General features: G+C 43.2%; 5 protein-coding genes across 15 annotated transcripts; 2 read left to right on the top strand and 3 right to left on the bottom strand.

The window, feature by feature from the left end:
- Positions 1–16,543: 16,543 nt before the first annotated feature.
- Positions 16,544–179,739, top strand: macf1a (microtubule actin crosslinking factor 1a). 6 transcript variants are annotated; one of them, XM_029513794.1, is made up of 108 exons: positions 16,544–17,364; positions 69,777–69,838; positions 73,913–74,002; positions 75,643–75,720; positions 76,095–76,187; positions 88,692–88,858; positions 89,218–89,330; positions 89,801–89,907; positions 90,363–90,482; positions 90,824–90,919; positions 91,364–91,491; positions 91,686–91,779; positions 92,297–92,451; positions 92,910–93,204; positions 93,701–93,829; positions 93,919–93,996; positions 94,740–94,901; positions 95,063–95,167; positions 95,345–95,440; positions 95,581–95,706; positions 97,482–97,634; positions 98,761–98,772; positions 100,462–100,616; positions 100,817–100,943; positions 101,067–101,250; positions 101,377–101,543; positions 101,841–102,019; positions 102,119–102,257; positions 102,382–102,575; positions 102,799–102,958; positions 103,151–103,234; positions 103,418–103,525; positions 103,629–103,727; positions 103,887–104,009; positions 104,149–104,240; positions 104,490–104,625; positions 106,889–112,624; positions 112,743–112,898; positions 113,041–113,256; positions 113,394–113,564; positions 113,782–114,069; positions 115,016–115,165; positions 115,374–115,607; positions 115,729–115,908; positions 116,004–116,177; positions 116,334–116,501; positions 117,489–117,680; positions 117,765–117,938; positions 118,188–118,311; positions 118,415–118,614; positions 118,705–119,022; positions 119,164–119,330; positions 120,617–120,773; positions 120,847–120,958; positions 121,566–121,625; positions 122,033–122,271; positions 122,547–122,676; positions 123,663–123,862; positions 124,199–124,426; positions 124,522–124,798; positions 125,104–125,702; positions 125,824–126,012; positions 126,097–126,303; positions 127,714–128,031; positions 128,162–128,344; positions 153,129–153,290; positions 153,441–153,611; positions 154,961–155,127; positions 155,886–156,045; positions 156,675–157,001; positions 157,304–157,388; positions 157,972–158,198; positions 159,041–159,247; positions 159,331–159,558; positions 159,672–159,890; positions 159,982–160,185; positions 161,018–161,026; positions 161,969–162,194; positions 163,020–163,246; positions 163,347–163,469; positions 163,558–163,659; positions 163,754–163,855; positions 164,027–164,200; positions 164,447–164,602; positions 164,881–165,078; positions 165,309–165,437; positions 165,912–166,094; positions 166,202–166,357; positions 166,527–166,733; positions 166,913–167,032; positions 167,143–167,312; positions 167,440–167,599; positions 167,708–167,902; positions 167,992–168,264; positions 168,387–168,575; positions 168,742–168,853; positions 168,975–169,141; positions 169,254–169,416; positions 169,550–169,704; positions 169,795–169,869; positions 171,247–171,264; positions 171,996–172,113; positions 172,905–172,967; positions 173,683–173,715; positions 175,544–175,761; positions 176,622–176,744; positions 177,324–177,432; positions 177,702–179,739. In XM_029513794.1, the coding sequence occupies exons 1-108, from the start codon at positions 17,271–17,273 to the stop codon at positions 177,938–177,940; spliced, it is 22,896 nt and encodes a 7,631-aa protein (XP_029369654.1). In that variant the 5' UTR covers positions 16,544–17,270; the 3' UTR covers positions 177,941–179,739. The 6 variants fall into 6 exon arrangements, with proteins under 6 accessions (XP_029369654.1, XP_029369656.1, XP_029369653.1 ...); XM_029513796.1 differs by lacking the exon at positions 16,544–17,364 and adding an exon at positions 46,246–46,659; XM_029513793.1 differs by lacking the exon at positions 16,544–17,364 and adding an exon at positions 63,046–63,184.
- A 1,701-nt stretch (positions 179,740–181,440) lies between these two features.
- bmp8a (bone morphogenetic protein 8a) lies at positions 181,441–188,638 on the top strand. Of its 3 annotated transcripts, XM_029513893.1 has the most exons (8): positions 181,441–182,561; positions 182,646–182,676; positions 185,114–185,306; positions 185,525–185,673; positions 185,765–185,944; positions 186,138–186,217; positions 186,510–186,620; positions 186,835–188,638. In XM_029513893.1, exons 1-8 carry the CDS (start codon positions 182,160–182,162, stop codon positions 186,982–186,984), a joined length of 1,296 nt encoding a protein of 431 aa, XP_029369753.1. In that variant the 5' UTR covers positions 181,441–182,159; the 3' UTR covers positions 186,985–188,638. The 3 variants fall into 3 exon arrangements, with proteins under 3 accessions (XP_029369753.1, XP_029369752.1, XP_029369751.1); XM_029513892.1 differs by having other exon boundaries at positions 181,442–182,676; positions 185,765–185,935; XM_029513891.1 differs by having other exon boundaries at positions 181,442–182,676; positions 186,835–188,637.
- Positions 187,751–191,159, bottom strand: LOC115050815 (zinc finger protein 706). The gene is made up of 4 exons (XM_029513894.1): positions 191,082–191,159; positions 189,624–189,774; positions 189,033–189,173; positions 187,751–188,850 (listed from the first exon to the last, which is right to left on the bottom strand). The coding sequence occupies exons 2-3, from the start codon at positions 189,756–189,758 to the stop codon at positions 189,078–189,080; spliced, it is 231 nt and encodes a 76-aa protein (XP_029369754.1). The 5' UTR covers positions 189,759–189,774; positions 191,082–191,159; the 3' UTR covers positions 187,751–188,850; positions 189,033–189,077.
- A 555-nt stretch (positions 191,160–191,714) lies between these two features.
- gsk3aa (glycogen synthase kinase 3 alpha a) lies at positions 191,715–207,300 on the bottom strand. Of its 2 annotated transcripts, XR_003841262.1 has the most exons (12): positions 206,983–207,300; positions 202,698–202,783; positions 201,680–201,781; positions 201,470–201,553; positions 200,683–200,793; positions 200,130–200,260; positions 199,636–199,840; positions 198,729–198,824; positions 197,855–198,041; positions 197,489–197,566; positions 193,715–197,041; positions 191,715–193,271 (listed from the first exon to the last, which is right to left on the bottom strand). XR_003841262.1 is itself a non-coding variant. In XM_029514431.1 (11 exons), exons 1-11 carry the CDS (start codon positions 207,155–207,157, stop codon positions 196,980–196,982), a joined length of 1,317 nt encoding a protein of 438 aa, XP_029370291.1. In that variant the 5' UTR covers positions 207,158–207,300; the 3' UTR covers positions 193,522–196,979. The 2 variants fall into 2 exon arrangements, 1 of the variants encoding a protein (XP_029370291.1); XM_029514431.1 differs by lacking the exon at positions 191,715–193,271 and having other exon boundaries at positions 193,522–197,041.
- A 3,959-nt stretch (positions 207,301–211,259) lies between these two features.
- Positions 211,260–240,567, bottom strand: cica (capicua transcriptional repressor a). 3 transcript variants are annotated; one of them, XM_029513534.1, is made up of 22 exons: positions 240,386–240,567; positions 233,047–236,776; positions 232,112–232,388; positions 226,757–226,888; positions 225,459–225,612; positions 222,287–222,386; positions 221,992–222,174; positions 221,555–221,681; positions 221,118–221,290; positions 220,127–220,259; positions 219,658–219,740; positions 218,358–219,210; positions 217,732–217,874; positions 216,836–216,996; positions 216,074–216,317; positions 215,176–215,461; positions 214,690–214,874; positions 214,030–214,172; positions 212,785–212,936; positions 212,477–212,611; positions 212,264–212,389; positions 211,260–211,593 (listed from the first exon to the last, which is right to left on the bottom strand). In XM_029513534.1, the coding sequence occupies exons 2-22, from the start codon at positions 236,563–236,565 to the stop codon at positions 211,331–211,333; spliced, it is 7,572 nt and encodes a 2,523-aa protein (XP_029369394.1). In that variant the 5' UTR covers positions 236,566–236,776; positions 240,386–240,567; the 3' UTR covers positions 211,260–211,330. The 3 variants fall into 3 exon arrangements, with proteins under 3 accessions (XP_029369394.1, XP_029369395.1, XP_029369396.1); XM_029513535.1 differs by having other exon boundaries at positions 216,086–216,317; XM_029513536.1 differs by having other exon boundaries at positions 218,730–219,210.
- Positions 240,568–247,606: the final 7,039 nt, after the last annotated feature.

Raw genomic sequence — 247,606 nt, 5'->3', positions numbered from 1 at the left:
CAAGATTTATCTCCTTTGTGCAGAAACAAACCAGTCAACTCTAAATTGCTCCAAGCAGCTGTATGTTTGTTCACCTTCTATGTTGCATGCTGTTTTTATCTTTATTAATATATGACATATATATTAATATATGAAAAGGTCAGCCCAGACAGTGAAGACCTCCTCCTGTACCTCCCTCCATCTCAACAGCTGTAATCAATTGCTTGTTGAGCTACTCCCCCTCTTCCTCCAGCTGTTTGCAGAGGGAGGGGGAGTGTGTGTGTGTGTGTGTGTGGAGGGATTATAAAAACCAAGATTAATACTATTGCATGATGGAAAAGCGCAGATCTCATCCTCTTCTCCTTTATAATCCAGAATGTGGATCAGAAACTGCTGCCAATATGAAGCGTGAACGCCCTTTTTCTGCCCCTTTGTGTGTGTGTGTGTGTGTGTGTGTGTGTGTGTGTGTGTGTGTGTGTGTGTGTGTGTGTGTGTGTGTGTTTGTGTGTCGGTGTGTGTCGGCCTTGGTTTGGTGGTGCAGATGAGCCTCAGATGACGCAGGGCTACAACCAAAACCTGAATTTCCGACTTGAGACTCCACGGATCCGGTTTGAGTGCCGGGGCCGCTGAAGAGAGAGGGAGGGCGGGCTGAGGAGGAGAGCCGGTGGGGGGTTGGTACGGGAAGGGGGGGCAGGAGGAGGAGGACCAGGAGCCATTACCGTCCAGGATCACGTTGCCTTCCTCATCCTCCCGGATCGGCTCGGCTTGTTGGAGGAAGCCCGGCAGCTCCGCTCCGATCGGCCGGCTTTTTAATCCATCCATCCGCCCGTCCGACCCTCCGAGGACAGCGGAGCGGCGGCGGCAGCATCCCCGGCCTCCCTCGCTCTCTGCTCGGATTCCAGGACCGCCGCTGCCCGGTGAAGGTAAGCGGCTCCGGAGCTCATGCAGCCGGCTGCCGGCTCAGCTGTCCTCTCCTGATGACACCACCCGTTAAAATACACCCACTACTGTCCTCTAACCGACCAGTAGAACTGTTTCAGTCTAACCTGGACCTAATGCTGGAGCCAGCCTGCAGTGTGTGTGTGTGTGTGTGTGTGTGTGTGTCCAATAACGTGTTGATTTGAAGCTGGTTCAGTCCTTTTCTCAGCAGGCTGCTCCTGTTTAGTGGTCTGCAGGGCAGGGCTGGAAATATCAGACTCTGGGGGGGTTCTAGGTCGTGAGGAGGCTGTTCCCACTAATGACAGGCTCAGCAGCACACTCACAAATGGATAAATGGAATTAGTTGGTGTTTTCCACCAAGCTGGGCGGTGTGTTGGACAAAGAGCTCTCCTGCTTCCAGTCTGCACACACACACACACACACACACACACACACCGTTTAGGTCTCCATGTCTGCTGTCCATTCATGCAAACACATTCCCCCTCTGCACATCACACAGGGCCGGAGAGACGGCGTGCATGCAAAAGTGGTGTCATGGATGCAGTTATAACTCTGCTTCATGTGCACCGACACACATCCGTGTAATATCCTCTGCAGCCCGCCTTCATCACCACCTCCACCACACCTGCTGGAGAATCTCAGTGAGCTCCATCTCTGCTGTCTGTCTGTCTGGAAAACCTCAGTGATATTGTGAAAAGAGGGAGAGAGGCTGAGACTCAGGGCTCCCCTCCTGCCGCTTCGACCAGATGGCCAAATGCACATCTCCCTCCAGCCTTATGTTAAACCTCCCACTGTATTCTGCTGTATTCTGCTCAGGTCTGAGACACAGTGAGACACAGACGACCTATTCCTAATTCACCTCAGTCCTCTCCAGGCACAATCATGATGAAACTGTCTGTCCCAGCTCTGACTATAGACACACCCCCTTACTACTGACTGTTCCACTGCTGGAAACACACCGAGGCTGCCTGTGAGGCCGAGGTTCAAGGAGTGTACATGGTTGTAATTTGATTTAATCAGACGCCATCATGCTCTTTGAGTCAAGGGATTTCACTTTGGTTAATTGGATCAGTTTTGCGAAAATGGCCGGCGTTTGTCACCAGAGACACAAAATCACAATTGTCCTCTTTACTGATTTCTGTTTTCGTTGATCAGTTCATCACAGGGTGAAGGTGATATCTGCAGATTGTTTTAACTGTTTAACCGCAGAAGAAATGTGCCAACAAAAGGACTCAAGGGAACAGCTCATAGTGCTCACTAATTTGACTCTGTTTTGTCAGGACAGTTTTCCAAACCAGAGAAAATGTTTAATTTTCTTTATATCTGGTTTAATTATCTTGTGACCCCTCAGATTCTTCATGTGATCCAGGTCAGGGGTGCAGAATGAAAATGAAAAACAGAAAGAGAGGTTTCTGATTTTCAGTCTGATCAGTGTTATGATGTTCACAGTGATGTGTGCAAGCTGTTAATATTGATCTGCGTGTGTGTGTGTGAGTGAGAGTGAAGGTAAGATAGCTGTGTGATGACACATGATCACACTTTTCCAATAAAAGCGGAGCAGTGACTCCAGTTGCACTGCTCTTTCACGCTCAGATTTTTAACCTGATCAGATGCTTTTCTCTCTTAACCCCCCCCCCCATTATATTTTCAGATTTTCCCTTTTTGCACTCTTACTTTAATTAAATCTCCTTCTGTCCAGTCATTTGCTGAGAAGTAAAATTCAGTATTGCTGGCAAACTGGTCGTGTTTGTCTGTCAGTGTTTTTCTACTGCATGCATTTCTCTCAGTGTCAGTGCGTGTGTATTAGTGTGTATTAGTGTGTATTAGTGTGTGTGTTTGGAATCTGAGCCTAGTCATTAATTTATCCTGTCAGTCAGAGCAGTGATTTAAGGGGAGGAATTATTCATTCAACCTTTTCTTTCCCTCAGCACTTCTCATAACAGGAACAACATGTGTGCTTCAGACATGGAAATATCATAAATGGGACCGATGACGAAGACGTTTGTCAGGCAGGAGGAAGAGCAGCTGTCAGAGTCAGAGACAGTCGGTGGTGTACTTACCAGTTATTCTAACCTCCCAAATTAACTCAGATTACCTGCCTTTGCTGTGTTACGTCTTCAAAACTGTTTGAGGAAAAGAACTAAACAAAGCAGAGTAGTTTGGTGAAATTTTCCATCCGTCAGTTCACCAACAGCAGGCTGTACTCAGTCAGTCACAATGTGACTTCCTGCTGTGCTAAACATAATTAGCTTAGCATTAGCATATAGATGGATAGTGAGGGGAAACAGCTAGCCTACATGTAGCTGCTGTCGGTTGTTAATGGAGAGCCCGACTTGTTCTCATAACAAAGTCTCCACACATTTTCTGTTCAGATATTAAGATTACGCCCACTGTGAGCACATTCAGAGCTCACTGACTATCTGACATGGACACTACACAAATAGTGTGAGTCAGGAGGCAGCAGCTCGTCTGTGTTGGCTCAGACTCAGTCAGGTCCAGATGTGATTACACAAACTGGAGTCCAGTGCTGTAAACACCTCTCCTCAACCAGCAGAAGCCCTCTTTTTCTGTGAATGGCCTTTTTCCCCAGCATCTACTCTTCATACATGTGTAGGACAGGTGTGTTTTCTGTTTGGGTGATTGTGAGTCTGTCTGTTGAATGTCAGTGAACCTCCCATCGGCAGATGTTCAGGAGCGGGACAAGAGGACTTCTCAGTGGCAGTTTTCTTTTCCTCTGCCTCTAAATCTGGCTCGCTACATCTCCGTCAGTCTCCTCTCTGTTTTATGTCATGCCTGCTCTTTTTCCTTTTCTTTTGTTTCGTGTTAAACTCTCACACATTCAGACGCCGAGCTGTGGGAACAGACTCTGTCCGTGTAAATCAGGCCAGTCAAGGATCTGATTCAGCTGCTGGATACTGTAACAGGAAGAGGCAAGAGCATGTGTGTGTTTGTGTTTTTTGCCCACTTGCTTCCTTCTACGGTCTGAATTTTTCTGCTTTCTATTTAAGACAGTCACTTAACATATAAATTTATTGATTGAGAAAGATTTAATTGTTGATAAATCATTTGCAGGAACAGACTTCTTAGAAATGCCCAAAAATATGTTCTTCACTTCTGCCGAAGTAAAATTAGAAAGTTAAAGACATTAAATGAGTTATTTCACAATTATTTGACATAATGTAGATTAAATTCAATTAATTTAGACAATTTGGAAAACAATTATTACTGTGTAATGTAAATAAGTTGAAATAGACTCATGATTGGCTAAATGAAAGGCAGAAAATAGAAGAGGAATGTTTTTACTTTTATTGATTAGAAATCTTGAATAAGTTTTAGCTTGAAGTCAGCTCTGAGGGTGTGTGCATGTTTGTGCTTGAACAGAAATGAAAGTGAAAACGGCTCAGCGAGGCTCTCGTTCACTGTCACTCTGCCTCTCCAGTGTTTCTGCTGGACATTTCTTTTCCTTCAAAGGTCTCGTTCTTCCTGCCCAGAGCTGTAATGACACGGTGTGGCTTTGAAGCTTTCCCTTCTGGCTCTATTTATAAAACCGCTAGTTTCAGTGGCACTGACTCACTGTCAGAGCAGCAGGGAAACGACTTTTGAACACACAAAGAAAACGCCAACACCATGACACAGACACACAACCGTACACTTGAGGGCTGCAGTGGATTCTGGGAAGGCTTTTGCCTCCTTCCTAGCAGCGTTGCCATGGCGACGGGGATTCAGGAAGTGGGGCTTTGCCAGCGGTCTAGCCGGGGGCCAGCAGCAGGAGGAGTAGGATTTTTTTTGGCAGCAGATGGAAATCCCAGCCGCCGTGTTGAACTCACAAATCGAACACAGAAAAATTCCCACCCGGTGACTGCCACTCAGGTCACTACACAGTTACTCTGCTGCTGGCTGTGTGTGTGTGTGTGTGTGTGTGTGTGTGGAGTGAATATAGATCTGCTGCTCTCTTTGGCAGGCAGCTGGTTGAAGGTTAAGCTGACTGTTTGTTGAGGAGAGTTTCTCAGAAGTCGGAGTGACCGTTTTTTGTCACCTACCAGTGGATGACTTATTAAACTCAGACTGGGTCACTGTCCAATGGATTGGAGGGCTTTTACTTTGAAAGGCTTTGCCATCAATCCTGAGTAGCTGATGTACTAATATTTGTCTTTCTTGCAACCCTCATCACAACTTTCAACCTTTGTGCTCCAGCCAAAGGTGAAAGGAAAAGCCACGGGTGGAAATAATGAATTTACTCGTAGCTCACTGTGTCAGTTTTATCATGATGATGTGTCAGACGTTCTGCCTTCGTCTGTCTGCTCAGACTGTTGTACGACACCTTTCAGCCTCATCCTGTGGCCCTCACCAGCTGATGGTGTCTTTCAGTTGTTATTAAGTTTAGTATTTAGATGTTTTAGATGTTCACTTCATCGGTTTACGCGGCTCAAGTCTCAGGTATAAGTCATCAGGAAAATTAAATATACATGGTTTGTATTAAAACATCTAAAGATTTGATGTGAAGCTGGAGTTTTAATAAGTGTTCTTTAGTTCAGGAGGAAATAGGTCTGTGCAGAATGAAATAAAATGAGCTGGATTCAGATGATTCGTTCTCTGAGCACACATCAGGTGCTCACTGACCTGCTGAGGCACCGCGGTGCCCTGTGGAGCTGTAATAGAAGAACAAATGAGAGCCAATTCATTCTGTCAGGAAGGTGGTGTGCTGAGATTGGATGTATTGATTTATTGACACTTTGATGGACGGATCAGAGTTTCAGGTCCCCAGAGTCCACACGCACACACAGACAGACACACACAAAGATTACAGCGTTTACTGTCACTCATTCTCTGATGAAATGATAAACAGATATTGAATGACTTAAACCAGCAAACAGATTGTGAGGATGGTTGAGCAACAGAAAGATAGAAGAAAGAGAAAGGAGGGATGAAGACAGTGGGATAAAGAAGAAGAGGAAAGCTGAGTCTTGTCTTACTAACATATTGACTCAGTTTTAAAAATAGAAACACTAGATGGGCTTTGAAATCGTCTCTCTCTCGTCTCAGCCAGACCGGCTACTTAAAAAACAAAACTTCTTTCCTTTTACTCCATCACAGCTCAGATAGTTTTGTTTCATCATCGTCCATGTGACCAGATAGTGAGCTGTTTTAATTGTTAACAATGTTGGCCTTGTGTGTGTTTGTGTGTTTTCCTGGTCTGATAAACACGAACACACACTCAGCTTCTGTCTGGTTCAGTTTGATTGAACCTATAACAAAGTCATACTTTCTAAATGTCGAATTGTAGCATTTCTGTAGCAGATGTAGTTATTGTGTCTTTTCTTTGATTCACTGACATCCAAGAAGAATAGGAAGCTTTATTTTTAGTAATAGCTGATTTTATAAAATCAGAGTATTTCAGTATGTGCAGGACTTTTTACTATCACCCTTAAATTACCGCAGTTCCCAGTATCCTGGGCAATATGCTGCAGAGGATATTATTTAGGAATGATTGTACTGTATCATTATATTATATATATATTTTATATGTTGTGGCTGAAGTTAGTCTGACTCTTTCATTTCTGACATGCTGACTAACTCAGCCCAGCACTGTTGTACTGTGACGTTAAAACTTTGCATCATTCATGGCCTTGTGTGATCACAGCGATGAATTATACAGTCTCCACTTTGTCTAAAGCTGCTTCTTCTCTCTTTCCCTACTTTTCCTCTGCTCCCTTCCTTTGACCTCATTTCCTTCCCCTCCTCCACTGCTCTACATCACTCCCATCTCCTTCCATCCTTCTTTCCTCTCCTTTCCTTCCTCTTCCTCATCCCTCTCCTCTTTACAGCCCTAAAGTGAGATGGAGTCGTCAGACGATGATACTCTAAGCGAGCGCTCCTGCGTCAGTGAGCCATCCTTCCGGAGCGAGCGTTCAGGGGGGTCGTTGTCCCCGTGTACGTCAGGACTCGTTGGGCCACCTGGAGACACTTTGCCATGGAACCTATCCAAACACGAGAGAAGGAAGAGGAAGAGCCAGGACTCGGTGTTGGACCCGGCAGAGCGGGCAGTGGTTCGTGTTGCAGGTAAGAAGGAAACCAACCCCCCATCCCTCATTGTGCCATGGAACAGGGGAGTATTTCTGCAGCTGCAGCAGGTAGAAGACTTTCCTGTGGGGAATGTAGGTCAGTATGAAAGTGAAGTTGGGTGTAGCTGTTTGCCCAGAAGATAGTGGAGACATTAAATCATCCGGGAGTCTGTCAGGGCATTTAAAATCAGCAGAAAAAGCCAAGAGGAGTGAAGAAAAATCGTCTCAAACATAAAAGTCAGACAGCAACGATGTTGCATCTGAACTTCTTGTGATTTACAGATGACTTTGCCTACGCCAAAGAGTCAGGCCTGATGGATGGAGGATATGTTGAGTGTTTGAACAGAAAGAGATGAGCAGAGAGAGGGAACCTTTGGTTGTGGAGAATTACAGTGGCAGGTGATGAAGAGGGAGCAGTGACTGATATTTGACCCTCACCGCACAAGAAACTTTTACCAGACGGGGTGTCGCTCTGATTTGATCATAAAATGTTAAAAACATTTCTTGAATTGAGTCATGGTCCCTTCATGTGCCCACTTCATTCTCGTTTGCATGGTGACATTTTCTCTGCTAATGTTGGACAGCAGGACTTCCCTCTAGCTCTCATCGAGAGGAAAAAAGCCGTCCGCTAGAAAAAGATGAGGGACAGATCTGGTTAGACAGGAGAATGTTGATATTAAAAGTTATTCTCACTTAGTCTCACTCAAATGTGTTAATCACTGTTTTTAAGATTTTATTGTAATGGCTGAAAAAGTGACAAAGTGAAAAGCTTTCTACCTTCAGGCCCCATGTTGGAGGATGAGATAATAATCCCTGTTTATGTTTGGTTGTCACACGCGTCATGCTTGTGTGTTGTAGTTGTTGTGTAGAGAACTGTTTCTGTGTCTGCCCTTGGAAACAGAAGTCAAAGGTCAGCATTGGGATCTAGTCTTTATTGACCCGCTCTGCTGCTCAGCGACTACCCTCCCTTTTTTCTTCCTCTTGTGCTCACAGTAATAGAAGATGGAGGCCAAATGTAGGTTACTCAGTTCTCCGGAGAAGTCAGGGTTCCCCGTCTCACATAACGATGCACTGGCAGCACGATAATAGCTTCCCTCTTTAGGTAGAACGAAACACGTGCAGCCTGATAATTGTTGTAAATGGTAGAAAAGTGGGCTCAGTGCTGCTGCTCTTATCATCGTTTCCTCTCACATCATTTCATAATTTTGCTGTTTTTTGTTTTTTTTTGCTGTTTCACTGGCTTTCATCACATAAGTGCATGTCAGCCGATCAATATCTTTCACTCCAGCTCTCTCAGCAATTAGCTGCTCCTCCGTTTTACATTGAGTTCAACAATGGATGAAGCTCAAAAACGCTTCCAGAAGAGATGTAAAGCAACTGATCCTCAGTTTTAAGCATTTTCTTGCAGAAATGTGCATCATTGGAATCACAGTTAAGCTTGAATAAATAATGTGCATGTATCTGCACATATAACGGAAATGGAAGAAGAAAACCCAATAATGACTTTTACATGTATTTTCTACACTGTGAGGATTTCCTGTTGGCAGATGCTTCCAGACCTACAGTAATAATGTTTTATAGTTTCTAAGCTGCAGCAGAAGCTTGTGTGGTCTTTGTGAGATATCTGGCTTTATCGTCACCTTCTTTTCTGGCTGTTTTAAGACAAGCTTTCAGTCTCATCTTTCCCCCAAATCTCTCTCTAAATAACCAGAGGGAAGATTGGCACATTTTTTGAGCCAAAGCAACAAGATTTATTTTCATTCATTCTCAGTACAGTCAGTCTCAGAGAGGAGCTGGAGTAATCCTGCACAAGTGTGCGTCTCATTTGGTGTTTGTGGAAGGTAAACGTGTATATATGGACATAAGTTTAATGCTGACTGGAAGCGAAATTAGCAAAATTAGATGATGCTGATTCAAGAAAAACAACATGCGTGTGATACTGAGAAACGTGTGGCTGTGTGGGTAAAAATAAAAGGAATTTTAGGAGGAGCGTAACATGTGACTGCCAAAGTATTTGTGTGTACTGCATGTGTATATTTGTCACATGCAAACACACATACACTAAGTTTGAAAGTTGGATATTAATAGATTCAAAATAAGTGGATAAAATGGCTTAAAGAAGCTTCTGAAAGTTCTGCATAAGGTGTGACAACCATTAAAAGAAAGAAAAAAAAAAACTTGAACAAACTGAATTGTTGCCAACAAATGAAATAACATAAAAGAAAAATCTAAATAAGTTTACATGACTGGTGACATTTAAAACATCAAGACACTCACGTGAGAGATGGAAAATAAAAAATATAGTGGCTTAACAAACATCTGCTTTCCCATCACCATCACAAACACATGAATGAGTCTTTCCAAACATGTGAAAAACTAATTACGACCACATGAGAGTCTTTGTGTCACTTTTAAGTCTTGATGTCGCTGAAGATTATCAAAACCACACAAGAAAGTTTGTCTTTCAAAAACAAGAAGAAACAAACTTCTATTTAAAGCCGAAGTGCTGATGCAACATGTGCAGTTTTATCTGCAGTGAAGGATCCAGTTTTTGTTTCAATATTTTTCAAATGTGAGGCCAGATTTTCTCAGTGAAGCCGTCTGTCATGGCTGCTGGAACATGTGAGGAGGTGAATACAAATGATCTCATAAAATATATTTTTCAGCACTCTGAAGTTTTCCACTCATCTTTTTTCTCAGTATCTGTGGAGCATGTGGCATTTTGAGGAAATTCACAGTTCTGCCGCAGAAAAATGTGTGATTGCAGCAGAAGATTGACAGAGAACAACTCTAAATGTGGAAAGTAAAACAATATTTAATCAGCATAATCTAGGATCATTAAAAGTGACAGTTAAACAGGGAGGTTTCCTGGCAGCACCTGCTGAGTCAGAGACAGACTTGTTTGTGTGGAGTTCCCTTGGTGCAGCAGCAGGTAGCGTTGACGTTGGCGCTGTCACAAACCGATCAGGGGTTGAAACACTGACGACACCGTGCTAACACTGCCAATGTTCAGCTGTGTGCACACATTTCCAAAAGCTGCTGATTTGCAGAGCCAGAACTAATGAGTTTGTGTCTAGACTCGTCATGAAACTTGTCTTCAAAATGAGGTGCAGGAGAAAATGCAAATACAGATGGCAGCCGCTCTTCAAACATTGATTCAGCACTTGAACAAGTCGCACAGCTCGTCTTCAGTATGTTGTGACTTATACCCAAATCTTTAATCAGATTGTATTTGTCTGATGTCCAGTTCTACCCTTTTGGCCCCTAAAGGCATCACCCCCTCACCACCATCTCTGAGTGGAGTATATGGTCTGTGCCCTTTGAGCAATCACATCATTACAATCCTAATTATAATTATCTCATTCTTATGGTAATTTTAATAGCCCTGCTCCAACAGTTGCAGTCCCCTGACATTTCTATTGATATTTTAATGTGATGGTGCATAATTGCAAACAAACAGACATTTAATGAGAGGAGTCCAAACACTGTTTGGGTCCTTTGGATTGTTTTGTGAAGTGAGTGATGCAGCTTTGTGTTTTTCTAGATTTCAGTCGGTTTTGGTTGTTGTCCGTTAAACGCTGATTTTAGGGAGTAATATGACTTTTAACTGAAGATTTCAGACATGATTGATAGAAGAGTTGCAGTGTGTTTAGTCAGATATTGGAGTTGGATTTAATCTGACACTTGCTGAAAATCAGCATTTCCCAAAATGCAGAGCTACTCTTTTGAAGTGATGATTGATGTGTTTAGGTCAGTGTGGATTTGCTGAGATCTCGGTCAAATACCAACATAAGAAAAAGACTGGAATGTACTGTGTTTTTAAAATGTAAGGTTGAAGGAGTAAGCCAGATAAATTACTATGTTGGACTTGTTCTCTTGTAATTTCATAGGACTAAATTGATGGATTGTATATAAAGAAACCAGACACCGCACACACCCAGACGAATACGAGACTGAACACAATAAATCACAACTTAAAATGAATGTATGTGGTAATCAGGCTGATTTTTCAACTTTTTAAAGACAAAATCCTGCTAATCTACACGTATTAGATGAACATCAACGTCTTATGAAATGGCTCTTAGAAAAATGTATCCAATTATTTTAATCCTCTGATGTCTCATTTGACTTGTTCGGACTAGCTGCTGTTACTCTGATTGTAATGCTGCCAAATTTGCTTAGTAAGCACAAAGTGATTCAGTATAAGCGCATGTTTCTGGTAACGTCCAGTGTCTCTCAGGCAGCGCTCACTCAGGCGTGAAGGCTTTTGTGATGATATAATATTTTGCATAATATGGACAGGGTGTTTACATTGACCTCAATTTCCATTCAAGCAGAGGCCTGGAATGTAGGAAAATGAATATATTAAGCTGCTTGTACCACAAGGCCACATAGTTTACTGTCACCTTATAATGTCCAGAATGAAAATAACAATAGAAAACAATTCTACATTGTTAGCAAAACTACAAGAACTCACTAGTAAGGAATATAGCAGCCAAGGACCAAGATAAGTGTGCTGTAAATGTTCTTTATTTTTATATCAAAGGTGAAATAAAAGCAGAGAATTGAAAAGTTGCACATCTACAAGAGTGGGATGAAGTAATCCAGAGAGAAGGGGAAACACAGCAGCTTTGTGAAGAGATGAGTTTTGAATTCGCCCTGAGGGGAGAGACACTGCTGTCCTGGCCGGACTTTGTTATTCAGCCACTCTGGACTGCTCTGGCTGCCTGCTGAGCATGTCAATGAAACTGGCCCACAGCTGCTGCTTTTTCTTTTTCTGTGTACAAGAGAGTGGAGATTCAACTTGTGGATTACATAGTAATATAAGAGTGAGTCTATATTTATAGAGAGAACAGTCTGCAAACTGCTGACAAATAAATGAATAAAAACGTTTAAATTTGCTTTTCAAAGGTTTCTTGTGCAAAAGAGGAGCCTACATCTTTTTGTGCACTTTCTTTTTCTTAGTTTACTGATCACGACTCATGTGGAATACATTAGAGTTATGTGTGTGTGTGTGTAGGTTGTTTCAATGCCTCAGTATAATCAAACCTTTACCATCGCATTGTCACAGCAGGAGGTGGGATCTGTGACAAATTGAGGAAATGGGTTGTATGAGAGGACCCTTGTTCAATTAAACTTGAAGAAAATAAACATACGGGAAACTGGCTTTTATTCACGTTCATTTGTATGAACATTCAATATTTGGTCAAAAAAATTATCATTGAACATATTTATGAATCTTGCAGTTTTCTTTATCGTGAAGCATGAAATTGCCAGCAGATGACAGAGGAGAGAATGTATATTGCAGCGTGTGTGTGTGTGTGTGTGTGTGTGTGTGTGTGTGTGTGTGTCAGACTGCAGCAATGACAATTTGTTCACGTGAACATCAGGACCCCTGACAACTATGCCTGCATGTAACTGAGGCGTCTGTCGTCCTGCCTGCTTTTCTTCCTTGTTCCTTTACTTCTCAGGCAACTGGAAGGACACCCGGGCCAAGGCCTGGGCTGTTCCCCACGTTGCCACGGCGACGTGGTCTCCTCTGTTTCCATGGTTATAAGAGGCGAAAAGAAGCAATGGCGGCGGAGTGAGAGAGGTTGACACTGGAAATAAAAGGGGAGGGCAAAACAAAGAGTGAGAGAGGGAGAGTGTCAGAATTTTAATTTGGAGTGGGAGAAAAGAGGAGTGAGTGGGGTGAATGATCGAGTCAGTTTAAAAGCTAATAAAGAGAGGAAAGAAATTGAGTTGGAAAAAAGAAAAGGGGAGGTGGTAATGGGAAATGGACAGAGAGGAGGAAAAAGAAGGCAATGTTCAAAGAGGACAGGGAAAGAAAAGCGACTTTTAACCAAAGAAAAAGGAGATCATAAAGCAAAAGAAGAAAGAAAGATTAAAAGAAGCACTGAAAAGAGGGAGTGAGAATGGAAAGAGAAGCAGGAGAAAACAGCTTAGACTGAATGAGACCAAAACAGAAAACAAAAGGGATTTTTTTTTAAGACAAGATGAAAAGAAGGCTTAAACTGTGAAAAAGACAGAGGAAGAAGAGATGGAATAAATCAGGAAAGAGAAAGCGAGGAAGAGTGAGACAAAGATATGTTAGGAGAATAAAGGGAGGAATTCCTCAGTTCAACATCAGTTACTATACCAACAAAGTAATGAAATGGGAAGAATTTAGACTTTTTTACAAAGAAACTACAACCTGTGTCTTTGTTTGAAGCAGGTTTGATTTGATTTTCTGACACATACTGATATAATATTCCACTTCCATAAAGCCTGTGAGTCACAGGAGGCATATTTAAAAAGCAGTTGTTCAAACTTAAACCCACTTGTTGTGCAGCTGTTTTCTCAGATTTACCAGGAAGTTTACGGCCAATAAACTGACCTCAGCATGAGATTTATGTGTATTGCAGTTCAGACATGTGATGTTTGAAAAAGAAAAAGGAGAATATAATCAAAATCACATTTTGATTATGCATCTTATCAGCACCAATGAGACGTGTGATAAATAACAGAAAGTACTCAAATTAATCCACCAAGGTTAGAGTAATTCCATCAAATCCAAAACACAGATCCTCTGTTCTCCAAATGTGATAATCGTGTTAAACTTTAGCTGCCGCGTCACTTTGTCTACTTTTTTTTTTTTATATGTAATCAAGTTTGCATTAATTTCTAAAGTCAAAGCTGTTTGGTAAAAATCAGACTCCTACCAGAATTTTATGAAAATGTGTGTGACCAGTTGGGGTGGGCCTCCTCCTCGGTATTTAGGGCACTGAGCAGCTTTGATAAACACTAATTCAAACAAAAATGCAGGCAGAGATAATCCAGTCACTGTTTTCTTTAATTGTGTTGTTGTGCTTTGCTTCCAGGAGTTGGTTGTAGATGATAAACTCTGAATGTGGAGTGTGATAGTTTGATTTGTGTGGAAGCTGCAGTCTGACAGCGTGGTGGAGTTGGCCTACTGAGGCGTTGGTCCTGCTGATGTGTGCTCAGGACTGTATGTCCTTTTGGCTCACAGAGCACATTCATTGTGCAGCTGGACTCTGCATGACGGCAGAGACATGCAACAACCACAACACCCCCCCACCCCCACACACACACCCTCATGTACATGCATGCGCACATCACAAACAAGGGAGTTGTTGGAGTCGTGAGCAGAAAGCGATGAGTCACTTTGCTGTTCAGTCATTTATATTTAATAGCCAAACTTTAGCGCACATCATTAACATCCTTAACTACATTTATTTGTGTTCATATTTTGTACATTTCTGACTAAAAAAGGAAACAGTAATAATTAACAGTAATAAAATGGAACAAAACAACTTTTACTTACCTACTTCTTGTAGTGCCCAGTGTCCACCACTAGGTGGGGATGTGAAGGTCTCACACATTAACAGGTGGTGTCACTTGATTTCTTTGTTTTTGTACCATACCCGTGGTAAACAATGTGAAAAAACCTTTCAGATCTGATGTTACATGTTAATATGAAGTAAAAGATTTTTCATATTCTGTTGTCCACTGGGAATTAAATGTTCGTGGGTCCTTGAGGCCAGGGTCTTATTTATAGGAGCTGTGTGTGAAAGGAGGCTGCAGATGGTGATGGACAACATCCACTGGCCTGTTGGGAAACTGTTTTAAAAATGGTGTGAATGTGAACTCCAGTGGGATTATTTTTGCTGGTTTAGTTTTCTGTTTCATCAGGTTGGATGAGGGAGATTCTGCTCTGTGTTTATGAATGATGAAGTTAATAGTGAAAGGAAGCTGGCTCTATCCAACAAGGACATTCAGTCATGCTGTTATCTGTATGTCCTTTATGTCTGAACAATGAAATTGTTTACATTTTCTGGCACGCCAGAATCGTAAGGAAGTGTTTCCAATTTTTTGTCCCTCTAACTTACACAATTTGAGGCAACATAATGCTGGAAATGTGCAGCCCTTTACAACAACACTATTAACTATGATCTCAGTGCCAAAACATATTTGTGAATTAACAGTCGAAATTAATTAACAGTGACAACAAAAACATCACTAAAATGTAAATGCATTTCTGGTAAAGGTCAGCTCTTAACTGTCCTTCACTTTTTAGATTAAATAGAGAGATTAAATAACATAAACACTTGTCCATTTCAATGAGGCTGCTTTATGGGCTTTGACCTCAGGATGATCTCATGGTGAGATTATCGACTGATGGCTGGGTGTTTACCGAGTAGGACAGGACAGATTTACAGGCAGATTCACTTCACATCATATAAATCACTGGAATCAGACACAAAGCCTTTTGTTGCCCATATATAAGTTCATTTTTTAAAAATCTGTTGTGCCCCCAGTGTGCGTTTTTCTCCTGGTTGTGCTCAGATAGGATCCAAGACGACAAACTGTCTTGGAAAGCATTTATGGGTTTGTTGCAGTAAAACGACTTCAAATTAGATTTTACATATTTTAATGCATACAGAGTTAACCTTTAGATGGCTTTAGTGTGCTCCATTAATACATCTAATCCACAAAAAAGAGTCTTCAAACACAGCCACAATGTCACAGAGTCACTGAGAAACCACTGGAAGAGAAATAAAATTTTCAAATGTAGAGAAAATTAGAAATGTAAATACTTGGGAACTCATTTTTTTCAAGCAACTTGATACTGTTCTCCACGTTATAAGATTAAGCCTAAAATGCTTAACTATATTGGATAAATTTCCAACAAAAAAATTATTTACAAAAAGAATTGCAAAACCACACCAGGGAATGGCCACTCCACTGATGCATCTGCATTTTATTTCCTTTTTTACCTATTTATTGTTGTACATATGCATGTGCCCTCTTCTTCTACATCTTATGTTTAATACTCACAAACTGCTGCTAAACAAAGCTTTGCTCTATTTGATTATTTCCAATGACAACACAACATAGTGTTTTCCTTACTTTATTAAGTTTTTCCTCATAGATTATTACATATAGTTATTTTCTTATAGGCCATAATTTATTCAAATTCCTAATAATCCATTAATAAAACTTCAGTAAACATTATTATTATTTTTTTGTTATAAAATCTACATTAAAGCATGCATCCGTTAGGTCCGCCATGTTGGATTGGTCACCTTTACCCGCTCCTTTGACAAAATAAGGCGGGAAATCATTAGACAACAACAACAACAACAACAAAAGAAGTCAGGCAAACATTTTTCTTTAATTAATTAACTTGATTAAAAAAGTGGAATTATAATTTTGTACCTTTTTTTGGAAGTTGACTGAGCGGGAATCTAGCCGCCATGTTTTTTTTTTTTTTTTTTTTTTTTTGCCGTACGTTAACGGAAATGAACCGTTGAAGAAAAATGATTAAAACAAAGAAACAAACGAAGTTCCGTCTGCCGTTAACAAGTTTAACTGCGGTAAAGGAGCACACTGATTTCACCGGGGTCATGTTTTTGTCCAGGCCGTCACCGAGCCGCGGCCTCCATCTGGGGGCGCTCCGACTCCAGTTTTCCGGGTAAGCTAGCTTAGCTCCCCCCCTCCCCGCCGGGTCTCCGAATTCCTGCGGCGGAGGTTCCTGGCTCTGCCGGTAGAGAGGGATGGAAGACAGCTTCTGGTGGAAGAGCCGCCGAGAAACCTGAGCAGAGGAAGGGGAGAGAGGATCGCAGTCAGACAGAGACCGCAAAGCCTCGCTCTGAAGCGGCCATTACTGGCTGGGAAGCACGCTGGCCCGCCTCAGGCTGGAATAGGAAGCCGGAGCCCGGGTACGCTTTCGCCTGGAGCTCCGCTGACTTGGAGACGGAAACAGCCACCCCCCCCTCCCCTGCCCGCCCCGGCTGTCTACCGGCACTCATCCGGGGTGTGAAGGAGATACTCCCTCCCTCTCTCTCAGTCGCACTCCGGGGCTACAAAAGGCAGCAGTCACCGGCTGGAAGCCGACATCCAAGGAGGGACCGGCCGGAGGAATCACACCGCGACGCGACGCGACCGTGTCCGGCGATAATGATAGATTTATGTAACCTTAATTCAAGTTCACACCTGCGTCTTTAACGTCCTACATTTTCATAAATACGCGCTCATTTCGTTTTTTTTTTAATATAAATTATCTGAAGCATCCCAGAGGATTATCTAACCCGCCCTGGAAGTGAGCTGCCGGGCTCTCTGTGTGCGCCAATGCATCAAACGGACCCGTTTACCGGACGGGGCTGTTGAGTCGGACGCTGACGGGGAACCGGAGCCAAAGCGGGGGCTTGACGCGCAGCAGCGGACCGGGTCACTGCGGTAGTCTGCAGGCCGAACCCTCTCTACTCGAAAGCCGGCTATAGAGGAACCATGGCGGGGTTCATACCGGGTCTGCTGCCGACAAACCATTCCCAGGAAAAGGAGTTCGCCCAGGCATACGAAGATGTGCTGGAAAGATACAAAGGTAAACCGTGTACACAATCATACATTACAGTTAGTTTGAAAGACATTAGTCAAAGCCCCAGAATAAACAGGCCTTCTACTGCTGTCACAGTGTGAGGCGACCTAACTTAAATAATAAATAAATAAATGTGTTCCTCTGGGAATATTCAAGGAATGTTCCAGTTCTTCTGTCAGTGGATGAAAGGAACTGCGTGAAAACACCTCAGATATGAGCCACAAAGTGTGTCTGAAAGTGTAAGTCGATCCTTGGGCAAACAGCCAGCTCAGTCTGCCAGTTTCATAATTCAGATTGTTTCATTGTTGATAGTTTGGATAAACAAAGAAGAGCTTCTGTCACTGCCAAGTTGCTGGCCTCCCTCTGTAATGCACTGGACAGGGGAAAATTGCACACCCTGACTCCCTTGTAATCATTTGTGTGCTTTTGAGACAGAAGAGGAAGCAGTTTTGTGAAGACCCCCCCCCCTGCAAGCATCAGGGAATTTTCTGCACATAGCTTTTTGTTTCGCCTTGTGTTGGCTGTTTGTCTTGTAAATATCAGAGCTGCAGTGGAAAAGGTTGAGTTTGTTTTGATGGGGTTTTAAAACACTGCTCTGTGTGATGCTCATTCAGGTACCTGGTCAGCTTCTGTGAGAGCCTCTGGTATTGTCACCACCTACAGCTGTGGCGTAACCACCAGCATTCAGACTTTCTGTTTTATAATTCCAGAGACAGGGGCGCTTTAAAAATGAATGCCTCTACTGAAATTGCCTGCTGTTGGGAGGGGGTTGGAGAGTGTGTTTGTGTGTGAGGGAGAGGATGGGGGTGCAGACAGCCAATAGACTCAGGTCACATCTGTGATGCTGGTGCTGATGAAAAGGAGGTGGTTTTAATTATTGATCATTATAATGAAACTAAACTCCTTGGGGTTTGGGACGAAGCCTCCGTGTGCTGCCTGTGAATGTGTGTGCGGGAGACAGGTTGAGGCAGACAACCTGGGATATGATCAGGTTCATGTCAGTAGTTCTTTCATCCTCCAACATCAAGTATCTGTGGAACCATCTTGTCTAAGCACAGAGAAAGATTTCCTTTGGCAAATGTCTCAGTGATGGTTTGTAGCATCTTTGCTATGACAACACATTGTCCAGTACTTGTGATTTGCAGGCCCTGGATTAAGATGTCTATGGAAAGTGAAAACATGTGGCCCTGGATAGTATCGTTGATAACTGGAGTACACCTTCACCAAAATACATGCACATTTATGTGGGCATCTGTTATATAACATGATGGTCAAGTCTTTTTAACCCAGATATTAGTTGCTTTTCTGCACAGTAGGCAGTTCACATGAGGCATATCAAGGCACAAATAACAGAAATAAACATTACATTAAATTAGCAATACTTTACTCTTTAATTTCTGGGGTCGAATGTATTGGATAATGTGATAAATCCCCAGTGACAATAGATGTCTTTAGACTTAAGTCCGTATTTTATTCACACACTTGAATGTTAAAATAAATCTTAATCTTAAAGTTTCTCAGGAGACAGTTGGACCTCCATTAATTCTCTCTTGTGCTGTGGTACAAAGACTGTAAATATAGAATGGCTTTACTTGAGCACACAAGCAGGTCTGCAGTCCATTTCCCAGCCTGTAGCCAATGATTGCTCTTCATTTAAAGTGCCATTTGTCGATCGCAATCGCAGTTGAGCTTTGTCTGTGAGCAGAATTACTTTGCTTTGATAAATAAATATGGCATTAGATGTGGTGTTTCCCATGAGAGAGGCGATAAAAGGAAGGAACCATAAGCACATTAATTTAAGTAAAGCTGCATGGACATGGGTCTCTCAGGCCTCTTGGACTATTAGAGCTGTCAACACGTAACAGCCCCAAATTCCCCAACTTGATCACAGGTCAGTGCTCTCAGCCCTGACATTCATGATTACTACAGGCCTAATTCTGGTCCTCTATTTTTCCTCTATATGACAGTTGGATCCACTGAGCTTTTGCATAGATCTTATGTTTCATCAGGTGATACACTCACTCTACACCCAAAACCTCTAAAACAACTTTGTGCGGGGCATTTATGAAGTTTATTTGTGATACTCCCAGTCATGTAGCTGAACTTTAAAGTCATTACAGATATTACATATTTGAAAATTATGCTCCAAAACAGAGAAAAGACTCTCATATATGTAACCTGGAGCAATCTTCTTAGATTGATGGGTTGTTGTGTGTTTTCAAGCGGCAGTTTCAGGACGTGGACTTTTGTGTACTGTTATACATCAGCTCATCTCCCTCGTCAGTGCTGTAATGAGGCTGCAACCCTATAGGATGCGTTCTGTGTCCTCTAGAGTCTCTCCACTACAACAGGACTTGTCCTGCAATATGTCACTGTCTAATCACGTTATGCCCTTTGAAGATTGTTAGCTGTACTAGTGTGCCAGCCATCTTGGATGATATCATGTTCGCACCTGTCCTTCACTCATTCTGTGATGTATTGTCATTCTTCCTTCTCTCTCCTGGTGGTCTGTGTTGCAGCATTAGATTTGTCTTCACAACTACTGCCCTGTTTGTGTAGTTTTCCTTGCTCTGTCAGCTGTGTGTGAGTCACGTGTAGCAGTTGTCAGAAAGAATACACAGGGAAATGTGAACTTGGCATCTTGCTTTCAGCATCACTTGACTGAAATTGGAGCTTTGACATTAGATACATCTTAAATCATTCACAAGAGCGATGGAGTATTTGTGTCTTACACTTTTGTGTCAGTATATGCTTGTATCTAACTGTACTTTGTAACAATGATAGGATATCTGAAGCAACAGATATCCTTGGTAATATATGGAAAAACACTGGGATATGACTCAGAAAACACTTAGACACTCTTAATGGAAAACCAGATGGCTTAAGGGAGATTGACAGCAACATTCACATGAACGTATTATTTACTCAAGTTGCCCCATGGGAATTATGTCACCAGTAACACAGTATAGATTTATTATCCTGTACTGTTTGTCTTTCTCCAGTAATCTTAATTAGATAAGTATAATGGCATTTACATATCGAGAGTTTAGCAGCTTCAAAGTACATAATGTTCATTAACATGGAACATTGAAAACTTCATTCCAGTTAGAACCAAATATATGACGGGAAACTTGGAAGGAAACTAAACAGGAGGTCCGGAAACCCACTTGCACATTACAAATACAGACAGGAGAATATCTGAGCTGTCTGTTTATGTTCAAGACACACAAAAGTTTTTTGAAACAGTTGCACATAGTGATGAACTCAGTATCTTAATTTAGTCCTGTAGTTTTAAAGGTTCTCAGATTGGCATGTCAGGCAAACTGACAATATCAAGTGTGTGTAGTCTTGGTCTGGTGTGTGTCTGTTTGTGTAGTCAGCAGGATTAACATGGTTGCAGATTGTTGGCTGAAGTTGATTTCGAGATGTTCTGTCTGTATACTTAGCATCTCAAAGTCATCAGTCTAGAGGCAGTGCCAGCTTCAGGGAGGTCAACCCTTCTGCTGCCCTGTTGATTTATTGGCTGCTATGTGGTAGAGAAAAACAGGAATACTGTTGCTTTTTCTGTCCGTCAAGATGAATGTTTTGCTTCAAAGTCAGATCTAAGTGGGGTTGCCTGCATTTGTAGATGCATTTTTGAAGAGCAATAGCAACAGTTGATAAGGGCATTACACTTTTTTGACTTTTTCAAAACTACTACTCTTTCATTAGCAGCGACTTACTGCAGCATATTTTCCAGGAATGTTTCCAGTAAGAATACTGCCAATATTTTAATATTGCAAAACCTCCAATACTTTACTCACACATTTAGAGGTCACTGACCCAGAAGGAGACAGGAAATTCACAGAGCATCAGAAAGCATCAGGAGTTCACTGTTTGCTGATGTCCCACATTTTTCTTGGCCAAAGGAAGTTGCAGACCGGTACGAACTGTATCCTGCCTCTCCAGATCTGTATTTGTGTATTTGTTCCTGCCACTCCAGTTCTTTACATGCTGTGGACACCAGTGTTCTCCCAACAACCTCATGAACCCTATTAAAGTGTGTCTGTTGCTGCTTTCAATGTGCCATCAATGACAGAGTCTCTCTGTCATATTTCCTATCTTTGTGCTTCTGGACTATTGTCACCGCAGTATGCTCACACTGTAGGAAACATTAGAGAAGAGGATGAAGAGATGGACAAGGAGCAAGAAACATGGGTGACTCAGAGCTGCAGTATCAGGAAATACTGGAAGAAGAGACAGGATGGAGAGACAAAAACAACTAAGCGAAAGCAAAAAAGCCAGACAAGCAAGGGAAGAGAGAAAGACATGGAAGCTATTGGCTGGTCCCAGAGTTGGATCGTTATAGCTAGATTTTTCCAAATGGCCTAGTTTTTCCCCTTCCAACTCCCTTGGTCCTACTCTCCTCTTACTGTAGATTCCTACCCGCAAGAACACAACCTATCTCGCCACTCTCATTCCTTTCTATCATCCTGCAAAATTTCTGTTTGTCTCTCAGATCCCACTGTGTGAGTGTGGTCAAGGCTTTGGTGGCATTTTTTTTATTCAGCTTCATGAGTTACTGTTTTGGAGACTAGATTCTGAAACTGAAATTACTTGGTTCTCAAGTCACCCTAGATGTTGTTTCATTTGTCCTTTTCTCTCTCTGTCCCTCCCATGCCCTTCTCAGTATTTCAGTACTTCCTGTATTTTCCTCACATTTTTGCTGCTTTATTCAATTACATTCTAATTATGTTACTCTGTGTCTATTCCTCTCTCTTTCCCTGCCTCGTCCCTCCTCCCGTCCCTGCTTTCCCACGTTACTTCCTGTTTAGTCACATTCTCCAGCAGCACTTGACTGTTTGGGCAGGAAAACCAAACGCTGTCAGAGCTGCAGCAGGGAAAACCAAATGCTTACCGAGCCACAATTTGTGCACTGCTGTTTGCGTATGGAGAGGGGGAAGGGGGGTGGGGGCGCTGTTGGGGAAATAAAACGCTCCCAGTGTTCTTGGGCAATTCTGGGAGGGCCCCCAGCCTGCAAGGGGGAAATGAGTTGTTATAAATGCATTAAAAATGGAGACGAAAAACTCTCATAGGTTATGTGGAGCATCTGAGCATACATTACTACGTTTAATTTTACGACTAAAAGATGCACATTATTAAACTGGAGAAGAAATCAAATTCAGTAATTAGGAAAACGTATCCAGATAGTCAGTTCAACCTAGTAAATGTATGAGATTTTGTAATAAATATACTTCTCCCTCAGAAATGCAGAATTGCAAAAAGAGGGAAATGATTTTTCATGCTCATTTTAAAAGGAACAGAAGTTTATAGACTGCATGTGAAATAGAGAGCAGACAGAGAAACAATTCAGTTATACAGAGACCCAGCTGCTGTATGTCTAGCAGCTGAAAAGAAAAATTCTGCAGCGCTGTATTGAGATCCGCCTGGCAGTGGTGTCTTGCATTTTTCACATTTTAGCTTCATATGCAGTAAATCTGTCTGTGTAATCTCTCTCCTCCCCTTTTCGTCCTTTGCCCCCCACCCTTTTTTCTCATTACTGTTTTCAGCAGCTCCCTCTTTAGCCCTCGGGGTTCTTGCATAACCAGCACCCAGCTGACTTTTAGAAAAGTAATCAATGAGTTTCATTGTGTATATATATGTGTCAAAGCAGAAAGTTGAGTTGAATGGTCATAAGGGCCGCCTCCAACAAGTGTGAAATATTTGCTCCAATATATAAATGTGTGTGCCTATTTGTGCGCGCGCGTGTGTGTGTGTGTGTGTAATAACAGTGACTCTCTCTTCTCTCAGCAACACACAGGGCCTGTATTCATAGATTGTAACAGGAAAGTCTGTGTGGCTGACCAACATCATTTAAACTTTTCTCAAGTATTACATGGCGGTTGTTACAGCTCCCAGAGTTTTCACTGATACAGCAGAGGACTGCTTGTCCCATCTCTTTAGGCCTTTCCTGAATGTTGAATGTAACTGCTGAAAAAGGGGGAGGACTCTCTTGCTGTGCATCTGTCTGTGCATTAATTTAAAGCAAACAAGAAAGAAAATAGGTCAGGATTATCGTAAGATGTTGCTATCCATGATATTCCTATGTATGTGTGCGTATTCTGCAGAATCCTTGGAGCTTTGCCTCAGTCAATAATAAGGCTCCACAATGAAACAGGATGCACCATGTTTGTCCCACTCCTCACCAGATGTTGGATGTGAAACAGTTTAGTCATTTGCAGATGGAGGTAAAAGTAAGAGATTATCTGTTTTTGTCTTGGCTGTGTGGCACTGACCACAGATCTAATGACTTAAAACGCGGGTATGAATGCACTTACATATTTGTGAACATTGCTCTGAGTTGTAGCTTCACTTCCATATGTTTTGTTTGTGTTAGGGTGTGACTGGGTGGTGGGGAGGGGGTAAACATAAAATGCATGAGAGCTGTCAAGATGAACTAAGATATGAGAGATGGAGAGAAACAGTTGATGAATTAATCATGGGCGCTGCTCTACAAGCAACATAGGGGACAGTGGTTAGTTTGCAGTGAGCATCGATTGCACACTGATGCGGCGGAACACACACATATACTTACACTGCCATGCACACACACACACACTTGTCCCCTATAGGGCATCATTTGTCTGAAGGGTGGATTCTCTGTCACTTCCCCTCCTCCACAATAAGTGCCAGTCGTTGGCCTTTTGGGAAACACTGAAATAATGTTTGGGTGTTAATTCAGGGATTAGCTCATGTCTTGTTGGTTTTCACTGAGGTCTGAAGCTAAACTGCTGATAACACTTTTAAGATTGATCTTGCCCTCTTCCCCTCCTTTCTTTTCACTGTAAAGATTTATTTTCATTACTCCTTTTCTTCTATCTTTCTGTTTGTTCAAATCCACTGGACTGAAGAGAAATTATTCAATTTGTCTTCATTCTGTACTCTCCAGTGTTAATTTCCTAATGAAAGCAGGGAGGTTCAGATCATCCTGGCATTTGAACATTGTTCAATCAGTCTCTATCCTATCCTGTAGAAGGCCTCAGATTCAAAAATGGACAAGTAGACAATACAAATATAATGAAGATGATAATGCTAATGGAACATTTCAAGCTCCATTGATTGAAGGCTTAGTAACCCAGATTATATAATATTTGTTTCTTCTTTTTTTTTCCTCCCGTCAAAATCAGTCTGATGCACTTAAACTCACCAGTGGAGAGAGAAGCCTCGGTGTTGACGCCCAGGGCAGCTAAAGCTTGGGCCTTTCATTGTGTTTGAATCATGCTGAGCTATTGAAACATGAGGAAAACTTACTTTTAGCAACATGATGGCTGCTTTGATATTAGAATATATAAATGGAATATTAACTTGCTGTTTCTTTAATTATTGGGCTAATACTCTATTATCAAGATATTTTTTTAATGTCACAAATAAAGATTCCAGAGTTCAAAATGCCATGGGCTGAAGAGGACTGTGTACTGTGTACACACACCCTGTTTTGTATGTTAATAACTGTGTGAATTGTCGGTCCCATCCGATTGGACAAATGTTTTGCTCTTAAATCCCGTGAGATGAAAGGATGTGCTGAGTGGCTGTGAGTGTCGACCCCGACTTGTGACTGCGAGAAAAGCAGGGTGACTTTTAATCTGCTCCATTTCCTTCAGCCTGTGACTCTCAGCTGACTGCACACTCACTGTAGGATAGTGGGTAGGTAACGCACTGGAGCTGGGCCACTGAGCAAGTACACAAACCAACACAGAGAAAACACAGCAAGGGATGTAGAAGCAGTGAAAGAGTTTCTGAGTGTTAACATCTGATTGTAACACACATGAATCACTTCACAGTTGCCACCATCAGTAAAAATTTTTTACATTAAACTGAAACAGTTAGTAGATTGTTCCCATCGTTCCAGTCAGTGCCTCTTGAAAGTGTCACATGGTACGATATAACTCCCCCCACCCCTTTTTTTTGTACACATTTGATTCAACCAACATTTTGGTTCATAGGAAAAAGTCAAGAGTAAACTGTATAAAAGAAAATGAAATAATTTGGATTGATTCATTAATACATTTAAAATAAAGGATATATTTTTTAAGGTATCTCTGACACAAATATGCCCACCATTGACTTTGTGCTTAGTTTCTTAGTTTCTCTGTTTAATATTCAGTTGTTGATTGAACATCTTTGACTTTGGACTTGTGATGGACATTCTATGAGGCTCTTAAAATAGTTTTCTCTGCTCTGCTTTGATGCCTTTTCCCACACTCCATTAGTTTTGAATGTTCATGTGTGTGTTGGCATGCCTGTGCCTGAGCTGCTGCATGTAAGGTGGTGTGAGGATTTGCCATTCAGATCAGGCTACGATGGTAATCAGGTCCATCCTGCTGGCACGTCATACAGGCAGGTCTCCACAGGAGGGGCCAAGTCTTAATCCCATTCATCTTCTTTACTACACCAACACCATGGTGAGGAACCAGGACACCCCTGTCACAGTGGGCTGATCCATTTCTCCTGGTGTCAGGCCTGTACCACTGATGCTGCCGTTACAGGGGGATTACTGTGGTCCTTATGTAATTGAGCGTAGCACTGACACCGTGGAGAAGAAGTGTGGTCTTTGATTGCATTTTTGGATGACTATAAAGCTGATTATCATTTTGATTGGTGTAATATGGCCATCTAACAGCTACTGTAAGATGGGCTGCATTACAAGAGTTGAATCCCTGTTTTCACTGTTCCCTTTCATGTTCAGACAGCATACTACTCAGATCTGCAGCCACTGCACATGGAAGCACTGAACTGCCGTACTCCCTAACAATTTCTGTAATCAGGTTTCAGTATTTTAAATGTCTGTCTTTTCTAGTATGGAGCTGTTTTAAATCCCACCAATCCCCCATAAGCTTCTTGTCTTTTTTGTGTCAGCATTAATGTCCTCCTTCTTCACCTCCTCCCACCTCTTCAGAAAACATGAAAGATTTTTAAAGTGGTGTGAATAAAAACATGATGAGAACACGGGTTAAACTTTTGTTAATGTTTCTGATAAGGTCTCATTAAAGTGTGGCTTCCGAAAAGGAAATTAATCTCTTTAAAGGGAAACAGTGGACTGCCAGCCTCAGTGGTTTTACTGTTAGCATTTGTCTTTCATAAAGAGTTTTATTAGTCTTTTTATCTGTTTATTTAGTGTTTATTTTCAACTGCTTCTGCCAAAACAATAAAACGTTTTGACTTATTTGAGAGAACAGGTTAAATGAGTAAAATGATAGTTACTGAGGCCGTGGCTGCAGTAAAACACTGGTAATTTTTCAGGCTGCATTAAACAGGCTACTGTAGGTGCTATTATCGTCTGTCCCCTCCCTGACCCACTATAGTACCGGCTGTGTGGTCTTGTGAGTATTAAGACTTCTGATTCATCATCCTATTTTTATCCGTCCTTGATAAAACCCCCATCATATTCTGCTCATGACACACTCCTCTCCCTCTTTTCGTTTTTCTGATTGCCTCTCTTCATTCATACAGAACATGGGACATGTTTACTTCTTATGCCCATTTTCGGTGGTCTTCATTGCAGTTTTTTTTTTCCTTCTTCCTGACTTTTCTTTGCCTTGTTGAAGTCTTCATTAACTATTTTAAACAGCAATTCTTCTGTCTTAGTTTTTTCATTATTCCTGTCTCATTTCCTCTCTCACTGTATCTTTACTAGGTCAGTAGTCAGAGCTGCAGTTAATCTTGTACAGCTCCAGCTTCTTCTCTTAACAGGCTTTGCTCCTAATTGAGAAACTCTAAAATTACCACCCTGTAGGCAAGGATGTCTATGCAACCATGAATATAATTTTCCCTGTGTGTGTGTGTGTGTGTGTGTGTGTGTGTGTGTGTGTGTGTGTGTGTGTGTGTGTGTGTGTGTGTGTGTGTGTGTGTGTGTGTGTGTGTGTGTGTGTGTGTGTGTGTGTGTGTGTGTGTGAGATTCGACCAATACTATAGGCATTGTCAGAAGAATTATATGTTGAATTAGAGGCTGGAATAATTTTAGTTTGAAATGTGTGGATGATGAGTTGATTTTTTTTTTTTTTTTATTTTTTTTTTTTTTGGTATTTCAGATTTTTTTTCTTTCAACTTTTTTAAAGAGGGTTCGACTCAAATCCCAATTCATGTTAGTCTGTACAACATATTTTCTCTTCCGTCTGTTAGGTTGTTTTATGGTCAGTCCTCAAAAAATGTAACTAATTCGTGTGAAAATACAGATATTGACCTGCATGTCCCCACTGAGAGATAGTAACAGTGTGTGTGTTTGATTGAAGGGGAAATCTAAAATATGTTGACTGATGGATCGATTGTGGCTATTGACTTGTATACACACGCACATACTTGATACATGTGGGCGCCTGTGAGTGATGTTCCCTAATAATCCTGCTCTTGATCGCCTGTTTTTTGTGCAGCCACATGCTTTAATGTATGCATTGGCACGGGGCTGCATTTGCACATACACACTGCCTATATTAATGCAATTGTGTATGTCAATGCACACACAATTTTGTGGTATCACTAAGTATGTCAGTGCATGTGAGACCTGGCACGTCCCACTCTCTGTGACCTGCTCCGTCTGTCAGATGGTCTTTGTAGCCTTTAATCTCCATACCTCCCCTCAGAGTGCTGGGCTGCAGACCCCACTCTGGTTGAGCCAGCAGGGACAGTCTTTCTTCTACCTTTATACCCAGTTCATATTTCACCCTGGGTTTAATTAGTTGATTCATCTTTTCTCTTTTTTTGTCAGATTTGCAGTTTTCTTGACTGACTTCTCAAGGGTATATGTATATATTGTGGAATTTCTTGCAGTGAGCTGATTTTAGAGGGGAAAAAACAGAACAATAATGGGGAAAGAGAAAACAAAGCTGCACTGGAAACATAAATTTGATAAGTTAATGTTGGTTTTGGTTTTAAACCAACCCCTAAAGACTCTCTGTGGTCTAACATGGCTTTTCAAAACATACTTTTGTCCAGAACGAAGGACCAAAAAAGAGAAGCAGAGAAGGGGGAGGGCGCAGCTCCTGCCCTCCTCCATCGTAGCAGGTCTCCTGGATTTCCCGTCTGTCACCCCTGTTTGGTTAATCCTCATCCCTCCCTCAGTCCCTCCTCCTGTCCTACTCTGACGTTCTCTCACTCTGCCTCTTCTCCTCTTTTTTAATCTAAGCATTTAATCAGACAATAACATTCCTGGAGGGGGATGGATGGATGGATGGATGGATGGATAGATGGATGGACTGACGCAAAGCAGGGAGGAATGATGGAAACCAGCTATTAGAGGTGTGAAGAGGTTCAGAGGAGGGGGAGGGGACAGAGGAGTGGAAGGAGGAGGGATTGAGAGCAGATGTGTGTGTGTGTGTGTGTGTGTGTGTGTGTGTGTGTGTGTGTATAATTTGTGCATATATTGTCATGAAGAAAAGTGCCAAATTTTTACTTAAAATTTTGTATTTTTTTTAAATGATGATTTTTTCCATAATAGAAGACAAGGAAACACTTTTATTGTCTTGTATTATTGTGTCTTGAGCAAATCGTTGGAAGACAAACCTTGTCTCCACCACAAAACAAATGATTTTTCTTTAGTAGGCTGCCACTCACCTCCACCGCAGTGTAATTATGATAACATAGCTGATAAATGTCCCCAATTACTGAAGCTGCCCAAAGCACTTTTATCGCTTTGAACATCTCTACCATCATGATTGGAATTTGGTGCCCTCATTGCCCATGATGTTTAACCAGGCCTATGTTGGTTACACCTGTCATATTGCAGTCTCAAGGTATTGACCTTGTCAACCATTTTAATAAAGCATGGAGAGGGAGTCATGTCACACCACGTAGAGACAAGCAAATATGTTGTTTCTGATAGACAATGTGGAGGAAATTAAAAGGAATGAAAGAATACTACATGCTGTACACTATTTTCATACAAACACTACGCCAATAAAAATAGACAGTTGTCAAATTTAATGCAATTGAATGCCTCTTGATCCGTAGCCGTTAGTCATATGAAAGGGCAAATGTTGCCATGGGTAAAGCTTAATCTCATAGTGAGTTACAGCATTACTTACAAGTACTACCAGTAAAACAGGAAGAGGGGGAGAAGAGAATTACAGAAATCTTTGTCTGACCCTGAGGAGAGAAATGCTCTCTTTACATTGTGCAATTATGCTACGATTCCTGTTTATTTTAATGTTGACATGCAACCACACATACTCACATTACTGTTATAAACGGCAGAGAAGAAATACCTGTCTGCATGTTTGGAAAAGTGTGTGTGTGTGTGTGTGTGTGTGTGGCAGCCACTAACAGTGACACAGCAGAACAGGGTAAGATTGAGACTGGGGAACATTCCTGAAATAACTAACATGAAGGAGGGAGAAAGTTCTTTTCCTTTACTGCTCTTAAAGTGGCAGTATAAAGTCGGGAGTAGTAACATGAGAAACGCCACACATGCAGTCACAGATGCACTGATGATAACAGCTCTTGACATTATTCATGAACTTATCTGCATACATGTGTCTCTTAATCTAATTTCCGGCACAATTTTTTTCTCCTCCTTTTGTCACTTATGACTTATGACTAATTTGTGCATGTGAACCTTAAAGTGGAGAAAAGCTAAGAATGCCTGTCTAAACCACCCGGTCCATAGCTGGACTTCTTAGGGTTCTGGTCCTGTTTCTCATTTAGGCCTAATGTTTCTAGACTCTGGTGGATTACTAAACAGTCCTCTGCTTTGTGTCTGTCTGCTTGCCAGAGCTCATGTTAGTTTCCCCTGATGAGCTGATAAATGTCTTCTGGTCTCGTTGGCTGTTTCCCTACATGCACATAGAGAATCTTAAATCAAAATAGACCGACCTAAGATCTTCCTCATTCACTTATAGGCGTTAGTTGAAGCTGTTAGTCCATAATGCTTGGACACGCATCTGCAAGAGGGAAGTGACTGTTGGGACAAGTTGAAACAAGTAAATCAATAAAGTGTGTAGTTACATGGAAGTGCAAGAAAAAGTTGTTCGTTTTTTTTTTTTTAAACAAAAGGTGTGATCACATCTCACATAATTTAAGCATGAATTTTTCAGCCCAGTAAAGCACTCGCTGGTTCCAATATATTTGTTATCCTCCTTAACTTTGACCCATTTCCTGCAGTGTTTTCCATAATGCTGTACATAAGGATGCAGTAGCTTGGCCTCATGGCAGCTTGAGCTGACTGAAGCATCTGTCAATCATCAGCTCAGCTCATTTGCAATGACTGCTGACTCCGCTCTTTAGGATAATTTGAAAATATTGATTGCGTCATGACTCCTTTTTCTGACTATATGTCAGAAATAGGGCTTTTCCTGTTGACTTATTCAATGTCTGTTATGTTGTTGGATCATGATTCTCTAAAATTTAAATAAAATTCTGACATATCCAGGAAATTTGGCAGATGCAGACCTTGAGCATGCTAATTATTTCTTTTTCTTTTAATTTCTCTTGGAATTTCACCTGCTCAGCTAGGTTATAATGGCAAAACAGTGTCTCAGATACTGGATATCACATTTTGAAAATCTCCTGATTTCGACTTGATATAGCTGATGGTTTACACATCCATAATCAAAAATAATTTGAATTGAATTTCAAATCTGATTTTAACATTTTTATGATTGTTTGTCAGAAATGAATATCAGAACATTTAATCTGAAGCCATTTTCTTGTCAGAAGCCAGATGGCAGTCACCCTCTGCCCTCTGTTTCCTGAAAGTGTGGGTATTTTTAAATAAGGTTATGAATATTGAATTAGCAGGGGTTAAGCACAGCATGTCACTTTTTTATGAGTGTCTGCACATCTTGTGTTTCTCAGAAATCAGGTCACTCTGCGTGAATGGGTGCTTGCATGTTGGAGCCTGTAGTAATGTTATTCAGCTAAATATGCAGTTCATACTCGAGCAGCATAAATCGTCTGGAAGTTAAAAGAATTGCACGACATCTTCAGCTCCAGTGGTTTCTAGTTTCTGAGACCGTCATTGGTTATTCTTTGTAATTGGTGCCCGTGTTTTCCCTCCAGCTTGCAGACTGTTAGTAATACCAAAACCTTTTTCAAACCGTCACAAGGCAGGAAATGAAAAGGAAATTGATGGATGCCATGGTAACACTTAAGTAATAACAAGCAGTAAAGCTGTGTTATCAGCCGCAGTAGCCAAAGTAGTGTGTTTGGGGTGTGGTTTTTGTCATAAAGGTGTTTTAAATTGAGTTTTATAACTGTGTTGAAACAGTTAAGACAACTGAGAACTTATTGATGAGCCCTCACCGGGTTAAGACTTTGTTGTACGGTCTAATGGTGGGGTGTCGTGGGAATCAGCAGTGCTCAGACATCCAGTGATGTCCTGTCACAGCCTTTGTTTTTTTCTAGCAGAGGAGACATGTCTATATTTATAAAGGACATACCTGGACCTTATTATGAAGGAAACACACTGACACGTGCTGCACTCTTAAGGCTGTGAGTGTGTTATCCTATCTGTCTGTGCACAGCCTTATCTGTTTCCAATCTGTCTGCTCAGCCGTCTGCTTATGATGAAGCTATAAACACTGTTGCTATGCTCGGTTGCTCACTGGTTGTCATTTTCCTGTCCACTATGGATGGCCTGTTTTTCAGACAGATTTTCTGATTGGATGATATGTAAACTGTGCCTCCACACCTAATTTATATTTATATCCTTGGGTTTTTTGTGTAGAATGGTAAAAGGAGTCTTTTCTAGCTTCTGTTTGGTTCAGTGTGATAATTCTCACTCGGTGTGTAAATTGATGTGATGATCTGGGGAAGTAGCTTGTTGTCTAATATGTACTTTCGATTTTTGTGCGATAAGATGCTATCAGAGTCTGCATCATATGCAAATTTAATAAGTGCTTTGAATGAATGAAACCTGACCACAGATTAAATTTTATGACCTAATTAGAACATTTACAGCTCAGTGTAAATGTTAATGTTTTAATGCTGCTATTTTAACATCTTACATTTAGTGTTTTATTAGATTTTTCTTCAGTTGTGGAAAACAGATGCGAAACATTGAATGAATGATCTTTTGAAGTCAGAAGAAAACCTTCTAATTACAAAAGCTAGGAGAAAAATAATCTGTGGTGATTTTTCATGCATTGAAGTCTGTGTCTGTACCATCATCTATTAACTCAAATGATCACAAAGGATGACAGGGCAACCTGTTTCCTGGGGGAAATCCTGTACTGGGACAAACTGTGGTTTGACACCTGCTGTGTGTCTGAATTCAGTCTCTGCTAGTTTAACCTAAGAATGTCACAGCTAAATGTCACAAATGTGATCATTGTGATAATATCATTTATTATAGCTAAATTAGCCCTGAGCCATGGCCCAGTTTAGTTCCTGGGCGTTTTATCCACTTATTGTTTCATAAAACTAGTAAAACGGCGAACTCAATGCTCTGAAATCTACTCAATGGTGAAGAAACCACTTCTGGCAGACACAAAGTAATATAAAAAAGAAAATCTTCATAGAAGGTATAAAGTTACAAAGCCCACACAATCAAATAGTGTTCCTCTGCAGCTAGTTGTCAGAGGCCACATTACACCAACCAAGTATTAGTACATCTGTGGTCCTGGATTAGAATGATTGCTGAGTGAACTTAGTTCCTGTTCAAATGTCTGTTTATATTTTTCAATTGTTGTAAAGGTTACTGCTTCCACACACAGCCCATTCTGTGGTATAGAAGTTTATCTTGGGAGAAATGCGTGCATGATCTATTTTTGTCAAGCAAGAAAGAAAAGGTTGTTTGTTCATAATTACAGCCAAGCCCTCCCCTTCCTCGGTGTGCTACACCACAAGCCTTTCATTATATTGTGAAAATGTTTGCTTATCATCAATTTTGGTTTCATATATATAAAAAAAGCAAACCATTACTATGATTGTTGATGAACTGACAAGTAGCTCCAGAGTGTAAAATTGTGGCATACTTTGTTCATATTCCTGCCCTGATGTTGTGGTGTAATTAATTAATGTGACTTCATGAATGAATGAACTGCTTCCATGTTAAAACCACACACAGACTCTTTCCATATGCACACTAGAAACACTACTTATATCAATGTGTAGCTGCAATCTATTCTAGTGTGCAGATTCCTCTTTTTGTCTGCATCCTTCAGGCAGGTCAAAGGCCAGTTTCAGCTTGAAAACAGCTGGTAAAGCTGCTTGGATGACCCAGAGGCTTGAACATGAGCTCTCCAGTTGAAGGACATACCCTGACATCCTGCTGTCACACCCACAGACTTGCATATGATCATAATGTTTAATGAGTTGGAGGGCAGCGGTTCCCTCACATCAGTGAGATTTTAGTTTATTGTGTATTGTTTAGTAGCTTTAGTTCACTGGTTAGATCCAAACTAATTACATGTCAACACCAATATTCAGTGTAGTGGAGTATTGGCTGCTGTTTGCTGGGTCTGTACATCTATTCTTGCTCTGCTTGACTCCTCCAGGCCTCAGGGATGAGTGAGCATGCTGGCTCTGGGCTTTGTTGTCAGACTATTCCCTCATTCTGAATCAAGAAACTGGTCAGTGTGACGTTAAGATGCTAGCTGTTTAAATCGCCAGGTGGCTGCTGCAGAGATCCCGTTGTGCCTCCTTTGGTCTTCAGGGGCACCAGCAGTGGTGCAGTGAAGAGGTGAAACTGGTCTGCATTCTGGCTCTGGCTCTGCTGGCTCCCTCTGGGCTCTGTGGAGTGGGTGTGTGTGAGCAGAGCTAGATCACAGCCCTGTACCGTGCGATTTCCCTTTCACTTTGTTCACATCAATAGGGAAGGAGAAGCAGGGCAAGAGAGAAAGGGAGGAGGGGAGGTGAGAGCAACAAAGGCCAAGAAAAAGGAACAGGGGGAGAAGAGGAGGGGAGAGGAGGGTACAGAGTGGTGGTGTTTGGCCGAGGCGAATGAATGAAATCTTTATCTGTGCCGCAGAGGAGACAAGGCTGCTCTCACATACCTTCTACTCATTTTAGTTTTATCACTCTGTATTCTCTTTTACTCTTCATCTTTCTCTTAGGTCTATTTTTTCTGCTCCTCCCTCACTGAGTCCTGGTTTGCATTCCCCTCTGTGGTCTTTCTATCCTTTACTGTACTCTCTCTCTCTCTATCTCTCTGTCGCTCCCTTCCTTCCTTCTTTTTATCCATCCTATCTGAGCTCGGCCCCCTAGTGGAGCTCAGGCAACTTTTTCTGTCTATCTGCCATGCTTTTCCTTTCCTGTTTTGGCCCCTTGGAAAAAACTGGAAAATGCAAACAAATAACATGTATACTTTTTTAATACGACCATAACTTCAAGCCAAACTTGTTTCGAGTTGCTGATAGTCAAATAGATGCATTCTGTCGAGGAATGTGCTCTTGGGGATGTCAGTGTGCGGTATTCACAACAGGCTTATAAGCTGTTAGATTGAAGAAAATATTTTTTTCATCATAAATCCAGAAGTGAAATTTCCCCACTAAAGGAATCTAACATTTAATTTTTATGTTAAAAAGGAAATCAAGTTGATATATGTCATTGTCATGACAAGATGACCCTGAAGAACTCATACAATTACATTTTTTTTTCACCATGTGGATGATTATTGAGGGATATGAATCCAGTGTTTCTGATAGAAAGGACATGGTGTTAAAGTTAGAGACAGAAAGATTAAACAGTGCATTTAGGTGCAATCCTGAATAAGCATGTGAGCCCAGTCCTGTTGTATGAATTCTGGCCTTGATAATGAATTCTGAATACACCTTTAGGGTCAACCACTAAATAAATTCTCACCCTGTGGGAACCCCTGGAGTCCCACTTGGTGCCTGAATGACTATTGGCATTAAGAGTTTGCTCTAAAATAATTGGTTCATTAGTGTTGCAGAAAGTGCTTTGCAGAGATTGAACCTGGGAAAAGAGCATTCCTCCTGTGAATGGTTGCAGCGGAGTTCAGCGTCTGATGCACAAGCTATTACAAATATACACATTGACATGTTGTGATTATATAGGTGACGCCTTCTTGGGTAAAACTAATCAAACCTTGAGTCTTGGCTAAAGAGATCCGTGTGTGTATATGTGTGGCTTTCTAGACAGTAAATGTCAGTAAAGTACTCTGCATTGGTACATTCTGCCCCCCCCTTCCAAAAAAAAAAAAAAAAGCCCCTGATTTAATTTCTTTCTTTTTATTTTGAGCAATCTCAACTTTTGTGATAGAAATCAGCCTTGAGTGATTCTCCCACCAAAGATTTTCTAATCAACCAGAAAAAAAGCTTGTGTGTGCGAATGACTAGGCAAGGAGGAGTGCAGAGAGGTGGCATAAGTGTAAACTTTTGTGCAGTTTGAGCTGCTGACAGAGGGAAAAAGTAGTACAGAGGAGTGCCACCAAGCTAGAGATGTTGTGCCTAATGGCTATATAAACTCTATGATCCGAGAAAAGACTCTCAAGGAACGTATGGAGAATGAAAAGTGAGAGCAGAGCAGCAGGGAGTTAAGTTAAAGGTTGACGAAGGATGGTTGAGAGAGTCGGAATAGAAGGATAGTAGAAGAGATCCACCAAAAAGGGAGGGAGAGAAAATGTAGAAACTAGGAGGAAAAGATCACAGACGGGAGGCAGAGATGCAGGAAGGGCACTGAGAGCGAGCAAGAAGTTGAACAAAGGCCTATTTTTGTACCATCCGCTCTGCAGCCATATGCAGCTTTCTCCTCCAGCAGTTGTCTTTGTTATGTCTAAAGGTGAAAACCATCACTCATGTCCTGCTCACAAATTTGGCCCCTTCACAGCGACACTGATATAGAGGTTTGTTATAATTACTTTATCATGCCAGTTGTTAAAGCAGCACGTTCTTGCAGCTTGTTTTACTGGAATTAGAGACTATTCACTGTTTGAGGTTAACATTCATGGTAGAATGTGGTAGTTTCTCTCATTTAGTCTTCATGTAGACTCAGAATCCTTCTGCAGTCACAACGCTGAAACCAGAGCTACCAGATAGTTCCCAAGGTGCTCTGAGCACTATTTCCTGTATGCAGCGAATAGTATTTTCTTAATGGCCTGTGCAGATTGTTCTTTCTCTGTGCTGTAGATGTTACAAAGAGGGAAGAATATTTCAAATACACAGAACACGCAGTTCCTGAAATGTAAAAAGCTGCAGCTTTATTTTAGAGTGGAAAAGATTTAAAGGTTCTAATTATCAAATTATTTTCCATAAATTGTAGCAGATCCTACTAAAACCTAATTATGGGTTGAGCAGGTTCCTACATCTCCCATAATGCATCTCAGTAGATGTCTGGGTGACACACAAGACATTAGGGAACTGTTGTCATACATAGAACCAATTATCTCAAATGGTTGTATGCGAATATGCGAAGAATATTTCAAACCATCGTATGGTTTTTGTTACATTTTTCACAATTTTCCCCCATCTTGCATTCATGTCACATTTGTGAAGCCACTTTTTCCACTAAATGACTATTTGCCAAAATTTGAGTCTTATCTATGAGAGTTGGATGATAATGATTGAGGAGAGAATGAAGAGCTTGATTTTTATCGAAGCAGTGATGATGACCTCTCCGGATATTTTAAAAGGAAGCAGTTTGGGAGGGGAGTTCAAGTGACAGAGGTTTAAACAGGTGTGAGGTGGTACTAAATTCTTCTTCACGCCATGAGCCACCAGAACAACTGACGAGCGCCCTTCCCATCCTGAGGACATCCCTGGTAACGCTCAGTGGAGGCAGATGGAGAGATGCACGGAGGCAGAAAGACGTGGTGATTTCTGTGAAGCGAGTGATTGATGAAGAAAAAGTGGGGTGAATGTGATATGGATGTCATATGTTTCACAGTTGCTGCAGTGTCCTGTGGCCCACCTGTCTCTCGGGGCACACCCAGTCTGTCGGGGCTTTCCTCGCTCCTACTATGTCAACCCCCGCTCTTCTGTAGCGGTTCCCAGTTTTCCTTTGACCAAACTGAGAAGTTACAACACACTTACATTCTAAAAGCTCTTCTTCTGAAATTAGAAGCATATTCCACCCCCTCTAGTTGAGATGATTCATTTGATTGTGCCTAAGTGAAGTGTGTCAGTGGTATCTGCAACCACAGGAAGTCATGAATGAGAAATAATGAATCTAAACTTTCCCCTGAACAGCAGTGAGCGTATGCTCTATACAGATACAGTATAAGAGATTACAAAACCCTTTTGGCTATTGAATGTTAAAGGAGTATATTTTAAAACTTTCAGGCTGCTAACAGACAAGATTGTAGCAGTGGCCTTCAGGGTTTTATTAACCCATACCCCACCACTCCTTGTATTCCACAGCTGTTTGCGGTCACTGGGTGTGTCAGGGGTCCTCTGGGTGCAGTCATATTGGTATTTGCATGTTGTACATTACAGGGTGTGGGCATCTACTGATTCTTCATATAAGATGAAACACAGGAGTGATATAGCTTTTGCTGCCCAAGCTAGTTTCTCGTCTGCTTTTCCTTTTCAAATTATGTATGATGAAACATATTATTTTTAATTTTTGTTATATTTTAGAGTTATTTTCACGCTTTTATTTAGAATATTCTTTTTCACAGCATGATCTCCCCTTAATAAATAAATACTGCTGCAAACTAACCATTAGGTTTCATATTAGTTCTTTTTTTTTTTCATAAAGGTAATTGGATAGAAAATAAAGCTGAAAATGCCACCACAAGTTCCCAAGAGCCAAGTTTAGATGTAAAAGTATTTTAGCAGTCAGCGCCCCAATTTTGTTTAATGATAAAACAGAGATACAGCAAAATGTATTATTTTAAGAGAGAAATTTTGACAATGAAAAAAATGAGCAACATTTCAGGAGTATAGAAACAGGCAGTCAGAAAGTCAGCTCATATCTTGAAAAAAATCCTAGCCCATCAGTAATAGTTCCTGTTTCTGCACAGCAACGTTTTAATAAAAGCAGAGTGAGAACATGCTTGCTGATAAATGAGAGATACGTCATGTTGAAAAGCAAAAGTTACAAGTTGTGTTGTCTCTTTGGAAGTTGCTAATTTAGGCTGAGGTATTCACTCAGTAACTTCTCGCTCACGCTGTCTAGAAATAACTCCTCCTTAAGGTGCCAATTCAGAGAGGGATGACTTTTACAGATGGAGGAACTTCCAAGCTCTTCTCTTACAGCTGACAGTGATGTGATGCCAACGCCATTCTCTAACTAAAGTGAGGGTGTGACCAGGGGTCGGAGATTACCACCAAACAAATATGGCCAAATATTTCTTCACGACGGGTAACTTTATCTGCTTTGGGCCAAAAACAGCTCAGCATTTGGTTGGTGAAATAGTGAAAATGGCTGAATGTTGGCCAGCGGAAGGCAAATGTCAGCCTTCTGTTCTGGGTGTGATCGGCCCAATTTGGCTCATAGATGGAGAACCATTGGAAGAACAGCTGGAGACAAATGGAGAGAGGAACTGGGGAAAAAGGAAATACAGGAACACGTTTGTTTCTTCTGACTCTTCTGGTCAACTAATCCATCTAATCCTGTCGTCCCTCCTCTCCTCTCCCATCACTCCACCCAGTAATTTCTTTTCTTCAACTATAATCCTGCTTCTCTTCTTCTTCCCTTGTTTCTCTTCAGCTGCTTGGTTGGTCTTGTAATGACTGGTTATTAATTATACTCTAATGAAATGAGCTTTCAGCTGGCCAGTAGCTGACAGTGCAGGGTCTGTGTGCTTTCATGTAGCAGAAATCCTCTTTAACCATGGTCAGAGTTAATGGTTTCTCTGGGAGCAGAATAATGTTTTGTTTTGTTTTTTTTCCTTCATTTTGCAGTCTTTTCTCTCCTTTGGCTCATTTATGACTTTCTGACTTGGTTGTGACTGAGGAAAAGTTTGTGGAAAATTTGTACTGAAGTGTTTATCCTCCTCAGCAGGTCCTTCCTGCTTCTGTTTAATATGCTGCATTCATTGCTGCTTCCTTTGATCACAACTGAACAATAACCAAATTGGTGACTGCAAACTCTTCCAACTTTCCCCTTTACTTCTGGCAATCTGTACTGTAGCTAAACTGTCTGCCCTGGATCATTTATTGAATTCTACTTTGTGCCTTGTCAACAGTCCTGAAGTGAATACTAATGATGTGTATTACTACATAAGTCACTAAAATAACCCTTAGTGCCCAAACAAAGAAGCAGTTTTTGTTAGTTGCTAGCATTGAAACCACAAAGGCTGACCAAGATCAGACACCTATTATCATGCAAATCTATTCCTGATCACTATAAATCAGTAATCAGCAAAATCAAACTGGGCCTTCTTGTCATTGGGGGTGAGTGTATATTTATTGTATTTAATAACAGAGTAAGAGGGGCCTTCAGGAACTGCGTCACTGTGATGTAGTCTTTAGATACCAATAAAAAGACATCTACCTCTGTGCACAGGCTCAGAATATGTTATTTTAACCAAACCAACTTTCTGAGGAAATCATTCATCTGTACCCTGGCTCTGTGTGGAGGGTCAACATTTGTTAGTGGGAAGAGGCTCACTCGTTCAGCCTTGGCTGAAAGCTGACTTTCACTTTTGTGCTGATCATATTGTATCTCTTATTAGCAACATTCAAGTTTTAATTAGCACTTAGCAAAAGGAGAACCTGACATTGTTGTCTGGCTGTGTAGTGCTGGTGAGCAGGTGTGTGTCCCCAAGTCTCAAACAGCTGTGCTATTTAATCTAACTTGGCCACACACACTATGTGCAGCAGGCAGTCGTTTGCCTGTGTCATGTGTTTCTTATAGTATATCAGCTTTGTGAATGGGATTTTGTACTTGTAAATGCTATATAATGTGTATTTTCCTGCCTTACTGAAGACATTTTATCCAGTCCTGACTTTTGACATGGTTAAGGCTTGTTTTAGGGTTAGTATTATAGGCTTTGCAGTGCCTCATAAAGGTGTAAGTGTGTATATGTGCATTTTGTGAAGCTCTTGGTCTCAGACACTAAAGAAATGGACTGTGTTCATGTCATCTTTACCTCTTTGTTTGTCTTTTCCTCCTCTTTCTATTTTGCTTTAACATCTCTCTCCATATTTTTGATAACGTTATGTTGTCTCTTTCTTTCCCACTCATGTTACTTATACACTCTGCTCCTAAATACATCATCAACTTCATTTCTACGTTTCACCCACCACCTTTTGCGTGTCAGTGCTTTATTTTAAAACCACCTTTACTCTCCCACCCACCTCTGGTCTTCCTGTCTGCACAGCTGCATCACATACAGATTACTTTACAATAATATAACTTTGTTATTATTACAGCATAAGTATTAATATGTCAGCCGTCAGCAAGACAAATTAAGCTTAGTGGCTAACTGACCAGAGAGCTGTTTATTTTTGCTACCTTTTCTGGTGATTTTTCTTTTTTCCTTGAATTTTCTGTTTGTGAAATCTGAGTTACTGCTCTGCTCCACTCTTTATTTGTTCAGTAATTGTGTTTTGCTGCTCAGTTTGTTCAGTTGATAGAAAAAAAGCTGCTGTTGGTGGAAACTGAACAGAAGTTGATCATTGACGTTAGACCTTCCAACGGCCAAATATTGCCTTTTTTCTTCCAAGTTCTTCCGACCCCACTTGTTCCTAGAGACACTACAGTGACAGCGAGTCACTTTAGCTAATAAGCTAATAAGTTACATTAATAATGGAAACTCTTGTTTGCAGTTGCCTTGGGCCATGCTCAAAGTGTTCCTACAAAACTATTTTCCCCTTTTCTTCACAGTATTTAACAGCACTGGACAGTTCAACACATTTCTAGCTAAACATTGACATTTCTGATTCATTTAAAAAGCAAACTGTGACGTAATATAAGGGAAAGAGGAAAGAAAGGGCGTTCAGTTATTAATTATTTATTCACATTAAATGACTAAAGCACTACTCCCATGTTTTAGCTCATTTAATGGTTTATATGTAAACATGTTGGGGCCTGTTGTGGTCTGTCTGGATCATCATGGTTTTTAGCTTCAGCCCCTCCCTGTGTGTGTGTGTGTGTGTGTGTGTGTGTGTGTGTGTGTGTTTGGTATTATCTTAACTATTGACTGAACAGGTGAACAGGTGATGTCAGCTGAGTTTTGTTCCTGAAATTCCACTCACATTGAAGAACAACACTGATTTACTGCAGTCTTGACTGTTTGTGTCTTTTCGGAAACATATGCTTTGTTTCACCAGCCAGCGTGGTTCTCTCATGTAGAAATGCCACACATGGGAAAACAAAGGCTGAGAATGACTTTAATCTAGTGTGTGGTATAAGATGACAAGTCAGGTGACATGACTAGAGACAGAAGGTCAGCTCAGACATGATCGGGCAAGAGCCTCCTCTGTAAACTGGCCTGAAAAAGTCAGGAGGAGATCAAGAGCTGTGTTTGTGTGTGCACACAAGGGTTGTGTTGATACAGCCTGCACGCACACAGCAAATGCATGATTGTTTTCTCCACCTGTGAAGTGAGTCTTATTGGTCTTATAGTCTTATTTCTGCTGCCACTGAGATTTACATTTCAATCAATTTGTCCGGGATAATTAAAAAAAAAACAAAACAAACAACAATAACAACTTCTAATACTAGTACTACTACTTGTACTCCACAAAGTCTAGACAAAACACACATACCTCACAGGTTTTCAGATAATATAATTAATATTAGCTAGAGTCATTTCTGCTGTACTGAATAATTGGTCATGTAAATTTCTGTGGTGCTCTCTGTCAATAGATGAACTATTCCTGTTAGGTTTATAACATTATTTAGGTGTTAGCAAGGTTTTGAATTCAGTGGTTAGATTAACTAAAGCTCTGTGCCACATTGCTTTCTCATCTTGCTTCTGGTTCCAGTGGTTTTTATCTCCCCTGCCAGTCATTGTGTGTTTATATACTGTGTTTTTGAGGTTCACTGTGCTGTCTGTGCTCCAACTGACCTACATGCATCTGCAGAAATCTGCTTTTCTTTTTTTCTCCCCTCCCCCTCCATTATTTAAGAAGATGAGCTATATAGAGCGAGAGCCACTGGGCAGCTCTGTAGAAAATCGTGCTAGCCTCACCTTCTGACTGAGCTATTGTTTCTCTCTGTCAGTCAGTGAAGTTCAGTTTGTCACTTTCTCTCTCTCGTGACAGCACAGAGCATGACAACTCCCCCTTCTCTGTGGTTCACAGATAAATGTGCTTTTGTTCAATCTCTGTGTCTCGGTACACTTCTTACTATTAGAAGGATGAATTTGCCTCACCTCTGACACTTCAATGTGCGCTCATTTACCTCGTTCTTCCTCTTCGTCTCCTCTGTGTCACAAAGATCAGCTTGTAAAAGCTGGTGGTGTTCATGAACGATCGTAGATAGAATTGTTGCTATGAAACGCATCAAAATTTACAATTTGTCCTGAGTTAGACAAAAATAGTGCAGATTCATGAGAGGAAAGTGTCACAGTTTTGTTTAGCCCCCCCGTGTATGAACAGGGTGACGATGGATCTGTTGAAGCCTGAATCTTAGAATCATTAAACCAGTAATAACCGGCTCAAAGAAACTACTCCAGGCAGTATGAATTAGCTCTAAAGATTGCAACAGGTGGTTTAAATAGTTTAAGATTAAGAAGATAACACCAGTACATTAATTGGTTTGTAACTGATTTTATTGGCAAACTCAGGAGTGACATCATGTCTTTTCCTACTTCCTGTCGGTACTCCTACTGCTGCATTTCGAACCAGCTGGAGACTTTTCACTGAGTTATTGGCACGGCCTTATTATAAAGACTGACAGTCTGAACCAGTAGGAACAAATGCAAGCACAGGATTTCTCTCTGCAACTTCCACAGTGATGAAGTAAACCCAGACAACCAAGTTTAACCCATCCCGCTGTAACAGAACTGACTGAACCCGCTCTCTGATTGGAGCTGCACATGGTTTCTGTTCAGATGCTGACACAGAAGCTATATCTGATCCTGACCCAATCCTCCACACCTTTATATTGCGCCAGTAGAGAAAATGATGTAGTAAAAACCAGCACTGATTGACTGTCGCTACCAGTTTTTTTCATTACTTTCTTGGCAAGACTTAACACTTTGTTGTATGTGTTGTCCCAGCATGTTCTCCATACTCTCTGTTTTTTGTCAAAGGTGAAATGCGTGATATTAAAATAGATGGAGTTAGCTAATTTCTGAATGAATTACAGGTTCATGAAATTTTTGGGTTTTGACTTTTTATGCCAGATCTCATCATATTTTCTTTTTCTTCTCTTCCATGTTACTGCTGCTGTTCCTGTTGATCTTTTCCAACAAAGGTAAATACACAATTGCTTTATCTCCATTCTCCCTGTTTGTCGCTGCTGGGTGTTTGACTTTTGTTTCTTTCGTTTTTCTTCTGTTTAGCGGTTATAGCTTCTGTTTCTAATCAATGAATGGGACACATGGGCTGAGATTAACTATATATATATATATATATATATATATATATATATATATATATATATATATATATATATATATATATATAAATATATAAAAATAACTGTTAGGATATTCCTGTCTGAGTGTGTGTCCCTGCTATCACATATTTACTGTAGTTTCATTTTGTTTTGGTTGTGTTGTTTTAAAGTTAACTATTAACACCTCAGGGCCGGTTTACAGTTTGTTGCCAGGCCCACAGGCCTTTTTTTTTTTTTTAATCCAAAGGAATGAATGTAAAAGGCAGAAAAAAACACCAGCAGCTTGCTGCTGTCCTGTTGCTATGGTGACAAGTCACGCCATCGCCTCCTCTGGCCTGGTGTGTGACGATGGTTTGGTGTGTGTGTGTGTGCGCACACAGTGTACTGCCTTTGAAGCAGTGTGCTGCTGTTGACAGGGTCATGTGAAAGAGAGGACTCCCAGGGGAACGTTCAGGATTGTTGAAAAGTCTTCAACATTTTTTGTCAGGATTTCGTTGAGTTGTTGAATAGAGCATGTTGGCTTTGAACTGCATTGCTTTTTTGTCTGCTCAGGATTTTGGAGTGTGTATCAGTGTGGACAATGTTTTTTGTCGCTTTCTTATATCTCTCCATTGAAAGAGTCACCTTGAATGCAACCACAGCAAACACGGTGGGTCAGGTCACCATTATCAAATCTCCCCAGTAAACACATAAACACACACCCTTAATGTATCTGTCTTGTTCAGTAATTAGTTTCCTGTTAAATAGCAATACTTCTGGTTCTCCTGAAACCAGTGAGTTTCTCTGCCAAGTTTCTAGGTGTTTTTACACAAACACTGAGAAATGTTCAGACGTGTTAGATTGCATTTATTGTGTCTGTGACAGAAAGGGTGAGATGCAGAAAACTGAAATCTGAGATTGGCCTTGAGTAAGGAACACTTTGTTTCCTTTATTTCATGTGTAGAGCATTAAAGATCTGTTTTCATCCTTTTTTTCTTGACACATGGCACCACAGCAAATAAAATAACATGGATCTTAAAGAGAAGACACAAGAACAACTTTTTTTATTTATTTAATTTAATTGCACAAGGTGATGATTTAACAGCCTTTAATTTGGCCCAGTACTCTTGATTTATTTGTAATTGACTGTTTTTTCATGTAGTCTACAAAAAAACCTAAACTTTTTCTTCACTCTGACACAGAAGAACCATTTAAGCATTTAGACTGTTTAACCAGCCAATATCATATCAGGATTAGTGAGAACTGCTGTGCCATTTAAAAAATATTCACCAACTCTTTGCAGTTGTAGCTGATTTCCTGTTGCACCAGTTTCTGTTTCGTGTAAAACCCATTTCAGATTAAAACCACAGTTCTGGACTAGACACGAGATCTTGAGCTTTCTTTCCCTCCCCTATGATGTTAAGGTTCCTGTAGCCTGATGTGACCTGAGGCAGCAGCCTTCTACTTTTTTACACTTCACTTATAAATACGCTTATCACAGTGTGTGGATGGAGATGTTCAATGTTGTTTTTGTACCTGAACTGAAGGCACTAGACCTTATCTGGCCTATCTGCCGTCTGTGTCACTGAGCGTTCACATTTTTGTAGCATGTTAAAATCCAGGTAGGTATTACCAAGTGGGGAAAGAAAGACTTTACATATACATTTTTAAATATGCAAAAAAAAATAAAAAATACTGTGACTATGTTTTAGTAGTCATTTAAAAAAACTTATTTCACAGAAAGGGGGGAAAAAAAACCCCAATGATATGAGCTGGGTTCTTGTACTAAACAATCACATTCTTTTATGTCCGAAGAACATGATTTGTCCATGTAGCATTACAAGGCTTATGGTCTTAACAATGCATTGCAATATTACATGCATCTCTGTAGACTTGGATATTGATTTTGGCTAAATTGCGATTTTTAATGAATTGTGCTGCCCTACTCTGTGCGCACACTTCTTAGTCATCTTCCATTTTTTGGAGGACTTCCCGCCAAAACATCAGACTCTCTATTAAAGCTGCAGCAGTAGATATCAGGCTGCTTGGCTCAGTGACAGACGAGTGTAGAGGCGTTCAGTCAGCTAAAATATTGATATTTGAACAACACGTGCAAAATGAGGGAGATCAAAGCTGAGCAGGAAAATTATAAAAAGAGCAAAAAAGTCCAGCTCTGTAATCTGCTCCAGTATGTCGATCCAGCAGGCAGCTGAAAGTCACACTCACATGAAGGACACAGTGTGAAGCAGGTTGAATGACAAATGTCGACACACATTCATGCATAAACTCCTGAGCCAACATACCATGCTGCTTTGGGGAAAAAAGGCACAGCTGAGCTGAGTAATAAAAACACGCCTATCTCTTTTTTCAGTTTCTTTCTCTCTCACTCACACACACACACACAGACGCAAGTGAAACACATGTTGCTGGTTCTGGAAGTGACATCACTCGCCTTGTGGTCAAAGTCCAGTTCCTCTATCCGGCTTAGCGCTAACACACCGTCACACTCTACTCCAGCTCTCGTAACCAGCGATAAACATTCGGCAAGAAGACGACAAGACTGGTAGATGAAGAAAAGAAGCGAGTGGGAGATGAGGGATTATCTGCTTGATTAAGGATGGCTCTTCGTTGACAGCTTGGTTCCTGTGTGCCTCTGAGATTAACAGCAGCCTCCACACTCTCCCTCCTGCTCCTGCCTTTACTCAGTTTCTCCTCTGTTCACTCTTACCTTTTCTCACCTGTATTTATTCACTTGAAGTTCCTCGATCACTTTATCCCTCCCACCTTCTCTTGCTGACATTTCTCACCAGTTTTAGCTTGGCTTGAAACCATTTCTGTCCCCCCCTCTATTTCTCTGTCTGTCTTTTCTCTGGGAGGGAGGGATGAACTCCATGGCTTCTTACAGGCAGTTCCTCCAGGGTCTGGAGGAGAAAAGAGGTTGGTGTCCACTTCAACCTTCTCATCTGTTTTTGTAAAAACTGTGCTTTATGGAGACTATCATGGTGTTATAATGATGTAATGGGACCAGGATCTTATCTTTTGTTATCTCTGTTTGGAGGATTGAGGTGTTATCATCAGAGTGACTTGTGTGTGTGTGTGTGGATTCCTCATTAGTTTAAACTAAGGGCTGGACTCGGAAGTTGTTGTCACACCTGATCTTCAAGGATCCTTGTGCAACTACATAGTGATTCAGTTCTTTCACAGTTTGTTTAGAAGTTGACTCATGTTGCATGAACATTTTAATTTAAAATGCTCTCATTCAAATTGCAAGAAATTCAAGTTCCTCATCTTCTGTGTGTGACGTGTGAGTCAGTCATCTATTGACTAATATCTTGGAAAATTCAATGCTTTTTTTTTTTGTGGCTTACATTAGGGTCGGGTTCACGTACAGTATATGTGTGTGTGTGTGTGTGTGTGTGTGTTGTCATACTCAGCTGCTGTATGGGGTGCAGATAAAATGTGGGTCAGTAGAAGGACAGACGGCTGCCTCCTTCTGTAACAGCAAACACGCCCCAGATTTCTTTCATCACTCTGGACACATCAGCTGCACCCTGGGGACCTCATGAACATTTATCTTTTTTATCCAAACTCTTAAATTAGCTCCAAATGCTAATTTTCAAGTCCTGATAACTGTTTATGTCAGCACTGACAGTGGTGTGAAGGTGATGAGATGCCTCTCTACTTTTTGGCATCAGTGACACATGATCTTAGTCTGCACTGCTAAGAAGTCAGACATGTGTGTGAAATGTACACTTGCACAAGGGAAAAAGGACAACAGCAGACTGGTGTGTTGAAGTGTCAGGTGACGTGTAGGAGCCGGCAGGGATTCTTTGCTTCAACAGCTGTTATCACAACACAGTTAGCTGAGCAGGGTGGCTCTGAGAGTCAAGTTCTTATTGAAATATTTCTTTTCCTAATACTGTATACATGCTGCACATGTTTTACTGATGGCACAGGAATCAGGTTGTCTTTTATATACCCATGTTTATTATATAATCAGCTGTTAAAGAAAAACTCTAATCACTCTGAGATAAGGTTCTCATTACGTGTTAACCAGGGAAAAAAAGGTCATATCACAGAAAGTCAGCACACATTAAGTTAAAAAATAGAATTGCTGTTATTTTCAGCCTTGATACGCTGTCCATTTTTGGCACAAACTCTGCACTAACAAAAAATTGTCTGAGGTTGTTGAGGTTGAGAGTTGAGTTCAGTTTTATTCCTTCACACTTTCTGCTGCAAGTTTAGGATTTTCTTTTAGGTGAATTCTGTGCACTTTGTTCATCCGTGTAGAGAGACATTACTTTAGATATTATTGTAAAGACTGAGCTGCTGCCGTAGCTGCTTCTACTGGAGCCAGTGCACATGTGCACACACACTTTATACTCACGGACATGTTTAATTTTAAAGTGAAGAGGCCAGTTGCCTGCATGGTGATCTCTGCAGTTTTACCCCTCCAGCTCTTAAAATCCAGATGTCTGAGTCCTGTTGGACACCTGTTTTCTTGTCCTTGTCTCGTCTGCCTCTTACCCCCCTACTCTGGACCTGCAAATGTAAGCAAAAGGAAGACGCCCACTCATTAGTTAACATGTAGCTAATTCTGTTAGAGGTCCTTGTGAACATAATGTGGCAAGATAATTAGAATCAATTTGGTAATGGGACACGCAGTATAACAAGTCCATATAATGGGACCCCCGCCCCCCTGTTTGATGGATGGTGAGGACCCTTAGAAACCCATCTACAGGCCTGATCTCAAGGCTGCATTCAGATTGAAAAACACTGATCCCCCTCCCCTGTCTTTTATCATCTAGTTTTACCATGGCCATGGCTACACCTGCTGCTACTTGTGGTCTGGTGATATTATGTACCCCCCCAACAGCTGCTCTGTCTGAGGCTTTACAGCAGTAGATGTCAGGCTGGGTTAGAATCACCTACAATCTCCTTTAACCCCTTAAATTACAGTTGAAGTTAAACTCTTTAACTACTTTTAAAGCCAGTGGGAACATGTAATCATCACAAATGTAATTATTTTAACCAACTTTAGATCCCATGGAATTAATTACAAACAGTTTGTGAATGAAAGAATTACACCAGGTTGTAGTGGAAGCTAAAAGCCAACTGTAACTAATTTATCTGTCTTTTGAATTTGAGGGCTTTTTTTGTACGAAGAATGTGGTTTAAAAACATCCAGATTGGAGGTAATGGGATGTCCACATTAATGAAAACAGAAGACTTTATTTTCCAGCTGCACACAAACATTCAGAACACACTGATGCTGCTGACTTTGGTATCATTGTGCTATTTGCCTCATACTGCAGAGAGTTGGTCTGTTTTTGTCTGACAGCCCATGAGTCTGTATCGCCTCTGCCATCTGTATCCACTCACAACTCCTCTTCTACACACTCGACCTCAGGGAAGAGCCCAGGAACATGGTTTTACTCTGAGCTTAGACGCGAGCGCACTTCCCTCAGTTGTCAATTTTCTGTTTGGTTAAAAACTGAGTGACGGGGGAAGAAAAGGTGTGTGAATGGTGATCATAATTTGTTTAAGGTGGAGCTGCTGTCTGTTTCTATTCTTATCTCTGGTTCTCTACCTGTTGGCGGAGGTCACATGACATGAGCTGTGGTCTCACGTGATAGTCATGTTGGGTTTGTTTATCTCAGCACGCTTCGGTTCTCCATAAGGGCCGTTTATTTGTACTGCTGTTTTTCTGTCAGCTTTGTGTCACTGCCTCCTGTGCTTACTACAGAAGGGTCATGTTTTCAAGTTCATGAACAAAGGATCAAAGAACTTTATGAAGAGCTAATATTTTCTTATTTCATAATATTTTCATTGAAGTCTTTGTCTATCTAAGGGTGTTTGTTCACAATTGTCTAATATTTAATAATAATTAAACTATTAAATAGTCATTAATTTGACTACACACAATTATGATTGTTTCTCAATTACCTCATTCATTTTCTAGCCACTGGCAGTTTATGCATCTGTTAAATCCTTGACTTTATGAATGGAGAAGATGGGGGGGTGTGTGTGTGTGTCTTTGACTCATCCATTCAAGATGTGTTTGCTTTGCAACTCATTATTTCTATTTCTCCTTATAGCCATTGTGACAACAACCAGTCTTGAATCACTCTTTCCTTGTCCTTGTAGACTGAAATAAATGTAGCACTGTAACATTTTAAAAAAGTTTTTTCCTCAAAAAGATTTTCACTGTGGGAGTCTGTAGTGGAGCATTAAAGCCCAAACTTTGGCACTGTAGGTGACTAATATTCATTATTCCTTCCTCTTTTGTTGCTATTTTGATAAATTCCAATCGCAGTGTGGTCTAAAGTAACTGAATAGAGGCAGTTTTTGTGAGACTGTAACTCAGGGCAGCAAAGTGTTTCAGGTAAAATGCTGCCTAGCGAGAGTAAGAGGTGTTTGAGTCCAACCTGGAGATGGTAGTGGACCAAACCTTCAGCCATTATTACAGTCTCACAGGAGGCCATTGTTTCAGGAGCTGCTAGCAGCTGCTCCCAAGCAGAGAAAATGGTGAGCAGAAAACAGCCATGTGTGGGTCACTTCATCGTAATCCAGTCATATGAGTAGTTTTTGACTTTGTTGGAAATCTAACATTAATGCCATTGTTGTCTCTGCTGTCATGAGTTATCGTTTTACCGGCACCGTTATTTTTGAGATTAACTTGGATTGAAGGGTTAGGGTTAGGGTTATGGGGATTATAAATACCTTATTTTGCCTTCTTTCCTTTGCCTCCGTGGAAAAATATGGTCTGTAAATGCAAGTGTGTTTCCTTTATGTCAGTGATGTCTGAGTGTGACATCAATGAAGGGGTGCCATGGTCCGAGACCTCACCTTAGCGAGGGGAAGATGTCGGCACGTGTGTGTTTTTTAGGGAGGTAAAGTTTCAGACTTGTTGGTGTAAAGTAGTTGCCTTGTTTGGATGAGATGGGGTGGGACAGCTGGCTGATGAGCAAGCTGTGTGTTTGGAGATGATGGAGAAAAACAAAGCTGGTGTGTGAAGAGATGAATGAAAGTAAGTGTGTTTGTGTGTCTGGGCAGTTAATTTAGGTCACTTAGCCGTGACTTCTCATTCTCCATTGACCTTTTAATCCACCAGGCTCACTCTGCAAGGGAAAATCCCTCACAGTAAATCAGCAGAGGTACAAAATGAAATCCCACACCAAAACGCACAAAACTTTAACGTCCATGTGACGTCTTTCTTCACCTCGTCTGCCAGTACTCAGTCCGGCGGTCTTCACCTCACATGGACTGCATATTTCATCTGAGACGTAAACGAGTCCTTTACTAACATCCCCCTGACCCCACTGTCAGAACATACTGTTGGTCTGTCTGCAAAGCCACAACACCCTAAATAGGCATAAAACACTCAAATCTGACTGCTCTCGACATCTGAATGAACCCAGTGGTTTGTGTGGATATTCTGTTGGCTGTACAGCACATATTTTATCAGGAGTAATTTATGCAGGAAAACAAAATCATGACTTTAATGTGTCAGTCACTATTAATGGCTTAACCAGACTCCAGAGGTGGAACTCCTGCACATGTCCAAGTTCCAAAATGCCCCAAATTAACTCAGATGTCTGACTCAGCTTTTGAATACCAGCAGTTAAAAAGCCAGTGTTGGGTTTTGTTTGTGGTCAGGCATGATAAGGGAAGGCCAAAGTGTCTGTAATACTCTTTTATTAATCTCAGTTAATTTGGTTGCACATTTGACTCTGTACTTTGTGTTTTTGAACTGAGCTGAGTTTTTCTTCTATTCCAAATGCCACCACTCTTTACAGCAGCTACAATACTGAAGTCACTGTTACCTCAAGCTAAAATTTGTTGTTGTTAAATACACGAAGCAAAGAGCTCTGAAGTCATTTCACTTTTATTTAATACCTTTGTACCAAGGAAAAGCGATAAATTGAGACCTGCTCCTACGTCCCACGGCACTGCAGACTTTAACACCACCACATGTAATTAGTTGTGATCGGAGCTGAAAGAAACAAGCAGTTACTTAAAATAAACAGTAGTAGCTTTACATTGTTGTATCATGAGTTACCCGTCTGAACTTTACAGCCTGCCGATCAGGTTACATAAATGTCTGGAAGTTTTTTTTTTTTTTTCTTGTTAAAGCGAAACTGAATGCCAGATTTAGACAGGACAAGTTGGTTAGCAGCCAAATGGGTACATATGAAACCTGTCAACTTTTAACTGTTATTTAAAAAAAAAAAAAAAATTATTGAGAGACAAATAACACTGTGAAAGTTCTGAACTGCAGAGGGAAATCTAGGTTACAGGATCAGTGGACTTCTGAAGGCCATTCCTTATCAACACTCACACATCAACATCTCAGCTTCTGTTGGTGGACGATGTCTCCAGCATCTAGGTCAGTCTGCTGTCCACTGACACACACACACAAGTGCTGAAAGTCTTCCAGTAGCAGCCAGCCAGATGTGTTGGTATGATAAGCCTTCTCTTGTCGTTATCAGCCTAAACCTAGTTGGGTGTGGTTTCATGTTGCCCCCTGAGAGATGAGAGCCCCTCGGTGCTGCTGGGAGGGCTGTAGCGCCCCCCACAGGGTTGAGGCATTGATTAGTTGTAGTGAGGTCAAAGGACAGAAGCACCACACTGTATTATTGGGGTGCGTCATACTTCTGTGATGGGTCAGTCAGACAAATCCACATCTTTTCAGTTTGGCACAGTAGAAGTTGAGTGAGTTGTTTTTTGAGTGTTTTATGCCTATTGAGGGTGTTGTGGCTTTGCAGTTTGTTTGTTTTTTTTTTTGCCTCCATATGTGACTGTCAGGCCTGTTTTGTTCACACTTTAGCACCACCTAACTCCCTGTCTTACACTCTCTAACCACAATCTTCTCCCTCCTCTGGCAGGACTATAATCACACAGCATAGAGCACATTTTGTACATGTAATTACTGTGTAAGTGTGAGAGCGTAGGCGCAGGAACAACGCAGTTAAAAGGAGAAGAGGACTGCTCCTCCTAAAGTGAAATAAAGCCAACATTGAAGGAGATAAGTGCTTTTGTTTTGTAAAGTGAAGCAACACAGCAGCACTGTGACTCAAACCTGCCAAGCAGATTAAAAACTCAAAAAGGAATATCCCATTCGTTCTTGTTTCAAAGAGACATTTAAAAGTCAATATTCTCAAGTTTGAAAGCCTCCATCCTTTTCAAGACTGATTGATTATTTAACAGCAGCCATTTTAAATCCCGTTTAAGGTAACTGATCGTGATCTATATCATCACGTCACGACAATTGTCTTTCCTCTGATTAAAATGCTTTTTTGAAAACTGATGTTGCTTCATTTTTTTGTGGGAAGCTTTTTATTTGCCTGCCTTTTAATTCACGATCTCGTTTCCCTTAATGAATGGAGTTTGGTTTTAATAGACTTTTGTTGGCTCTCTGCAGTTATTGGCCCTTTGTCCTTGTTCACTCCTGAACACTATTGCTTTATCTACCTCCATAATACTGGCCTCTGTTATCTGCTCTCTCACATGAGTGTTAAAAGGTAATTATAGCTAACATTTATCCAGCATTCACATGGTTGGTGTGTGTGTGAGTCCATGTAGGTGTGTTTGCGTGTGTTATGTAAAGTTCACAGATATTCACACCCAACTAAATGTGACACAATTGAATGGACATTTCCCAAAAGATCTATAAATAAAACACATGAAGTCAAACCAAATTATTCATCTTTCTACTTTCTACTTGACTTTACGTTTGAGCAAAAGCTTCTTTCCTCTGAATATATCAGACAGCTGCCAACTCTTAATAATAAAAATAATGTCAAGTTGAATCAGTGGGATAATTTGACAGACAGGTGATAGTATGTCCTATGTCCTGGAATTTAAAAGGAACTTCAATGACTTATTCCATTGTGTGTGAATATATCCATGTCACCCTGTGGTGTCATGCCTTTATTTTATGTTTTATGGCTAGTATCAGCTGCTCTCTCCTCCTGCTTCTATTGTGGGAAGGAACCTTGTCTACTCTGTTCTCTTGCTTCCTGTTTACTTCCTGTTGTCCTCAGACTCTGTCGGGGCCTAGAGGCTCCGCCCTGAGGAGCTCCACTGGCTTTACTTCCTGGAGACGAGTGAGGTCAGCGTGGGAAATGTGCTATCTCAGTGTGATATGGAGCAGGCTGCTTTCAATTCTATAACTTATACTCAGTCAGATTTGAAAGAAGCAAGAAATGATGGCGAGGAGGTGTGTATGTGTGAATGAGAAGGGAAAGAAAAATAAGACTTATCCTGTTGTTCTTTCTTGGTTACTGGAAGAATGTAAACCACATCTGCCATCTTTGCTTTGGCAAATAGTTATTTCCAAGAAAGAAGTTTAGCTTCGATCTATTCTTATAGCTTCTGAAGTTTAAAAGGAGAGCTGTGAATCTGAAGGGGGGACAGCTCCTAAATGAGAGAAGTATTTATCTTCTGTTTGTTTGATTGGTCATGGATAAGCTCAGGTCATTTTAAAAGAGTTCACAAATGCTCTGAGTTTACAGTATAACTGTGTACATCTTCACTTCCTCTTCCTCTTTTTCCCATTTCACTTTCATTGGGTGTTTTTCTCTGCACAACGTGTGGGCTTTGCATGACGTTAAACTCACTCAGTTAGTTTTTGAGTTTATGGGACAGTCTGACCTGAACTGACTTCATCAAGCTTTAATGGATCCATTTGAAAAGGTGCTGTCTGTGTTTTTGTCAACCAGTTCTGTGTTGTTGAAGCCCAGAGGGCCGAGCCAGCAGTCAATACAGACACCAACAGTTACTGCAGATAGAACATCCCTCAGTCTGTCAATACAGTCTGTCAGCTTTCCTCTCCTCTCCTCCCCCTTCTCACTGGACAGCTCTGCTCCTTTCCTGCCCCCTCCCTCTCTGGACACACAGTGGAACAAACTCTTGATACAAACCCCATGTTTTCTTGAAAATGTTCCAAATCCAGTCTTGAAGTCATCTCCCTTAGAGCTCGTTAAAAGCGGATTACTGTCCCTACTTGTAACAGGACTAAGTCTGAACATACCGGACTCCCCCATGAACCTGTGAAATGTCAAGCAATTTAGGCTGCCATTGATCACTTTCCACCTTGTTGTGCCTGTCAGGTGAGATCCATGCTGCTGCACCTGCTCTGCCATGCAGTGAACAAAGCAGTCACACATGCACTTAGCGTGTGTGTGTGTTTGCATGATTTCAGAGCGTGAACACAATGAAAAGATCTCTGCAGAAAGCAAAAAAAGTGAGGGTGAAAGAGAATCCACCGTCTCCCCGATGTCTTGAAATCTTGAAAATAAAATAACACCAGAACATTTTATTTGGGAAGTCTGTGTGGTTGTTGCTGGTGTCCTATGTCAAACAGGCCTTGGTGGTGGAAGGGTTAAAGGTGACCGTGCCCCCTGAATGGAGCAATCATGTGTCATCTTGAGATGTCAGGCTTTTTTTTTTTTTTTTAAAAAAAAGCTAAATAAAAGGAAGGCTCTGACGCTGAGACCTTTAGTTGACTGAATGTAAATGTTGACGTCATGGCAGCCAGGGTCCTGCAGACGCCTCTGACAGCCCCGTAATTACAGCTTTTTCAGAAGTTTGGGTCAAGTGCCCCAATGAAAGGCCAGAGGATGGGATGGTGGTGGTGGTGGGGGTGTTAATTGAGAGGTGTCCATGGTAACAAGAACAGCTGGAGTTAAAATTAAGGGCCTGGTTACCGTGGTTATGCGTTCAGGTCCCCTGTATTTGTGTACACTCTTCACATTCTTTGCCCCTGCCCCTTTCATTCACTCACTTTTTGTCTTTCTCCCCCGGCCTCGTCTTTTCCCATCCACTGACCTCATCGTCTGAGTCCCCCGTCTTCATCTCTCTCACGGCACTGAGGATATGTTGCTTTTTCTCCTTGGCTCTCCTCCTAACCCTCTAACCCTCCTATTCATCCTCTGCTCTGTGTATATGCAGCTAAAAGATGCTAATGTAGTAAGAGACAGAAGAAGTCAGATAGAAGTAAAGTGAGCTGTCTCAGTATTGGGTGGTCCTGGAAAAAATATTGCCACTGTTGGACGAGGAGTTAACTGACCATTTTTCTCCATAGTGCTTCTACAAGTTTCATAGAAACTTGGGCTGAATTTAATTGTTCACTGTTTAGTTTTTAAACAAATCACTTTGTTGATCCCTTGACCTTTTATGTCCCCAATGCAACTTTTGAATTAAGTAAAGTCAACTTCATTTTGTGTTAATGTGCAAATATTTGTGCTGACATGGTGAGCATGGTTAACATAACACCTGCTAAACATCAGCTAACTAGGTAGAACTTTTATTGTGACTACTGTTGTGTTTTAACATGTTAGATGATGTGATGATGATCTCAGAGCACAGCGTGGAGTAGAGCCGCAAAGAACTGCTAACTCATTTAACACATTAAACAGCAACAAAAAGCTAATTCAACATTTTCTGGAAATCCTGCAGTTCTCTTTTTTTCTCCTTTGTTTCTGTTTACCTCCTGCTCATTTTTATTTTTCCTCACCCTTTCACTTACATTTCGTCTGTTCTTGGTTCCTCAAGCACTTTTTTCTTTTAGCTGTCCTGATCTCCTCCTCTCCTCTCAGCCTCTAATCTTGTTTATAACCATCACCCTCACTTTCTTCTGTCATTGTTTTCTGCTTACGTCACTCATTAATCTCAATTAGAAAACATTTTTTTTCCTTCCCTCTCATTAATCTTCTATTCTCTTTCAGTTTCTTTGCCTTTCTCTTCCATTGGCTCTATGTCCTTGCTCATTAACCTGTGATTAACTAAGGCCCTAAAACCAAAGGGGTTTGGATGAGCCTTCTATTTTCTCACGGGGTCATAAATCTATCGCTCTTTCATTCTCCCCTTCTTCCAAAGTTTGCCCCCTCCCTCCTTTCCCACCATCCATCCATGAGATTCTTCTCTCTTCCATCCTGGCTGACAACTCTTCCTCCTCTCCCTCTCTTTCTTCCTACTAGTTTCTCTGGTATAGCAGAGAAATGTGTGTGTATGTGTGTGTGTGTGTGTGTGTGTGTGTGTGTGTGTGTGTATTTGTTTTAATTGATATTTGGAGGACTTGATATGTGAAATTTAAGTCTTGATTGCAGGGTAATGACAGGAAAAGGGTTTTTAAATTGTGTGATTAGATTACCTAGGTGCTCATGCTGAAGTCCACACACACACACACACACAGACATGTCAACATGATCCTTTGCCCTTACCCTGAGGGGGTCTTTGACCGGGCAGTTAAAGCCCTAGAGGTCAACATCACTGTTTTCATGCTGCTTCTGAGTCTGATGGTGTGACACGGGCAGGTCACAGAGGTCATGTGGTTTTCCTTCCAGCCAGGCTCAGTGAGCCTCTGCTGCAGCGACCCGAACCGAACCGAACTTTCATGTAACATCAAATTAGCCGTGATGGGACAGGGGGCTCTCGTCACCAGTACATACAGCACTGCTCCTCTCTGTTCATTTTTAGCCTTGTCATTAAAGGAGTATTGGCAAAGATGAGTTTATTTACTGAATGGTAAAACTGTAAATTGTGTTGAATTCTTTGTAAAATAACCCAGATATCCCCCTAATGTTATACAGTATGATGCCTATTTTTGGTGTGTGTCAGTGTGTCCCAGAGGGAGTAGATCATGGATGGTTTGTTCTTTTCCTTCAGTATGCAGGGTGAGACAGGGGTCAGGGGTAGCAGCACCTTTGGCTCTGGTGTGTGAGTGAATTTTGTTTTGAAACAATTCCTGCTCATTTTTCAGGAATTTCATTTTGTTCTACAAGAAAGGTTGGAAACCAAGTTATTCTTTTGATATTGTTGATTCAGCAGCAGCAGTTTTTTACACCCACTTCAAATATACTTGATTAAAAACCTCTTGTGGCCTTGTGTCTGCCCCAGGCAGAGTGAGAAAAAATGTAAAGAGTCTTTTTCATTCAGCCTGTGTTGAGTGAACAGGTAGGAGCTGTTGTCAGAGGACGCTTTCAAAAGATAAATGTTATCACTGTGAGCTTCCAGTTCAAGCAGGATCTAAGAAACGTTGGCTTTTGCTGACCTCAAGTCTTCAGGTGCCTCAATCTCCCACTTGTCATCTCCTAAGTGATAAAGCACGCCTGTGTTTTGTGTGTTTGCGTGCGTCCTCAAGTCAACTCCTGTTAATCCATCTTGGTTAGTCTTTCTGGGGGTCACACTCCCGTATCCTCTCCTGTTTCATCCCCACCCCTCCTCTTCTCTAATCTCTTAATGGCATTGCAGGGTATCGCTGTCTGTCTGTCTGTCTAACTGGCTGACTGTCTCTGTCTCTGTCTCTCTGAGGGCTCCTGGCTCTCTTCCTGCTTGCTCTTTAGATCACCTCAGTTCCCCTGTCCAAACATATCTAAGTTACTGTAGCTGTCAGCAGCACTGGGAGCTTTTGATATGCTCATCAAACGCTGACAGAAACCACAGCAGATAACAATGGATGCTACACTATACTATAGTAACAAAATACAATACAGTATAACATGTTGGTCCCTCTTTAAAATAATGGGAACAGCAGACCTTTATTAGAATCCAAGTCTTAACTAAATCTCCTGTAAATGTCATGTCGTAGTAAAAGTCTGAAAATCCAGTTTAAGGATGGCAAAGTTTCGGTGAGCTAACCTTAAAAATCTGCTGTGGCGATAACAGGGATGTCAGTGAAGTCTGGATAAGGTCCAGCGATCATAATGCCCAGCGCCTCGCTGTGTCTTGGATCACCAGGTTCACTGCTCATGTCTGTGTGACCTAGCATTGCCAAATCAATTTGTCTGGAAAGTTAGACTGTGTGTGTGTGTGTGTGTGTGTGTGTGTGTGTGTGTGTGTGTGTGTGTGTGTGTGTGTGTGTGTGTGTGTGTGTGTGTGTGTGTGTGTGTGTGTGTGTGTGTGTGTGTGTGTGTGTGTGTGTGTGTGTGCGTGCGTGCGTGCGTGTGTGTGTGTGTGTGTTTGGTTTCATTATTCTGCTTCCTGTACTGGAATTGTAATTACTTTCAAAGTTGGTTGTTGGTGTTGGTGGTAACTTTTAACACCAGTAAATAGAACAAGGTAACCTGACCAAGTTTCGACCTGAGATAAACACCAGCACATTCTGGGTCTGCAGGGAGAATAAACTTTGCTTTGGAGTTTTCAGCTCCATAAGAGAATCCTGCTCCAGCAGTGGACTGGACGCAGAGCGCCCTCCAACTGCAGAGTTTGATACTGCAGTGGACATGAGTTTGAAGTTTGGATTCATTTCAAAGTGGCTCAAACTTCTGCAGCCTGAATGCCACCCATTTATCATTGTGCTGCTAACAGAATTACCTCTCCTTTACTCTCACTGCTTCAGGCATCCGGAATAATTTCACTGCCTGTATATCAGTGGCTGAGCTCCAAACAGTCAGGTGCCTCACTGCGTTGACTGTACTATGGAAATGTTTCATTAAATCATGGACAAGTATTCTCTTGCTCTCACCTACATCCACCTTGTTCCACATTCCTTGTGTGTGCAGTATTATGTCTGAAGCCTCCTGGTACCTCTGCAACAGGTCAGGACTCTGGTGGCCGGCTCAGTTTCCCATCAGGAAGTGTTTCTGCTGCATTTCAGCAGTGGAAAGGTCAGAGGTAACGCAGCTGCCGGGGGAACGTTGTAGGAGGCTGTCGGGCAGTGGTGACGTGTCATGGTCACATCAGAGTAGATGTTTTATTGTCTCGTAAAAGCACCACGTTAATTCTCAACACAAAGCTGCCACAGAGTTGTCAGTGTCCGTGTCATTATATGTAAATACTGCAGACTTTATTCTGCCAGAGCAGAGGAAGAGAGAGGAGATAGCTGTAATTGTTGTTGTAATATGTGGACATGAAAGTGCAAGGTCAGAGGATTCATCATTGTGATGTTTGACTGTCCTTTTCCTCATCCTGCTCCCACTCTTCATCCCCCCTTTGTCAACATATTTATATGCTGTTTCCTCCTGCAGTTGGCATTGTCTCCACACAGCTGGGCCGCTGCCTCACTAACTGTTAAATAGGTTGTTTTTGATATTTCTGCCAAACAAACAGCAATATTTTTTGACACATTGCTTTTGAAGTAATTGAATTTTTCGTATTTTTATGTTCACCAAAACAATTCCATGCATTGTAACCCTAACTGTTAAAATAATATTTTGTAATATCATTACCAAGAACTTTTCACTGACCAGCATTATTTTTATGTCGTTTGGGCAGAAGTGTCTGCCAGGTGAGTGAAAGTAATGACCCTAACCCTAACCCTACTGGACATGCTCACTTTTTATTATTTAGAAGATGAAAGGTGAGAAAACTAAGTAAAATGATCCCAGCTGATTTGGCTGTTCAGCATGTGTGAACATCTTTTGTGTGGCTTGCCTGCAGCACATTTACAAATGCAGATCAGTTTATGGTTCAGCTTATATCTCCCAGTGTGTGAGGAAGAAACTTGTTTGTCACAGGACACAGATGCAGGCACATGGCAGCAACGCTGGGTATTGAGGTCGTGAAGTCTGGGCATATTTCTGCCCTCTATAACGCATTTCCTCCTGCTCTGAGCTGTAGTTGACAGGAGGAAGGCTGGTGTCAGGGTGACCTTGTTGGCGTCTAGACTATCTATGTAAAGGATGCTGATGACTGGGAGACCTGAGCTGTACTGGGGGAGGGAGAGACAGGCTGCTGTTGGACATACAAAAGACGATGTGTGCAAGTGAACGGGGTCATCTTAGAGCCAAGTGGAGCAATATGAGAGAGATCCACATAATTTAACGTGTGAAAGGCAGAAGATGGATCATATTGTGCCAGTACAGTGAAAGCAGAGACAGTTGTGAGTGTGTGCTCATCAATCACAAGAGGTGGTGTGTGTTTTTGTGTCTGTCTTTCTAGTTGTCTCTTTTGGTGTTTGTGTGGAGCAGGGAGTGAGTGTGAGATTTCTCTCTCTGATATCTGAATGAAAAGAGTCATTGACTAACCAACACAAACAGATGATACAAAAACAGGCCTCACAATAACGCTGCAGTTTCTCTCTTCGTCTCCCTTGATGCTTCCCACACTCTTCCATCTTCTTGTTCTTCCACCTCCTTCCGTCGTTCTTCTCCCTCCTATTCTTTGTAGTATGACATCATCCCCAGGCTTTGTTACACCCTGGTTGCATCTTTGCGTTTGTAGCTGCAGTTTCCAGACGCAGCATTTTCTGCAGGGGGGTGGGGGGGTCGGGGTTGTCACTGGAACCCAGACCTCTTGACCCTGAAAAACAACATACATTCATGCAAACACAGCAACAGCCTTCATTCAGCCAGAGTGTTAGGAAGTAATATAACACATTAACATCTTAAATTCAGAGAAGCTCAGTGCAGGTTGTCTATATCTTGGGTGTAGTTGGGAATAGATATGAAAATGTGAACTTAAATGGACTGCTTTGTATATTCACAGGATGCAAAGCTTTTGACAATCCCATGAAACACACCAGAAGTATTTCAGTTAAAAAAGAAATTACCAAATTAAGTGAACAAATAAATATTCAGTCTGTGTTGGACAAAACAAAGTGATCACTGCTGTCGGATATTTTGTTTCAGGGGTTTAATGTGACACTGCTGTCATTGGTTTCAGTGATATGTTTAGCAGCCGAACACACACATGTTGGTCTCTTCTGCCCCACAGTGGCGGCAACACACTACTTACCACAAGAGTCATGCTTGTTGAGCTTTTCATATTGTTTCTGCTCATTCTTTTCTGTGATCCCTCTTTTCTTTCTTAAATATTGTCTTACATTCTGATATATATTTTTAAATTCTTTTCATTCCTAATAACTCCTTTGAATGTTCTGCCACAAGCGTTTTTGTTTGTGTTCATGTTGTATTTGTGTTTGTTTTGCCTATTTTAGCAGAAAGCAATCTGGTAATGAAGTTCTGTTGCTGTAGGAAATTAACAGCTGGCATCAACATCACAGCACCATTACCTCATCTGATCTGGTTTGGTGGTTTTCGGAGAGTAATGGGAAAGAAAGTCATTACTGTTGTGTCCACAGGGACGTGCTTGAATAATTGTTTAGATCCTGCTTGATATTAGATTATATTAGGTCCCTGCTGATCTTAATAATTTGGCTTCAGTACAAATTAAAATTACTCTGACGACTGAAGTTTGGAGGTGAGGTTTTTTCCCCACCAACAGTGCGGAAATGTTGATTGTGGTTGTGTATTGTTTTGTCTACAGGTTGCTAGGACGAAAATGTCAGTGGCTTCTTTTTTTTCCAGAGCTGAGTGGATAACTTCAACACACACACACTCACAACTAAACACACGAACAATTCTTTTCAGGGTGAGAGTAACTTGAAGACCCCCTGGTCTCCAGTCTGCAGCCTGAATCATGCTGAATCATGCTATACTGTCTCTTGTGTCCAGTATGTGTGCACACACACTCACACAAACACACTTATACACACTATCATCATCTCAACTTAACCGTTGGCTCTGTCCAAAGCTTTTGCACTTAGCGTCACAGTCAGCAGACATCATTCAAAGATAGCTGTGAATAAATGTCACAGCCAGGATGCATTGCTCACTCATGGCAACAGTGGTAAACAGACACACACATACACACATGCACAATGACATACACTGTTCACAAACTGCCACCAACATGTGTACAGAGCGACAGACATTATATGCAAGTGCCACATGTATGTATTCAAATACATGTAAAAAATAGTTCTTCTGACATAAATGCAGATATATAGTGACTAATGTGCTAAAAAAATCTACACACAGAGGAAGGTGAATGTGAGCATCTCCTCTGTGGTTTCCTTCAGACAGTATGAGGCAACTACACATGCGCACATATCCGTGTGATTAGTCCTATTTCATGTATTTAATGGGTTTCTAACGGTGCACTGAGCAACGGCTACAGTCTGGTCGCTTGTTTCAGTGGAAAGGAATTCAGTGTGAGTGTCAGAGAGTGAGAGAGATTGAAAGAGAGAGAGGGAGGGAGGGCTTCTGAATGGAGAGAAGGACTCAGAAGTTTTGAGCTGCAGTGGTTTTATGTTGAAAGAAGAGTGATGCTGTACATCGCACAGGAAGAAAGGTTTTTTTTCCTCCAGTCAAAACTGAAGAAGTGAAAGGAGAAAGTTCCTCGTGATTCTTCTGACTGACTGTTAGAAACCTGCTGGAAAATCTCTCCTTTATGGAAGCCACTGGTTCAGAGATTTTACCTGGAGACCTACAGTAACTCGTCTTTTTTTCTTTTTTTTATCTTGGTATAGAACATTTAGAATCAATTCTGCAGATTTTTTTTTTTTGTGGGACATAGAGACATTTGAAGTGATCAGTGGATCAGTCAGACACGATGGACTACCTAACAGACCCTTCAGTCATTACACCCATCCTGGTGGTGACTTTTCACTTCCTAACAGCAGCTGGATTTTGGTTTTACCGTCGCCGGCGCCGCCGTACACCCATTTTTGAACAAGGTAAACTTGGCTTCATCCTGTTGCTGCTGAGGGAGAAGACTAGCTCAACACATTTTACCTCTGCTTCCTTTCTCTGCCTCTACTTCAGCTATATTTTATCTGATAGTGGAGGGGAAGATTTTGATATTTGCCCCATGTGCTTCCTGTTTCGACTCCACCCCTTCTGCCACTTCATTTATGTAAAGATCAATCCACTTATCTGTCAGCACATCACCTTCTGCATTTCATGGAGTGCAAATAGAATTTAGCACACTTCTTCAATATGCTTGTTTAGTAGTTAGCATGATGCTACTTTCCAAACTTACTGCAGCATCTATTTTAAGTGGAATGTAAAGCGGCCTGTCCTGCTTTAAAGAGCATGTAGCTTTCTCCTGTTCCATCTCATGTTACACTGATACACAGTTTTTCTGCTTATTGTGCTTCAGGACCTGATTTCTGTATCGCATCTGCCTCCCCCCTCTGAGTCAGCCGAGCTCAATCTGCCATATTTGGCTCTTGCTAGAAACAGGCTGTATTTAATGGACTTTTGGAATCATGTCGTCACATCCATGTAATTCAACCTGGAGAGCCGTCTGTCTATGTCTTTGGCTTCTTGCACGGCCATCTATGTCTTGTTTTATGAATTCATTCTCACACTAAACAACGAGCTGCTTTGCTGCCAGTAAGCTGCTCAATCCAGTCATGTGTCTAATTATTCAAAGCTAATGGTAAACACTGATGTAACACCATGTTTTTAGAGAATTAAACAAATTCCACCTGGCTTCTGTCGTGTAGCCTTAGTGCTAATACTTACATTAAACCTCATACACATTCAGTGAGTGCCTGTCTACTGTACGTATTATCTAAACTATTTAGACACCTCTGTTCAGTTACTGTTGGTAATCTTCGGCTAATAAAAGTCCAGGAGAAGCTTTGACTAGGAAAAATTTTACTCGGATGCAGCAATTGACTTATTTAGCAGGAGAGAAAGATGTGACATGATATAACGGACAAATCAATTAGGTTGATCAGTGAGAGCACAGTGGATGAAATGGTGACTGGAGTGGAGCTGTGTCGTGTGCCCCTAAATATATTTTCCAATTGTTCATATTTAAATAGTTTTTTTTTTTTATTTATTTAAGGTAAGTTAAAATGTATAGAATACTACACGGCAGCCAGTTAAAACTTACATTGGGTGTGTCTCATAATGAGACACAGGGGCGATTCCAAGTAACTGTATTCTGAGACCAAATATTACTGAAGCATCAAACTTGACTTTCATGATTACTTGTTTTTGACCTTGTTGCTAGGTTCTAGATGAGCAGTTGATCTGTAACAAAGCTCCAATTTGCATATGTGTGTGTGTGGCCATGCTGTGTAAGTGTGTCAGTGATCTTATTTTCTCATCACAGGAAACAGAGGCATGGTGGTAAACCGAGCATGTAAGAATGTGTGTTTGTGTAGCAGCTACACTGTTGGTTAGTGATGTGGTTAACATTTATACAAAATGTGTAAAGGCGACAAACTCAAGGTTGTTGTTGTCTGTAAAATTTCTAAGATCTGCACGTGTGTTCTGTGAAAGCGTCACAAGCGGGTCATGTCGAGTCATTTGGGGGGGGGGGGGGGGGTTAAAAATTGCTTTCTCCATGTTTTTTGGTCAGAGGAAGCATTTGGCGTCCATATTGTTATAGGGTCCAATGTGTTGCATTAACATTTTGGAGATATTTAATTTGGAAAAGTTTGGAAACTACTGTCTTAAAGTTTGATATGGACCCCGACAAATAAACACAAAACATTCTAGTGAATGACAGATCACCTGTGAGATGTCTACTGAATTTAACACCCTCTCTCAGATTAAGTCTGACTATAGATGTGGGTCAGTAACAAAACCACACTCACCCTGAATTACCTTCACTTATTAACATGGACTTTGCATTTGTCCCATCTTCACTCGCAGTTGATCTGTTTCTGTTGTGGGTTTTTGTGTATGTCTGCGTGTGCATCTTTAGAGACATAAAGACAGTTCTGCATGAAGACCCTTCTGTGCCGATGACCTGAACATCTTTACAGCATCATTATTGATGAGCATTGTATCGTAGAGCATTTAAACCATCATGTTTGCCATCGTGGCCTCAGTTGGGCAGATTGGATCCTAATCTGATGACAGGGCTTGTGGCTAACTGGACAGCTGGTTCGTGTGTCATCAGATCATATTAGCTACCAAGCAGGAAGCGAGAATGTCCAGATATTGAACATTTAAATTTTCCATGGGGAAAAAAAAACAAACAATGTGTCTGCTTCAGTCAACTGACAGATCTGAAGTGAGCGTGTCCTGTTTACAAATATTTAGCATGCAGTGTTGGGATGGGATAAGAAGCGGAAGGAAGGGAAGAATGAAATAAAAAATAAAAGAGGAATGGAGGAGGGTGCCAGGCTCCAAGTGTCACCAAAGAGGGGTGGGGGTAAATGAGCCCTGGGAGCATGCCTATCTGAAAGAGAAACTGAAAAAGAAAGGGAAAGTGAAAGAGACGGACTAGCAAAGGAAAAGGAAGACACTTGGAAACATCCCTCCCACTTTTAATTTTAATTGAATCAGAGAAGGAGAACGCCAGAACACCGGAAGCTGGATCAGAAGAGGGGGAGATTAGAGATGATAACAGGAGAGAAGGAGGGAGGAGGGATAAGCATGCTGCTTGGAATTAGAGGCGTAAGCTCCGTCTGGTATTTTTAGTGTTGACGGTCCCTTAGAAATGGAAAGAGATGTAAGATTGACTGGAAACAAGAAGGAGAGGAGAACCCTGAAGATAAGAGGGAACAAGGAGGAAGAGGACCCAAAGGACGGGGGAGTGATGGAAGTAAAGGAGTGACTCTGTCCGTGAGGGAAACAGAGGAGGAGGAGCTGGTTTTGTTCTGCCTGAGCTTGTTGTGGCTGTGACTGTTTGTGAGTCACTGTCTGGCCTGATAAGGTGTTTGCACCTGTCCTGCCGTCTGATGAGACCAGGTCACACGACCTCAGGGCCATTGTTTGACTTGGTGACCAAAGCTGAGCTTCGTTCTTGACTCTGCTTTTTATGCAACTTATGTAACTAAGAAATTATTCAGAAGTGCTTTGATGCTGTCTCGGCTGCTCCAGCTATTTTAAGACACAGCAAAGAAGAAAATGTGAGTTCAGGTTGTCGTCTGTGAAAGGGAGCAGATCTGGACAGTGAGTTTTCTTGCTATGATTGGAGGATATTTTCAGGTTGAGACAGTAAAATTTAAATGCTCTTGTAGGCTTCTTATTCACTGCTGGCTACTTGATGTGCAGCACGAATCTGGACCAAAGCTGTTCTGTCATCATATACAGAGTCCTCCTTCCTTTCTCATCACTCCCATGAACTAATAAGATGGATGACTCTGGTGGGCTGGTCTTCCTTTAAAAATGTCCACCATGCCTCTCTTGATGAGACTTTAAGTCCGCTTCAGCCTAAGTTACTGTCTCTGTTTTCTTCAGAAAGCAGCAGAGCTAGCATCACTGCTAGCACCAAAGACTGGGGCTGCTGATTTTTTTGAAAAAAGGTTCTTGGTTTACCTCATAAGGAAAAAAATTGCAGGAAATAGTGCAGAAGTCAAGACGAGGAAACTGTGGATCAGCTGCATCTGGCTTTTGTCAGCTTGAACAAGCTGAACTGTGTGTGTTTGCATTGTATTGCAAAACAATGTTACTTGTACCATTTTTTTTTTTTAATGCTTGTGTTCTTTTGTGGCATCTAAAGATGGCTGAAGTGGATTATGTCATCATAAATGGACATGGGGTGGACTTAAAAAACATTTCCGTTTTGCAGGATCTATTTTTAGCAACCTCTGCAAGATATGAACTGCCTAAGTCGCCTCTACACAACAGTATCCTTCCTCCTGTTCTGCAAAACTGTCAGTAAAATGTGGATCTACTCTGCCTGGAATGTCCTCTAAGGCAGGGAACTAAACCATTGAAAATAAAAAAAAAATAACCCATCTCTGTGGATCATCATGCCAGCGAGGAGAGCTGCTTACCTACGCAGATAGGAGAAGCATCATAGAAAGAGAAAAGATAAACAGAGCAAACAGCCCTGAAGCTCTGCAGAGTCGCTGTGGCCTGGAAACAGAGAGCGAGAGACAGAGGACGCCAGAGAATCAGAGTGAGAGACTGCGCCGCTGACTGGTGGGGAAGTATAAGTAAGGTCAAGGGAGGGAAGGGAGGGAGGCGGTCCTTTTTAGACTGAAGGGGGAGGAGCTGCCACTGACTTTGACACACACGTGTGAAAGCAACTGCTACTGGGAAAGAGTGTAAGGGACAGAGGGAGAAGGCCGGGCGAGAGAGGCTGACATGGACGTGAACGAAGGGAGAGAGAATGGGTGAACCACAGAGATTTTAAAGAAAAAAAAAAAGAAGACTCCTCAACCTGGAAGCACCTGCTACTGTTCTTCCGCTGGCTCACATTCAGCCGGCAGCTTTCACTGCTGTGCACTTGGAGGCAGCTTGTTGCTGGAGACGTCTCACTATAATTATCTGACTTCAGTCTCGGACTGGACACAGTTTGCATCAAATGAAGGCCTGAATACAAAGGAGAACAAACAGTACTCAGCCGGACTATGTGGCCGGACTACAGGAATGAATGTCATCTCAATGCTCACCTGTACTCGCTCATGTGCTGTGCAGGTCAGTGTGTGTCTGAGCATGTGTCTACATGTGTGTAAATATCCTTAGAGTAGCTGTGCCGTATTTGCAGTTGTTGTTTACATGCTGCCGCCGTGCAGAGCTGCTCCTGTCAACACGTGCTTCACCCTGTGTTTGAACAGTTCCTATTTGTTCACACACTGGTGACAACACTTATGCTGAATGTGGTCTCGATTAATCATTGTTGGTGTCAGGGTACAGAGCAAGTGTGACTGTCTTTTGTCTGGACAACAAGTAGAGGGGTGTGTGTGTCTCCTGTAGATGAATGAGCCTCATTCTCAGACTGTCACTTAAACATCTCTTCTCTTCTCAACCTCCAGTTTCGGTTATTATAGTGTGGTTGTAATAATAATAATAATAATAATAATAATAATGCTTATATGTGATGGATTAATGCTCCCAATTACCACACCAAGAGGAATCTGATGAGCCAAACACAGCGATGAATGTGTAGCACAGTATATTTGACCGATATATTTGGGTGTTACTTAATAACACCCAAAAGAGTTTCGTCTGGGCCAACGAGCTCAGCCAACCCGGCAGGTTTGGGAACAAGGCATCTTGCAGTGGTGAAACTATTTTGTAAGAGTATGTTGAAACGTGTGTTCTCTGCTTGGAGGCTTGCCCCTTATATAGACACCAGTGTGTATCTACAAATGTGACTGTGTGTGTGTTTGTCGGCCTTGAGTTTTATCCAGTTGAGATTTTGACCCACTAAATCCTAATTAGAATTTCCTCTCTGGAAATCCGTTCTACTTTTGGAGCTTGAGAATTAAAAGTGTCGAACCTGTTTAGTGGAAGTCTGTGTGTGTGTGTTTGTGTAAATTAGTGTGAGACACACAGAGAGAGAGAGAGAGAGTGAGATAACAAGATCTTACAAGGAGGAAGTGATACTGTCTCTCCACATGGCTGCTATCTGTCATAGCTTCACCATGGCAGCTGATAAACAACAGACAGGAAATGATGTGTGAGCTGCCAATTGTTTTCTGATTGGCCAGAGCTGACTCTGTTGAACAGACTGGAGGGAATATCCCCTTCTATCATCGTGCTGGTCTTGACATGAGAATCAATTTTCACTGGTTCAGACGATAATGTGTTTTTTCAAACATTCACAAATAAGAAGTGATTTAATAAATACCTGATATTTAAAACATGCTGTGAATTTTATATTGAATCATCGATTGGAGCAAGATGCAATATGGTGGCTCTTGAGAGCATTTTTCAGTGTCTGTTCAGCAGGAGGTCAGATATTTAAGAGAATGGAGGGAAGGGAAAAAGAGAGGTCTGTGTTTTGTCCCAGAGGAGAGGAAAAGAGGCTCCGTCACTGTGGAGGAAGAAGAGGAGGTGGTGGTGGTTGGAGGGTTGGGGAGAGATATCAACGGAGTGGCTCAGCATCAGGCTCTATTCTTAGCCTGCCTGCCTCACTCCTCTGGCCTGTGGTGGATGCTGGCTGGAGATCTCCGGCTGGCTACAGATCGCACTTCAGTTACACACTGCAGAGACACACACAGACCAGTAGAAAGGTTTGACCTTCACACAGACAAAGAAAATAAAAAGGAGAAACAGAAAATAATGAACCTTTTATCAAGCCAACAGAGGAAAAAAATCAGAACTTAAGTTTACTCAGGAAGAGATAACCCAAGTAATATATATTGTCAAGACAGCTGACCCAGACTTTACAAGAGGTCAAGTTTTGAAGGCGTAGAGATTCTTATCAACAGGACTTTGAACTCAAAGAGCCTCTGCATCATGTGCTGCTTCATTCTACTGAATATGATAAAATATAATAAAAAACCTGAGACATCACACCGAAGATGGTGTGTGTGTGTGTGTGTCTGTGAGAGAAACTAATTCCACATCCATGCTGGATTTAGATGAATTAATTCTCCTCCCTTTTCTCTGTTTGTGTTTCCTCAGATGAGCGGGACAGAGTGCAGAAGAAAACCTTTACAAAATGGGTCAACAAGCATCTCATCAAGGTATGTCTGTGTATTATTTTCTATTAAATCCTAAAGGTTTGGTCTTCACTTCGATCGCATTTACTGTGGAAATTAATTTTTGAACTTCCTATATAAACCACCATGAAAAACATGCCCTGAAGGATGTGCTATACCATAATATACCATATAAAAGTGTAATATCCTCCTGTTCTATAATCTGGCCTTCTCATAAAACAGTAATTCCAACAACTGAAAGGTCTCAGTTTGTGAAGCGCTGGACTGTGAGATGAATCTTATAGATAGTTATAGCTTCTTCGTGTCCTGCTAACCTGAATAGGATTCATTTTACTGTCTGCTTAATCCAACAATTGTAATTTAAGAAATTTAAGGGAGCCAAGTGAGCAAGACAAGCAACATTAATCTTATACATCTCTGCATATTAGCATCAGTGTTTTTCGCAGAACATTAGCTCTACTGTGATGGTGTGTCATCATGCTGAAATGGTCTATATTTATATATACTAACACTCCCTGCTGGTCTGTTTGTTCTCCCTTCCTGTCTGAGCTGAGACTGTGTGGTGTTCCAGTCCTGTGTGCTGTGTGTTCTGGGGGCAGATTGCACTGTTTGTTTTGTTTATGAGAGTGATGCCGTTGAAATTAAATTATTATTATTATTTTATACTTCCACCACGTTAAGCAGGAAAATCAAAGCCAATATACTCAGTCTATGTCTTGAATGAGTGTTTCATAGTGGTGTGAATTTAGAGATGTGTGCTGGAATGTAGATATTAAATAATAGATTGATAGATCTCAAATATGATTGTTGCATTTGAAGCCATCAATAAAGAAACATCTTAATGAGTAAGATCTGACTCAGCAGCTGCTTAAAGCTGTGATAGCTGTTAATGTAGGAACTGTGCACATTAACTACTACGTCAGGACATAATTAAAATGCTGCATGCTGCACTGTTGGATTGTTTCCCCTGAAAACAATTAAATTAGGAGAGAAAAACTGATTTATTTTTTTTCTTTAGACTCCAGCTCTCACAAACAGCTGCTGTAGCTTCCTACGTCTGTATATGCTCTAATATCTGCATACATATACACATACCACTACATCCATAAGGTGTCTATGTACAGTATGTGTGCCATTTGTCACCCACACTCAGGCAGTAAGGACTGTGAGGAGGGGAGCATGCTGCGAGTTTCTGTCACATGACTCAGGAATGAAGTGTCTGTCTGACCTCATAATTCTGGAGCAACTGTTGTCACAGTGGTCAGTCTGTGGATGTAACTGTATATCAGCTGGCACTGCCCGAGCAGCCTCTGGCTGTAAATGTAGGTCAGAGATTGAGATGAGTGCTGCAGCAGAAAATATGGGAGGATTTTTTAGTGCTGGAAAATGAACTTCCATGTGTTTCTAATGGGAAGTCAGGGACTCACTGCCTTCTGTTGGTTAGGGGGGTTAACTAATGAACGCTAATGAGCACAGACTGTCAGTTAGCAGTGGGGTGATATTGAATTGTGTATATTAAAGCGAGTGCTGGCCTGAACTGTAGTAGTGAAATAGTGGAGGGAAGGTGAGACAGAGGACAGGTGTCTGTTGAAGGATGTGCTGCTGTTAGACTGCTAAAGAAGTCAAGTTTCAAAAACAAATATGTGCCAACATTGCACTTGAGTAGAATGTAGGGTGAGGTAAGTCAGTGTGTCCCACATCATGTATTGACTCTTAGCCAGGACTGTTGATTCTGCTAACCTTCGCCCTGTCAGCTGGGATTTAAAGGCAAACAGAACCAAATAAAAAAAAGCAGGATTGGGGTTCAGCAGGAGATGAAGAAAAAGACATATGCAAGAAAAATTATCTCATGGGACAAAAAAGATGAAAATATGAAGAAACAGGAAAGAGAAGTAGCCAAAGACAGACAGGTGATCTCTGCCCCCAGGTTCTTACTCTGTGACCTTATTGCTCATTATTTCCGGTTGCCTGGTGTGTATTTCAGCTCTGGTATGTTTTCGGCTGCTTAGGTGTGCAGGTTGTTTACAGGTATGTGTGTGTACAGTTCAAACAGGACCCAATGTCAACACTGGCCTTCAAGTTACCTACTGCTGACATATTTTGTCCTAGCAGATTGTTGACAGAGTGTTCACAAATACTGTGCCTGCAGGATACCAAGTCAGCTCGGTGAGCTAACAAGATGTTTAACCAAATTCAACCTGTCTGCCTGTATTTGTGCCAGGCAAAAATAGAGGCCAAACAGCTGCAAACAACACCGAAACCAGAATTTGGAGTTTTCCTGTCAACACTTTCATAATCAGCTTGTTTTAGGTCGTCAAGAACAGTTTGAGCTGCTTTCACTTATGTGTGGCGAAAACATGTAAAGCTCTTTTGAATCGATGAAAAGTCTTAGTTATTTCAGGTTCAGTCTGAACCAGATTTGTGTTCAGGGTACGAGAGCCGAGGTGTTACAGTCACCCAGGTGCTGTTAGCCTGCGGTCCTTAGCGTTACAGTCTGCCTCAGTGCCGAAGGCATCTGACAGCTGCCGTCACGACGCATCAGACACAGCTGAGTGTGTGAACAACATCCCACTGACACACACACACAAATATCCTGTTCACCCATCCATAGATTCAGGGTAGTGTTGAGAGATGTGTCCCTAGATTGAACTTTGTCAAATTGGATTTATTTTAAGACACCAGTCACCTGAAGTCAGGAGGACAAAATGTCCACTTTGACTTGACTCATTTGACGCTGGTTTGATCGAGCAAAGGTGGAACCTAAAACAGTCTTTTGGAGGTATTCCAGATATGAAGAGACAGACATGATCATCATCGTTTGTTTGAAGAAAGATATATTCAATCAGCCTTTCAGTCCGTCTTAATATTACTGAGGGTTGTCCATGTGTCCAAACAATTTCATTGAAATGGATGAAAATTGAGACTTGTGGACATTTTGTGGTTGATTTCACATTCTGGTCATAAGGTGAGCTTCCAGTAACCTGGTAATACTGGAAACACAAACTCATCTGGATCCAAGCACACAGTCTGACACTGAGAAACAGTCAGACAAAAGCAGCACCTCGTTTCCCATCAGTGCTGGATTCAGAGCCTCTTCCTGTCATCCCATTAACACTTGTTCCGTCGGCTCAATCCAAAATCAGCTGATGTCAACCAATATAGAGAAATACAGGCGGGGGCTGAGAATGATGATGAAAGTCAGAGAAAGGGCTCTTGAGGACAAGTGGAGGAATGTTGTTAGATTTGTAGCTGTAGTTCTAGGCCAAAGGTGTATTTAGCTCTGTGCTGAACCTTAAGTTAGGCCTTCTGTCCTTCCTTTAAAGTTTTATGAAGGAATGTAAGGGAATCATTTTAATCAATATTTTTATTGATTGTTGGCTTCTGTCAGAACTCTTGTGACTGTGTTGCCCTCTACTGTTGCAATGTATAAGTGCAGTTTCTTGTCCTGAGGCCAGGACTGCAGCAGAACTTGGTCTCTGCAGGTGCAGGGTGAAGCAGAAAGTTAATGTAATGCAGGTACAGATGTGTTGTTGGTTCCTTCATTGTTGAAGCACTTTAAGTAGGAATATTTGACCTTCCTGTGTATCCCAACCTCCCTGTTGCTCTGCCCTGATGTGTTTGTTCTAGAAGACAAAAACACATAAAAAAAAGTGTGTATGTTACAATAACGTGGTTGAACGTGTCTAAATGTATTTCTTGCTTTTTCCCGTCCTTCGCTTCAGTTCTAATTTCACTAACTCGTCACAGCTCAGCCAATCCATTATTCCCGCTCTGGTCAGGCTGAAACAGCCTCTCTGTGTAACTATGTGTGTCCCACTTTGAAACAAAACTTGCACTGATGCTGATCTCATCCAGACTGCTGAGTCACTGTAACCCCCCGTAACAAGCCAACCCCCCTGCCTTCTCCGTTGTGCAGGGAATGTCATGGCAACAGCGATGAGACACCACAGCTGGTGCTTCACCTCTGTTGGCCCGGCAACCATTGTCACCAGCCGTATCGGCTGTGGGGCGTCAGCCTGGCAGATGTCGATAGTACTGGGTCAACAGACGGCTGATTGGACTATGGAATTAACTTTGTGTCTCCTCCTCCTTTCTCAGGTGAGGAAACACATCACAGACCTGTACGAGGACCTGAGGGATGGACACAACTTAATTTCCTTGCTGGAGGTCCTCTCTGGCGTTACCTTGGTATGGACTTGACACACAAGCACACATGCACATAAACACACACACCAAGGTTTTCCATCTCATACTCCTCTGCTTTATCGCACACCCTGTCCTCCCCACCTCAGTGCATCCTGATCATGTGAATGTTATAGTCTTTAAAAATACTGTTGGAGTTTGGGAGGATGGCTGAAACCCAGAATCCAGAAAGGTTTTGACTTTCAGGTGACTTTCTTCATTTCCTCTTCCTCTATTTCTCTCTCCCATTTCCTCCCTTTGTTACCATAGCAACAGAAAAGCGGCCCTCCATCGAAAAGGGCATATGTCTTGCGTGCCCCCCCTCTCATCCTGCTCAGGGGGGAGGATGAGGAGGAGGAAGGAGCTCAGGGAGTATGTTCATATCAAACCCTCTCCTTCTCCCCACCGCTCACTCTTTTACCTCTGACCCCAGACCCTTCAGCTTCACCCCCCCACCCCGACCCCACAGGTGGAGCTGTGTGGGCGCATGAGAGTGCTGTGCCACTAATTGACCAACAAAAACACCAAGCAGTGCAGTGTTGCTGTGTGCTGTTGAATGCCATCATTTCTGTTGGGTGACACCATCATGGCTTCTGTTCTGGTGGATTTCATCCTTCAATTTGTTTAGTCAACCTGTAGATAAATAAATACAAACAACAATAAAATTGGACAACATTTTCTGAGAAGTCAGCCTTTCAAAGATGTAGATGTGACTATGTTCTAATGCTACTTTGTTTTGTGCACAGTTAAAATAAAATGTTTCTTAAATAATTAAAACATGAAATCTAAAGTCACCTATCAAGGTTTTTCAGACAGATGTTCTCAGATATGTGTGGTACATTAATGTAGTGATAATAAGTCATTTTCTATTACAGTTGGAATAATTCGGTGTAGATTTGTAGTCCTTTTAGTCAGCAACAAGAATTCATGTGTCAAATTTTAACATTATGTGCCAGAAAAACAGCAGGTGTTGTGTTGCACACACCAAAAAGACACTTTTCAAAACTTTCATACATGTAATTTATTTATCAAGCACATTTAACAGCAACAGACCGAACAGAAGTGCTTCACAGGGAGAGATGAGTTACAATCAAATGAAAACACAAATCTAACTTTGGGGATATAAATAGATTAAAGTACAACACACACTGTCTCTCTCCTCTCCTCTCGTCTCCTCTCCTCTCAGGTGATGATGTGATGACTAATCCTGAGTGAACCTTTTCTTTGCCAGCACGATGTGAATCCACATCTGCATCCTGCACTTTATTAGTTAGCTACTTCTTGCTGCAAGTGTGTGTCTGTGTGTGTTACTTTCTCTACTTTCTAACTTCTTTCACCTCAAACCTTAAGCTGGATGAATGTGTGATTGTTGAATAAAGAAGAGAAAAACCACAGTCTGATGTGAAGTTCGCATTTTCATGCTAAACCAGCATGTTGAGTCTGGTTTGCTTCCATTTGGCATGTCTTTAACGGCTTCCGTTGAAGACAGCGCCCCCAAGAGGACAATTTCATAACCTCACTGCACTGTAGATTGAATTCAGCTTTATTTATGCACTCTGCTGCCTTCTCTAATTGTGTCACTAAAATCATTGAAGTGAAATATCTTTGTTGGCTCTGTGTAATTTTTTGTCCTCTGTCTGTTCCAGCCCAGAGAAAAGGGGAGAATGAGATTTCATCGACTGCAGAATGTCCAAATAGCTCTGGACTTCCTCAAACAGAGACAGGTAGGCACACACAGACTAATCTCAAAAAGAGGGATTTATTTTTTTAGTTATTTATTTAATATTAATCTTGTATGTTGTTCTTGAAAATATCCAATATTAAGATTACGCAGTAACCTGCACTCCTTAATTCTATAGACTGTAATTATACCACACACTCAAAAGCTGTTCCTTACTTTTGTTTGTTTGTGTTCAGGAACAGGAACTTACTCTTTATCCGTAACATGCAGAAATTAACACTAATTGGTTGTCTTCTTGTTGACGATAACAAGAAGACAAAAATGTGTCAACTTGAAGGCTTGAATATTTTTATTTTTCTCCAATAGTTAACATTAAGTTTATAAGCCAAACCAAAAATGTATACACTTCATTTTCAGGTCAAACTTGTGAACATCAGAAACGATGACATCACTGATGGGAACCCCAAACTGACGTTAGGTCTGATCTGGACCATCATCCTTCACTTCCAGGTCTGTGCCCCTCACATGCTGTGCTGTAGTGTCTGTTAGTGGTTAATTCAGACACGCTCCTTGACTTCTGCTCTGGAAAAACATTATGGGCAAATAAAGGTTTTTAGATCCAGTCCATATGTGATCATGCCTGTAACTGATCATGTAATAGTTGAGTTGTGGCCCACATCATCACTGCTGTGACGCAGCCAGGATTTTTTAATGGACTGAGAGGAAGACAAAATGCTTTAAATGTGGATTTCATTTCTGTTTAGTCCAGTTTCTTGGCATCTCACAGTCATTATATCTGCCAGGATGTGTGCTGGTAAACCTGTGTGTGTGTGTGTGTGTGTGTGTGTGCGCACGTTCTTATTATTCTCTGGAATCTCAGAGCACATTGAATTCTGGTATTCAAAGTGTTTCCTGCCAGTACGATGGTTTAGCTGTGTTCACCAGTGCTTCAGTCTGTGCAGTGAGGGTGCAGAGACATCTGCTCCAATGGAGAACAGCTACACGTATTAATGTGAAGAATGTGCTGTGATAGAATGACGTTTAGTTGACGCTTCGGGCCACAGCAGGCAGGAACCCCACTGTCCACTCAACTGCTCCCTGTGAACTCAGTGCCACATCAACTGTAAAGGTGTTAACATCTTAAGATTTTGTACAGATCTTGCCTTGACACCTCTAAGTGAGCAAATGAGCAATTAATTTGTTCTGGACAAGGTGTTTTTACAATAAATGTTGAAAGAAAAAGGAAAGAAAAACAAGCATTAGACTTATAAATTGTAAAAATCTGAATTTATCGAACTGAGGAATAAATATTGTCTAAGAGCTGCTTGTTTAGTCGAGACGCTCACTCATCCGAGCTGTTTTCCTCTGGTTGCTGATGTGGAATAATTCCCACCAAATGTCCTTGAGAGACTGTAGCCGGCAGATACGGTTGTACTCTTCCATTACAGCTGGATCCTAGTCTCACACATCGGCTTGAAAATGAATGTGACAGCTCTTGACATTGACAGAAAGTGTATTATTTTCCAATGTTGCAGGTTGATTTTAGACAGGGTTGGTGAATACTTGTAGTTGCTGCATATGACCATTAGACTGTGCACTGATGTGACCCAGCAAGGTGACACTGCCAGCCAGTTGCCATGGAAACAGCAGCACACGACACCCAGGTGATCATTTCAGTCGGCATGACTCAGCAAACGTGGTGTTACAGAGATGAAGCCATAGAGGAGGACTAGCTCTGGGATGATAGACAGAACGGGGGCTGAGACAGGCTGCAGGAGGAAAGGAAGCATGACGACAACATGAAAAAGGAGAAATAAGAGAGAAGGGATTGGCTCGCTGAATTTCAGAGTTCAGTGGGTGCAGCAGATGATGACAGTCTCACATTAGAGCTGCAGTGAGAAACTCCATCACACTGAGCTCAGTGTCCCTGCAGCATGCCAGTGGTTACATGAACATTACTCTAAATCCAGAGTGGCAGATCACCAATATAACGCTACTCATCTTCACTGTATCATCACACTGCAAAAACATCCATGGAATAACAGGAGTGACACTCTATAGCTCAGTACAGGAACGTCTTATTTTCAAGTGCATATAAGATGAGAAAATAGAGATTTTTATGTGTTGAAGCAGAAAACTTGAGCTGGGTTGTTATTTTTGTGTAACTGGCACAGTCAGCATGACACAAATATACACTGTTGGCCTGGATGGGTGGAAATCTATAATTTCCACATTACTCCCTGTGGCAGCTATGGTCTGATGACCATGATGAAGATGAAGAAAAACTAATTTCTGGAAAAATGCCTCCAGGTCTCTGTGATCAGGGTGAGCATGTGCAAATGAGCAGCTCGGAGCAGCCGATAAATATAGAAACTCTCACTGAGCCATCGTTTTTCATTTGGGTCATAACTGTTGTTAGTCATCAGCACATCAGGTGGCACCTCTGTGTTAGCTCACTCTGTCAGCTGATTGACACAACACACTCCCTCAGACAGTGTGCTGAAGCCAAACAGCTCAGAACTGTCTTCCTCACATCTGCTCAATATCTGTGCTTCAAGTATCTGCAAATACCAAACAGAAGCCGATCAGCTAAAATTTGTTTCACAAAATACAATTGAACGTCTGGTTGTAGTTTGTCAGCCGAACCACTAGATGTCAGCGGTGATCTCAGTATTAGATGACCTGGGCATTCAGTGGACCCTCCTCCTGCTGCACTGTGTCTGCCTGTGATTGGATAAACTGGCTGTGTGTCATTGCTAACCCCTGGTGAGTTCATTTATGGGCTGGAGAAGAAACTGTTGAGAGAATCAGCAGGTAGATGCACAAGCAGACCTCACATTAAACTGTAGAGCCCACCTGAAACAAAACCACATGGTGAAGAACATGAAGGTTTATAAGCAGCCTCAGGGCTCCATAGTTGAGCTCTGTTATATCCTTGCCGTACTGAGATGCACTACTTTTTATGGCATGCTTAAACCTTTGAGTAAATTACCTTCAGACCTTGAATGGCAGTAATGGAGCCAACAACAACTTTAAAAGTACTTACCAGAATACCAAGTAGATGGCCATTGTTTATTTTGGGTTCCTTTGGGGAAAAAAAAAAATCTTGATTGAGGACCAACTTTGTCTCCTTAACCTCCGAGGGCCATTTTCAGCAAAACACAGCCACAGTTTGTCCAAAGCTTTCCAAGCAACACAAACTATGTGGATTGACTTTATTTTCAGCCCTTAACAACCACTTCTCTGATCTTGTTTTGGTTACAAGTTACAGGTTAAAGTCTCAGTTCGTTTAGTTCAAAAACATACTGTTGTGTGTTTTTGGCTGCTTATTACTCTGATGCAGCAGTGCAGATCTCAACATAGTGGACTTTTCATTACATGAATTGTATTTAGCAATGGTCTGCAGTAGTGAGTACCCCCCCACCTTTAAAATCAGCCCTGAGAAAACCTGAGTGCCAGTTTGAGATATACGGATCATGAGCGATGTTTCAGTGAAACGCAGCTCTAATGAGCTGCTAGATATTTGTTCAAAGGAACTTCCAATAGCCCAACAAGCAACGTGTCTGCGTGGTGAAAAGCTGACGGTGGGTTCAGGCGAAGGTTGCCATGTAGTCACGGTGAAAGCCTCTGGGATTTGATTAGTGCTGTTCTCCCATTGGCTCCTTCCTTTTCCATGAACTGTGTGTTTGAGTGTGTGGCTCTTATGCTTTCTGTGCTTTCGCGTAATGAGAGAAGATGGATTACTGCGGCTTTCACCAGTTCAGACCGCTGCTGTCTCTGTAAACAGTCGCCATACGTTTGTCACTGTGCATATGCAAAGTGGTCCGGTCCTCCTCTCTGGCAGTGCATGCTAGACTGTACCGTCACATGCATGAGTGATCTTAGCCAATTTCTGTGGAGGTGGGTGGAAGCATATACAGGCTTAAATATCAGTTAAATATCAGATGAGGGCGATTGGATGTTGAGCTTCAATCGCAGTCTTTGCTGGATGCACATCACATTAATGGATATAAATAAATAAATGCTTCCTGGTTTGACCTCCAAACTGGGATTTGGGATCCAACAACAAGTGATATTAAAAGCTTAGCTACCTTTGCAAAGAAAACTTTCTAATTCTATTTCTGTTTCGGCTCTCTATGCTTTCACAACTTCACAACCATTCAGCTCTTCCTATTTTTCTTTGTTTCTTTTCAACTTTCTCTTAATTCCCTCAGATCTCTTCGTCTCTCCTTCTTTCTCTCGGTGGCTTTGCTTTTCACCCCACATCCACTCTTATGGATGGACAGATGGCGACTGAAAGGGCGAGATGGACTGAAACACATTGAACTGTTCCCCTTATTTAAGTTACAGTGATGAACAGACTGATTTAGACCTGAAGCTGCTTCTTTCTGTCCCTGTTGCAGCCTGTCATTCAGGGAAGCTTTTGGGTCAAGTGTGTGTGTGTGTGTGTGTGTGTGTGTGTGTACGTGTGTGTTTGTGGCATAGAAAGCTGCTCACTAACAGCCAAGAGAGAGAGCTAGAGAGAGAGCTAGAGCGAGAGAGAGTAATGAGGAAGCGGATAGGAGGAGGAGGAGAGCCAAGGAGGGGAGGGGTGGATTGTGAGAGTGAGAGATCGAGCAGAAGAGAGTGTAAAGCTGCAGCAGGCGGGAGATAAAAGCTTTTCTCCGTCTTTCCCTCTCTGCCGGCGTCTGCGAGCCAGGGATAAAGCAGAGGAGCGAACGCAGTCGAAGGAGAGACAAATCCAGGCGGCCTGCTGTCACTGGAGCTCCCGGCTTCTCCTGATCAGCAGGCCTCACACCACAAATGCACAGCAGGACAGGACACACTCGTGGACACGTACGCAAAAGGGCCCACACAGCTGACCAGGGGACCGCCCAACCTTACAGGCACAAACACACGCTCATACTCTCTGCTGGACAGCCACACACTTGCTGTTTCTGCAGCCTGCACCGTATCAATTGGATCATTGGCCATTCTCGTCTCACAGGGACTCAGTCTCGTTTTCATGCCGGAGACGCCCAGCGTTCCTGTTTCTGCTCCCTCCACGTCTTTGTCGTTTGAGGGGACTTAGACTGCAGACCCTCTCATTCTAACCTCTGCTGCTGTTTTGCGTGGATATCGGGAGCGCCTTTCGCTGGACAATCCCTTTGGCTCTCTTCCAGGCACACGTCTCTATGTGAAGTAGGTTTGCTGCTTGAGCAGCCTCTTGGCGAGACCTTAACTCAGCCAACTGTGGACCAGTCTCTTCTTTAGATTCCAGCTCATGGTCCTATCCCAGTTGCCTTTTCCTAATCGGACTCTGGGGGTGTGACAAGCTATTAAGAGACAAAAAGGCACCAGAGAAGAGAAAGGCATTCTTAGTCTTTCCCCACACTTGCTTTTTTTTTTTTACATGGTCTAAATCCCCCCCCACCTCCTGCAAACCTCGGATTTTGTGAGGCTGTTGCATCGTCGCACTGCACCACCTGATGAAGGGGAAGCTTATCTGAGTAACTGGCAGACTGACAGCAGGACACGGGAGGTTTATGATTGGACAGTACCGGAACATAATCTGGTGCTCTGGGAGTCTGACATTAAGGTTGGTCGGAGGGATCTTCACACTGGTACCCAGGGAAGAGGCATGTAATGTGAAAGTGTCTGGGGAGCTTAAGGTGGAGTCTCACTGCATTTGTCTGTCTCCAGATTTAGACCGGCACCCTACTGAGGCACACAGCCTCATTTTTCTGGACTACAGTGACTTGATTCCACAGGTATCTCGCTGCCCAGGATGATCCTTGTGAAGACTGCATCTGTCCCTCCAATCTCATCAATGGGAAAAATTCACGCTGGTGATTTTGGACTTCAACATATTGATAACATCAATATGTTGAGTTCCTCAAGGCAAAGATTGCACACATGCTGTAAGGTTTGACACAGATGAGACTCCAACTCAATGAGCAGCAGAATTCGTAGGAGGATGATCAGGGGATGCATTGGTTTGAGAAGCCGATCCTCAGATTGAGTATTTAACAAGCTGTCAGAATATTGGCTGAATATCCAAGCAGCCTGTGGCAACAATGGCTGACTGAACACTATCTCTCACCCACAACCAATCTGGTCACTGTGCTGCCTCGGCAGAATGAGACATCGAGCTCACCGTCACTACGAGGGGTATCGACAGCATCATCATTAGTACAACTTCCACTACGAGTACTGTGACAGATAAGATTCCTACTGATATCTGTTGTGGGCCTGAGCTTACTTCTCTCCTCTTACACTGCAATAATATTACCCCAGCAGGAGAGAGCCATCTTTAATGCATGAGCTCGGATATTTGCCATGACTGAGTGTGGATAGAGCCCCTGGAATTACACCAGCACCTGGAGCCGACTGCACTTTCTCGTGGATTATCAAGGGTGGGAAATGGAATCTGAATGCAACTGTGTTGGCAGACATGTTTTTCTCTTGTCACTGAAGGACACTGAACAATTTTCTCTTGACACTTAAAGGATTATAATATCAAATCAGGAAATGAGATGAGACTGCCACTGATTTTAGCACATATCCTGCATATCCTGCAGTACAAACAGCCTCAGACTTTAATACTTTGTTCCCAGGTCACACACCATCACATGCAGCGTCTGTGAAACTGAGGGCTTGAATAGCTTTGAACTGCATCGCATGTTTCTCTCTCTCACACTCATCATCCTGCCTGACACATTGCCTTACACCAGGTAACAGTTCACCTGCCAACAGCCTGGTGATAAATCAGACTCCTGACCCAAACTAAATTTATTTTCCTCCCTGATGGAGCTCTGGTGACAAAACTGTGTCTTCCTGTCCTTGACTGTGACCAAAAGTCTTCTGGGATACAGAGAACAGACCAAGTAAACGAGCCAGCTGCCTGCTTGAAGACATAAACTGCATACAGCTGCATGCCTGAAAACGCTGCCCTTCCCTTTCTTTCTGTTTACCAGTTGGATTTAAGATCCTGCTGTGGGAAATGGAGCCAAATCTGCTCATCCTAACTTCATATTCCTCAGAGCTGTCTACCTAAACGTTTCCTGTTTTTGTTTTTTTTTTTTTTTTTTTTTTTTAAAGGCCAGGATTTTCAAGCAACTAATTTCTCCTCTACCATGGAATAACTGCCTGTATTTGTTGTAGTTTTGTGTTTTATCCGTGATTCTCTGTCAACATCAAAGATATGGGAAACTCCATGGGTTGTGTCAGGCCTCCTCGGGAGGGGGAACTCGGTGGAGTCCCCCCACTTTCACCAAAGAAGCGTCTGCGTTTCAGACGCAAGCACAAGGGAAAGAAATTCAGGAAAGGAGAGGCTGAAAAGGAAGACTATGAACAACAAAGAGACCACGAGGCAGGTGAAGGAGAGGAAGACGACGAAGACGAGGAGGAAAAACACACACTCATAGAAACAGTAGATTTTAGCGACATAGCTAGGACTCTAACAACAGTGCCTGACACCCAGTTGACTCATTCCAAAACCAATCTGCACAGCAATACTCTTTCCCCCAGCTCTGCAAGCGCCAATTTAGGGGCCCTGTTGGGCAATAGACTACTCGAAGTGTCTCCAAATCCCAGCCCAGCCTGGAGGGGGATCTTCTGCCTTCCAGGGGAAGAAGATAGCGTCAGCGCAATCATAGATGTCTCCAGCATCCCAAGCCAAACCACCACCACCACCCCAGTCAATGCAGCCACAGCCATGGGCAGCACCACTCCAGGTGGAGGGAGGGTCTGTCGTGTCAGGGAAAAAGTCCAGGGGGTCTTGGAGAAACCTTGGATACTCAGACAGAAGAAGGAGAAGAAAGACAAAGGGAGACAAGAGAAAGAAGATAAGCGGGGTGTTGTGGTAAAGGGCGGATCAGAAGGGACATTAGTGGGGGTGCAGGTGCAATCAGAGAAGGAGCGCAAAGGTGTGATCCATATCCGAGAGGTTGGTGGTAAACTGTGCGTGGTGAGGACAATGTACCCCAGTGATTTTGGCTCCCCGTCCTGGAAAGGTGAAAGTGACAGTGAGGTGGAGGTACGCCAAGAGCCCCCTGCCCCATCTCCTATCACAGGAAATATTCTGAAAGTCCTGCTGTCTGAGGAGGACAAGAGTAGAGGTGAAATGTTTGTGGGTGAAACCCCTTTATCCTCCAGTGAACTACAGATTCAGGAGACTATGGCTGTCAAAGGATTCAGGTTGGACTCTCCAACTCGAACACAAGAAAGGTTGTCTCTCCTGGAGTCTGGCTATGCCAGCGACCTGCCGCTGACCTCTCCAGAAACCGCAGGCACCACTCCCAGTCAGACGGACTGGGGAGGGATGACCAGTAGCTCCTCAGAGAGACTGGACTCCATGATGGAGAGTCCTCTGCAGCAACAGGCAGCTGGGCAATACCTGCCACAGGTTTGTGTCCTGTCCTACTGCCACCTAATCCTTTACCCAGCTGTTGGCTTGGGACTTGGCCATTACTGACGATCTAAGCATTACTATCTGTGTCATAAAAGTTTCATTAAAAAAAAAGATAAAGTGCAGTATGGAGGTGATAATGTCCCTGAGTTGTTGTGCTTCCCATTGAGCATTAGAGACATTAAAATTGTCAGGGCGGGGCTCTCTGGATCCAAAGCAGTGGTGTATAGTAGGAGCAGAGGGATTCAGTGCTCTTGATTTGAATGGGAGTGAGTTTTTGATGGCTCCCTTTGTTATTTGTGCACCATGTTTGTGGTTGTGAAAGGTTATATATGTGTTGTTATCAGCTGAAGAAATGCACTGTGCCTCTCTCCTTTCTTTCCGCCTCTGTCCCTAGAGGCTAATCAACACAGCCCAGACTGTCTGTATGTCCCCCTTTACCAGTATCCTCCTCCCCTCCCGTCCTCCCGTTCTCCTTCCTTCTTGTTATTTTCCTCACACCACACATGCTTGCTCACTACAGACGTCTGTTACAGTGTGAGAGACGGATAGAACGAATGTTTGTGTGTGAGAGAGAGAAGGGTCATTGCTTCAAATGACAGGTTTCCTTCTTGGTGCAAACGATAGCATGCCATTTCCCATGTGTGTCAGTGTAGCTTTGGTGGTTTTGGCTGGGGAAGGTTTGGGTTATTCAGGGATAACAGAAGGGTGAGATGGGCTCATTTGACGCTATTGGCATTATACTCCGATTGAATGAGTCTTCAGTCTTTTGACTGTGTCTTTATTTTGCTGATACATTTATTCAGCTGCCCGAGCTGAATATAAATAGATGAATGAAGTTTTAACACACGTAAACAGTTGCTGATTAAAAAAAAAAAAAAGAAAGAAAAAAAAAAAAGTCATATTTATCTCTATATCTTATTTTCTTTACTTCAGAGCCCCTGATAAAATAGACTTTGGTTTACTTGCTGGCCTTAAAATTTCTGTAACTTTGTTCTGCTTTTCTGTTGGCCAGTCTGCATCTATTAAGTCAGGGAGAACCCCATTAGCACTACATCAGAGAAACCAACTGACTCTGGCATCAAAAATGCTCTTCCCCCTTCTGAAATGGTGCGTTTTGACTGAAGTGGCTCTCACGTTAACATCAAGTTAATGACCATAACATATTGCAAAGCTGACACACACACACTTCATGGGTGGAGGATGACGTTCATGCTGCATCTTTGTGCTTGATATTTTTGTTCTAACTTGCAGCTGTTCAGCTTCTGCTGTATTATAACAGATCATCAGGACATTTATCAGTTGCTCTTTGTTTGTCTATTTCTGCTCCATATTATATACTAATGCTGAGTCATGAGGAAGAAAAATCTTTGGTTACTATAGATTGCAGTTTCTATGCACCAATAATCAATACTGCTGTATTGTGTGTGCCCTTTGTGTCAGGATGTCTTTGTAAACAGTGCAAAGTGCAGCGGCCCTTTGTGTGCTGGTGTATGTGTTTCCCTTCTCTGCATAAAAAGGGATTTGAGATGTGCATTCATCAGTGAGGCGGCTGCTTTGTCAAACCTCAAGGGAATTCTTACTACATAGTAAATCCTCCACTCAAGTTTTTCCATATGCTCATCCTACTGAAGCTAACCGGCTATCCATCCATCATCTGTCTATCTGCCACTTGTTATTCTTTTTCTGTGTATGAGCAATTTACAGAGGCCCATTTTATTTAAGAGCCAGTGGAACTACCTTTTATCTTCTTTTCCTGTCCACGCTCCGGTCCCCCCTTCAATGTTGTCTCTTCCCTCTATCCCTCGTTCTCCTTCCTCTCCATGCAAACTTGAAAGAGGCCATGTTTTTGACCCCCAGGGAGCTGCGAGTGGATCATGGCTGCACTGAATGTGCACTGCTACCTTCTCCCTCACTGGTGTTAGTTTGGAGTCACACATACTTAGACATTATGCATGAATAGGTGTACGTTTTAAAACCTAACCCTAACCCACAGCCTGTTGTATGGTATATATGCCAGTATGTCATGTGACCACAGCTGTGATCTAGTTTTGTGTGTACAGCCTGTATTTATTGTAAACTGTACTTTGTCTGGCTGCAAATTAGTATTCATCATGTGTGTCACGTCCATGGTGGAGGAAGACAGTTCACTATGAATAAACAATTTCACAGTTAAGTTGAGTTAAATAGATTTAGATGCACTTGACAGATATTTGTTTTCACTTGGTCTGAAGCTAAAATTTGGAACAAAAGAGGAGTCAGTTCAGCTAATGAAACAGTTGTTTCTACTTTGGCTTACTTGTTTAATAACCAGCAGGTTAATTATGCAAATCAGCTGACAATATGCTTCAATGACTGTACGGATTCTTAGTTCACAATGCCTACACTAGTTTGGAAGATAGATGTGTTTCCAGCTAGAAAACAGTATTTAGCTAAATTGCACTTAATGCTGCAGGAGGGTGGTGTTTGAAAGAGGCCCCCGACACTAATGAAATGCAGAGTTGAGCCACAAGCTGCTTTTTTGGGATCCATAAATAAAAATATTCTGCAAAGAGGGCTGTTGCATGGGGCATGAGGGGGTTCTGGCCGCTTGTCGGAGGGAATACTGCCTGAATAATTTTTAGTTTGATTTTCAATAAGTAATTTGCAGAGTAATACAAATCCAGTCAAGCTAAAACTATCAAAGATGAATTAGGAAGAAAGGAATGGGATTTGGAATAAGCCAAAAGTTTTTGTTCAAATCAAAGATCACTAAACACAAGAATATGTCACATGTAGATGGAGCAGCAATGAAGAACAGTGATAGATTTTAATCATAGCAATGTACCAAGATTATGTAGTGTGGTCACGTAATAACAAGCTTCATTTGCTGAGGTGGAATGCCAACTTCACTAAAAGCTCCTCAAACGAGTGCATGCTGTGCTTCGAACATTTCAGTGAACCCCTTTACAAATTAGGAATAAACAAATAGCACGCACGCACAATAGTTAGGGGTGGATGAAAAACTGTGGTAGTGGGAGTGCACACAGTGCTTTATCAGTATTCAGATGGAGGATTAGAAGCTCTTTATTTCTCTGCAAGGGAGATTGTAGATGCAGACAGTTCTGCGGGGAAACACACCAGGACTCACCATTCAGTTCACGCACTTGTGTCTTTGTGTGCTGCTTGTTAGTTGTAGTCGTGTTTTTTGCAGGAAAATCTGTGCCTGGAGTTATTGTAATCAAATCAAGAGTGTGACATCATACTGTTATGTCGTACTGCAGAGTGTGTCTATGTGAGCATTTGTCTTTTTCAGTCTTGTGTTCCTGCAGTTATGTGAAGGTTTATGTCTTCTTTTAATTAAGAACCCATAAGACTTGGTGGTTCATGCAGTTTGTACGACTTTTCATCTACCTTTCTTCGCTCTAAACGTCTTTTTGGCTGTTGCTGCAGTCTCCTGGCACACGCCGGACTTTCATCCTGCTCTATATTAGCAGCAGGGGCAGAGACAGACAGAGAGGAACATGTCAGGGAAGGAGGGAGGGAGGGAAGGAGGGATGGCAGAAGAATACTGATGACAATAGCAGCAGCCAAGCACTGACAGTTACTGCATAAACATCACTCTCCCTTTGTCACTGTGCGCAGTTGGACCAAAACAGAGCAAATTTAGAGGCAGGGGGACGTGAAGGGAAACCAGCCAAAGTGGTGTTGTTGCTTAGCAGGCAGAATTCATAGATAAAGAAGGTGTCGGTCTCCATGGAGGTCTGGTTTACCCCTCAGACTCACCCCGAAGTAAACATGCACGAGTGCAAAGCCCAACCCCAGAGGCATCTGTTGTGTTGGCTGCAGGTAAAAGCAGCTAAACTGCTATGAAGATTACACAAAAGTTATTATCAAGACGAACATTTCACCTCACATATTTTGAGCAAATCCGCTGCCTAAAAACACGATTTTAAAAGAGAGAAGTTGCCTCTAAAATGTAATTAATTATGCTGCAACATCTTACTTTGATAAGATTTGATAATTTTTGTGGCCCTCTCTGGAGGGCAGGTGTACCTGGAGTGCCGAGGGATCCTGAACATCTGATCCACTCTGTGCTGTGAAACGCAGGGGAGATATAATGAAGTCCATTTAGAAGAGGAGCAGGATGGCACTGCTGAGCAGATTGATCAGCAGCTGAAGCAGAACAGATGAAAGAACATGAAACATTGAGGAGACAGATCGTGGTTGGAGAGCGGGAGAGTCACGAGACGAAGGAGAGATGAAGGAGAGGAGGCAAAGCGTTGGAGGGGGTACAAGCTAATGAGCAGGCAAGGCAGTTGATGATGGAGTGAGGAAATAAAAAATTAGAAGAAGCTGGAAAAGGTTGTGTTGATTTAAAAATGCATTCACAAGCTTAAGGTTTGTTGATGATCAGAAACAGAGTTCCTCATGCAGATACACAGCCGTTGGATATTTCTGCCTTATCATTGTGGTTGTGTCTTTGTGTTTGTGTAGTGGGACAATGTCTGCTGGAGTGCGAACGCATGAAGACAGATTATACATCTGAATAATTCCTGTTTTTGTGTGAATACATTGTGGTTGAACTGGTGAATCCCCACTTTTAATCCCTGTAGTAACCCACATTCTCTCTCTGTCCCCTCCAGATCTCAGAGATCTATGTGAGCGGCGAGTCAGGCGACCTCACTGCCAAAGAGAAGCTGCTATTATGGAGCCAGCAGGCGACAGAAGGTTACCCTGGCCTCCGCTGTGTCAACTTCACCTCATCTTGGAGCGACGGACGCATGTTCAACGCTCTGCTGCACAGATACAGGTATGAACATTTTTTAGTATTTAGTTGGATTTAAGTCTGAAATCACAGGAGCTATTAGAAACGATTAAAATGTACGTAGTTCAATAACAATCAGTTATTTTTAAGCCAAATTTAATAGCTTGAAATGGTTAAAATCCATCAATGCTGAAACAGATGTAGCCCCAAGAAGGTGGTTTATTTCAGCAGAATTTAACTATTAACTATATAAATTTATTTGCAAATAAGCAAATAATTCCCCCAATGAAAGCACTGATACGTGTAGAACACATACTGCAAAAATAAGCATTTTTAATAGAGCCATACCTGAAGCTACATGAAGCAGACTAACACCTCCCCCTCTGTGTGTGTGTGTTTTCCAGGCCAGACCTGATCGACATGGAGGTGGTGTCACGGCAGAGCAACCGTGACAACCTCGAGCAGGCCTTCGAAATTGCTGAGTCGTTAGGGGTGACCAGACTGCTGGACGCTGAGGGTGAGACTGTCCGCCTCTTCAGGCTCAAACTTATATTTACTATCTTAACTAATGAGATTCTAATGATGTTCTGTCCTCAACTATTTAACAATGGCACAAATATTTGTCATGATTTATATCGTGTTTGTTTCTAGCTTGCCAACATGGAAAACTAATGGACTGACTACTAATCGCTGTTATGTTGAAAACTATCCTTAAACGTGAATTTTAGATTTTATTTCCTGTCCGAGTATTTAGCATTTCTGTCTTGCTTCTTTTAGTTGTCTAATTTGAGAAAATGTCATCTCTTGAAGTTTAATAACCTTTGCTTATAGCACAGAAGAAGAGGAATTTATTGTTACACTTCGTGACATTTTATCTGCTAAAATAGGTTCAATGCAGGTGAAAAGGTGATTTGGAAATTTAAAAGTCAAATGTCAGGACTCCAATCTTTTTTTTCTCTAATTTTCATTATTTCTCTCTGTCCTCAGATGTCGATGTTCCATCTCCAGATGAGAAATCAGTCATCACCTACGTCTCCTCCATCTATGATGCCTTCCCTAAGATCCCTGAGGGAGGAGAGGGCATCGCTGCACATGTATGTCAAACTGCACCTCTTTTACTCTGCAACCAAATATAACTTTGAGCTCATTACAGCCGGATGCTGCTCTGGTTTTAAATTCCTTTGTCTTCTGAATGAAGGTTTTTTCGCATTGCTGTGTTTATACGTCAGTCAATCGTGTCAGTTTCAGGTTGATTCTTAGCATTGATTCAGTTTTCAGTCTTACTGCGTGAGCCATTATTCCATTTTAACTTTTTAACATACGCTGTTGATTTTCTTTTGTTGTAATCTCAAAGAAAATGCTTTTTAAATTTTGTTTATTTGTCAGATTCTTGTGTAATGACTTGGAACCTCCAAATGACAATACAATTATTGGAATTGTGTTGCAGTCATTTGGTGTAATTTGCATTCTTGCCAGCCACTTTATGAATGTGTGACGTTTCCTCACACCTCTATGTCTGTCTGTCTCTCCTCCTCTTCTCCGTCATCAGGAGGTGGACCAACACTGGTCAGAGTATCAGTCCAGGTTCTCCTCTCTGCTCCAGTGGAGCCGCCAGCATAGGGCCCTCATGGCCAACAAAAATTTCCCACAAAACCCTGTGGAACTCAAGGTGAGCGGCCAATCTGCTGTTCTGGTAATGGAGTCACTGCTAAATTCAGTTTTTATCTTTTCAGCCCAGTTAGGTAGTTTACTACACGTTGCTTGAGTGCAAATTATTTCTCCAAACACGTTTTGTCCCATCAAAATGCAGCCAGAACAAAAGGGAGTTGAAAAGCAGCTTGAGATGACTTAAAAGAAACTTGCTAATGACCCCCCAGGGAAAAACGCTGTGATTACTAAGCTTTTATGGCTGATAACAGGTTGTGACTTTGTGTTTGACCTTAAACAAAGCTTTGGTTAATGCCAACCACAAAACACTCATCAGCAACTTCTGTCTCTCTTCTCCTGTAGGCACTTTACAATGAGTACGTCCATTTCAAAGAGACGGAGATCCCTGCAAAGGAGATCGAGAAAGGTCACATTGAACACCTCTACAAACTGCTGGAGGTAAGAATGCACAGAGGGAAGAGAAGAGCTGGAGTGAGGTGAAAAGGAAACAAAGAGTAGACATGGAGGAAAAGGTGACCATGTGAAGGGTTCATTTTTGCATCATGGGGCCCAGCTCAGGGGGATTATCTGAATTATGAGAGAGAGAGAGTTTTGTTGTCTGTGTTTGTCTCAGAGGCAAAGTCACTTCCACTGGTGTGCTGTTATCAATGCAACAAATTGTTTGAATGAGCACAGACTCATGATAGCTGAAAAAAGTTCCCTCTTTATTCTCACTCAGCTGATGATACCAGAGCATTTTTTTGCGGTGTGACTTATGATTGCTCAAATTCGGCTCTGATGTAATCCAGTCTTTCAACGCTTATTAAAAAAGTTGATGGCGTGTGCCCATCCACTAAAACTTGATGGGAAAGGTAAATTTATGTTCTGCATGTTTGTGTTCAGGTGTGGATAGAGTTCGGTCGTATTAAGCTTCCTCAGGGCCTCCATCCCAATGACCTGGAGGAGGAGTGGGGGAAACTCATCCTGGAGATGCTGGAGAGAGAGAAGGCCCTACGGCCAGCTGTGGAGAGGTACACACACACACACACACACACACACACACACACACACACACACACACACACACACACACACACAGGCCTCAGCTGACTACTCTCAGCAGGATGCATCTAATTACACAAAAATAACTAATCCAACTTCTTGCATGTGAATTTTAAAGACATTCCTGCTCAACCTTTGTGTGTTTCTGTGTGTGTATTTTCAGACTAGAGCTGCTGCTTCAGAGAGCCAACAAGATCCAGAACATGGCTCTGGACTGTGAGGAGAAACTGACCCTTGCCAAGAACACACTCCAGGCTGTGAGCACTGACCCTTTCTCACCTTACACCTTACACTACCATTACACACACCTCATTATGCACACATGCAGGACCCTCTGGTTTACGGAAGCTAAAAAGACAAGCTAAAAAACAATGGCAGTTTGCATTATGCTAATGTGTAGAAGCTGTAACAATAAGTGCCCTTAAGGGACAACAAATATTTACTTGCAACTTTCCCTGCTCTCTGCAGACCTTCTTAGTCCTCCCACTGCTTGTCAGAATGGAGACAAACTCACCTCAAAGTCCTCCATCTTTTGAAATATTAGTATTTTTCTCCCACAGTTCGCATTGTAATCTTTTTGTTCTTGCTGTTGCAATGTTGTACTCGTCTCCTAAGACATACTTTGATTTCACTGTATTGTTTACTCAAACAGTGTCTAAACCTCAGAACATTTTATTATCATCAAACGTACCTCAGTACTCAGGACTAGCTAGCATATAAAAAAAATCATCTGACAATCGAACCTGATGGAGTTCTTCATCCTCTGGTGTCCAGGACATGTCTCGAGTGGAGAGCGGGGAAGCAGTGCAGTGCGAAAAGGAACTGGCCTGCTACCTGCAGGACTGTGAGTCTCTGATCCGACAACTCAACCAGGAGCTCAAAGTCCTCCGGGATGAGCGATACTACCAGGTGGAGCAGCTAGCATTCAGGTGAGTCAGGAGAGAAAAGCTTCATCTGTGTTGATTCTATAGTGACCTCTATTCAACCCAGTGTGGGTACAGCTGTCTGAATGAAGCTCCACTTTATCAAGGGGATCCTTCTATAATTATTCATTAAATTTAATTATACAGCAGCATTGTTTTGCCCTTAAAGCCTATAAGTGTGTTGACCAAGTGTATGAAAGTACTGGGAGGTAAGTGGTGGCATAAAAATGGGCTGACATAATGAAACATAATGAAATGGCCAGTTTTAAAAACTTTAATTTATTTAAATGTGCATCAAAGGATTTTAAAGCATTACTGGTGTTACTGTAGGAGACTTGAGGGGGAAATCACAGCTTGAAATAATTTTTCCTACTGGGTGAAATAAAGTCAGGGAAAGCAGCAAGTAGCAGTCCCCCCTCCAGTCACAGTCTATGTCACCATGTGTTTCTGTCTCTCACCCCCAGAGTGTCCTGCCTTCAGGAGGAGCTGGTCTCCCTCAGACTGCAGTGCTCCAGCGTCTACAGAAAAGGGCATTTCTCTCAGGCGTTGGGCAGCAATGGTGCTGAACATGTGACCCAGCGAGCCACCGACAGCAGCCTTTCACTGGGTCAGACGCTGCTGGGAGCTGTCGGAGCTGTTGGAGCCGCGCTCCTGCGGCAGCCAATGGCTCGCTCCCAGCTGGTGGCCATGTCTTCATCAGAGGATGAAGGGAGTCTGAGGTTCATTTATGAGCTGCTGGGATGGGTGGAGGAGACTCAGGTTCGTAGTCCGTGTAACACAATGTAGAACTACAGCTAACAATCATTATCTTACTTTATAATGAAGTAGTCTGCTGGATTTTTTTTTCTCTTTACATGACCAATCATTTGGTGCATGACAAGGAAAAATAATGTCATTACAAAATCAGCACCTTCAAATGCCTTTTCTATGACCAAGAATGAGCTTCATCTGACAAACAGAAAAAGTAATTTGCATCTGACAGAAAAACCTTCTGCAAAATGCTGTGGAAAAAGAAAAAGGACATTATATGAGTTTAATTTAGGAGGAAAGCATGATTGATTAACTCAGGAAGTCATTTATTATGAAACAGCATGAGGCTAAACAGCATTTATATTTCTACACAATCAGTCCTACATTCAATTGTCATTATAAGCCTGAAAACACATTAGAATGAAATAGAGGCTTGAGTGAGTCATTTAAAGAAATAGAAAATGAGGGCAGGAGCTCATAAAAATTGTCGGTCTGTGTGTTACAGGAGTTGTTGGAGCGTGCCGAATGGGGCGCAGACTTGCCCTCTGTAGAAAACAACCTGCAAGAGCACAACAACATACACAATGCAGTTGAAGAGCTGATGAGCAGCCTGCAGGAGGCACGCAGCTATGAGGTTTGTGCGCACACACATCACTCATACACACGCAAAGGTGTCTGAGAGTTGGAGTTTGTAATGAGGCTGTGACGTCTCTTCTCCTTCAGGCAAAAGTTTCCCACAACTTCAAGAGCAGTTACTGTGAAACCCTGGCCAAGCTGGAGCACCAATACTGCAAACTACTGGTCAGTCCCCACCAGCGAGCTGCGTGTGTGTGTTCACGTCTTTGTTTCCCAGTTCACCCCCATCCAGAGTTAATCTCTTTAAAGCGTGACACGATTCTCATGCTAATAACACACAAATGTGCATCTGCTCTCTCATTTGCTTCTCTCTTTATTTCTTTGTTCCCTCTCACTCCTATTCTTGTCTGGAAACATCATATTGGTGCCACGTATGTTTTTAACTCCATCACTGTATATCCAGTATGTCACCAACTGCTTGTAAAACACGTTTTTCAGCTGTAGGTTTTCTCTCAGTTCATTAACAGCCTGCAGTCAGTTCATCTACCTCCTTTATGGCATCTGCAGCTTCTTTTTCTGAGGATTTATAGGCTTACAGATGCACTTCTGTCAGAACAATATATGTGGTAATATTTCTCAGAGGACCTGCATAGGTAGAGCATCCCTTTTAAACAGCAAGGCAAAACACTCACACACACACACACACACACACACACACACACACACAACTGTAAATAATATCAGAACAGGCTGCAGCATTGAAAGAAATTAGAAGAACAGAGTGAAAGCCTTTAATGGTTTGAAATAATTGCCTGATACATTATTCCTTTTCTAGAGAAGCTGTTTTTATTCACAGTAGTTTTAATTTTGACCTTCAAACCCATGTAAATGTTTTTTGTTGTTTCTTAAATGGCTCTCTGCACTGCTGATCAGCATGACTATGATGTATGTTTGTGTGGTTGCCATAGGAACATTCGTCATGGCGCCTGCGGAGCTTGGAGACCCTGCATGCGTTCGTGTCACAATGCACTGAGGAGCTGATCTGGCTCAACGAGAGGGAGGAGGAGGAAATTGCCTTCGACTGGAGTGACAGCAATATGAACATGAACGCCAAGAGAGAATTATACAGCGTGAGTGGAAGGAGAACGCATACTGGTGGTTTCTGCTGTAAAGTCAGAAAACCCAAATTACTGTGAAAGATGAACAAGCTGAACATAATTCTGTCCAGAGCTTCCATGCACAGAATATTTGAGCTCAAGCACAGGCTGACTTTTTCCTGTTTGGTTTGCAGGAAATGAGGTTGGAGCTGGATGAGAAACGGGACGTGATGCGGTCACTTCAGGAAACAGCCAGCTGTCTGTGTCAGGAGAACCATCCAGCCAAACAGACTGTGGAGGTGAGTTTATGATTACATTTGGCTCTGACTCCTCCCACAGTTTTTTCTTGCCAGCATATATGATACTTCATTTTTTTGTGCATTATATTCAGAAGAGCATTCAGACCCTCTATAACCTTTTTGGTAAACAGTTTGACTTTGTGTCATTCATCTGTCTCCATCTTTGTGTGCTCTCAGGCATACAGTGCAGCTCTGCAGACTCAGTGGCAGTGGGTGGACCAGCTCTGTGTGTGTGTGGAGCAACATCTCAAAGATAACACGGCGTATTTTCAGGTGAGACTGAAGATTTTCCGACCGTGTTACTATGTTTATTTTGCTTTCCTTTGTGACCTCAGACCTCTGACTATCTAAACATGTTGACCCTTTGATGCCGGTCCTCAAAATGCTTGTTGATGATGTTTTTCTTGTCTCAGTTCATGAGTGATGCTCGGGACTGTGAGTCATACCTGCGGCAGCTCCAGGAAACCATCAAGAGACAGTACACCTGTGACAAGAACAGCAGACTGAGCAAACTGGAAGACCTGTTGCAGGACTCCATGGTATCTGTTCTTAACTTTTCTGTCTGACATCATCTCTGTCTCAGGAGCAGTTTTTTAACTATATTACAGCATCTTATTACCACCCCAAATCCCGCCCCTTCACTGTGGTGTTACCTCAGTGGCAGACAATAGAAGGCAACAGAGGAGAAGCATAATAAATCCATCATGGGTTTTGGATCTCATGCATTGTTTGTAAATCTCAGTTATAGTTTATATTCACCTGTAAATCATTTTATTTATGTTTTTCTTCCCTTTTGCTCAGATGTTTTGTTTATTCAAAGGGAAGGTAGATTTTTCCTTTTCAGAGCATTTTGAAAAATGCACTGGGTGTTCCCAGAGGTTCAGAGGATGTGCTGTCAACTCGTGTGCACACTGAAAATCTAAACATGACAATAAAAAAAAAAAAAAAAGATCCCGGACTGAGCCTTAAAAATAAACGATATGTTCAAAATGCCTCCCAGCAGAGGAGCAAATGTCACATTGAGTATCTGAGGTGATGTATCGGTCTCCTCCTGACCGACGAGCTCTGCCTCCAGCAGCTGCATCGCAGCACACACAGAGAGAAGTAATCTGTTCAAGGGGGTTTTCCCTGAATTGTCCCCCTGAAGCACATTTGTGAGGTTGCCATCTTCACGTCTACCTTAGTTAAATACACACACACACACACCAAGCAGATGGCAGAGATATTGTGGGCAGTTCTCCACAGGCCACAGTACTGAGCATATCCTCTCATTAAAGAGGTACATGTGTGTCACAAACAGCAGCACTTTTCCCAGTCCTGTGCAGTCAGTGTTGCGTTTTTACATCTCAGCATGTTCAGGTCTGTCTGTCGGATCCTGATTTATGTGTCTGTTTATTAGTTTATAGCTCCGGCCCACACTGATCCATTTATCACTGAGAAAAAGGGCAGATCATGAGCCTTAATCTTCTCTGAGCTGAGGCCTTGTGTTTTTAGGTTGTTCATCTTTGCACACATCCCATTCTCATGTACATAACAATGCAGGAACTCAGTCTTTAGTGTGCAAAGGTCACAGTGACCTCACAGAACATTTTAGTTGTAACTCAAGAAGTCATATTTAACATATTTCTTTTGTCTTTTTTGGGGGGATAGTTTTTTATCTTATGGTTCCTGTTACTAATCTGAACTCCTCACGTGCCCACATTGAGTTGTGTGTAAACTCTGTAGGTCAGTTGACTTGTTGTGGTTTAGCAGTGCTGCTGTTGGCTTCCCCCCAGTATGTCTCCTCTCAGCTTTCCTGTTGAATGAAATTAAATTTTACGGTCAGATTGAAGAGCCCACATTTAAATGTTTGATGGTTATGAGTCCACATATCCCAGCGGCTCACTAGAACGTCCAGGACTTCGGCTGCATCTCATGCTGTTGGACATATTGAGTTACATTTAATCTTAGCAGGCTTGTGTGTCCTCAAATAAAAATGACTTGATAAAAGGTACACTTGTGGGATGGCAGTGGCGGTCAGTCACAGATGGATTTTCATAAAAATGATTTCCATTGACTTTCTCTCAGATGAACATCTGAGATTTTAAATTAAATGTCTCAACAATTATTGAAAGGATTGTTATGTAGTTTGGTAGGATCTTTGGTGATACTTTCCCTCTGTTAGTGTAAGAAAAAGCTCATTATAAATCTATTTGTTAATATACAGTATTTCTAAATAAATCCTACATATATACAGTATTTAAGAGTGACTACAGCAGTGCACAGAACTTTCTTATATGACTAACTCTTCCTCCAACTTCTTCCCTTCCTGCAGGAGGAGAAGGAGCAGCTGATAGAGTACCGCAGTACGGTGGCAAGCCTCGTGGGCAGGGCCAAGACGGTAGTGCAGCTCCGCCCCCGCAGCGCAGAGAGCACCCTGGGAGCCACCACACCCATCAAAGCCATCTGTGACTACAGACAAATAGAGGTATCCTACATTATGCTTCATCAACATGTGGGTGTGCATGTTGTCCTTCACCTCTCAGAGAATTGTTACTGCAAGTTTCTGAAAATTAAATCTGTTCAGGCACGAACGAGTCCATCTTCGTGAGTCAGATTCCTGAGTTAATGAAGGTTTCTGTGAGGAGCTCTTCTGACTGCCAGGACAGAGCCGTGACATAAAATGCACCCGCTCACCACCAACCTCCCCTGCTGTTTTGACCCTTACCACCAACCGCCTCCTCTCTGCCCTGCACTCTCTCTCCCCACAACCACTCCGTGGCTCCTCTATTATAGCTATTTCCTCCATGCTGTGTAGTTTCTTTTTTCCACTTAGATTGATGACAACTTCTACACAAACTCTTTTCTCAGTGTAGATGTTCCACACTGACGGAAAAAGCAACAGCAGGGGAATCTTTTTGTTAACAGCTCAGACTGCTTTCCTTTATTTTGTGCAGATAGCAGCCCTTAGTTTGGAAGCTGAATAGTTGTTATGAATAGATGAATTTTGCCTTTGTTCTCCTCTGTAACTCTCTGATTGGATCTTTGTACAAACCCCAAAATATCCAAAAGAAGAGATTGAAACTGTGTGTTGTTTTCTCTCTCAATGCTGCTTTTACATAACACACAGAGATAAGTCAAGTCTTTCTCTCTGCCTCTCACTCTCAACTGTGATATCCACAGGGAATCTAAAAGCTGATCAATTATACATCTGGCCCTTTCCCTCTGCAGGCTAAGTTGAAAACCGTCACCTAGCACTCCAGCCAGCTTGGCATGGACACACAGCTGCCCCTAATGCTGCTATTTTTAGTCTGCTGTGTTAGATTCCTCAGGGTCATTTTGTTCAGTGGAGCGTACTGTGCACAAGGTGTCGTATCCAGGTGAAGGAGGAAGGTGGTTTGGTTCTCTACCGCATCACTGAAAAGAAAAACACAAAATGAAAAGAGTGTGTGCTGATATTCATCAGTGCACATGACCACAAGTAATCTTTCTCTCCTTCACTCTCCTGTGTGTTCTCCTCTTTCTCCATACCCTTATGTACCTTTTTGCCTCTCCCCTCTCACTCCCTCCTCTTCCTCATCCCCTTCCTCTCGTCTGTCGGCTGGGCTGGCAAGACAAACACTCAGGTATAACTGCCTATATTCTCCCTCTCTCACCTCAGATTCTTACACTGCACATACAATGCTGTGGTTGCCCCTCCCTTATCAGCTGGTTTTAGATCCGCCTTAATTTTCTGCCACTCTCTACAATCTTTGCTCACTGTGAGTCTGATACCTGCCCTGGTAGGTGTCTTGGACTAAAACTGGCAGCACAGGAGGTGTGAGGTGGGTATTATTTCATAGAAGCTGCCCTAAAGTGAAAAACATAATTAAAATTTCAATATGGCCAAGTGATAAAAAACAAATTACAGGAGCTACAGGTTTTTGATTTAAAAAATATGTAATAAGGAAACGTGGCTATTTGGTACAAAACACAACATAACTCCAAAATAATCATGCCTTACTTATTTTGTTTTGGGTTTGATCTTTTGTAGCCTAAGTAAAGAACATTTGGTCTCACAAAGAAAAACAAGAAAAAGAATAGGTAGCTTTTTGAACAATAACAATGGTAGTTTCTTATCATGTCATTTTATTTGTGCCACTGTAAATTATTCAAGCGATGAAGCTGTGTATCCCATTCAAATTATAATTGACTAAAGGGAACGCTTTTTAATGACCAAATCTTAAACTGGGCGGATGGAATGATCACTGTCACTGTTTTGTTTTTTTGTTCACTGACTCCACTCACTAAACAGTGACATGTCTAAAATGAGCAGCTCTACGTGGTGACGACAAATCTCTGAGCTGACCTCCTCCACTAACTTCAGACCTGACCGCAGAGATGACGATGATCTGAATTATCTATCGACTGTTAGTTTTTTTATTGAAGTGGGATTGAAACCGGTGGATAAGGGCAGATGGCACCACTGAGCTGAACTGAATATAACACAGCTGAGGCTCATTCAGTCAGCTAGACATTAACAAGTCCCAGCTTAAAGCTCTAATTTACATTTCATGTACTTACTGTATGTGCCTAGCTTTGCATTATTTATGTATCTGATGTGTGTGTGCAGGGAAGGGGTGAGAGAGGGTGGTGGGTGGGGAGGCAGCCCTAAAACTCTTTTCCACAGTCACGGCTTTGCCTTTTTTCTTTCTTCCTGTGACTCTCATCCCAAACTCTCTGCGTTAGTCCTGTGCTGGACTCCTTAAAATCTCCATGAAATATATTTTCCTTGTTGTGGTTCAGTTCAATTGGAGCAATTCAGCCCAGGTGTTACTAAATCCAACACTGAGTTTGGAGAATATTTGCTACTTTTAAAATAAAAGCTTTGGTGCAAAGCAGTTTTTTGTAGTCCACATCATCCCTGTGACAGGCTTTCTAATGAAACATTTTAGGGCTTCTGCTAACATCATGAAATCCATGAATTTTTGCATTTTCTGTTGCATTTTAAGTTTGTTGCAATCAACTTTTGGTTTACAATTTTTCCCTTCTCTCTTCTCTGATTCCACTTCCCTCCTTTTTCATTTGATTGTTACACCCTTCCACCCACCCTGTCTCCTCACACTGTCCCTGTCTATTTAACCATTTCCTGACTTTTTAATCATGTCTTCCTCTTTTTTTTATTCATTATTTCTTTTCCATCTTATTCTCCTCATTCAAATGTCACCTGTCCCTCTTTTTTCCCCTCACTTCCAACACCTGTCTGTCCATAACCTCCCTTCCCTGTTTCTGTTTCCCTTCCTTCTGCACAATTCTGCACCACCACCTCCTCTCAGATCACAATAAACCGAGGAGAGGAGTGTGTCCTGGAGGACAACTCTCAGAGGACCAAGTGGAAGGTGATAAGTCCCACAGGAAACGAGGCCATGGTCCCTTCAGTGTGCTTCAGTGTCCCACCTCCAAACCAGGAGGCCATCGACACAGCCAGCAGGTCAGGCTGATACCACAAACATACCAATAGTATTGTTGTCATTTCATTTAGGAGCAACACAACTGTTTATTCACAACATACAATCACATACCAGCTTTAAAGGCTTAAAGCTTTAACTACTTGGAAATTGTGGATATGAAATTTGTGGCGTGTTGTCATATATTCATGTTCTCTTTGTGTGTGCATTTGTATGTGTACAGGACAGAGCAGTTGTACCAGAAAGTCATGTCTCTGTGGCATCAGCTCCATGTGAACATGAAGAGTGTGGTGTCCTGGCACTACCTGCTCAAAGATGTCCGAACTGTCTCTGGATGGAACCTGGACACAGTGAGATTCAGAGAGTGTTTGTGTGTGTGTGTGTGTGTGACTGAGTGAAGCAATTGGGCCATTAAATGTTCAGTGTGTATGTCACCTCAGCTGCTCTGGTGTACTTGTCTTTTCACCTCTAAGGTTCGATCTCAGTCTCCAACGGAGCGGCAGCAGGTCCTGGATCACCTGGAGTCCCAGTTGGCCGACTTCCTGTCGGACAGCAAAGAGAGCTCCCTGTTCACACCGGCTGAAAGACGAGAGCTGGAGAAGGACGTCCAGCAGGCCCAGCAGCACTGTCAGAATCTGCTGCTCAACATGGAGACTGGTGAGTCGGTGTGACAGTGACTTAGTCTAAGTTCACAGAGGTCTGATTTCACCTTCAACCAGCAGTTAAAAAAAATAAAACAAGGAAATGATCACTTCTTTCTTTCTTTCTCTTTTCTCTCTCCAGTGGAGAAGGACGAGTCAGTCTCCCGGTCATATCTGTCAGAGCTCCAGGACATCACCCTTCGTCTGAATGGCGCTGAGCAGAGACTGATGAGAGGCATCCAGACTCCACCCCGCAGCAGGCTGTCAGGAGACATCACTGACAACACTGTCCAGATTGCAGAGCACGAGGTCAGTTTGAGCCCCATCTGCTGGAGGCAACGTGCAACAACACGTTTTGTACTTCATATCCTATTCAGATGTGTAAATAAGGATATAATAAATGTTTGTTTGATAAGCATCTGAATTAAAAGCTGCATTGATAGCAAAGAAATCCAAATATCTGATGTCCCTAGAACTACGATGCTTGTCATTTTCCTGATGTTAATAGTTACAGTTTGGTCAGAAGAACAGTATTCCCCCCTTAATTTGAGCTGATGTTTTGTTAGATTCCAATTGTTAAATTGTGAAATTGTTTTTCCTCTACAGAAGCTGCAGTCGGAGCTGGACGCGCTGCGCTCCAATCTGGGTGAGTTGTCTCGTCGCTGCATCAGTTTCTTTGACGAGAAGCCAACGTCTTCCAGCATTCCTGTCCTCCGGTCTGAACTCAATCAAGCTGTAGAAAAGACAGACAAACTACACAACCTTTCATCAGTCTACCTGGAGAAGTGAGTGGCCCTTTCTGTCTCCTCCTCCTGTTTCATTGATGTAAATATGACTCAATAGTGTATGACTATACATATGGTTTACTTATTCATCTCCTCAAGGTTAAAGACAGTGGACGTCCTCATTCGCAGCCTGGATGATGTGGAGAACCAGGTCAGAAAGTATGAGAGCAAACTGAGTGAAGAAGACATAGTTCCTGCTGACACCACGGCCATTCAAAACCTCAGAGATCAATTAGGGGTGAGGGCTGGACTGTCACTTGACAAACATAAAAAAGATGACATACGGAGTGAAACTATTTGACTCAAAACTTTATTCTGAATCGTCTCTCATTTCTTTTGCTTTTTGTTTCATCTCTGTCCAGAAGTGGCAGGCTGAGCTTGCCGAGCAGGAGGACATCTTCCAGTCTCTGCAGTCGGTCGTTCTTCGTGCCAAAGACGCCGGTTCTCAGCTCAGCAAGCTCCACCCTGACCGCAGCCCTGAGCTGGAGCTCTACCAGGAGAGAGCCAATCAGATGGTTGAGAGGTGGAGTGGAGTTAAGAGACAGATGGAGACAAGGTGAGCAGGACAGTGAAGAAAAAGAATAAAGATTTAGGGAGAGAGGATTTATACATCAAATAAATGCAAAGAGTGAAGATGTTTTGACGTTTTGTAACTCACCCCTTGGAATGAGCTCTCATTATATCAAGAAATTCTGAATATCCACTGCCTTTGTTTAAATGTCTCACATATAAATATGGATATGAAAGTGTCCTGAAAGGATTTTCCTGTTTTACTGCAGACGAGCCGATCTTGACGTTCTGGGCTCAGCGCTGCAGCAGTATAGAGACGGGCACTCTGCTTTGATCAAGTGGATCGAAGACACAACGGAGAGACAAGAAAACACACAACCTGGACAAAGTGACAGCAAAGCCCTGTCTGAACAGCTGGCCCAGCAGACGGTCAGTGCCACTGATTTCAGATCTGCAGATCAATAGACTGATTTGATGTTTACCTGAGAGGACAATGATGAATTGCTTTGGATTGATTCTAAAGAATGCTGGAATTCACTTGACACAGTCCACATCTTGGATCAGATCGACTTAGATAAAATGATTTACGTAATTTTTTGGCTGATTTTTTTTTTTTTCCAGGCTTTAGTAGCTGAGATTGAACAGAACCAGACCAAACTAGATGAGTGTCAGACTCACTCCAAACAGTACTGCACCTCAGTGAAGGTAAGACCTGCGTATAATATTTCAGATTGTGTTAAGTAGTATTTAAGTTGTTGGCTGTTTGTTTAGTGAAATGGTCCAAATTTTGTGTTTGTAAAAGAATTTATAACTGTCAGTGTTAGATTTTTGACACGTCAGAAGTATAATCTCTGTGTATAATGATGTTCAACCGTGGCTGTTGTTCAGGACTACGAACTACAGCTGATGACATATAGAGCCTTTGTGGAGTCGACACACAAGTCACTGGTGAAGAGGAGGAGGATGCACTCTTCCTCTGATGCCATCACTCAGGAGGTACAAACAAAAATCACCGTTCATTGCTTTGATTGAAAATAAATAAGCTTTGTGTAATTTCAGTTGTGTGGTGAGATGTCTAATTGTGCGTCTGTCTCTGCAGTTTATGGACTTGCGCACACGCTATACGGCCTTGGTCACCTTGACAACCCAACATGTAAAGTACATTAGTGATGCTCTGAGAAGACTAGAAGAAGAAGAGGTGGGGCTGTGTTTTGCTTTAACGTATGGTCAGATTAAATAACTGTAATGCAAAGTAGATAAAACTTCTTATGTATTTTTATTTTCAGCAGAAACAAAGATTCTCCTGAAATGAGGTCAGATAAGCATAGTTTAAGATTTGTCTTTTTACTCTGTGCAGAAAGAGGTGGAGGAGGAGAAGCAGGCCAGGGTGGGCCAGGTTTCAGATTTGCTGGGCTGGGTTCAGGGCCTGCAGGGACGAACTGGGGGCCCCAACGCCGAGTCTTCACTTGCTGCTCAGCAGGTACTTTGGCTCTGAAAGCAGATTATGTTTGTGCAGTGGAACGCTTCATATGCGTCATTTCTTGATTAGAAAAAATGGTTCCTTATTGACTCTTTAATCATCGTGGACTGAGCATGTTGCTAATCTGTGTTCTTTAAAGGCCATCAGTGAACAGCTAGCTGCCAAGAAGGATGAAGTGGCTGAAGCCATAAGGAGCACACAGGTCTTCCTGCTGTCAAAACAGGCCAGCAAGTGAGTGAACTCCTATTACACCAAACACATGACTTCACCTGTGTTCACCAAACCAGCTCTAAGTGGCACACACAACAGTACCACACTACACAAGCAGCACATGATTAATTTATAGTCATGGTCATTCTGCAGGAATCAAAGAGTTTCCAGGATTATTACAGTATGAAATATTACCATTTTGTGAAATCTCCATGTTCCTTGCACACAGACATAGCCCCTCTCTAATCTCTCCCCTCGTGGGCTCTCCAGGTTGTCCCCGGACGAGCGTGCTCAGGTGGAAGCTCAGCTAGATGAGCTCACATCCACCTACAACCAGATGTGCGATAGCTCCACCCAACAGCTGCAGCAGCTGGAGCAGCAACTCGCCAGAGAGGAGGAAAGAAAGGTATATTGGTTGGTGGAATGGGCTGAGATGGAGGAGTTCTGCAGATTAATGACAAAAATGTATTTTCAGCTTTTGCTTGCTTGACACCATGTAACTATCGAGGTACTTTGATGAAATGTTGCTATGAGTCTGAGTGCGCTCGCAAGCTAAAGCGTGAGTTCATGTGTGGGCCAGCAAGAGTGTATATGTGAGTGTTGTACAGCATGTTGTGTGTTCACGGAGGTACATTCTTGAAAAACATCATCACTGTTGAAGAAACTCACTCATTGACTTGATTTGGTTTAACAAACATCACAGACCCCGTTCAGATGTGTATTTCAGATGATTGAAAAAAAATTCCTGCTTCTATTTTCAACACTTCAGAGTTGCTGATCTTTGTCATAAATTAACTGTAAAAATGTGTACACAAAATTTTCTGAACCCTGTCTGAACTGGGCCTGAGCATGGGGTGCTCCACTCTCACATCCTCATAAAGGCCTGCGGTCATGCCATTAACTGTCCCCTCCCTAGTTGCTGTCATTGCCATCATCATTGTCATTATCATCAGAAAATACATCTGCTGAACTGTTAACATGGCTAATACACGGCCTTAGTGGTGCCGCTCTAGAGCAGCGCTGTCTGAGTCATGCTAGCAGTTAGGTAAAAGCTACAGAGCTTTGCTTTTCATAGATGTATTGTGCTGTACAAACCAATCATTTTCAAAATAGATGCAAATTTATATCATTTCACTTTTTATGTAGTGGTCCAATAAATGCCACTTCATAAAGTCAACACATCACATTTCAGTATTTATTTTACTCCTCATAAATTTTGTTTCAGAAACACGTGTACAGTTGATTAATGTTAATCACACATTCAAAGTCAGCTCACACTTTCCTTCTTGTGGCATATGTGATGTGGTACATTGGTCCAAAATGAACTAAATGTGTATGAGCGTCTCAGCTTTCAAGCAATCCTTGATGATAATTCTTATGTTTCAACAGCTGCACCTCATAATTACTTTCTATGTGAATGTTATACGGTTTTATGGGGGATTTTATTTGACTAAAAACACTCACTGAAGGATAGAAGTTTGTGAAAAGTCACTTTTGATTGATTGTAGTGCACCAAGAGGCCAGCTATGCAAAATACCACTTCACCATTTGAGCATGTTGTGTCCAGATCACAAGAGTGTGTTTGTGTGTGTGCGTGTGCGTGAATGATAATTTAAATGTTTGTCCTAATGCATACTATTACTGTGTGACATTTTAAACCAGCATTTTGCTTGGAAATCACTAACAGCTACCAAAGGAGAACTGTGGACTTCCAAGCTCTGAGTCGAGGATCAGAAAGAGAAGTGGGAAAATGAGGCAGGACATTTGTAGACATAAATAAATTTACTCAGCAAAAGTGGGAATCATAAAGCATTTCACAATCTGTGAGTGTAAAAAGGCCAGAAATAACACCAGTCTGTAATTCATAAGAATCTCCATCCAACTGTAGAGGCAAACATACCTTGGAAATGATTAGTATTGTCAAATGGTGACGTGAATAATTCATCCCACTCATAGTCAGTTTCTGTCTGTCAGACTCAATAAGTCATTCATAGTTTAATTTCCTGAGCCTGCTCCAGTTTGAAAGGAGGTCAGAAGGAGGATTCAGTGTCAGTGCAGTATTAGGACTCAGAATGAAGAGTGGCATGCAGAATGCTAACAACTAGCTTCTCACCTGTTGCGCCTCGCTCTGCCGAGCCATACGCTGGCCCATTAGTGTGTTTGCCACGGGACGAGCCCGTACGGTAAGTAGCGCTCGCTTTCTCTCTTACCGTTGCAAGTAAGTTTTTTCCTCACTTGGACTTTTTTTATTCTCTTCTTTCTTTGAGTACCTGTGGGCTCTTTTACCTGTTTGCTTATCTTTACCTATGCTTTTTTCTTATTTGTTGCTTTTTTGCATGCTTAGTGCTTGTTTTAGATGTTTTGCAAGAGCAGTGGTAAGTATTGAAGTGCTCTTTAATGCTAAAGAAAATAAATCAAAATACAGGAAACTATCATATTCCTGAAAAGTATCATCCCAACTTAAATAATAATAATTCTTTGATTACGTTTTGGTGTGAACTGTGGATTTTCTTCTTTTCCTGATTCTACCATCTAGTTCTGCCCTCAGTCTCTTTGTAATATTAATATCTAAAATTATACATAGTAACATAGTGTAATACAATTAGTGCCATGCCACATTGATACAAGAATGAATTTCAGCTAAATTTTTATTTTCCTTCTTTCTGTAGAACCAAATTGCCATCGCTGGAGTCATAGACTTGGGAACAGTGGACACTTTCCCAGTCTTCCAAGCAGCCCAGCGTGGTCTGATCGACCAGGACACCTGCCATGTGCTTCTGGAGGTCCAGCTCATTCTCGGTGGGCTCGTCCAGCCTGGCTCCTCTCTTAATCTTTCCCTGGAAGAAGGACTAGCTCAAGGCCTCATTGATGACCGTACCAAAAGGTGCCTTCATGAGTTGGAGAGTGCTCTGCATTTGGTGGAAAACACCAAATCTGCCATTGACCAACAACAGAATGTGTTGCCAGTAGCTGCAGCCATGGATGGTGGGCTAATTGAAGAAGAGGTTGGACTCCGGATTCTGGAGCTCCAGATGAACACTGGAGGCCTGAGAGACTCAACATGGAAAATGATGAGCTTGGAGCAGGCAGAAGACATGAGACTTCTGACTCCCAGAATCCTCAGCAAACTCCTGTCAAGGCTGCAACGTAAAGAGCTGATTGATCCAAACACAGCTGAAAAGCTGAACCTAAGTGAGCTTCAGCAGCGCTGCGTCTTTGACGACGACTCAGGGCTTCTGCTTTTCCCAGTCAAACAGCAGCCAGGTGGAACAGTCTGCCTCCGCACTGGAAGAAGAGTTGGCATCTTCCGAGCAGTGCAAGAAGGGCTAATTGACCGGAAAGTCACTGTACGACTTCTTGAAGCTCAGCTTTTTGCCGGTGGGATCGCTGACCCACGCTCCAGCCACCGGCTGACAATTGATGAGGCTGTTCGTCACGGGCTTATGGACCAGGATCTAGCATGTGCCATGCTAGCACGTCAGCTGCAAAATGGGGGAATACTTGATCCGTTCACTGGAGAACACCTGGATTTAGAGGAAAGTATTCGCAGAGATCTCCTGTCCTCTCGTTTGGCTCTGCTGGTTCTTGAATCTCTTTGGGCTTTCATGGGCCTGCTCTGGCCTGAATCTGGAGAACTGCTGCCTTCATCTGAGGCTCTTCAACAAGGAATGATCTCAGGAGAGCTCGCAAGAAACATTCTCACACAGCGTCATGCTATCGGGGCTCTGTACAATCCAGAAACCCTCCAGGTGTTGCCCCTAAACCAGACTGCCGAAGAGCCCCTTCAGCCCAGCGTAGTCAGTTTTCTCAAAGACATCCACGTCCCAGATGTTCTTCCCAACATGAATCAATCTGGTACCCCATCACTTAACCGATCGAGCTGGGGTTCGACCAGCTCCTCACCACCTCCATCTTCTCCACCCCCATCAACATCACCTGCAAGCCTCATGTTGGACGCTACACCAACAAAAGAAATGGATTCTGAAGAACAAGCAGAACACAAGCTGCTGTTTCACATAATGACTCACAGCTATGTAGACGCACATTCTGGAAAACGTCTGGTACTGCTGGACTCTGAGCTACTGGATTTGGTCAGAGCTGCTGAAGTGAATAAAGTCCGTGGAGGTCAAGGTGAGCCTCAAAGCACTTTTGCTACAGATGAGCAGGGGGAGTTTAGCTTAACACAAACTCAAAGAGTGAGTGGCAAACACACTGAAGATGAAAAAGAACCCTCCAAAGAAATCACACCAAGCAAGGATTTTGAGATCCACGGTACAAGCATGGAAGAAAGCTTTGACGGAGAACATGTTGACGAATTGCCACAGAAGCTGATAGTAATTGTGGAAAGTGATTTAGCTTTCGCAACTAAGGATGAAATTAGTGTAGATAAAGATGCAAAAGTGAAAGCTAAAAAGTTAGAAGTCTCTGAAGGCTTAATGATTTCAGCTAAAGGCCCCGGAGAGCTGGCAGGAACTGAATCAAAACCCAGAGTTATTGATGGTCAAGAGACAGACAGAACAGTCACAGCAGTAAATGGAAAAACAACCACAGCATCACTCAAAGCAGAGGAAGATATTGAAAGAAAAGTGATAAAAGAACCCATCCCACTGGGAGCAAAAACAAATGAAGATAGGAAAGATATCAAACATTACCAGGCTGAATCAGAGAGTATTGAAGAAAGGGCTGCTGTAATAGAGACAGAACCAAAGATTGCTCAGCCCCGGTTCGATGCGGTTGAATTAGCAGTGGAGAAAGGAGGGGAGGATGCTGAACTGGCAAAGTTAGCCCTGGAGCTTAAACAGGGAGGACTGATGACAGAGGAAGGGGAAAAGCTGCTTCCAGATGAGGCAGTAGCTCAAGGCGTCCTTCCTGGCCACACTGCAATTAAATTAATGGCTCAGGCAGGTCTGTTCGGCGGTTTCCTCGATGCCAGCAGTGCTGAGTCACTCAGCATTGAGGCTGTTATGCAGGAGGGTTTACTAGATGAAGATCTGATGTGGAGTGTGCTGAAAGCAGATAAAACACTTGCAGGGGTTGTGGACGCAGAGAAGAAGCAGATCTGTGGGGTCAGAGAAGCTGCTCAGACAGGGCTGATTGATCCCGACACGGCTGCTCGACTTCTAGAAGCCCAGGTGGCATCTGGGGGGGTTGTTGACCTACGTAGGGACAAGAAAGTCTCTGTGACTCTTGCAGCAAACTTGGGATTGATTGAGAAGGATCAAAAAGAAGATCTGGTGGCACTGGAGAAAGCTTACAAAGGAAAAGAAACAGATTTAGCAACAGCCCTCAAAAAAGCCAGTTTACAACTGCAGATGGAAGGTATTATTGACCCAGAGACTAAATCTCCGGTTCCCCTGGAGCAAGCCATTCAGAAAGGCTTAATTAGGTCAAGGGAGGCTTATCAGGTGTTGGCAAGGCAGGTGGCAGAGGGTGGTATAATACATCATGCTTCAGGAATGAGGCTTCCAGTCTCTGATGCAGTAGATAGAGGCTTAGTGGACCGCTCCATTGCTCCTGGCTTGGAGGAACTAGAGTGGATCTACCGAGGAAAAGTCAGCCCTTCATCTCGCCCAGACGCCGTTGTTTTCCAGGCATCAACAGGAGCTGTCTCAGACCCTGACTCCGGATGTAATCTAACACTGACAGAGGCAGTTTCTAAAGGTCTCCTGAATGAGAACATAGCCAGTGAGGTCATGGCCTCATCCACGGTGACACAAGGAGCACTAGACCCTCAAACGGCACGCATTGTGCCCTACTCAAAACTAGTAAACCAGGGTAAGATAGATGTTGAAACAGGTAAACGTTTCTTAGAGGTTAAACCATTCAGAGGCATTGTAAATGAGCAAACCGGGGACAGTTTCACCCTCTCTGAGGCCGTTGCATCAAAACAGGTTGACCCAGTTCCAGCACTGAGAATACTCCAAAGCCAGGCAGATAGTGGAGGCATCATTGATATCAAGACTGGAGAACGGCTTCCCTTACCCGAAGCCTGTAAAAGAGGTTTAGTTGAAGATGATATGGTCAAGGTAATAGCCAAGAACCAGATTTTGAAAGGAGGCTTAGTTGACCCCACCACTGGCCAACAGGTCACTAGTCTCAGTGATGCTATTGCAGTAGGGCTGATATCCAGTGATGTAGCCTCAGAGATTCAAGTGTCTTCTGTTGAGACCGAGGATGATGAGCGTAGTTCCACGCCTGTTGCCTCATCAAATGGTACTTGTAGCCCGACTCTTACAGTGTCTGTCTCAAGCCCTGATAGTCCAGCGAACTGGTCAGATGTAAGCAGTGAGGTCCCTTCAACATCTGCACTTTCAAAGAAGAGTTGGGAGATTAAACGGGATGATGAAGGGACGTTAACATCCGTATTATCGGATCAGTGGCTCCCCCGTGATGCTGCTGTGGAAGAGGACAGAGAAGAAGTGTCACCGTCAACAGAAGAGAAGTCTTCAACTGAACCAGATCAGTCCATGGACCTTCTGTGCAATTTTGCAGCTAATGTTGAGAAAAGAATTCAGCAAGTCATAGAAGAGATCGTGCCACGGGAAGACACCACTAAAGAGATTGTTTTACCTAAACAGAAGCTCGATGAGAAAGTTCAGTCAGGTGAGAGTAAAAAAGAGAGTGTTTTCAGAGATTCTGCTGGAGAACCAGTGCAGGCTGGTGTCTATGATAGTGCCAAAGATTCCCAGGAAGAAATCAGCAAAGAGATGGCTGATGGTGAACCTGTCACCTGTGATGAGACCCCAGCAGTTCATCAGGTGGAGAACCTGATGGCTTCTGTTTCAGCAGACAGAGAAAACAAGGACAATACTGAACTGTATAAATTGAGTGATGTGGTTACACAAAGGGATGATGGTCCAGGTGGCATCGGTGAACAAGTGGAAGGAGAGAAATGTGTAAAGACAGAAATCAAATCTGATGTAGAGCAGCCAGACCAATCGTTAACCATTTCATCCAAAGAGACAGAAGGCAAAAGCAAGAAAAAGAGGAAGAACAAAAAGAAGAAGGGTAACGAAGCAGAGAGTGAAATAGAACCTCCAAAAGCTGAGGCTGAAAATGATTTGGAACAAGGACAGCAATCACTTGCAGCCTCTTTGAAGTTATCAGAACGTACAGCTGAGCCAGAAAAGGATTCAACAGAAATCATTTTTACGAAGGACTTAGAGAAAAGTGGTGATGGAGAGAAGATAGAAAGAGAGCAGCAGAAAGGTGAAATGGAAGAAAAGGTTTCTGTCTTTCAACAACCTGAACAGCCAGCAGAGGGCAGTCAGGAGGTAAAGAAAGTCAAAGAGCAAGAGTTGCCTGAGAAATCCTCACTACCAGAGAATGAGAAGGCCGCCTTGATACTGAAAGCTAAAGAGAGCATTCTTAAAAAGGTGTTTGAAAAGGGAGTGAGTGAGAAGCAGGCTGCTGAGGAACTGAAAGCACTTCGCAGGGAGGTCGGGAAGAAGGATGGTCAAGGCACAACTGTTAGGGATGTAAAGGCTCACGGTCAGCCAGTTACCATCGATGGAGTGGAGAGTTGTGATGTCAAAGACCAAAGTGGTTCACCAAAAGAAGGTGTTGAACAGATAAGTGTCCCAGAAGACCAAATGAAATTATCGAAGGTGAAAGAAGATGCAGCTGTTGAGAAACTATTGGAGGTTCCTTCGAAAGAGAGGGAAGAGATTGTGATTTTGGTAAAGGAGGACCCAAAGAAAGATGTTGAGACAGCTACATCAGTCCAGTCGAAAGAAGGTCAGCAAAGCAAAAGTAGAAAGAAAAAGAAATCTAAGATTCCAAGAGTGTCAGAGCAGGCTGGACCTGATACTGATGAGAAAGTGGATTCTGAGGGGACAACCAAAATTACCACTAAACCTACAGTGGAAAAAACTATTTTGGATAGCTCAGCTTTGACTCAGGAGCAGAGGACGGACAGTTCAGCCAGTGACAAGTCAAAGAAAATAGAGACCTCTGCAAGTACAACTAAAGGAACTGAGAAGATTCAGGAAGGTCAGATCGAGGAACACATTCAAGTAGCAGAGGTTCCATCTATTGGGAAAGAAGAATCCCCTGCTGAAACCAGAAGTGAAGGTGAGACCGCTGACCTTCATGATGAAGCTGACACAGTCAAACCAGACATCCCACCCACAGCTCAGTCCACAGCAGCTGGCACACCACCAGATAAACCCACTGGAAGAGATCTATCACATGTTGAAAGAGTTGATGCTCCTCAATCAAAATCCTTCAAAGACCAACAGCAACAGCCCGAGTCCCCAGAATCAACAGCTTTGCCTTCAGAGGATGTTTTAACTGAGTCAGAATCACCTGGAGTGCCTGAGAGCTGGGGAGAGGAAGAGGATGATGTCAGAGAGAAACACAAACCCGTTTCAACCAAAGACGGAACGGCATCCATGACTGGCAAGGTATGAAGGCATAAAAAATAAAGATTTCTTTCTGAAAAATAGGTTTCTGAAACAGATATACAGTTATATCCCAGATATGTTTCTGTTAAGCTGACTTTTAATCGTGTCGATTCCTCAGTCCTCATTAAAACGTCAGGAATGCTTGGAGCATGACCAGAGAATTGTCGCCCTGGTCTCCATGATCAGACATATTGAGGTCAGAATAAAGCAGCAGCAGCAGCAGTCTGTTGGACGCAGCCTCATCGCCCTGGATGATATTATCAAGCAGACTCAGGTGAAACAGTATGCATATTTACTTTACATGGTTACGTTGCTTATGTTACTGTGAGACAAACAATAAATCTGATTTCAGGATTAGTCTCTTACTTAACAGTATCAAGAAAACTTTTGTTTTCTTTTCTTAATCCGTCTCTCAGACTCTGGACCTTGAACTGCGGGACTTGGAGCCTGAGATTACGAAGGAAGTGGAGGCTGCTGAGCAATTGCTTAAGCCCCAACCTAAAGATGTTCCTCCACAGCTCCTGTTAGCCCTGGAAAAGGATGGCCGTAGCTTAGCGAGGGGGTATGAGGCAGCTAGAGCACTTTCTGACGGGATTCTGCAAAGTCTGCGTGACCACAGAGATTCATACAAGGTAAACAAACAAAACACTCAAGTGTATTAGATATAGTTTGTTATCCTGTTTATGCCCACAGGATTCTTTGTTACTTCAGTTTTGATGTTTGTGTTTATTACACTCAACTGAAAAGCAGAATTGGATTTTGTTTTTAGGAGGCAGTCAGAGCTGAGCTGAAGTCACTGGGAGGACAAGTGGAGAGTCTGCTCTCCTGGTTGAAGGACACAGAGGCTCAAATGGAAGGAGGAATGGCTGGGATGGAAAAAATGGAGAAAGCAGAGGAAGATGATCATGATCAGCTCTCACAGCAGCTGAATCTTTGCAAGGCAAGTTTCTGAAGTGAAATATGAATTTGTTACCATAAAGATGCTCAATCAGTTCTTAACACTGTGTCTTACTGCTTTCAATGGTAAACAGCAGTTTTGGAAGATTGTATTCTGTTTGTTTGATTTGACCCCACTCAGTGTATATCTTCATATTTTCTCTGTCCTCTGAGCTATGTGTTACACGTCTCACACCCCCCCCGTTCTTTTTCTTTTAAAGGAGCTCCAGTCTTCGCTGATGGCTCGCTCCAATGATGTCAACAACGTGGCCTTTGAAATTCAAGTGTTCATCTCAGAGCGGGCACAGGACCTTGCCCCTGAGCAGAGCAGGCAGCTGCTGGGGCAGCTCCAGCAGCTCCAGACTGCTTTCCACAGAGCATCAGGCCAAGCTCAGGCCTGGGCTGATGCCCTCTCTGCCCAAAGAGAGAGGGAGGAGGAGCGGCAGCGAAGGGAGAAGCTGAAAGAAGAAGAGAAGGACAGAGAAAAGCAGAATGCAAGGGAGAGAGAGGTTAAGAGAAAGATGATGGAGTTGGTTTCTCCTGGAATGCTGTGCTGTTTTCACTAATATATTTAAGTGTAGTTAGAGTTCACATACTGGAATTCATAGCTTTGTCATGCTTTTTAACTGGTGAACAAGATCTCAGTACCATTGTGATAATCGCTCACGTCCTATAAAATCATATCAAACTTGTTTTGACTAGAAACTAGAAGAGCCTGATGTTAACTAGCTAACCTCCATAGTACTATTACACATCATTATTCTTCTCCTCATTTCATTCTTTAATAGGAACCCACAGCTGCTCTTGTTGCAAAAGCTTCGCCACATCATCAACAGTATTACTACCTCACTACTACTTCACAGGCCTTTAATGCAAGCTTGTTTGCTATTCTGCATGTCTCTGTAACATGTGTGTCATTAACCTGTTTGCCTTGCTGTTCCAGATTGCCACTGAAGGAAATCGCTTGTGTCACGGCGGTAAAGGCTAGAGATTTGATAGCAGAAACGCCTCGCTTAAGTTACAGTGCTTCACTGTTTTTCCTCTTTCCTCATCTGAACACAGAGGAGAAAGGGGAAAAATGGCACACAAAAAGATTTTGTATGGTTTCTCTTTGTATCGTTTGATGTGGCTTCACCAACATGTTAATGTGGAGATACTGTGTGTGCCTGTGTCTGTGTGTGTGTGTGGTTGTGTGAACTCTGGACACAATCTGCTCAAAGCTTGGCAAAGTGTGCACTACACAAGAGTTTTGTTTAGGGATAAATATGCTTTTAGCGTGATCTTGATTTAGAAATTCTAGAAACTGGTTGTTAAATCAAAACTTGGAAAAGGTTTGGCCCTGTCACTCAATTAACTTGTTTATGAATCATGTCAGTATCAGTTTCCTCACATTTTCTTCCTTTTGTGGGTCTTTGCTCTTTTCTCCTTCTCTCTCGCTTCCTTCCTTTCTCACAGGTGGTCCAGCAGCAGAAAGCCGAATGTTCTCAGAAACTGGAAGGCCTCACCATGTGGTTGGCTGGCGCTGCCAGTTTGCTGGCGAGTCAAAATGTGGGAGCAGAGTCAGGTGATGTGAACGTGCTACAAGAGAAGCAGAAAAGGCTTAAGGTACGACACTTTCATCTCCTTCCACATCTTCAATGTAAAGGCCGCTTAAACAGAACAATAAAATAAAAACACATGCTGTGTTTTTTGATGTGCATGTTGTTCTTTATAGATATTTTACTATCTAACATTTCTTTTGAATGCAAGCGTCTATCATGGCTGGATGAAATGTTTCATTTTAATGAAATCAACTCACGTTTTCTGCCTCCAGGAAGTACAAAAGGATCTCAAGAATAAAGGTGAGGGCATAGCTGAGGCCATCCGCTCTGTGGAGGAGTTCCTGGGTGAACGGGGAGAAAGTCTGAGCCCTGAAGAGAGAGAGAAGCTCCAGGGGACACTAACAAAAATGAAGGAGCAATACAACGCCCTTACAGATTCAGCCAACACATCGCTATCAGAGCTGGACTTGGCCATCAACACCACTGTACAACAGAACACACAAAGGGTAGGAAGAAGACCGTGGGAGGTTTCCATCCAACCAAAACATTTTTATGTCGTCAAAATTATGGAAATATGGCCTTAATAGATGGTATCTAAAACAGCCTTTACCCTTCCTGCTTCTCCAGGCTAAGGCAGAGGAAGAACTCCAGGAGACAAAGGGACAGATAGACTCTCTGCTGAATGAGCTGTCCTCCCTTGAACAACTCAGCAAAAGAGGAGCTGGACCTGCTGAATCTAAAGAGATTGTTGATGCACCGTTCTCACAGCCAGAGGGCGCTGTCATGTCACACACAGAGATGCTGCAGGTCCAGACTTGTCATCTATGTGCAGTGTATTTTTACCTTCCACATTTTTAATTTAGTGCTAGCTTTTGACTGTAAACCTTTGACCCCGCTTCTAGGCGGAGCTTCAGCAGCTGCAGACTCAACAGGCACAACTACTTCAAGTCACCCAATCAACTCGATCCCTCCTGGAACAACCTGACTCAACGGTTCCTCCTGAAGAGAAGCAGCGTCTCCGGGCTGCCCTGGATCAGCTGCAGGCCCAGCACCAGGACAAACTGCAGAGCTGCCAGGTACTTCAGTTCAATGAAATCCACAGCAAGGAAAGGACTGATGGAACGAGACAAAGGAAAGGACGAAAGAACTGTCTGACAACATTATGACGCTGATAGACGGATCCTTCATATAGTCTTAGTATTTTTTGCTCTAACTCTTATTGTCTCCTTAAGGACCGTCTGAGGAAGTCTGAGGCTCTGAAGGATGAGTTGACGAAGTTCCTCCAAGAACATGGAAATCTTGGTTCCTGGCTGGAACAGAGTGAACAGGAGCTGCGTTCCCTCGGGGAAGGAGAAACTGATGCACAAGGACTGAAGGGCCGCCTGGATGAACACAGAAAAGTACATAAGATACAAAATCATATGTCACATTTAATATGACGTAATATGCCTAATTATTCTCATTATTTCAATGCTAACTTATGAAGAACCTCATTTATCAAGATCACAACTCACTCAGAAACTGGTTCATGTTAAACGGCCACACATTCTCCACTATCGAAAGATATCCAGTAACCTCAACCTAGTTCTAAACATGCCAACATGTGGTACTTCCTTGAAAGTAAAACCAGCTGTAGTTTAGATCTGCAGATGGAGCATTGCCATTGACTTACAGTCAAAGACAGTAACAGCAAATACGGAAAGGAAATTAGTAAGCCAGGGTGCAGTCCTGGAGAATAACTTACTCAGCAGTAAATGCTGCAGGCATCAAAATGATTGGATTCTTAATGCTTTTTAAAAAAAAAAAAAAAAAAAAAAACAGCATTCAGCACACACAAACATTTTACAACAAAACTTGGAGCAACCCACGCTTCTGTTACTTTTTGCATGCAGCTGCTGAAGGTCGCTCTGTGACTGCTGGTCTGAGATTATATTGTCCAAGCCTGATTTTGGCTGCTTTGAAGTAAAGTGAATGAACTGAGGAATATCGCTCACAGCATCTCGTCCTAGATAAAAAAACACATAATGTGAAACTATGCCTTCTTTTCCTTTAATCGTCCGTGGAAGATTGCCTTTCCATGCTGCATTTCCATTCATCCATCCATGACCTGGAAAGTTCTGATTTACAATCACAATCACAAATTCAGGGAAACTCCATAGAACCAGTTTGGGATAAGTTTACTTGTTAAGATCCCTTTGTATCACGTTAACAATGTATTCTGTGGTTTCCTTATATTTTTCCCAGTAATCATAGAATTTGAACCAGAAACCTGTTGGTCCTGATTGTGATTTTCCATTTAACACAAGCTTTTGGTTTTTATTCAAATGTAATTTTTTCTCTGGTAGCAATTGAACCCGCTGAACCTATAAATGTATCTGTATCTCCAGCTTGCCGAGGAAGTGATTTGCCACAAAGCCGACCTGCGTTTCGTCTCCATCTCTGGCCAGAAAGTTCTGGACTCTGTTCAAGGGGCCCTGGAACAGGTTGGTGGTTCAGACCCAGCTCTGGAAAGCACCAAGCAGCTAGTAACTGACAAGCTACAGGATGCTAACCACAGATACACAACCCTACACACCAAGGTAAGTGACACTAAAATACTTCTGAATTGTTGTAAAGTTGAATCACTTCTTTCTCACTGTCTTGACATTTTCATTGGTGTGCAGTCATCAGAGTTGGGTGGTCGTTTGTCCAGCCTGCTGGAGAGATACCAGCAGCACCAGGATGAAGTTGTCTCCCTCCACTCCTGGCTCAGCACTCAGGAACAGAACCAAAGCATAGCCAAGCCGACCGGAGACACAGACCCACAGAACCTGCAGAACACGCTGAGACAAGTGCAGGTGAGAAACTCTAAAATTAAAAACAACCCAACACATAGTGAGAGCAGCAGACAGGCTAATTTCAAAGGAATGGGAAATGTCATCATCATCTTTAATATCTGTGGGATCATGTGGAGTACTGACCTGAAAGTTTAACTTCAGTCTGGAAAAAGAGTAGAAAGGACAGTATGAACCTTGTCTGAGTTTGAAATATTTTTGTCATTTGTAGAATTATTTGATTTTGATTGAAAGTGTGTCCTGTGTCCTCAGCTGCTGCAGGATGAACTGGCAGAGCGGTCAGTACAGCTGGAGAAGGTGAAGAGAGCAGGAAGAGATCTGGTCAGCACTGATGAGTCTCCCTCTTTGAAAGCTGTGGACATCCTCTGTGCTGCAGGTAACTGGCCAAGTTGTCCCTTCTAGTTCTAATCAAGCTGATCCTTCATGGGGGGGTATGAGAAAGAAGTTCTTAGAACAACATTTTTTCCTCTTTTATTAAGATGGTTTGGAGAAGAGATTTGGCTCTCTCTCTGCTTCGGTCTCTGAGCGGGCTGAGCAGCTTCAGACAGCTGTGGCCCAGTCTGTCAGTGTCCAGGAGGGCCTGAAGGGTCTGCTCAGCTGGCTGGACCAGCTGGTTGTGAAACCTGGAGCAGTGGAGCCCACTGCACAGGCTGTGCAAGACGCCCTTACCCAAAATCAGGTTGGTAGGACCGTTACTGGAGGAAAAATGCTGCATGCACAAAAGGGCCCTCCATTTTTGAAATTCTATCTTTTCTTTTTCCTTTTTCAGAAACTTCGGCAGGAGCTGCTCTCCAGGCAGGGCAGCGTGGAAGCAACACGGGACTCTGTTTCCAAACTCCTTCAGAGCTCTGATGCTTCCACAGCCTCAGGCCTCCAGGGCGCTCTGGACGAACTGACTCATCACTACACTGCAGCACAAGCCAGCCAGGCAGAGAGAGAGGCTGAGCTCAAAGGGTTGTTACCCAGACTGGAGAGCTACGAGCGGCTGGGCACTGACCTCCAGGTCTTCACTCAGACCCGACTGAAGGCTCTCAGCCTGGTGGGCCAGCCAGACCGCAGCATGGATGACTACAGACAAACCATTGAGGTCAGCAGAGGATCTGAATTATTTAGTCATCTGCAGCATGGCGTCATTTTTCATGCTTAAAGCCCAAAACAGTGTTAGATGATTAGTTATACTGTCCTATAGTGTCTATTCAGCATTTTTGTCCTGTGCATCTTTTCTCAGGAGGTCAGGTCAGAGCTGGAGCAGGAAGCTGGCCAGCTTAAGTCCTTCTGCGGCCTCGGCACAGAGCTGAGTCAGTCAGACACCTTCAGCAATACTCAGAGCTTATTGGATAATGTCAAAGGGGTGTCTGATGAGTTCACCCAACTGGAGGCCAATGTCAACAAAAGGTAAAAATGTTAACAGATAACATGAGCTGATAACTAAGACTCATCTCACAGGCCTCCCCTTGGATTCTTATCGACAAAGATTAATAAGAAAAGTCCCTGGGATGTTCAGCTTTACTTTTACTTCCTTTTTTTGCCAGTTGTGCAGTTCCCCATGAAATACACAGGGGGGCTCCAGATACAAAGCTGTGAAAACTCTGTTGTCATTTTGTATTTCTTTGTCCCATATGATGTTAAAGTTTAACAGGAGTCAAATCCTTATAGTCTGCCAGCAAACTGTCAGAGCTGGATGGGATCAGCCTTACAAAAATCAAGATGGGCTGAGACACAGGCCTACTTAAAAAAAAAAAAAAAGTGACTAGCTCCGCAGAACAGAGTGTGCTGCTGGCATTTCCAAAATTTGTTTTCTAAATTTGTAGCCTTCACAGAGCACCAGTTGCCATGCCTACCCTGTTTGATGTCGTATCAGTGAATAGCCACACTTGAAGCCTGTCAGCAGGGGGCTGGGAATTTATAAATACCATCAGCCTGGTTTAGGTTTATTGGATTATACTTAAGTTTGTCGAGCCAGTCACATAAAACAACCAATAAAGGCTGTGTAATGGATATATGTAAAAATGACCTGCTCAGATAGCAAACCAATCATCCATAATTTAAATGGGCGTCATGGGTTCTTATCGTTGTAATTTTATGGGTGAGAACAGTCATAAAACACGCCTTACGTGATGTAGGGGGGTTATTTACTGTGTTGTATGATGTTTCATAGCAGTTGCCTTCCAAGTGTGACCTGCAGCATGTGTGTAGTGTATCTGTGTGTCCAGTGTGAGCTGATGAGTAGGCCTGGGTGCTAATATAAGCAGAGTGGACATGGCTCATTGTCCATCCTATAAACGGGCCTCTCGGATAACACCCAGCTCCGAAACCTGAGGGGGAGAAAATAGCAGCTTGATAATGATACTGCTCAATGCCAGACAACTTCTCAGAGCTGTTTTGTCTACGGCAGTCAGCACTTTACCAGCCATAACATGAGACAGATCGAATGCAAACAGACAGGTCAAGGCTGTGTTAATGCTGCCTCGGGGCCAGTGTAGACCTTGAGTGTGCTGTGTCAATGGTGCTTGGTGTGTTTCTTTTCCAAGAGAATATACTGAAAAAACTGCTTCAGAGAAATCTTAGAACTGACGGTGAATTTTCTCTGCTTTCCTCTCCTTCCACATTTCCTTTCTATTCTTTATTCTTAATTATCCCCTGTCGCTGCTTCTCATCATCTGTCCCTGTTTCTCACACAGGTTTGCTGCCATCCAGGCCTGTGAGCAGCAGCTGCTTCAGTTCCGTGGCCTCTCTGGGTCCCTCCTCAGGTGGCTTCAGACGGCGCAGGACCAGCTTCTACCCAAAGAGGCCAACCTCAACACAGAGGGCCTCCAGAGAAGAGTGCAGCAGCTCAAGGTGCGTTTGTCAAAACATGAACCAACAAGAGCCAAGTGGTCAGACATGTTCTTAAAGGTAAATGTCTCTCCAGGACTTGTTAAATGACTGGGAGTCACAGGGATCCAGGGTTCAGGAGCTGAACAAAACGGGCTCAGAGCTGGAGTCCCTCATCATCGACATCACCGCTCCTCAGACTAAAACTGGTAAGAGCAAGGATGGAAACACCACCAAACAAATCAATCCTCACACTTCACTACAGTTTAAATGACTCATTTTCCACAGCAACGTAGGTGAGATTTACAGATGATGTGGTTAGAAGCCACTATTGCAGAACTGTGAATTCCTTTTTAAGTAACCAGGGTTAGTTCTCATGTCAGAATTTGGTACACGAGTGTACTTTATGTTCGTTGTCTGTCTTTGGGCGAGGCAGAAGGAAATGTCAGATTAGAAGTAGGGAAAAGAAAATGTTGTGAAAAGGTTGTGAGGTTTGGATCAGAGCAAAGCCACATCACTGAAAGGAATTTGACCATGAAATTTTAGCATGTATCCATGAATTGTCTGTTAAGACTTCTGTCATGTGTTTCCATGGCTTTTGTCCAGCGTCTGTGTTTCTCTCACGGAGCTCCATGTATTAAATAAAATTTTATGATTTATCGATGTTACATTCTTGTGTCAGAACTTATAAACTAAAGTAAATATATTAATGTTTTACCCATTGGAACAACAGCAGCCCTGTTTGGTTGTGTGTCTACGCTTGCATGAGTGTGTTGTAGAGCCTCTGTCACAGTCAGGTGTGTGTCTCTCTCCCAGGTGCTCCTCAAATCAATGGCTCAGGCCCCAGCAGTGTTAATGGCATTCACACCTGCAAAGGTGAGCGCTTCGTCCAGCTCTCTTTCCTCATTAATGCCGCCTGAAAATCCACCTTCATAGTAAACTTAATCAAACAACAGTTATTTAAGGTACTCGATCGGCAAGATTAGCCTGTTTTTCTGTGTCTGATGCAGTTATGTCTCTGTCAGCTTTCTGTCCATGTAAAACATCCGTTTATGGCAAATTTGTCCTTTTTGTTGTTTGTTTCTGATGCAACAGCAAGATTTTACCAGCCCTCTTTATCTCAGCTGACCTCACCCAAATGCTGTAACCTAATAACAGCTCAGTCATCCTGCTCCAATACATTACAACTATTCTAATAGATGGCTAATTAACTAATTTATGCAACTCTTTGCTACCACTTAAGGCTGTTAAGTTATTGCCTTTTCTCTCTGTTTTGCCGTCAGACCTGACAGAGCTCCAGGTGGCCGTGTCCGATGTGAACACTCGATATGAGACACTGGGTGGAGAGTTGAAAGAACATCTCGGTCGTCAGCAAGCCTCATTGGAGCTGAGGCAGAAGGCCCGGCAGGGTACAGAGGAGCTGAAGAGCTGGCTGACAAACAAAGAGCACAGCCTGAAACAGGGACAGACCGCCTCTCCCTCCAAACCTGAGGCAGTGCGCGCCCAGGCCCAGGAGAACAAGGTAAAGGGAAGGGGAACACTGGACACCGTGCAGTGAAATCACATTTCTTCATTCTTAAATTTCCTCAGTACTTAAATTTTTAATGTCATCCATTTTTTTAGTTTGGACTTTTACAGGAGCTGGTGCCAGAAGTACCACCATCATCTTTTCTGCTTCTATGGCTAAATTCAAACATCACAACATCAGATTTATGGTGTTCCTGGCTTGTTTAAAAGATGTTGTATGTTTGAATTTCAGCTTTAATATAACATGGTCTTTTTCCATTTCCTCCCCAGGCCCTGCTCTCCGAGCTGGCTGAGCACTCTGGCAAGGTAGAGGAGCTGAAGAGCACATTGAAGAAGCTTATTGCTGACAATCCTGACTCTCCAGAAGCAGACAGCTGGAAACAACAGCTACAAGAGATAGGTACATGTTGCTGATGACAACAAAAACATATAGCAGGGCATATGGCAAGGTGTTGGGACAAAGCCCTTCTCAATGCTGGAAGGACGAGATATTGTCCTGCTGGAGAACAGAGAAGGACGTGGAATACTACACAAGACTTATAGTACAGAGTTTAGAAGTTGAAAAGCCTGTGTGGGGAGAGACATTATGAAAAAAAGAATATTGTGTAAGAATCTTGGGCAGTCGTGTTAGTAACAATACAAAAGGTGAAAGTAAGAGAGAAAGAGAGTGGATACTGCCTCGAGGACTTAACATGAAGAGTTTCTTTTGGGTTTTCCGTAAAATTGTGCAGAGGTGGATGTTGCTGCAGAAACGCAGGAGTGAAAAAATAATTAGACCTACAGAAACTTAGAACAGGAAGTTTTTACTGAGGCCTGTTTTTGAAAACTATGCAGAAGTGGCACAGTGCTTCAGAATGTGTGATAATTCCTCTAAAAAATAGAAACTGAGATCAATATTATCCAGGGAGAGAGTGGGAGGTGTTCCTGTCAAAGACATTTGTTCGCTTGCATACTTGATATTTTTACCAGGGTCTGGTATGAGGTAACGGAGACAGAAATATTTAAGGTGAAATCCAAGAAGGAGGCCTTAATATTTCTTATTTCATAATGTCTTCTCAGAGCCATGTAGACTGCTGAAAACACACGCGCGCGCGCACACACACACACACACACACACGTTGGTGGATGCCCAGGACATGAGTCAGAGAGGGAGAAAGAGAAAGAAGAGGTACGAGGATGGACAGAGGCAGAAATATGTCTTATTGTTGTGTCAGTGTTCTTCACATTGATTCAGGTCTAAATGTAGGAAGCAGGAAACTGATGAACTAGACAGAAAAACTCATACAGAAAACACAAAAACAATATATACTGTAGTAATTAGACATTTACCAACATTGTTTTGCGGCTTGTTGTCTCACTCCTGCTTCTATGGGTTTATTTTCCCAGACTGCCGGTGGCAGACAGCCAATCAGACTGCAGCCCAGCGGCAGACTGAGCTTGAGGCGTGTGCCGATAGGCTGGGAAGCTTTGCATCAGCAGCCAATCAGCTTGGTCCGTGGCTGAGGGAGAAGGAGCTGATGATGAGCGTGTTGGGACCCCTGAGCATCGACCCCAACATGCTCAACACACAGAAACAACAAGTACAGGTATGTGGCAGAGAGTGAAAACAGAATCAGTTTAAGTGTGATCAGAGCAGACGAAGCCATAATCATCATACAAAATCCAGCAAAAGAAGAAATGTAGAAAAATGAACAAAATTGACCCGCAGTTCAGTAAATACTCTGTTATTTTAATGGATTGATTTCTTCTATTTTGAAACTAATTTCAGTTATGAACGTTGATGATGCAACCTTCACCTCCATGAGACATAAATGATGCAACATTTATGTTAAAATCACTCCATCACAAACGGATGGTGATGCCAGAATGTCAAATGGAAACATTTCGTGGGTTTCACTTTTCTTATACGTCTCCTCCTTTAGTTCATGCTGCGTGAGTTTGAGACCAGGCGGCCACAGTTCGACCAGCTGACCCAGTCTGCGGAGGGCATTCTCTCCCAGACTTGTGAATCCGCTCAGGACCCTAAGGACCTGGCAGAGGTGCGGACCGAGCTGGGCTCGATCTCCCAGCAGTGGGGAGACCTGACAGACCGACTGACTCAAAGGTCAAACCACATCGACCAGGCCCAAGGAACCAGTGAGCGCTACCAGGTCAGTTTAGTCCAGTGAAAGTGATGTTTGAATAACTTCACGTACATCATCATCATGACAGGAACATTTTCTAACCCACCTCCTCTCCTGTTCAGGCTTTGTTAAGAGAACTCTCCTCCAGTGTTTCTGCTCTGAGCGAGAGGCTGGATGCTCAGGCCTCACTGAGTGCCCAGCCCGAGGCGCTGAAACGCCGCCTGCAGGAAACTGGAGAGATCCGCTCAGAGCTTGAGAGACGGCGGACTGAGCTGGCTGAGGCTGAGAAGCTCTGCCAGGAGCTGAGCACCATTGTAGCCGAGCCCTACCTGAAGGAAGAGCTGAGTAAACGACTGGAGAGCGTCAGCGGGCCGCTGAAGAGTCTGGAGGAGCGTGCAGGTTTGTGTGGTTTCCTTGGTTTTTTTGGTAAATGTACTTTATAGTCGGTCTTAATATGACCCAGATGTCTGTAAGTGTTCTAGTATGTTTTTTTTTTTTTTTTTTACTTCAATAAATAAACCGGATAAGTTTCACTTAATCCCTTTCTAGCAGTAATGAATATATTGTTTTGATTATAACAAAACATCAGGAATTAATCCACTGAAATAAATACAACAAAAAGTCTTCCTTGTGTCTTTTTGTTTAAAAGTATTTTTCAGTGTTTATATTTGTAAATCCCTTGTGCTCTGCTTTCTTTCCACTAGCTGATGGTCTGTCTCAGCTCCAGGCTGCCCTGTCATCCACCCAGCAGTTCCAGCAGATGTTTGATGAGCTGCGCTCCTGGCTTGACAAACAGGCAGATCATAGAGAATCATCCTCTGACGCTTTGCCTTGCCAGCCAGCGGCCATTCGCTCCCTGCTGGCACAGACAGATGAGCTCCAGCGTGGTATTGCAAGTCAGCGAGGTTCCTACGAGCTGATTCAGGCTGAGGGGGCGTCGCTTCTCGCCACTCTCCCAGCAGGTGGAGATGAGCGGTCTGCCCTTCAGTCTCACCTGGGCTCCTTGAAACAGGACTGGGAGAAGTTGAACCAAAGAATCTCAGACCGCGAGAGCCGACTGAAAAACACTCTGAGCAAGGCAGAAACCTACCAGCAGCACAAGACAGAGTTGATACCATGGTTATCAGACTGTGAAGAGAAGGATGGAGAGATCCAGCCATCACTGGACTCATCTGCCCTGGACGAAGCCTTACAAAGGGCCCGGGGTCTGTCTCTGGACCTGGAGAGGCGACAGCCTCTCCTTGAGGCCTTCAATACTGCAGCTGATCAGCTGCTGGAACAGTGCTGCATTGGGGAAGAAGAGGTGAATACCTGCTCTCATTTTTACTGAGGAAACACATTGATTTTGTTTTTGCTGCGAGTGTTGGTGGATCTAGAAAGTGTGCATTGTTAGTCATTTAAAAGAAACTGATATTACCCTGTAGGTACGAGATGAGAAGGCCCAACTAAACCGCAGGGTGGATGGACTGGGAGAGAGGCTCCATAACCGCACCTCCCAGCTGGAGGAACTGGCAGGCCGCCTGAAGGAGTTTGAAGAGGGCAGACAGGCTGTGGAGAGGAGGTTGGAGGCAGCCAAGCACCAGATAGAAGTCCAGGAGGCTCTGGGACCTCAGGTATATACTGAAGTTATATACTGAAGACAAAGTGTTTCTGAATCATTCCAGCAAAGGCACTCACTTTTGATCTCTACCATTCAGGCATGCAGTGTCAAGAGTCTGGAGCGGCTGAGAAGTCAGCAGGAGAACCTGAGGTCCCTGCAGCCTCAGGTGGTCTACCTCAGAGACCTGGCCCAGGGGCTGGTGCAGGATGCACCTCAGACACCAGGAGGCAGCGCTGAGGGGGCGCAGAGACTTCAGGACCAGGCGAAAGCGACAGAGAAAGAATATGATGACGTCACTGGCAATGTGAGTTTTTGTCAGGACCTGCAGATGTGTAGCTAATAATACATTTCAGTGTTACAGCGCTTTAACTATAAAAACCGCAGAGATTAACTGCTAGTCTTTAACATAAGAGGACATCAAACTTTCCTCAAATAGTTATCTTCAAAAACGTTCTGCCAGATTTTCTCCCTTGACAATAATCGTCTGTTATTTGAGGAATTACTGGTTGTTCAGTATGATTTGACAGAAAACACAGATGAGATTCAGGGTATGTTTGTTAAGGCTGGTATTTCTTTGTAGTTTAGTGTGGACACTTTATAGCAGATTTATTTATCTTTATTTTTTCTTCACTTCCTCCTCCCAAACTTCATCAGACTTTGCCACTGAAAGCCAGTCATTGTCCAAAATATGCTTGATCTGTGTATTAAAGCGCTGAGGGGTTGGCCATCCAGCAGCCAGCTGTGGAAAAACAGCAGGACCTGAGAAGACAGAATGAGTCATAACAGCAGCCGTGACAATTTATGCAATCTGGAGTGAAGAGATGTTGTACAACCATAGGAACTATTTATACTGAGGGTCACTGTGCGAAAAGGTGTCACATCAAGTGTGTGTGTTTGTGTGTGTGTGTGGGGGGGGGGGGGGGCAGTGAGCTGAGAGAGAGCAGAGCAACCATTGCTGTCAGTTGACTATTAAAGTTCCAGCAGTCATATATGGGCATTATGAACATTCAACACTTAATCACAGTTTGAAATGTAAACCTGACTGCTGAGACTTCAGCACCCACATTGTTAAATCTAATTTGTGCAATTCAGCTTCCAAATGTTCCATTTAAGGGCACACACACCACAGGAGTTCTACCTGTATGTCAAAACCATCCGGGTTCACTGCTCTGCACTGAGATGTTCTATTTCTCTTTCTGAGATATTGATCTGCTGCAGGAGATGATGCACATCAGCCTTCTCTTAGATAACACTATTGTCTATTGTCTCTTTTCTGCACCTACACTGACAAACTATTTTTACTTGCTGTCGTGTTGCATCATTTCCTGTTTTGGTTGCACACAGTTCTTTTCTAGTGATGTGTAGAGAAAATATTACCACACCAGCTCCTATTTTTATGATTAATTTGTGTTGAGATGACAGTCTTTGACAAAATATCATCGCTTTCCTTCACTATCAATAAATAAATGCATAGTTTTATTTGGTTATGGTTTTATTGATCCACTTTGCTCTGAAATGTTTCATCTTTGATGTGGTGTCTCATTTTCATTGGGTCCAACACCTTGATTAGAAGCTTTTTCCTATCAGACATAGTACACTGAGTAAAGTGAACATCCTTCAGCAGCAGTATTGATTTTGTGGTTTTGAGTTGTGATGCACAAACTTGACTTTTGTGTTTTTCCTCTGTACACCTCTCTACATCTTCCTCCATCAGATCGAACATTGCTGCTCCTCTTTGGAGTCTCGTCTGCAGGGCGTCGGAGAGGTCCAGTCACACGTGCGCGATGTCTTCTCACGCCTTGCCGACCTTGACGATGAACTGGACTCCCTCAGCCCTGTGGGACGAGATGCAGACTCCCTGGCCTCTCAGGCGGATGCCCTGAAGGGTTTCCTGTCCCGTCTGGCCAACCTGAGGACGGAGCTAGAGGGTCATGCGTCAGAGTGCACCACCATGCTGCGCCGAGAGGGCTCGTCCCCCGACCTCCTGGCTCTAAGGCGGGAGACTGAAGCTCTGAGCCGCCAAGCTGGCAAGGTGAGGTTATATTTTTTTTTTTTTTTAATGCACGTGTGTCGTCAGCTGAAAGAACAGACCATCCCTCGCTGCACTCTCAAAATCTGTTGGTTTAGCCTGGTTTCTGATTATTTGTTTCTCTTTTTGCTAGCTGAGTGAGCGCGGCCAGGCCAGGTTAGACCAGATTGAGGATGCTGCTGGAAGGGTTCGTGAGTTCTACAGGCTGGTGGGTGAGCTGCAAAGCCTTCTGGGAAGGGCCGAAGAGGGGCTGAATACACAGGGCATCGTTGGCACAGAGGTGGAGATGATCAAACAGCAGCTGCAGGAGTTCAAGGTAGGATGGATTTCTGTTATTGCTGGTTATTTACATGAGTATGTTGTGAGTGTGCTGTGTGTTTGAAGTGGTGGTACTTTTGTAAAGCAATTGTAACTGTAGGTGTTGAGCATCTGGTTGACGTCTAACCAGCAAGGGATCCTCATAGTTCTTTATTTCCTCTCTTTATAATTTTATTTGGTTTGACTTTGTCATGCAGTGCAGTACATACCTGTGCAGTGTGTATGAACACATGGGTTAGCTATAACCTTTGGCAATTTGATAATCCGCTTGGTAGTGTGAGAAAAGGAAAGAAAAATGCCGAGTTCAGAAGGCAAAGGTCTGATTTGTTCATTTCTTGTTGAGTCTGTTCTTCTTGCTCAGTTTGATCCGTGTGAGAGAGATGAGTAGTGACATTTTTTACCGAGCCTGTGAGTAGGTCCGCTCCATCATTTCCACTCATACCTCCCGAGACCACGCAGTAGGGCTCTGTGTGTGTCTGTGTGAGAGCATGTGGGACTTCCGTTGTGTGTGTGAGGAGTCAGGGTAATTAGTTGAGTCATGCATCTCTTTGAAATGCCTGACATGCTTCTGCTGAATCATGCATCCCCCTCCCCCAAAGGACAGTTATGATGCTCTCTGCGTTTTCCCCAATGTTTCCCACCGACACACAAGCCTTCTGTCTTTGTTCACGATGTTTAGGCCCCACCCGTCCAGCGTTTTGAACTGGTTTGCCTTGTCATTGTGGTGATGGATGATGATCTTAATTAGATACTAAAGCAAATCACACATCTTTTTTTTTTCCTCTTCTCTTATGGGGAGCAACACTTGTTTGATTTGCCTTCAGCAGTTGCTAGTCATTGTAAAATACAAGATGGCATTTGAAGGCGCGTTCCTTTGATGTGGTAATCTTCTTGTAGCACTGAGTTGTTCTATGTGCAGTTTTCATTACATTAAGAAGTATTTTGTTTCTTGTTGTTCAGAACAGTTTTAGAAATTAACTGTATTGTTACAATATGTATTCGGCCAGTCAAATGAATCAAAGTAATAACTTTTATCAGTATTGATTGGTCTTTTAATAACCCTTTTTTGAGAAAAATTCTTGGATTAGCATTTCCAGAGTCAGTTGTTGCCGTAGCTGCAAATTTTCAAGTAACATTAATGTGAAATGGAGAGAAGCAGCAAATCCTCACATCGGACGAGCTGGGATGAGTAACGCCTGGAGTCAGAAACAAAAATGAAGTTGGCTATTTGTTTAAGACAAGTGTGAGCTACTGGCAAATAAACTCTGGACAAGGAGATGCCTCATATTTGTATCAGTGGATCCCACTACAGGAAGTCTCTGTTTAGAAAGTCTTTGGTATGTTTTGCAAGTTTATGCTTGGATTTAAAATTGGCAAAGAATGAAGGAGAAAAAGAAATTCTGATATATTTGTGTAAAATAGACAATCATAATGAATAAATCCAGTTAACACAGTCATTGTGTGTATTATTACTCAGCTATTGTTTCATTCTTGTGATATTTTAGCATTAAGTCAGAAAAAGACTGTACCTCCTTTCTAGATTTAAGTGTAGAAGTGTATAGGAACTGACCTCTGGAATGTGCTTCGCTGGCATCCATTGTGTTTTATTGCGTTTCATGGTTGCTGCTTGTTTCATGGTTTGTACAGACCGCTCTTTCAGTGTGACTACTATCATTAAAGTGCGCATTTTCTTGCTGTGATGTAATATCCTGTCCACTTGGGAAAACTACGCAAGTATGTGAGAGCCCAGGAGAAGTATGCACCAATCCCACGCATAAGCAGCACACTTAACCATTTTCACCCATCTGCTGATGCTCCAAGAAGGTTATCCTTTTTTTTTTTTGAGAAAGATTGATGATTCATGCCATATGAGCACTCATCATTTTCTTGCATTTGAAAAATTTAGAAGGACTCCTGCTCATTCTCTGAAGAGTGGTCGTCTCCGCTGTTGTTAAGATGTGTGGGTGGATCAAGGAGAATTTTAATTCATTTTATTTTTTCCATTTAATGAGACACAGTTGCTTCTGTTTCACTTTCTTCTTGTTCCCACTTTTTCATTCCTACTCTCATCCCTTTTCTCTCCATTCGATTATCAACAACAACAACTAACTTGCCCTTACAGCTCCTTCTTGTCCTACTAACCTCTGTCTGCTTGTTTCTTCCATAGTCTGTCTCCTGTTTCTGGGTCTCTCCTTCTCTCCTTCCCCCTCACAGGTCTTTTAATGAGAGCAAGTCGAGTGTGTATGTGGCAGAGCAGACAGTGGAGATGGAGAGGAGGGAGAGAGGGATTCAGAGAGACAGGGAGAGCTGTGAATACGCTTGAAACAGAAACCCAGATCAGACAAAGAGTGTGAAGCTGTTACATGTGTTTGTCTGCTGTGCAGCTACATGAATCATGTCAGTGATCACATTTACAGGTTAAAGAAATACTCTGGTCCCGACTTTTATGTGAGTCAAAGAGCCAAAGATATGTTTATTTAATAGCTCACTACATATGAAAAGATTTTCACATCAAACCAGAAGACTCCATTAAAAGCAGCTTCACCAGCAGGTTTCCTTTTGATCCTGGTATCGTTTTTTTTTTTTTTTTTTGGCCAAAAATCCATAGCATCTTGGAAACCATTTTTTGAGCAGCAATTTCAGTTTCAAATGAAGTGAAGGAAAGAAACTCGAATGGGTAAAAGGATAAATACTGCTCTCAGTACAGCTTTAACAAACAATTAACTGGCAAATATAGGAAGACTAGCATTGATACAGAGATGTCACTGGAGTACAATATTTCTGTAACGGAGAGAACCAGATTTTATTTAGATTGTCAGGGTAATTTCAGCCATGCTTGCAGGGCGCCTCTCTGAGGGGCTGTATCACACCAAAATATCTCAGACATTCAGACATTCATGGTCGAGAGAAGATGGAAACTGTTTGTCTACCAGAAAACTGCAGCTGGAGTGACACGAGTTATAAAACAAAAACAACACGAGGACACGTGACGCAGCCTCCCTTTATGTAGATACGTTAATTAATTTTATGCGCTGTGATAATTTTTCCTAACGGAAAAAGACGTCTTGTTTTTGCTCCACTTTGTGCCTTTCCTCTCTCGGGCCAAGCTCTCTTTAGAAATCAATACGATAAGAAGAAAAGGAATCGATAAGAAAAAGATTTTCCTCCATTAACGCTGTGAACTATGAGCTGAGGTGCAGACAGACTGATGGCAGACTGGGTGCAAAAGTAATAGCAGGGCTATAGCAGAGAATGTATAATAGCTACTGTCTGCGGGGTATGTAGAGCATGGAGAAATGGTCTGTCACTCTATTTGGGGGCAGAGGGGTATTTATAGGAGGGTAACGAAGGGAGGCTAGCAGGGGGGATATTGTTGAGAGTATTGAAAAGAGCAGAAGATAAGAGTCAGTCAAGAGGAAGGTGGCAAATCGTAATAGAGAGCAGGATCATGAGCAGGATTCACAGATGCAGGGAGACAGATAAGGAAATAATAGGATAGAGGGGATACAGTGAGCTTTTTCATACATCTGCCCTCTAACTGACCCTTTTTGACTCTTTCATTTTTATCACACCGTGATATATATTACCTACATCCTGCTCTAATAGTCAAACGAGGGAGAGACGGAAAAAAGATGTGCAAATCTTTCGTTCACACTTTGAAGCCTATCCTTGCTCTCCTCCCTGGCTTTGTCTCTGCCTCGGTCTACCTTCTCTCTCTCTCTCCCTTTCCTCTGTAACCGATCCAACTGGGCTCATTTCAAACCTAAACATGTCTGTCTGGCTCCGAAACAGACCCAACCCCCCCTCTCCCATCAGACCCCATTTCCAATCCACAGGGATGATGTCATGCCGATGCTTAGAAAGACGATGGGGCTCAGGACAAGGGGTGTGTGTGTTTGTATGGGTGGAGGGGTCATGGGAGAGGGAGGTGATGTTGTCAGATTATTGTTTAAGCTTCCCCACAGTGATCTCACTTAGATTTGCTGGGTCAGAACAGTTTTCTTCTGTCTAAAACTAGCACCAACTCTGAGCTCATAAAAACTCACACATAAATGTATAAAATTTGACATTCCCACTGTGATAAATACGTGACTACCACACCAAGTGACTGATCAGTTTGTTCATTTGATCACTTTTTCTCTCATCAGTTTCTCATGTAAATGAAATGTCAACAAAAACTCGATTGTTTTGTGACCTTCATAAGGTTCATCATGCAGTCAACTACAAAGATAAAATAGGACAAACAAATCTCTTTCTTCCATACTCATCTTATGTGAATGTTCTGTCTCATTATATTCTACAAGCAGACACAGACTGTACTCTCAATAGAGTTTAACAGCCCTGGTGAATACAAAAACCAATGATCGACACACATACATCCAGAGAAATGACACAAAAGTGGTTTCCTGTTTGCTGTCTTCAATCTGATTTGGAATTTGTGGTGACATGGAAATATTCCCACCATTTGAAATGTCTAGGGCTTTTTTGAAATGATCATTAACGGATCTCAGAAATCTGTTAGTGATGACAGAAAAACTATTTTAGTGTTAGGGTGAAGGAGTTTTTCATGAAAAACAAGATTAGAAAAGTTGTGGCTGGTCTGTCTCTGTTTCTCAGAGTTGCTGTTTATCACGGTTGTGTTTTTACATGTCTGCACATATGTGCTACTGTGGAATCTGTGTTTGTATTTAGGGGGACTCTGAGGGCTGATGAGAGGTGTGTGTGCGTGTGCGTGCACTGTGCATCAGAGGATGCCTCTAATTCCTATCTTTTTCGGGGTGTAACCGGAATCTCAGCTGTCTCCTCACCCCACCCTCACACACAAATACACACACACATATTAGGGTGTGGCATCAACATCCCTCTGCATGCCCCTGACTCCCTTCGTCCCCAAGCAGCTGACGCAGTCTCTGGGTGGGATGAGAAAACACGTACACACACTCACTGGTGTTCTAGCAGAGAGGCATTACGAGGCTCTAAACCCATAGCTGCAGATGGACATTCCTGGGAAGGGCTGGTTAGTCTGGGTGACAGCAGAGGGAGGCATGTATATGTCTTTGTGTACATGTTTGTGAAAATCCCTGTCCTCAATCATGACTGCACGCCTTCCTCTGTCTTCGCTCCCTCTATTTCCATCTCCATCACACCTTTCACCTCCCCTTCTGTCATTCCGTCTTCCTCCTGTAGTTCCTCTTCGTCCACCTTATCATCCAGCAGGCCTTTCTCCAGAGAGTATCTGCAAGTCTGTGACTCACTGTCCTTCTCCACACCGACTGTGTCAGCAACTATTTAATGATGGGTGTAGAAGCTGAGCCAAGCTGGGCCAGCAGCTCCCTGGTTGTCTCATGGCTCATGCTGTGAAGATGGAATGTGTCCTAATCCTCACCTATGAAGCTGCTCTGACATTTAACTTGTAGAATTTAGCAATTAGCAGTTAGTCAGACGTAGATATTTTTGACCTTGTAGCTTCTCCAAAAAATAGCGCTTGTAAAATTTTTATTTTTCCCCCATGTGATAAAACAAGCCATGCAATATATCACGTCATGCATTTTGGAGAGTCCATATTTAACATAGATGAGTCAGAGAGGTCGACAGTGATTTTTCTGTCTGGGTCTGGAAATTTTAAATCACCATTGCAATCTAAAATGTCCTGCTGATCCCGAAAGTCCAGCTTTTAAAATGTTACATTGAAAAAGACTAAATGAAAATGCTGTTTGAATGCTTTTACACATTTTATGTTGTGGAAAACCCATTATCAGTGTTTTAACAGTCTTCTGCTCATGAGCTCCATTTATTGCAACATTTACTATAGACCCGTGGTGGACAAAGAGCAGCCTGATGGCCAAATCCAATACAATATACAAAATGACCTTGGATCAACAAATATGATCAATGTTTAGTGCTTTGAACATAAGCTGGCAGCAGTCTCAACAGACATTGGGCTGATTAAAAAGGTAGAGTTACAACAGGATTTTAGTTTAACCCTGAATGAAACAGGTCACTGTGTATTGATTTTATATAAGCCTTCAGAGACATTTTAAAGAGTGCAATATTACACAAAACACCCGCAAACATTATGAACAAATAAAACACTCCGTATCCTCTGTGCTGAACAAAACTGAAAACAACTGGCCCACAGTGAAACCTACTTGATGACCTCTGCCGCAGGCTGCATAAATAATCAAAACCACAGAAAGTGTATGAAACGGAAAGAAAGCTGAGAAAGAATAAACACTGTTTGAGTAGGTTAAGTCTAAGTTTGTGTCCCTTTATCATCTGACTGTTTCTAATGAGTTTCAGCTTAAGTCTAATTCAAACTTGAGGATGCAGTGCAGTCAGGAGAGTTCAGTGTGTCAGAACCCACTAACCCTCCCATGACTCCCCAGCTAATCCAAGTTATACGTCATCTGGACAGCACCGCTGTTTACAGGCTCTCTAGATTTTCCTGGACCACCATTAGTTTGTGTGTGTGTGTGTGAGCACAGGACTCTTATTTCTGTCTGTGTCTCCCTCAGGGGCTGATTGCCTTTTGCTAACATAATTTCTCTAATCATATAACCTGATTCATCGGGATCCAGATTTTCCTGTAACCTGCTGGTACAAGCACACACAATTACCTATATTCATGTGAACCCTGTAAACATCTGTGACTGATCGAGAAAGTGAGCGACTGTTATGTCTTGGGCTCGCATGATCTAAATATGTCTGGGATAGTGTGTGTTTGTGTGTAACGTCTTAGCCTTTCCACTCTCAGGTTTGTATTGTTTCAGCTGTTGTGAATTAGAAAGGCATGCTGTGACTCTGCCGGGCTTTTTCACTCTGTCTTTCTTCCCTTACTTTCTCTCAGTTCAGTGGAATCCAAAGTACTTCTCTGGCATCATTTACTTAAAACAAAATGTGGTCATACTAAAGAGAGAGGAGTTCTGTGGGAGATGGGATGAACTGCCTTCTCAACATTATCAATATTAAACTGTTTAAAAAAAAAAATACTTGTTCAGCTACATATAAAATTTATATCAAATTACAGCCGTTACTGAGAACAGAATTACCAAGACAAGCTAATGTATGCACTGTAACAGTTTGGATAAAAGTCATATCTATTTTGGACAAATCACATTTACACATGTACTGATGTTTTTATGTTAAGATACGGTGTAGTTGACCATATGGTTTATAGTGGGGGTTGTCTGAGTTTGTTACACATGCCACGGTTTATCTACCTGGCGATGCACAGCAACATTTAAGATGATCAAGCGCAGTTGGTGTGAGGACAGAAACAGAGTTAGAAGCTTCTGAGCATTCTGGAGCTGCTGTAAGAAAGATCCCTGAGGAGAGGGAGAGTCAGGTGTGTGTGTGTGGGAGGTGGAGGAGGCTCGAAGAAAAACAGAAGAGGTGTGTGTGTGAGTGAGAGGGAGGAGGTGGGGTGTGTGACCTCCGGCAGGAGCCTCAGTAGGCAGCCTCACAGGTGTTGTTGTGTGTGGGGGAGAAAGAGAAAGAGCAGGTCATTGAAGAGGATAAACCTATTTTTACCACACTGAAACTCCCCAAATGGTGTAAACCACGGCAAAGAATTGACCTCTAAAGTGTTTATAATGTGGGAAGTCTTTCCTGCATTAATCGCTCACAGACATTAAAATCTCCTGGTAACATAGACTGCTGGCTGCCAGCTGAATGAAAACACACACACTGAAAGCCAGACTGAAGAAAGTGTGAAGTTTTTATTTGCCTAAAAGAATGTGTGTGTCTGTCTGCGGGTGTGTGTGTGTGTGTGTGTGTACTGAGTAACGTACCATTAAATTGAAAAGCACACAAGAAGCTGCCCACCTGCACACTCCTGCAGACACACAAACCAATCAGCCACAAAATTTGCAAAGTGTGAAGGTGCCATTATGATTGGCAGTGGTGTGAGCAGATGGCTGAAAGGTGTGTCTGCTGGAGTTATTAGCCATGATGGTGAAGGTGTGTGCAGGACTTTGTATGACACTGGACTTGTGTGTGTGTCTGTCTCTCTGCCTGAGGAAGGCTGAGAACAATAGAAGCTTTCACACACTCACTCAGACAGGTTAAATGTCTGCTGGTTAATATAAAACTACCCCTGACTGAGGGTGGGTTAGGAGAGATGGCAGCTCCTTTCGTCCTTCTGCCGGATTGCCACAGAGGTGGAAGGAGACTGGAAAAAAAATGACATTAAATGACAGTCTGTTGAAGAGTTGGATTATAGATTTACTCTGGCTTCAGCAGGAAGGAGAGATGATAGGCGGGGATTGGAGAAAAGTTTATTTTCCTGTTGACAGGTGTTCCCCCCTGAGCAAATAAATGACCCAGAAAAGTCAATAACACATACTTTATGCCCTCCACCTGTGTTTGTGTTTATGTCACTTAGCAGCGCTAAGTGGCTTCAAGCCTCCAGACGCAGACAATGGCAGCCTGAGCCTTTAACTTTGGTGAAACCACAACAGGCCATTGAGTCAGTTCCGTGATCCCCAGTGCTGCACGGCAGCGTGGCAGGAAAGTTTTGCACCACAGGATGACCCCCTGGGAAAATTAAAGTCCTAATCCTCTCGTCCCCTCACTCCTGCTCTTCTTTCCAGCTCTGTGGCTCTTAAACCAGCCGTGACGACTGAGGAATGAATGAAAATCAGAAGACGGGAGGAGAACACAGGCAGGTCGACCGAGGAATTGACTAATCAATTTAATTTTAAATAGATCATGGTTGGGGTCATGGGTGGAGGCACAGACTGCCCCCTGTCAACAGTGATGGGGCAGAGGAAGAAGGGGGCAGGGTCGTCTGAATGGGCAAATTTGCCAAGCTTAATCTGTTTGTCAGTCCCTCGCCTTCCTTTGCGTCTCCTTCACCCTTTAATGTGTTTTTATTCTCCCTCCATCTCTCCGGGTAGCTGGCCCACATCTGTAAATACCTTGATTTGAATGTTGTTGTGGTCTGTGCAGAGGGGATTGTCGGTTGGCCGTGGGTCACGTGAGATTTTGCAATCTCTGGATGTGTATGTGGGTGTGTGTAGCAAACTGGTGACAAACCCCTTTTGTTTCTATAAAGACGTTTGCCTTGGACGCAGCAATGACAGCTGCAGTGCAACTGACAGAGAGGGGGTGGGTGATTTGGAGGGAGAGGAGCGGAGGGGGGCAGTTAAAAAGAAAGAGTGGAGTATTTAGCATATTTGACATGCAGGCCACGGGCTGCTCTGTGCAACAGTTGAGAAAGAGAGGGCTCCTCTTGTGAGTGTAAGAAATTTGTTATGAGGCAAAGAGGCAAGAAAAAAACAGAAAGCAGGCATGCTTTGGTCCAGATCAGCTGTGTCTGTCAGACTGCTTTAAACAAACAGCCGGACTGAAAAAGAGGGCAGGAGGGAGAAGAGGACAAGTACAGGGTGGAGGTGGAACACCAGAACTGACTGCGAGCGGTCTATAAGTTTGGATAACAAAAGGAAAACACCGCAGCTTAGAGTTCCCTGCTTCTGATCCAGGGCTGCATGTTGCCATGTTTGCTGGTATCCCCCTTCAGACTGACTGGGTGGCTGTTTGGAGGATATGTGTGGCATCTTAAAGAAACAGACAGCACCCCCCTCCTCTGCTGTTTTTTGTGCACAGCCCCTTTTCCTCATGGCCCCTCTCCCTCTGACACACTCACACACACTCCCCAGCCGGATTGGGTTTCAGTGAAGGCGCAGACGGGAATGCACAAGTGGAGTCTGTGAATATCACTGACTTTAGTGTGCGTCTACATCTTTTCCATGTTTATTTTTTACACCAGCAACTCTTTTGCTTCAATCAACTTGACTTCTGTTGGACTGAGGAATTGTGCCCCAACTGGAAACCTGGGAAAACTCTGACAAAGGAGGAAGCAACAGAGTGGATAAAAGCAGGCTGAACTCACTTCCCTGTCTGCCAACAGCCTGGACTATTGTTTTTTTTAGGGGGGAGACAGCTTATTACTGATAAGCCTCTTTCTCTCCTGTTGGCTAACAGTCCCACCCCCTCTCTCCCTACCTCCATTCCTCCCTCCGTTCTCTATTCTTTCTTCTTCTTTGACTCTGTATAATTTCACTCTCAGAGGACAGTGTTTTTGTGCTCCACAACAGGGGGGGCAGATTGCCTCTAGAGAATTAAGAGTGGATTACAAAGCTGTGATGAATGTAGCTATGAATGTCTCCATCTCACATCTCAATCCCCCTTCTCTCCACCTCTCAACACACCAAATCTGGCAACAGAGGCAGGGAGAGTAAGTGAGATACAGTCTAATATTCAGCCTGTTTGCCTGGAGGAAACTCTCATCTGGACTCCATTATAGTATATCAAAGCTTTTTAATTCCTTTCTCTTTGTATTTTTCCTCTCTTTTTTAAATTTGGGAACAGTTTCAGTAGCAGAATGGTGCTTGCTGCTCAGCGTGGGATAATCAGCTGCATCCCCTTATTCAGCTGATATTTTTCCGTAATGAACAAATCCTCCTCTGCACAACTCTTTCTCTCTGGCTTCACGCCTCCTCTTAGCACCCTGCCTCCTTCTTTATCGCTACCTAACTCCCCCACACCTCTGTCCCTTGCTCTCTCTCTCTCTCTTTTTTTTTTTTTTTTTTTTTTTTCTTTGGGAGAAAGGAAACCAGCAAGATTGGACCACTTCCTGTGTTTTAATACCATTGCAGGAAACAGAACAAACGGAGCTGAATTCAAACACAAACAGCAAGAGAGCAGGGGAGGGAGGTAGTGAGCGAGCAAGCAAAGAGAGAGAGAGAGAGAGAGAGAGAGAGAGGAGACGAGGGGGGAGCAGTAAGAGAGCGAGAGTGAGAGGAAAAGAGGGAGATTTTTTTTAGCAGCTGCAAACCATTTCAGCTGTGTAGTGGCCTGAGAAGAGAGACTGGGAGTGAAAGAAAGAGGAAAGCAAAGCTTGGGAGCACCACACGACACAAAGAGAAAAAGAAAAAGAGAAGAGAGGAAACTGGGATTGCGTGGCAATCTGCTTTATTCTCCGTACGGAGTCATCAGGCGAGGGAGAGAGAATAAGGCAAAAGAACGATCGAATGGGAAGGGAGTGTGTCCTGGGATTGTCTGCTGGTAAAGAGGAGGAAGACGCTGCCTGCAAAGCAAAGCTTGGACTGGAGCTGGGAGGGCTGTCTGGGTCTTTGCCCTCTGGATACAGTCCCACGACTCGCTGCTCTGCCCTGCACGCCTGCCTGCTTGCCTGGCTGGTCCAGGATCCAGCCCCCCGCCCCCCTTTTCTATCTACCCCCAGATGCCCTCTTTCACTCCTGCCTCACCCCCTTCAGGATCCTGCCTGCTTTCAATCTACTGTACCACCTCTCCCCTGGAGCTGTGGGTGAGCTGAGGATGAGAGAGAAAGCAGAGCAAGATGAAAGAAAAGAAATGAAACATTGACAGGAATTTCTTTACGCTAAAGCGGACGGCTTTTCCCTTTGTTCTGGATTTAGCTTTTTCTTCAAAAAATAAGAGAAAGGACACTGTTGTATGGATGATAGAGTTGATTTCCGCTCACTAATGATGACTGTTGTGATGGGGATAATATGTCTTGGATAAAATTAGGGTTCGTCCTGCAGGCACAAAGCTCTGACTCTTTGTGATGGAATCAGAGGACAGAAAAAGAAAAAGAAAGCTATGAACTGCTTGAACACTCACCGGACCACAAAGTGGCAGTGACTTGGTAAAGGGATTTCTATTTTCATATATATCTATTTTTTTCAAGTTGTTTTCCTTGCCTCAATTATCTCTGAAGGAAAGACAGTTTCTGTATTTTTTGTTACTGGATTTCATTCATTTTCCTGCAAGAAACCTTTTTGGAACAAAGGAGGATAAAAGTCAAACAAATCCATGGAGTATTGTGCTTTCCTATTCATTGCACCCCACGCAGCCTTTCTTTTATATAACACGGAGTGGGTTTTCTCACCTTAAAAGGAGACTTTTACAATTCCCTGCCTGCCTCTCACTGACACTGTTGCAGTTGTCCAAGCCCCCTTTCCCTTTTCCTGTTGTGCCACAGATTAGAGAGGAGACTGGAGAGGAAGGAGCATAGGAAGAATAAAAGGGGGTCAAGGAATGAGTTGCTTTACTTGAATATGGAGGAGACGTCATCGCTCTGTGTTCCTGACAGCAAAACAAAGGGATGTTATCAGCATGGCACTCACCTTAGACTTTGTACCTCTTACACAGGGAGATGATGACTGTTTCTTTCCCTTACTCACTCTGCTCATCCCTCCACCTCTCCCTCATTCCTAAATAACCTTTCAAGTAAACAGAGCTGCTGATTAATATGGTGCCGAGGAGGAGGGCTGTCTCTTTCACTCCTTCGCTGATGCCACAAAGCATCTCAGAAAGGCCGCGGAAATGCACAAGTGTTGAGGTGACATAGGCAAGAACATGAAAATAACCCACTAGAATGTGGATAGCAACTTTTGTTTCTGACATGCAACCAAATGGACTCTGTGATTTTGTGGATTACTGGTCTGGGGACAACTGAAGGTAAAGGAATTAATTTTCCACAAAGACCCCCTTTTTTGTTTTAATTATTCTAAGTGCCCTGCAACATCTGCACCTTAAATCACAACCCTAACAGGGTTTCTGTGGCAGCCTGGAAGAATGGGGAAACCCCTGAGCCGCCCGGACTGCCTGAGGCAGAACCCTCGCTGCCTTGGAAAAGGTGATGAGGATGAAGCATATATAGAGGATTGCTACGTCCCCCAGCGATCAATATATGATACCATGCGTATTAATGAACAAATTGACCAAGGGACCAAACTGTGCCAGCCCTCCAGGAGCACTCTAGGTTCTGGTGGGGAGGTGAGAGGAGAAGGAAGTACACTATCCAGCAATGGCACCATTGGAGCTGATATAGGTGGTGTTTTTGTCTCCAGGAATACAGATAATGTTGGTGGATTGAGAAAACTAGACGAGAGAGTGATCTTCGATGCCTTAAAACTAACTAGTGATCCGCAGATTATGTCACCACCAGTTGGCATAGTAGGTTCCGGTTTGCCTATCGCTCCGTCCTCATGTGGCTCCAGTGTGGTGGCAGCAGTGGCCAAGAGGCGGCATCAAGGGGGTGACAAGAAGGACAATCCAAACCGGCGGTCCTGGAAAGCCTTTATGCCCCCAACTTATCCGGAGTTCGCAGAGAGACTTGAGTTCTCAGCAGGTGAAGGAGCAGAGAAGCGTTTGTCGGGGGCAGGGATTCCTCTCTCTCCCCTACAGCCCATTCCCTCTCACCTACCACCCTGCACCCCGACATCATCCACTCCCTCCTTCCCTCCTTACACGCCCTCACCTCTGTCATCTGCGCCCCACACTCCTCCCGTCTCCTCCTCTCCTTCATTGACACCCACAGTCAGCCCCATACCTCCCCTCCAAATGCATCCTCTCAGCAGGCAGAAACAGGCTCATCCTGCGCTGCAGAAGCAGCACAAACAGACTCACATGGTGCCGTCTCCTTCCAAAGAACAGTCACCTGCCTTGAGCCAGACTCAGGGCAGCCAGGCTTCTGGAAGCACACCAGAGCAGAGCCCCAGTGCATCCAGACAGGTAGAGAGAAAGGGACTGGAGCACAGACGGACTACCAGCTCTTCTAAAGCTGGAATCAGGCAAATCCCAGAGGAGCCTGTTGAGTCAGTTAAGACCTCAGACTCAGAGAGGGATTCTCCTCCTTTGGACCAGGACCAAAGAGACAATGCTCCTCTCATCCCACCAAAGCCTGTCTTCTGCCCACCTACCAAGGCCCGCACCTGGCCCCGCAGTATAACAACAGGGAAGAGAACCCAGGCGGGGCTGAGACACAACTTCCCCATGTTACCCCCTTTACCTCCTCTAATGGGTGAGGATAGCAACACAGACGAAGAATCACTTTTCCTCTTAGATCCCCCATCTCCATTCCTGAAGGAGGAAGAGGGGCTCGTCTATGGAGGCCTGCCTCTCTCACCGTGTATTAGTCAGGAGGGGGGAGAAGAGGGGCTGCTCGGCTGGTGTGGTGTGAGCAGAGAGCTCAGAGAACGCACAGCGTCCGAGCTCAAATTTGAGGAGGACGAGCGTAGGATACTGGAGGAGCTCGAGGAAGAAGAACAGCAAGAGTGTAGGAATATAATTGAGAGGGAGGAGGCGTGGAAAACTGAAAGGGATAAAGCAGAAGAGGAGAGAGCTCAGAGGGAGGAAAGGGAGTGGGAGGCAGTTCTTAAATTAGAGAATAGGGAGATTATTGACCAGCCTTGGGATCGGGAAACACTGGAATCAGAGGGATGGGATTTATCGGGCTCTTCTGGACATTGGCCTGTGCTGACGCCACCTACGGGATTTGGTGGCCCCGGAGTCCCCACTGCCTCACCTTGCCCCAGCTCAGCGGCAGAGTCAGATGATCTCTTCCTAGAGTTGGAGCGACAGTGTCAGGAGGATGAAGGAGAGGAGGGAGTGGAAATGAGCGTAGATCCTGAGCCCCTTGATCCCTATGCACTTCCTTGTTTAGAGGAAGAGGAGGAGGAGAGAGAGGAAGCAGAGACTGCCTGGACAGATGTTGAAGGAACTCTTCCTCTACATGCAGTTAACTCTGTGGAACTGAGCTTTGAAAGCATCACAATAGACTCTAACTTAATTCAATGTGAGCACGTAGAAGACGTTACAAACTTTGACTTGATGCGAGCACAAGACTGTGAAAAGGAACATGGTGTCCTTGATGAGGAGTCTGATGTTGACTATCAAGAGGAAAAGGCAGAGGGAGAGGAGGAAGAGACAAGTTATCCAACAGACTCTGCTCTCGGTCAACAAGTGGAGTCAGACTCCAGCGGAGTCCACATCTCCCAACCGGACAGAACCGGCATCGGTGACATCACCCAGATAGACTGTGAACACGAGAGACCAGCACAGACTGAAACAGACCCTGACAGTGGGGCGCCATCGGACCGCGAAGTAGAGGATTGTGAAGAGAGAGACTCGTCTCTGTGTCGCAGCCCTCTCAACCCATATGCTGAGGAAGAGGAGCGAGTGGAGGAGGAGATGGAGCAGGATGAAGGAGGGTTGAGAGAGGAAGAGGAGTTAGGAACAGAGTGGGATGTGTGTGACCAGTCGGAGCCAAGTTTGGACAGCAGCGAGGGAGTTCTCATGGATCATTCCCTCGAGCCTCTGCACTCAGTTGGACAAGAAATCGACAATGAATGTACACAGGATGTTGATGATCAAATTTCCTTTCAAGAACAAGTCCCCACAGAGATTAGTGAGACTGCCACAGCAGTAACTTGTGACACTGAAGGGACATCCTTCTCATCAGAGACTCAGAACTTAGTTATCCCCACAGATGTAGTCTCAGGACTCGACCTGAGACCTGGACAAGACCCAGATCTGGGCTCTACAATAGAAGTGACAACTAGCACCCCAAAATCAGACTGTGTTACTCCTCCAGACCCTCAACATGGAGACTCCCCACCTCCTTCTTCTTTCCATCAGCCACCCTCGAAATCGGACTGCTGTGGTGCTGGTTTGGATAGTAAAGACTCAGGAGCCTTTGTGATATCAGATAGTTTTGTTTACCTGGCTGTGTCGGCACCTCCTCAGGACCCCAGTGACTGTCCACCTTCTCCCCTTCAGGACTCCATCCCCCCAAGTCCTGTCCCCAAACCCCAATGCTGCCCAAATCCTGAGGAGGAGGAGAGAGCCTTCCTCTCCTCTGACAGCTTTGTTTACATGGCAGCACCTGAACGGCCCCAACCTGGCCCCTCAGATTTTGGCTCAGCCTGTGAGGATACTCAGGAGTTGGACTTAGACTCGTACTCTGAAGGGACCCAGTCTGGGATGGAAGGAGTAGAGTTTTTCCTTGGTTCTATGACGGGGGACAGTGACTGGGAGTCAGATAGCTCAGCTCTGGATTTCCCTCCGCTGATGTCCAGAGATCAAGCCTGGGACCAACTTGAGCCAGGCCTGCTCCAGAGCCTTTTCACACAGACAGAGACAAGCCAGGTGCAGGCCTGTAGGCCCCAGGAGAATGGGGCCCAGACAGGGGCCACAACTGGTCACACAGAATCAGGACAAATCTCTGAAAGTGAATCAACAGTCACTTTATCATGTGACACCGACACACAAGCAGAGGTATGCACTCATTTCAAGTTTTTGATGGCTAATATAATTATTTCCACTGAGCAGGGTGTTTTGGTTTTTTTTTTTTTTTTTTTTTTTTTTTTCATGATGAAAATGATTAAGTGAGTCATGCAGGCATAATGTCACATGATTTATTCAGTGATTTTATATGTTTGTGTATGTAGATCCATTGTTTAGATGATGCACTAACCCAGAGTGATTTCAGTGTCCCTAAATACAGTTCAGGTAAATTGAATCACTGAAAATCTAGTTTGATCTGTTTAGACCAACAAGACAAGACTGTGGGAAGTAAACACTGAACAAATATCAGTATTTATCCATAAAAGAATTAGAGAACAAGCCAAGACATAACATGGAAAAAGGAACTGGGTCAGGTAGCTGAGCGTTGAGTACAACTGATGTAGACATACTGTAGCATGGAAAATGTATGTGGGGGGTGAAGGTATGTAGACATAATTAGCTAGTTGTGTTTCAGTAGTAAGGCTTTAAATGATTGCAATATGATGCTCAGAGGGGGGTTTGCTACTTATGGGAAACTACCCTCAGTGTGCGTGTGTGTTTGGATGGGGGTCAGTGCTGATCGACACTGCATGCACATATTTAAGATTGATCACATGTTTGGTGTGAGGCTAAAAGAGCAGTGTGCGCCTGCGGCCTACTTATAATGTTGATCTCAAGTGCAGAGTTTAGAAGATTTATCTCAAGGGCATGGTGTTGTTGTGTTTACGGGCTCTGTATATAGTGTCCAGAATGCTGTTTCCATACACAGTCATGGGTCCTGGTTAAGCCCCAGCCGTGTGTGTGCGCATGCCTGTGGCTCCAAAGCAGTTCTGGACATTTTCCCCCCTCTTTAAAGTCATTTGTGAGAAAGTTTGGAGTTTCTGGCTTTCACTGTTTGGGTTGATTTGGTTTCTGAGAACACAATCAGTGTGTCAGTACAAAGCATGTGGCTGCTGCTGCGCATTGTCATGAATCTGAAATGGGTATCCTATAAATGCTGCAAGATTTGCTCGGCGTGAAACTGACAGCAGAGGACTGTTTCTGTGACTGTCGGACTGGTCTTCCAGCATTCATCTGCATTCAGTCTTCAGCTGGTTCTGTTTGTCACTTCTCCCCCATCAGCGTGTTTGACAGCCTGTCATGCTTTCTAGGAGCTCTGCTATGATTCAGTGTCTGGCCCACATTTGTCTGATCTGAGCTGTGTTGTCTTGCACACACCCTCCCACTGTCTAACTTTTTCAGTCTACCCATTATTATGTCAGTTTTTGCTTCCTCTTTTTGCATTATGAAAAATGCCAAAGTGAGAAAAGCATGAGGCAAAGTAAATATTTGTCATGAGAATCTGTCGATCAGTGCATTAAGGCTTCAGTGTCAGGTAGATAATACATAATTAATTATTCTCATCTTTGCATATTATGAACAAGCATCTTTTGAATTAGACACTGATGCTCCTGATCCCATGCTGATGATGGGAACTGTTGTTCCTCCTGGTCACTCTTTCCGGTTGTCTGGCAAGTCACAACTAATTCACCCTACCCTATCCAGCCTTATCAGTATATTTAACTATGTAAACACATATTTATGTGTGTATTAGTTTGTGTCTTTAACTGAATTTGTGTCTCGCCGCTCACATCTGTTTGTTCTCTGTGCAGTCACAGCGTCTCTGGCTTCAGTTTAATATAATCAGATGTGTTTACTCAGGGTCAGATGTAGCAGAGGCTAATTACATCTGCGCTGAGCTGCAGTGCAGATAATCTGTACCAGCATCAAAAATGAGGAAAATTTTTGTAGTGATGTGGCAAAAGCTAGAATTCCCACTCTTCATGGCTGTATATAAGAAAGAGGAATTTCCTCTGCATAATTAATGATGCAGGCATTGGCAACACTGTTTGCTCTGATTTTGTACCAGTCAAATTCTTGTTTCCCAGGTCAAACATTCGACATACAGATGAGCAAACATTTGAACAGAAATTGCACAAAAAGAAGGTAACCATTTGATCATCCAAACTTTCTCTAAGAAGATAATTTTTTAAAAACATCAACTCTTGGTATGCAAATCTGTATTACTGCTCTACCACAGAAACACACTCTTGTGTCTCTTGTGTGTTTGTGATGATGAATGAATGACAAGTTGGAAATTTGACTCTGGTTTTTGTTCACATTTCTGAAAGGTGACACATGCACTTTTGTTGGATGATGAAATCCCCTTTATTCAGTCATGGACCCCCTCCTGAACTGACTCTCACTCTCTTCCTCCCCCTCCTCCCTCTCTGCTCTTCCATGCTTGGACGGTTTTGTTGCTGTGATAAGGAGGTGAGAGGTAAATACTGTGGCTCTCTGTGAAGGGAGTTGCCTCTGCCAACATGGCTACACAAACAGTGTGTGAAGTTGTGTGGGGAATATAAACTTGAATATCAGATAAGAAAGTGCGAGGGCCAACTCAAAACCGTGGCCTGTTTTGTTTCTCTTTCCTTCCTAACTTGTCTGTGTCTCTTCTTTGCTTTTGTCTTCCCTGCTGTCTTTATTTTCCTCTATCGTACTAATTATTTTATCACATCCATCTCTCAACCCTCTGTTTGTCTGTCTTTCTATCTCACACCCCACTTCAATACTCTGCCTCAGCGCAAAAGGAAAATAAACAATAAAAACCAGCACCAGGCAATTTTCAAGTTAAGTTGCCGATAGGAGTTCATTGAGAAGGACTAATGTGACATACATGGGGAGGACAGGTAGACAGAGGCACAGTGACAGAGTTTAGAAAGACAAAGGAGCAGACACAAAACGAGTTGTGGCAGGCGACTGGGAGGCTGGGTGGAGGAGGCTATTGTTTTCATGGGGGGAGCACCTTTTAGCGCAACGTGAGGCTTTAGTACAGCGATAAGAGAGCTGCGCTGGCAGGCAGACACAAGCAGAAGGTCTTTGGATTAATACGCAGCTCATTTTAAAGCACAGTGTGTGTATGTGTGCCCCACAAACAGATAGACAGACAGATGGACTAGCTTTGCATGCTGTTTGATGAAGTGGGGAGAGGGAACGAACAGTACAGACAGACTGACCAATACACAGATAAAGAAAAGAACATGTTTCATTTACAACCCATCAGCTTTCCTTGTAGCTGCTGCCTGCAGATACAAGATTAAGAGTCTCAGAAATTACCCCAAACATATTCCTCATTTAATCTCATAAATGAACACATCACATGCAGTCATTAGAGGTGTTATTGTTTTTTGTTAAGTGGTTGCTACGACACGTGTGCATGAATAAGCACAGAGCAGGTTCATATGCAGTCTTTATTAGTCTTTTTTTTTTTTTTTTGCTTATGTTTTACTTCTCACCTTTTTATTAATTAGTTCAAACCACCTCTGATGCAGTAAAAACGATACCTCCCATAACTATGGGCTTTTGAAATCTGCATATACCACATTTTTGCTCTATTGCATGATGGAATAATGGAAACAAATGAGTCTGAAAAAGACTCGGCTGTGGAAGACAGATGTTGAAGCAGAGCGAGAGAGACAAACAGGTGGCTTCGGGACTGCAGCTCATACATTTGTATTTTGATTGATGTGATAATTCTGGTTCTGAACAACCGCCTCCGGGATAAACCTGTGAAAGATGGAGGCGCGAAGGAGTGGGGAGTGTTCAGGAACATAGAAAAGCATGAAAGCAAAGGGAGGAAGACATTGATCTCCCACTAGGACTGAATGGAGTTGTGGTTAAAATGTAAAAGTAGATCAAATATTTAAAGTATTTCCCAATGATTTTGCATATTTCCTTTTCATTGCCAGCTACTGCTCTCCTTCTCTCACAGCCATAACGGCAAAAGAACAGAGCTCTAAAAATGGCGGCGCAGTAGTTGTTGTTTGTTGTTTGTTGTTTGGCTTGACCATGTTTTCAAGAACCCCCTACACAAAAAAAAAATGTATCATATATTATACTGTCTTTGTCAGTCTCACAGGGAGTTGATTTTCAGCACAAATAATGGAAGAGCAGTACTCATGTGAATGAGGAAATGATGTGTATGTGAATAATAATGTGTCTCCCCCACCAATCGGACGTTATGGCGGGGGGATAAAGGAGAAGAGGGATGAGTTTGAGGTTTAAACCAGCAGGCTTTGAATGCACACCACATTTGCATGAGATTTGTGTCTGTATGCTGATGTTCAAATGAGGACACTGTTTGCAAATGGGATTTATTTAGCCATTAACCCCTCTGTCCCTGTGTCACAGATCGGTCAGTTCATGGCTTAAAGCAAAGCCTTTACTGGCAAACTCTCTTAGTACCAGCACACTTAGTTTGGAGACAGATTTCTGACATTTCCTTCCTCCAGTCATTCCTCATTCCATTAAAAGAGAAAGGAGGACTGAGGAAGGACGAGAGTTGAAAGACAGGAAGAGAGTGAGAGACGAGGGCTGAGGCAGGAAGAGGGAGAAGGGTGAGGGAGGAGATGTGGGGGAGAAAGGAAAGCAAACGGGTTCGGCCGTTGGTCAGAGTGAAGTGTAACTTTTCCCAAAGTACAGAATATTCAGGCTCCTCATTTCTTCCCTCACACATTAACTCCCACTCAGATCTCTGTTCTGCTGCTAGTTTCTTCTTCCTCTCAAGTCTGTTTTTTCTTTTTTTTTTTTTTTTTACCATGGCAGGAGTGTAGCTTTGCAAGCGACATATTTTTCATATGAAATCTTTCACAAGGCTGACAGATCATGTGGTTCTGGAAATCGGTTATGAAGGGACTGGAAGAACAGATGAGGACGTGGTTCAGAGCAGGCTACGATAGAGCATCATCCTGCATGTGCGCCTCATTTCTTTGACAATCTCTGGTTATTGTAAATTCATGTTTTGTTTCCTCAAATATTTTCAAATGTTTTTGAAGCAGTGTCTGTGTTTATTAGTTCACCTCCGAGTTCATGGTCTGTGTTCCTCATCTGTCCTGATCAAGGAATTGATTATCTGATTATCTGAGTGATGTTTCAGACAAACACCATCAGCACAGCTATTCTTCAGCTCAGCGTTATTAGCTTGACAGATGACAGCTAAATATAGAACATCCTCCCATGTTTTTATGTACAGCTGACATACAGTGTTTGTAACCCCCTAAATTTAGGATTGTTGCTCTTAACATCAACATCCATGTATGTTGTTAAATGAAGAAGCATCACAATCATGTGTTTTCACTTTCATGCAAAGCATTTGGCCTGATTTGCTCCCAGTCAGAGAGCTGGAGTCTTCACACGGTAAAACCATGACTGATGTAGCTCTCGTCAGAATAATCCCTCAAAATTAGCTCATGTGACAGAGATGTTGGCATTGGTTTAAAGTGGGAGTGTTTTTACTATTAGTAATGTTTTAATCACAATCTGTTCAGTCCTGATAGTTTATGTCAAACTTTTAAAGTTGGACTGCAACATGAAACTAAATTTTAATCTTCTTTTTTTTTTTTTTTTTTACCATCTTCACCTCAAACAGACCTCTACCATCTACCAGCTTCACCTCCTGTAAGTGAATCATGAATTCAAACTGAACCTCCCAGAATTTAACAGTCTGACTTTTATCTGTTAATTTAGACACAAATCACTGAGCGGAAAAAAAAAAAAAAAAAAAGTCTTCCCGGAAATATCAGTATTTCCCTGACAAACTTGAAATGATAATCTACCAAGCTGGTGTCAGTTAAACCAGATTTATCAATGCAAACAGCATGGGCCTGTCTCCCCTCTTCAGCTTTACTCAGATCTACTTTCATCCCAGTCTTTTTATCACCTGTCCACACTCATCTGCTGCTGAAGTGAGTTTGGGGTCTACATGGAGAAGGATGAGGAGGGACGGGGGGCAAAAGAAAAGAGGAGAGGTAGAAGGATGAATGATGACATGATGGGAGCAAGAGGAGGACAAGGATGACAAGTATGGTGGTGAAAGTTAAGTTAGCTCAGTGCGTGTGTTGCTGCGTTCTGGCTGAGGTAGGGAGGAATGACGAGAATGCGGGACATTTTCCAGAGCTCTGGTTTAGTGGATTCAGCCACTCGTGAGTTGGCGAGAAGGAGAAGAAGCAGAGAGGGCGACTGAAATCGAGATAGAAAGAGAAAAAATAAAGAGAGAGAGGTGGGAGAAGTGCACACGACCTGTAACGTGTTTGTACACAGACCAGTGAATGTTTAGAGGATAGATTTATGTACTTTCTCTGTTTTTTTCCTTTTCTGTTCCTCTGTATCTCACACACACACACACACACACACACACACACACACACAGCACAGGGTGGAGTGGGTCATGGCTACAGTCATTGTTGCTCCAGCCGACAGACTTCCTGTTTCAAGCAGCTATGACGCCCATCACCACAACACAGCTGCATCCAAACTGGACTGGAACACACACACACACACACACACACACACACACACACACACACACACACACACACACACACTCTGCTCATTCATTTTTAATCTTGTCTGAAGAGTCGTACCTGTACAGCACTAAATCTTTTACACACACATAATTAGACACATTGATTTACACCTTTCCACACTGTGCACTTGTAAAGGTTTTTAACTCACAAACGTACACAAACACACAGATCCTTGACATGTTTAAACCAGATGAACAGAAACCGGTAAACCTTTTGATTATGACCAGGTGCAAAGACTCAGAAACTTCATCTACAAGAATAACTCGAGCGTCACAATCTCTATAAAGTGCGTAAATACAGAGTATGTTCTGAATAATGAAAGAGAGAAGGCACTCATTCACACATATTCTGTAATAAATATAATGTCAAACATCTGTGCATGTTCCTGCTAATACTTTGGTTTTGTATCATTTTTGTGGTGAAAATGAACCAGGAATCACTGAAACTTGCTGAAACATGTGGCTTCCACGAGCTGCTTTTTTCATGGGAGTGACTTGATAGGAGATAGTTTTACTCTTGCAACACATGATGAACACTGTGGGGAAAGAGACATTTGTTTTTCAGATGTTTTTATTTCTGCTGGACTCTACACAGTAATATACAATGGGTTGTTTTTATTGAAATATTGAACACCCAAGACCATTGAAGCTTTTCTGCGAATGCCAGGCTGTTGTGGTATGACACTGAAACCCAAACCCCATTTTCACATTCTCCCTCTCCTTCACTTTAACTGCCCCCCCAGTAATGTCACACCAGCGATTTTCCTAAAGAGTCAGGATTGACCAAGCTCAGGCGTGCATGTGTGTGTTCTGTCTAGTTATTTGTGTGTGTCTCTTTGTGTGTCTCTTTGTGTGGCTGTTGGGGTTTGGCTGCCACAGCATCTCAAACCACCAGCCTTAATTCTCCCTCTGTGGGCCTATTCTGAATGTCAAGACTTTGTATGTCAGCGACCCACCGCATTGTTGCTAGAAAGCTCCATTTGATGTGTTTGACGAAATTAAAAGAATTTCATCAGCGGTGGTTTACAGCGTTCCCACTGGTCAGGGAATTGGTTGAATACCATGAAATTGTCAAAGTCGTTCCGTGGATTTGGTGAATTGGGGGATTTACCAGGACAGTTTATAGGACTTAAGCATAACTTTACTTTGTGACATTTAATGTATTGGCTGCTGGTTTTGGGCTGTTTTTCTTCTCAGCGAGAACAAGTCTAGTGAAAACCAGACTGTTTACCCCTTTGGAAAAACAGCATGAAGAAACCAGAGAAGAAAAAAAATGTTTAGGTCAGGGATTCCATCAATACCATTTAGCATTCAATTTAATGCCCATCACACGGGGAGTCAAACCTCTCTCTCTCTCTCTCTCTCTCTATATATATATATATATATAGTGACTTATTGACTGTGTGAAATTCTAATGGATTATATTTTTTTCTGTGTGTTAATGAACCCTTTGAGTGAAAAAAACTGTAAATTTAATGCTGGTAATTGCTTTGGACCTCCACAATTCCCCCGGCGGCCCTAATAGGGCGCTGGCCCCACCTTTTAGAAGCAGGGCTGTGTGTTTTTGGATACAGTAGCAGCAGATTTACTGTGAGAGAGGACCCATGTTGGCTGCTGCCTGGTCTTTTTCGTCCAGGGAAGTCAAGTCTGCTTGTATTTACTGTCGGATGGCTGCTTCTATTGTCATCACAAGATGGCTCCAGCTTTCCACTGTGACGTGTGTGTGTGTGAGAGTAATGTGGCCAGACAAGTGTAGTTGTGCATGTACTTGTTTAAATGTGTGTGTTAGTGTAGGCCTGTGTGTCTGCTTGTGTGTGATTAAGTGAGGGTTTTGGGCACCCATGCAATGTGTTAGTGTACTCTACAATATGTGTGTGTTGTCGACTCAGCCTTTTCCAGCCAGCCCCTTACTCGTCTAACCCTCTAATCCCCATAATCCCCTCTCTCCCCGTCCTCTTTTTTTTTTTCTCCTCACTCCACCCTCGTTTCTCCAGCTCCCTTCCTGTCTCCCACTCACCTCTTATCTCTGCACATCCCTCTTTCTGTCTTTCATCTCCTAATATCCTCTCACTTCTATATGTAGGTACGTAATGTGCTACGGTTTGCTTCCATTTGTCGTCACTGATTGAATGTGTGGTGTATTTTTGACTGCTGGTGTATCTGAGTGCACTTTCTCTGCACGGATATTTCTTCTTCTGCCTTTTATTAATTAATTAATGATACATTAACTCAGTCAGCCAATCAGTTAATGACATCCCCCTCTCTGGTTGTTTTGCTCTGCCAGGCTGTGGAGAGAGAGCAGGTGGACAGCATTCAGCCCAAGCTTCAGCACGTCAACGCAGTGGGCCAGGGTCTGATCCAGAGCGCCGCCAAGCACACCGACACCCAGGCGCTGGAGCACGACCTGGAGACGACCAACCTCCGATGGAACTCTCTCAACAAGCGGGTGCGGCACCTGGAAATTCACTATAAAACATGAAACAGCAAAGTTATTCTGATTTCTTGGAGTTTCAAGATTTTAGATTTTAGTCCCACAAAAATAAACGATAGCCATCATTTTTGCCTCCTTACTCACAACCCTCTCTCCTGTTCTCAGATTGCAGAGCGGATTGCCCAGTTGCAGGAGGCTCTGTTGCATTGTGGGAAATTTCAGGATGCTCTGGAGCCTCTTCTTAGCTGGCTGAGCGACACAGAGGAGCTGGTGGCCAATCAGAAGCCTCCGTCAGCCGAGTACCGTGTGGTCAAGGCCCAGATCCAAGAACAAAAGGTAACACAAAGGATGGCAAGGTGTAAAATAAGATAGCACAGCTAATGAGAAATCAGCACGTGCTTTTAGAAAAGGAATCACAAGAGATCAGCAACATGCACCAGTTAAAGTAGCATAAATGTTTTTCTTCAGAACATTGAGGGCGCATTTTAATAAACAGTGTTTTTCAGTCTTCTCAGGTTTTCCATTTTGGGGATTTGAAGCGGTGATCATCAGACACAATTTTCTGAGCTCTTAGCTTCTTACATCAGCATTCTTCTTTCTTTGAAGTGTCCTGTCAGGATGAATTAAAGTGGATTTGGGTTTTAACTTTAAATTTTTCAAGATTAATGCCATTGTTACTTTATTATATTGTTATAAGAGACCATTCTTCTATCTGTCAGACAGGATGAATTAAGATATTGTTGATATTCAGATGTCCTCGATGTCCTTTAACCACCAACAATAGATATTTGAATGGCAAGCACACACGCAAACACACAGTCAATGATCCGTCTGCCTGGCATCCGAACAGTCCCAGTTGATTGTCTGCCAGTCAGACTGGCATAAAAACAGACCCGCACACACACGTGCATGGTGGATTTGTATTGTTTTCAGACACACACACAGTTTTCCTTGTTTATCTAACATACACTTCCTGTGTTTGTGCACAAACGAGTGCTCTAGTCTTGGCCTGCAATCAATCACACGTGTTTACATCCGTGACGGAGAGCAGTGCAGCTAAAAAAAAAAAGAGTAAACGCACACTGAACTGAAAAGAGAAATGTAGGTTGCTCTTTATCTAGGAAAGGTTTGTTGTTCTTTAATGTGAGCTGTTTGATCCTGATTGTTGTGAAAGTTTGTTCTTTATGCACTATTTAAACCGTAGCACCTACCCGAATTAATTGTTCAATAATTCATATGTGACATTGAATTTTTAAAAGATATCTGGTAACCTGAGCCTTTGATGAGAAGTTGATAAAAGGTTTAACGAAATAATAAATGATTAACTTCATGAGCTCCAGCAAAAAATAGAGAAAGCTGGCAATGCAAAATATGTCAACTTCTCTTTCAGCAAAATGAAAAATATCTTATTTGGGGCTTCACACAACTGATGCAGTTCTGCTTTGTTGGAGCATCATCAATATTTTATATAAGTACATTTTGAGATTTATTTTTTATACAACTTCTGTTTGCAAACTTAATTAGATTTTAATTTTGTATTATAAAGCCACAGTGAACAGAACAGTTCATGAGGTGCACCTGCCAAATGTTTTAAAGAGGAGTTGATTCAACTGAATGGCCATTTGTGAGGCAGCAGGTTGCACTGTCAGTTTATAAAAATAAAGTGAATATTTCTCTTCCTCCAGCTACTCCAGAGATTGTTAGATGACCGCCGGCCAACAGTGGAGATGATCCGCGCTGAAGGAGAGAGGATCGCAGCCACAGCTGACACTCAGGACCGAGAAAAGATCCAGACTCAGCTCCAGAGTCTGGCTGAGAGATGGACTGACCTTCTGGACAAGGCCAGCGGCAGGTCAGTCTTCTCTTTACAAATCAGAGGGTTTCCAGGATGAGCTCTATGTGTGAGAAAATAAGCAGCTCCCTGTATTCATAATTACTGAGGTATCATAGAGTTCCCCTCAATCATTTCAAAGACTTCTGTTCTCACCATGCTGTCCGTTGAAAAGCAGCACAGGTGATATCACAGAACATATTTGGAAGTGGGTGCTGTACCTCAACAGTATGTTGTCCTGTGGTTATTTCCTGTTTTCTTGTTATATCACAGTGTGGCTTTGTACTTTACTTAAAGAGCGTTATCAGTGACATTGGTTTCTGTGGTCTAAGTAACTTATTACAACTTCCTCTTCTTCAGAGAACAGGAAACTCAGAAACACACTTGCAGCCAACAATGTGTGTTCATGATAAGATTTATCTTAGGTTGAAATGTTTAGAGCCCGTTCATGCTCGGCAACACACCAGAAGCCATAATATATAGATACTCCTGTCATGTCACTATTTATTGCTCTGTCTCCTACGAACAATAGCGCATTCTCACATCCCTGCATCTTCCTATGCCAGATGCTTCACTCCTATCTCTGTCCGTCTGAAGCACACAAATAATACACAAGTTTGCTAATAATATCTATTGAACATTTCATAAACACTTGATACCGCTGTTTAGATGCTGTTGTATAACATGAAGCCAGTGAAAGCAATAAAATGTTTCTGCCTCCTCCCAGTCATCTCTTGGTATTTTTGTTACCAACCCGTCCTTTCACTGTTGTCCCTCAGGCAGAGGCAGTTGGAGGAGCTGCAGGTTTTGGCTCTTCAGTTCCATGAAGCCCTGGAGCCACTGGGAGAATGGCTGAGCACCACCGAGAGACGCCTGAGCTCTGCCGAGCCAATGGGAACCCAGACCGCCAAGATCACCCAGCAGATCACCAAGCACAAGGTACTGTTTGTCCCCGAATGGAAAGATCACAGGGGATCATTTTGATCCGGCTCCTCAAGTGTTTTTGCTTTGGATGACTTCATGAAAATAACAAAGTTAAAAAGGAAAAGTCTCAATCTCCTGTCCTTAAATTTACCTTTCCATCCTTCTCGTGTTGTTGTTGTCAGTTAAAGTTGGAGGAATTGTTGACATACTAAAGGCTAAACTCAAGAGAACTGCTTATTCAATAGATTTTCAGGCGGGGCAGACTCGCAAATACTTTTTTTTCCCAATGTGTCCAATCAGGGGTTTTGATAAACCATCCTCTATCTCAGTTTAGCTTAGACATTGGAAGAGGAACATTGACGAAGAAACACAGAACATCCTCTTGAAAGTTCATCTTTATTTATTCATTTCAGGTTTCTCATTTTCATTTCAGCTGTGTCAAGTCTTAAACTTTTAGTCTTTTTTTATTCATTTATCCATTAATGTTTATGATTTCCTGTTTATCTATGATTTGTCATTTGCATGCTCATATTTTAAGTTTTTATCCATCTGTTCTTCTGTTCTTTTCACCTTCTCATCAAACGCACACACACTCTCTCTCTCACTCGCTCATTTGCACAACCAAACACACATGCACTTCCCAGGCGTTCCAAGAGGACGTGTCATCAAGAGAAGCTGAGGTTGACCACCTCGAGTCCCTCAGCCAATCACTGACCCCGCTCAGCTGTGCGGCAGACCACGATTGGTTAAGTGAGCGCGTGGGGACGGTGAGGTCAGGGCACTCGGAGCTTGCTGATTGGTGCTTGAGGCGGGCGGGCCTGTTGGAGCAGGCGCTGGCCAACGCTCAGCTGTTTGGAGAGGAGGAGGTAGAGGTGTTGAACTGGCTTGCAGAGGTGGCTCAGAGGTTGGCTCAGGTCTCTGTGCAGAGCTACCAGCCTCAGCTGCTGGCCGAGCAGCACAAACACACTCTGGTACGACTCGAAGAACACAATGAATGACAACTTAGGTTGATCACATGATTCGTTCTTAATATCGTTATTGATCTGTTTCAAAGAGCTATAGTACGTGGTATTCATAACATTTCATCATAGACATTAACCTTATTATATATGCAAACTTGACAAAGCTCAGATAAATCCAGTCACAGTACAGCGTGACAGTAGGCTATATTCTGAGAAGTGTTTCCCTCTAAATGATACGGATTTAAACATTGCACAAGGTTTTTACTTACACAAGAGAAAACGTGTGTAATATTCACTTTTTCTTCCCTCAGTCTCTAAATGAAGAGATCCTGAGCAGGAAGAAAACTGTGGACCAGGCAATCAAGAATGGACAAGCTTTACTCAAACAGACCACAGGTAACAAAATACACCATCAAACGTGATCAAAACATATCAAAGCAGCTAGACATGGTTACAAGAAAGATACTTCATTTTACAGCTTGTCTCGTCTTTTATCTGGGTGAAATTATTATGTGAAAGCTGTCGTTGCATTATATTTATTCTCCCAAAGGCTGAATTCATTTATGTTGTTTTGTGGAACTCTGTGTAAAGTTTCTCTGGAAACACAGACCAGGGTTGGAAACATGGTGCACAGTCAAACACTGTATCTGTTGTTTTTAGTGTTTATTCACATCCAAGCCACATATTTTTAGATCAGTGGTGAACCGAGCTGTAATGTGTGGTCAGTGTTTCTCTTCGCATATCAACAGTACTATTAGTTATTTGTCATCTTTCCTTTCACATCTGTGTTTTTACTATCAAATGCTTATTACATGTCTGACGTGTAATTTAATAAAAGGATTAGGACTCTGGTCAAGTTTGACCAGATGTCATTTTTCGTTACAGTCAGCATGAGGTTCATAAAAGTGACCAGATTGTGAAACATCAGGACTTTTATGCATCTGGATCTTTCCTCACTGACCTGTTTTTGGTTCTGCAGGTGAAGAGGTTCTCCTGATCCAGGAGAAGCTGGATGGCATCAAGTCTCGCTATGCCGAGATGACAGCCAGTAGCAGCAAAGCCCTTCGCACCCTGGAACAGGCCCTGCAGCTCGCCACACGTTTTGCCAGCGCACATGAAGACCTAAACCAGTGGCTGGATGGTGTGGAGGCAGAGCTCAACAATGTGGAGTCTGATGCTTCACCAGCATATCAGGAGAGACAGAAGGTGGGAGAAAAGATTAAGTGTATGTTTGTGTACATCCCAGAAAGATTTGTTTTTGAGGAATGATGAAAATTATTCCTTAAAATACATCTAAAAACACAGTTTAGGTCACTGGGGTGTGATGGTTTATAACTCCCAGTATTGCAGAGCACACTCATTGATTCCAGGTATATTATTAACTGGGGCAGTGAATCACTTTGTTGGAAAAGAGTGTTTGGAGCTAGAGTGCAAGACCTGACAACTACCCTTTGAATCAGCTCTCTTTTACACGTCACATTTCTCACACGTGTGTCAAGGATGCAGCTCCTCTTCTGTGTTTTCTTACTCTCCGTTCAGCCATCTGGAACAGCATGTGACTCCGGCTTCACAAAAGCTACAACCTTTACAACTTCTTCATCGATATTTTACACATTAAAAGGACTTACCTGCAATAGAAAAACAAACTAGTAGTTTGAATTATTTTAAAATAAGTTGATGACAACTTCTGTCTGTAGTGACATTTTCAGCCACTCCAAGCACCGGCCTACCAGCAGTAGAGTTTCCATGGAAACATTGATTTCTATGTAGTCAAAAACATTTTCTAAAAGCTATTGAAAAGATTATTGCCATTTAATATGTCGTTCCAGTTTTTTCACTCTGCAGTGGCATTTTCAGCATTTCACCATTTAACACATTTTCACTGTCACATTTAAAAAGTAAAGCGGCATCAGTCATGACAAAAACACGCTGGGGGATGTTAAGTTAATTGCATTTTTACATTTGTTGAGAGGTCTGTCATTAAAATAATTCTCCATTTGATTACAGCTTTGCTTTGTAAAACGAATCCCTCTCTTCCACTTTTACAGGAGCTGAAGAAAATATCAGCAGAGAAGCGTCTGGTGTTGGACACGGTCAACGAGGTGGGCAGCGCCTTGCTGGATCTGGTGCCGTGGCGAGCCCGAGAAGGCCTGGACCGCCTTGTCGCCGACGCCAACCAACGCTATCGTCAGGCCGATGAAACCATCACTCAGCGTGTGCAGCTGGTACAAGCTGCCATCCAGAGGTCACAACAGGTGCTGCAGGCAGTTTATTACTACGCTAAATGTTGAGCTGGTTAATGTTCGAACGCTGTGAAAACATGACCTCTCTCCCTCAGTATGAAGAGGCAGTGGAAGCTGAGCTGGCCTGGGTGGGAGAGACAGAACGCAAGCTGGCATCTCTGGGGCCGCTCAGTCTGGAGCCTGACGTGACAGTGGCCCAGCTGCAGGTGCAGAGAGCATTCAACATCGACATCATCCGACACAAAGACACGGTGGATCAGCTGCTCAGCACTAGAGATGACATCCTGGAAACCTGCAGTGAAGCCCAGAGAGATGCACTGATGGTATGTCACTGATGCAGCTGATGAGACTGAGAACTATCATATGGGTCATCTGTAGAAAGTCCAGCAGCTGGATCCAAAAATTCTTATCTGCCTGTCTCTGTGAACCTCACCAGGTGAAGACAGATTCTCTGAGTGCTCGTTACGACACTGTGAGCCAGAGCCACAGCGAGCGGTTCTCAGCTCTGGAGCAGGCCCAGGTTCTTGTGGCTCGGTTCTGGGAAACCTACGAAGAACTCGAGCCGTGGCTCGGCGAAACTGAAACCCTCATCACCCAGCTGCCGCCAGCAGCCATCGACACAGATGCTCTCCGGCTGCAACAAGACCAAATGAGAGTGAGAGACATTAATGTTTTAGCTTTCCTCTCATTATCGTCACAAATCAAAATGTCTACTTGGTGTTCATGTCCTTTCATTTCCACTTCAGCTGCTCAGGGAGTCTATCGCAGAGCACAAGCCCCACATTGACAAGCTGCTGAAGATTGGACCCCAGCTGGCCGAGCTCAGCCTCCAGGAGGGGGAGACGGTGACGCAGCGCTACACCGACGCCGAGAGACGCTACCTTGCCATCAAAGAGGAGGTCAAAGGTCGTGCTACGGCACTAGATGAAGCAGTGTCTCAGTCTGCACAGGTACGTCATAGATTCGCTCAATGTTGGAAAGTCAATGTTGCAGCAGTAGCTGCAGACCTGGGTCAAATATTTTTTAAAGTTTTTTCTGCTCCTGAGACTTGGAAGCTTTTGACAGGTCTTAATTTAAAAAATATTTCAGTAAACATGTTTTTATGCCCTCCAGTGGAGCTAGAAACAGAAAATGCTGTTTGACCCAGGTCTGTTTGTAGTTTATTTACTGTCTGCTGCCCCAGACAAAGCAGTGACGCCTGATGTGATTACTAAACAGCATGAGGTGATTTTGTTTTTGTTGCTTGGTTCAATAAATGAGAATGAATTTATTGCATAACGAGTTAAGGACCTCAGTTACAGCTAAGTTTTGTTGTCATTTATTTATTTGTGTTTTGTATATTTTACCATTTTAAAAGCCTGTTGGACGTCTTGTTGTTCAGGGAAAGCCAATTTTATTTTTCATTTCATGAGGCATCACTGAATCATCGGTGTTGCTTGTGTCGATAATGCCTGACATTTTGTATTGTATGCATGTCTCTGATTTAACTCATTATATTGTTTCTCCACCTCCGCCCCCTACAAACTGGTCCGTGTACTGCTCCTTCTCTTCCTCCTCCTGCACCTCCATGTTGTCTTTATTATCCCTCACTTCATCCTAATTCATCACCCTCCTTGTGACTCCTCCTTCATCCTTTGACTTAACCTTAATATCCCTCATCAATTTCACCACCACTCATCCATGAAACCTGTTCCCATCCCTCGTTCATTGTGGATGTGCTGTGTGTGTTGCACCCCCCCACCACCATTTTCTCCATGGTCACTGCTCACTGCAATCACCCAGCTGGTAGAGGTAAGACCACTGACTGACCACGTTAAACAGGCCTTCAGGCTGCGGTTACGCCGCATGATTTGGGCAACGAACAGAATGCAAATCAGTGAAGCCATAATCTTGGACCAGACAGCTCCTAATCAGTAATACTGATCTCACCTAAGTGTGGGGGACTATCTGTTTAAAGTGAACTACTTTATCATTAATGATCTTGCTTTTGGAGGATTTTTCAGTGTTCGCTGTCTCTCTGAAAACCACTGACCTTTACATCTTTATTGATTTACACATTGATCCAAATCATGTGACTGCCAATCCTGAGTGACCATAAGACTTAACTTAATCTCTTAGAAATGTCTGTTTTGATGTAGGATTGTATGTTTGAATGAAGCCTGGTCTAAAACTGAGGCAGTCGTCACAGTCATGTTTGTTTCAGACCAGACTTGACTTTTGTATCCAGAGAACCTTCTCACTCATTCATTGATCACTACATGAGACAACATTTGAATCTGTTGTTGTCTCATGTAGTGATCAAACAGTTTAACTTTAATCAGACGCTCATCAAGCTCATTTCATACAATCATACAATGTGTGCTCTGTTGTCCAAAATATCTCCTGTGTCCTTTTAAAGTGGACTCAACTGTGTTAATAGCTCCCTGTTGTGTGGTAGCTCCAGCTTTGTTATGCAGCCTGGGTGACATGCTGAACGTGACGTCCTGAGATATTACATAGAGGAACTAAAAGGTCTTAATGATAAATTTCTCTTATTTGTTCTGTATTCACTCCAGATTCTGTAAGAAGCATCAACATTAACACAGTCTGTCACAGATGGCTGCCCACCCACATAATATATCAGTATTTTCCCACTTTCAAAATGTCATCCGGCTATCAAAAGCCCAAACCCAGCATCCTCAACACTCTCCTCCCCCTCATAACTTTTCCTTCCGCCTCTCTTTCCGTCCTCAGTTTCATGACAAGATGGATCCCCTGTTGGAGACCCTGGAGGGGGCGGTGCAGCGCTTGCGGCAGCCTCCTCCGGTGGCAGCGGAGGTGGAGAAGATCCGGGAGCAGCTGGCAGAGCACCGAGCCCAGGGGCTGGAGCTGGACAAACTGCTGCCAAGCTTCTCTGCCCTCTGTGCCCGCGGAGAGGAGCTCATTGGACGAGCTGCTCACGACGATCCTGCTGCTCAGGGTGAGTGAGCTGGGATACGTCTGACACATAACACTTTGACCGTAGAGACAAATCCACGTGGGTGATGCCAGAGTCGGTGTTCTACTCAGACACGAGTGGACAACCTGTATTTTATTTCAAGAGTTCTGTTTAGTTTTTGTTTTTTTCATCATAATTAACCTGGGAATGATTTACTCCATGAAGCTTGCAGTTAAAGAGAGGCTAATTAATGCACATCGGTTAGATATAACAAATTTAGGTAACAACTAGAGTTAAACAACTTAATATTAACAACATGTAGGATGTGTGTTATTGATTAGAGTGGATCAGAAGAAAGAGGAAAAATAGAATAGGCTTCTACAATCTGGGTGAAAAACATTAAACCTTTTTTTAGGCTCTAGTCCAACGAGCTCACTGACTGAACAATCAACCAGCCAAAGTAAGTTGCTGTTTGGCATGAAGCCACTGGGCAGAGTCAGATCTGAAAATGGAGCAGAATCAGCAGTGCAATTCTGCATTTTTTCTCCAACGCCACAACCATTATGAAAGAAAACACATTTGTCTTTGTTAAACTGCTCTGCAAAGAACTTCATGGTTTAATACCCTCCAGCCCTCCACACGTCACGAAGATGAATGACCCACTGTGCAACAATAGTGGGAGTGGAAGCCTTCACTAACCAGGACTGGACATTACATGGAAAATTCAAACAAAGAAAACATTGTCACAATGTTTTGAAATCTCAGATGAGACTGCAGCTCTAAAGAATGAAGCAGTATTTCACAGTGTGCTCCCACTAACCTTTCTCTGCCAGTCTATTTACAACTCCTCTCCCCTCTCTCCTCCAGCCGTCCGTACCCGCCTTCTCCGCCTGCGTTCCCTGTGGGATGAGATCCGCCAACGAGCTGAGGAGAGGGAGGGCAAGCTCAACGATGTCCTTGACCTGGCCGGGAAGTTCTGGGCCGACGTGGCGGCGCTGCTGAGCACGCTCCGAGACTCCCAAGATATTGTGAGAGAGCTGGAGGATCCTGGTGTGGACCCCTCACTTATCAAGCAACAGATCGAAGCTGCTGAGGTAAATAAGAGGGGAGAGAAGTCGTAAACAGTAAAGAGTGAACAGTGGCATTCTGGGAGGAGTGGACCATCAATACGAGCTCTCTCTGTTGTTCCACCAGGCCATCAAGGCAGAGACAGACGGCCTGAGGGAAGAACTGGAGTTCGTCAGGACCCTCGGGGCCGACCTCATCTTTGCCTGTGGAGAAACTGAGAAGCCTGAAGTGAAGAAGACCATCGATGAGGTGAGTGATTAAGACTGCAGAGCCAGCCTATGTGATTCCCTAAAAACAGAAACAGACTGACTCTGCGTTGTCTTCCTGTCCTTCTCAGATGAACGCTGCCTGGGAGGGCCTGAATCGGACATGGAGGGAGAGAATGGAGAGACTGGAGGAGGCCATGACAGCTTCTGTACAGTATCAAGACGCCCTCCAGGTTTGTTCCTCAGATAGTACATACAGGCCAAAAATGTTTCTTGGCCTTTTGTTTTGTTGGATAATCATATTCAATCGTTCTGCTTCATTCTCAGTCCATGTTTGACTACCTGGACAACGCAGTCATCAAGCTGTGTGAAATGTCGACAGTGGGAACAGACCTGGGAACTGTCAAACAGCAGATTGAAGAGCTCAAGGTTGATATGAGGGTCACATCTCTCCCTCATCTGCTTCTGCCTCTTTTATGATCCTTCTAGAAGTTACACTGATACACCTTATGTATCCTTATTCTGAATATCCTGGAGTCATACCTTTGTCAAGAACTAATAAATGACTTGTTTCCTCCTCCCTCCATACACCCTGAGCAGCAGTACAAGGTGGAGGTTTACCAGCAGCAGATTGACATGGAGAAGCTGTGCCACCAGGGGGAGCTGCTGTTGAAGAAAGTGTCAGACCAGACAGACAGAGACATGATCCAGGAGCCGCTGACAGAGCTCCGCCACCTCTGGGACAACCTGGGGGATAAAATCACACAGAGACAGGTAAACGAAGCCGCATCTGGCAGCAATTTGTAGACAGCCACACACAGAAACCTTAACCGCTCCAAGGGCTTGATCCTGCACTTGACCTTGAGCCTTCCAGCCTACTGTTTTCCTACAGAAGTTGATGAAACTGCTCTTTGTTGGTATTCGGTAGGATTGCATGTATTTGACAGCTGCTTTTCATTACAATCCAAATATTTACGTTCCTATTTTTAAGCCTGCACTTCTGCCTGTCCTCTACCACAGCACAAGTTGGAGGCTGCCCTGCTGGCCTTGGGTCAGTTCCAGCATGCCCTGTCTGAGCTGCAGGCCTGGCTGAGCCACACACACACCACCCTGGACACACAGAGACCAGTCAGCTCTGACCCCAAGGCCATCGAAATCGAGCTGGCTAAACACCACGTATGTCTAAATCCCATTTCAAACTGGAAAAATGAAGATGTAGTTTTTCTAATCATGTGACTCGTACTTTTGCAGACTCCATATTTAAAGGATTTTGGCTCTTTAACTGTAATTTTCCAGTTTTCATCGCCTTATACAATCACACACAATTGTTTGTTTGGGTTTTGTTTTGTTTTGTTTTTTTTTTTTGCTTCTGGAATCTCGGCTCAGTTCTTGGATCTCACTGCTCAGATTCAGGTCCACGTAAGTAACTTCCTTCTGCTCCCTCTCTGATCTAGGTTCTGCGTAACGACGTGCTGTCCCATCACGCCACAGTGGAAAATGTGAACAGTGCTGGCGCTGAGCTGCTGGAGTCCTCACCTGGCGACGAAGCCAGCCACCTGAGGGATCAGCTGGATCAGCTCAATCAGAGCTGGGAGAGTCTGCTGCTCAAGACACAGGAGCGACAGAAACTGCTGGAGGCCGCCCTCCACCAGGTACTGTTGGGGAAGGAGCACCTACCTAGAAAAATGCGTGTCCTTAGCACAGCTTCCCCTCGAGCTGCATTCTGTTCTTTAGAACTCAGCTCTCATTTTGATTAATATGAAATTCTTCAAAACTCTTCCACACCAGCAGCCATCATAAGTTTATTAAAATCTTAACAAGGTGCAGCTAAAATACTTAATTCATATCTTCTCCTCCGCTTCACACGCATGCTTCTCTGTAGGCTGAAGGTTTCCATGGAGAGTTGGAGGAGTTCCTCCAATGGCTGAGGAGGACGGAGAGCCAGCTGTCTGCCGCCAAACCAACAGGCGGTCTCCCTGAAACAGCCAGGGAACAGCTACAGCAACACATGGTAAGAGATCCACATTACGACTCGTCACACACAATAGACACAACTCACAGTAAAAATGAGGAACCTGATACTTAACACATTTACAGCATTTCCATGTATTAGAAAAAACACAGAATCTCTATTACTGAGAGCTGTTTCTGTGTTAAGTTAAACCGCTGCTGCGCTGCTGAAGTTGTAGAGTGTAAGGGTGTTTATTGTTATTAGAGGCACATGGGAAGTGGTTCCCCTCAAATCACAAACATGTGATGAGATTCTGACTTTATGACTCTGACTCCCTCTTTTAAATGTCATTAACAGATTAACAGAGCACATAAACAGTTTTACTAGATGAGTTTTGAGCAGTTACTCAGAGTGTTATCTTACACAGGCTCATCTGGTTGAAAAAGTGAGACACTTGGCATATGGTGACTATGAAAATTTAATCGTGCCTATTGTTCCCTAGTCAAACGCAGCATTTGTGTTTTCTGTCTCCAGGAGCTTCAGGCTCAGCTGACACAGCGAGCAGACCAGTACCATCGCCTGCTGGATCAAGGAGAGTCCATGCTCCTGGCCCGAGGAGGGGAGGAAGCAGGACCCGGTACCACCCAGACTCAGCAGAACCTGGCCATGCTGCAGAACAAGTGGGCCAGCCTCAACACCAAGATGGACGACCGCAGGGTAACCCCGTTTTCTTTGTTTGCTGATCATCGTGTTCAGTAGCTTTTTGGGTCTGTCTTGTGCTTTTGTTTGTTGTTAACTGTGAACCATCTCTCTGAACCTGACAGGGAAAGTTAGAGGAAGCTGTTTCCTTGGCAACAGGCTTTCAGACTTCTCTGCAGGACACCATCAACTGGCTGACCCAGGCTGAACAGACCCTCAACATGGCCCAGCCCCCCAGCCTCATCCTGGACACCGTCCTCTTCCAGATTGATGAGCATAAGGTAGATACCAAATATAGTGAAGACAAACAGAATTAAAGTGGTTTACGTTATAAAAATGTTTAATTTGTTACCTTACCATCCTTTCTTCATCTTTGATGATGGAAACACATTTTAACCTGAAGTATTTACTATTCCTTACTCGTGTTCACTCTTCTCTGTGTCTGTTCAGGTGTTTGTGAATGAGGTCAACACCCACAGGGAGCAGGTCCTGGCTCTGGAGAAAGCTGGCTCTCAGCTCCGCTTTGCCAGTTTGAAGCAGGATGTGGTTCTTATCAAAAACCTGCTGCTCAGCGTCCAGGCTCGATGGGACAAACTGGTCCAGAGGTCACTGGACCGCGGCCGACACCTCGACGAGGCTCGCAAACGAGCCAAACAGGTACAGAACAGATAGTTACACCGAATATCGATGGGCTTGCTTGTTTTATTACATTAACTAAAAACTATTCTCTCTGTATTTTATCACTGATGCAGAATTGGTAAACAACCAAATTTTCTGCTTGTAGGGATATATGTACGTTAAAACTAAACTTAAACTTTGTGCTACTCTTTCTTTAGTTCCATGAGGCCTGGAGGAAGCTGACAGACTGGCTGGAAGAAGCAGAGAAAAGGCTGGACTCAGAGCTGGAGATCTCCAACGAGCCAGACAAGATCAAAGTACAACTGACCAAACACAAGGTATCGTGAGCTGGTTGATTTTGTGAATGAATTCAGTATTTCTGATTTTCTCCATTCAATGTTTCCCCATATACAAATACATTTTTTTATTTCCCTTTTTCCACATCTAGGAGTTTCAAAAAGCGCTGGGCTCAAAGCAGCCTGTTTATGACACCACAGTCAGGTCAGGGAAAGCCATGAGAGACAAGGCTCAGCTGCCAGCAGACACCCAGAAACTGGATCACCTGGTCGGAGAAGTCCGAGACAAGTGGGACACCGTCTGTGGCAAGAGTGTGGAAAGGTAAAAAAAATATGAAGTCTGAAACTGTTTTATCTAGATTATCTATCGTAGCTCTGAATCAGCACATGAGCAATAAAAACATATAAAAAATACACTAACGAGCTGTTGTCTTCTCTCCTCCATCCAGACAGCACAAGCTGGAGGAGGCCCTGCTGTTCTCAGGCCAGTTTGCAGAGGCTCTTCAGGCCCTCGTTGACTGGCTGTACCGGGTTGAACCTCAGTTAGCTGAGGATCAGCCGGTCCACGGAGACCTGGATCTGGTGTCCAACCTCATGGACTCACATAAGGTGTGTATGTTGAACAGAACATTGCATCGTTGATGTTGTGAGTGTGATATTAAACACACCTTTAGTTTGCTGTCTTCATCACTTTTTTAATGTCTGAAACAACTTCAGGTTTTCCAAAAAGAGCTGGGCAAGAGAACCAGCAGCGTTCAGGCTCTGAAGCGTTCAGCTCGGGACCTGATGGAAACTGGGCGTGATGACACAGCATGGGTCAAAGTTCAGCTTCAGGAGCTCAGCAACCGCTGGGATACAGTGTGCGCTCTGTCGGTCACCAAGCAGACCCGCCTCCAGCAGGCCTTTAAACAGGTCAGAGAGGAAGCTGAAGGTTAAACCTTCTTAACTTATCATTTCAGTGTTCTCATGAAATCATTTCTCATGTACCGTGCCTGCATCAGGCGGAGGAGTTTCGTACAGCTGTGCAGGTGCTCCTGGAGTGGCTCTCAGAAGCGGAGCAGACACTTCGTTTCCGTGGCGTCCTCCCGGAAGAGGCGGAGACTCTGCAGGGGTTGCTGCACACCCATCGTGACTTCATGGGCACAGTGGAGGAGAAGAGGGCAGATGTCAACAAGGCTGCTGGCATGGGAGAGGGCATCCTGACGCTGTGTCACCCTGACTCCATTACCACCATCAAACACTGGATCACCATCATCAGGGCCCGTTTTGAAGAGGTGAGGAATGGATTGAAAATCAAAGTGGTCTTTTAGTCATCTTTGTTTTTTGTTTTTTTGTGTGACAGGTGAGGAAAACTGATAAGAAATGTGTTATGTTAATCCAAACTTTTACTCTTCAGGTGCTGACGTGGGCAAAACAGCATGAGCAGCGGCTGGAGACAGCTCTGAACGAGGTGCTCAGCAATGCCAACCTTCTGGAGGAGCTGTTGTCGTGGCTACAGTTTGCTGAGACCACTTTGGTCCAGAGAGACACCGAACCGCTTCCTCAGGACATCCCACAACTGAAATCACTCATCACTGAACACCAGGTGGGTTTCCCGTAGACTCACTGACTCACTGGTTGTTTGTGGGTCACTGAACACCCAGACACAGTATTTTGGTATTTTAATACATAGATAGAGTGACAGCTCTGTAAATCTGTGTTTGTACATTTCCTCAACAGTTGTGTTTATCACTTACCATGTTTGTTCCCAGATGTTTATGGAGGAGATGACGAGGAAGCAGCCAGACGTGGACAAAGTGACAAAGACGTACAAAAGAAAACCAGCTGAACCTCCTAGCAGCCTGGCGGAGAGGCGAGGAGCTCGTACGTCAACCTGTGTTTGCCTTTTGATGCACAAATATTAGGATCTCCTACTTTTTACAATAACACAAGATTAATGCACAGATTAATCACACCGCTGCATTCCACTCTGTAACCTCTTCAGGCAAGCAGCAGCAGCAACAACAGCAGCAGCAGCAGCAGCAGGCTGCCATGCAGGTCTCTGGAGGAAACCCACGACTCAACCAGCTCTGTGCCAGGTGGCAGCAAGTTTGGCTGCTGGCTCTTGACCGCCAGCGCAAACTCAACGATGCTCTTGACAGGCTGGAGGAGGTATCTGCCTTATTTGTATATCTGCAAAAAATAAAGCCTATGTTGAAGTCGTGGAGAGTCCTGTTTTTCTTTATGGAAATAGCTTCAATATGAAATATAACTCTACTTTCAGCTCAAAGAGTTTGCCAACTTTGACTTTGACGTGTGGAGGAAGAAGTACATGCGCTGGATGAACCATAAGAAGTCCCGCGTCATGGACTTCTTCAGACGCATCGACAAAGACCAAGATGGAAAGATCACGCGGCAGGAGTTCATCGATGGCATTCTGGCCTCAAGTAAGTCACGACTGACTGATTGCTTGGTTTAGTGTTCGAGTCATTTCACAATTTCAAGAAACAATATATATATGTATATAATATATATACATAGTGTAGATTATAAATGGAAACATGTTGTGGCTCTCTGCAGAGTTTCCTACGAGTAAGCTGGAGATGACAGCAGTGGCAGACATCTTTGACAGAGATGGAGACGGTTACATAGACTACTATGAGTTTGTTGCTGCTCTTCACCCCAACAAGGACGCCTACAGACCGACCACTGATGCTGACAAGATAGAGGATGAGGTAAGAAAAATGATGGCAGTGATCCACGTGAGGTCTGTAAGTGTGAAGAGAGGGAGGCATTCACCGGCCCAACGTTTGTTTGTTGTGCAGGTGACTCGGCAGGTGGCCCAGTGTAAATGCGCCAAGAGATTCCAGGTGGAGCAGATCGGAGAGAACAAATACCGGGTACGTTTGATTCAGTTCAACCCAGACATCCTTTCTGAACTAGGTTACACACAAACTGTCATGAATCTTAGTTGTAAATAATTTGTTTCTACTTGGTTGCAGGTTTGCAAATCACTTTTTGAGGTTTTCTGAGGTTTTTAAAATTTGATATAGAAGTTGAATTCCCTTTAAAATTTTGAAATAAAGACAATATAGTTAGAGTTGATAGCTAAAAGTTTTTTTGCAGACTGTTAGATCCGGTTATTATTGACAATTTATCTGAACTAGCTTTGTCTTCACCTCTCCATCAGGCACCAATTAACAGCTATCTGTGTTTTTATAACATCACAGTGTTTTTATCTGTCCATCTCATGCTCTCATGGTGTATTTAGAAATGTATTTATAAAAGTTGTCTGTGCTATCACATACAATAACATGCCATAATAACGTTGATATAACAAGTTATTAACGTCTCACAGCACTCCAGGATAGTCGGCTGAGCCTTCTGTGTCGTCACCAAAACATTAACATAACCATGTAAATGACTCGGCACAGATACACACTGGGCTGCTGGGTAACACAAACGGAGCTTTTCACTCACAAAACCAAGCAGGTTTTTAAAGCTTCAATAAACTTTCTGTTTAAGACTCAAGAGCCAAAAGGGTTTGGGTGAGTTTTGCTCTGCAAATGTAAAGAAATCAAATTTCTTTACATTCATTTAATGCCACATTACGAAGCGCTTAATTTTATGACGTATGAGCCTGTTTAAAACAACACAAGCCAGATTTTTAAATGTTATTAGCCTGTTTAAAACCTACTGTAGTCTCAGTTCATTTCCTTTCCCAGCAGTCTGTGTATCTGTGCATCATATTACAGCGGTCATCAATCCTAACAGTTTTCAGCAGCTTCTACTGGATCCACCATCACTACAATTTATGTCCGTTCCATCATTATCCACTGGGTAATGATTTCCAGTGTCTAACTGCGGGACACTGGGGATGCTCGGTGTGCATCAGTTTCTGTCTGTCTGTCTGTCTGTCTGTCTTGTGTGTGTGTGTTTTTCATTTTTTGATTTGCTTGCTTTGTGTGTCTGGCTTCACTTTCCTTCACAGTCGCTGTCTGCACCTCCATCTCACCGTCATCAGCTGGCAGTTTGATATATTTTCACGGCCACACACTCATTTCTGCTACGTCCGTTTGCTCCCACTACTAATGCTAAAGTCAGATAACTAAATTACACACATTTTAGTTTTCTGAAAACAGATAACAGATGTGTACAGATGAATGACATCCTTTCATACATTAGAAGACTTCAGTTGTCAGTACATGTTGTTTCACTCTTGCTCTGTTTCTTTCTCCTTGTGTTCCTCTGCTCCGTGTCTACTGGATTTATTATAGTTCTTCCTCGGAAACCAGGTAAAGTGACTGCCGCTGCTGTGATTGGTTGTGTGAAATCTGCTTCATGATCCCCCACCAATGGAGTGCTGTCGTTTCTACACATCCACAAAAAGTAGTTGATTCTATATTAAACACTGTTTAAGAGAAACAGTCAGAAGAAGAAGCACTCCATTGTGGTTTTTTAACATGTGAGCAGGTTTCACTGTCTGAGTTGTGTTACTGCTGTGATTTGTTTGGTGTAGAGTGACAAATTGCACAATGAATCAGGCGACAGTGACATGACTGAACGGGTAATTAGTGGTGGGGTGATATATAGTCTGCTTTGGACTGAAGCTTGAGAGCAAATCAAGCTGCTGGGAGAGAGATTCAGTGCTGGTATCGCTTTGTTGGGCGATTTGAACAATGGCATTTATTTTCAAAGCTTAAAAAAGACTAAATGTATAAAAAGCTGCGGTTTCTCTTGTAATTGATGCTTATTTTGGGGGCAGTCTGGTGATTGATTCTCTGAAGTTCTGTCAGTGCATGTTTTTTCTGTCATTGCATGGAGTTTGGTGTGATGCTGCAAAATTCAAAACTCATCAATAAAACAAAATCTGTATTATTTTCCTCACTGATTTTTTTTCTCCTCATCTCTTCTCTCTGCCTCATCAATTCCCTCTCTCACACTCTCATCCTCTTTTCCGATTTCTTTCTTGTTGTTCTTTCCTCGCTCTTCTTCTTCTGTTGTCTGTGTTCTTGTCTCTCCCCAGTTCGGTGACTCTCAGCAGCTGCGCCTGGTGAGGATTTTGCGCAGCACAGTGATGGTGAGAGTCGGAGGCGGTTGGATGGCTCTGGACGAGTTCCTGGTCAAAAATGACCCATGCAGAGGTGATTGATGCTGACACACATACATTCACTTCAAACGTTGCCACTCGAACACACAAGCTCAGATTGTCCAGAACACACACACATAATGAAATCGTGGTTCTCCTCTGTCTCGCCTTCTTTTCTTCTCACACATTTAGAGGTGGAGTTTAACTGCGTATAATTATGTACATCCACAATGTACCAGTTTACATTGAAAAACTAAACTAACATTTTGTCAGTGTTGTTGATATTAAAAGAAAAGAAAAAATACATAATAGAAATAAGATTCAGCTTCTAATAAACCAAAAAGAAAATCTGAAGTTTTTGACATGAGAAGGACTTCTTAGTTGTGGGTATATTTCCATCATCAAGCGTCAGTTTCTGACAGCAGTGAAGACAAACTCTGGCAGAACTGACTCAAGTGTGTCAAGTTGTCTGTCAGCAGGTGACGCAGGAACCTGCAGCATCATCTCACTTTTCTCTCCAGTGTTATGTTCCAGTGACGTCCACAGTCGGTGTGTTTGTCCGGCTCCTGAGAGCGGTATATCTTCATCTCTCTGACCCAATTATCCCAAATCCCAAATCCCAAATCTGATCCCAAATCCGAATCCATTCTCTGTCGACCCTGAAGGAGTTCCTCTGTCATCTTATCTTGTCACATTTTATTTCTGTATATACACGGCCAGGTCTCTCTTCAGTCTGTCTTCTTTTTTATTTTATTCATGCTCTCTTTGATATAATAGTAGTATTGCATGGTGCATGGTCCTCAGTTCTCTCCCTCTTCCTTCCCCTCTCTTTTTCTCTTTCCTCAGTGCAACATCCAGGACTTAAGATTCTCCGCTCCGATTCCAGTAGCTCCATCTCATCTCGTATAGGTTGGGTTTCTCCTGTATCTCTTATGCTTTCACTCTCTCCTAACTGCTCGTCTTTTCTCCGTTCTCTTTGTTTTGGTCGGTTGTTTTTTGTTTTGTCGCTCCTGGACTCTTTCAGATTTCTTCTCTGTTCTTCTCTTCTTCCTCTCTACAACTTTTCTCTTGGTTATTCTTCCCATTATCTCCATCTTTCTTCCAACTCTTCTTTGTTTTGTTGGTTTGGCCTTGTTGCTGTGCCTTGCTGACTGTGATCACCAGACTAACGTGATGTCTCCCCACTGTTCTGCTCCTCCTCTCTCCCTGACTTCTCCCCTGGCTGTCCCGCTCATGCAACCTTTGAAATCCTGACCTGTTCACGTTTTTGAAACCCTTTCCAGGGGTCACTGACACTCGTCTGGACCCCCCAGTGCCCATCTGTGTGTGTGTGTGTGTGTGTCCGATTGTGCTGATGGTTTTTGGCACTGAAGGAGGAATTTTCAACAGATCCGTTAAGCAATCTTGACTCCAGATCGGTGTCTGTCTGTGTGTGTGTGTGTGTGCACGAGTGTGTTTTGGGCGAGGCCATGAGGTGGTATCTTTGTGTGTGTGTGTGCACGAGTGTGTTTTGGGCGAGGCCATGAGGTGGTATCTTTGTGTGTGTGTGTGTTTCTCTGTGTAAGACTTTCTTCATTTCTCCATGAGCATGCAGTTATTTCACATTGTCTCTTGTGTCTCTTAGTGACAGTCACTCCTGGCTATTTCTGCTGCCGAGGTATCTACACTTCCTCTCTGTCTCTCACTCCATTCTTCCATCTCTTTCACTCTTCGTCCATCCAGCTGTCAGTCTAACCACAGCTGTCCTCTGTGTGTCTATGTGTGTGTACAGTTTATATCTGTGGTCAGGTTTGTGTGTAGAGGCCTTGGTGTCCGTCTTGTCTGTGTCATGCTTCTCTCACTCAACAAAAGCAGGATTTGGTCAACCCCTGGTCTTTCTATTTTATTTATACATTTATTTTTAAATTCAGTAAAACAAGATGGCCAAATTTTAGAAGTGAGCTCATAAACTGGACGTGGACAGAGATGCTCAGCAGAAAAATGAAAAAAAAAATAATAATCGTACCTTATAGCATTACATCTTGTTAACTATTACCTGTAGCTTTGTTTCTAGTTTGGCCCCTCTCAGAAAAAAGTAAACATGCTTCTCCAGATTAGTGTAACCAAAGAGTGAAGAGTCAGTGAGTGTGTAAGACCTGGGCGTGGCCAGTCTGGGTTTCTAATAACGCTGGCTTCCAATGCGGCTCCTTCTAAATGTGATGGCTGGTTGGTGGGAGACACAATTACAGGGTGCACCTGGCTGGCTGGCGTTGAGGGGGGACGTAATTGCAGGGTGCACCCGTTTAATTGACTCGCCTTGCTGTTCGGTTGCTAGGGACGATAGCAATGAGGCTACTACGGCTAGCTGCAGCCCTCTCTTCTTCTTCACACTCCATTTTCCACTTCTTCATCTTGTTTTTCTTCCATGTTTCCTCTGTCTATCTTCTGTCTCTCCTCTGTATTTTTTTTTGTTTTCTTTTCTTTTTCGTTCTGTCTCCTGTCCTCTCTCCCTCTTTGTGGCTGGCTTCTCCAGGCTTGTTGTTGTCTGCTGGGGCTGCTGCACTACTTTCTGTCCGAGAATGCTGCTGAGTGTCTTTTGAAGAGCGGAGAAACCCTGAATCTCTGGGCTCTCTCCTGATAAGCATAAACCAGGCATGACCCCCCACATATATTTATACACATACTGTGTATACTGCAGGGCTGAGATGCTCCTTGTCAAATGGGCGAGCTTGTTGAAAAAGGAGAGAGGCTGTGCTTTTACTCCCACCGCCCTCCGAGGTTTTTGAAGCAAATACGCAATGAAAGTGTGTGTCACTTAGTGAAATCACATTTTTCATCGAACCGGCAACATCTGTCATTGATTAAGAAAAGTTTCACATTTTGTGAAATGTACGTTTTTCGCTGTCTTGCCCAGAGTTAGATGACAAATGTAATGCCTCTCTCATGTAAATATGAAGCTACAAGCAGCAGCTGATTAGCTTAGCTTAGCATAACGACTGGAAACAGGCAGAAACGGCTCACCTGCCTCTGTCCAAATGTTCGCTAAGCAGCACATTTCACCTCACGGTTAAATGTCGACACAAGCAGGCTTGCTGTTTACTTCCAGTCTTTCTGCTAAGCTAAAGCTACATGTCTCCAAGCTCCAGCTGTGAGAGCGGCGATGCTTGGTATTGCTGTTACTTTCGTTGCGTATAAAATTTATCAAAGTTATTTGTAATTCCGCACTCAGACACACCAAACACACTCACTCACCCAACCAAAGTGCACTTATGACTTCCTGAACCCCCAAAGCCCCAATCCCCAACCTCACCCCTCCCAATATCCGCTCTGCTCACGTGCACTCTCAAATGAAACATGCACGGACTCTGATGTCTGCAGCCAAGGAAGCATTGACTCTCCCCCTCACGCTGCTCGCTGCCTCCGCCGCCCCCCGCTGGAGGAACACTGTGAGCTGACAAAAACAGAGCAGCTCATTTGTCTGCTGTGTTTCCTGTTTCTCTCCTTAGCCCGCGGTCGCACCAACCTGGAGCTGAGGGAGAAGTTCATCCTTCCTGAGGGAGCGTCCCAGGGCCTGGCTGCTTTCCGCTCCCGTGGCCGACGCTCCAAACCGGGCTCCAGAAACGCTTCCCCCACCCGCTCCTCCTCCTCGGCCTCCCACAGCGGTGCCTCTCTTCCCTCTGCACCTTCTGCTCCCGCCACACCGACGGCCTCGGCATCATCCAGGGTAAGAGCTGCTGGTGTCTGAGCAGACACAGGATCTGTTGTTGTCCTCAAGCTCTGACCCGTTTCTGTGAATCCTTATATCACTTCATTCACGCAGAACAGGCGAAGTAACACTTAATGGCTCCACCAGACAGAAATTCATTCCTTTTACAAGTTTAGGTCTTCGATTTCTAAAACTTCCTTGAACTTTAAACATCCGGCCACACAGTTAAAGAAAAACATAACACAAGACAAACAAACTTTGTAAAGATAATTTGAACAGTTTTCCTTAAATGTAAGTCGTCATTTTGTGTTAAAATAATTAGAATTATTGACGTATAAAACTTGCAGCATGCACACACACTCACGTCACTCATCTTCTGTGTTGAAGGCAGATCTGTTAAATAAGATCATCACTGTCACCAGTCAGCATGTATTCATTAGTGTTGTTGTCGTCATCTGATGTTGGTGATATTTTTCATTTGTCGGCACCTGATTTCTGTGTCAATAGTGTCAGTGTATATCTGTGTGTGTGTGTGTGTGTGTGTGTGTGTTTTATGGATTTATGTAACACATTGTTCAGTTGTTGTCATCCTCCTGTTGTTGTCAAATATCACCACATTCTTAACTGTGACTTTTTTTTTTCTTTCATCTTTTTGCCCTTCCCCCTGTTCCTGCCATTCAACATGCTAACCTGGCTTCAAAATGTGTTGGAAAAAAAATCGCTCGCACAAAAACGCACTGCGCTGCCCTCCTTCCCTTCCCTCCATAACTCCTTCCTTCCTCTTCATGTCATTTGCTTCTCTCCTACGCTGCTTTGCTGTCCTCCTCCCTTCCCCCTTCCTTCATTCCTTCCTTGCTCCCTTCCCTTGCTCCCTTCAGTCCTCCCATACTTACTCCCGTGACTATGCCAAGCCCTGGCTGGCACACAGTAAAACTCCAACGCCAACCAAGTGCCACTGCTGCCCAGATCTCGGTCACAGCCACAGCACTCCTGGGCACGAGGTAACACACTCAACCCCACCCACCAACCCACCCACCTCCCTCCCTGCCCCACCCCGACTGAACGCGCTGTTGCACTAACGCACACTCCCGGGTGCTCACACACCACCATGTAGAAAGTTTTTACTTTTGCTGCTGTGAGGTGGAAACCTTGAAACGCAGCTTTAGTGGTTTCCATGTTTGAATTTCAGTTGAGAGGTTGTTTCATCTCCTGAAAAGTTCTGAGCGGTTTTCAACCTTTAATTTTAGAGGAAAAAGTAATGTGGTCACTTGAAAACTGAGGATGACATTGTGAAGAAGCAAAAGTTAAAATCAAAAAGAACAACATGTCAGAAACATCATGGTAGTTTACACACAAAACGCAGAGTTCAAGGTTGAAGAAACTTTTCAGGTTTTCTTCATTTCCTTGTCTGGGTTCATCACCTGATTAACGTAGAGCCAATTAGATGATGACACCATAACCTTTACAGTTGATTATTCATTTTATTTATAAGCAAAAAACCTGATAAAGTCTTTTGGACTAAGTTATTACAGAGTAATATATTTGTGTGTCTGTCTGATGTTTCCGGCGTGCTCCTGCAGGGGGCGGCGTCTGGGTCCAAACTGAAGAGGCCGACCTTCCACTCCAGCCGGGGTTCCCTGACCGGAGAGAACGGAGGAACGACACACACCAGCAAAACAGGAAGAACCGGTGAGGAGGCGCTCACACGCGTTTTCACGTTTAGCTAATTGTCCTTCAGCGGTAATTCAGCCAGGCTGGCAGCTCTGCAGTCAACAGGCCTGTCAGCGTTAGCATGCTGAGGTCAGTTCCTCAGCACCAAAGATAAATGATGGAGCTTTGTTTGTCTGAGGAACATCAGCATTATTATTCACATACGTCTTCCTAGATCAAAGGGTCAACCCTCAGACGTTTCTCAGATATTCTCTTTCATGTTTCCACTCTTCTGGTCTCCCTGTCAGACCCAAAACGAGGAGCCAGCGGTCCGACCAGCCGCGCCGGCAGCCGCGCCGGGAGCCGCGCCAGCAGCCGCAGAGGCAGCGATGCTTCGGACGCCTCAGAGCTCCAGGACGCTCGCTCCGTCTGCTCCGACACCTCAGACACCCCCAGAAGACCCGGCAGCGGGGCCAAACCCTCCAAGATCCCCATGATCTCCAAGAAGGCTCCCAGCCCGAAGACCCCGGGGTCTGCCAAGAAATAACACCGGCCACAGAAACCGGAGCAGAATGGTTACACCTTCCTTTCACAGAGCGACTGTCATCGGCCATCTTGGGTGTACCAGCTCTTCACCCTGAACATCCATCTGAAAGGATTGTATTGAATTTGTGCACTGGGACTGATATGTAACAGGGAAGGAAGGAGGTGGATTCGAGCAGCGAGCCTCCTGAAGAAAAGTCTGCGGGGGTGAAACCGACTTTTCCCCTTTAAGAAACGACCCCAGTTTGCCTTCCAGTCTCCTGCTTCTTCTTTCAGCGTTCCCCACCAGCGTGGAACCGACTGACTCGACGTGATGCTGCCTTATTTTGTGTTTCGCACAGAGCGACACGGAAAAGTCTTTAAACTTCTTTATACCACACAAACACATTTTAACTCAGAGGCAGGGTAGGGAGTGGGACACAGCACCACAGCTACAAAAACAAAAAAAGCTCAGATGACATTCAGGAAAAAAAGAGAATTGTGGGCTATTATTTTGGCTTGTGGGCCAGATGCCTCAAGGATGAGTTAAAAAAGAAAATATGCAACGACTGCCATGTCACTTCCTCTGGACCGGGTGGCGAGAAAAAGAGTCACCTCAGCAGATCTGGAGAGGCGGACACACACACACAGACACACACACACAGACTCGGAGGGTCGGTGATGGTGGTGCTGCTGCAGCTGAGGGCAAACACTCACACACTCCTCCCGACCGCTGGGACGTTCAGATCGGCCTCCTGTGTGCACTTCAGCCAAGGGCGGTGTGGTTCTGTCACATGCTGGCACAACAATCTGACGCACAAAAATCACAAACTGGCAATAGAAAGGACAAATTTTATGGTGTCAACACAACTAACAGCACATTACTGACAATATCCAACATGTGTAACCTTAACCTGAAGTTAATGCCGAGTTCCACAACCAGCATGCACTAATCGTCTCTTCCTCTGCAGTTCACCTTAATGTGTACAGTGTGTTGCCCCGAGCAACACACACACACACACACACACGTGGGTGTGAATCATGTGTGTCTTTGTTAAAGGAAATAATAGAGGTCATTGACTTGAGTCACTGTATGCAAAATTTAAATTTGCGAATGTCTTTTTTTTTTTTCTCGTTGTTTTCTGGTTAATTTATAATCACAGTTGTACTTTTGTTATCTAGCTTGAAAGAAAAATCTATTTATTTTCAGTTTCATGTCATATCACCGTTCACAGAGAGTGAATTAGTATTATGGTTAAAGACATTGTGATTCTTTTTGTACCAAGAAAATGTCCGCTCCGCTCTTTGACATTGTTTGTGTGTAAAGTGTGTTTCTGACATTATTCATTAGGCCGCTGTTTTTTTGCTCATGACTATAATTCCCAGACCACGACCAAAGGGGTTTGCCCTTCATGTGTAGAGAGAATGACCGGAGTCCTGGGCTGAGCGGATCTCCTCCCTCACGTTCCTCCCCAGCGGCTCTTCTTCTAGGCTTTTTTTCAAATGTCCCGTCGTCGACGGGGCCGAGTTGTGTCCGTGTTATCTCAGTGTGAGAGATGAAGATTATGAGAACTAATGAAATGACAGTAAGAAAGAAGACATCTTAAGGTGATTTTTATTTATTTATTGTCTCTCTGAGGAGGGGGTTCAGGGCGCAGGAGACGAGTCCGCCACCTTTAGATGATGTGATGATGAACATGGAGGGATGTTACTCGGAGTCAATTGTGTAAAAGTTAAACAAAAAAACTAATTATAAACTTTTTTTGTTCTGTTTTTGTATTAAAAATATGCTTGCAGTAAAATCGGCCCCCGTCTTTGATTCATGTCCGTTTTTATTGGATCAGCAGCATAGTTGTGTAGAAACACACCCAGTTGTGTTCATGCTGCACACAGTAGATGTTACTGTCGTAACTCTTTCCATCGTTGTGTGTTGTGAGTCGCTGCCTGCATCACTTTTGTTAGTTTTTGTTTCCTCCTCCATTGTGATGATTTTATTTGCCACATCTCTGCCTTTTTAAAGTGGTGAGTGTTTGTGCAGTGAGATAATGGATGTCATTTTGTGTGTCCGTGTGTGTGCAGTGACCGGACATTTGTAGGTAATTATCCAGTTGGAGATAAGGACACGCCCACTGCAGCACCATGATGGAGCTAATCTGACGTTATTCTCCTGTTGTGTTTTTAATCCCAGTCCCAGTTTATGTGTCTGTGAGACAGACGGAGGATTTGAAAATAACTTAGTCGTGTTTATTTGGTGGTTCCACCGGAGATGATGAGATCCGCCCTCTGCAGCTGTGTGTGCACACACACTCCTCATTTTCTGCCCGGCCGTCCTTCCTGCAGTCCATCTGATGACAGTCCCGACTGTTCCACCGCTTCTGTCTCACAGGAATGTCATTTTTCATTTTTGTTGGCTTCCTTTGGTTTTGAGGGCACCCACCCCCCCCCCTCCACACACACACACACACACACACACACACACACCTCTTCACCCTCTCATCGTTATCTCTCCAGACAAATCCTCCTAAAGCTGCAGATGTGCAGAGAAAAGAAAAACAAAAATGGGCAGAGCGTTAATTCCTGGCATTTGGGACTCGCCCTTTCGGCCAGGACAGAAAGAACTGTGGTGACTTTGGTTTGGTCAGTGTTATTCATGCCTTTCAAAGTGACCACAGCACCAGGCTGCTTTGAAGAACAGCGTACACAAACATGAGCTGGCGCAGGGCTGAACCTCACTACTATATTTGAGTCATTTCTTCCCTCTGAGTCCTTTCGGTGCAGACACACACATGCAGAGTGTGTTTGCATTAGTTCTGCAGGAGAACTCTGTAAACTAATGAATGGCTCAACAGTGTAACACCAAACCTGCCACTTCAGGGTGCAAGAGCTCAGAGTTTGTTTCAGAAGTCGAATTAGTTTAGAGTTAAAGGTTGGGATTCCATGTTTTCCATTTCCTTAGTTCCAAACCTCTGTGATGGTGGGGAGTTTTGAGTTCTGGCAAAAGATTAAAACAGAAATCTGAAAACAGTCTAAAAACAACTTTTCTTTGGACCTTCATTCAAATTGATGAAAAGGTGGATATTTTTATTGAATAAGTGTGTTTATGTGTGAAGAAAAAACAGGAGGAATCTAAAAACAAAAAAAATGTTCGTCTTTTTGCCCATTTGACACATTTAATGTAAAAAAACATTTATCTTTCTGTAGTTTTTACTTATTCAAACATTGTCATTAATGTATTCAGACGTGGAGGAGGCCACACACACACACACACACACACAGCGATGAACAAACTAATTCCCATGAAACTCCTTTCTGGTTGTGTGTGAAGAAATTTCACAGTTTTTACCACTTCAGGCCGGCTGACATCTTTCCCTCTGAGCTGCCTGAGCCATGAAAGGAAGCAGTCATGAGCAGATGAAAAGATAGAAGGGTGGAGGCAGAGAGAGAGATGGGGGCTCCCAGATAGAGCGCTGGGAGGGGCGGAGGCTGGAGGGAAACTCCCTCCTGGGTATGAACACAGCAGGATTCAAACACAGGACACACGTCCTCACCCTGAGCAGCATCTCGCCTCTCTGGGATTACAATCAGGAAACCATTTCCTGGAGTTACTGCTTCTAGAAATTGGATTAAGACATCTGGAGCCCCGGAGACGTGGGGGCGTCCTGAATGGATGAATAACTGCTCGAGGATGACGGGATAAAAGATTCCAGCAGTGATGTGTCCTCTGATCCTGCTGAGGAGGATCAGCCCTGACAGGCTGCAGGTGTGAGAGTCCTCGTTTCACCAAGAGGTCCAGGAAAACCTGCAGAAACCTGCAGCACCTGCTCTGCACTGGAGCTGTTTTCCATCCTCACGTTTACAGCTTCAAAGCGCAGAGCAATTTTCCAGGAGCATTGTTTGTCTATATTCCAAACACAGAGAAAGAGGCCTGTCATTATGCCCTCACTCTCATTATCTCTGTTTCTGCTGCTGCACAGCCGAGAGGTGAGAGAGATCAGAGGCTGAGGACTTTATTCTTTCTGCAAGATTAGAGAAAGAGGAAGAGCGAGGAAAGCAAAGGGGGGAGGGAGAGTAAACAGGCAGCTGAGGGCAGTAAACACATCCCAGCTCTTCTCTAAACACATCAGGCATAAATCAGCGCTGCAGACTGAGGACACACTGGACACCCGGAGGAGCTCCGACCTGAACAGTGTGTGAGGAAAGCTCTGACCTGCCGACAGAAACCGGACCGGGACCGGACCGGAGCCATGGCCTCAGGAGCCTCCCACAGCTTCTCCTGTCTTTGCACCAGGACGAAACCGCAGGAGCAGACCAGATCCACCTCCGGGCCCCCCTCCGGGCCCCCCTGGGCTCTCCTCCACCCCCGGACTCTGCTCCTCCTGCTCTTCATGTCCCTGTGGAGCCAGCAGGCCGAGGCCGTGGTCCACTCCAGCTTCAGGCGGCTCAGCGGCCGAGAGAAGAAGGAGATGCAGAAGGAGATCCTGTCCATCCTGGGCCTGCCGGGCAGACCCCGGCCCCACCCGCCGCTGCGCCCCCCCTCCTCGGCCCCTCTCTTCATGCTGGACCTGTACCACGCCATGTCGGCCGACGGGGAGGACGAAGGGAACGAGATCATCGTGAGCGGCCCCGGCATGGGGAGGTTTGGGGGGGCAGAGAGGCTGGCTCAGGTCAACCACCCGGCCCTGCCCACCCTCAGCACACACACACCCCCCCTCGGCACCGTGGTCAGCGAGGCCGACACCGTGATGAGCTTCGTCAACCTGGGTGAGTCCGAGCTCAGTCTCAGCTGTCTGAAGACTTCAAGGTGTTATTTTGTTTTCCTTTCAGTGACCTTAAACTTCATGAATCTGTGTTTTCAGCCACAAAATCAAAAAGCATCTGAAAGGAAAAACTGAAGTATTTAAGGGAAAAGGTCGAAGTGCACCGTCTCTGATGTGACCGCACAGGGATGGTGATGTCAGATTAGAGGAAGGGAAATGAACATTTACTTGGCTGGCTCAGTGATTTCCCGTTAATGAAAAGCTTTAGAGACAAAGGCTGCTGCTGTGTCCTTCTGGTCTTTGTGCTAAGCGAAGCTGTTTGCTCCTTTAAGGACGTTTTTACCGTCACATCTGAATGACAGAGCAGTTTTAGACTTTGTGGTTTGGCAACAAACCGTAAACTGCGAGGAGATGAAATTACATTGTGTGTGAACTTGATGACTCTGACTGACATGTTGCTGCTGCCATTTTAGCTTCTTTGCTGTGCAAATTTCCACAAACATTTTCTCCAACAGAGAATTAAAACCAGCGTCAGCTCAGCTGGACTACATCAGTCGCTTTCAGCTGAGTGTCTCTGTCCATTACTGATTACTGAAGTACAAAATGTGACCAGAACACTTCTCTGGATCAGCTCAGATGTCTGTGGATGCTTTATCCTGATGTGATGAAGAGATCCAAACTTTTTCAGAGAGCAGCGATAATCAACATAACGGAATAATAACAAGTGACTTTTAGTCTCAAATTTTTACTTCCAATCAAAGAGTCAGTAATATTCAACAGTCCGTCTATTTACTGATTGTTCTTTGTTCCTTTTTCAGCCATAAACTGTGCAGCGTATTTATAAAGATAAAGGTCATGTCTTTGGGTTTTGGATAGTTAGACTCTTGATGAAGCTTCTGGGATGTTGTGATGACAAAGCATTTTGTAAACTGATATAATGAGCGGCACAATAATTGGTGTACTCATTCTATAACTACATATGAGAGAAATACTGTTAGAAAGAGCTCGAGCTCAGTCGAAAGCTGCCCTTCTGCCCGACTGATGCCAATCTGACATCCTCCTCTCGATGGCTTCCTTCCTCCAGCTTCTCTGGAATGGGGTGTCCAGTTCACCCGTCGCCTCTGCTGAGGCTCTTTAATGGACTCCCATCAAATGGAAGGTTTCCTTTTCTAATTTCTTCTCCGCTGCGGGGGAGAAAACGCATCCTGAAATTTATCAGTCAACGTTGTGAAAACACTCTCCAAACAAAAGTGGCTCAAAGTGACTCGTTCTTTTACTGTGACTCAGTCAGCCGGGCCCAACTGAAGCTGCTTCAAATGCCACCAAAGGCCATTTTAGACAAACGTGCAGCTGAAGATCACACACGTCACAAAGAAAGTGCAGTCCAGTTGTGCATTTGCATGTGACTTAAATGCAACACAAAGACTCAGATATTTATCACTCATTTGTCCTGCACATCTCACACATCTGAAGAGATCCACAGCAGAGATGGTAAATTTAGAATGTGTTCCCTAAACTAATGTAATCAGTGTGCGTCCTTCATGTGCGCTGAATCAAACAACCATGGGTGTGTGTTCCTACGCAAATGTAATGGGAAGACACAGCTGGATAGAATTAAAGGCCCCGCTGACAAACACTGAAAAAAAAAAAAAAAGCAAACGGTCCAAAGCGAGATGAAAATACTGCTGTGGAGGGAGCGACTCTAAAAATACCAGACAGGGCTGCAATTATGGCGTGTGTGCTGAGCAGCTGCTGCGGTTCAGGGCACTAAGTGTCTCTAATTATTGCTGTGTGTGTGTGTGTGCGCGCTGATATGAGCACGCCCAGCCCATCAGGAGTGTCCTCTCCTTCCTATCTGCTATCCATTGTGTGTCTTTGTCAAACCTCACTGCTGTTGTGCGCCCCTGTGGGATTTGAAGAGGACACACACATTTAATTTACTTACTTATCGTTGAAGTGAGTCAGTTGTCAGAAACATTACACCATCTCTGCTGTTGTGCTCTTTAGCAAGGCACTGCAGTTCCTCTTCTTTTTCTTCGTGACATCATTCAACATTTTTTTCCCTTCATGATCTTTATGATGCCGTCGTTTCTGAATCAGCAGAAAATTGGATGTGTAACTCTAAATTGAACAAAAAGTTATTAAAATCTGTTAAAGTGTTTCTGGTTGCTGGTTAACTGACGGACTCTGCTGCTCCTCTTCCTCACGCTTTTTTTTATCATCTTTACTGTTCACTGTGGGGGTTTGCTGATTTTTAAATATTTTTCATGCCTTTTCAAAGATGATAATTTAACTGACCAACTGAACTGCTTTTGGCTGTAAATTTGATGTTGATTGTTGAGATTTGTGCTCAGCTGAATCAGACGCTGATGTCGGTGTACCTTTGAGCATTAAGCCTGATGTATCTCTGTGAAAACTGAGATGTCGGTTTGTTTCCGCAGTGGAGCAGGAGCGAGACCTCCTGCAGCCTCGTCCGTACTGGAAGGAGTTTCGTTTCGACCTGACCCCCCTCCCTCAGGGGGAGACGGTGACGGCAGCAGAGTTTCGGATCTATAAGACGCTGACGATGGGCCAGAGGGCAAACCGAACCCTCCACATCTCCGTCTACGAGATCCAGAGAGAGAACAGACACAGGTTCAGCCTGCTGTGTTTAAAATGTTTTAACTCAAAGTTTGACTTCAGCTGATCATGTTGCCAAATAATTCCTCAGTTAATCCAAACTTTCCATTTTCTCTCACATCATTGTCATCCATGTTAAAATTTTTATTGTTAAAAGGGTCAGAAAGGTTCTTCAGACATCCTGACCTTTGACCTCTTCAGAAGTGAGTTCATGTGTATGTTTTGCTCCCCAGAGAACCGGAGCTGGTGCTGCTGGACATGCAGTCGGTTCCTGCAGGTCAGGAGGGCTGGCTGGCCTTCGACGTCACCTCGGCCTCCAACCACTGGCTCCTGCAGCCGCGCAGCAACCTGGGCATCCGCCTGTACGTGGAGACCGAGGAGGGTGTGTGCCACACGACCGCCACACAACCACACCGCTGCTTACTCGCCGTGTGGCTCTCGTTCATTAACGCTGCCGTTCTTGGTGTTTGCAGACCGCTCGCTGTCTGCCGGCTGGATCGGGCTGGTGGGCCGCCGGGGGCCGCGCTCCAAACAGCCCTTCATGGTGACCTTCTTCAGGGAGAGTCAGGTCCCGTGTCGGCCGCCGCGAGCTGTCAAGTCTCATCCCCGCAAGAAGAAGCCCAAATACGACCTCCCCCTCCCGAGCATCCACAGTTAGGTTCACCACACTCACCTGTTTCTGGGGATCATTACGTCCTTTTAAGATCTACGAAGAAATTATTCATGATATTCAGAGACACGTTCTGGTGTTACATCTTCAAGTTATCGACACTGTGATTGTTTTTTTCTAAATAAAAACACACACGCTCAGACTTTGATACTAACACGTTTTTCCTCCTTGTTCAGATCGGAGTCCCGTTAACAACGGAGGCCAACCGTGTAAAAAACACGAGCTCTACGTCAGCTTCAGTGATCTGGGGTGGAAGGTCAGCTCTCATCTGCTTTAAAACACACTGCGTCTCAAAGTTCAGTATTTAATTGAGGCTAAAATGGCGACACAGGTCAGTTTTTAAAGGCATCTACACAGATGAGGGGTCAAATGTTTGTTTGTTTTTTCCCTGATGTTTATTTCTGAAAACCTCCTGCTGGTCAGCCTCAGAAAAATAATAATAGATTTTACACAACAAACGTTCTGAATGTAAACTGAGCATGACGGCAGTGTGATAAGTTAATGAGCTGTGTGTTGATCATAAACTGGATTTCTGTTGCTCTGATCAGGACTGGGTTTTGGCCCCGACTGGATATTCAGCCTACTACTGTGACGGAGAGTGCTTTTACCCTCTGGGCTCCTGTATGAACGCCACCAACCACGCCCTCATCCAGCAAGTGGTCGGTTCATTACTGATGCTCAGTGTTTTTGGGCTCTTCCTGAGTATTTCATACAACTCAAAGCTTTTATTCAGATACATCTCAGTCCAGATTCTTTATCTTAGAAATGACTGGATGAAACTAATCACACTGAATGTGCTGCCTGAACGTATTAATGGCTCAGCGTTAACAATCCAAAGACTGTGTGTCAGACAGAAAGTGTTTGTCCCGGCAGGTCCACCTCCTGAAGCCCGACGAGGTTCCGAAGGCGTGCTGCGCTCCCACCAAACTCAGCCCCATCTCCGTCCTCTTCTACGATGACAACAACAACGTCATCCTCAAAAAACACCGGAACATGGTGGTGAAGACCTGCGGATGTCTATGATACTTTCCCCCTCAGGCATGAACTTGGCAGAAACTTTGGAGAAAAGGTTGGATGACGAAGGCAGAGAAATCTGATCTGGGACATTTGTCTTTGGTCACATTTTATAAATTCAAAGATTACAATTCAGCATTTTAATTCAAAGACTTGACACTTTTTAAATGTGTTTTTAAAGTGGTGGTTATGTTCTTATGTACAAACTGGTCCAGTTGCAGAAGGTGAGTGATGCCAGAATATTTTATCAGTTTTTTCCCCCCGAGCAAACATTTTCTTTGTGAACTAACAGGGACTGTTTTTTTCATCCTGAACAAACCAGAAGTCAGTTTATCACAAATTATTTTCAAAGGGAAAATTATGAAAATGGAAGAACAAAAGCCACGAGTGATGCCTGATTTTGTTTTTAAAGAAAGAAAAACTGACAGCAGTATTATTGTTACAACGCAAATCTATATGAAGAGATTATTAAATTGTATTCAATTAATAAAAAATATATTTACATTATCTTGACTTCGGAGGGAAACTTTCATAGCAGTGAAGGCTAATGACTGCTTCGCTGACTGAATGAGCTGGATGACTGATTTTTAGTGTAATACTTATTTTCTGGTTCCAGTTTGTCTTCGACACAGACTTAGAATCGTTTCAGGATGTTATCATCATTTTCCGACAACAAAAAACTGAACTGATAAAGTTCAGCTACTTTCAGGTCCATGTTCCAGCAACAATTCACATTTTTCATCTGCTCACCTAAACAAAGTCAGCCGAGAAGAGATTCACATTAAATACATTGTTCAATTTATTGAAAAGGGTAAAAAAAGAAAAAGGAAATACAGTGAAAGCAAATCCATGAAATTTGTGCCTACTAGAGAAACATATGAAGAACCAAAAAAACAGTGAATCATCTTTTGGCAGGTAGATTAGATCTAATTTTCAGTCCTTTGGGCCTACTTTAATTTTTTACCAACTACAGCTGAAGCATCAATGAACACAGAACCGTGAACGTTTGTTAGAGCAACTGAAGCATAAAGTCAGACCATGTCCTGGTTTAACTGAAATGGGACAAAGACGCCGTTATTGCCACAATTATCAGGAAGGACATTGAAATGAGAAAAAAAACATACTATGAGACTTGTGTGGTCTAACGTGAGGTACTGTTGTAAGGTGTTACTGAGTGAGGACGCCCGCAGAGCAGCAGCGGAGGAGGCAAAGCTGTCAAGTCTTTCGCTCTTATTGGACAATAACCAGAAAGTCTCTGTTTGAGAAACAAATAACCTGCATTTCAACACCAACCTCCACCAATGTTGCAGTTTCACGACAAAATCTTAGTCGTTAGAAACGCCAATGGTCATGAAACCTCATTTTACTGTCATATGGATGACAGTCTGACCCACAGCCCTGCTGACTGTGGAGGAATGATGGAGTGGGGGCTTTCAGTGTGCCATCGATCCTTCTGGACGACATTTTTGAACTAAGTCCAACAAGCTGAGAGACATTTACACCTTCAAGACTTCTGGTTTCTACATCTCAATGAAGCCTTTTCATCATTAGTCACAAAATAATTGTATTCAGTGTTAGCAGGCTAGCTTGCTGGTTCTGCTTTCTGGAACCCCCCCCCCTCCGCCAAACAAATCTGGAATAGCAGTTGTACACAATAAATATAAAAACATGGGCCGCTGGTGTACTATTGCCCCTTCATTACTGTTTCCTCTTATGCAAACACGCACGTACGTTCACAGCACATACACACACATTCACCCCCTCCCTCCGTCTCAACCCGCTGTCCATGAATACTGACGGGTCCCAGTCCCAGTGTTCATCATCAACATCCTTCAGGCGCCGCAATTCAACATTTAGTCCAAGGTCATTGTGTATCTGTAAACAACAGGTTGTGCTGTTTTTTAGTGTTTGAAAATATAAATAGTGACCAGTTGAGTTTAGAAAGACCCTGGCTATAATAAGGTACTTCCAATATTAAGTTCCGACCTTAAAGTCTACAAGAACTCAGGAAGCAGAATCTCCAGTGAGCACAAAGCCATGACTGCAGCTGTTCTTACCCAGGTTCAAGTTCAGGATCAGGTCCAGTCCAGCCGGGAAGTCTGTTACGCCTGAACGTCTGCCAGCTCAGGGGGCATGGGGGACTTGGGGTGCTTGCTCTCAAAGTGCTGCTTGAAAGTCTTGGGGTCAGGCATCTGAGTCTGAAAGGGAAGATTGACGCAAGAGTTCATTTTATGTTGTGAAAACTAAATTCTGTACAGAAACCACTGTTTCACCACTCAGGACCTCAAAAGTCAGCCACGTTGACATCGATAACACAGTAAGTACCAAAACGTTATTTGGAATTAAGTTCTGCCGAAACTTTAACTGCATGAAGATCAAACATGTTCACCTTTTTTAAACCTTAAACAGTATCTATATACATATAAATATAAATATATTACTTCAGAGGATGTATGGTGACATCTGCTGGTTTGAAAACTTAAAGCAGTCTTCCAATACAACAATGATCAGCTGTTTCAGTCTCTCTGGTAAAATAACAGTCCAGGACTAAAAATAAATATGAAAAGTGAATCTGTCTGGTTAAGGCAGTTATCTGCTTTGATATCTATCATAACAAAAGTCAGACGATGCAGCAGTGTTGCACTCACCCGACAGACGGGGCAGGTGTGGACCAGAGCGGCCTTCGCTGCCATCTTCTGGTCCGCGCCCTGAGATTTCTTCTTCTCTGCTGCCTTCTTGGCGTTCTTCTGCTGGGACTGAATCTTCTGCTGCCCACGAGCCATGGCCCTCAGCTTCGACCTGCAGACAACACATTACCCTTTGTTATAAATACAGATGTTATAGCCTAAATCTTGTTGTATTGACAGAAACATTTCTGTCAATAATAACGAGGAGGGGTAAGTTTAACGACTGATCTGATACCATATGATGACTATTTTTTTGTCATGTCAAGAATGAAACAACAGAAACAAGTACATCATGAATCAGTTCCAGAGACACCTGTTATTGCTGTTTAAAGACAAAGTGTCAATTTTCACCAAAATACTTAAATTAATCAGTTGAATACAATTACTGTTTTTTTGCTTCATGAAAAAGTTATACAACAACTGGATTCTCACCAACAGCAGCAGCTCTTGTGAAATTCCAAAATCTTTTCCTGTTTTGACACGAACAAATAAAAATACCATCTGATGTGATAAATCAGCCTCTAGTGAGTATAAAATATAACAATTATCAAGCTGTAGTGTACTGACAGCGTTGAATAATCTACAGCTGGCAGACTTGAATCAAACATCAAGTCATCGGCCAATAAACTGTTAAACAGTTAAAACACTACGCAACTACTGCAAACTGCAGGACAGCTTCTGTAGACACACACACAACGGACTAACTGTAGTTAAATACTCTCACTGCACCACAAACTGCAGCCCAACAATAATCCTGAAACTGATCCAAACACTTTAGACTTTAAAGCCGTGTCAGCCGTTACACTACATCAGGTTAAAATGATAACTGCTCTGCTTCATTTTGTGCCAAATCAGGATCTGTCTGCTTTTAGAAATAGAAATGATTTACGGAGTCAAAGGTCTCATTTTCTGATGGCTCTTTAAACTGATAACTCTGCCGAGACATACATGAGCTGAACAGAACCAAATAAAGTGGGAGGATGTTTGTTAACGATGAACACCAGTTTATCACAAATATCAGCAACTTCTGAGGCAAATTTACCCAAATTCCCAATAAATTAAGTCACAACAGACAACAACTTCACCTGGTCCATTGTCCCTTTTATCTCTGCTCAATTCTCCAACTTATGTCAGGCTTTTCAAACAATAATTTGATCCACTCAGCCCACAGACATAAAAGTTAAGCAGCAGTTATTTATGAAAACAGCAGCAGCTCCGGTCGGAGAGGCCTCCGGTAGCCGCCTTGCTAACACCGTTAGCCGACGGAGCTAAAATTAAAACCGACCGAAAAATGACGTGACAGGAAGTTTTTTTATTTTGGTTTAAAACAGCTTCATGAACAGAAGGCTGTTGGATAAAACACACATCGGTTAGAAACGTTAAATAATCAGTAACAGTCAGATTTTTTGCCGGTTTTACCTTCGAGGTTTGACTCTCTCGTCGCTCTTTTGTCGGGGTTTTCTTTTCGGAAGTGACGCAGCGGATATATCCGGCTGGTGGCGGAATCGGCGGACCCCCTGGTGGAGAGGAGTGGTACTGCAGCGGCAGCAGACAGCGGTCTGCTGAGTTTTCTGTGAATTTTCTGTGAATTTCGGGATTATTTAATAGTTTATGTTTTACTGTTAGTGAGAAATAACTCGGCCTTGTGTTTTTACATTCTTCCGCTTCCAGAGCAAATATTACTGATTCAACAAAACAAGGTCATTAGTTTAGTTTCCTCCGTAATTCATTTATTCATTCAACATTAATCACTACGTTGCTTTTGTGCTTTACATTAACACAGTTAATACCAACCATAATTATAGATTAGGGATTTAAATTTTCTGGACTGGGATCAAGCTCTTCAGCTTGTCAGCCTACAATGTGACAAAATACAATAATTTCCTTGGAGCATTTTACTCCTTTGGGCCTTACACTCAAACTGTAAAAGGTTAATTAAAAATCCAGAGACCTGAAAAAAAAAAAAAAAAGAATTTTAATGTAGTCCAAATTTATGCTGACAAATAATGCAAACATTTTGGTCAGCCTGTAACAAAGAACATGGTTGTCTTCTTTCATCTAAGCCTGGAGAGTTCAAGTTTAAAGTTCAGGTTTCTGCCAAATCACAGCAGCCACTTTACCGTTTCTTTACCACCATGAATCAACTCAGCTGTGAGGATGAGGATTATTTAATTTGGAGGTGAGTCTGGTGAGTTAACTTACATTCAGTTCAAGACCTGAACAGGAACGAAACTTTAAAGATCCGCACAGTCCGAACACAGTTTCATCACTTTATTACAGTAAATGAGTCCATATCATACACACACAGAACAGAGACGGACAGGTTTGTGTTTCTTTCTCTCTTTCTCTCCCTCCTTCACCCAGAACATCAGTCCACCAGAGCAGAACCGGACCAAAGTCAACAGGATCAATAAATTAAATCAGTGACATTTTCATCATCAACATCAACAGACACATGTCTGCATGTTGCCTGAATACAGACAAATACACACATACACAACTTTTAGAACTCTGTCTGCAACACAACACAAATATTTATTTCTGCCATCTTGAGATCATTAGCAGCAATTCTGAATGCCACACAGCACATAATTCAAAATGCCCCAAGTTCAGAACTTTTTGAGCTGGACATCATTATGTGAAACACTCGAGTCAGGCTGAAAATACCAGAGACCTGCAGCCGAGTCATTTTGGTCAATACTGCATAGTAATCAGTTACAATCTGTCACAACACACCAAGAGTTCTGTTTCAATAAGATCAGAAAATAGAAAGAGTGCAGAAAACACACACCCCAGCATCTTGAGCTCTGCAGGTCCAGTCTTAGCTGGGCCACATGGAGGTGTGTTTACAGGTCTCATTCAATAAAGTGTTTTAGGTCTGAAGAGGGAGCTGAGTGGAGACAGATAAGTTCAGATGGCACTGAAAACTAAATCTGGAGTTTCAGCAGGGGTCTGGTAAAACATGTCGAGTGAGGCATTTCACCTACAGACCAGGAAAACAGCTTCTCCACCCATGACACTGCATGTTTCTTTTACTGAGCCTTCAATAGTTTTACAAGAATGCTTCAAAAGTCTAAAAAAAAATCTAAAAATAACTGCAGCCCAGAGCTTTACAGTGAGTTTCAGGTTATTGTTTAGTTGTCTGATCAGCAACTTCCTCATCCTGGTTCACTGTCAGTGAGACACTTTCAGCCACAGCACAAAGCTGATTTCTCCAAAGAGGCTCTAAAAGCCACAACCTGCTCAGCACCAAGCAGACAGACAGACTTAAGAGACCAGCTGGTGAAGCATTTAGCAGCTAAAAAGCCAGCTCTGTCCCTCCAGTGTTGCAACAAACAAAAAATTAGTTAAAACTGTGAATATTGGACTAAAATGCAGCGTAAAATGCAATTTAACAGCTGGTGGATGTGTAAACTTCAAAATGGTTTCCCACAAGTGCTCATCTAATCAGCTTGAATGGTGACATTATATTTAGCGCTGTGGTTGAAACAGTTTTAATATAAATATTAGTCATACAAAATAAAATTTCCAAACGAGGAAAATGTGACACTTAACTGGGGGTCTTTGTTCACATCGCTCTGTGATGGAGATCTGGGCTCCTCCTGGTTACTGCAGAGGGATGAACGGAGGTCCATTAATTGGACAATAAAGGCGAAGGAGTCACTGAGGTCAAAAGAAAAGGACGCTGGAAAGTATCTTTAATGTTTCCTAAAATTGCTGTCGCTTTAAATGTGCAGAAATGTGTCTAACGGTCAACAGCTCCCTCCTGTGGACCATCTGCAATGTGAGTCAGTGTGCTACTTTGCATTGAAGTGCTCCACAAAAAGATTTTCTGTGGTAAATTTAATCAAGTTAAAACTAATAAAACAAACTGCTTCCCAGTTTTGTCTCCTTGCTTCAGAGATTTTTTTTTTTTTTTTTTTTTTTTACGCGATCATGCCAGATTGAAATGCAATTCTCCTGTAATGTGGCTCAAATAAACATGACACACCTCAGTATGTTCTGTTTTAAGTTATCACATAATTCTTGGGTGATATATTTATTATATTTACCTCCAAAGTGGACAGAAGGACATTTTGGAACAGAACTCTTACAACCATCATTCAACAGGCAGGAGGTCACACACAGGACCTGACAGGAGAGTCTGAGCAACAATTATGTTTAAACCTACTTTACAATTTTCACTGGACAAGAAAGAGAAAGAGAGATCATAAACAAACTTGAGGAGTAGACAGTTTTTTTCTCTTTTTTTTTTTTTCCTTTGCAGTATTTACATTTTGGATTGTGAAAAAAGAAACATATTTACAAAAACGCACAAACTAAAGACTGCTTTGTAAGAGAGGATGAGGAAAATAAGATATAAACAACTCTGTAATAAAAAGTAAAAAGAGGAAAATAAAAATCAGTGATATTTACATGTGCCATAAGAGAAGGGAGGGAGGAGAGTGAGGAAATAAATGGCTTGTGAGAGCAGGAGAAGAGAATAATCAGCCAGGTTGTTTCCTCTCAGGGATTTTTTTTTATTTTTTTATTCACACTTTTCATAGCCACAGAAAGTCTGACGGCTCTGAGTGTGATTAGCCCTGCAGAGGGGATCAAACAAGCTGGCTGGGGTCTTTGCAGCAAAGAAAGCAGAATAAGTCCATAGGCGACTGGCCGGGCGGGGAGAGGGGCGGTCATATGGAAGGAAAAAAAGCTTTTCACTCTCCTCATGTAAAATGAAGGTGGATGTGCGGTGGGGGGAGAAAAAAAAAATCGAGTTCTTCACTTATATTAAAAAAGGGTTAAAAACAAACATTGGCTGCAGTTAAAACAGCAGGTGGAGGAATGGTTCAATAGTATCAAATATACTATACTACAAACTTTCAAGTGGTCTGTACTGCTTACTAAAAATCTGTATTGTTGAGTGCTCTATTCCTAAAACACTGGCTGTTCAGACTGCAGGTTGGTATATGGTCGGACACACACACACACACACACACACTTGTACTTCTATACTAGTGATACATTCTATTGGCCCCCAACCTCAACTTATTTCAAGACTTATCCCTAAAGAGTCTAAGTCTCAGCTCTTTGAAGAAGGGAGGACTGGCTGACTCTCATGGGGTCACATTAGAATCAGTCCTCGTAAAGACAGAAGTACACCACCACACAGAAAAGCCACCAAACAAAAAAAAAAAACAACAAACAAACAAAAACAAAAAACAGTCACCTTTAAGGAGTTGTCCTGCTTGATATTCATGTTTGCATTTAGCCTTTCATCAGTGATCCTTACAATGTGTCTGTATGCATGTCAGCAGCACTAAACTTCATTTATCCTCTTAATGTCATTTTCACTGTGTCTTCTTGAAATAGCTGAAAGAACTTTTCATTTGTTTCCACTGATGGAAGTTAAGTTTCTTCAAAAAGCTGCAACACCATTTCAAGTCCTCTCATTCAACGATCCACACCAGACATACAAATGTTTACATAAAGAAGCCCCCCATTTAAAACATGCTACCCCCATTTAAGCATTCTTCGGTTTCACTGCTGTGGCTACTCAACGGCAGGAAATTTGTTTTTTTGCGTTTCCACAGTGAGGGAATATAAACAAATTTTTTCTACAACGAAACCAGGACAGAAACGACCTTAATGCTAAAGGGGATTTCCACAGAAACTGACATTATGATCCATCTTTTTCAAGGGACCTTCAGGGTTCTTGACAATAGTTCTCGGAAATGTTTATAAACAGGTTTTAAGACCAAAACAAGGTACAAGTTCCTTTGTTGACATGTAAATAGACAGAATAGGAAACAGCACAAAACTGTAAAAGCAAGCAATTGCGTAACTACATTTACCACGTTTTAATACTTGTCAAGGCTTTAAGGTAAAACAAAAGTGTTTTAAAACAGTTTTCCCTAATTGAGAGGTTTTGAGAGCCGGTACCACCTCATGACTGCATCATGTGAAATAGCTCAGTTAAACTTGTGAATAAATGATAAAACAGAGAAACAATTTAGTTAAAAATAAAATTATGGTCAATTTTAGTGGAATACACCTTTAAGACTTTTTCTGAAGTCAGCCATTCACTCAAACTGTCGTCACAGCCTCTAGTCGCTGACACTGTCTGACACAGTAACACTAGTTAAACCAGTGAAACCAGATGAAAGGAATAAACAGAGCTGTTTCTTCTGGACTGTTACGGCGGCAGAAGCTTGTTTAATTTCGTTGCACAAATAAATTCCAGTTTCTTTCAGAGGCCTCAGTGTTGTGATCAGTAACGCCTGTTGACCTCGAGTTTTGGTAGATAAGTTTAAATTTTCATCTTTGTTTTGCTTTCTTTATTCAATATCCAAAGTTTCTGGATAAAGAGCTAGATATGATGTTTCGGCGACGGATCAACACACCTGCCCTTCTGATGTAAACAGATAAATCCACTATTAAAAGATGAGAAGGGTCAGTGGTTGATTTGACTCAGATTTATACAAAAGTATCGATGCAATGAAAAGAAAAATTAAAAGTCAATTTGGGGTCCATTTACAACTCCAGAGAAGCAACTCCTTCTTAAGAGCAGGAAGAAATAGACAAAGGCTGGTGCTCAGCAATCAGCTGGTATCTGGTGATTTAAACTTTTTCCTAAAATTACAGCAGTGGAACATTATTCATGGATAAGTAAAAACAGAACACTGAAAACTGATTTTTTCTAACTCACTTCAGCAGGTAAGTGAAGTGAGTTGGAGGTATCCTAAATACCTTTTACGAATGATCATCATCAGACCCTGCATCTGTTCTCCTGCCCTGAGTTTAAAAAAATGTCCTTTACCCTGATGACCTGCTTGAGGACAAATCTTATCTTGATCAGGCAGTACAAGTCCAACCCTTTACTAACACGGATTTAAAACATGGAGGTATAATAATAATAATACTAAAAAAAAATCTGAGGTGGAAAAAGAACTTAACTGTTGTATGATCACATGATGCTTGCAACCAGTCAAATAAATAAACACAAATATAAAGAAGATAAAAGAGATAAAAGGAAAAAAAAGTGGATAAAAAAAAAAAAAAAAAAAAGGTTTATATTACAGAGGACCAGCCCCCACTATTGAACCTTCACATACCACCTGAGCAGCAGCGCGACGACTCAACCTTGGCAGAACTAATAGTTTGTTCACTGTATTTACTGTACAATAATGGAGGAGAGCAAGCAGCATGGAGGAAAGCTGTAGAGAGAGAGAGAGTGTGTGTGTGTGTGCGCCAGTGTGAGTGAGTGAGTGAGTGTGTGTGCGTGTGTCTCTGAGACAAGGGTGTGGCTGGCAGGCAGGCAGGTGAGAAGCTGCTTCAGATGCTGTTAAGAGATCCTGGTACTGAACTGTGCTGAGAAGAATCTGAGCCGGTGCCATCTGAAGGAGAAAAGGAGGAGAGAGGCAGACGGAGCGGTGAATTAATGCTGCGTGCAAAATAATCTAAATAATGCTCAGCTTTGATGGTTGTTTAGCTGCTGACTGATCAGTTTGGCTTTATAAAAACATGTTACTTCTTTATTCCAAATGAGCAATAATTCTTAGAATTTACTGTATGTCTATCGGGCTTACTTATGAGAGGAATCCATCACACTTTTTATTTTAGGACAAACTGAAAAGTCAGGTTTCATTTTGTATTACGGAATAAAAATCTTTCACTCACTAGGTAATCATAAATCATAAATATTGTAGATACATTAAATATCAGGTTGTTAATTGATGTCTGGATTTCTTAAAACTCAGTAGAGCAGATTTTGCCAGCCACCATGAAACCATGCAAAACCAGCGATAAGAACACTGACAATAAAATTAAAATAAGTTTCCCACCGTGGGCGGAAGCAGCTGTGTGAGAGCGAGCGTGAGGAGGAATGAGCGTTGAGTTCAGCTGGGGTTGGATTGACAGCTCTGCAGAGGATAAAAGAGTTTTTAGTTACTAATGAGTCACACAACAGGAGGGCGGTGTCCTTTACAAAAAAAGAACAGTGTACGCTGCTTTAATGGTAGATCTCAGGGGTCACAACAAACCAAGAACACGGCCTGGTTGTATGGAGACAAACAGGACGATCTTTCAGCCAGAAGAGATGGAACTCTGACAAATTGGCTACAAATTAAATATAGAGAGACACAGCAGATCTTTGTTGTTCTTCCTGATTTGGGTTGAGCTGTCACCAAACAACGAGTATGCCTGAGTACCTGTGGTGCTGAAGTTGAAGAGCATCGGCAGTTCTCGGCCGCTGGGCAGTCGTGTGTTCGGCTGGCGCAGCTCATCGAAGAAGGTGTGTGAACAGGCCTCTAATGGGGAGAGGCGTGAGGCAGGTGTGTACTCCAGCAACCGAGAGCAGAGAGCAATGGCCTCCGGAGGGGTGCGAGGTTTAAACACCTGAGAAACAAGAGATTTATTTTTGGTCCACATGGCCTACAAAAATGAATCCAAGATAAACAATTGCTAGCAAATACTTTTTCAATTTCTCAAAGACAGAAACAAAAAGGATTTTTAAGTAAGTAACCAGCTCAACCGTACACTGATCATTTCTTAACTTCTTTAGTTCAGCAACACAGTTCTCATATTTATTTACATTAAATATTTCATTTTAGGAAATATGGTAAATGAAGAACCTCTAAAATTGAAATGTGAAACAAACAATAATGGTAACAATGGTTAGAACAGATATGAGGTGTTAAAAAAAAAAAAGTCAGCCGTGTGCAGTTTCAGGAGTAGAAAACCATCCACTCTGTAGTAAATGTTGAAGGGCCACTCTTGGTTTCATGTTGGATGCTGGTTCTGTACGCTGTATTTGTGAGGGTCAATCGACTTTTAAAAGAAGAACTTTAAGGCACTTAGACCTACAGCGTGGTTTTCTTTCTATTGTTCTCATAAAGAGGAATGGGGTTAGGGTTACTGTCACGAAGCGAACTGCAGTGAGTGTGACTCCATCTACATGTGTCCTATACTTTAAATGGAGTAAAATAAAGTACATGAAGTTTTCAGATTCTCTTTCTCAGTTCCTCAGTTTGTATTAGTTTTGTTTGTTTGTTTGTTTATTTGTTTTTTGTTTGTTTTTTTTACCTTGGTCCATGGATGAGCTTTGATCTGAGGGAACTTGAATTCTGTGTAGTTTGGATTCATCTCTCGGATTTGCTCCCTTGTAGGTGTTCCTAGCACCTACAGATAGACAAAGAGGATGAAGGAGCAGCACACACACAAATCTATCTTATTTCTTTTTTAAATCACCCATGAATGAAATGTATATATTCTCGTTAATTTTGTATTTGAATGATTCAATATGAATTCTTAAAAGTCCCCTCTGGGTGTGTTGTTATGACTCAAGAAATTTCTAATGAGAGAAAAAAGACTGCTTTGAGTTATGCTTTCTTTGTTGAAGAGATATTATCTCTGACTATGAGATGTGAAGTGTTGGAAGCTGAGTGTATTCTACTTCATTCAGTTTGTCTCTGCTGAGGAGAGACCACTAGTGAAGAGCTGTCTGCAGATATCAGGCTGATGTGTTGACAACAAACTGTCAACAGTGCAGAGGAATTTGTGAGCAGACTAATTTTCCCTCTTCTATGTGCACATAGTGATCATTAATGTGAAGGTGTTTACTTAGTTGGAACATGTACTGCTCACTTTCTAGTCATAATAATAATTTTCCAAATAATGAAAAAGCTCTTGTTTAGAAAGTACAGATGTGTCATTATGTATTTGCCAAAATATAAAAATAAAAGTCCGTACAGATTTTTAACAGGGGAATTTGTTTGCAGTTTAGACTTTGTCACTTAACACAATCTTATATTAGAGGGAACAGGGTCGAATTAAGAAGAAATTATGGAAAATGCTTTATGCAACATTACTTTCTATCTGATGTAACTGAATGATCAAGAGTAGAGTCTAATACAACTTAGTGAATAAATCAAATGACATCCACACCAAATTCAGCAACAAACAAACAGATCAAGAGAGAAGACACGCTCACCTTGATAATCTCTACTAGCTGGTCCACCCCACTGTCACCAGGAAATATGGGCTGTCCAAGCAGCAGCTCAGCTAGTACGCAGCCGGCTGACCAGATGTCAATGTTTGCTGTGTAGTCTGTGGCACCAAAAATTAGTTCAGGGGCACGATAATACCGTGAGCAGATATACGACACGTTGGGTTCACCGCGGACCAGCTGCTTGGCGCTGGGGAAAGACAAGAAATCACACTAAATGACAGTGGGAGCAGCAAAGAGCAGCTTGGATTCAAAGGGTAGTCAGGTGATGCAAAAGGGAAACTCTTTTGGAGGAAATCATTATTATTAGTTAAAGTTGGACACAAATTAATACCTGAACTTATACTTATGAATTGGTTATTATGTGCAAAAATTTTCACATTAAGCTGCACAGTCACAAAAATAATATAGTTCATTCTATTTAATTGAGTCTATTTTAATGCTACTGTTCTCCGTGTGGAGGATTCACAGTAACTCACCTGCCAAAGTCACACAGTTTGAGGATGGCAGTTTCTGGGTCAACGAGCAGGTTTTGAGGCTTGATGTCTCTGTGACACACACCCTGGGAATGGATATAGGCCAGACTGCGAAACAACTGATACATGTACACCTGAGGAGGTCACAACAGGGGCAAATCAACACAAGATCAGATGAGATCACACTGTTGACATGGTAACAAACAAAAGGACAACATGGCAATCGAATGTCGCAATGCGCTTCTTAATACTTAAGTTTCAATATGTTAATGTTGTGGGGGGGGGGTTCCCTCATTTAAGAACGAGTTTTCAAAAACTGAATTTGATGTCCAAAGAAATTAAAAGGATAAAACAAGATGCCATCTTGATTTATACTATTATTAATATTAAATTTCATCAGATATATACATATTAACTTCTTGTTTTTATTATAAATAAACCAGAAAGATTTTGGTTGAGTTTATTCATAATAAAAACAAGAAGTTAATATACATGTCTGATGAAATTAGTAAAGAACACTCGTTCATAAAAGAAAAGTTGACTAGTGAAAAATTACCTTCACATATATGATAGGAATGATGCTCTTGGCCTTGTTAAAATGCCTGGCAACCCTGTAGACTGTCTCAGGGACAAAGTCCAGCACCAGGTTGAGGTACACTTCATCTTTCTGGACACAGCATTAAAGAGAGGGGGAGAGAGGGAGACAGTAGGTAGGTAATATTGCTGCCACACTAGCAGTGAATAACATGGCCAAAAAAACAAACAAACAAACAAACAGATGACTTGAGTCTACGCTGAAGAGAAAAAAAAAAAAAAAAAAAAACACCTTTGCATTAATCTGCAGTTTGTGATTTGCTATTTGCTCAGAGCGTCTCTGTGGCACTTTGTTGTGACACTTTTTAAGCTCATCAAAAAATTGCCGCAACTGCAATTTGGATGTTGCTGTCGGCTATAAAGCGATTCAAACTGCTGGTTCTGAAATTTACACACACAGAGCTACTGCTTGATGTGACTGTTGCTTTATAAGTAAAACGTTTTACTAAAAAAGAGGAACACATGCACTGAATAATGATATTATTTCCAGTAATTTAGTTCTGAAATGTTTAAGTCAGTGTTTCTATATTCGGCAGTCAAAAAAAAAATAGACTGCTTCTCCTTTTTCCATGGGTGGGATATTTTACACAATATCTGCGGGATTCTATTCAGCCACAAAAAAGGTACTGTGAAACAACTTTGTGCAATATTGTGGCCAAGCAAAGGTAAATTGTAGATTGTAAAACGCTGTGTTCTATTCTTCTAGTTTATATGAGATGTACTGTTGTGTGATTTCAATTTGTATGTACCTTCTCTCCACTTGAGTAGAAGAAGTAACGTAATCTGACAATGTTGCAGTGGTCCAGCTTCCTCATGATCTGTAGTTCCCGATTCTGGAAATGAGTGTAGACAGGGAACCAATTAAACAAAACAAGAAAAAAAAAAACTTCAAAAGTCCTTGCATACACCATTTGGGTCCCAAAAGCTGAAAGAATATGAAGAGAAATTACAACATTTACCTTGAACCGCTTATCCTGCAGAACCTTTTTGATAGCCACCATCTCCTGGCTGTCAATGAGCCGAGCTTGGTACACCACACCGAACGACCCATTACCGATAACCTGCAAGGTTTTCATGAAACAGTTCAGCAGGCGAGGGGCAACTCCAGACATCTCAGATTGATTTTGCTCACACAATAATGTCAGTCCAGCTACGGCAATACTGATGTCAATTAAAAAAAAAAAAAAAAAACTTCTTTGCAGTTCATGTTCATTAACATCGTCTAAATTGGAGCAACCTGTTTGTTTGAAGTCGGTGTGAAGAAGTTCAGCAAAATGTGACTCTGGTTAAAAGCCGTGTTCAGGCTCAGTTTACATGCACTTCAATAATGAGATTACTAATAAAATACCAGGTTACACAGGAAAATGGAGAATGGTTACTACATACAGTGTAGTGACCTCAGAAAGCAGTGTAGAAAATTTTGATCACAAGACCAAATTATGCAGAACTCCTTGATAACCTTCAACTTCAGCAGGAATTGGCAAAGTGTCAGTATTTGTCATAAGCCAGTATAATAAGACTCTGAGGGTTGGGTTAAGGGGTAGGATTAGTGTAGTAAACATATCTTTACACGGACTTGCAGATGCATTAAATCATCTTAGAGGTGATAGGAAAAAAAACCAGATGGTCCTGTAAAACCACTGACAAGTCTCCAGTTTCATCTCATGCAATTTCACCAGCCTGTAACTGACAAAATTATGTCACAGCTTCAGATGAGAGATGAGCAAGATAGTTAACAGAAAGCAGGCTATAAATTCTGTATTGAAAGCCATAGATGTCAGCTCCAGATACAGTAATTTAGGAGCCTGGCACTGTCTGCTGTCTTAATCAATTCAATCTCAATATAGTGTAGTCACTTCGTGCTGTGTAATGCTAAAAGCTTTGGTTTCATTAGCAGCCGAGGTCATAAAAGAAGTTCCTCTTCTTCTAAGGACACAGTGTCTTCTGATGACACTGTTGCTTCCTTTTCTTGCTCACCTTGATGTCAGTGTAGGAGACTTCCTGTGGGCGGTCCGGTCCCTGACCTGGTGTCGCCACAACTGTCGTCACCTTCCCGCTGTCTCCTAGGAAACATGGAGGAACAGAGTTAAATTAGGCCAAGGCCTGTAATACTAAAGTGGTGTGATTCATTCAAAACATGAATGAACACAGATATCAAAGAGTGATCTTTTTTCCTTCCCCGCTGTTTCATTTACAAGTACAACGTTTTCTCCACATGTAATAACAGGTATACGTTAATTGCTTCATTATGCTAAAACGTGTGAATGAAATAACAATAAGGATTAAAAGTGGCTGTGGGCCCTCTGCCTTCTTACTACACGAGCTGAGGATATGAAATGGATTCACAACATCACCACAAAAATACTCCTGAGTAGACAGTAGGACACTCATCATCTGGGCTGTCCCTCCGCTGGCCATCTGAATATGTAGGTTAATGACAGCCCAGTGAATGGATGGCAACTTCACGAAAGCCTCCAAGGAAAGAGAAGGGAATGGCAGAGTTCAGATTCAAGACACTGTGGCTAATTAGTATAGGAATTAACCCAAAAATAGGCCAGTCACTTTCTTTGTCCTGATAAACTGTTTTAGGGTGACAGCAGCCTTAAATACAAGGATTATTTGGTTTTAGCATCCAGCAATAATGTTCTGAACTGCTCAACCAAACCAGTACATCACTGTCAAGGGTTTGGAGGATTCACATCAATAATGTTGCAAATTCAGCACCAACAGAACCAACATTAATTTTAAGTAAACTGTATGAATGCAGCGGGTGGTGAAGTCCTGAGTCCTAATATGATTTTGAATTTGTGAAAATATGACTTCAAGTAAAAGGACAACGCATAAAAAGTCTGGTTAGCTATAGTTTTACTGCTCAATCAACGTTCTTGTAAAACATGACAATATACAGCCTAACTTATCAAATTTCATATAGACAGTATGGCGAGAAGTTACCAGGTTCTGCAGATGGAAATGTAATTTTGCTGTGGTGCTGTGATGTTTAAATAATGGAGCAGCCCTTTGCCATGCAGTTGTTATCGTGCTGTATCACTGTCAGCCTGACCTTGTGCACATACTTAATGCTTTGTTTACCAAACAAGACAATGCACTTATTGATATGGACCTCTTACAGCCTGAACTGCATGTCCAGATCCTCATGTGCATCAAGACTCCCTCTCTCCCCAACATACAGACACACACTAAATTGTGTGCCAGAAAAGTGTGATGGTCATCCAATAGGCATGCTGGCGATATCTGTTACAGTTAAAACTGTGAGGCCTGCAAAATGACCGGGTCAGTGAGCTCTCCATTCCTGTGAGTGGGTTCATCCTATGTACAACACACACAGACAAATACACACATCCTCATGACTTCATTATATTAGTTAACTTACCCTAAATGTCCCATATTGCGACCATGAAAACAGCTTTTAGTTCTCACAATGAATAATACCTTGACCAAGACACACACGCAAACAAAAGGCTGCAGGTTAAAAGTAGGACAGTTGGTTATATGTTCATACCAACTGTCTATGGTGCTCCTCCTCTAGTACAGCTGGAGATATAAGCTCTTTTTCCTGCTGCCATTCATTTTTTCAGAGTGAATAACAATTTCCACCAGCTAAAACTTGCTTGAGGTCAATAATCTATCATGCTAAAGATGAGGCTTTTCCATGGCTTTGTCCAAGTTTCTGATTTATCATCACTTCATTGTGTCCCAGCTCACTATTTCTCTTATCAGTGGGGCAGTATCTTTGTCAACTTCCTGTCATTCACAGAAGCAAAATCTTATCTCTGTGAAGGAATTATATCTTTGAAAACAAGACCTTTTCCAACTATGTCACATCTACATTTATGTATTTATTCAGAGTCTTCACAGTGAAACATGAGCTGCTTTCAAAGTTATGGCTGCATTTTAGGATTAAAAAAAAAAAGAAAAAAAAAATGATGATTCAGATAAACCATCAGATTTCTATGTTAATGGTCTACTTTGATACTCATACTCACTCAAGTACACACTGTACTTAAATGAACTCCACATCTTCAAGCAAAGTAGCTTCAAGAGAATTAAGTTTACCTTATTAATATGCAGTTTAATGCAGCAAACTCTTTTAAAATGTAAAATCAAACCAGCCTGTTTACTCTACAGGGAGAACCAGTATAAGTGTGAGGTTTCAATCAAGCATCTATTGTTTTAGAGTCACTGTGCTCATGTGACTATCAGACTAACAGAAAAAGATTCAACACAATGTCCTGCTTCCCAGCTGATTGTGGTTATGTCTGTGGGTGACTATGAAGCTTGTGTATATTAAAGTTAGATTGAGCAATTGTGTAAATCATCGTTATTAGCAATAACAGTGTTGATAGTATGATTTCGTTTTATCATATGAGTCATTGTGTAGTTTCCCCAAAGAAACAGGAGTGAATCATTACATAGGTACTCTCCATTAAAGGGAAATCTAACATTAAATGGTTGTTCTGTAACAATCTGCAGCTTAAATTCCTTAGTGAATTTGAGCCCACTCCTAAAGCCGCATAGCACGGAGACAGACTGTGGTGATGAGACAAATACTGGAGCCGCTCCACAGACAGTGAATAATGGAACAACTGCTTGGACACTGTGACAGCAGCCATGGTAATTACACTGGGAGGTGGAGAATTTTTCATACTAATTGCACGAATCCCTATTTGCAGATGCCTTTCCCTATAGATATAATATCTGTACATTATGCAAAAACTCTATGAGCTCACTAATTTACACCAAAGTGTCAACTGATGTCACTTCATAATGTCGATTCAAGAGGTAATTCTTTAAAATTCCAGAAAAGGGAAAGTAATAAGAAATGCACAATGTCACGTAATAAAAGCAGAGGAAATCATTAAACCGCAAAATACCAAAACTTCAGAACTGATCAACACCATTCGCCCATCTTTCAGTGACAACTCACTATAAATCCAACCGTGGGACAGACACTGCAGCTGCTATAACACAAGGAAGTGTCAAATACTACACGATAACTGCTATAATTCAGCATGTAGGCGATAGATGTACTATTTAATCTACCAGGCACTCTACGGCACAGTCCATAATTGTCTGTTGGAGAGCTGAAGGGTCACTTTTAAACTTAAGGTTTCAGAATACTAAATTTCAGAGCAAAAGACTGAACTTAAAAGCAGGACTACTTGGAAACCCACAATATTTCGTCATGAGATTCTTCGAGTGTTGTTCATAATGACAGACCTCTGGTTGGTATGCCAACAAAACATCCTTAATGCTCCATGTTCAAGTTTAATTTTGCTGTTCATTCAAAATGTCAAATCACACCATTCTCTCTAGCAAATATGTCCCTAACTAGGTTAATCCTGCCTCTTGAAACAGCCTCCAGTCTCCCAAGTCTGACAACATATCTATCAATCATCCTAAAGTATCTCTAACAGCCAAAGGGGGATATTTTTGGCTTAAAGATGCCTGGCCAAGTGCTTCTCTGCTGAGAGCGGGGGGAGCGGGGGGAGGGGGGGGAGACACAAGGGTCACACTGCTTTGAACTGTAGATGACCTCCCATCCTCACACCTCTGTCTACTAATGGTTGATAATGTTTGGGGTAATACACATGCACTTGTGCATAGATCTCTGCTTACACCATGCACCGTGATAGAAGAGCACTTCCATCTCAGACAGGGCATCACTTGCATCCTCCAGGCGTCGGCCACCTGCTGCTGAGCCTTTGCCCCACAGGTGACCTTGGTGAAAAGGCAATTTTCCGCCCTGACCCTGCTCCAGACGAGGCGGACTAATAGATGATTAGCCCTGCTTTCAACGATTCCCTCAAAACATCTCTGAATGCAGCACTCAAGTTTCGGTGTCTGGCTTGGCCACAAAGAACAACAGAGCCCATTTACCTGCTCACTCACATCACACTGAAGCTAATACTCTTCATAGAATTAATTATAGGTAACTCAGCCTAATCCTCATTTTAGTTTAGTTTTCACTAAATTAAAGTGAAGACAAGGGAGGTAGTCTGGCATCGGGAGGGGTTAAAACAAACCCCGGCTGGACGAGGAACTAGTTACATACATGCAAAACAAGTGGCTAACGTTAGCAGGCTAGCTAGTTAGCGCGCTAGCAAGTTGGTTGGCCTCCACACGGAGCAAAAAACGGCTTTTCTCCCGGTTGTGACAAATAACACCGGCAGGTGTGTCTGAGGAGGGCCGTTTGATATTTGCACAGGCAGCGACAAAGCGCTGCTGGTTAAATCAAACTTACTGGCGAGCTTGAGGTTCGAGCATCCCGACGAGCTGGTGCCGGAGGCCTGCGGGACCCCGGACTTTCCTGTGCTGCTCCCCACGGCAGCGGCTGATCCGGCGGACGCGGCGGCGGCTCCTGGAACACCTGGCGGCTCAGCAAACGAGCTGGTCCTGGGCCGCCCGCTGCCGCTCATATCTCTGTGCAGGGGTCAGTGTTGTTTTTTCACTATTTTCAGCCAAGAGACTATTAATTATAAATACCCAGCAGCGAATAGTCGTGGGAAGACACGCCAAGAAATACCGCTCCTGTTGCTGCCGGCTGTCTGGGCTGATAGCTGTTGCTAGACACCTAGAAACAGACCGCTCGCAATGCCACCTGGGAAATGAAGTTCAAAGCTGCGACAGCTCGCGTTTGCCGCTCTGGCGTACACAAATCAAAACAACTACAAATTTAAAATGACTTAATATTGGATGTAGGCCAACGAAGGAGCGACACTCAATCTGTGTGTTACCACAAAAATGGACGGCCAAAAACTACCAGCAGTAAAATAACATAAAAAAATGGACAGCTCAGTGAATTTGCCCAAAACCGTTTTCTAATAATATATTATTATGATGTTACAAATAATTCTAGTTTGTCCATAAAACAGCCTTTCAAAAATGACTTGGTACTTTAAGTGTTTGCAAAATTATAATAAAAGTAACAGTCATGAGGCTCAGCATTGCCATCTTAAATTTTATTTGCTTTAAATGTCTGTAAAATTATTCATATATAACCAGTGACGTGACCATAGCTCTGGTTTGGGGAAAACAATATACCTTGTGAGAGAGAACTGATAAAGGCCTCAGGGTTCATTTGAAACTCATAGGTGCCACCTACAGCTCCTCGGTGTGTCTGCCGATGTGACTATCCCTACCTGAACACACCTCTCTCCCCACATAACCTGAACCTGGAAGGCTCCTCTAATCCATTTAGCGCTTAACACTGAATATTTGATGAAGACCAGCTGAGGAAGTGCACACTATATGTTCCATGGATTCAGGGTCTTTCCTGGTGGGTCAGCGTTGACACATCTGTAGACTTTGTTCATGATGTTATTGCTAAACTTATTCTAGCATCAATAGTTTTGCATTCAGTTTCACACTTAAATTTCCTTCAGGATTAATAAAGTAGCTATCGATTTAAAAAAAGTTAAGAAATCATGGTCAGCATAGAGATCATACAGCAGTAAATACATGATATAGGACAGGAAGTTGAAATAAACTCAACAACATAAGACATTGTGTTAGATCTTTAATATTTTCAATATTTAGTTTTTTTTGTTGTTGTTTAGAAATATTGCACATGGTCAACATGCCTGCTTATGAGATAACACTCACCTCGCTCATCCTAAAATTCCTTCTCCAAAGTAAGGACAGTTTATTTTTAAGCACAATCATACAGTGTACACGCATACATGTGTGTGTATGCACATATGTCTGTGTGGGTGTTTGTGTGCGTGCATGTGATTGCACATGCATGGAGATGGACACTTTACAGCCCTAACCCCAAAGAGATGTGATTGATAGTCTTGTATTACCTGTGTCTCATTTATATATATTTATATATGGTATATCCTGAATATATATTTGATATATATCCTGAATCAACTGGGTTTGATAACAGTCAAGATGGCAGACAAAATAGTCATGGTGACTATAAAAATACTGTCTCTAGAGAAGAATATAGAATGTAGAATACAATGAAAAATATACTATTGATAATGTTGCTGTGTGGTGAAAGAAGAAGAGGTTGCTTGTGTTAACACGCTACCAGCATGTGCCAAAACATACACACACACCCAAACACAGACCTAAATGCACATATATAGAAATATCGGTATATATATTTTGTCACACATCCAACTGTTTACAGAGAAATAAAAGAGATACCCATAATAATAACTACCCCCACTCTTCACCAAGGAAGCAAAGAGCCAAAAAGTGCTATTCAAAAATTGTCTCTGACTTTTAGTAAGTTATACTCTATCTCTTCAACAATAACAATAATTGTGTGATTCTTTTTTGTTTTCTTTTATACCATAGTTAAAGATAGTATCACAACAACTCATTCCTCTCACTGACTGACTGCACTGGATTTAATATCTATGGCACAGAGCCTTCCCCCAAAAAGAAAATAACCCACCCATTTCCAAAAAAAATAAATGTCCTATTGCACCATTTGATGGGAAAGGATAAAGTGTCAAGAAAAGAGGGAAAAGGGGAGGGCTCCAGAGACTGCCCTCCAGGGCTGGTCTAGGATCTGCTTTCCCTGAACTAACCCTAACCAGAACCATCCTGAGCTACATAGCGCTTGACCCGGGACCAGTGCTTAAGGGCACTTTCTAACAACACTTGAGGGGTCGAGGGAGATGGGTGAGGAGGGGAGAGGAGTAAAGAAGGGAGGAGAGGATTGAAGAGAAGGAGGCTGTAAAGAGGGGAAAAGCAAGGAGGACAAGGGGGCAGAAAAGGGTGGTTGATAACATACGGAACAAGGTTATTATTTTTTCTACTAAAACAATCTCTAAAAACAATACTTTCCTGATTTAACTTATGGCGGTCCCACACAAGAAGGGCCGCACGAATTGTGCAAACACCTGATTTCAACGTTTTACAAAACGACAAATACCCCTGCTCCCCCACTTCTGTGTCTGGTGTGAAATTGTGGGGGAGGAGAGTGGGGGAGAACCACCCCAGGTACAATTAAAAGTGGAGAGGAGAGGGGGCACGGACTGATTTAGTCCCCTTCTTTGTCCAGAGTTTTTTTTTGTTGTTGTTGTTGTTGTTGTTGTTTGTTTTTATTTTGTTTTTTTTTGTTTTTTTTGTTGGTTTTCGTTTTGTTGTCATTTTTTTATGCTGGAGAAAAAACACAATAGAGCCACGAGAGAGAAAAACAGGCCACGGTAAAACTGGTTATTTCCACGGCAACGATAACGAGAGAAAGCAACATCATATCCACTGGGAGAGAAGTTTGGTTAAAATTTACTTTTTCTCTCTGTTGGTAAGCTTGTCATGTTGTTGTTGTTGTTGTTGTTGTTGTCCTTATTCATCACTATCCCCTGTCGTCCTATTGTTGGAAAATTAATCTTCCAACCAATGAACATCATCCAGTTTCTTCTTCTGCCTCTTCTCTGTGCTCTGTTGTGAGCCAGTCAGTGTCGAACTTAACGTTGATTCTTCAAAGCCTCACAACTAATAGTCTCTTTACATAATCTCTTTACGGTGCCTGTTCACACAGGTTTTGGGCACGAGACCCCAACAGATATACAGACATATATAATCAGCTCCCACCAATGAGGACTCAGTCTTTCAAAATGGCAATATCTGAAGGTGCAAAGATTGGTCACACTACATCCCAACTCCTGCCTTCTTTTTGTTTTTCAGGAGCACATAGATGTCATGCTTTCAGTTTCTCTTCTCACTACAATCACTAAAAACTGTGCAGGCCAATGGCTTGGTCGGACCAGGTTTGACTATGTTTGTGTACAAGTGCTTACACTGCACAGATGTGTCCATGCACTGCGTGTGTACTGTATAAGTGTGTGTGTGTGTGTGTGTGCTGTCTGTCTTGCAGCATCGAGGGGCTGTGGAATACCAGTGGAGGTCGTTGGGGTTGTGTTTGTGTCCCGACCACTGTGCTGAGGAGTGGAAGGACGAGAAAGAGGTCAAGTCAATGGCATCTGAGGGCTGGCTGGCTGGCTGGCAACAGCAAACTGCATCTGCACAATAAGTGACAAAGTGCCTTTGTGTGTCATGGTCCTTGGTGGCGGGTCCTGGGGACTGCCAACCAAGAGTAACAGTCTGATTTGGTAAGAGTGTGTGTGTGTGTGTGTGTGTGTGTGTGTGTGTGTGGGATCATGTGCATGCTGGAGATTACATATTCACCAGGGTTTATGTGTGCCGGAGAGATAGAGAATGTGTACCACAGAGTTTTGTGTGTCGAACTACAAACTACTGTACAAATGTGCTGAGAGCAGACCTGGACAAGGTGTTAACTGAAAATGTTCTGGATACTTGGGGAAAAATACACTACAAGAAGCACTTGACTTATCAGGACTTGCATTAGATTCGTCCACTTTTGAGGCTTTCTTTAGTCTGATTAGACAAATCAAGCACACACTGAGTAGTTTGAATATTTGTTTCCATATTCAAACGTAATTCTGCCCAGGTCCAGGGGAGATTAGTGCCAGTAGAACAGATCCTGCTGGAGCCGTCTTTAGTACGGGTTCAACACATACAAGAACATTCTGCGGGATGACACACTCCTCTCTCTCTTCTTCTTTTTGTAGTTTTTTTTTTTTTTTTTTTGCTTTGTCATCCTCTCCAGTTTATGATCCTTCGCTTTTTGGCTCCTCGAGGCTCCGGCCTTTGTCGCCCTGTGGCTCCTCCCCTCTGTCCTCCCGGGCTGATTGATTGAAGGAGGAGCTGTGGGGCAGGGCGGGGTTGACTTCAGCTGACCCTCCAGGCTCAAGGGTGCCAGGCGTAGCTGTCTGCATGATCTTCTGACGCACTTCACGAATCTTGAGCTGCAGACACACCTTGGTGGGGAAAGTGTCTGAGTAGCGTGCCTGGAAGGCAGCGGTGGCCTGAGCTGGAGAGGATACGAGAGCGAGAAACAGGGAAGAGGAATTAAAACATATAATATCAAATCATATTCTTGAAAGGGATAACAAAGCTGTGATTGCAACTTTTGTCAAGCATTTTACTTCCCATACAGATGATGATTAAGGTTGCTGCTCAGTTTAACAGTTACAAAGCCAAAGGATGTATTACAGTCTGAATAAGGCCTAAAATAAACTGAGGAGAAAGACAAGGAAGGAAAAGCAACAAAGAGCTTGTGTAAGTAAACTCTGTTACCTTAACCCACCCAAATTCCTCACATGTTTTTCACTCATATTTATGCAACACTTTGAAATTTTTCATAGGTGTAAATTGTAGATTGAGCCACTTAGTGCTTTAGAATTTCAGGATTCAAAATTCAATACATTTTTTTTTTTAAATAAAGCAAAAACTTTTCTAACTGTAGAGGCAGTTTTCTGTTAGTAATTTTTCTTAGTTTTGTTGGCCTTCATTTGATAAGGAAAATTGAGAGTCGTGATATAGAGAGAATAGGTGAAAGGTAAAGGGTCTGACTGTGTGGGAAGAACTCAGGACTTCCTGCTCCAGGCTCAGCATGCTATATGGATGAATTAAACTTATTAAATATGAATTGTGTTAGTTGCTCTCACTCTCACGTCTTGTTCTATCTTCATGTGATTTACCTGACGGAAAGAAGCCATGTTCCTGAAACAGCTGCATGACCAGAGCCCGTCGCTGATCCAGAGTTCTACGGAGAGAGGAGTAAGGGACCCTGTCCAAATCCCCTAAGAGATCCTCTCCTTCTGTGCCTGGTTGGAGGAAACAGGATGTCAAAGCACTACTGGGATCCCTGTGGAGCACTTCTCCAGCCGCTACCTCTGATGTATCTGTCTTACCCAGTCTGTCGAAAGTGAAGATGTCTCCCTCACACTTGGCGGCGCTCTTCGGGGTGTTAGGCTCTGAGCTGCAGCTGGATAGACGTCGAGTCTTTCTCCTCGGGGAGCTGGGGTCCTCAGCTGTCAGCTCTAGCTCTGGACACATTACGTGTAAAGAATTAAGATGGTGAATTATCAGCAGGGCAGTGCAGTTACAACCATTCAAAAAGGGAAATAATCTTGATGCCACAATAAAAATTGTACCAAAATCTAAAGGTATGGTTTAATGCGGAAAAAAATTCTTTTTCTTTTTCTTTAAAGTATCTCACCGATGGAGTTGCGCCTCTTCTTGCGGTAGCTTCCCAGGATGGCTCTTGGAGAGGTGGCCAGACTCTGCAGGGTGGGCGAGGGGAGGACCTCCTCTGGATTAAACTCTGGAAGCTCAGCAAAGCGCTCTTCAAAGTACGTCTCAGACAAGACCCTGCACACATAAGAGAGTGGTCCTATCAGTCCTCAGTGCAGTAAATCTGCGGTTAAAATATCAAGGGAATTCCTCTAAATGTGTTCTCATTCCTCATGCCTTAGGGCTGATTTATGCCAGGGCTTTCTCTTCTTTGTGGCTTCCCCACCACTCTTCAACTGTCTAAACAAAGAATATAAAGGTTGAGCACTCCACCCACTCACATTCGGTATTTAAAGAATTTCCACCATGATTGTACGAAGTTGGGAGATTTGCTCACTGACTAAAAATGGAACCTAGATTCCAACTGTGCGTTAAAGGCCGTGGCTGCATCTCATCTTCAAGCTGCCTCATGCCAAAATTACAGATGATAAGATACTGTGGTATGAGCTCTCTCAGCTTGAGAATATGTAAACTGTTAAAATAGAGAGAACATTGTCTTACAACCACCAGAAAGCCAGAGGAACCTGGCAGACATGGCTCTGATGCACCAAGAGTCATAACTTAAGTCTAATCAGAGAGCGGCTGTGGGCTGAAATAAATGCTTGTTCTGCAGTCCAAGGAAAAAAAAAAAAAAAAAGGTTTCAATTACAACTAAAATTGTAAAAAATGCAGGTTTTATATTCACTTTGAGTGAATAAAACCTACGCATTTCATGTCATTTTGCTAATTTTCAAAATGTGAGGTCCACTTAGACGCCAAATCCACGTTGATTAAAAAACAAATGTGGTTTTCATTGAACGGAATTTATCGGTTCTGTAATAATTAGTTTGGGTACATCTGTTAATTAGCAGTAATTGGTCAAAAAATAATGAGGATTAGGGATTATGTCCCTACATGATGTCAAATTTGTCCATTTTTATCAGTAAGAGGCAGTTTTGGATTTTTTTTTTTTTTTTTGGTAACTATTCACCTCATCTGGTTTTAATGTTCCTGTTTGTGCAGTCAGTCAAGCAGATAGTGGAACCAGAGATTTTTTTTTTTTACCTTTCCCTTCGTCTCTCACATTTCAATTATTAAATACACTTGGGAAACTGACATTTTTCTGTATTACTATTTTCTGTGTAGAAATAAACGGCTGGGACTCATTAGAGCATCAAGCACCCCTCCTTACTTGTCAAGCGAGTCGGGCGTCTTTTTGAGAGGCGGGGGTCGAAACTTGGTCTTCTTTGAGGAAGAGGGGGGCTCTCTTTCTGTGGGCGGAGGGGGAGGGTGGTCCAAACCTGAGGGTGGAGGAAGAGGGGAACGAGGTCCTGCCTGGAACAGATAGTGAGAGCTGAGTAAAGCCTGACAGCATAAAACACGTCTCATTTAATTCTTAACTTTCTGTAGTAACGTCCTAGTGAGTTTGTTTCCAAGGATGAGGAGGATTTTGTTCACGTTTTGAAACAGCTCTTGAATGACATTAGGACGCTGGTGTAGCATGATTGTTTAGTTGTTGAATTGTTTAATATAATTCTCAGTTGAAAACAGGCGTTAACACAGACTGAAACCAGTCTGCTTTGCTGGTTAGCTGTGGGGGAAACACCTTTAATAAATGTTTGAATCATTCTGCTAAATTACTGGAAAGGGGAACTCAGATTCTGTCAGAATTTGAAGTTGTGAAACTTTCTAACATTTGGCCCTGTGCATGATATCGCAAAAGGAAAACTCTCAGGGATTATAAAAAAAAAATGACCTAAAATTTTTAAAATAGACCTCTAAAGATCCTTAACCAAAGCTTCAAAAAAAAAAAAAAAGTGGGGTGTGAAGAGAGAAACCAGATATTCAGCACCTCTTTGCTGCTGTCTCCCAGGCTGGAGTCCTCCCTGTCTGCTTCTCTGTCTCTCTTCTTTTCGTTGTTCTCCATCATCCCTCTCTCACGATCTGCATCCACCTCACTCCAACTCTCCCTGCTGTGTCCATCTCTGGTATTTTCCTCTTTGATGTGCAGGCCAATGATGTCCTCCTCTTTTTTTACTAAACCAGACAAACACACTGTTAGACTCTGAAAGTGCAACTCAGCAGAAGGTCTAAAGCATCAGCCTTATTTATAAACGGTCAATTTCACAAGATTTTAATCTCCAAAACTGCAAAACTCTGGAACAATGGTGCGTGATGTATCACCAATATTTACTGTTCCAATAAAGTTCATCATTTCTGTAATTGGATGTGATGAGTCTGAGGAAGCCAAGACTTTTAACGCTCGACAAAAACTACAACCACAAGAAACTGGGAACACTAAAATATTTAAAAACAAACCAGGTAAAATCACAATTACTTGTTGCACAACTGTTTGTATAATTGGGCACCGACATCCCATGGCCTCCATCCTCAGTCTGAGCATCCAGCTGAATCTCCTGCTTCACCTCCACCTTTGACTCCACCTCCGTCCCCATGCTAGTCTGAGGGGTGGCCGCAGCTGAACCCTGCAACCCCGTCGCCAATGGAGAGGAGGGGTTTATGACATCATGGGCTGAGGCCCCCACCGCAGGCGGCACAGTCGTCACAGAGACCACGCCAGTCGCCAGGGCAACGGTCGGTGCAGGGTAGATGGCAGTTAGTACCTGATAAAGAACAACCACCCGTGTTTGTTTAAAAGAGTTGGAAGAAGAAGGACAAAAGCTGACACCAGCCCTGAGATGGTAAGTTAAGAACATTTAAATTACACAAAGTAAACAAACTAGTGTAAATCAACACAGCAGTTTTACAACTTGGTAGACAGTGTGTAAAATACCGCACAGAGGCCATGGAAGGCTGCTGTTGTTTCTTTACAGTTTGCTTCCCTCGTGACTAATGTAGCGAAGACTTATTGATATCAGAATGATGTATCTATCAACTCGGCCTTTGTCATGCGTATTCTCCTGCCTTCACCAGACATACAGTCTTTGCTGTGACAGACTTCAATTCATGCACCAGTGGTGAAACACAGCCTGTGAAAGCCATTAATTCTGCAGTATTTACAGTAAATAGAAAAACTCAGACAAAACTGAAAACAAAACTCCTAAAACTCTGTCTGACTTCAGTAACCTTCATGTCTGCTCTTGTTTTTTAGAAGCAGACTGCAAAAAATATGAGCATTAATGTATCTTAAAATTCCTGCTTTTAAGCACCATCTGCTCCTAAATACAGCAAATAATAAAATTCTGCAGCAAACAGAACTGTTTGTTCCTCATTACCTGACGACTTACGGACGCCGCAGTCTGGCCTGGGGGAGTCTGAGATTGGCAGCTCAGGGGTGGAGCTGGAGCCAGCAGGGGTGGTTGACCAACAATCGGCTGCACCACAGTTTGCCCACCCGGGGCAATGGCAGCGAAGCCCAACGTTGCTAGAGGTGATGGGAGATATGCAGCACCTGCAGCGGGCGTGGCCTGTTGGGCCGTTGCTGTTGTAACTCCAGGGCCAGACTGGACGTAGGTGATCCTGACGGAAAGAGTGAAAATTTTGACTCAGCAACAAGCAATTATTTTTATCGTTGATCATGTGCCAAAACTTGTTAGTAGTGCATAAATAATATCATCACCGATGGAAATAATAATGAAAATTAGTAAGTTTGGGCAAATTTCCTGTAAAACTGTTATAATATTAAGATATTTTAAATTAATTGATGTCTTGACTCAGAATTTCAATAAATTTCTCTATTTTTCACTTTTAATGACCAAATGACACAAAATTTTCTCTTGCAGCTGTGCAAACATTTTCATAGTTTGTAAAGAAAGGCTCATAGTTCAGATTTTTTCCAGCCGAGGATACAGTGTTCATTGTGAGGACTCTTTGTGTGAATTCACAGCACTAATTAAACGAATCACCGAGCTCAAATCGAAGTCTGACAGCATCAGTAGACGCTTTTGGACGGCCTCTGACTGTGTCTGAGGAAAATAAAAGCCAGTATACGTGTTTATGTGTTGCTGTTTTTCAGGTGTTGGGCCTGTGTTACTGACCTGGTGGGTGGAGAGGTCAGGAGAACGGTCTGTGGGGGCGCAGCACCAGGAGCCATCACCGTTGCCACGGAAACAGGATAGGGGCTCCCAGGATGTACTGTTGCTGCGCAGCTAGGATGAACGTTGGTCTTGACCACAGGCATGGGAGCAATCTGGATGATCTATTGGGGTAGGTTGACGACGCACACCACAAAGATTTAAGTTTACAAACTTAAATATCGTCTTTAAAACATTTTAGAAAAAAAGTTTCTAAAAGCTCATCGGATCAGACTGGATTCGTAACAACAAATGGTACAGAATTTACTGTCTGGTCATGTCTGATTACATGATCACTAAAAAAATTAAATATCAGTTTATTTTTTGTCCACTGTCAAATGAAGGGGCAGCATGGCGGCATAGTGCTTCGCGCTATTGCCCCACAATAAGAAGGTCGCAGGTTTGGTTCCCGGCCTGAGGCCTTTCTGTGTGGAGTCTCCATATTCTGCCTGTGTGGGTTTCCTCCCACCGTCCAAACACATCATGTTTGGGTTAACTGGTGTCGCTAAACTGTCTGAAGTTCTGAGTGTGAGTGTTTGTTGGTCTGTCGCTGTGTGTTGGCCCCGTGATGGACTGGAGACCTGTCCAGGGCGACCCCGCCCTCGTGACCCCGGAAACAGATAAGTGGTAGAAGATGATTGAATGAGTTGATGAATGTCAGATCAAGTCTACACAGCAGTTTCATAAGAGTTTTGAAGTAGTTTTCTGAAGGCTTTACGTTATTTACTTAAGAACGTGTGTCACATTCATCTACTTTCGATGTTGTCGTGTAAACATCTGTCTTGTCACCTGTCCGCAAACACGGTGGCGTCTGTCCGTCAGTGATGCTGTTGTGTTAGTTTTCGTGTTACCACCCGTACCTTGTTTCCTGTGGTGGTGCCGTTCTGCACAGGAAGAGGCGGAGCCACCAGGGAAATGGAAGGATGAGGAGGAGTAGACCCTGTTCTCACTGTTGCCATGGGAACCAACATCTTGCTCTGCAAGACCGGTGACTGGGTTTGAACTAATGAGTGAGAAGGAGAGAGAGAGAGAGAATTAAATCACTCAGCGTGAGGAACAGATGAATCGAGCCAAAAGAGGAGAGGTGAAGACAGCACAGGAGCGATGGGTGGGTGGAGACACACTGAGACGGCGAGGACATTTCAGCTGCTGGTAGTGAAGTGAAATTCCTTGCTGAAAACAAGGTGGAACGATTTTCTGTTGCATCGGACTCTCATGAATAGAGTGTTTATAAGGGATGGGTGGGCGGCAAGCGTTCACACTCATACATGTCAGTAGTGTTTCTCCTGTCAATCATTTGTCTCTCGTTTATGTAAGCCAATCAAATCTATTTTCAGTGCTTCCAGTGGAGATGATTAATTAGACATAAGTGAGGGGAACTACAGCAAAAAGAGATTTTTTTTTTCAGTTTTGAGCGGACCAGCGAAAACACCAAGACAATCTGACTTGTTCTACCTTTTTCAGCCAATCGTGGTTTCTGTCTCACCTCTGGTCCCGGGGCTGACTTTGATTCCCGCCCCTGAGTGCACGCCATTGGCCAAGGTGGCAGTAGTGGGCAGGGAGAGGATTTGCTGGTGGGTGAGCTGAGGGGAGGAGGGGTTCTCGGTGGGCAGGATGTACTGGACCTGCGCTAGCGGCTTGGAGCCAGAGGGAGGTGTGAGAGAGGAGATGGCAGCAGCGGGCTGGAGAACAGGGAGGGGGGTCTGGTCGTAGGGATGTGCGGGCTGAGGGGTGAGGAGCTGCACTGGATGGGCAGCAGGAACGGACCCTCCCAGAACTAGATTAGTGACCAGGCTGCCGCCCCCCACAGGGGTGACACTGACCGGACCAGGAGAGGAGGATGAGGACAGGTACCCACCCCCTGCGGTGATTGGCAGCTGCTGCGGTCCGCCTCCTCCAATCAGGAGCGTGGCTTTCTTGTCCTGGGGTAGGGTGCTGAGGGTGACGGCCCCTTCCACTGGCTTGCTGGCGATGGGGATGGGTGTGCTGGCGATGGGTCGTACCACATTGGTCACCATAGTGGGAGCCATGCGGACGGTTCCGAGGACCTGGGTCAGACCCTGCTGGGCCAAAGTGAGGGGAACCTGGGTGCTGGACAGAGAGGAGATACCCTCTCCACCTCCGTCTCCTCCGCCTGCTGTAGTTTGCTCTCTCTTGGGTCCTCCCTCGTTGCCCTCCTCTCCTCCGTCTCTCTTTTGCTTTCTTTCAGACCCATCTTCAGCACCTCCTCCACCTCCTCCTCCTCCTGATCCGTTCCCTTTAGACGACGTGGACTCAGACGGAGGAATGGAGGGAGAGGAGGAGTGTTGAGAGGAGCGGCCCACAGGCTGGAAGCCATGCTGGAGGGAAGAGAGAGATCAAAGGAGAGAAAGTTACCATGAAAACTTCTCAACTTCAACTAACTCTGAAAAATCTATCGCTTTTTATTCTGACATCACCAACAATATGGAGGGTGTAGTAGAAATGAGTCCTAAAACTTGGAAATTACAGTCTTTGCACTTCCAGGTCCCTCGACCTAAAGCCTTTTTTATTTTATTTTTTTAAACACATTTCACATTTTATTCTTTGTCATATAATACATCGGTAAATTTAATCGGTTGCTGGTGGCTGACGGAGACAACAGTGCTGTCCGTATTTTACTATAACTATTACTTTGTATGAAAAGAAGCTTTTACTGAAGAGATAAGTACATCAAATCAAATTACAAGATGAACCTCTTACTCCAGTGTGAATATTAAATTATAAATAGATCTTCAACAAAGTTATTTAAAGATCATTGCACGCACCTGTCCGTCTGGTTCGTCCTCATCACTGTCTGTCACTCTCTCTTTACACTTCAGGTCAATGGATCCTTCTGGACACGAGTCCTCTGAGGACAGGACACGGATATCAGAAGTGTGCGTTTTGAATATTGTTAAGCATGCTAACCAAAAGTGTTGAAATATATTTTTAACAGCCTTCCATCAGGACCAAAAATTTCCACCACCAGATCACAGATCATACGCTGTTGTTGCATGTGTTACAAGCAATCAGTAGTCTGGGACTCACCAGATGACACAGCAACTTTTTTTTGGGGGGGTAGGGAGGGTGGGGGGGGGGGGGCGGTAGCTTTTGTGCGTTTTGCTGACACTATCATTCTGAGTAAGAAGGCTGAAGTTGAGTGTTTGTCAAAGACACACTGACCATTTTGGGAAGTGAAACCATCTCACTACTGTTATGAAACTGTCTCCCTAAACTGCTGATGATCTAACTCACCCATGACATCATCATCCCCCTCTTCCTCACAGATGACCATGCGTTCTTCATCGCTGGTCATGTCCTCGCTGGCCCCGCCCTGGTACAGAGTCTGAGGTGGGGGCCGGCTGCGGAACAGACTCATCCCCTCCTCCTGACAAGAAGATAGCATAAGAAAGCCTTTACTCTTATTACAACTCTAAAGTTTTTAGTTTTTATATTTGATTATATATAGTATTGATTTTGATAATCAAAACTAAAAAGAAAAAACCTGAAGTACGCATCAGTCAGAGGTAATACAGCTATTTTCAAAGCACACATACATTTTTCACACATGCGTCTTTGCCTCAAGCATTGAACAACTAGCTTCTAACAAAGGAGCTCACATGCAGGCCTACTCCTTTGTGATTAAGAGCAGAGCAGCAAACACCAGTTTCGTACCTTCAAAGGCGCTAAAAAGTAGAAAGTGAAACCTTTGAAGTTGGAGGCTGAGCTCCCCCAGAGGTTTCATTGGGTTTTCAACAGTAACAACTCAAGCCCTCACACAAAGATCCAAGCGAGTCCATTTGAACTGTTTTTGAACAGCGCTCAACCAAAACACTGTAGCGTGAAGGACACACGTCTGCGGTCTGTGAATACACACTCGCACCGACACACATGATGGTACGTGGGTGATGGTATACACACAGGTATTGCCTCCCCCCCTTTTTTTTCTAAATATAACTTCAGTCTGTTTAATTTGACGTCTGTATTTTGGTCTTTTTTTTTTTTTACTTTGTGGTAAAAAACCTGTTGCAATATTCAAATCTAAACTGTCTTTAACTCCACTGTCACAGTGATTGTGGGCTAAACACTCAAATTCATTTGCTTCATATTGCTGTTTTTCTGAGAGATTACACTGTTAAGTAAGTAACCAGTTTTTGGAGCCACTGATCTGGAACAGTTTGCTTCTCAGCCTTTAATCTCCTGAGTCTGTTTGCTGCCTTTGAGCTACAGATTAACAACCTCATACCTTCTCCAGGTCTCTCTCTCTCTCCCTCAGCTCCAGGGTGTGCACAGCACTCTGGGAAAAGGCTCTGGGACGGGGGTGCTGCCCTGCAAACAGGCCTCCTCGCCGCTCAGATCCCCCTGGCCAGCCCGAGCCTCCTCCCTTCCCCTCCACCACCTGGGACTCTGACAGGGGATCTGCAAGAGAGAGGAGAAAGACATCGATGAAAATAACAGTTTCTCATCTTGAGGTGGCTCAAAAAGAAAAACAAAATTTACAACAAAAGCTCTTTAAGCTCATTATTGCTGGTATTTAAGATCTTTAATCACTTTGTAAAATCATGAGAAAAATGGCTGCTGCATGTAGTGAAGTCAGTGTCGTATTTTCATAACGCTAAAGTTATTTCAGCTGTATGGCTTTATTATAAACTCAAAGAGATCAAGGCTACTCAGCACACACACCTATGCTCTCTGACATGCTCCTCTCCCGCGGCTCCTTTGGGGTCCCCCGGCCCTCTGAAAGCGACTTCCTGCGGTCCTTGTTGCACCATTTCCAGTCTGGATGGGCTCTGAAGTGGGCCTCTTTCACCTGCAGGAGGAAGACAAAGGATCCTTTACTAGTTTCTGTTTGGGCAGTTTGGGTTTCTGGTGCTCTACCTCCTCTCTCCGCATACTCTGCTACTGTGGCTGCTTAGTCTATTAGCTGCATCAAATCCTGTGCACGACTTCCTATGAAGGGAGCTTTTATACACTCGGTCATTTCATCCTTTATGGGAAACTTCACATGGAAGTGAAATTAAAAAATACTTTCATTGCAGGGGATTAACTGAAGTGCTTAACGCTGACAGTCCAAAAACAGACACAGAAAATAAATACCAACTCCAAACATGTTCCTCTACCTGGAAGGCCAGATCGTGGTACTGCTGTTTCTCGTTGGGCCCAAGAGCGTACCACCACTCCCCCAGGATCTTACTGACTGTTCGGTTGTCCTGGTTGGGATGTCGTTGGTGCACCAGGGCCCGGTGGCGTTTACTAAAGATCATGAATGCATTCATGGGACGGCGGATATGGTCCTTCTCCCTCTGGTAGTGGTTTGGAAGAGACATTCGTGGTGAGCCATTAGTCCCATTGAACAACAAACTCACTCTACCTCTAACCTTATTGACTGGCTGTCTGTCTGCACGGTGCACTCACCTTCCTGTCTCCGTCCTTGGGCAGGGCGCTGAGGGACTGTGTGCGTCTCTTCATGGGGCCAGTGGAGGGTGCTGGATCGTTGGCCACCCCTGGGGAGAACCTGAATTCACACAGAGGAAAACGGAAACTGAGAATCCACAAGAGAGAGACTTGTTAAGAGAGGAAGAGACGAAGGACCAGTATGACTTATTTTATTGCACACATTTAAAAAATTGAATAATGGCAAGTGTTAATGGAATAACAGTTAAGTTGAGCTTTGACCTTGTGAAAACTACCTGTCAGCACCTCACCATTTTATCATATGAGATAATAATGCGAAAGTTGTTTCGGGAGGTCTCAGTGTCCTCGATCTTAAAATGAATGTATGTATTGAGTGTTCACAATATTTTGAGGTCAGAAGAACATTAGGTCATAGTAACCCTTTACCTTTAACCACCAACATCTTATCACAGCCTTTCCATTTAAGTATTATAGAGCTCATGTTGGTGATACTGGGATGGACAAAGTCTAAATTACTAATGTGTTTCAGCATATTACACATAACCATTTTTGTAACTAGTATTACTTTGATTTTACGGTAGTCAAGTGCCACCCATTGTCCTGCAAGCCCACACACAGACTGTGGGACATCACGTCCTTTCCAAAGCTCAGCTAAACCTCAGCCTACTCAACTCAAACATAAACAATGCTGCAGACTTTTCCTGAAATATTTTCAGAATCTGTAGTTGAGCTAAAGACTTTCTCTATATTGATTTCTCTCTGTAATACAGTCTAAATGAGTATATCCATTTCAAAACCTATTGTTTTATCCCCCCACATCTCTAAATTAAAAAAAGAAATTCTGGCTTGTTGATTGAGTTAAGTGGGGCTGAAGGATGACGGGGACAAGACTGCATGGTGTACTCCTAAATTATGGATATGTTCCGTAAGACTGACACGTTTGTGCACTCAACAAGTCTCTATATTACATTAACACAATCTGTTCAAAATGAATGTATCTGCTGTGTACGTGACACTTTTGTTCATTTTAATCTTGTGTAAAACGGCAGTATATACAAGCGAGGGCACTTTTAGAAAGCCCCAAAGAGAACATGAATAATAAAACATAAATCAAGAGAGATACTGAGACAAGAGAACGGGTCAACTGGCCAAGTCAGTATGTCCCTGAAATAACAATCAGCCAATCAGCACTAATGATTTGACTGCAGAGTTTTGTGCACTTTTGGATGATGTACACATCACAGTCTTTCTAAAGTCTGGTTAGAGCAGTCAGCGGTTAATAGGTATTTTCTTGCTTCTTACCGTCATCAGAAAAGTATACAGGTTGAGTTTTATCCTTTGAGTCATTCAGTCTGGCTCTTTGAACACACACATCTGTCATTGCAGACCGTGCGCTGGCCCCTGTTCCCTTTGACCTGTAAAATATGGCTCCATTTCCTCTTGCTTTCAGGTAGAATGTATTTTTGTTGTCTCATAGCTTTCCAACACTCTGTTCTGTGTGTTAGACCTCGTCTGCGCTCTTTGGATTTTACTTCAGTCTGACCCTGCTTGGATTTCTATATTCTTGTTTTTTGTTTTTTTTTTATTTTTGTAAAGACTCTGCTTTTATGTCTCCCTCCTGAGTCATGCTCTTAGCTGAGAACTGTGACAAAAAGTCTTCTGAAACTCTAAGCTGTGAACCTCTGCTGTTGTGAATGACCTCAGTGTCAAACTGACAACATTAATACATGCTTCTTATTTTTTTTTGTTTCATATTTAGTTTTTATAAAGAGGTTTTGATTAAATACATGAAACACATAACAAAGGAAGATAAAATGAGAATTAAAGGCAAAAGAGTGACACAGGGATACGTTGGGAGACAATAAAAAAGGAAATATAATGTCACACTTACCTGAGCAATCATAAGTTGTCAGCGACAGTTTAGTTGAGAATCAGTTGTGCTATTTCTGTGCATATTTACAGACGTTTGTGTGAATGTGTATGTTTCAGTTTGTGTGTACAGAGTAGTTAAGATCACAAACTGTGAATGGGCCAATGAAAAAACGGTGGATAAACAAATAAAATTTTCAATTTTCTTATGCTTCCATGCATCTGTTAGCAGAGATAATAAATGGAGCTGAAAACTTCTTTAATGCCATCAGCCTCCCCATTGAGATGTAGGCAGATTACAGGTAACCACTGAAACATTAAGAGATAGCTGAAGCCTTTCTTTCGGTGATGGCGGCCTTTGTGTGCACAGTGACCCTGAAACATTCAAAACCACAGTACAAGCCAGACAGCCACACAGCCCGTCTGAGTCACTGTGAAAGAGCAATAACCCAGCCAGACGCAGAGACACAGCCTGAGACTGAGTGGAATGAGCAAGCACAGACTGTACAACTGTTGCCAGACACACAAACACTGATGCAGCTGATAGAAAAAGTTTATGTTGTTGTTTGTTTCTCCTGAATTCTCATTATCAGATGTGTATTTCAGTGAACCTGCCCTAAGTGTGGTGTCCTTGAGAGTTTTAAAGCCTTTGACTACAACTACAGTGACACACTGTGCGTCAAATATAATCTACAGTTACAATCTGCCTTCTTCTGACTCATATCGAGAGTCACAGAAAGGAAACAAACACAATCTCCAAAAGGTTTACTGAATAAGAGAATGCATCATTAAAAAGTGGCTCTCGAACAAGTTAAGGAAAAACAGAAGCTTGTTTTGTTGCTTTTTCATATTTTGGTTTTTCTTGTTTTGCAGAAAAGATAAGAGCCATTTTTGTCTTTGGAGGCAGCTGATGAAGGGAAAGCAGGTAACAAAAATCTGGACTAAAGTAAGAATTGCATAATACAGATTCTTACAAAGGACCTGGCAGAATGACATCTGATTTGAAGAAGTTTGTATGTAAATAATAGGTAAATTACTTGAACTGTTGTCTGTTGTGCCTCCTGGCGGATTCGTCTCCTCTAAATTTCTACTCCACGCCAGAATTCAAATCCACTCTTCTTTTTTTTTTTTGTGGCCTCTCCTTTTCCCCTCTTTATTCCATTTGCCATCTGTAGTCACAGCTGGACTTTTAGGACCAAAACAAAAAGGTACTGCTGTGCTGTATTTATTAAAATCCTCAATTTGTGAGAAATAAAAGTGGGTAAAAAAAAAATAAATAAAGAGAAATACACTTGGTACTTACGGGTCATCTGTATCACTCTCTGTCTCGCTGTCAGCCCCACCCCTGTCTGCAGGCGGATTGTCACTGGTTGGGGGAGGGCATGACGGAGATCCCCTCTCCAGTTCAGGAGGCCCGGCGCGGCCGTCGCTCACCAGGGCTACTCCACAACGAGGCTCTGAAAAATAAAAGCCATTTCTTTTTCAGCTGGTCAAACGTTTTATGAAATAAAAAGAAATAACGGTGGCATGTGTGTAAACGCAGGGATACCCTGCGTGCAGCTCTCTTCTGGCCAACTGAGTGTGGGAGGCGTGATTAGCTCAGATTACATCTATTTTATAACACTTTGCTGTAGTAAGACAAACATTTCATATAAATTAAAAGTGAACAGACTTCATCTGCAAAGATAAATGTTCCCTTAAGGGTTTAGTGACAACATCTGTATATTGCAGGGGGATTTTGTCAGGAAAGTAATTACAAGTGTCATGTTTTCTATACTGCAGGCACCTTGTTAACAAGTTTACTGCAGCTGTTTAATGAGCTTTCTTTCTTGTTGCAGGGTTTTTACAGATTAGTCTGACCCTTAATGTAAAAGAAAAGCACTTCTTTGTCCATATTACAGTACAGTTAGACACGTGTCGGACTGAGGTAGAACTGAGCCTGAGTAGTAAGCACATAAATACTGATTCTATGACAAATCAGAGAATGGGATCCACCTAAATTTTAAACCAGCAACAATTTTGATAATCAATCCATTTACTCATTTAAGCAGAAACATATACCAACAATTCACTGTGTTATTCGACTGGTTCTGATAAATAATCTACATCTTAGATAGATAGAAATAAAGAAAACATGCAGCCCTGCTGAAAAGAAACTACTCCTCAGATTAGCTTTTAGATTGTTGACTGTTCCCAGCGGTCAAAATTAGTCCATGAATAAAATTTAGCTCTGAAGTCAATAAACAGTGTTATCAACAATGTTTGTGGAACTATATTGGTGTAAACACCAACTGTGCAGATTTGCAATTCTGTTGCAACTGTTTTGGGAAACACTGACTTGGCTTCTGATTTGTCCAACCAACATTTGTACTTGAGTGTTTTGGCAGTCGTTATTTGAGAAACACAGCCTTGTGATTATTTTATTTATTCCCATTCACTTGAAAAGGAAAGTGGTCTCAGAGTTTTGGACCCCACTCTGCATATCTGTGTAGCTATATTTATACACAGACACTGTATGCGTGAGCACAAGCTGTAAAATCAGTCTTCTGCGTAAAAAGTCATGATGTCATAGCCAGAGAAAAGAAGTTGGGTCAATTCTACCTTTACTCTGATTGACAAGCTGCTGGCCATCAGCAGGCTGGGCAGCCGCTCCTGATTGGCTGGGCTCCAGGAAAGGGACGAGTGAATGCCAAGGGAACACTGGCACCGACCGAGGCTCCACGTTGGTCCAAACTGTGGGAACACACAGGGGGAGAGAGAGGCGGAGAGAAAAAGTGAAATGTCATCATGTTTATCCACTTCGGTATCAGGGATTGTAGACAGAAGGTAGCGCTCTGCCCTCTGGCACCATGTGAAATCCTACGTGATCGTCAGCCAGCGATGAGCTCAAGAGCTACTAAAAACTACACTTTCATAGAAACCGCCAGAGACTGAAGACCATGAATGGAGTTGTGTATTCAGCAGCCCCCCCCCCCCACCACCACCACCACCACCCAATGCCAACCCCCTTTCCTTCACACACACAGACCGTTCCCCAGGATAATGAGAGTTGAGGGGTCATGTGGTGTGTGATGTGATGAAGGAAGCAGTTATTTTATCCACAAAGATTCCAGACTCCAGACTACTCGCTCGTCTAGACTGCTGTCGAGCTTCAGAGTCTGAACTGAACCGTCTCTGCAGTGAAGGAAGATACAGAGGACACATTAAATGTGCGCACACATCTCTATTACCACAGCTGAGTGTTATGAAGCGATATCACAATATTCATTTAGTGTTCATGCTTTCCTAATCCAGATGCATCATTATGTGGGAGCAAAATCCCATTTAAGAGTTTCAGTAATTATTTGAGCGAGAACTCTTCGTCGGAGTCCCAGTTTGGCTTTGCTCTGTGGATCCGTATGAAGGGATATAAATTTTCATCATAAAGATTTTAGCCTCACACAAACTGAGGTTTCAGCAGTCTCACCCTCCTCTTTGGCTTGGTGGGAAAAAAATGTCTGTGAACTCTGAAAGCTGCAGCACTGCAACGTCCAGTTTCCATTTCCATGAGTAATTTTACAATAAAGTATTCAAATGGTCTATATATAACTAACCATCTACTGACTATGGCTCATTTAAAGCCCCAGATCCAGATAATGCTGAATTAGACAACGAGGAAACCGGGAAACAAAAAAAAACAAACAAACAAAAAAAAACCCAAACAGGTTGGCTGGTTACAAAACACACACGTAATAAGTTCTCTTTTAAATGCTGATTCTGATGACACATGATCATTATCATCGCACCGTAAACTTTGCACTTCTTAGTACTGTCAAACAGTTTAATGCTACTTTCAACATGAGGAACTTCAGCTGAGGAAGTGTGGATTTTTCACATTTACACACCACAGGGTGTTCTCTTAAAAAGTGGACAAGCACAACAATAGCACTGGCATATATTATAGTAAAACGTGTGTGTATACAGCTCGTTGCTTTCCTCCTTAATTGATTATTCTCATGCAGGTCAGAGGTCAGAAAAGACTTACTCAAAAAGCACGTAAAGCTCAATATATATTGGATTGAAGGCGGATAATGATATCAATACTGCAGAGCTCTCTTTGTATAAACATTTCTTTGGATTTGGTTTTAGAAGAATCGTGCCTTAGATACATTTCTTGTTCCATTGAGGCTAACATACAGAATTTGGCATTACTGTAATATCTGTAAGAACAGTTAGTTAATACCAGCCAGCTTTGGGGACTGAAGCCAGATCCTTTGTTTAAAAGAAGGTCTCTGTTCTCATTAAAGCTAAATGTAATCAGGAGGGTTCATCAAACTGTTCCAAACAAAAATGAGACGTAAACGTTTTGTGTCTACACGTAGTCAGCAGCGAGTTATCAGAAGATTTAATCCAGACTGTACACGTTTTATTTTAAAAGTCCCATGTAAAGCAGGCCCAAGTTCGATATTAAGCACCAGCGGGACTCATTTTTAACTTTATTAATAACACCAAACCTACACAATGGAACATTTAAACGCTGTACAATCATTTGATGTTGGGATCCAGGATATCAGCAGCCTTATCTGCTCCAGTAATAGAGACAGAAACTAAAGTTAATTTTTATCTGTAACATAAGAGCATTTTAGTCCAAATTTGACCATCTGTTCAACTATTTCAGTGCTGACGGACTCTCGCCTCTTGCACTTAATCTGTTTCCTGTCTTGCTCACTCAGAAAGCAGCCAATCAGAATAGCGACTAAGAGATCAACACAAAATGCACCGTGGAGAATGTGAGACGAGACGCAAAACTATATTGACATGGTTTTTAGCTTGTGGCAGTTATGGGATAAATCTGAATGCAACAGGAAATGTTTAGTGACTACTGCATTAACCCAGTCGTGCATAATTTTTATGGTGAAGAGAAACGAAAGTCAGTATGTGACTCACTTAAAGCACCAAATCGACACTCTTCACTTTTTCCACTCACTGATATGGTCGAATTAGACATCATGTTTACTTGATCTGCTTAACTTTCCACCTCATTTGAGTGTGACAACATGAGGAGTGAAACCAAGACAAAATCACGAGAAGGTAAAGCTCGTAGCAGGTGATATTGCTTTTATATTTGATTCTTAAAGAATAAAGAAGTCCCTCTTCTCTAATAGAACAAGTATATCTGTCCTGTGTATCTTGTTGCTCTGTCTCATAAAGCTCTGCTGCTGTCAAAAAAATGTAAAAGCAAACCAGTGAGTCAAACTGGTGCACTGGGTGACATTATGCTTAATTGCGACAAACAACTGAATCCAACCTTACAGCTCCCGTAGTTACCCACAAGAGCTGCAAATGTGTAATACTCCACTGCTGAAAGTATTCCCCAACATATGCACCATCTACTCCCGCTAGAGCAATGTTTGCTAAACACCGCAGTGCAAAGCTGGTTTAGAAAATTACTCAATCTGAATTTTAAGAACAACTTCTCACTGGTGACAATAGTTTCAAAAGCGTTCGTTTCAAAAGGAACAACCACTAAAGACCGGGCGATGGTGAAGAGAGAGATGCACTGACGCCATTGTTGGTTTTGGGCTTTTTATGGAATCTGCTGACAGTGAGAAAAACATAGAATAGCAACGCGTTAAACGACATAATTTGAGATTCCTCAAACTTTTTGAAAAGCACCAGCTGACACCCTGAAGAGGCGAGGCATGAATATTCCAATGAGACACTGACAGTGGTGGGTCGTGAAAAATATCAGACAGAAACACTGCTCAGATATCCATCTGCCTCTGTTGGTTTCCTTCAAGTGCTGACGGCGACGATGAGCAAGTGGGAGCAGTGATAAAGAAATACACCAGACGGGGTGAGCCACTTTCTTATGCTACTCAGTTGTAGATATGAACCTGCTCCAAGACAACACATCATTACCACTGGAGGCTTTTCAAAATAATTCCTCCCTGGGGTGTGAAAGCAAAAATAAAGTTCCTGAGCTGTACGACAACGTGAGACCTCAGCTCCTGTCTTTTCTCCTCCACTGAAGGCTGCAAATGTACTCAAAGAGAGCAGTAATGAAACTTGTGATGCTAATGCAGCTGCACTTGAGCTGGGCTATATTTAGGAGAGATCTCAGCCGTGGGGCCTCAAACGCCTTCTGCCTGTTTGTTTCTGGACCCGCTGTGGCTCTAGGTGTTTTTAAAAATGTATGGCTGAGGAAACGTTACGCTACCGAGGCAGGTGGCTATTAGCAGAAGCGTGAAGGATGTGAGAGGGAGAGAGAAATAAAAGTGTGCTCCGGTAATCAGCTAAGGCCTCAACGCTTTACTGCGCTAATTCTACCGGTGGAAACAGCGTATCCATGACAACACGCCGGCAATACGATTACTCCTCTTTCTGTTGAGAGTGATGAAACACATTCACATCACACTGGACTTGCCCTTGATGCCCCTGTCTGAGGTTGTTGATTGTCTGGAACACAGAGCTGAGTGTGTGTGTGTGTGTGTGTGTGTGTGTGTGTGTGTGTGTGTGGAGGGGGTGTGAATGTCCTCGTTGCTCTCTGCACCCCTGCTCTCAGTCTTACATGCCTAATCGTGTCAATATTCTCACTTTCCTTTTAAAGTTTCAGTAAAACACCCCTTATCTCTGTCTCACACACGCACACACACGTACGTACATATGAAAAGGGCGACAACCCCCCCCCCCCACACACACACACACACACACACACAAGCACATTTGGCAACTATAAACACTGAGTCAGAAAATTACACACAATCTACGGCAGGTCTGGATGGGTGCCTGAACAACTCCTATATGAAAGCTATTCTGACCTTCCTTCTCTCTATAGTCATCTTCATCACTTCAGCTAAGTCAGGAAATGAATCAGAAGAACTTTATGAAATATTAAAATTAACGACGCAAAGATCTTCGTGGTGTGAATTTCCCACTTGCATGCAATGATAAAATGTAATTTCCTGTAACTGCAACCACACCATTTTCCCAAAGGATGGTGTTAATTGAAAAAATCACTGTATAGTTATTATTGTACATGTGTCCTATATATATATAATATCCTATTTTACAGAGTAGTTATATGAACCGTGAAACTGAGCATCCTGTAAATTGCTCAAAATCTCTTGTCACTGACAAAAATCCCTGTACATTTATTACACTTTTAGGTTTCAGATTTAGACGGTGATACCTCATTACAAAAAATGAGACACCGCACATTTTGGAACGGAAACCACCCTCTTATAGATATATTCAAACAAACATTTCTGAGTTTTGCTTATATATCGCAAGGTTGGCATGGAAACAAGCACACAATGAACTTATATGATGAATTCAAACACCTCCATTTCTCAGCAGCCAATTTCCTGACATCCAACAGTGTGCACACAGAGCTGACAAAATATTTTCACAACAAATTTTTGCCTGAATCAGTGCTTTAAAAGCAGATACTCAGTAGTGCCATCGTCCTCTTTTCAGCCTCCCTCAAACAACAGCGTGCTCCTTCTAACTATAAACGGTGTGACTTAAGAAGGCGAGGACAGTAAACATACTGTACAATACATCCTGAAAACATCAAGCTCAGCACTGTCCGTCACGGCATTCACATTTTCAAATAAAACTACATTTCTAAATGCTGAACAAACGTTCATTCACAACTGAATAAAAATACTAAAATACCCAAAAAATAACAAGGAATAAAATTTGACTTTGGTTACGTTTCTTACACTGCAAGCAAACAATAGTAGAGTGTACATGAGTCATAGCCATAGTACTCTGATGACACTCCTGGAACCTGAGAGAGATAATGAAAGCAAGACGCACTCGGCCCGATGCAGATATACAGCCAGCACATCTCTTTCTTCCTGATAGTGTTGCAGGACTGTAGCACTGCAGATTTTGTATCTGACAGAAACAATGGTCAAGGCCAGAGGGCCACAATGTTCTCCCTCCCCATCTCTCCCCGTCCTTCCTTACCAGTCCCTGGGCGTCCCATGATGATTTGCTTGCGTGGGACAGGGTGAGGTGACTCAGCTGGCAGTATGAGAGGCAGCAGGGCGGTTGGCGTTGGGTGACAGGCCACCGGCTGTGGCAGTGCCCCTCCAGAGGCGTCCTGGTGTCCCTCAGGTTTCCTCTCCCTCTCCCGGCCCCCCGAGCCAGAGGAGGACAGGACTGAGCCCGATGAAGTGGACATTGAGCCAGGGGTGGAGGGGCTGGACAGGGAGGTGTGGCTCATTGTGGTTGGAGTCAGGGACTAGGAGGAGACAGCAAAAATGTATACTTTTATATTTGCAAAAAAATTACACAATCACAATAATGAAGTAGATTTAAATGAAGTTAGACTAGACGTATAAAAGGCTGATAATGATGACCAGGCAACATAGATAATTACGGTACTTCCATGCAGTTTTAAGGTCGTTTTAATGTGTTTTGCCATCATCACTCTCTGCTGGATTCTTCATCGCTCCTGTCAATCCAAACTGACTTGGACGGTGCTACACACTTCAAGGCCAAGCTTCAAGGTCTCACTGTTAGTATTTCTCACCCCAAACGTGGATTTTCTGTAGTTTCTTACTCAGTGACAAAAATTACTTATATGCGGTCAGTTTCAAAATCCAACAACGAGCTGAATCACTGTGACGGATCTGTGAACAACGGCTAAATTACTATCAGGCAAAAGGAATTTTAAGTATTCTTCCATGACTCATATCCATGACATGAATATGCCATCTTTTCTAATGGATGTTTTAAATTTTTTAGGCCTTAAGGCTCATGGCAGCCACCCACTTAGTACAACATGCACTAGGGTTGGATGATATGACATTCCAAGATACTATTTGGTTTTAATCATGCTAAATGCTACAACAAAAAAAAAAACAAAACAAAACAAAGCAGCACAGTAGTTTCCTTACCGAGCTAGAGGTGACCAGGACAAGTGTGGATGTGGGGTTGCGCAGGAGAACTGCACCATTGGTGGTGGCCCCATTGATGGGGACGGGGGCCTGCAGGCCTGGGGGAGCACTGTGTTGGGGCTGGCTGTGCTCCCTCGACCTGCTTCTCTCTCTCCTTCCTAATGGGCCATCGGAGAACTTGGCCAAGGGGACGTCTGGATTGCGGACAATGACCGGGGAATCTCGGAGGGGTACAATGCGACGTGGTGAGGGTTCCTGGGGCAGCGGGGATGGAGGAGTGGGTGAGACCAGCATGGGAGGAGGTGTGGACGCTGCAGAGGACGGTGGCCTGCTGGTGGCGCTACGGGGCCGGGGGAAGGAGAGCGAGGAGGGAGTTGCTGGCTGACTCTGTGGGGAAAGGACTCTGAAGGCAGCAGGACTTTGGCCCAGGTTTGGCTCTCCCAACACCCCTCCACCCACGCCCACTAAATGTTGCTCAGGTTTGTTGTGGTAGTCCTGAACTGTAGGCAGTGGAGGGGGTGGGTGGCTCTCGAGCTTCCTCTTACTGGGGCTCATCGGGACTGTAAAAGTCAGGTTAGTCTGAAAAGTGGGCACAATCCCCGACAGGTGGCGCTCTCGCTCAGCACCTGGTGTGCCCATCTTAGTGCCACTAGGCTGGCGGGGGCGGCGCGGTGTAAGTGAGGCAGGAGCTGTAATGGGGCTGAAATTGGCAGGGCGAAAGCCGAAGAGTGGAGAGGGCGAGGGCGATGGGGTGGGGGAGAACGGCGACTGGTTGGATATTGGGGAGAATGAGGGTGTGCCTGAGCGGGAGCCCCCCAGTGAGACCAACATTGTTGCTGCCTCACATTCATCAAAGTCAAAACGAGAGAGGTCCTGGGGGAGCAAGGAGGGGAGGACAAGGCGGGGGCGGGAATCCCCTCCACGGCTGCTGGCTTCGCTGCTTTCCCGTGATGTCTCATCCCAGTCGAAATCTGAGCTGGCTCGCCCACCACCAATTCGGAGGTCAGATGGCGTCAGGGTTCCTGTGCTGCTGGCTCCACCCCGCTCCCGGCCGCCTCCACTGGCTTCCATCTCCTTGGTCCTCATTGAGAGGTGTCTGGAGCAGTATCCTCGGCGCTGAGACTCTTTGGAGCAGCCCTCCCTGGAGCACAGTCTCCTCCACTGCTTCCCGTTGAACTTCTTACGGATGCCTGTTGGCGTGCACACCACATCACCTTTCTTGTACTTTTGTTGGGCAGCTGTTAGTGGGGTGCGGGAACGTGAGGAGGAGGAGGAGGTTGAACCTGATCCAGATCCACCGCCACCACCTGCTCCGCCACTGGAAGAACTTCCTCCTGAGACCTTCTCTACTCTGGAGGAGGACACGGTGGAAGAGGAGATGGGAGGGAGAGGAGGGAGTTGGGGGGTGGTAATGACAGCACCAGCTGCTGCAGCTGCTGCGGTTGCTGGGTCAAGGCCTAAGAGGACAGGTGAAGGAGGAGGGTGGGGGTTCAAGGCCAGATGGGATGGGGGGATGCCGATGCCCCGCACCACAGATAGGTGGGGATTGAGGTAGCCAGGCGGGGGCTTGGAAACGATGTGGCGATGTTGAGGAACAGCCATTGGTTTGGCCCCGGGTATGATTGCCCCCATCGGGACCATGTTAAAATGGGACACCTCCATGTCTTCCTCTGGGGTTAGTGGCATGTACGGGTGGTGCTGCTGTTGTTGCTGCTGCTGCTGCTGCTGCTGCTGTTTTACACTGTTCTCCCTTTCTCGCTCTCGTTCCCTCTCTTTTTCCTGTTTTCTGTGGAGGTCCCTCTCTCTCTCCAAGTCTTTCTCAATGCCCCAATCTCGTGCTGGAGCCAGGCTGAGGACTGAGGCTGGAGTTACTGGGGAGGCAATTCTGTGCCCCGATGTGGACGAAACTGGGACCATTCCCGGGTAGGGCATGGCCCCTCTCCCCAACACTGACCCCACTCCTGGGGCCATCCCTCGACTCAAACGACACACTTCCTGTTCCACATCCATCTCCTCCCTGTCCTCCCGCTCCCTTTCCTTTTCTCTGACCCCATCTTCACCCTCTCGTCCTCCTCCTGAAGGCAAATCCAGGTCCCAAGGTGGCACCAGAAGCCGGAGCGTTTGTCGGGAGACCCACACTGCCTGAGTAGCACCAGCAGATCCTCTGCCATCTTCTTCCTCATCCACATAGTGAGGTCTTTCCTCGGACAGCAGGACTCGGTAACGGTTGGCTACTGCAGGGTGTGTATCTACCTGAGTCACCACACCTTCTCTGTACCATTGACACTGGCCCTCAGTGCACTCATCATTTCCAAACGGTACGCAGACACGGGTGCCGATAGCTATTGGATGGACACCAGGTGGCGGGGCATCCAGAATAATGTCCACCACCCCTGGGGGGCTGTCGTGTTGATACGGGTAACGACACAGCGTCTTCTCACCATTGAGTTGCACTTCCAGGCTTCCGAATTCACCGCTGACTTTGCGGACCACCCCAGCCCGGAACACCAAGTCTGAACTCCCTGCTTCATCTCTGCTGTCACCTCCTCCCTCCTCATCACTTCTTCTCCTGAACTGTCTGGCAAGGACACGCTGATTTTTCAGCCCTTTGGCGAGGGCGTCTGACAGTGCATCAGGGAGGCTGGATGGTGCGTGTACAGACATCTGTGTATGGGCTTGTGTGTCGCCGACGACCTCGAGGTCAGCTGAATGCTCACTGGCGGTGTCCGTTGAGGAACAGCGTGGCAGGGGGCTGGGCGAGACATCGCCGTCTCTCACCACTTCACCTACTCCAGGCCTTTCCCTCTCCACCCCCAGTGACAGGGTGGGGGGTCCTGGGGAGCTGTCCTGCGACCCCTCCCTGCCAGTAGTCCTGCTGTGAAAGTCCTCCAACAGGCTCCTACTGTGACAACTGCCATCGGGGTGGGAGATGCTGATGTCACTACCTGAACTTGTTGACCCGTGGTTGAGGACCCCACTGCTCAGAGAGGGAGGAGGGGGAGTGCTGGAGGTGGGGTTACTATGGTTACCTGCAGCAGTCGACAAGCAGTGTTCGGATGTGTACTTCTTCTTGGGGACGCGGGCCTTGAAGGTGGCCGTCTTTCGGCTGGAGGCGGGGTTGGGGCTGTTGTTGGCGCTCGGTGTGCTGCTGTTACTGCAGCTGCTGCCGCCGCTGTCGCTGTGGCAGCTGCCGCTCACAGCTGACCGCCCTGATCGATCGTCTGAGGTTGTCAGCAATTTCTCAGAATCCATCACAAGCGATACCGTCGTCTCTGACAGCCCCTCCCCCTCCGAGGTGTCCCGTGCTCTGATTGGGTCCGTCTGGGAGGAATCTGAGTGCGAATTAGAAGAATAAGAAGAGGAGGAGGTTTGGTTCTGTGGAGATCTGCTTCTGTCTCTGTTCTCGTCTGAGTCTCTCTTCTCTCCTCCTTCTGGGGCATCCCCCACTCCACGACGCTTCCCCCCCTTGGCCCGGGTGGAAGGAGGAGAGCGCCGGCCCTGCTTTTTAATCGGCTTCATCCTTTCATCGAGCTTGCCTTTTCTCCAAACAAGTCTTTTTTTTTTATTATTTATTTATCCCAGAGATTCTCCTTGGTCTGCCTTGTTTTCTTTTCCTTCTTTCCCCTCCTTCCTTTCTCTCTATTTTCCTCCTTTGCCGAGGCCCGTCTCTCTCATCTTGTCCTCTCTTCCTATCTCGACTCCGGCACTTGCCCACCTTATTCCACAGACTCTGAAAGAAAGGGAACAGGGAGTGTGGGTTACTCATGTGGCAAACACATTCAGACATGCACAAAGCCCGTTCACCACCACAAGATCGCTTCTAACTTCATGGCTTTGAGAGGAGAACTGACTGAGTGAATCAAAATCAAACATCGGTGAAGACATTTGTGTGACATCAAAGTAATACAAAATAAAAAAAAGTGGAACTTTGTGATCACAGGCGTCATAGAAAATAACAATAACAAACATTGAACATTAATTTTAAGAAATGCATTCCCTGCTAAATGATGCAACGTTGTACTAGAGTAGTAATGAATGTGACTCATCCACAAATTCATTACACATTAATTCATTACATAACAGGTTCTACTCACGTTACACAAGGCCTGCCTCCATACCAGGTACATAATGAAATCAGGAGGCCATATTGTATGGTAAACACAATGTAGGCTTACAAGAGCGTGTGGAAATAGTGAGGAGCACTTTGCAATTTGCCCAGACAAGCCTTTCTGCATGCACTCCCATCGCACACACACACACACACACACACACACACACCACACCACTCACACAGACACACACACACTACTTCTTGGCCGGGGCAGTAGAGGTGGGGGAATTCCTTCTTCACTCACATACTGAAACCCTCCCTTTCTTTCTCTCTCTCTCTCTCTCTCTCTCTCTCTCTCTCTCTCTCTCTCTCTCTCTCTCTCTCTCATTGGCGACCTTTATCTATGTATTTCAAAGCAGAGTCAATCCGCCCCTACAAACTCCATTTCCTGTGGAAGACCATTACCTAACTTCCCGTTACTTTATTCCTCCCTCTCTCTTTGCTAGTATTACACGTTCATTCTTATCCCTTGCCTGCGTTCTCTCGTCTCTTGCTGATATCGATTTTTGCCTCTCGTCTTTCTTTTTCTCTCCTCTCCTTCCACTTAGTCTGTGTCCTCTTTTTGTGCTGCAGTCATCCAGAAATCCACAATCGACCCGAATAATTGTTATTCCACACCAGAATCATTCAGCATCCCTCTTTGCCGTGCCAGAGTCATTCAGAATATCTCTTATTCCACGCCGGACTCATTCACAGTATCTGCCACCGTTTGGAAAGTAAAAGTGATTGATTTTTCTGACTTGTTGAACGGAGCGACTGTTGTCATTTAACTGGTTTGTTAGCCGTGCGGCCGATTGGCCTCGGGTCCTAACTGCTGTGTGCTCTGCTTCATTTCTTCCAATACAAGGGTCTCCGCAGAGCGACAAACACAAGAAAGATGTTGACGACAAGTGTAGAATAGAGAGAATAAACACACTCATATGGAGTGTGTGTGTGTGCCTGTGTGGGGATTTTTGTATTTTATTTTATGATATCCACTGCTGCAGTGATCTGGAGTGACATCTATCAACCACGACTAGGCACATCTACTTGTCAGAGACTGTCTGTTAACACACATGTCTGCCTGTCTGTCCTTGATTCTGCATCCATCCTCCCACCACTCTTTTTCTCTCTGGCTGCCTGTCTCTTTTCCCTTTTGCTGCCTCCCTGCCAGTCTGTGAAAGCTTACATTCATTCAAGCCCTTTTAATATCTGCCACATCATATCGGCTGGAAAAAATAAAAAATAAAAAAAATAAATTTTCAGAAATGAGTCCCGCCTGTCTCAAGGCCACACACACACAGCAAACATCTATGTGATGATAGTTGATAGTGCACAATGAGAGCCGAAGAGCTCACAGCCATTAATGTGCCCTATGTAAATCCCTATTTAGGACAGACGGCCGCAGAGCAGCCACCATAAAATAATTTGGCAGCCGGCCTTACTTGGTCACGATAGTGGTATGCTACGTGTGTTTACTTAGTAGTGCACTGTGTACAACAGCTGGTGTCAGAGTCATGGGCCTAATGATAACAGCTTAAAGACAAACTGACGCAACTCGCTCTCCCCTCTGTGAAATATGGAGCGAGGAAGCCTATACTGGAGCTATAGTGGGCCTGCGCCTCAGTGATCAAAGCTGAGAGGATTCTGCTCGCTCAGTGCTCGTACAGCGCGAGGCAACAAGTTAAGACCCATTTTAAACACAGAGCAGTGTTTACCCTCTGCTATGCACTGACATGAATACATAGTAAACACGACTGTAGGCAGCACCAAGCAAGCTGATTTAAGTCATGTGAGGTGAGAAAAACATGCGGCGCTCCCTCTGTGGCTGCATAATTTTGTTTAGCCAAGCAATAGTCCAGGTTTGGGACACACTTTAATCCCTTTATCGACTACAACCGGACTAAAACAAACAAATTACAGCATAAGAAACATGCAACTGTTATTTTGAGTGCAAAGGGAGTAGATTGGTTACATTTTGGCTCTGAATAGACACGTTGGTGTGTAAATTAGAGAGTGTCCGGCAGTGAACTTGGGCCCTGACCTGGTGTGGAGCTGCTGCAGCATGTTTCATAGTAGGCCTACATTTCTGACCCTCAGCAAAGTGGATTATATTTTAAAGTTTAGTTATTTGCAGAGCAGCTCTTAAAGGCGTATAACCGGGTTACTCCGGTGCTTTATGATCCAGGAGGCCAAAGTGGTGTATAAATACTCTGACACAATCATAACAGCGGAGCAGATAACAGCTGTTAACTTCATCTCGACCAGGCCTGAAGCGCAAAATGCAAAACGAGCGGAGGTGATGTCGTCACCTCTGCTTCAGCCGGGTAGTACCGTGTATGTGTCAAGCCTCGTAGTGTATTACTACCAGTTTTACTCCACAACACGGCAGGCCGAGCAGCCGGAGCAGGCCGAGGCCGCCCGGAGATCAGCTGCTCCGCGTCACCGGGAAGTAACCGGTTTAACGGGCGCATTGATCCTTAATACGGCGTAATACAGCCGGGACTGTCCCACACAGACGGACGCTGTCAGCCACACACAACGACGGTGTTGTGTTGTTTGTTTGTTTGTTTGTTTGTTTGGGGCTCATCTGAAAGTGACAGTCGGACAACTTTGTGTCCCCCCCCCCATCCTTCTCCTTCACCGTCGTCCTTTTTCTATTAAAGCGACCGACTGATAAGAAACTGTCAATATGTGTCCACAAAACTAGTCCAAGGAAAGACACAGCCCGCCCCCCTCCTCCCCGGAAAATCACTAATAAATGAATTAATGAAATAAAATGAAGAAGCACGCGTTAATTCTAACAGCCACGAAGAAGACAGAAAAGAAAACAGGAAGAAAACATGTCAGTGTGCGGACTGACGACAGAGGACTTTCCCAGGTTCGGTTTCGACGCAGGGAGGAATGAGAGTTGTTGTAGGAAGTCCAGCAGCAGTTATGGCGTTGAATTTATTTCTAGTGGAAAAGTTTTTCTGGCTCTCCGAGTCTCCAGCACCGCTCCCTTTTTTTTTTTTTTTTTTTTTTTCTCAGCAGGAGAAAGACACCCAATCCGCCCTCCGTCCGTCCGGTGATCTCCGGTGATCTCCGGTAGGACATCGGAAAATATGCTGATCGACCCAACTGCTCACATTGTTGTGTGGCCTCAGTTGGACGTGAGGAGGACAAGCACAGCACAGCACAACACAACACAACACAACACACCCCGCTGCAGTGCTGCAGGAGAAAGATTTGTGGGCAGCTTGTACTCACCACAGCTGATAATAAAATAAACCCCGGGGTGTTTCTCCGCTCAGTCCGCCGGGGCAAATAGGGCAACGGTCCACAGCGCACACGCACACGCACACAGACACACACAGACACACACAGTGTCAGCGGCCGTTCATGTTTCTCCGGCGGAGCAACTTAAAGGAGGAAAAACTCCTGCCTGTGTTTTCTACACTACAGTCGCAAAATGGTGAATGAAGCCCCGAAGCCTTGACAACCAGCCGGCTCGGCCAATGGCGGAGCACGAACGGGTACAGTAGCCAATAGGAAGCGGGAGAAGCAGAGCGGGGGCGGGGCCTCGCGTCAAAGTGGATTTGACGGACGGGCCGCGGCGGCCAATGGCCGTGTGGGAAAACACTGAACAGCTGTTGGGAGGACGAGGCTGCGGCGGCCAATGGGGCTCCGAGGGGGGCGGGACTTACACAGACCGGAAGGACAGCGATGGGATCTTCTTCTTCTTCTTCTTCTGCTGCTGCTGCTGCTGCTGCTGCTGTCATCCCTCCATCAGCTGTCTACAAACATGAACACAGGTGTAGTCTCTCCAAAACAGACTGCACCTCCTTTCTGCTGACTGGAGGGCCAACGTGACATTTTCACATTTAACGGACATCCGGGTGTCTGATGTACGAAAACAGCTCCATCGGTCAGTCCGTCCGGACTCTCCACAGAAGCCACAGGTTGAGTGTAGTTTCATCAGGAACCCCGAAGAACACCAACTCCCATGAACCCCTCCGTCCTCCATCCCAGCTAATCAGAGCAGCTCCGGAAAGCACAGCATCCCTTCGTCCCGCCTCCCCAGCCAATCAGGACAGCCGCTGGGGGATATACGTCACCGGAGCAGTGTGTGATTGGCCGAGCGGCCCGGGGTCTGCAGGCCAATGACCGAGTGCTGCGGTGAGGTCATTATGCTTGTTGCCATCAGCTTGGCCAAACAGGAAGAGTGAAACCCCAGTGAGTAAGTTAGGCCAAACTGTGGGATTATGGTTCCTAAGAGAGTGACCCAAATACACACACACACACACACACACACACGCACACACACACACGCTGTGTGGAACAGGGAGGCCAGCTCGAGTACGAGCATGTACAGGTTATAATACTCTGCAGAATAAATGACCAAAAACAAACAACAATTTAATTTAACATGAGGACACATACACACACATCAGCACAGCAGTGACACACAGATATGAGCATGTGCAGCACGCACAAAAATGCAACACAGTGGCATCCTGCTGCGACTTCAAAGACTAATGGTGTGTGGAGTGCTGCGTAGCAGTGCGACACGCTGATTCTATAGCTCACAGGCACAGATGGCGAGTTTGGTCAATGATGATACAGAGCTAGCTGGTTGCAGCACTGCAGTCTGTCTGGCACACACACGCACACACACACACACACACACACATGCACACATGCACAGAGGCAAGCGAGGACACTAACCACAGCTACACACAACTGCAAGCAACTACGAAGACAAACACACGCACACAGTGGAGTTATAACGCCTTAGTGTTACATAAGACGTACGTGGACACACATATACACAGTCGCACACGTCTCGGCACTGTGTGCAAGCACACACACAAACACACTTTCATACAACCAGGCTCTACAGGCAAACCCCACACATGCATCTATGTACTTAGTGTATTTCTTGGCAAAAATATGCAAAATTGTGAGTCATACTGTAATAATGCACCACACACACACACACACACGCCGTTAAGTGCAGAGTGAGTGGGATCTCCAGACATCTTCCACATCTCTGATAGTGAAGCACTGCAGTCTCTGTCTCTCCCCAACTGACTTCTCATTCACCACAGACGAGTGTGAATTCAGAAATGTAGGGCGAGAAGAGCGAGCGCACAACTTTGGTTTCATAAGTCTGAGGAAAGCTGCAGAGCGAGGCTGGAAATGATGGCACGAAGAAGAGTTTAGTGGTAAAATACAGAAGTGAGCGTGACAGTGAAGTGAATTATAAGGGGGGGGGGGGGCTGAAACAGAAACCATCAGGAAGGGTGGGAGATAAAGAGCTGACGGAGAGAAATGGCCCGAGACAAAGAGCGATTCTTTGCTGCAGAAGTCGAGCTGTTGGTGAATGAGCCCCATAAATCCGGCCGGCATTAGCACCTCGGAGGACTTTCTAGGAACGAGGCGGAGAGCTGCGGCTAAGCCCCCCCAATCCCAGTCACTTTACACTAAATGCATTACAGCCACTTAACTGCTAAACAGCTCCAGGGAGCCTGCACCGGGCCTGACCCAACACTCCAACACTCTCAAATTCAAGAGAGTGTGCGTGCCTTTTAGAAAAGAACAAAGCCAGAGAGAGACAGAGATGGACCAGATGAGACCAGCTCCACTCCACTCCACCTCGGAGAGGTTGGATTTAATAACCTGCACCTGCTCTGAATGATGAAACCTGAGACGAGAGTCTGTGTGTAATTTATAAAACATGTCAGTGGGAAAGAACTTTTCTCCTGAAAGTGTATTATAGTCATCCCTAACTGTAAGCAGACGCTGAGCAGGCCTCCTCTCAGTTTCAGGCTGCTTGATTCAGTAAAGAGCATCAGAAACATGAGCACGTCGGCCCCGAGTTTAGATCAGGGACCAACCTGGATCACAATCAGAACAGTGAAATCCAGAGCCGTCACACTCCTCTGTCCTCAGGAATTTGGTGATCTATTCTGTGGGCTTTTTTTTTTAGCCCACATTTGTTTACATTTTGGAAAATAAAGTGTCCAAATTTTCTGGTTTAACTTCCTGTTTGTTACTTTCCACTGGAGCTTTTTCTCTGCTCTCCAAGCAGATTTGTGGACATTTATGTCCGTGGTTTTGGCTGAGTTGTGTTTCTGATTTGTGACACAATGAAACAATAAAAAGTTAGTTTTGGACATTTTTAGTACAAAAAAATGAGTTTTGGATATCTCACTGGATCCATCCAGCTCCAGTGAGAGTCAACAATCATCTGAGACGGACTCCAGAGAGGAGACTCAATCCGCCTGAACGTGATTTTGACAGTGCTGTCAAAACATTATTTACAATATCTTTTGGTAACCAGTTCAAATAGACACACTCACTTACTGATATCATAGTTTTACTGAACCAACTTACAAGATTTGTATTTATTTAATTTTTTGTTTACTTTAGTTTGAGTCTTTTCTCTGTCATCCTGCTCTGACATGAAATACAGCTTCCTTGGGAAATGTTTAAAAAAATGTAAATGTAATGTTTGTTCTTGTCTGGATGAACGCAGCACATCATCACACGGCTGAAGGGAAATGACGGCACCTGACGTGACCCCTGTCGCTGCATGAAGGCCGGGAACTTCATTGCACTGAATTATTTCTTCTGAATAGTTTGATTTATTTTAATTTCACTCACTTTCATTGTCTTTTTTGTACTGGATTTATTTATTATTTCAGTTTTTCATTTCTAGTTTAAATTTGGATTAGTCTCAAACCTTTTTACTGTTTAGACTGAATTGAATTTTATCTTTTCAACACCAAATCAAAACAATAGACCTGAAATAAAATAAACAAACAACTTTCTATAAATAGTTGTGACATTATAACACCTACTAGTGACTAACCACAGACTATTTAGACACAGTTGAACTTTATTCAGGTTATAATTATTTATTTTAACCAAAGTAACAGCTGTGTCAGATTTCAGGTTCAGGTTTTTTTCAGTTTTTCAGTTTCTGCAGCAGTTGCTGATATTTCTCAGTAGATGGCAGTGTCTGTTTAAATAAACCCACCTTAAAGTGAGACGTGTGGATGTCCCAATTTCTGCTGGTTGTGTGACCCTGAAAGCAAACAGAGCAGGTACTTAGTTGTGAGAAGACATTATGATAAGGAGAATAACGGTATCTTTTATATAAGGCTGTCCTCATATCACAGTATGAGCTCAGTGAGAGGACTTTGTCTTCTCAGTGTGTTATTGTGAGCCTTGAATTTGATTTGGTTTCCTTGTTTATCAATTTATTTGTTGACTGCTTCAGTTGTTTGTGAGGTCTGATCTTGGCTCATGTTCTGAATAATTAAAGAAATGCACACGTTTATTTTACTGTGGTCCCTCAGGATGATCTACTGACCCCCCAGCAGGTCTGCGGTGGACCCAGTTGGACAAGAACCTGGCTGCAGATTGGAGCCGGGTCACTTAGGTTCACTTCTCGTGACTCTCGCTGTAAATGAACGAGCTGCTGAGTCACAGAGACAATCTGCCTCCAGAAATACACTCAGACCTGCTGCTGCACAGGTACACAACTGTCAGCACGTAATCCTCTACACACACTGACTGTCTGTGCCAACTACAGTGAGCCCAGTTAGATAACTTTGTCATCTTAACATCAGCAATTTTTTTTTTATTTATTTTTTTTTTTACAGCTGTTGATGCAACAGTGCAAACTCCAATCACACACACATGCTCTTCTATGATAAAACGAATCATATAAATGAATACACAGTTTACACAGAATACAATGTTTCAAAAATAAGTATGAAACATTTGATCATTACTTCAGTTAATTTTTACATTTTTGAGTTCTAACATAAAAACTGAAATGCCCCACAGTATATTTTGTCATTTAGTCTCAATGTGAAAGTCATGTTCCAAATTCTTTTTTATTAACTTTAATCTTCTGTGTACATTTTCAAAGAGCAGATTATTACATAAGTTATATCATTAGAAATGAGACAATAATCATGTCTCACCAGGTTGTAAATGCTGGAGGTCCAAAGTTTCCCTGTGACCTGGTGGTGAAAGTGAAGTCCCAGCAGGAGCTCTGCAACAATGCATGATAATTAGCCCTCTGTTGTGATCTGGCTTCTGTCTCCGGTTCTCTGGACTGTGACCTCTGACCTCGTCCCTCAGCCAGACAACAATCCCTCTCTGCTGGAGGCCAAACAGCCTGTCAGTCAGCGTCCTTTTAATGCGGCCCGTCCCCTGTTGAGATCAGCATTACAACACGATGGCAGAGGAGGGAAGAGGTGCCAAAGAGGAGGATGAGTGCTGGGGGTGAGAGAGATTGAAGCAAACTATCAAATGATTAACAGGATTTTTAAAGAAGGAACTGTAAGTAAGGAAAGTGAGGAAAACTAGATGAGAGAGGTGGTTTGGCCAGATGGCTGCTTAAAGGGACAACGTTTAGTTCTCAGGGGCAAAAGGTGACAGGTTTCAAATTTATTTAGGTCAGCGTAGTTTGAGTCATGACAAATTAGTTTTAATTTTAAGGGCTGTCTTCCAAAAGTGTTCTTGATGTCAGTCAAAACCGAAGAATAAATGAGACTATGAATTTGACTAAACTGCTTCAAGAAGATAAACGAACCGCAGTCCAGAAATCAACATCAGAAATGTGAATGACAGATAATATGAATATATTCAACACCACAGAAAATCTGTTATGTGCTTCTCTATCCAGAATCCAGTAAAACCACAATTTGAAATGGATCAATTATCAAGACAAAGGTTTGGAAATGAGAAGACACAACACTCCACCAATGAACAGTTCCTATTAAAATATATGTTTTATCAGTGGAAAAACACGAGTGTAAAAAATCACCACATTCAAAAGCAAACACTAAACATTTGTAAACGATATTAAATTAGCCATTGCTTCCCCTTAAATAAATAAATAAATAAATAAATAAAACAAGGTTTGTTATAAGCTGGTGATCTGAAAATCAGAAAATCTGCATTTTATGCAAATTAAACATCCTTTTTCAAAACGTTTTAAAAAGTCTGAACAAACCTTTATTTCGAATCAAATGCCTTCTTAAATGGTCACTTTTTCTTCTGTTCACGTTTTTAGACGGAGCATTTGTTTCTTTGGACAAAGAAAATAAATAAAAAAATAATTAAAACTTCCAGATAAACGTAGAATTACACAGACGTTAAAATTCCCGCAAAGTCTCGCGAGAGTTTAGAGCGCAGCTTCCTCAGGACGAGAAGTGAGAGCTGCTGAAAACTGACAACAGGGGGACCCAAAGTCTGAAGGTTGGAACATGATCATTCAAAGAGCAATCAGCTCCTCAGGCTTCGTGTGTTTAAGCTTTTGTTCAGTCCTTTTAGTCAGTAAAGGGCCAAAAAACAGCATGTGACTGAAAAAGTGAGACAGAAAGGAGCCTTTGTAATTTGCCTTAATGCAGCATGTTATCAGAGTTACACTTGTGTCTAATATCTGCACAGTTTCAGGGCACTCTGAGGAATAAATGTGTGGAAATAACAGAAATTATTTTGCGGTAGTTGAGAAATCTATCGTCGGGGAACTTGTGATGTTTTGACTTGAGCCAGCAGCTATTTTGATAACTGGTGAATAATTCATTTTTAATGAAGAACTCACTGATCCCAGCTTTAAATTGTGAATATTTGCAGGGATTCATAGCCTTCAGTGATTATTTATATTTGTTGTTGAACTGACAAAAGTAAGTCATATAAAGATGTCACATCAGTCCGAAAGGAGCAGAAATACAGATCAAAACGACGAGCAACCAATTCAAACTTCCAGAAAAAACCCAGAAACCTGTGGTGGGACTCAGTTAGCATAATAATAATTAAAGTTTGCAGCGTGAAGCATTTCATTCTGTTGTGGCTCAGCTCGATACTTACTGCAAAGTGCAAAAATCACAGATCTTGGATTGATTTCTGAAATCCATAAAGCGGGCAAAGCTGGCGCCAAGGACAATCATCTTAAGAACATTTCTCTCCGTCTGAACTTCTGTTTGTACAGGAAAAGGCAGAAATAAGAACACAATGACAAATATTTCTCTGCACCTGAACAGAAAAAGGTTGACTCAAACATCTCTCCTTCCTCCTGAGTCACTTCCATCGTCATGACCAAATCCCTCCATCAAGGTCTTTTTGCTGCAGCTGCCTCCGAGACGAAAACAAAAAACTCCATCACAGACACTTTTCTTTCATTGAAAGTTTCAGGACTGATGAGTATAAAGTACTTGACTTACAGTTGATGTGATCTGAGCTTCCATCAGGAGGCTGCAGGTTGTTCAGTACGACAAACTTACTGTCAGAGAACAGATCTGAGGCAGTCACACAGTTTGGCTGCTTTCTGTGATCACAGACGAGCTTTTGTTTTCCTCTGAGCAGGTTTTGTGGTGGCTCAGATTCAAAGTTAATTCTTTAATTGGCTGCTCATTTGACCTCATAGCACCAAAGGTCACAGGTCAAATTAAAGCAGAAGTTTCGGCT

The sequence above is a fragment of the Echeneis naucrates genome, chromosome 11, assembly GCF_900963305.1.
Source record: "Echeneis naucrates chromosome 11, fEcheNa1.1, whole genome shotgun sequence".
Lineage (NCBI taxonomy): Eukaryota > Metazoa > Chordata > Actinopteri > Carangiformes > Echeneidae > Echeneis > Echeneis naucrates.
This window is presented reverse-complemented; position numbering and strand designations above follow the sequence as displayed.

Excerpts from the sequence above, each read along its gene's own strand:
- macf1a (XM_029513793.1), top strand. The coding sequence starts at position 63,061 with ATGGACTACCTAACAGACCCTTCAGTCATTACACCCATCCTGGTGGTG. Across the intron at positions 91,780-92,296 it reads CCAAGAACACACTCCAGGCT|GACATGTCTCGAGTGGAGAG; the intron begins GTGAGCACTGAC and ends TCTGGTGTCCAG. Across the intron at positions 102,020-102,118 it reads TCATCAGTCTACCTGGAGAA|GTTAAAGACAGTGGACGTCC; the intron begins GTGAGTGGCCCT and ends CATCTCCTCAAG.
- bmp8a (XM_029513891.1), top strand. The coding sequence starts at position 182,160 with ATGGCCTCAGGAGCCTCCCACAGCTTCTCCTGTCTTTGCACCAGGACG. Across the intron at positions 185,945-186,137 it reads CCCCCTCCCGAGCATCCACA|ATCGGAGTCCCGTTAACAAC; the intron begins GTTAGGTTCACC and ends CTCCTTGTTCAG. Across the intron at positions 186,621-186,834 it reads ACGCCCTCATCCAGCAAGTG|GTCCACCTCCTGAAGCCCGA; the intron begins GTCGGTTCATTA and ends TTGTCCCGGCAG.
- cica (XM_029513534.1), bottom strand. The coding sequence starts at position 236,565 with ATGAAGCCGATTAAAAAGCAGGGCCGGCGCTCTCCTCCTTCCACCCGG. Across the intron at positions 222,387-225,458 it reads GAGAGTGATACAGATGACCC|GTTCTCCCCAGGGGTGGCCA; the intron begins GTAAGTACCAAG and ends GTGTGAATTCAG. Across the intron at positions 222,175-222,286 it reads CCAAGGACGGAGACAGGAAG|AGGGAGAAGGACCATATCCG; the intron begins GTGAGTGCACCG and ends AACCACTACCAG.
- LOC115050815 (XM_029513894.1), bottom strand. The coding sequence starts at position 189,758 with ATGGCTCGTGGGCAGCAGAAGATTCAGTCCCAGCAGAAGAACGCCAAG. Across the intron at positions 189,174-189,623 it reads ACACCTGCCCCGTCTGTCGG|ACTCAGATGCCTGACCCCAA; the intron begins GTGAGTGCAACA and ends CTTCCCTTTCAG.
- gsk3aa (XM_029514431.1), bottom strand. The coding sequence starts at position 207,157 with ATGAGCGGCAGCGGGCGGCCCAGGACCAGCTCGTTTGCTGAGCCGCCA. Across the intron at positions 200,261-200,682 it reads TTCCTATCATATATGTGAAG|GTGTACATGTATCAGTTGTT; the intron begins GTAATTTTTCAC and ends TGACCTCCTCAG. Across the intron at positions 198,042-198,728 it reads AAGCTCATCCATGGACCAAG|GTGTTTAAACCTCGCACCCC; the intron begins GTAAAAAAAACA and ends CTTGTTTCTCAG.